This window comes from Dasypus novemcinctus, chromosome 14, assembly GCF_030445035.2.
Source record: "Dasypus novemcinctus isolate mDasNov1 chromosome 14, mDasNov1.1.hap2, whole genome shotgun sequence".
In the NCBI taxonomy this organism is placed as follows: domain Eukaryota; kingdom Metazoa; phylum Chordata; class Mammalia; order Cingulata; family Dasypodidae; genus Dasypus; species Dasypus novemcinctus.
In genome coordinates, this window is record NC_080686.1 from 72,962,514 (window position 1) to 73,250,871 (window position 288,358).

At 39.1% G+C, this 288,358-nt stretch overlaps 1 protein-coding gene across 9 annotated transcripts; it reads right to left on the bottom strand.

Annotated features, from left to right (window-relative positions):
- Nucleotides 1-326: 326 nt before the first annotated feature.
- SYBU (syntabulin) lies at nt 327-126,583 on the bottom strand. Of its 9 annotated transcripts, XM_058275921.2 has the most exons (9): nt 87,749-87,877; nt 86,823-86,961; nt 83,477-83,554; nt 81,618-81,822; nt 57,033-57,230; nt 15,817-15,919; nt 5,413-5,616; nt 3,829-3,978; nt 327-2,149 (listed from the first exon to the last, which is right to left on the bottom strand). In XM_058275921.2, the coding sequence occupies exons 2-9, from the start codon at nt 86,952-86,954 to the stop codon at nt 1,048-1,050; spliced, it is 2,172 nt and encodes a 723-aa protein (XP_058131904.1). In that variant the 5' UTR covers nt 86,955-86,961; nt 87,749-87,877; the 3' UTR covers nt 327-1,047. The 9 variants fall into 9 exon arrangements, with proteins under 9 accessions (XP_058131904.1, XP_058131907.1, XP_058131906.1 ...); XM_058275924.1 differs by lacking the exons at nt 86,823-86,961; nt 87,749-87,877 and adding an exon at nt 126,520-126,583; XM_058275923.2 differs by lacking the exons at nt 86,823-86,961; nt 87,749-87,877 and adding an exon at nt 125,822-126,503.
- Nucleotides 126,584-288,358: the final 161,775 nt, after the last annotated feature.

Here is a 288,358-nt window from a genome sequence, read left to right on the forward strand (position 1 = left end):
ACCATATTCCCCTCTTCTGCACACCCAGAAAGCTTAAAAAAATTAACTTTCTAAATATACTCACTACATGCTTATTAAATAAATATGTGGGAAATAATTGCAAGGGTATTTAAAAGTAAAAAAAAAAGATCAAATTTGTTTTTACCCAGAAACATTGCCTTTTAAGAGACAGGGCAAGAAATCCTCACCTTTCTTTGAGAATTATTATCCCTCTTTCCCATTTCTTAATTTAATTCTATTTTTACAGACACTTAATGGCAAAGATGGAAGGATCTGCAATTCATTCAATCTTTCATTTATAGAAGTAAAATAAGAGACACAATAAATTTATAGGAGAACAAAACATTTATTTAAATGGAACACTAATTTTTATTATCATCATGCTTAACTGTGTGGTTACAAATGATTTCCAATAAAACACTATATATAATAAGCAAAAAATAAGTTAATACATTGTAAACTTACATACGATTTCATCAACTAACAGGTTTAAGAACAAACCATTTAAGACTTCAGAGCTACATTTAGTAAAAAACTGCAATCACTCAAGCCTTATCAACTCCACGTAAGACACTAAGAGCTATTCAAGACTTCTTTAAACCAATTACACAAATACACTTTTATTTTTGGTTACAGTCCCCTGCTATGCACAAGACCATTGGAATGCTGGAATAATTATACATTTTAACACAGCACAAAGCAAAGCAAGGAGATAACATGCCAGCCTTACAGAAGCTGTCTTGAAAGTGCAAACTTTTGCATTTCCTCTTCCTGAACCTCTAGGATAAGGACGGGTACCTCAGACGACACGGCAGGGTGATGAGCATGCTTTCTATACCACACTGGCAGGACGTTTACTTGAACCAGGCTTCCATGCCTTCGAAGATACCTCTGGTTTTAAACAGTGAACAGGCTTCAACTATAGTGCAAATCAAATACTGAGGAGCAAAACGACAGAACAGAGACTGCCACAGACCGACCTGCTGTTTCTCCACCTGGCACAATGCCACACGGGACAGACTGGCACACGGGAACCATCACATCTACTTAGGTTTTGATATGAAAGGCGGTGCGACGGAGCGAATGCAGGGCAACCACACAGCAGCCCCGGAGCAAGGCCCCGATGTTGTAGACGGGATCTGTCCCCCCTCTCTGAGTACTGAATGCCCACAGAACCGTGGGGACCACCGGGGCTGCCACGGCCAAGAGATCCACCAAGAAACTGCTGCTCCAGTATTGCCTCACGAGGCCCCCCTGGGAAAGTGGGATGATGCCGTCCAACCTTTCTTCCGTGTAGGCTGCAAAATCCAGCTCTCTCATGAGGCGGTTTTTTGGAGCTTCCATCTCCGCCTTGTACAGGGTCTCCACAGGAGACAAAAGGATGGCTGAGTTTGGATTCTTTGGAGTTAAATCAACCACTAAGGCAGGGTCGGCCTCTGGGAAACCTTCTGTCAGGTCAGCCCCGGACTCATCAGAGGATGCTGAGCTCCAGGGACGGGGCTCCTGGAGCTTGAGCAAATTCTGAATGAGCTCAGAGACTGCAGGGCTGTATGGCACCACGTCTGTCTGGACGGCCTGCTCCACCACCACACTGCTTTCTGCTAGATCCATCGCGATGGGGAGGACCTCAAGGACCTTTGCCCCTGGAGTGGAATGAAGAAGGGCCAAGTTGCCAGACTCTGTGGTGGTGGATGTCACCATCTCATCAAACAAATCTGTGTCGTCGATCATACTATCTCCCACCAGCAGCTCGCTGTCAGCCCCTTCCTCTGTGACCTGCTCTTCCAGAGATAGCCCTTCTGCCATCTTGCCAAAACGGGTGTTTAGGGTAACGCTTTTCTCTGGGGATTCACACGGAAAGTCCAGATACAGTTCATCCCTCAGAGAGCCATTGTGTGCCATCTCCATGCTCTGAAGTAGAGACTCCAGCTTCTTGTTTTGGATATTTATGTCTACAAAATACTTCTGAATGCCTTTATCTTTATCAGCCAAGCTGCTCCTCATGGTTTCGATGACCTGTTTGAGCTGTTTAATTTCTTTCCTGGCTTCCTTGAGCGCCAACTGGGCCTCCACCCGGTGGCACTCCTCTTCAATCCAATCTTCTCTCATACGGGCCAACTGAGACTTGAGCTCCACAATTTCAGTTTCCCTAGGGAAGGCAAGCATGGTTAAGGAAAATGCAGCTTTGAACCAGGCAGCAAGCAATTCTGACACACAGCCAAGAGCTCATGCTCTTTCAGTTGAAACACAGCAGTTAGATCAGTTTTGAGATGTTTTCTTTGTCAGGTATTAGCCATGAACTAATCCATCACCCACTTCTCCTCCCTTCCCCCCAGCTGCAACAGAACTAAAACAATAATAGCAGAATAAGAATAAGAATCAAAATCACTATCACCAGTTTTGATTTGTTTCTTGTGTGTTCACAATGTGTCAGGCATTTCACAAAGTACTTTACAAGCATTATCTCTTTTCAATACTTAATATTTGAAATTTCATCTTTAGAACACATTGCCATCTCTGAGCTTGCAATCATCTCCAAAGCACAAGATTTCATAACGTCCAAAACAGGCAAGTCTATCTTACTTTTAATCGTTTATCAAAAAGAGAAGCAAGCTAACAATTTCTAGCTTTGCAAAAATATTCCAATGTTAAATTTTAAAAATAGTTTAAATCATAAAATGCTACAAGTTTCAAAGACTAAATGAAAGTTTAGTCTATCTCCTCTCAGGTAAGATGATGTTGAACTCATCTTAAACTGAGAAGAATTTATCCTGTGTTTCAGATCATTCTAATATAGCAAATAACTTTCCACAGGAACCTAATTAAAGATCTTTGTTGATTATTCTTCCTTACATATAATATAATTTCTTCATAATCAATATAAAGCTACATTTTCATTGCCTCGTGGATATGAAGACCAGGATCGGTTCTTCATATATTTGAAGGGATGTTGTTTAGTACTGTTTCCTGAAGTCTAGGCTTGGATATTTCCTCCAGTTTAACTGCTTCCCCATACGTCCCTCCCAGGAGTGTTTAGATCAATTCCTCAAATCATAAATCAAACACTTCTAGAATGTAGGGTTTGATTCATCCCAGAGGTTAAGTTTGGTTTTCAACTCTACTTCAGGCAGGTGAGGAGCCAAATTAATTTGGTAGATGAAGAATGCCTCTCCTCACAGCCCCCACACTAAGGCGTTAGACAGAAAATCTATCAGACCCTGAGGCCCTCTGCTTCACTGCTTCATACTGTCCTGGCTGTAAGTTGCTCACAGCTACCTGAACCAACTGTTTCAAAGAAAAACTATCAAGCAGAGAGCCTGGCATTCCCTGTGATCTTCTCTTTGAAATAATATCTCTTAAGCATGGGCTGTGTTTTGTTTTGTTTCCACCTTAATACTTGGCTAAGAATAATGAACCTCTTCCTTCAGCACAGAAATAGCTTGCAGGACTAACAATGCACAAAGCCACCCACCCTCTTGCTGAGGTAAATAGGGTTTGCTAGGGACCCACAGTGTATAACCCGTTCAGCTAGAATTATGGGATTGTTCCCGTAAGTGTTCGTGACATTTAAAAATAGTTACACACACCCAACTCTTCATGCCAAAGCTGTACACGCCCAGAGAAAGCAGAGGGCTCTCCCAACCAACCAGCGACTGGTGAACAGCTGGATCATGCACAATTCTGAAATGGCTCTTCTGAGAAACTGATTTAAGACATTTGACAAAAAAGAAAGGAAATCACTTTTCATTTCTATAGTTTTGGTTCATATTTCATTTTATAGAAAAATACATGGTCCTAAACCATATTATGTAAGTAACACGGGCTCACCTTTCATGAAGTCGGTGCTCAGACTCCTTCAGTTTGGTCTTTAGGTGTCTCACTGTGACCTCTTTCTGCTGCAGAGGAGTCAAATACTGCTCTGGGTTGGGGGGTTTGACACCATGATTTTCACCGCAAGACATGTACCTTCCAGACCGCCTGAAACAACCCAAGTAATGAAATGTTATTTTCTGCCATTTCCCTTCCTATGAAAAGAAAAGTTAACACACAGAGCTACCAGCTCTAGAAAGAACAGCACCTGGGGTGTGGGGGTCTTAAACCTCCATGATGTGTGTCTTCACTTCAGAAGGTGGACTGTCACGTATCAGCCAATCTTAGAACTGTTAATTACTTCGACAACTGAGGGGTATGGATAAGTTTTGGGAGGGGGCTGTGAGAGGGAGGCTTTTCTGAGGTTTAGGCATGACCTCATATAGAATAATGCACAATTGTCCCCAGGCCGGCACTGTCAGTTCAGAGTAACAAGACATTATATTAGGAGGACAATGAGTGGGGAGAGGGAGGAGGGAAGGAAGGGAGCGAGATGACCTAACTTTCCACACCATGTGCCACCGCCAAAAGCTCCTGATTGTTATTATCTGGATTCAAATGTTTCCAGAATCAGTCCCTAGCATGCAAGTGCTGATTTGGTGGAAACTGAAAGGTTCCTTACTCTGGCTACTCCACTCTCAGCACTGTCATTTATACGAGAGGCACCCAGTGTTCTACAGAACATCTGTAGCTGGAATCTTGGCCCCTCTCAGGCCTGCCCAAGAGCTGGGCATTCTTGTTGTACGGGAGCTGACTAATGAGAAAAGGGACTCCCAGAAGGAGGAAGACTGCAGGACAAGGGCTGGTAGCTTTTCCTTGACTCTTTTCCACTTCCCTTGTTCTGATTCCCTTGCACTGCACTTCATGCACTCCATCCAAGTTTGGGACATCCAGGCCCAGTTCCCAAACCTCTCACCCTCTTCCCATGGTCCCAGTGGATGTGCAGTGAGCCCCTTTGCTCTTTCCCCAACCCCACCAGGGACTCATTAACTCCTTGCTTGACCTTCAGATCTCACTTTAGTTTCATTTTCTCAGAGAAGCTCTTCCTGATCCCTCCAGACTGAGCTGCATTCCCCACTTTTTACACACTTTTATAGCAACAGGTACTTGGAGATAATCTTAATTTTTGCTATTAAATGGCTAGTTTCCTTCTCCTCTGGGCAATAGGTACAGGGAACTTCTCACTCTTCTTCTATCCAGTCCCAGGACTTCCTACGGTACCAGATCCATCAGGGTACTCAACAAGGATTTGCTGTTTGAATGAATGAATGAATGAATGAATGAATGAATGAATGAATGAATGATCCCCCGCAGTTCTGAGGGAAATGAGCAGGACCCCTTACTGCCACTCTGCCATTTTCCCTCCCTATCCTCCCACTTGCTGCACCTTGTTACAACTGGTTTGCGTTCTTTCTGCAGCAGCAGAGAAGAGTCTTACTGAAAAATAAGGCAGGGGATAGAGTTGTACACTTTTTTTTTTAAGCAAAGCTTATCAAGTATGTCAAACTAAGAGCCATGAGTCTGGAGATGAACAGAACTTACTTCATGATTGGGCTGCAGTCACTTCCCTTGTAGGAGCCAGAGTTGCTACTACTTGGGGAAGAAGGCGCATAGCCGGGATGGACATTAAGGGGATTCAGCTGATTCCTGCACAGCATGGACAGAAGGTCCTTTTCCCGTGGGGATGGTGGGCTGTTGCCAGACTTGTATGACGAAGCTCCATTACTCCGCCCATGGGGACCTCGACTGGTAGAAAAGCATGAGAAATGTTAAGATATTTAGGGGCTGGAGGTACTCAAATGCTAATGTTTTACTCCTCCCTGAAGGTAGTTACTACTACGAAAATCCAGTTTTTAGAGTCGAATGTGGCAACACAGTTACTAGTGCAAATTATCCTTCTCAAGAGCAGCCTTCTCCCATTTGCAAAATATTGAATCTCCTTGCATCATTAGCATAGGCAACATCTCCCTTTGCTGCTCTTTCAAATAGTTCCTGAGGATAAAACTTGTTAAGGATTAAACCCAGTTACCTGCTAAGAACACAAACCATGCAAACTATTGACTGGGTATAGGTTCATTTTGGAGGCTGTTTTGAAGATGTGGTTTTCGTTCCAGTACCTATTTCTGTTTAAAAATATTTGCGTTTGGTTCATGTTAGGGCCTGAAAGTTAAGAGTGGTTCACTAGGAGGAAGGGTTAGAAGTTCGTTACACAGAAGAAGAAAACTGGACATATTATAAACATAGCCCACGTGAATGCATCAAGACTGTAATTTTGACCACCTACCTTTTTTTTGTCCCTTTTCTTTCCATCCCCAATGACTTACCATGACTCTTATCATTTGACTATAGAGAGGTGTAACAGCACCTTTTGGTTTCCTTGCCTTTTACACCTTGTCCCTTCTATCTGGGAGGCTAAACTTGTGATTGGAGTGGACTTTCTAAAACGGAATTTGAACATCACTATCCTCTTCAGAGCATTCTATAGCTCCCCATTACCTCCAGAATAAAGACCAGAAACTCCTCAACACAGGTCACAAGACTCAGTCCCATCCACCCCATCAAACCCCACTGCCACCGCTCCTTCCTCTGTAATCCAGCATTCTGAAGTATCTATGCCTTCAATCACCTTTATGTTTTTAAGTTTATTAACTTCCTCTGCCTAGAATGTTCTCTTCCCATTCCCTGTCTTAAATCCCTGGGCCCGTTACTCTATATCCCTACTACTTCCTGGCACAAGGTAGATGCTCCCTAAATGACTGCCGAATGAGTGAACTGGGTTTGAGTCCTGGTGTGGCTACTTATAGGGGAACTGAGCAAGTAAGCTGCTTAATTTCCCCATCTCTCTGGGGTTATATAATAATGTTTCCTGCTTTCCTCACAGAGCTGATGTGAAAATCAAATGAAAGAATGCTTTCGATAAGCTGTTAAGGGCAATTGGACTGTAGGGTATCATTACAGGATAAACTTGTTTGAACTTCCCTGTTAATCTAGTTCCAGAGATTTGACACCCACTTGCAAAGGAAGCATTTTGAGAATGTTGATATAACTTAAAGAGGATATCAGTTCCATGTAAGGAATATTACTTGATGGCATTACAACAAAATAAAAGGGACATGAGATACCTTTGGGATAGTAGTACTCCTCTTTGACAATCCCCCTCTTTGAAGTTTTAATTACAGCTGTATCCAACTGACACATTTCAAGGAGAAATATAAGTATTTGTGAATCTGGGTGTGCATGTGGGTATTCTTGGCTCCAATTAAATAAATGACTTATTTAAAATCAAGTACAACTTCTATTAGCTGTCAACTTAGCCAGTCACACATAAATGAAACATCACCAGATTCTAAAGTTAAAAGTTCTTTCCTTTTAAAATCATCCAAATGGGCTCTTCCTCTTTTTTTGTGAGAAGGGGACACTTTATATGGAACAGATGTGCTGATGGCTTTCTGACAAACCAACTGTGGTGGGAAGGATTTCACGAGAAGCTGAAAAGAACATGCACTCTGCCTCGGATTTTCATCTCCACGCCTCACTCGTAAGTCTGGCAACAACCAGCCTGACTATTTCTTAATGTGGCTGAGAAATATGGAGGATTAACCATTCAAGTTAGGAGACAATATATAGAGCACTCCTTAATTTTCACCTGATTAATTATATTCTGAGATAACACTTTGCCGAGGACCTTCAATGACCCTTGCCTCGTTCTTAGATGCTTTATGAATATTGTTTCATTTAAATTTTTGTTGTTGCTGTATTTGTTTCTTTAATTGTGCACTTAATCCATCAAACTGGCCCACTTTAAGGCAAAGCATGGATGTGTTTTTGGATGTGTTTTTTGGGTCTTTTTTTTTGAAATACTTTTTTTATTAAAAAAAAAACAAACTTTAGATTAAGTAAATGTTAATTTTGCCCAATACCTTATAAGGTGGCATATATTTATTACCCCCTTTTACACTGAGGAATTGAGACTCAGGGAAGATAACTGGTCCAAGAACACACAGCTGTGCTGGGATTCAAAGCCAGTTCTTTCAACTCTAGGAAATGTCTCCCACTTTACACAAATGGAATATATTGCTTATAGCTTGTAAAAAGGATTTAGGTAGCTGCTACGTATGTGGTTATTACCTGAAATATTCTACACTGACTTATTAAAGTGCAGTGCACTATTAGTGTATTAGTGAGGGTTCTCTAGGGAGACAGAACTGACAGAAGATATATACATATACACATGTATATAAAATGTAAATATGAGATTTATTACAGGAATTAGCTCATGCTACTGTGAGAATTGGCAAGTCTGAATTCCAGGGCAGCCCTCAAGTTGGGAACTCCAATGAAGGTTTTCAATGAATTTTCCAGGAGAAGCTGGCTGGCTGAAGTTGAGATGGAAATTCTTCCTTCTGACTGCTGAAATCAACATTCCTCCTTTCACCACTGTCAACTGTTTGGATAAAACTTCTTTCATTGTTGACGGCAATCTCCTTAGTTGATTGTAGATGTATTCAGCCATAGATGGAATCAATTGACTGATGATTTAAATCCTCAAAATACCCTCATAGTAACAATCAGAGCAGTGTGCCTGCTTGACCAAACAACTGGTCACCATAACCTAGCCCAGTGGAGATATGAACTTAAACATCACATTTAGTGACTTGCAAATTACATTAAATGAGCATTTTGTAAGAATTTGCCTTCTTTACCAAATAAAGCAAAATTCTCCAAGCTATAAAACACTGCCTGAAGTATAATCAAGACTTCAAATACATTCCAGGAAATGAATTACACTGTTTGTCATAGCCAACTTTTTTCTGTTAATTTTATCCTAGCAACATATATACCACCTAAAATTTCCCCTTTTAACCACATTGAGATAAAGAATTCAGTGGTGTTAATTACCAACACCACTACATACCAAAACTTTCCCCATTACCCCGAACAGAAACACTACACCAATTAAGAATTAGCTCCCCATCACCTGCTCCCACTCCAGTCCCTGGTAACCTATATTCTAGTTTCTGACTCTATGAATTTGCTTATTTTAATTATATCATATCAGTGAGCTCATACAATATTTGTCCTTTTTTTGTCTGGCTTATTTCACACAACATGGTGACTTCAAAGTTCAACCAGGTCCTTGCATGTATCAGAACTTCATTCCTTTTCAGAGCAGAATAATATTCTGTTTTATGTATATACCACATGTTTTTTATCCACTCCTCTGTTGATGTATACTGAGGTTGCTTTCATCTTTTGGCAGTTGTGAATAATGCTGCTATGAATATTGGTGTGCAAATATTTGTTTGAGTCTTGCAATTCTTTTGGGTCCCCTAGAAGTGGGATTGCTAGGTCATATGGTATTTCTATACTTAACGCTCTGAAGAACCACCTAACTGTTTTCCACAGATACTGCACCATTTTTTATTCCTGCCAACAATGAACGTGTGTTCTTATTTCTTTCTCCACATCTTCTCCAACACTTGTCATTTTGTTGTTGTTTTATTAATAATCGCCATTCTAGTGGGTGTAGAATGGTATCTCACTGTGGTTTTGATTTGCATTTTCTTAATAGCTAATGATGTAGAATACCTTTCCCATGCTTTTTGGCCTGGAAAAAGGTTATCTCTCAAGCCTTTTGCTCTTTTTTTTTTTTTTTTAAGGAGATACTGGAAATTGAACCCAGGATCTCGTACATGGGAAGCAAGCAGTTGCTCAACCACTGAGCTACACCTGCTCCCCTTTTGCTTATTTTTAATTTGTCTTTTTGTCATTGAGTTGTAGGATTTCTTTTTATGTTCTGCATATTAAAACCTTATCAGAGGGAAGCATATTTGGCCCAACGGATAGGGCATCCGCCTACCACACAGTAGGTCCAAGGTTCAAAACCAAGGTCTCCTGACCTGTGTGGTGAAGCTGGCCCACGCACAGTGCTGATGCATGCAAGGAGTGCTGTGCCACGCAGGGGTGTCCCCTGCATAGGGGAGCCCCATGCGCAAGGAGTGTGCCCCACATGGAGAGCCGCCCAGTGAGGAAAAAGTGCAACCTGCCCACGAATGGCGCTGCACACGTGGAGAACTGATGCAGCAAAGATGATGCAACAAAAAGAGACACAGATTCCGGGTGCCGCTGACAAGAACACAAGCAGACACAGAAGAACACACAGCAAATGGACACAGAGAGCAGACAACGGTGGGGGCGGGGGGGCAGGGAAGGAGAGAGAAATAAATTAAAAATAAATCTTTTGAAAAAAAAAAACAAAAACAAACAAAAAAACCTTATCAGAGATGTGGTTTCTAAATATTTTCTCCCACTGTGTAGGTTGTCTCTTTAGTTTCATGATGAAGTCCTTTGATGCACAAAAGTTTTTAATTTTGCAAGGTCTATTTATCTCATTTTTCCTTTGTTGCTCATGATTTTGCTATAAAATTTAAGAAACCACTGCCTAACACAAGGTCCTGAAGATGCTTCCCTACATTTCATCAAGAAGTTTTTTTGTCCTGGTTCTTGTAGTTGGGTCTTTGACCCATTTTGGGTTAATTTTTTTATATCGTGAGGTAGGGGTCCACCTTCATTCTTTTGTGTATGTATATCGAGTTTCCCCAACACCATTTGTTGAAGGGACTATTCTTTCATAATTGAGTGGATTTGGCGCCCTTGTCAAAAATCAACTGGTCAGTAACCAACACTCTAGGTTTCTTAAGTGTTGGCTACTAAACGATAGGTTGAGGGCTGAGAGGGGGTGCTGATGCTTAATATATGTAGACACATATTAGCTTGACTATAAAAGTGCGGAAATGGATAGAGTTGGATTTGTCTCAGTGTGGTGAGTATAACTAACATGGTCAGTTTGTGAACGGGTTGGTGGCTGAAAGGGTTAGTCTAGGGATGTAAATGTCAATTGAAAGAAAGCTAGAGAATAATCTAGGAACCGAATAACATCGTGAACCCAGTGGTGGATGAGGATTGTGGTTAATTGTACAAATGTAAGCATGTTCTTCTATGAACTAGAACAAATGTATATCACTCTTACAAGGTGGTAAGAATATGACCATGCATGAGAAAAATACAATTAATGTAACTCATGACTATAGTTAACAGCAACATTGTAATATTCTTGCATCAGTGTCAAAAAAGTTACCATATCAACGCTAAGGGCCAATAATAGGCGGGAATGGGACTTTTTTCCTTTGGACTAAGGAAAGAGTTAAAATTTGAGATGATGACTGGACAACTCTGTGAAGAAACTGAGAGCCACTGAATGTATGCTTTGGATGAACTGTACAAAGAATGGGATGGTATAGCATAGTAAACCATGTGGTGGATGATGGACTGTGGTTAACAGTATAAATATGAGAGTGTTTTCTCATAAACTGCAACAAATATACCAAATACAAACTACGGACCATAGCTAGTAGTAATACTTTGATGATGTTCTTTCATAATCTGTAGCAAACATTCCATAACAATGCAAGGTATTGGTGGAGGGGTGATGTATGGGAATTCAGCATGTTAAAAACAAGACCATTTTGTAAGCTCACAATTTCTCTAATAAAAATTTTCAGAAAAAGAAAAAGAAAAAATCAACTGGCCATAGATGTAAGGACTATTTCTGAACTTGCAATTTGATTCCACTCTTCTGTATATCTGTCCTTGAGCCAGTACCATGTTGTTTTGACCACTGCAGTTTTGTAACAAAAGTCTTAAAATTGGGATATCTGAGTCCTCCAACTTTGCTTTTCCTTTTAAGGATGCTTTTGGCTAATCAAAGCTCTTTACTCTTCCATATAAATCTGATGACTAGCTCTTCTATTTCTGCAAAGATGGCTGTTGGGATTTTGATTAGAAACTGTACATTACTTTTGTAGAATGACATCTTCACAATATTTAGCTTTCCAATTCATGAGCATGGTATGTCCTTTCATTTATTTAGGTCTCCTTTGATTTCTTTTAGTAATGTTTTGTAGTTCTACATGTATAAGTCCTTTATATCCTTGGTTAAATTTATTCCTAGATATTTGATTCTTTTAGTTGCTATTGAAAATGGAACTTTTTTTCATAAATTCCTCTTCAGATTGTTCATTACTAACTGCTGAATTCATTTATTAGCTCTAGTAACTTTGTTGCAGAATTTTCAGGATTTTCTATATATGGGAGCATGTCATCTCAAAATAGGGAAAGTTTTACTTCTTTCTTTCCAATCTGGATGCCTTTTTATTTCTTTTCTTTTTTTTTGCCTAACTGCCCTGGCTAGAGCTTCCAGCAAAATGTTGAAGAGCAGTGGTGACAGTGGGCATCCTTGTCTTGTTCCTGATTTTAGAGGGAGAGCTTTCAGGTTTTCACTACTGAGTATATTAGCTGTGGGTTTTCACATACAAGCCTAAGAAGTTTCCTTCTATTCCTAGTTTTCTAAGTGTTTTTTTTTTTTATCAAGAAGAGGTGCTGGATTTGCCTTTTCTGCATCATTTGAGATTATTGTGTGGTTTTTTTCTTCATTCTATTAATGTGGTATATTATATTAATTGATTTTCTCGTGTTGAATCACCCTTGCATGCCTGAGATAAATCCACTTGATTGTGGTGTATAATTCTTTTAAGATGTGTTAGATTCAGTTTGCTAGTAATTTTTTTTGAGTTTTACATCTATATTCATAAGGGATATTCATCTGTAATTTTCTTTTCCTGTGGTATCTTTACCTGGTTTGGTATTAGGGTGATGCTGATCTCATAGAATGGGCTAGGAAGTGTTCCCTTCAAGTTTTTGGAAGAGTTTGATCAGTATTTTTGTCAATTCTTATAATGTTTGGCAAATTTCACAAGTGACACAATCTGGTTCTGGGCTTTTCTTTGTTGGGAAGTTCTTGATTACTGATTCAATATCTTACTTGTTATTGGTCTGCTGAGATCCTCAATTTCTTCTTGAGTCAGTGTAGGTAGTTTGTGTGTTTCTAGGAACTTATCCATTTCATCTAGGTTTGTAATAGCTAACTTTTAATAAAGGAACTACATGCCTAAATAATCACTTCTAATCATGGAGTTTAGTTTAATGCTGACACATATAGGTACAAACTCATCATGGATAATGATGACAGACAGTTTTTGAAGGAGAAGCTTAGATTCATTCTATTTATGTCATGGCCATGAACAGGCAAATCTGCCTCAGCCTACCCTAAATCCCTTGGTGTCATGGACAAGAAGAACACAGTCTACAAAAAGGGGATAACATTTTGCTGACTTAACCATTCTTGCATTCTGAATACATTAACCAGAAAGAACCAGAAAGGGAGATGTGAAGAAGGGGCCCTGGTGAATTTAAAAAGGACCTAGGTGAATTTCTTTTCCTTTGCCCTTTATTTCAGGTAACACCATAATCATCATTACTGTCATTGTCCCTATTAATATTACTATTAGCACTACTAACACAACAACCACTTGCTTACCCTTTCACTAAGTTCTGGACACCTTAATAAGCACTCACATATGTGAACTCAGCGAGGCAGATGCCATTATCACCGCATTTTCAAGAACAGAGATGTGAGGTTCAGGGTCATGCATCTAATAAACAATAGAGGCTGAACTCAAGCCCAGGTCTATCTGACTACAAATCACAAGGTGGTGTTTTTTATTTCTATTTTTTTCTTTCTCGTCCTTCTATCTACCACTCATCAGGTGTTAAGAGAGAGAATATTCAGAAATATCAGCCTCCATAAGAAGACATGACTTGTAAGACTTTAAATATATATTTAAACAATTTTTTAAATTGCCTGTCAAAAATATTCTCACAAATTCCACTTGTCCCTCATCTCTCTCACTCCTTCACCAAATATTCCCTGCTAGCTACACCATAGCAAGTTAAAAGGATCACAAGCTACTACAGAGTTTGGCATGAACACCTGGGTCATCTATAGGAATGGTCCTCAATAAATGGTCCTGTAGAACACAAAAACTATGTGAAATGCCTGAGATATTCTGTCTCTGAAAACTACTGATGGTGCTCTGTGCCTGAGCCAGATAAAATAAGTGAAGATAAGGGATAGAACACCGCCAATTTCAATTTTTCACCTACTAACTTTTGTTAAACATTTGAAGTCTATTATTGCTTAGCCATACTAGATTCTAGTATAAGCATGTATCTGATTTCCACAAAATTATGCTTCACTATTTTATGTTCAATACATCATTTTTTGATTACTTAAAGAAATCATGAATTCCAGACTAGAATATTTTTTCTAAGATACTCAGAATTATTGACATCACCTTGGAATTTAAACACAAAACACACCTTCCTTTGAAATGTATAATAAAATTAATAAAATTGGCATCTTCTACAGTCCTTCCTTTTTTATCTGCCTCTAGTTATACTGACACTCTGGGCCATGATATGAGCAAATTTATTGAATAGATTAAATAAGTCATTTACTCTTAGAGCAAGCTGCACCTCATATTTACACAGAAAATGTTTATATACATGTCCCATGCCCTTTGATCCCAGAGTCACTTTATTTCCAAAGTAGAGAGCCTTTAGGGATAGAGTGATTATGCTTTTTTACTATGGACTTCACTCTTACGTTACAAGTTTGTCTGACCTTAGCTTTGTTTTTAACAATAAAACTATGCACTGGGGTGGGAGTGGGGTTGTCTCAGGGTCTTTTATAAATACCAGTCAAACCTTTTGCTCACCCAAGGGAGATAGGCATTATTTTCTTACTGAGTTGTGGAAATGTAAGGTTTTAGAAATTAAACGGTTTTTCTCCAGGAAGGAAACTTAAAGATCAGGTAGCCCAACCTCCTTTTTACAAATTTGGAACTGTGGCCCAGAAAGGTCTATTGACTTTTCCAAGATTACAAGGTGTTCTTGTGTCTCACCCACTCAGAGTCAGAGAACAGAGAAAGGAGGCTCAGGGTCATGCATCTAATAAACAGGAGAGGTGCCTGCTCAGAGCTCACCTTTTCACTTAGGTCTCCCAGGGCAACCTATCTAAAATATACCACACATCTGTTACTCTATGTCCTTGCCCTGCTTTTTTTAAAAAATTCAAAGCCATTATCATTATATTACATATTTATTGACTTTCTCACCTAGTAAAATGAATATAGTTTCCATGGAGGCTTTTTTTTTTTTTTAACCTTCTGTGTCTCCAGAACCTGTCTCATAGTAGATGCTCAATAGTACTTTTTGAATGAGTCAATGAAGCCACTAATGAGGAGCAGAGACTCCTGGGGCAGAAAACCTGTGCCTCCAAATGTAAATGGCAGCTTCCAGCTTCTTATGGTCCTTCTCTCCCCACAATCTAAATAATACTGATGCTCCAAGCACTGACCCAACACTTTACGTATATTAATTTGTTTGGTCCTAATAATAAATCCTACAAGGTGGGTATGACTATAGTCCCATTTTACAGATAAGGAAACTGAGGCACAGGGAAGTTAAGCAACTTGCTCAGGGCACACAGTCAACAGGTATGGAGCTGGGATTCGTGTCAGTGCTGCCCAGCTCTGGAACCCACACAGCGAGCTGTTTTGCGCTCCTGCCTCTTACAGAGATGGTCACCCACACCTACCAACGTCAGTCTCTTTTTCAACTCCTTCCCCAAGGAAATGGTGGGGGTTGTTAGGGGATCACTATGTTTCTTTTGCAAACAAATGAGAAAAAACGTTAAGTCCATTTTTTAAAAGAGGTTTCACTGCTAAGAGATGATAGATTCAAGAAGGGAGCAGGGAGGTGGAAAAGGAGAGATTAGGCCTGGGCGGGAGAGGGTCATGGGTGGACGAACAGAGGCCAAGCCATGGTAACACAGCTAGCCAGGGAGAGAAGAGCACCAGTTTCAAATCACTGTAAAGACACTCAGTGAAGAGTAATAAAATAAGAGTGGACAGTAATCCAGGTGGTTCTACCGGTTAAGTTGTCAGTGAAAAGCATCGTAATCACTGAGCAGGGGACAGTGCCTACTTGCGTGAAAAAGAGGACCGCTTGCTTCCCGCAGCAGACATGTGGACCTCAGGAGCCGAGATGCTGCCGGTGCTGCTTGAGGAGCTGAAATCAGCTTCACTACCTGAAAAATAGGGGACAGAGACACATGAAGGGAAGGTAACCTGAGAAGGCACCAGCCAGTTGCTGGCCCTGGACGGGGCGCCCGCCCCCCTAGGCCTCTGGTTCCCTGCGCTGCATGCTCCAACGTGGTGCCTGGCGAGATTCCAGAGCTTCCAGGCTCTCAGCATTTTCCTCCAAGCAGACACGAAAAGAAACAAGCACAAGCACAGCGTTTCATAAACACGGCTTAGAAGCACAGCAAAGCTGGTTTCATAGAACTCTCACCTTCCAGCAGACTATCAGCTGAGAGTCAAGCAGGTCGGGAAACAAATGCATACCTCGGCCTGACTGTTAGACTGTCAGTCAGCAACAGCAGTGAGCCGGCCCAAACTTCAAGCAAAATGAAAAGCATACTCGTCAGTCCAAAAGTCGTTTCTCCAAGAGAGTTTATCTTTGCGCCTTTTGCAGCCAGTTTGCTTTACTTGAATCTGGCACGTTGGGTCTGGAGACAGTCAACCAGTTACAAGCAGTCCAGGAACAAAATCCAGCTCCAGATAACTGCCTGAAATGCCACTATCGGATTACTGGCATGCTCTGACTGCAGGCTTTAGTTTTCATATAAAAAACAGAACCTTAACAGAAAGCAGCAATTCGGCATTTCCAAAGAGAGTGAACAGGGTCACAGAGGCTTTAACGGAGGCTGTGAATTATACTGAAATTTGGAATTACAGCTTTGAGATGAGGTTGGAGGATTGTTCATTAGTTTACAAAGATGACATTAAATTTTGAGTACGGACTACGGTTGGGTGTGTTACTATAACAGAAACAAGCTGTGTGGTGGAATAATTAATACAAATTCATTTCTGACAAAAACCCCATAATTCTGGAATAGCGCAGTAGATATATTCCCCTGGATTGCCTGGGGAAGTGGTGGGGTGGGTTGGAAGAGGCAAATGAGAACAATGGGAAGAAGATCCCTCCCTTTTAAAAAAAAAATGATGGAATATCACAAGTTTTTGGAAAGTAACTCTAGGTATACAATTTTATTTCAGCTGATGAAAATATGAATAACTTAAAATCTCTTGTGTTCCTAATAAGTGGTGAGTAATAATTTGAATAATAATAATCATCACAACTATTTATTGAGTCCCTACTATGTCCCAGGCACTGTAGTAGATGTACTATTTTTTTTTAACATTCAGTCTCGACACATTGTAAGGCAGACGTTGATCTCACCATTCTGCTATTGAGGAAACCAAAGCTGATTTGTCCAAGGCTTGTAGGTGATAAACCCCGTCCAGGGCCAAATCCCCAGGCTACTTCTGTGATACCATGCCCTGTCCTCTGAAAAGCAGGAGAAAGAAGCCAGAGAACAGGGCGGGTGCCTGAATAAACTATACACAACCATCTCCCTAAAAGTCCAAGGTAGCAGTTGATTCACTAAAGAACAGATTCCTCTGAGGTTTTTATTAGTTTTGCTAGAACTCAGGGTAGGCAGTAACAATGCAGAGAGAAGCAATCCCTTCCCTGGCTTTCACAACCTACAGGACCTTTTGCAAGAAAGAGATCAAGAAAGACCCCCTTAGTATAGATTACAGCAGTGACTCCCACCTCCAAACAGAACTATCGGAAGATAAGGATGGCCATTCATCAGGACGGAGACCAGCTACTCCTTCTAGGATTCAGAGACTTCTATGATGCAATGGACTCCTAGAAGTTCCCCGATATTAATTAGTTGCCTCTGAGTAATGCACTGACTAAACTGTAGTCTTTTACCATCTCAAGGACTCATGATTGGTAGGGCTACCCAGCAATATGCTTTGTCTGACAGTGTAACTCAACCAGCCTTGTCTGCTAGTAAATGATCAGACTGGTTATTAAAAGATAAAGGTAAAGGCAATAAACCTTCTGTAATAAAAAGAAATGAATGATAAAGGCAGACAATTTTCAAAGATACATTCTGAAGATGCAGCCAGCAGGTTTAAGATATTATTTTCTAATAGAAAATAATTACTGTGAAATACCCAGGTTTCATTCCTTAAAAAATACATAAAAATCCCATTAATAATAATTTAACTGCCTATATACAAAAAGTTTTTTAGAACAGGAACAGACACAGAGAGCAGACAACTGGGGCGGGGGAGGGGGGGAGAAATAAATAAAAAATACATCTTTAAAAATATATATATATGTGAATGTGATTAAAAGGGGAAGTTTTCAGTTGTATATATGTTACTAGAATAAAAATTAAAAGATAAGACACAGTGAACCCTGTTGTAAACAATGGGCTATAGTTAGTAGTATGGTATGAATTACAACAAATGTGCCACACTAATGCAGGGTGTTAATAATAAAGTGGAATATGGGGAAAATATACTTAATGTAAACTATTGGCTTTAGGTAATAGTACAATTTTAATGCTCGTTCATCAATTGTAACAAAGATACCACACTAATGCAAAGTGTCAACAATAGGGAGTATATGAGAATGCTGCATTTAATTTTTTAACTAAAAGATATGCTTTCCTGTGTATCCCTTCCAAAGGGCACATTGACTTTACATTGCATTACCAAATTTGAAATTGTTTTGTAAAATCATAAAATAGGTGAGAGGCAGCACATAGATTTTTCACTATCATAATACTAAAATAGTTCAGAATGGCACTCCTGGGTCCCCCAAATAATTCTTCTAATTGCTTTCAGATGTGCAGAAGATAAAATAGAAAAGTACTAGAACCAAGAGACCTTGCAAATCCATAAAATTCTATTGAGCTCAGTAGCAGTAAAATGTACAACAGAATTGTACCTTCTGTTCAGAGTACGTAATTACCACAGATCAAAGACATCATGAGGTAGTAATGAATTGTCAGAAATTGCCAGATTCTAACTCCACAAGTTTGCACACTCCAATTATTTCACATCAGTGAGATCACACAATATTTTGCCCCCGTGTCTGGCCTACAGAACTCAGCATAATATCCCCAGGTTCATCCATGTGGTCTCATGCACCAGGACTTCATTTCTTTCCACAGCTGAACAATATTCCATGGTATGTATATACCACACTTTGCTTAGCATTAATTAGCCCATGGAAACTTGAGCTGCCTCTAACTTTTGGCAATTTTGAATAATGCTGCTATGAACATGAGTGTGCAAATATCTGTTTGAGTTCCTGCTTTCAATTCTTTTGGGTATATACCTAGTAGTTGGATTGCCAGGACATACAGTAATTCTATACTTAGTTTTCTGAAGAATTGGCCAACTATCTTCCACAGTGGCTGCACCATTTTACATGCCCACCAGCAATGAATGTATGTTCCTATTTCTCCACATCCTCTCCAACACTTGTAATTTTCTGCTTTCTTTCAAAATAGTAGCCATTCTAGTGGGTATGAAATGATATGGCATTGTGGTTTCCATGTGCAATGTCCTAATAGCTAGTGATGTTGAGCAGCTTTTCATGTGTTTCTTAGCCATTTGTACATCCTCTTTAGAGAAATGTCTATTCAAGTACTTTGCCCATTTTTAAATTGGGTTGCCTTTTTATTATTGAGTTGTTGGATTTCTTTATACATTCTAGATATTAAACACTTATCAGATATGTGGTTTCCAAATATTTTCTGCCATTGAGTTGTTTGTCATTTCATCTTGGTGATTAAGTCCTTTGATGCACAAAAGATTTTAATTTTGATGAGGTCCCATTTATCTATTTTTTTTTTCTTTTGTTACTTATGCTTTGGGTGTACAGCCTAAGAAACCATTGCTTAATACACAAGGTCCTGAATATGCTTCCCTACATTTTCTTCTAGGAATTTTCCATTCCTAGTTCTTATATTTAGGTCTTTAATAGGTTTGAGTTAATTTTTAAAATATGATACAAGATAGGGGTCCTCCTTCATTCTTTTGCACAATATCCAGATATCCCGGCACCATATATTGAAGAGACTACTCTTTCCCAGTTGAGTGGACTTGGCAGCCTTATCACAAATCAATTGTCTATAGAAGTGAGGGTTTATTTCTGAACTCTCAATTCGATTCCATTGGTATATATATCCGTCACTATGCCAGCACAATTCTGTCTTGACCAATGTAGTTTTGTAATAAGCTTTGAAGTCAGGAAGCGTGAGTCCTCCAACTTCGTTCTTCTTTTTCAAGATGACTTTAGCTATTCGGGGTCCTATGCACTTCCATATAATTTGTTTTTAGGAGGTACTAGGGCTTGTTACCTGGGACCCTGTACATGCAAGGCAGGTTACTCAACCACTGAGCTACGTCTACTCTGTTTCCATATAAATTTGATGATTGGCTTTTCTATTTCCCCAAAGGCTATTAGATTTTTTATTGGGATTGCACTGAATTGATAAATTAGTTAGGGCAGTGTTGACATCTTAATTGTATTTACTCTTCCAATCCATGAGCACAGAATGTCCTTCCATTTATTTAGGTCTTCTTAAATTTCTTCTAGCACTGTTTTGTAGTTTTCTGTGTATAAGTCCCTTTACATCCTTGGTTAGATTTATTCCTTGTTATTTGATTCTTTTAGTTGCTATTGTGAATGGAAATTTTTTCTTGATTTCTTCTTTCAACTGCTCATTGGTTAAAGAAACACTACTGATTTTGGGGTATTGATCGTGTATGCTGCCACTTCGCTGAATTCATTTATTAGCTCTAGGAACTTTGTTGTGAATTTCTCAGGGTTTTTTGTATATGATTTGCCAACAGGGAAAGTTTTACTTCTTCCTTTCCAATTTAGGTGTCTTTTATTTCTTTTTCCTGCCTACTAGTTCTGCTAGGAACTTCCAGTACAATGTTGAAAAACAGTAGAGACAGTGGGCATCCTTTTTTTGCTCCTGATCTCAAAGGGAAAGTTCTTAGTCTTTCACTAGTAAGTGGGATGCTAGCTGTGGGTTTTTCATATATGCCTTTTATCATGTAGAGGAAGTTTCCTTCTATTCTTAGTGTTCTAAGTGTTTTTTATCAAGAAAGGGTGTTGTATTCTTCTTTTTTTTTAATTCCCACCCCCCTGCTTTGTGGCTTTTTGCATGCTGTCTGCTCTCTGTGTCCATTCATTGTGTGTTCTTCTGTGTCTGTATTTATTTCCCCTCCTCCCTTGCAGCTTGCTTGCTGTCTGCTCTCTGTGTTCCATCCACTGTGCGCTCTTCCTTGTTTTTGTTTGTCTTCCTACTTTTTGTTGTGTTGTTGTTGTGTCACCTTGCTGAATTGGCTCTTCACAGCGTGTGGGCGAGCTGCCTTCACAAGGAGGCCCCAGGACGTGAACCCAGGGCCTCCCATATGGTAGACAGGAGCCCAACTGAATGAGCCACAGTCACTTCCCATTGTATTTTTTTTTTAATGTAAGCATTTAGAAAGCTGCAGATTTCTTTTTCAGCACTGCCTTTGCTACAGCTCATAAGTTTTGATATGCTGTATTCTCATTTTCATTCACTTCAAGATATTTCTAAATTTTGCCACTGATTTCCTCTTTAACCCATTGGTTGTTTATGAGTGTATCAATTTCCACATATTTATGAATTTTCCCTTTCTCCCTTGGTTATTGATTTCTGGCTTCACTCCACTGTGTGCAGAGAATATGCTTTGTTTATGATTTCAATATTTTTGAAATCATTGAGACTTGTTTTTTGACCCAACATATGGTTTATCCTGGAGAATGATCCATGTGCTCTCAAGAAGAGTGTGTATTCTGTTTCTGTTGAGTGTAGTGTTCTACATATGCCTGGTATGTCTAGTTGGTTTACTGTATCATTCAAGGTCTGTACTTTCTTATTGACCTTCTACTGGACATTTTATACTTTCTTGAGAGTGGTATGTTAAAGTCTTCTAATATTAATATAGAACCATCTATTTCTCCCTTCAAATGTATATTTCCTTCATATATTTTGGAGCTCTCATGTTGGGTACATATATTTATAATTGTTAGATCTTCCTGTTCAATTGTCCCCATATATATATATATATATATATAAAATGACCATCTTTGTCCCTCAAACTATTTTTGATAAAGTCCTTTTTACCCAATTTTAATATAGCCACCAAGCTCTCTCTTTTGGTTACTATTGGCATGATACATACTTTTTCTATCCTTTAATCCTCAACCTACTTGTATTTTTGGATTTGAGCTGAATCTCTTGCAAAGAGCATATAGTTGGGTCCTGCTTTTTTATCCATTCTCTGGCTTTTGACTGGAGAGTTTAATCCATTTACATTTTAAAGTTACTACTGCTAATACAGGTCTTTCTTCTGCCATTTTGCTAGTTAGCCACTTTTAGATTTATTTGTTCTCTTTTGTCATACCATATTGAGTGCTTTCTCATTTCTAAATGGATATATTTTTCATCTGTTTTCCTAGTGGTTACCATGGGGTTAAAATTTAACATCCTAAATATATGATAATTATATTTGACTTGATACCAACTTAACTCCAATAGCATGCTCATTTACGTTCCCTATACCCTACTGTTACCACTTATATCTTTGCACATTGTATGTCCAAAAACCTAGGTTTTTCATACTTATATGCATTTGCACTTTAGCATATGAAGGAAGAAGTACAGTTACATAACAAACAACAAAATACGATAATACTGGCATTTATCATTACCCAAATGGTTACCTTTACCATAGGTCTTTACTTCTTTTTTATTTTTTTAAAGATTTATTTTATTTATTTCTCTCCCCTTCCCCCACCCCCACCCCAGTGGTCTGCTCTCTGTGTCCATTTGCTAAGTATTCTTCTTCTTGTCTGCTTCTGTTGTTGTCAGCAGCATGGGAATCTGTGTTTCTTTTGTTGTTGTTGTTGCGTCATCTTGCTGTGTCAGCTCTCTGTGTGGGCGGTGCCATTCTTTCACAGGCTGCACTTTCTTTCACCCTGGGTGGCTCTCCTTACAGGGCGCACTTCTTGTGCGTGGGGCTCCCCTATGCGGGGACACTCGTGTGTGGCACGGCACTCCTTGCGTGCATCAGCACTGCGCATGGGCCAGCTCCACACGGGTCAAGGAGGCCCAGGGTTTGAACTGTGGACCTCCCATGTGGTAGACGGACGCCCTATCCACTGGGCCGAGTCCGCTTCCCATGGTCTTTATTTCTTTATACTCCTTTGAACCACTGTCATGTGTCCTTTCCTTTCTGTCTGAAGAACTCCCTTAGCATGGGCTTAGAAGGTGGGAGTAGTGGTAATGTACTCACTCAGCTTTTGTTTATCTGAGAATGTCCTAATTCTCCCTCATTTTTGAAAGACTGCCTTGCCAGATATAAAATTCTTAGCTGGCAGTTGTTTTCCTTCGACACTTTAAGTATTTCAACTGACTGCCTTCTTGCCTCCATGGTTTCTAGTAAGAAATCAGTACTCAATCTTATTGAAATTCCTTGTATGTAACATGTTGCTTTTCTCTTAAAGCTTAGAGAACTCACCACTTGTCTTTTGCATTTGATAGTACAAACAATAGATGACAGGGTATGTTGTTCTTTATATATATCCTGCTTGGTGTTCTCTGAGCTTCTTGGATGTGCATGTTCACATCTTTTGCTAAGTTTTGGAATTTCTCTCACATTATTTATTTGACTATTCCTTCTGACCCTTTTCCTCTTTATTCTCCTTCTGGTATTCCCATAAGGCACATACTGGTGTGAATGATGGTGTCCCATATAGTCTAAGGCTATTTTCACTTTATTATTTCTTTTTTCTCTATGATTCTCAGCCTAACTCATTTCAAGTGTCCTTTCTTCAGGTTCACTGGTTCTTTCTTCTGACAGCTCCATACTGCTCTTGAAACCCTCCTGGATATTTTTCATTTCAGATATTGTGGAATTCAACCTCAGTAGTTCTGTTTGGTTCCTTTAAAAATTTTCTCTCTTTATTTAAACTCTCATATTTTTCATTCATTGTTTCCTGATACCCTGCAGTTCTTTCTCTGTACTTTCCTTCATCTCTTTAAGCATTTTTAAGATCTTTTTTTTTTAAAGGCTTTGTTTGGTAGGTCCACATTCTCTCTTTTATTGGTGTTTTCCTCTTCCTTTGGATGGGCCTTCATTCCATTTGTCTTATATTTTTTTTGTTGCAAAAATTGCACATTTTGATATTTCAAAATGTTAACTCTAGGATTTATTTCCTGGAATGTCTGTTTCCTGGTTTCATAACCAGCTGGTGACAAGACAGTGATATTTTTGAGCTTCAGCCCTCCTATTAGGAAGATCTGCCCAAGGCAAAGGCACTGTCTTATTGTGCTTCTGTCTTGTCCTGGGCTTTTGCTTGTTAGTTGTTTTGGAGTTGCCCTGTTTATGAGTTTGTTTGTTTCCTCTGTTTCTCAGGGGATCTGAAGCTGGTAGGTCTTTGTCTCAGACTGTTTACCTCTACAGTTTTTTGCCCTTGGTTTGTTTTTTCACATCACTTTTGCCTGGAGGGTAAGATTTAGGAGGAGGGCCACCCCAGGAGGACTTTCCCAGTTCCATCTTTCCCAGACAAAACAGGGCCAGGGAACCACAAACGGGGCACAGACTGGCTCCAATGTGCCCTGTGAAGGAGATCAGGAAAGGTGCCCAAAACTTCTCCCATGCCTTCCAAAAACTGAACTTTCCTGGCCTGCCCAGCAAATGCAGCCCTTCAGGTAATTTTCCCCCACAGCCCTGCAGAAGCCCTGCATCTTAAATCTCTACCACTTCTACCCCTAAAAGCCATGATCAGTGATCAGCTGTCACCACACCCATTCTTGGGGAAGAGGATTTTTATGTCCCTTTCTGTCACCAGCCACAAACCAGGGACTGGACTCTAATGAGTGCAAGTAGTCACCACATGGAAATGGAGAGAGCAATTTACTGTTCTTTACCTTAATTTATCAGCTCCTTTCTAGATGTTACACAGTGTTCTTTTGGCCTCTGGAGTTGTTTCAGATAGCTGTTTTGGTGGAAGGACTGAGTCCTGGAAGTCTCTTTTCCACCATCTTCCCTGGAAGTAGACTTATTTTCTTAAAACACTGTCTGGGATCTGATCTCTTAGGACATTATTATTTCTCTCTTCTTTGGGACAGTGCAGAATCCTCCTACATCATAACATCACATTGCTCAGCCTCAATTCTTAGGCTTTTGAGAACACAGCAACCCTGCAATCTACTAAACTGTAGCTTGCCGATTTAACCCACAAACCTTCCTTTATCCTCAGTCACTGCCAAGCTATCAAATTAATTCAGGTTGGCCACGTAAAGCCCCATCTCAAGTGGAAGCAGCAAATTAAAAAGAGAATAAAAACAGCCCCTCCCCCTTTACCTCAACTTCCTCACCCTTCTCTCCAACCCTTCCCCTTCCCCCCCCCCCATGCACATACACTTTTATTCGAGGGTCTCCAGGGAAGAGAGAGGAGCCATTTTCACTGAAGCCAAAGAGAGTTATTAAGGAGCAGCTGGGGCAGTAGGCACACATGCGATTATAAAATACAACATTAAAAGATGTTACTTTAAAATAAATTAAGTAGAATTGACTCTTTAGCTGCTGGGGTTTGGGGGTCCTAGCCAAGGAATCTCAGAAATGCTTCATAAATTACAAAAAGTTTAGTTTTTAGTTTTTGCAAAATACTTCCCTGAATCTTTTATAGGTGCTTATCTTAGAAAGGAAATATTTGATCAAAAGATCAATAAACTGATTGAAGATACACATACAGGTCCTCTTCCTTTCCAGAACAGAAGACTTCCTGAAAAACTGTAAATATTATTTCCATTTATACTGTAGTTTCAGAAAGGGTTTATCTGATTGATGTTCAATTTACAGGGCTGCCATGCACTTAAAAATATATAAACACTCAAAAGGAAAAAGAAGTTCAGATTTAAAGTATTCGTAAGTGAATACTTTTACATTGATAAGTCCAACTACATAAAAACAAAACTGTTTATGGGAAAATAGCAAAGTCAAAGACAAATGAAAAACTAAAAGAAAATATTTACAACATGGTGGACAAAGGGTTAATCTCCTTCATTTACCAAAACTTCATATGAATTTTAAAAAAAACAAACCAAACAAAACAAAAATAGGCAAAGGACATGGACAGATCACAGAAAAACAAGTGGCCAATATATATGAAAAGTCACACAGTCTCACTCATAACATTAAAAATGTAAATGAAAACAATGATTCTTTTTTTTTACCTATCAGGTTGGCAAAAATCGAAAATACACAACTTTGATAGTACTGGTTCTGGTTATGGTGTGGGGAAACAGACATACTGATGGAATTGGCAAAGTGTGAACTGGTACAACATTCATAAAAAGAAAACTGTACTGTGAGAAAATTACCCTGCAGATAAGCATCCAACGATATTTTTTTAAAAAACCTAATTATATGGATTAGTTAAATAAAATAGTACAGCAAGTTCCAAGAAAACAATTATGAAAAGGAGTAAAGTGAACCTTTCAAAGATCTCAAAGACCTGAGAAAAATAAGATGCACGGCAGTGGGTAGAGTATGATTGTTTGCATGAAAATAAATCTTTAATATATAAATGCATAGAACTTTTTCCTTGAGGGATCAAAGTGGGTATGTTAATAGTTCTTTCCCCTGGAAATCACAGAGTGGGGATAAAAAGAGATTTTAATTTTAATTTTATATTTTTCTAAGCCATTTGGCTTTTTCTACCAATGTGCATATTATTACAAAAAACATATATAGGGATGCAGGGCAATCATGGACAATTTAGTTTTCTTATTCTTTAAAAAATCTAAATTTCTTTCTGGGGAGCATTATTTTATAATACAAGCAATCATCCCATATTTAAGAGGGATTTGGAACTGGACCAACCTGGGTTTAAATCCTGGCTCTTCGACTTACTCTCTGTGAGGCCTTGAGCAAATTATTTTATTTACCCTAACTCTGCCTCAGTTTCCTAAATGGGGATGATGAAATATATTGATAGGGGATTGTGGGAATTAAGGGGAAACATGCAAAGAAATTAGAACAATGTCTGGCACATAGCAAGCACTCAATAAATGTTAGCTATTATTATTATTTCTAGATGGAACTAGTGGAACAAGGGTTGGACAGCCCGGAGAGGACTATTCAAACAATATACCTTTCCTTTAAAAACCCTCACAATAGGAAATGCTTTGTCCTGCATTTAGACATTTTTATTTTCACTCTTTAGAAAAGGCAGTTTTTCCTCAGCCATTAGTGGAGTGCATGCTTTTACTTCTTCCTGTGTGTGTCCACAATAAAGTATGTCTAAAGATCTACAGGTTTTAAAACCAACTCTTCTCCTTCAAAAAGCTGTTCTTAGAATCCTGTCTCAGAAAGCCTCCGGGAAAGGAGTATGGGTTTACACACCAAACCCTGAGCCCGAGCCAGGGGGCTCTGAAGGTAGGAGAAAGGAAGGGAGAAACCCTGGGAGAGGAACAACTCCTCAGTCACTCCTTTATGTAAGGATGGCTCAGCTACATGTCCTTGGCACAAGAACACATCTGCCTACCAAACACAGTGAATAAACAAAGAGGGTGTGATAGAACTTTGAGAAAGGAGAGGTAGAAGAGAGAAATTTTGACCAGGGCACAAAGAGGAAAAAAAAAAAAAATCCTCTGCTCTTCTCCACTGCCAGGGAAAATTAAGCCTGTATATTGGTCAACCTTATTAGAGGCAAGGTAAGGAGAATGGGACTTCTGTCACTGCCAACTCTTGCTGTACAGTTTTGTGAATGACCAACCAACCTTCCTGGGCCTGCTCTTTTTCATCAGTAATAAAGAAATATATGGCCCTGTTAATTTAGCAAAGATGGTCAAGCAAGAAGAGAATCCTAAAGAAGAGCTCAATAAATACAGCCCAAGGCAGATCAGATGCCTCTGGGGCCCTCCGGTGCCACTGCCATGCAATGCCTGGAACCACCAGAAGGAGGCATCAGTCTGCAAATTGAACAATCAACAACCTCTACATAAAGAAGGCATTAAAACTGGGCTCACCTTTCACTAGTTGTGTGTCCTTGGCCAAGTTTTTAAAAAAAAATTTCTGAGCTTTAGTTTCTTTATTTATATGTAACAAAATGAATTTATTTCTTGTTTAACAAAAGTTTGAGTTCCTGCTCTGCATCAAGCCCTGTTTAAGGTGTGAAGATGATTCCTATTTCAGAGTTGCTGTGAAGATGAAATAAATTAACGCATGGAAGTTGCCTGACATATTCATAGATATCAATCAAGAATAGCATAATTCAGTGGTGCTCTGTCGTGGTCCCTAGGGGAGCAGCGACAGTCTCCCAGGTACAGTGGTGGGGACCGGGAGGGAGTGAGGGTTCAACAGTGAGCCCCAGATGCTAATGACTATGCTTGTGAGCTGATAAACCCAAAATAAGAACAAGGCCTAGAGCAACTTTGTGCCTGGGAATTTCCTTCTGTCAGCCTTCATGTTACTCAAATGTGGCTAGTCTCGAAGCCAAACTCAGCATGTAAATGCAATGCCTTCCCCCCAGCGCGGGACATGACACCCGGGGATGAGCCTCCCTGGCAACGAGGGACCACTATCAACTACCAACTGATGATGCAACTGGAAAATGACCTTATACGGAAGGTTCAATGCGGATCAGCAGAATATCCATGTCTACATAAAATACCATGACTTTAAAATGCTGTTTGACCTAAAGTAAGGGGGAAATGGAAAGGAGAAATGAGTTTATATGGCTACGAGTTTCTAAAAAAGAGTCTGGAGGCTGGCAGAAGGTTTGCCCTCATGCACAACTGAGCAGAGTCAGAGAGACAGATAAAGCAGATACAACCCCCAGATATTGGTTCCTTTGAGGGCTAAAGAGATCCATGGGAGTTATGGTCATGGCCGATGGGGTTAACTACCAGGGTAGATGGCCCCTCTTTGGAAATGGTGTTTATGTGTGATGAATCTGGACTCAGATGGGATCTCCCTTCATAAGACTTTCATGCTAATGTGCTGGAGGTGCAGTTAATGTTGGGGTTTAAGATATATTTAGGGGATTTGAATCTCTGGACTGACAATGTGATAGCCAGATCCTGAGCCTCAACAGACTCCAGCACCTACAATCTGATTTATTGGACTTACCACACTCAGCTAAGATGGAGTTGAAGAAGGACAACCACCACACCATGGAGCCTAGAGTGATTACAACTGAAAATGGGAGGATTGCATCCAGCATCCAGGTGGAATCTGAGCCTCCTCTTGACATAGAGGTGCAATGGACACAACCAATCCAATGTCCACATAGAAGAGGTGGCATTGGATTGGGAAAAGTGGACATAATGGACAAAGGGTATGGGGAAAGGCAGGAAGAGATGAGAGGTGGAGGCATCTTCGGGACATGGAGCTGCCCTGGATGGTGCTTCAGAGGTAATCACCGGACATTGTAAATCCTCACAGGGCCCACTTGATGGAATAGAGGAGAGTATGGGCCATGATGTGAACCAATGTATATGAGGTGCAGAGGTGCCCAAAGATGTACTTACCAAATCCAATGGATGTGTCATGATGATGGGAACGAGTGTTGTTGGGGGGGGAGAGGGGGGGTGGGGCAGTGGGGTTGAATGGGACCTCACATATATATTTTTAATGTAATATTATTACAAAGTCAATAAAAAATAAAAAAATTAAAAAAAAAAAAGAATAGCATAATTATTATTAATAGTGCAATGATTTCTAAACTTTACTGTGCATAAGGATCAGTTTAAAAACGGTGCAGATTTCTGGGCCCTACTCACTCTTGAATTCCAGTTCACAAGGTCTGGGGTAGAGGCCCAGGAATCTGCATTTTTAATAATGACTATGCAGCAGGTGGTACATGAAGCATGTTGTGAGGAAAAGAGATCTAAAGATAAACAGCACCTGGACTTTCTAGGTTCTGTCAAATTACTATGGTTTCTTCCAATGGGAAGTGGACGATGAGTGAGCAAAAGTTGAGGTGGAGGGACCACTAGGAAGAGAAGAAATTGATTCATGGGAAAGGCATACAGGGGAGAGGAATTTGACTTTCAGAGTGATCTGTACCTTCACAGTTCTCCAGAAGCACATTCCTGGGCTAAGTACACATTTTCAGGGGATGGGAGAGGGGCACGGTGCTGTACATCTGGCAAAGGTTGTTCAAAATTGGGCTGGTTCTAGCCAAATCTACATGCTTAAATGTTGGCATGTGAAACCATTAGGATACTTGGCAGGTGATCTGGTCTGAAGTCCTTATAATCCTATTTTAAAGAGGAGAGACCAACCAGTGTGAACAACACACAGCAGAGAGAAACGCCTCATAACCTACAGAGTCTTCATTTGGGTTATGCCATCAGCCCTTACCTGCTGCCTTTGGTGTGGTTGGGATGTCCATGGCAGACATGCTCAATGGCACCAAGGAATGACACACAGGAATTGTCTCTCATGCTGAATTATCATCAGGTACAAGCATCCGGCATGTGGGCTTAAGGGACAGCCCCCACCCCCAACCTACCCCACCCCCCTCCTGCCTCTTACTGAACAGTCCTGAAAGGGATGCACCTACCGTATGCATGGATTTCCTCTTAATTGATCATCTGGGGGCCTGTTAATAGCAGAGCAAATCCTCTCTGAAGTATTTCCCAGATCCTTTCATGTTCCTTGTCTTTGATTTGTCAAATTTACTGACCCAAACTAAATTGCTACCTCTTTAAAAAGCTAGCTGGAAAGCCTGCTGCTTCTATTTACGAAGTGTTTATCTACTGTTTACCACAGTGAAGTGCCAGTCCTCTGAGTCTAGCACAAAAACCCTAAATCAGGGAAAATCGGCACTAAGGCAGGAGGCATAGCAGAGATGTGATTGTGAGAGGAAGTTACCAGGGTAGGAAGCAGGTGATGAAGGGGTGGGAGAAAATGGGGACTAAGATGCCACCGACAAGACTTAAAAGTCAGGGCGGGGCTAGGCTTCGTGTCTTGATTTCAAGTTCAGAATACTAAGGAGGAGGTAGTGATAGTTCTTTCTGGGGAGTCCCTCACATTTCCACTCTTCTTTTCACAGTGAGGTGGTGTCATGTGCAGTGCAATTCTAGACCATGAATGGGACAAAAACATCCACAGGGGAGGAAAGAGATGGCATAATTTACAACTAGTTGCCATGACAGCCAACAGGGCTCTAACGTGTTTTGACCTCACTTCTGTGCTTAGACAGTTTTTAAATTGACTCAAAGACCTCACAGCCTTGACTGCCTCCTGTTATTCTTGTCACCACCATGTAACAACACCCAGGGCACCCATCTGTGTTCCTCAGCTATGTCTGCTCTTGACTTATAGGTTTCTTTCCTCCCTGGCCAGCACAATCTACCTTGAAGTCACTTCGCACACCTGGCTCAATTCCTTGATTTTCACAACAGCAATGGCCTTCACCTTCAATCCATCTCAACAGCCCACTAACGGAGTTACTTCACTGGACCTTGTTGGCACTTGACCAGTACTTGGGTCTTTTGCTCTGATTCATTAATATCTTATCTGTCTTGCATTTTTAGTTTCCGTTAAAATTTCTTTTTTTGGCTTTCATATGTAACATGGCTTAGTATATTAAAATGGCTAATAATCTCAGTTACTAGCTCTGTCACCTTGGGAAAGGTACTTACCCTCTCTGTGCCTCATTTTCTTCATCTAGTAAAGGGGGATGATAATAGTACCGATCTCACACAGTTGTAAGAATTTCCCAAATTAATACAGGCAAATTATGTAAAATAGTGTTTGATATTCAATAAATAAGTTAAAATATTGCCATTATTTCTTCTTATGATTCTTTCTTAACCAAAATATGTGAGGCCAAAATCAGGGGGAAAACCTTGAAGCAGGAGCTAGGATTAAGAGAGGTTTCAAAACAAGTGTGAAAATAAACAGAAGATGGTTCGGACAGGGTGGTAAGGATACCTATTCTTCTCTTTAGATTATAAATCAACAAGGAAATCCTCAGACCTTAATTGTGTTGTCTGAAATTTCCAGTTTCACAGGTAGGCACACCAAAACAATAGGAAGCTAGTTATCAAAGTTTCTCATAGGGTCTGGAATCCCAAATAATATACTATGGGAGACACATCGCCATACGGTGAAGTTTCATTAATTCTTATTTATATGCCTCACAGTTCTTTGCACACCTAACAAATGCCTTCAGAAAGAGATAAATGTCTTAAGAAGAACATAAATTAGGTGCTTCTAGAAGAGGTCAACAAAGGGACATATTACTTCCTGCTAGGAGGCTGAAGACTTTATGGAGGAGGCACACTAAACTGGTCAGCTTTAGAAACTACTCATGACTGTTCAAGACTGTGGCATGCAAAGCTGTAGAGACAGGCATTCCTGGTAAAGTAGACCGTGTATGGAGACTTTACCACTGGAAGAAGGGGATGCAACACAGAGAATGAGGCAATAAAGGAAACTTGGAGGCAAGCTTATTTAAAATTCTTCTAAGGCACAGTCCAATGCATGTGACTGGTAAAGTTAAGAGTTTCTCATACCATACATAAAGGTCTTCTTTACTTCCAAAAATTCCAACCTTCACTTTTCTGAAGAAACATGAAAGCATGCAACCTTTCTCAGAAAGGTTGATATCAAAGAAAAGAAAGCACATGCTTTTTCTATCCCAGTGATACAAGAGTTAGAATTTTGTCTGAAGTGATTCTACTAATAATTCCTGATGGTCTACTGATGCACTGCCTTAGTGAGCTCCAATTAGTGCTGCACCACCTGAGATGAGAGATGGGAGGACATGGCAAAGGCTTCAGGACAGAGGTGTGTGGAAACCAAGCATGGACCTATTTTTCTAAAGGAGGATGACATTTCATTATTTTCTCTACAACCCAGAAAGATAGTTTCTCAAAAAAAAATTTTTTTAACACATTAGTCTCAGATGCACAGAATTGGTTAACTATAATCCTTGGTTCTTGACACACTCTCCATTTTGGTTCCTGAAAGACTATCTTTAATTTGATTATTTACTGACAGGTTTGTTTATGTATGCAGGTTTTTGTGTATTTACTTCTACTTAATATTACAATAAATGAAGAAACCAACCCCATCACAAAACTATACTGTTGACACTAACTTACCTCATCCTGTGTGGTCCTCCCCAGCCCATTTCTGCTCATCATTTCTTCGCTTTCCATTTTTCAAAAAATACTGCATCTATATGTACTCCTAACAATTTTCTTTTGTTTGTTCTTTGTTTTTAACATTTAAAAAAAGTTTGTCTATCATAATGCATATACCTTTTGTGACTATTTTCACTCAAAATTATACTGCAGAGACTCTCATACATAGTTGTAGTTCACTCATTTGACTGCTCTAAATATTACTTTGTATGACTTACACCACAATTTATTTCTTTATCTTCAGATAGGGAGAAACTGATTTCATCCCACAGTCACTCACCTAAATAGCTTTTCCTTTCTGATAAACACTGATTTGCATCTCCAGAGACATAAGTCTCTCTAAGAAAAAAATCAAAACAGCAAATCCACTTTAATGTGATATATCCCAGAGACAAAAGGAAACGTTCCATGGATCATCTGTCCTTACATACATTAAACCCTTTCTCTTTCATTGCTTTGGTGAATCAACAGATGAAAGTAAAACTGGCTTTCTGCTTTACTTTATCCCCATTTCAGGGCCCAACACGTTGGCCCAATTTGACCTTGCCCCATTGCCTGTTCTGCTCTGAGTAGCCCTAAAAGATCAGGAAGGACCTGCTGCCCTGTTGGGCTTGACCTGCTGTCCTTGGGCCAGGATATCATCCTAGGAACGTGAGAGGCTGACCCAAAGTTACTGGATCATGCGTATCATCTTATGGAGAGGAAAAAATCCCTTGTCCCAGGGTAAAGAGAAAGGGAGCCCGGTGGAAGCTTCCTTGTAAGTATGTGCTGGAGCTTAGCGCAGCCCAGATCCGGCCGAGTTCCCAATCCTAAGGCCAAACACTGGGTCTGAGCCACACTTGAGAGAAAAAAATCTGAGTTTTAAACCAGGCCACACTGTTTGCAGGAAGGGTAAGCCCCTGTTTAAAATTCTCTTTATTAAAAAGCAACTGCCCTTCTTTAGAAATGTTAAAGCTAAACTAAAGATTGCTGATGTCAATTTTCATCTAAGCATCTGCATGTTGGAGCTGATGACTTGTCACTTCAAAATGTTTCCATGAAGTTAAATAACTAGGTCTGGGTGGCAGATTAGTCAATTATGGGTTAGAATTTAAGCCAGTCTTTGTTCTAAATTTACCGAATCATCTCATTCCTCTAAGATGGGGGTTCTGGAGGTGTGGTTCCAAATCAGCAGCTTTAGCATCACCTGGGAATTAGTTAGAAATGCAGATTTTCAGATCCCATTCCAGACCTACAGTCAGAAACGCGGCGGTGGGGGTGGGGCAGGGTAGAGGCAGGGGCAGGGCCTAGTGTCCCTTGCAGGTACACTAAATTTTGAGATGAACACTCAAGTTGGAGAACCACTGCTCTAAAGACACCCCATAAGGATGAGGTCCCTCAAGTAGCAGCTTCCTGGAAGTTTCTCTGAGAAAGAGAGTCAGTCTTGACTATAATTTAAAATATAGTTGCACCCTATAGAATACCTTCTGGGATTCTTTTGGCACAATTCACATCCAAAATGACTCATGGGCTTAATTCACTTGGCTTACTACTGAGTGTTACTAACCATGCTTCCTGCAGTTGACAATCCATGTTTAACAGCTCCAACTAGGAGTGCATTCTAGCATCAGAGGGTCCAGAGTTTCAATATCTGTTCTCTCCTTTAATGAGTATGATCTTGGCAAATTGCTTAATTTCTCTAGGCCAGGTCCCTCACTTTGGATTACTATGAGAATTAAATGCCACAATGTTGAACAGAGTGAGTACAGAATACATATTCATTATTACTGATATTAGCGTAATTATCCGTACATGTGCTGCTAAGCACTAAGTCTAAGAATTTGTTCATATGGTCACCATAAACTTTTTAAAAGTAGTATGGCTTAAATAGGAAGGTAAAGTGTTTACTATTTATGGCTAAACTCTAAGACAAGTGATGAGATTATTCATTTTACCTCAGTAACAGCTACAAATGGCTTATGTTCACACATTGTTCAAAGTGCTTTACATGCATCAATTTATTTAATCATCACTTCAAGCCTAGGAGATAGGTACAGTTATTATTCACATTTCATAGTTGAGGGAAGGAGGGAACAGGTAACTTGTTCAAAGTCACAGAGCTAGGGGCATGGGTGAAGATGGGATCTGAACCCACGCATTTCAGCTGGCAAAACACTGTAACAATACATCGAAATATGCCTTAAACACAAGGAAAGCACATCTGCACAGAATTTCAGGAGTTAGGGGAAGTATTATTTCCCCATAATTGTTTGCTTATTTGTTCTTGCAGAGGTCAGGCCGAAACCATTGAAAATTCATTTACAAACATTCTGGAGCAGGGCCTTAAGATATCAGCACTGCTCTGTGTCCCTTATGCTTTGCTTCCGAGGTGGCTCAAGGAGATACCACAAAATGGGTTGGGTTAAACAACAGGAATTTATTTGCTCACGGTATCAAGGCTCAAAGAAAATCCAAATCAGGGTGTCCTCAAAGTGGTGCTTTCGTCCCAAAGACTGGCATTGGAGGGCTGGCTGCCAGTGATCCTTGTCTTGGCTTTTCTGTCGCATGGCAGGCAGATGGCGGCGTCTCTTGGTCTCCTCCTTCTCTTCTGCGGTGGGTTGACCTTCAGCTTCTGGCTGCTCCCTGTGGCTTTCTTTCTGTCTGGACTTCATTCTCTTTTATAAAGGATTCCATCCTGACTGGGCTGCACCACCCCTTAAATGAAGTCACCTCATCACAAGGCCCTACTTACAATGGGGTCATACCCAGAGGAATGGATTAGGTTTAAGTTCACGTTTTTCTGGCAGCACACACAGCTTCAAACCACCACACCTCACCAGAGAGCAAACAACTGACCAACACAGACCACACTAGCAAGGAGACTGTTCTTTTACAGCACAGTTTTGTGGGCTGGGCCATTCACCTATTTTCAACAAAGATAACAGGACTGACTCTTCATTCTTAAATGAAAAGGTAAAAGTTACGAATACATTTTAAAGAAGTATTGCAATTTTAAAACATCTCACAGACCGGAGCTTTCACAGGAGGGGCTGAGGGCCACCTGCATCTGTATCACCTGACTAATTGTAGTCACCTGCTCAAATCTGTCTGCTAACTCAGTGATCTGTCTGCTTTCCTCCCACCCTCAGGCCATCATTATCATTTCTCACCTGGATTTACTGCAAAACAGGTATGCATTGTGTCCCCGCGCTTGTTGTGGGCCCTGGCACTCCATCTTCCACACTGTCCCTTAGAGGATTCCCTTGTTGAAACCCTTCAAGGGTGCCCCATGCCCTTAAGATAAAGTCCAAACCCCTTAGCTTGATTTACAAGCCTTTTCACCTCTCTTTTGCCTACCCATACTCCACCCCAGCTAGTAGATCAGTTTTCTATTTCCTGAAGGTGGCACAGTATCCTCTGGCCTTCTACTTTCACTTGCCTGGATAATTACTGTTCTTTAGGTGTTTAGCCTCGACCTTCACTTCCTTTAGGAAGGGGATTAGGTGCCTCTCCTCTATGCTCTCACCCCACCTAGAATTTAACGAGCGTTTATCACATTGCACTGCAATTGCCTGTTCACTTTTATGCATTTCCAGGTACACCTGGAGGCTCCTTGAAGGCTGGTTCATTATTGTAACTCAGTGTCTAGTGCAGGGCTCAACACAAAGTAGGAGCTTTTGCCCTGACAACTGTTACAGCATTAAAGGTTCCTCCTTTCTCAGCACTCAGCAATGGCTCCTGGAAAGGCTCAGTGCCAAGTTACCTTCTTCTTTCTTCTACTTGCTCCTTTAGATTGGGTCGACAGTCTGGTGTTATTTATAATTAAGATAAAAATATTTCCTCCAGTTCTATCTCTACCCCATATTCCCAGATAAATTTCTTAGTACCTAAGTTTTCAGCTTAGAATCCTAGAACATAAAAAAAAAAAAATTTACACGCAGACTTCAAACAACTTTGTCTTGTTTGTGACTATAACCCCAGAGCCAAGTTGAATGTCTGGTATAGAGTAGACTCAGAAGAATATTAACTAAAATGAGAGACACATCAAGGGAATACAGAGGAAGAAATACTCTCACCTGGGGTAAGGGAAAGAGGGCAGGGAAATAAGTCATGGAAGAGATGGGCCTAGAATAACATATGAACAATGATTGAGGGGGTCTGAGGGAACAGACCTTAGATGGAAGGGATAAAAAAATGCAGCGATTATTTCAAATACACTGATATAATGGTTTGGCTGGAGTATAGTGACCAGAAGGGAAAATGCAGCCAAAAAAGGTGAGTTGTAACCGAAGAGCTGAAGAATGTAAAAGCTATGCTAAGGGCATGTACTCTGAAGGTGAGACGGAGTCGTATTACCATCGTATTTTGGTAATACGAACCAAAAGGCTTTGTGAAGATACTGTGGTAACAATATCTGGAGGAGAGACTGGAGGCTGGAAGGCAAGTCCATTGATTCCTTAGAGTTAGGAGAGGGTCACAAGGTCAGGGGAGTGAGAGCCCTGGCCTACAAGTCCCTTCCCACATGGCTCTTAGGTTCCCAAAATTAACTGCATAGGTTCTACTCGGCTTAAAATTCCAGGTGAACAAAAGGATTTAAAACAAGAGAAGTGTAAAGTAAGTTAAACATTAAGAAACACCTTCATCCTACGGCATATGTTTGACTGCAGGGCTACGGACATGAATGAACATTCAAATGGAGGTATGCACCTTTTCTGCATGACCAAAGGGGAAAAAGAAGCAAATGGGAGTTCAATCAGTCAAATGAAAGGAAAAATGTCTTTTACACTGTCTGGGGAATATGTGAAAAATTGAATAATCTGATCAGAATGAGTTGAAATGTTCCTAGATCAGTGCTAGATTTACCACGTAAGCTTTAATACAAATATTTTTTATTTGCAAGCACAAAAGTCAATTAAATAAAACAAATAAGCTAGGTAAATTCTGGTAATTTTTGGCTTCTGAAAATGTGTGACAACAAATGCAAATGGGGAAATGGAAGGCATAGTGGGGTTTGTTTTAATTCAGGCATATATTCAAGGCACTAAAGTGAGGATGAGAGCAGGAATGGTGAAGTCACACAGAAATGTTTCCAGAGGAGGGCTTGGCAGCAAAGCTGGGAGAATTCTGGATCAGGGGTTGGGCTCTGGAGGAAGGCACGTGCAAGGAGGGGGAACAGTTCCTGCACTCCCGCCCTGGGACACCTGTTCAAGGTGCATGGAGCAGAGCCCAGGGGAGGGGACATGCACCTGGGAGAATGCATTCCCACTGCAGGCTGGGAAGAAACAAGGTGTTCCCTGGTAAATTCCAGCATTTCAACTCACACCTGTGCCCATTAGTTGAAAATAATCTGAACAATCCAGCTTCTGAACAAAATGTTTTTGAACACTTCCAACCCCGCCACCCCCACCCCCACACTTATTCTTGTGTGGTTTATAGTACTTAATAAGAATGCCATGCATTCATGATTAGATTATGGTCTGCACACAAATTATGCTCTGTGTTTCCATGGAATCGTACAATGGAACCTTCCCCAGGATCTCAACCCTCAGTGAAGCCTGGCACAGAGCAGTGGATCCCAGGCCAACCCTTTGCTTGCCCAGCTATGCTGCCCTGCCCCCAGCACAAGTTAACTTTTAAATTCAATGGCACTTAGTATTCTCTATTCTACCTTCATTCTTCCTCTCCCCCATCTCTGAACCCTACCCACAATGTTCTATAGAATACCAAAATGGAATGGAAAAGCAAAGCAGACCATTACAAAAAAAAAAAAAAATCAAGACCATTCTTTTTCAGACCATAGCAGTTTTTGTGTGGCTATAAATAAGGGAGGATAAGTAGGTTTTGGAAATGGTAGTTTAAAAATACCCCCAAGTAATTAAACAGGATGTGTCTAATTTCTATAGCCTAAGTCTACCAACACCCCAAACGAGCAAAACTAATAAGACTCAAAAGGAACAAACCCATTAAAGTTGAATTCCAATATCTGCTTTGCCATATAGAACACTAGAAATTTCTTCTAGGCTGCAGGGCATGTCCATTCACACATAATCATCTGTTGGAGACCTGCTAAGTCTTAGGAGGCACCTGCTATTAATAATTACGGAGAACACAAGGGTGAAGAAACATGGCTCCAGGACTTGTTATTTTAACATATGCTTAGGGGCACATATATAAGGGGATAAAATTATTTTGAAATGCAAGAAAATGAGAAAACACATGCTTCAATATAGTGTTTACATCTTGGGGGAGGCAGAGAATAGGATCTGGAAGGAGCACACACAGCTTCAATGGTTATTTCTTTAAGTGGAAAGGTGCGATCCAAGTGTTAGCCTTATTACTACAATTCAGAGAGTAAATACATGTCATGCATATTCTTTTAATGAACCGCATTATATAGATAATACTTAAAAGGTAAGAAAGGAAGCAGCAAAAATGAATTAAAAATGACATAATAAAATGACAGAAAGGGAGGGAAGAAAAGAGGAAGGAAGGAATGAAGGAAGGGAGGCCTAATGCCTCACATCCTAGTAATGAACCATTTAAAAACATAATTAAGTATAATGTGATCAAAGCGATAGTATTTTAAAAATACTCTAAGTAGTACACAGTATTTAAGTTCACATCAGTGGTGTGTACAGTTTTACCTTTTAAAGTGCTAATACAGCATTACTTTCCTTGGGACCCTTCCTGGACAGAGTCTGGGCTATCTGTTCTTCCTCTGTACACCCTTGGGGACCCTCACTTCCCCCAGAAATGGATCCCCTTGTTCACTTGGGAGCTAGTTCCTCGCTCACTGCCTGGAACATGGCAGGCAATGAATGAATGCTGGTTGAAGAAACAGATGAGTTCTCATTACTGGGTTCAGTACTCTTAAATGATGGCTGAGACTGAAGAGAAAAGGCAAGGTAGAAATGCTAATTTAGAAAATCCAACCCAAAGCTCAAGAATGTTCCAGCTTTTCAAGGACAAAGTCCCTTTATTGTCCCTGGGTTTCTGGGCATGGCTATATACTACAAGATGATGCCATCTGCAGATCCTAAGCCATTGCTGTGTACGCACTAGTGTGGACAGCCTGGGGCTTGGATCCTTCACTTTGCCCACTATGATGGGAAAAGCGCTGAATGTAAAGCAGGAACCCACCATCAGTTTCAGGAACAGTCTCCGTCTCTCAAGAATAGTCAGTCTTGCCGCAAGTCTAGGGAGAAATCAGATCTTCCTGGCAGAAGCTTATAGAGCCTTCCTATCTCAGCCACAGGGCGAGTAAAAGAAGCCAAATACGACGGGGATCCAGTGTCCCTGAATAATGTTGCTGCCATACAAGACGGCGCTTCCTCTGATATTGCCACAAACACCCTAACTAAAAAGGACTCAGCAAATAGAACTGGTAATGGAGACATCAAAATGCCAACAAAATGATATGACCCACAACTCGTGACAGCAGTACCAAGTTCTCAACAAACACTTGACATCCAGTGCAGCCTCAGAGAATGTGCACGTGTGATCCATAACAATGCGGGGCATTATTTTGGTTTTAGACCAGTAGAATATCAAAAAAATGCTAGAAAGGATTTAATTTTTGTCTTGAAATGTTTCAAAAGAAGGCTCATTCTAGCTAGATCATCTGAGTGATACTGCATCTGAAATTATGTTTAGCAAAGTATATTTAGAGTGGACAGGATATACATTGATTCCAAGTTCCCAAATTCTAGAGGCCTCTTTTTAAACCACATCATCCAAATAAATAGTCCCCCCTTTTTTTCAGTCAAGTGAGTTGGTATAGTCCTTGTTGCACATGCCACGTTCTTTCCAGGGTAAACAGATGGAAGGGAAAGAATGTACCAGAAAGACGAAATGGAAAATGAAAATGACATTAAAATAAAAATAAAGCAGCAATGTATAATCTAGGTCAACTCTTCATGTGCTATAAAGGCAGCACCAGCAGGCTCTGCACATATGGCATCAGTTTTATATTTTTCTTGGCTCAGATGTCACACAGGATTAATGCAAAAGGAAAATTCCCAGCCAACATGGAGTCTATTTTATACAGATTAATCAATCATTTTCCTTCTCTTCCTCTCCTATCCTTCCTCTAACTTTCAACTTCATGAAATAACTTTTTTTCCCCAAAATATGACATTTGCTGTACTCTGAACTAAAGTGGAAATCCATCGAGAAAAGGAAGTGAGCTTACAATTAATTCTAACCTAGATTTTAGTTGCTACATTTTAAATTCAAGTTACAAATATGAACTAGACTTAACACTACAGCCTACTCTTTTATCCTATATATCCACTGCATTATCCTACATACTGTGTGGTAGTGGCAGTGAAATTAATTTATACACATTTAATTATATAAGGCATTTGGCAAAGCATAAAGCCACACATTTGAAAAGAAAAACAAGACTGTATATTCTACCTTTTGTCAGCTACACTTTTATGTACACTGAATCCCATAATTCCCATCAGAATGCCAAGCGTGTAGTAGGTTCTTAGTAAGCATTTGATAGGTTGAACGCAATGGAACTGAGGATTTGTTTGAGCCATTAGCTACAGCCTTCCTTGACTGGCAGGCATGGCAATGATGATGAAGATGATGTTTACAGTAATAATAATACAATTGTAGCTAACACTTATTTCAAGTCATATGTCATTAATTATGTCACTGAATTTTTCAAAGCAGCCTTTGTGATAGTTAACTATTATTATCTTCACTTTACAAATGAGAAAGCAAAGTGTTACAGAGGAGGTTATTTTGAAGTACAAAGAAACACCAGGCAGCGGACTTGGCCCAGTGGTTAGGGCATCTATCACATGGGAGTTCAAACTCCGGGCCTCCTTGACCCATGTGGAGCTGGCCCACGCTCAGTGCTGATGCGCACAAGGTGTGCCATGCCACCCAGGGGTGTCCCCTGTATAGGGGAGCCCCACGCGCAAGGAGTGTGCCCTGTAAGGAGAGCCGCCCAGCGCAAAAGAAAGTGCAGCCTGCCCAGGAATGGCGCCGCCCACAAGAAGAGCTGACACAAGATGAGGCAACAAAAAAGAGACACAGATTCCTGTGCCGCTGACAACAACAGAAGGGGACAAAGAAGACACAGCAAATGGACACACAATGGGGGGCGGGTGGCTGAGGGGGGAGGGGAAATAAATAAATAAATCTTAAAAAAAAAAAAGAAATACCATTTCTGGTTTTCAGAGATAGGCAGAATTCATTGCAGATATATTCAGAAAGGGAAATGGGGCTTTAAACTACTAATGAGGTAAAAGACTTTGAGGAAAATGTTACCAACGTTGTTCCTAGGTCTCTCAAATCATGATCTCTACAGAGTTCATTAAGCATTCATATTCATCCCTTGTTCATCTCCTGATGGGAGTTATATTTATAAAACACTAATTCAATGACCTAAAGCTTGACTCCAGTAACAGAGCCAGAGCCAGGGCAGTCATCAGTACATTCACATTCTCACCACACTGGGCAATTAAAATTGAGCTGTGACTCACAGCTGGGGAAGCTAACATCAGGCTGGCTGTCCTTTGCCTGAATGGTCACAGGGACAGAAAATAAAAGTAATTCATAATCTAGTATAATGTGCTGTGCTCAATCTTTTATATGACAAAAAAGGAAACTCTCATATCCATTTACTACATGTTTCATTTTGTTTTGTTTTGTTTTTAAGGGCTGCTTGGTACCAGCTACCTAATTTGGACAGTCTAAAAATCTTAGTTTTACACAGTTTAAATGTTATTGAAATAGAGATGGGGTTATCATTTGTATAGTTTTCCTTAGTATGTATTAGTGTTTCCCTTAATGAGTTTTAGCACCACTGGCATTAATCACTTCTCCAGCAGATAAAAAGTTCTCTAAGATGACTCCTGGGTTTTATAACATTGCAAACCCAACTTCTATATTCTTAGAATGTACAATACAGAGGAAGTGTGAGAGCAAATCAGTTAATAAAAATCTTCCACATCCCAATTCCATGGACATGAAGAGCTTCAGAATTTCTATTTTGATGCCATGAGAAAAGTAAATTAAAATGGTCAGAGAGGAATGCTCTGAATAATTTTCACAGTGAACTGGCAGACCTGGATATTCCCTTTCCCAATCACATGAGCAGGCTACCTCTTGATCACAAATACATCACGTCCCAGCCTACACAGAGGCCCACTGCAAACTACATGCAGGAGCAATTAGCATTAATTGTGGCTGTGTTGATCTATTCCCATAGCACACCACTGGGTAAGGCTAGGCTTTGCATTTACCAAAGCAAAAAGCAATGCTCAGAGTTAGAAGAGTATTCTAAAATGTAAGCATTGCCTATGGTCAATCCCTCTTATGTGAGCTTCAAATTGCACAAACAAACTCATAAATGACAGGGAATGTTTAAATATATATATTTTTGTGTGTATATATTTTTAAAAGTTTAGTTACAGTCTCTGTACTTAGAATATTTGAGAAGCGGAGTTTGAAACTTATTTTAGGCTATATTTTTATCCAACCACAACTACTTTGCACACACACACACTAAGAACATATCCTTTGCGAGCCAATATAATTATTTACTTACTGTGACTAATACCACTTACTTAGAAGGTAAGCTCCGTAGACTTTCATGGCAAACACTCTGTGCAAACAGCCTCCCTGCAAACAGGCTGGGGTATGTCTTTTGCAGAAATACAGTGTGTGCAGCTCATCTCTCAGTGGAATACAGACTCAGAGTGGGGTATCCATGGAGATGGAGCCTCTTGCTTGTGCAGGGCAAGGAAGTTACTTTGCCAGGCACCATAGCAACAGGAGGCAGAGGGAAAGTCAACCTATCAGGGAAGAGCACGGGGGCTTCTCCTTGATGACTGCAGCATTTCAAATGAAGCCATTGCCCTCCTGAATGGATACAAAGCATTTGAAGAAATACCAAACTGTCAAACAGAAGCAAATGCCTATCCAATAGTGAAGGGTAATCCTTTGACGATACTGGAGTAAAACACTTAGCATCTTTCTTTGGTTTTAATATACCAATGGGCAAGAAATAAATCATATCAAAACTCCATACATTCCCCAATTCAATGGCAAGCATGTGATATTTTGAGGAAAATGCTCAATGTCTTCCATGCAGTCCAGCTATTTAAATATGCAAGGCGTTTCTAAGCACTGCCTGGGAGAGGGAAACAGAGAAAATGGAATCCAGGGCTCTCTGGGACAACACTTAGCATAGTCTTTCCAAATAAGAATTTAATCAGAGTGAACATTCTTATTAAGCTCCCCGCAAAGCCCTCCTTTATGCAAGGATAATTCTTACTAAGAAAGCATCTCTGGTAAAATAGGACCAAGGCAGAAAAGAAGGTGCTTGGATATTCAAGTAAGTTAAGTTTATATTATTTGTGAACTTTCCTCATTTTTTGTATGACAGCAGCCATTTATTGAGTAACATTTTGTATGCCAGGCAAATGCTGTCACTATAAACATGGCCTCCTGCCAAGAGCTGACAACAATTTTTGCAAAGATACAGGATGTGCACGTTTGCCTCTTAGGGGTGTATAGTTTTTATGTGATGCAATATACATACCTATATACCCAACATCTCTCATGGCAACCTGAGAAAGGTATGTGTTAATTATTTTCCCCATATTATAGCTGAGGAAAAAGAAAACATTTCCTTATGTTACAGAAAAACACAAATTCCACCTTGCCTCTAACCCACCTTCTCCCCCAGTGCTCTGCAGGTGACCTGGAAACCCTACTTCAATGACTCAATATAAGGTGAGCAACTGCTTCCCCACAATTATCTCTCAAAAAAAGAAGATAGGTCCTTATTTTAATTTAAAGCCCCTTATTATAAGGCTCCTTATAATTACCTTCTTTGAACAAAAAACATGCCATTTGAAGAAGACACATCAGACTGAACTGACTTCAATCAGTGCTAGTTTTGGCTGCCTTCAGAGGTCACCTAATGGGATGGTTTAAAATAAAGTAGGCAAAAACATTCAAAAACAGATTTTGCCATTATTCCCGTGGTATGATTCCTTTAGCCTTTTAAAGATCACTTCAAAAAGCAATACTGTCAGTGGTTAAGTTGTAGAGGTCATAAAAACAGATATTCCTTGCCACCTGAACTCAGGAAGGGAATAGTGAAGGATACTCATATGCATCTATAGTCCACAGGACAAAAGAAATGCTAGCTGTCCCAATGCTGCACACCTGTGCTTGTCACAGCCTGCTGGTTGTCTACTAATCGTCATTCTTCTCTTTTTCCATAATAACAGGTAGCCATGTCACTAAGATGAACTGGTATATAATTAAAAATGACCACTTCTGGGTCCTGACCTTAAAATGATTGGGTGAGTTTCCCCTGGTCCCTTCCCACTTCCTTCTGTCTGGACCCACACAGGGCAGCTAAGCATTCAGGTGACATAGCTGCCTACCATCCCAGATCACCCAGATACCTACGTGCTGTTTTGCAAAAGACAAATTTCTGTCTCATTTTAACCTCAGTGATTTGGAGTCTCTGTTACAGTAACTTAACCCATATCCTCACAGGATTTGTAGGGTGGAAAAAATATCCAAGGAGAGCACCAGACATGGGTTCAAAATTGCTTTACTGCAAACAAATTGGGTTGAAATGAAGATGATTTGCTTGAGAAAAGTCAGATGATTTCAAAAGCGGCCCGAGGGATGAGGAAAATTGAATAAAATTATTTTATGAACTATGAGTTAAAAGTAATGTTTGTAAACTATATAACAGAGTTTAAATAACTATGTTTGACTAAACTAATAAGAATCCCATTGTCTACTGGTGAGCAAAAAACTTTAAAAAAATCTCTTTGGGAAATGGGGGGACCTTATATCCTGGTATCCCTACCCTTTTTTCTGTTTCCACTGTCTCCATCCCAGGCTAAGTCATCATATTTCTTGCTTTAAGTACTCTATAGCCTCCTAAATTTAGTGATCCTGCTTCTACTTTCACCTTTTGATAATCCAAGCTCAATGGAGTAGCCAGAGGAATCTCAAATACATAAAACAAATCAATTCTCTCCTCTTCAAACTTCCCAATGGCTTGCCATTACTCCAGCAGTCAAGATTTCACCTGCTACCTCCCTCTTCCTTCCTAACTCACTGCTCTGCTCACAGCATCCCTTCCCAAGCTTGCCCCAAGTATAAAGAAATGTGGCTTAGATCTCAGTTCAAATGTCATCTCTCCGGACACTTTCCTGCTCACTCCCCAGTCACTTTCTATGGCAGGGGTTCTTAACCAGGTTTCAGATTTCAGGGGGTCTATGAGATTGAATTGAAAAACAATCAACTTATTATCTTTATTTTCTCTGACCTCTAAGTGAAATCTAGCATTTCCTTCACTTATGAATATATGTAATAAATAAATTACAGTAGTATTCATTTCACCTGACTGGCAAAGGGGTCTGTGGAACAAAAAAAATTAAGAACCCCTGCACTACAGCATTAGCTTGTTTTCCTTGTCACTATCTGAACTCATCTGTGTCTGTTTATCATGCATCGCCCCATGCTAAAAGTAGACTCCATGCGAACAGGCATCTTGCCTCGTGCTTTTGCTCCTCTATCCTTAAAGCCTGGAACAATGAGTTGGCACACAGTTAACGCTTAATAAATATTTGCTGAATGAATGAAAGCTAGTTAATGACCTGCCTGGATTCAATCCTCGATTTAGCAGAAAGCTCTTCTTGACTACATGGTACAGTAAGTGTTCCCTTTCCCTTACATTCTTAGATAGCAAAGTTTTCTGCAATGACGCAAACATTCTGATCCATGCACCTTCAGCCATGCTCCTGTAGCTCACTGCTAACCCTCGCCTGCTATCAAGTACAGACTTAGGTGGTAGAAAACTTCAACTCATTGAATTACCCAGTAGTCACTTTTGTACATTGTTCAACAAAAACCTTTTGTAAATAACCCTATGTTCTAAAAGCAGCAATAACAGCAGAGACAAAAAGGAGTACATTAAATTGTCATGCAACAAGAGAGCAAGGTCAGGGTGTTTATCCCTCTGGCTCCGTCCCTGCCATAGCTGCTTCCTCTACCGAAGTCCACAGTCCTTCACACACAGCCTCAGCATTCTCTCCTCTGGTTTCTGGGTAACTTAACTCTCCTCTCCCACCTTCAGGGGTGGGAAAGGCTCCAGGCTGTTGCCGGTGCCAGGTATTTCACCATTCCTTGCTAAATTCACTTAACCCTGGTCAGACCTTTTCAGACAGTCTCTTCATTAAACGCTCACCATTTGGGGGTAGGCAAAAGGGGAATCCAACCTAAAGTGTCTATCTGCATGATTTACAAATTATGGCTTAAAAATCTGTGTGCAAAAGAAGTTTCCAGGTTTATTTCTGATAGCTGATGATTTATAAATATGTTTAATGGTGGACGCGTGGTCTGCTGGAGCTTCCGCTATATGTGAGAGGCCTTATAATGCTTTGTTCTCAACACATTAGAGCACACAGTAAGCATTTGGCAGGCCCCCAAATCAGTGGCTAGGAACACTGTACATGCAATAAATCCTAGTAGACCCAGGGTTTGGATGACAGTTACCTTTGGAGAGAGGAGGATTAAAATTCATTAATTCTTAGGGTAAAACCATTAAAGGACCATTTGACACCATTACATTGATTGGTTGTATCATCAAAAGCACAGATGGGAAAAAGGCATGAGAGCAAATATGTCACCCTGGCAAAAAGACAAACACTCAAGTCCACTCATCACATTTAAGATTTGTTTTACTGGCTTGGTCCTTGTTGGAGAGAAAGTGATGGACTATAAAACAGTCCACCACAGAACAATCTCTGTTGTATCCTGGGTGAACATTCCTTCTCTCCACCAGAGAGAAAGTTTCAGAAACCCAACTGAGTATAAATGTAAAAATTTTGCTTAAGTTGACAAAGTCTAATGATCTTTGTTTAAGAAAGTAGTCATGGGAAGCAGATTTAGCCCAATGGATAGGGCATCCATCTACCACATGGGAGGTCCAAGGTTCAAACCCAGGGTCTCCTGACCTGTGTGATGAGCTGGCCCACACACAGTGCTGGTGTGCACAAGGAGTGCCGAGCCACACATGAGTGTCCCCTGCATAGCGGAGCTCCACATGCAAAGAGTGTGCCCTGTAAGGAGAGCTGCCCAGCACAAAAAAAGTGCAGCCTGCCCAGGAATGGTGCCACAAACATGGAGAGCTGACACAGCAAGATGATGCAACAAAAAGAGACACAGATTCCCCCCGCCCCCTGACAGTGAATGGGCACAGAGAGCAGGCAACTGGGGGGGGGGGGGGGGCGGGGAAGAGGAGAGAAATAAGTAAATAATAAATCTTAAAAAAAAAAAAAGTAGTCATGACATACTGAGTAACATAGAAAATGTTTTGACAAGTTGAGAAAAGGATTAGTTCACAATGAAGTGGAAAACACTGAAGGCTTTAATATTCCTTTGATATTCACAGCCTCATGGTTTATTTTATGGATCTGTACCCAAATAACCTATGCATTCCAAAGTTTGGTACTTCATTAGAAGTACTAATGAAATTAGCAGAGCCAACAAGATCTACCCATGGACTATAGCAACTAATTTATAAGAACTAATAAGAATTTTAGGGCTTTATAAATATTAAAGAGAAATATTTCCTGCATTATATCAACATATTTTTCTCAATGGTTGCACTACCCAATTGCAATGAAAAATGCTCCTTTGAAAGCAAAACTTAACAATCGACTGAGTGGTTAAGAGTTAGTGAAATGTTTAAAATCCATTTATGAACAGTGTAACCTTGGATGAATTACTTAACCTCACTGTACCTCAGATCCGCCATCTGTTAAAAGGGGAATAATGATTGCCCTATCTTACAGCCATGTTAAGATTAATTGGGGATAGTACTTGCAATTGTGCCTGGGGTGGTCAGTGCACAATAACTAATAGATAAATTTTTAATTTAAATTTACATGTGAAAATCTGTAGTGTTTCTATAATTAGTAAGGAGCAATTTGAGAAGGAAATCAAGAAAAAAAATCCATCTGCAATGGCAACTAAAAGAATCAAATATCTAGGAAAACTTTAACCAAGGATGTAAAGGACTTATACTCAGAAAACTATGAAATTTTACTAAAGGCAATCAAAGAAGATATAAATAAATGGAAGAACTGGAAATGCATGGACTGGAAGACTACGGTTAAGACGTCAATTTTATCTAAATGATTTACAGATTCAATGCAATCCCAATCAAAATTCCAACAGCCTACATTGCAGAAATGGAAAAGCCAATTGTAAAATTTATTTGGAAAGGTAAGGGGCCCTAAATAGCAAAATCTACCTTGAAAAAGAAGAAAGTTGGAGGATTCATATCTTTTGACTTTAAATCTTTTTTACAAAGCTGCAGTGGCCAAAACAGCATGGTCCTGGCACAAGGATATCTATACAGACCAATGAAATTGAATTAAAAGTGCAGAAATAGAACCTGACCTCTATAGCCGAATGGTTTTTGAAAAGGCTGCCAAACCCACTCAACTGGGAAAGAATAGTCTCTTCAACAAATGGTGCTGGGACATCAGCATATCCATATCAAAAGAATGAAAAAGGACCCCTATTTCACTTCATATACAAAATGAACTAAAAATGGATCAAAGACCTAAATATAAGAACTAGGACAATGAAACTCCCAGCGAAAATGTAGGGAAGCACCTTCAAGATTTTGTGTTAGGCAATAGTTTCTTAGGCTTTGTACCCAAAGCACAACAAGCAACAGAACAAAAAAATAGATAAATGGGACCTCTTCAAAATTAAAAAAAAAACAAACAAAAATTTACATAAATCCTACAACCCAACAATAAAAAGACAACCCAATTTAAAAATGGGCAAAAGAGTTGAATAGACATTTCTCCAAAGAGGATGTACAAATGGTTAAAAAGCACATGAAAAGATGCTCAACGTTAATGGCTATTAGGGCAATGCAAATAAAAAACCACAATGAGATACCATTTCACACCCTCTAGAATGGCTACTACAGTAAACTACAAATGTTAAAGAGGATGTGGAGAAACAGGAACACTCATTCATTGTTGGTGGCAATGTAAAATGTGCAAGCACTGTGGAAGACAGTTTGACAGCTCCTCAGAAAGCTAAGCATAGAATGACCATAGGACCTGGAAATCCCTCTAGGTGTATACCCCAAAGAATTGAAAGCAGGGACTCAAACAGATATTTGCACACTGATGTTCATAACAGCAGTATTCAAAACTGCCAAAAGATGGAGGCAGCTCAACTGTACATTAACTAATGAATGATAAGCAAAATGTGGTATATTGGAATATTGTTCATCTGTGGAAAGGAATGCAGTACTGGTGCATAAGACCACATGGATGAACTTGGGGATATTATGCTGAGTGAACTAGTCCACACTTAGGGAGAAAAATGTTGTGTAATCTCACTGATACGAAATAATTCAAGTGGGCAAAGTCTTGGAATTAGAATTGAATGTCGTTTTTGGAGGGCTGGGTTGGGGGTAGAGAATAGGGAGTCAATGCTTGGTTCATACAGAATTTCTTCTATTTGGGTTGATTTTAATTTTTGTTAATGGATGGTGGTGATGTTAGCACAGTATTTTGAGTGTAGTTGACAGCACTGAATTATGTATGTGAATGTGGTTAAAAGGTGTTAATAATAGGTTGATACATGGGGAAAGTACACTTAATGTAAACTATGGACTACAGATAATAGTAAAATTTTAATATTCTTTCAAACAACTGTAACAAGGGTACCACACTAATGCAAAGTATCAAAAACAGGGGGGTTAAAAGGGGGAGTTTTAGGTTGTATATATGTTACTCAAATAAAAATTAAAAAGATAAAACAAAGGAGTGTATAACACAGTGAACCCTATTGGAGACAACGGACTATAGTTAATAGTACATTATAAAAATGTTCTTTCATGAATTGTAACAAATGTAGCAAACTGATACAAGGTGATAATAATAGTGTAGTATAGGGGAAAAAATATACCCCAATGTAAAGTATGGATTGTATTCAATAGTACAATTATAATATTCTTTCATCAGTTGTAACAAAGGTACCACACTAATACAAAGTGTTAATAATGTGGGGGTATAAGGGAAAAACTGTATTTTTTACAAATTTTTTCTGTAAACCTTAAACTTCTCTGATTAAAATTAAAAAAAAAAAAACTAAAATAAAGATTCAATTCCAGACAATATCCAAGCTTACAATTACATTCAATACATCCCTTCAGATATTTTCATAAGCCTTTCAAAATCCTAGATAGATTACAGCCTACATTACAGGCTGAGCTTTCCTGCTGGAAGTCATTTGATTGTAATTGTGAGCAATGTGTTAGAAATTCAATGCCTTGCCAAGGAAATGCAGAAAGTTTCCATATAACCAAAAACTTCCCATTTAGGACTGAAACTTTTATTTTTTCCCATTCTACAGAAATATTTCTAAAATGCTTAAAACATTTTTGTATCTTCATTCTCATCATTTTCTGCCAACTCTACCATCACCATGACTCAGTCTGCTTTATAACATCAATGATTGCTCTATGTGCTATAAAACATTTAAAGCTGGTAATGGCCTAAAACACTTAAATCGCCTCCAGACCAAGCTGTGCTTTTTTTGGTCTTCTGTCAGCTCTTTCATATTTTCCCATTTCTTTCTTCATTGTCAAATCATCAGCTGTCAACTCATACTGTCAGCGTGCTCTCCTCTTGATTTATGTGAACTGGGATAGCACAGCATGCTAGAATTTTGTTTAACATACATACAGATATTTCTGTGTGAGAGTATTAGGGGTTTTCCTATCAAGAAAGTACATGGAATCTGTGGCATCTCTTTTCAAAGCTAAAAATAATCATCAATAACATACTAATTACTTTCCACTAGGTCCAATGTTAGGCACATTGCATGATGTAGTTTGTTTAATCTTCTCAACAACCAATTTTATAGATGATGAGTACAAGTTAATACAATATAAAGAAGTGGTGGTATCACAATTTGAACCTAGAATGTTTGATTCTAGACTCTGGTGGTCAGAAAGTGCCCTCCTACCACTTATTCTCCCGCTTAGAAGCTGCCTAAATCTAAGCTCTCAATTCTCCTCTTGGAACTCAAGTTATTAGAAGAATGGTCTCCTCCAGGTAAGTTGCCTAGTGCTATTCTATGTCTCAGAACTAACTTTGAAGTGCAAATGATGCTTGTGATAAGAGCAGGAACACCTGTGGGCTTTTGGCTGCTTGTGAAAGAGCCCCTATCTATTAAAGGAACCCACGCTGATTAATCACTAACCTAGTTGGTGCCTCCTGGATTTTCTAGCAAAGGCCTCTGAATGTGGGAAATATTTTTTTGAAGTAACAGATCATCTGTTATTGTGAGGTTATTATAGTTCAGCCCAGCTAGGTCTCTAATTTCAATAGCCTGTTGGTGTCTGATGACAAGGGATTCTATCTTAGTTTTAATGCTAATGAGATACAGTGACATTTTTCAAAGGCAGATCTTAACATTTCAGTTCCTAAATGTGGATTTCTTTTCAATTATATTGACCCCAACCATTTGCCCTTTATCTATATCCTTGGTGGATATTTTTTTTTCTTTCACATTTTCTAATTATTTGTTTAAATTGTGTAATTGTTCCCCCAACTCTCCAACTAGCCTTATAGAGAAAGGATTTCGTGTTTCTCTTTGTAAAACAGTGAGACTAGGTCATTTTCTTCCCTGGGTTAAGGTACACCCCAAGTAGTAAATCAAGTATTAAAGGAGGCCCAAGAAACATCATTAATGTCTGAACAGTAATACAATTAGAACTTCCATTTCTGGGTAAAAACAGTCTCATCTTGAAACTGACTGTAAATTAAATATAGGAGTAGCACCTGGGAGAAGGAAAATTCCCACCCCAGATTCCCTAAGTTTCCAATCAGAGTTCCTTCATTCCTTTCCTTTTCTGGCTTAAATTATAAACTCTAAAAGCAGGGATGACATTGAAGCCATCTTTGTCCCATCTTTCCCATCCCTCCCAACATGAAACATAATTCCTTATACACAGTATATACTCTATTTCTCATTTAAGTATTTATTGAATGCCTACTTCATGGGAGACACAGCATTAGGCTCTGAGGATTCAGCATTGAAAGTTTGCAAAAGGAAAACATAAAAACACAAACCTATTATTCAACTGGACTATAGGAATGTTTTCTTTTGTGCTTTGGTGGTAATTTTTAATTAAATTGGTATAGGCATTAAGTGATAGAGGCCAAAATGACAGACGGTTCACTGCTTCTGCTAAGTTCCAGAACCAGCTCCTGCCTGGAGGAAGAAAGGGCTTGCATGCTGTGTGCAACCCCAGGCCCAGTTGGGAAGGAACAGGCTTGCTAGGCAACCCTTTCCAAGTCCTCCCTAGCATTCTGTGACAGATTTCTCTGCTCCTTCTGTCTCAAATACTAAGCGAATATTAGCTCTTTATCTTAACGACCAAAGGGGCATTTCAATAATTTCTTTCTGAGGTGAACTGCAATGTTCTAGAATCTAGAACAACGAACCTAAAATTAAATGGGTTTAGGTTGCTTAACATTCAAGAGTCTCCAAGCATCTGTATAAGAGCCACTAATTGCTTACTATTTTAATAAATGGGGATTGGCTTTAATGAGTTGATTATTTTAAAAAGTAGAACACTTATCAAGAGCTAAAGATCAGTTTTTGCTGAGGGGAGGTGGTCACTTGGGGCTAAGGAAGAGGCAGAAAATTTTGAGTGCTATCTTCTTTGGTTTAACAGAGTATGCCTCTGCACTTTGTAAATTTTGGAGTCATCCAGAGGTCTTGCTTCCAGAGTTTCCTCTCTTCATATTTATGAGTCTGACAGGTTTATTCTGCTGAAAGTTCAGAGAGTTATAGGTCATGATGCAGGTTTTTCTCAAATACAAAGAGTTTACTGTACAGGATTGGATCCCATTCAAAACCTCTGGCAATGATTTCTGTAATGACATTAGAAATTTTAGGCAACTAAGAAAGAAACTTTAAGGATCTCCCTGACCTTGGCTGAATGCAAATAAGTAAACATATCCCCAGGTAGAAACTGCTTAAGTGATATTTATGCCTGTGGGCAGTTAAATCAGAAGCAGTTGACAAAAGCAATCATTTTGGGCTCTGCCTCCAGGCAAAGCTCATTAATCTAGGATCCATAAATCCTAATAAAGGAGATGTGTGAAACCTCTGAAACAGGATGCAATATTTTCTGCAGATGGGCATTAGGGGTTGACAGCCATCATGAGTCTCAAAAAGTCCGTAACTCAAAATAGCATTAAGAACAACTGTTCTTGTTTTATTTTTTCTTGTTTGCAATTTCTTCAAGAAGACTTAAGGCCATAAAGAGTCTTAGCAAGACAAGCAGCTGATCTTTAGCAAGTGATTACCTTCGACAGAAGGAGTAAAGTGCTCAGTGTGAATTCTGTATATATACGTAGGATTTTAAAAACCTTATGTTAATATATGCTTCTTATGATGATGGTGACTATTGAAATGAGGAAGAGTAATAACATTCACTCTATTTACACTTAAAAAGTTTGTCCACTTGGCACCACACTTGTCTCCTGTTTAACTAAGTTTCCTTGTATTGCCACCACCTTAAAATGTTTTTGAAAGGAGATAGAGGAAAATAACAAAAATGAAGTAATTTCAGGCTGAATTCAAATCTTATTAATTCTTACACAATAAAATGTACTTTTCTGTGCAATCTATGAAGCTGATATTCTTTTCTACATCATTTTATCTTCTCAAACCCAGAGTCTACCTTTGTGGTTGAGGTGAACAAATGTTGACTGACCCCTACTATGTGTAGGAACTGTATGCCAGGAATGCAAAAGGAGGGTAACAGCCATCCTGCTCTTAAACTTACATCCCATATGTTAGAGAAGCAGATCCCAGGTTAAAACACAGCTGAGGACATTTATCCAAAGAACATATACAAATGCCCAGTAAGCACATGAAAAGAAGCTCAACATCAATAACCATTAGAAAAATGTATATCAAAACCACAGTGAGGTACCGCTTTACATAGAATGGTACAATAAAAAAGACAGACAATAACAAGTCATGACAAGAATATGGAGAAACTGGAACCCTCATAAATTGCTGTTGCAAATGTAAAATGGTCCAGTTGCTTTGGGAAACAGTTTGGCAGTTCCTCAAATAGTTAAAAAGAGTTACCACATGGCCCAGCAGTTCCAATCTTAGATACCTACCCAGGAGAGCTAAAAATGTATGTCCACCAAAAACTTGTACATGAGCGTTCACAGCCCTGTTGTTCATAATAGCCGTGAAGTGGAGACAACCCAAATGTTTCTGACTGATGAACAGATAAATAAAATGTGGCATATTCATACAATGGAATATTATTCAAATATTAAAAAGGTATGACATTCCTACACATGATACAACGTGGGTGAATCTTGAAAACATTATGCTAAGTAAAAGATGCCAGATATAAAAGACCATATATTGTATGACTCTGTTTATATGAAATGTCCAGAATAGGCAAATCCATACAGAAAGAAAGAAGATTAATGGATACCAGGGGCTAGGGAAAGAGGTAATGGAGAGTGACTGCTATTGTGTATGGGGTTTCTTTTTTGGGGTGATGAAAATGTTCAGGAATTAGATAATGGTGATTGTGCATCTTTGTGAAAATACTAAAACCACTGAATTGTACACTTTAAAAAGGTGAATTATTATGATAGGTGAATTATTTCTCAATTAAAAAAAATATGATGTGGTAGAGGGAAGCAGGTAGTTCTTGTCCCTGGGTATGAAAGGTAATGGTTTATTTCTTGGCTATAATTATATGATATTCTTCAATTCATTTTCTCTTTCCTAAATAATGAGGGTACCCACCCCCTTTCTGCAATCTCCACCTTTCTCTAAAATATGCTGTGGTTACATCCACATTGTATATAATTCCCTTTCTTTACCGTATTATTCCAAAGAAGGGCTATTAATAAATTCATCATGACTAACATTTACTAGGCACCGTTTGGAAATAAGGGACTTCTTTTTCTTACAGTTAGTTTTGCTCTGATATTAAGTAACATTCTCTAGGGATGACCAAAAGCAAGATGAACAATAATACATTATGATATGCTCTGTACATTGATTATTCAGAAAGAACAAAAGCAGCCAGAGATGCTACCATCCAATAGAAGAGGATACAGTGCCAGGCCTGTTTTGAAATAAAGGTGTTTTTAGCTCTAAGTACAACAACGTCATCACCAAACAAAAATGAGGAGATAAATGTAAGGAATAAGGATTCATATAAGTCATTAATCTGTCTTTTCAGACTCATATATATATATAGTAAGTAACTGTAGATGTTAAGGAAAGGAAAGCAATATAGAGATTGTTTTCTGATGCAGGGGCCTATGTCCTTTTACTTTAAAGTTATAACTTTATTTTTACTAACACTATATATGTTCACATATATTTCTGAGATACAAAATATTTATTTACAAATTACAAATTCTGAGAATTGACCATTTCTGATGCTCATGGTATCTCACCCATTGCAGTAATTATCTCCATTTCATCTTATGGCTTTTAATATTTTATAGTTATTAAACATCATATCTCTATCTATATATACATATAACATCATATTCATATTTAAATCTTTAAAAGCAAATAAAATAACTTTGTTAGCAAGCATGCCCAGCTCTACAGAGTTGCATCAAGATAAATGCTGATTTTTAAAATTTGTGGTCACTTTAGATAATACCAAGCAATTTCTTGTATAAGCTAATCTGGATTTAATTATATAGTTTAAATGTCTATTAGACCATCCAGCTTATATTTATTTCTTCAATGTTGCTACGTTTTAAACTCCTTCTAATAAACATACATCACTATACTTACTCAATAATCAACAACCAGTACAGAAAATATTCTACTCACTATCCCACTTCTTTTAAAAAAAATGTTTCTCACAGCAGATGTGTTTCCTAACTTGATGTGTAGGTGTTTTGTTTCCCGTTTGGACTCAGGCCAGGCATACTGCTCTGATAAAAGCATGAAGAGTAAGCACACTGACCTGGCTTCACAAGGCCTGACTTTGGTTCCTTCTTATAACGAGCTGACTGGACGCTTCCCTCACCAGCCATTCCAATTGTGCATTTCTTTCGGGTAAAGTCTTCATCACTTCCAGGGCAAAAGCCAATGAGGCTGTTTCCAGCATCTGAGGGCGTCTTCACAGGAGATACTGACTGGCTACTAGGACAGCCTGTGTCATCTAGAAGACAGGAATCGTAAGTTTTCAGTGATGATGAGGAAGTCAATTATGCCAAAGAGAAGCCGTGCAGGGTGCCATACACAGACAGGCACACACATGCGTGAGTACACATGTACTCCACTTATCAGGGCCCAGGTTAACTGCAGTGGATGACTTTCTTATGAAATTCCTTTACATTTTCCATATTTTGGCCACTCATGTCAACAAAGAGAATACTGACTATCATAAAACGCATTTTCAGACAAAACCTTAGCAGCTTATTTGACCACAATTACTTATGTAGCATTTCTTTGTTGTCAAAATTTAAAGCTATTCTAATACTTAATGCAGAATAATTTGGGGCCATATATTGAATGGATTAGCAATGAAATAATCACCAGAGCAACACAGGATCATTAGTATGAACTCTTCACAGTTGCTTATGTTGGGGAAATAGTTACCTGAATATTACTGACCATATCCAGTTTCTGATTACTTGATCCATCAACTGGTTAATGGAGTTTGACACATAAGGCACTGGCTTTAGGGGCTCAAGGAAGCATAAAGAAGTAACTCTATTCTATCTTACTTACCCAACCAAAAAATATATCAATCAGATATATTGCTATCTGGAGTAAACTAGTAAAAATGATATTCAAATCAGAAATTTCAAGTTACAGATTACCACTGAAATCATTATAAATTAATATGCATGATGTGAAGTGATCGGCAAAGATGCTTATTAAGCAACAGGAAAGCCCTGCTGACCCCTTTAAGTGCTTTCCATATTTATTAAATATTTATGATAGCTGGTTAATTCAATTATACTTCAATGAAGAGAATTATATGTGAAGTTAAAGCCAAATCAATACTACTTAAGAGTATGTCTACCTGAACTAATCAATTAGTGGTAAATTTACAATACCAAATAAATTTTTATTACAAAGAAGTATTTTGACACTAGATTTACTTTAGTGAATCCTTCTTGAGACTTCATATATGATGCAACTGACAAATCAACTTACTCATTTTCAGAATTTATCAATTATGGTAAGCCTCTATACATTACTTTAAACAAAGGCAACCTTGATGTTCAAAATGTGTATCAGGCATTTTATTTTGAATTACTAAATATAAACGTTTGCTTTGGATACATGTTTGATAAGTTGTTTTAGAGGGTCTATAGATACCAGAGAGAATGGAAAATTAGAATCTGCATATGATTAAGGTATGATCCTTGCTGCTCAAAAGTTTTTAATTGAAAAGACAAGTAACTAATGCCTTTAGTTCTTGTGTACAAAAATATATTTCTACTAAAGATTTATTAACTAAATTTTGGTAGTATCATTTCAATATGATAGTGTTTGGTCTTTATTCTTAACTTCGTATGCATCATAACATACAAACATTGATTTAGAAATGTTTTTTTTTCCTATACTACAAGGGATAAATCTGAGGACAGTATGCATATTCAAATTGCATTTATAAAACTGTGATTTTCAAACTATGCTCACTGTGGAGAAGGAAGAAAATTATCTTGACTTCAACCAAATCAACTCTCTTTATATTTTTACATATTAAGCTTTTGTTTCAAGTTCTATTTAAACAAAGGTTCTGAAGCCAAATAGTTTTAAAACCACTATTATGAAGCAAATTTTTAAAATCATCATTTTTTTAACCATATGCAGAGATTGCTATATTTTCCTTCTTATAGGAAGAAACACTGAAGAGGGTAAATTGGATATAATGCCTTTTCTGCACAAAGCTTCATCTAGGGGCATATAGCTTCAACTAAAAAATGAAGTCATATATATGAATTCATATTCTCAAAAAGCTTTCTTTTAATTGTCATTTTTGTCAGTTTTGTTTGTATAAAAACAAAGTTATTTTGCTGTCAATTGCTGGATCAACTTATTACTGTGTCTATAACTGATAATATCCATCCCTCCATATTGTATACCTGGCTTCACAGAAGTCAGTGATTTTTTTTGTTGTGTGTGTTTCCATTATTTTTTTTTTAAATTAATGATGATGTAGAAATGCTTTCTAGTAGATTACTTCATTTGTTATTCACACAAAATGTATACTTTTACTTTGTGTTATTCCTTCTAAACAGCTGGATAATTTTTCAGGCATCTATTTCAATTATTTAAGATCTAGGAGTTTTTTCAAAAGATAGATGTTTAACCACTTACGGGTGATTTATCAGATGGCCATCTTGTTGGCACAATACAGATTAGCTACTTTGGCAGTAGAAAAACATTATGTGGTTCCCAGACTTTTAGATTTCATACTAATAAGTTTCAAAATAAATTATGCTAGGCAATTATGTTACGAAAACAATATTACCATAAAGCATATTGTACACATCACCCTCCAAAAAAGAAAAAAATATCTATGAATATACACATACATATATAATCCCATATATGCAAATATATAATCCCATATATGCAAATATATATAACCTCACAAAAGAATAGTTATTTACATTTAATGAATATTTGAAAATTCATGAAAAATTTAATAATATGAAAACTCACCATATTTGCTTTTCTCTCTCATTTATAACTTGAACACTTGTGAAATGAGTTGCAGACTGAGCTGCATTTGAGAACCACTGGTAAAGCAGCTAACTTAAAGAAAAGACAGTCCTCTCAAATCATAAACTTAACCTGAAGGAGTTTTCACAGATCCAAGATCTTGGTCACGTGAGGTTTTAACATATATCTACATGTTTGTTATTAACTCAGGTGGCATACTTAGGGGTGGGTTATATACCATGAACCCTAGGTAGTGTCTCCAAAGGATATTCCCTCATGAATCGCTTGTAAGAATTTCCTCCTTGGAGATGGACCACAGACTGACTCTAAGTGTCATCATAAGGTACTATCAGCAAAATATTGTACTTTCTATGTTTGCATATTCTTCTTGAAGATTCTTAGATATGAAGAGCTAAAATTAAAGAGCTATAATTACATACAGTTTTTCATAAAGTTAAATAGAGAAGCAAAAACATTTTGTTCAGATTCAGTGGATAAAAGAATGACTAAAGATATTTAGTACTAATAACTTTTAGGACTATTACAATTTTATGAATTCTAAAGGAACTAAAATAATTTGCCATCTCTTATAGGCCATAGCTTCAAAACTTCACAGTTCAAAGAAAGACAGAACAGAACTAGGCCTGAATAAAATATACTGATTGTCATAATTAAGATGACTACAGTTCATCTAAGAAAGAACTGCTGTTGCTTCACTTTTGACCTTTATTTCAGTTTTTATTATGGAATATCTCAGTTCCTGGAACAACGTGAACTCAGCACTAATAGAATGATTTCTTTCTCTTGATATCCTGTTTTGATTTTTGCACAAATTAGTATACAGGACCTTAACAGTCAGTTTTGGAAATGGTTTTTATTGTTCTATTCACAGCTGTTGACTTTGCTGCTCTTTTAAATGTGCTATGTTCTTCCTGAAATTCAGAAGAAACTCTGGCTCTGAATTAGAGAATGAGGAGAAGTCCTCTTGGCCGATAGGGCACATCTATTTCATCTTATTGTCCCTCCTTTCCGTTACATTTCATTTGCATGCCCCAGGCTCCAACCCAAAGGAATCTGAGTTCCTCTTTAAAGGAGGAAAGCTGCTAATTATACAGACAGATGCTTGCACTTTTACAAGGCTCAACAGGTCTGCACATTGCCTCAGGGGCGCCTCTCATTCTTGAGGCCTATCCCAAAGCAGATGAACTCAAACCACTTTTGAAGGAGGTCTAATGGTTCCAATTACCTATCACCTTTAAAATGATTTCCTTATGAGTCAGTTCCATAGATTACTTTTAAAAAAATTATTTTAATCTTTTTTTTAAAGATAATAGAGCCCACAAAATGTTACATTAAAAAAATATAAGAGGTTCCCATATATCCCACTCCCCATAACCCCACTACTCCCACATCAACAACTTCTTTCATTAGTGTCACAAATAAATGAAAAGCCATGCTTCGGATTCTCTTTTCTACGAATAGAAGAGAGGCATTTTTCTTGAAAACTTTGACTCAAGCAAGAAAATGAAACAATTCCCAGTATTGAGAAACACTATCAAAATCATATGTTAAGTTAAATAGAAAGGAAATGTGTTTTGTTTGGTTCTATTACCATTTTGCTTGAGTTAAAAAGAAAGAATATGTATACACCATGTTTTCAGTACCAGTAATTTCAAGGGTTAAATGCCAGGGTCTGATTAAAAATCAGGAATTGAAATTATTTAGAATGGCAGCAGTGTGGGGAAGCCAGTTGCAGTTTTTCACTTGCACCATTGCCTCACCTGTCATCAATATTTACAGCCAATATCTCCAGAGGCTGGGGAAGAAAAGATGAATGCCTAAGTAAATCTTCAACTTTAGCTACATTTTACTGCATTTGAATCACTGTTTAACTAGAACTCTCTGAATATCTCTTAACTGTCTAGCATTGGGATGCAAATTGAAGAGGAAACAAGAGGATATAAAACATGGTCTTTCACTGATTAAAGAAACATGCATCAAGTCCTTTTATAATGAGCCATCCCACAGGTACGCCACCTAGTCACCATCCTGAGCTTGTATGTAAACAGGCCAGTCTGTCAAAGCAATTCCATACCCACAATCACGTGTGAGTGAGAAGGCCTGGGACATTTGCCTGTTTTGTCTAATGGGACCAACACTAACAAAGGAATCTAGTTTCAGAAAGGGCAGGGCCATTAATTTTCCTACCACACTTCAAGTTATACAAAGTAGGCCCCAGCAAAGGCAATAGAGTTTCATGTGCCAAGGAGTCATCTGGTGACCTTTGGCACCTGAGAAATGTATGCCTCAGAGCAGCACTGAAGAAATGGATGATTTTCAACAAGTCTTGTTTAGGGCTGCTTCTTCACTGCATTTTTTAAAAATTTTTACTTCATGGCCACTCTTGGAAATAGATCACAAGTCCAGATGATGAATACATTCCTTTTCGAAACCCTATGTAAGATATCCTTAGTTCGCATTTACTCAGAGACTGTAAAACCAGTGAAGCCAAACGGCTGTCCATTGATTGCTCACGTCTAATACCAACATGTGCCAAGCCTATTGGGCCATGTGGACCAAGCCTAACGTTTTCACAGATTCTGTGCAATCATAGGTCAGGTGGCGGTGCTTCTCGAGTGACTTTACAGTCGGGATTCTGGGTTCTAAGTAACAGAAACTGACGCTGGCTACTTTAAGTTAGAAAAAGAAATAACTGATGGGAAAGCTGGGGAGCCAGGCTTGGAAAGAGGAGGAACCAAAGGTGGCATGGAAACCAGACTCCGGAAGGTCTGATTTAGATCATACTGTCAAAGAAGTAGCACTTAACAAATGTCTGTAACTATTCTGTATCTTGATACTATTATTATTAGTTGTAGTATCATTGGAAATATGTAATAGCAATAATAGTTAATATGCATTGAGCACTTGCTAATATCCCTGGCACAGAGTGCTTTGTATGTATTGATTCCTTTTATCCTCACAACACCCTGGGGATGCTAAGGGCTTCCCACTGTTACGGGTCCCTTGGAGCATCCCTAGTTGGTTCCCTTAAACCTGCTACAGTTCTGTAACTCTCTATTTTTTTCATTTTTAGAATTTTTTGTTTAATTAGAGAAGTTGTAGGTTTACAGAAAAATCACACAAAAGATACAGCATTCCCTTATACCTCCCCCACTTTTAACCACTTTGTATTCGTGTGCTACTTTTGTATGACTCTCTTTATTAAACCCATTTCAGTTAAACCCTTTTGTGCCTTTTGTTTCCTGTACTGCCTCAGCTGCAGAATTTGCTCTGTAGAATCCACAGATTTATGAACATAATAGTTATAATTATAGCTTTTCTAACCTATACTGCAATAAAGACATTACTAATGACAAATAGTTCTAACGACACTAGGAAGGAACTGTTTCTGGGCAGGAAATGGCAGAAATCCTGAATGAGCTAGCCAAAAATGTGGGATATTTCAAATTTCCAGAAGGATGCCTGAAAAAAATGATTTTGCCATCAGGGGAACTTGGCATCAAGGCACTAGGTGGAGGGTGTGAAAGACTGTAAATGTACTGGAGAAGGAAAAGATTCTTTTTACACACATACACCTACGTAGCTGAGGGCTTTACATTTCTTTCTCTAGTATTCATGGCGAGAATAAATTAAATAAAAACAGAACCACTTTACATGTTTTACAGTGTGCTTCATTTGAAAATATGGGATGATTTCAAAAATTTTAAATCCCACATCTCAGGTCTCTCCTGGAACCCAGGTAAAAGTGGTCCTTGCCAAGGTAATATCTAACAGATCACCAACCTATAGGAAAGGGATCAAATTTACATGCCCTCCTCAATTTATATTAAGGAATAGTTTACTTTTTCTTGCTTTCTTTCTTCTTATTTTATTACTTGTTTATTGCTTTGAATCTGTCAACAGACTGGGTTAAGAGTAGGAGAAAAAATACACAGATCCAGGAACCTCTAGAAGTTGTGGCCTAGATTAAATGCTGTAAGAAATATACCTCTTAAGTAGTTTTTAACTTGCTAACAAGGAAAAAGAAAAGATTCAAAGACCCATAAAGATACACTGGAGAAAGACTCTACCATACACTTGAAGTCTGGCTGTTAAAAAAATTGATTTTTTAAAATCTATTTTTCTCTTTTACATTCCAAGCTTTTTGAGAACAAAGAATATGTTTAACAATTGTATAATTATTCTACTTACAATTCTGAAAAAGGCAGGCCTAAGTATCTTTTCAAATAATCTGAATCTTATTTTAACTTAAGGGAATCTGCTGAAGCCGTTGAACTTTTTTATCTTAATTTTTTATATAAAATAATTCTCATCTGGGATGCAGATGAGTTTAAAGACATAATGGAAAGAATAGAGATAAAATTTCCCTCTGTTTGTACCACTCAAAAATTTTAATTTAACATTTTGGCACATACTTCACTAGCCTCTCTTTTTTTATGAATAGGGTTTACTCGTTTGCTTGCTTTTTGCTTTATCAAAATTCTAACATTTATTATAGAAAGTTTCATATCCCTGTCATTGAAAATTTCTTCCTGGGACTTGTTGGATTAGAAAGAAAGAAACTATTAAAGACTAATAGGAGTCAACACAAAGGGATTCCCATTGGCCAAAGATGGAACAGTTTTAGCATCAAAAAAAGAATAATGCAACTAACTGATTGCCATTGTATGTATTGAAAAATCTATGAGCTCATAACCAAGCCAAAAACAAATGCAAAAACAAAAAAAACAAAACAAAACAAAGACAAACTAAGGTGAGAGAGGGAAGGGCTTTTTCACATCCCCAAAATCCCAACTCACTGGAAATCATTGGGAGTGACCAGAAGACGAATTCTTTATTTTGAAAACTGGCAATTAAAAGAAAAGAATTAAACATTTAACCTGATTGTAAAACCTGTTCTGGTACAAACTGTATTTCAGGGTAACTGAAAAGTCCATAGTTGATACTGAAAATGTTTCCTTACCGGAGCATTCCAGTTAATGAAAGGATGGAATAACTGAAATAGAAAATTGCCTTTTGCCAAACTCTAATGAAATAATTGATCTTGACAACAAACATTAGTGGATGAAACCATTGACAAAAGGTTGATAAGGCGTTTACAATGGAGGGATCAGGCTTTACTCACCCATATCCACGAATTTTTCTAAGCATCACCAACAGTGGTACAATAGATGTTCTGTACCTTATGATGAACTGTGAGATGAAGCACACAGCACTCCCAAGAAATATTCTTGCCCTGCTCTCCCAAATTGTCTTTGAATCTAATCCAGCCTTTAAAGCTTATGTCTACCTTATAAAATATCTAGATAATAGAGGAATGAATTAAATCAGGGATTGGAAAAGTACAGCCTGGAGGCCAAATCAAGTCCATTGTCCGTTTTTGCAAATAAATGTGTTATTGGAACACAGCCATGCCCATCTTTACACATTGCCTGTGACTGCTTTTAGCTACAATGGCAAGGTTGAATAAATTGCAATGGAGACTGGACTGCAAAACCCAAAATATTTATTTGCTGGCCCATTATGGGAAAAGTTTGTTGATCCCTGTGTTAAATGATACCATGAGGAAAAGAGAGATACTTTAGAGACAACTGGGGCTATTTCAATACTATCTACCATACTAAGGAATTACATTAATTGTACTAGTTTGGAAAATTACATTGGAATATATAAGAAAATGTCCATTTATTTTTAGAAATGCATGCTAAGATGTAGGTAGATATGGAATGACATGTCTGGAAATTTATTTTTAAATGTTTCAACAAAGAAAAATGGGAGAAAGGGACAGATGTAGTAAATATGGTAAAATTTTACTATTGTTTAATTTAGATAATGTGGATAATGAAAACATGGGGATTCACTGAACTATCGCTCTTCTTTTAAGTATGTTTAAAAGGTTTCAAAAACATTATTTTAAAGGAATGTCTACTTAAAATTGATGTGAGCATAGCATTTTTGTAGGGTATTCCTATTTGTAGGGTATTTTACATTATTTTACATTATTTCCAATTTTCTCACCATTATTAATACTTTTTATATATAAATCTTTAGTCAATTATTTGATTATTATAATCACAGGATATGTCACTAGAAGTGGAATTACTACGCCATTCAAGAAGTCTGGAAAAATTTACATTCCAATTAGTATTATATGAAAGTACTCCCACTTGGGAAGCGGACATGGCTCAACTGATAAGGTGTCCCTCTACCATATGGAGGGTCCAGGGTTTGATCCCCAGGGCCTCCTGACCCAGGTGGTGAGCTGGCCCATGTGCAGTGCTGCGGTGCACAAGGAGTGCTGTGCCATGCAGTGATGTCCCCCACATACTGGTGCCTCACGTGCAAGGAATGAGCCCCGCAAGGAGATCCACCCCATGTGATAAAAGTGCAGCCCACCCAGGAGTGGCAAAACACACGGACAGCTAACGCAGCAAGATGACGCAACAAAAAAGAAGCAGTTTCCCAGTGCCGCTGGATAATGCAAGTGGATGCAGAAAAACACACAGCGAATGGACACAGAGAGCAGACAGGGAGAGAAATAAATAAAATAAATCTTAAAAAAAAAAAAAGTACTTCCACTTACGAAATTCCACCAGTACTGAATATTATTTTGCATGTAATTTTGTTAACTTAAAAAGGGAAAATGAAGTTTTGATATTTTAATTTGCATTTATTTAATTATTAGTGAGGTTGAAAGTCTTTCAAATGTTCATTGACCTTTTTTACTTATTCAATAAATTATTATAAATCTTAAAAAAAAGGGGGGAATAAATAAATCTTCAAAATAAATAAACAAATAAATTGTTCACGTCCTTTGGAAATTTCTCCTTGTTTTTCTTAAACTTTTTTTATTTTTATTTTTTGGAGGTACTGAGGATTGAACCCAGGACCACGTACACAGGAAGCAGGCGCTCAACCACTTGAGCTACGTACACTCCCCAACAATTTTTCTTTTAGGGTATTAGGGCTTTCCTATCAGTCTATAAAAAATCTTTGTATATAAAAGCCTTAACCCTTTGTCACAGTTCACCTAGTTTGTTTTTTGCTTTTAGTTTTATGATGTTTTTTGACATGTAACCCTTTTTCTATTAATAGCTGTCAAATCTCTCCATATTTTCTTTTGTGATTTCTTCCAGTGCTTTTATGCTTAGAATGTCCTTCTTATTCCAAGATCAACCAGATACTCACCTATACTTTATTCTAGATTTTTAAAGCTTTGCTTTTCACTTAAATTAAATACATCTTAAATTTATTTCATTTTATTATTTTTTTAAAAGATTTATTTATTTATTTCTCTCCCCTCCCCCCCACCCCGGTGGTTGTCTTTTCTCTGTGTCTATTTGCTGTGTCTTGTTTCTTTGTCTGCTTCTGTTGTCAGCGGCACGGGAATCTGTGTCTCTTTTGTTGCATCATCTTGTTGTGTCAGCTCTCCATGTGGATGGCGCCATTCTTGGGAGGCTACACTTTCTTTCGCACTGGGCAGCTCTCCTTACGGGACGCACTCCTTGCGCATTGGGCTCCCCTATGCAGGGAACACCCCTGCGTGGCATGGCACTCCTTGCGTGCATCAGCACTGCGCATGGGCCAGCTCCACATGGGTCAAGGAGGCCCGGGGTTTGAACCATGGACCTCCCATGTGGTAGACGGATGCCCTAATCACTGGGCCAAGTCCGTTTCCCTTGAATTTATTTTTAAACATAGTGTGAAACTAGGTGCTAACTTTGTTATTCTTTTTTAAATCTTAGGATATCTATCCTTTCCACATTACTTTGCAATGGTTTTCTGGTGAAATTTTTAAAGAAATGAATACTTTTTTGTAAAGTGAATATATATATATAGTTGTTATTATTGTTTAAAAATCTACATTTGAAAATATTAGGGTTCCCAAAGTATGTGTGTATGTGTGTGTATTATACAATTTCCTGATACTAAACAAAAGTGCCTAATGACCAGAGCGTTCTCATCAAATATATTTGGTAACAATTATGATGGCCAGGTTCCTACTTAAAACTTCTTTTACCAAAAGAAAGAAAAACAAAAACAAAACAAAAAAACAGAAACACCTCCTTTTACCAATTATATAATAATAAAACAGGGTCTCAAAAAATGAAATTTAAAATAATTCCTCAATATCCAAGAAACATCTCCAAAATTTTGTTTTTTAATTAAGATCTCAGAATTCATTGGTTTTCCAAAGTGTTGATGTAAACAATTCCAGGAGACATACTTAAAAATAACATGAGATGGAGGAATATGTGGTTTTGTGCCATGATGTCTTATAATATTCAGTTATGGTTTAATTCTGTTCAACATTCAGTTGCATAATTTGGGGGAAAATCATTTCTATTTTAAGGAGAAACATTTACTATATGGAAATTTAGCTGACTCTCTTGAGCAACAGAAGCGTATACTGACTACTACTTATCCATCCATTCAACATATATTTATTGTCTACTATGTGCTAGACACTGTTAATTATAGGTGTTATTATTCTAACTGCCAAAGATATTGGCATTTTTTAATCTAGTCTGACAGAGACCAATGAGCCTAAACTCATGGTTAGTCTGAATCCTGTGAAATTTGTACTACAAATCATTCAAATGCAATTGGAATGAGGTATGTAACATAAGAACACTAACATTTACTAAGTATCATCCATGTGGCAAGCAAACTAATATTTCTTATATAACCTTAATAATATCTTACATTATAGATGTTGGAAATCTGAGGCTCTGAGAGATCGAGTGGCTACACAGATATAAGTAACTTACTCAAGATTCAAGCTCAGGTTTGTCTGATCCCAAAGTCCTTGTTTTCCTGACCACCACAAACTAGCTGTTTTCTAAATTTCTATCCCTATGTTTGTTCCAAAAGGAAACAACATTAACTCTGGAAATACCCAAATTAAAAACAGACAAAGGCAGCTGTAAAGTAGAAGCCATCCCATAATAAGCAGACCACAAAAATTTGAGGCAAGAAACTCTTCCTAGTTGTTTCCAGTTTTCCAATGTTCTTAAATCAACATAGGTAGCCATATAAAATGCATGCCTTTCAGATACTTTTGCATTCTAGGGTTTCAGTAACAAAATTTAAGCTTTTACTCCTTTACCAAATTTTATTATCTTTGGGGGTGATAATTCACAAGTCTACAATGCTCTAAAATAATTTTGCTTCAGTACCATACAGTGTGGTGCTAGCCATTATTTCATTATCCATCCAATCATTTATTCTTTCTGCAAATAATTCCTGATGGCTTACTATATGCCAGGCAATGTTCTTGATATTTGGGATATAAAGATAATTAAGACTGGTAAAGTTCTTGTCCTCAAAGACTCACATTTTAGTGGTAGGGAGAGATAGTTAATAAACAATAAAGAAAAAATACATAAAGAATACGTCTTGGATTATGATATGCTGTTAATGACATAAACTGAGTGATATTACATAAACTAACTAGGTGGGGAGTGGAAGGTGTTTCTCTAGATAGGGTGACATTGAAGGCTGAGTCCAGAAAAACAAGAAGGAACTGATCACAGGAAATGGCAGAGAAAAGAATTCCAGACCGAAGGAACAAGTACAAAAAGCTCTGAGATAGAAAGAAGCTTGGCGCATTAAAGAAACCAAAAGGAGGCCAAGAAGGTGAAAGGGGTGGGGACAAGAGGCCGAAAGGAGGCAGAAGCCCAATTATAAGCCAGTAACCATAATTTAACACAAGAAAAGCCATAGTATACTTTAATTAGGAGATTTGTAGGAGGTTTGGTTTGTATTTGTGATGGAGAATAGATTGTACTAATAATGATCAGTATAGCTAATATGTTTTGAGAGCCTACTAGGTACCAGATCCTTTTCTTAACCAACCTAATCTAATATTCCTTTGAGGGGGCACACAAAACTAGCACTAGCATCTAAGTCAGTTACTCAAGGAGGTAGTTAGTAAGTGGTATGGATGGTATCAATACAGAACCAGGGCTTCCCTCTTAACCACGACATAATGTGGCCTCTTCAGGAATGAAAGAGCAGAAGCCAATACACCCATTTGGAGGCCACTACCGTAGTAGAAATGAGAGATGATAGTGATTTGACCAGAGTGGTAGTAGTGAAAATTAAGAAAGTAGATGGACCTGAGATAGGTTTTGGAAAAAGTCTTTGTTCATGATAACAAAATCTAGGACAGAATTAAGGGTGACTCCTACGGTGTTTTGCTTATACAATTGGATATTGTGGTCATTTCTGAGTTGGAGAAAAATGGGTTTATGAGTGTGTAGAGGAGTGAAATCAAGAATTCTGTTTTAGATACTTTAAATCTGACGCATCAATTACGCACGCCAATGAAGAGATCAAGTAGGCAGTTGTGTATGTGAATCTGAATCTCAGGGGAGGGATTGGGTCATTGCTCTGAAGTAGGGTGAGGGATTTGAAGACAGAGGCCTGGATGCAAGCCCTTGAGGAGGGGAGGGAGAGAAGGCAGAAGGCAGAGGATGGAGGCCTGACACATCCTGTTCTCAGGCGAGGGAGTGGGGAGGAGCCAAGAAAGGTTACTGGGAAGTGATTTGAGAGGCAGGAATGCCAAGGAAGAAAATCTGTCCTAAGAGAAGCACTTGTTCCGTTGGTGCTAAGTGCTGCTGAGCAGTCAGTGAAGACGAGGTAGACAAGGGAATGCGAGATTTAGCAAAGTACGTCTTTAACAAGGGCAATTTACAGAGACAGGATTTTTGTGAAGTTTTGCTCTGAAGGGAAGCAGAGAAGTGAGATGGTAGTTGCAAACAGATGAGGGATCAAGAGAAGCTTTGTGGGTTTTTTTTCTTTTTTTTAGGATGTATATACTCTAGCATTTGTGTATGCAGATGGAAATGATCTGGTAAAAGTATTTCAAATGAAGTATCTCACACTAAGACATGTAATCTGTTAACCTACATCTACAAAAATGAAGTGGAGAGAGTGGAGTAATTATTTAATAAAGTCTCCCTTGTTTCTTGGAGGCAAAATCATCATTCCACATATAAACATTCCTGTGATTTCTAAGCTATTTTGGGGCCTCAAATGCTCCCATAAAAGTCATTCTGGTTAAACGCGCAGCAGCAGAGAAGGAAGTGACTGAAGTGAGGTGAGGCAAGTCTCCGTTTCTTCATGGAACTCACTGCTCCCTAAATGGGTGCCTTGTGCTTGGTTTTCTGCCAACTGTCAAGTTGTTATATTTGCATTAGTAGCCACAGGAGAAGTGTGAAGAGAAAAGTATCTTGGTCCTGTACTTAAGAGTGTGAGTAACAAATCTACCTAGGAGTTTCTGTGACGGAGAAGCTGATGCCTAAATTGGAAAATGTGAGAGGGTTCCATCATGGGCAGAAGGCAGGCGAGCCCCGGCAAGGGACACGGGGAATTCTATCACAAGCTCGTATTTTCCGTGCTCTTTCTTTCATAGGGATGTTGCTTTCCTAAAACAGGCATGTTACAAATCTTTCTAACCTTCCCATTCCCTAGCAATATGGATTCATTTGCAGCTTCTGGACCATGCGTTTTAGACTGTTCATTTTTTTAAAAGTAGCTTGCCTCTTCATAGAGGAAAGAGTGCAGGAGGGAAGAGAATTGGAAGGGACAAGGGTGGGAAGAAAAGAGAGAGGGAGACCCAGAAGCTGTCGCTTAACCACTTAAAAATCTTCTACCAAGGACACCAGTTAGTTAACTGATAGCATTGTATTTGTTTTTTCCCTCCCATCTATTTTCTAACATTGAGAATCTGAAGATGTGACAGTCAACATGGAGTAAGGGCTAAACCTAAATGTAAATCTAATGTAAATCTAAAACTGTAAGAAAATTAAGAAACAAACAATGCTCACCACGGTATTTATGCAATTGCTACATGTAGTTTTTTTCCATTTAAAAAATTTGGACAATCTGTATGTATAATACTTACTTTTAGTTAAAAAAGGAGCAAAGAAAGAAAAGAGAAAAAGAATATACTTATTGTATTGGTCAGGGTTCTCCAGGGAAACAGAATCAACAGGAGATATCTGTCAATAGTAAGCGATTATATGAGATTCTCTCATGCAGCCGTGGGGATGCACAAGTCCAGGTTCCACAGGCAGGCTGCAACCAGGGGCTGCAAAGAAAGTCCAATGAAGGTTCTTGGCGAGTTCTGGGAGACGATGGCTGTCCAAAGACGAGCTGGGAAATTATCTTTCAATGCTGGAATCACTTTCCCTTTTAAGGCATTCAACTGATTGGGTTAAGTGTCACTCATTGCTGATGGCAATGTCCCTGACTGGTGTAATTATATGATTTACCACTGCAGTAAAGTCAATGATGACCAAAGTCCACAAATGCCCTTGTATTATAAATAGCCCAGTGCTTGCTTGACCAAACAACTGGGCACAATCACCTGGCCCAGTTGACACAATAGCCTAACCATCACACTTATGGTCTAATTCCAGTGACATTCATAAAATAAAATTTTGAATTTTGAAAGCTAGCATCATCAATGAAACGTCCACCCATAGGAGACTGGTTGAATAAATCATGGTTATCCATAGAGGATCCAGGCTGCCATCAAGATGGATGTGGGGAACCTCTATGTGCTGACAAGCAACTACAGGTACTGCCTGGAATATACACTCCTTAGGGAATAGCTAGGCTGGTATTGCTCCTTGCCCTATTTTAGTTCTTAGACACCAAGAGGTGTTCAATAAATATTTATTTAACAAATGATGGAAAGATCAAAATAGCGTGGTCTCACTTTACTAACAAGCAAAACAAAGAGGGAAGCAGATGTGATTCAACTGACAGAGCATTCGCCTACCTACCATATGGGAGGTCCAGGGTTCAAACCCAGGGCCTCCTGGCCTGTGTGGTGAACTGGCCCATGCACAGCACTGCTTCATGCAAAGGGTGCCATGCCAAGCAAGGGTGTCCCCTGCGTAGGGGAGCCCCATGCACAAGGAGAACGCCCCACAAGGAGAGCTGCCCTGGTGAAAAGTGCAGCCCACCCAGGAGTGGCGCCACACGCACAGAGAGCTGACGCAGCAAGATGACACAAGAAAGAAAAGAGACATAGACTCCCGGTGCTGCCAAGCATGCAAGAGGACACAGAAGAACACACAGAGAATGGACACAAGAGAGCAGACAATGTGGGGGGTGGGGGTGAGGGGGAACGGGGAGAGAAATAAATAAAATAATAAATAAATCTAACAAAAAAAAAGACAGATTCCTGGTGCCTCCAATAATGCAACTGGATACAAAAGAATACATAGCAAATGGACACAAGAGAGCACACAATGGGGGGGGGGGGGGCGGGAAGGGGAGAGAAATAAATAAAATAAATAAATTTTTAAAAAATAAAATTTTAAAAAGCAAATCCTATACCTGTTATTACATTCACTCTGACATGCATGTTTGTACATTTTTATTTTGAGCATGTATTAAAATTAAAAACTAGGAATATAGTAATCAGCATTAAAGAAAATTTAATCATTCAAAATACTCTAGAAAAAAATAGAGAAGGTTAGTTTAGGGTTTACAAGGTTTCAAGAATTCTGAGTGTTAGGTCGGTCTCTAACAAGAATCCTATGTGCACAGGCACCTATACAACAGAAGAGGGACCAAAGAAAGATGGAGCCAGCCATTAAGGAGAAGGAACCTAGAGAAAACTCATCCTGAGCAGGAGAAAAGTGAAGGGTGCCAGTTTCAAGTGGGATGGGGTTAATGCCACATGATCCCATGTAAGCATTGGCATGCACTTGAAAGCATGGTTTGGTTTCCCCCAAAAGAGTGGAGTCAACCTGAAACAGAGGCTCTGGGGCATGACGACCAGAATCAGCGGTGTAAGAAGCTGCACAGGCAGCCGGCTGTGCTGGCAGAGGAGGAGCTGGATGGCATCTGCGTGGCAGGAGACAGTCATCATGAAGTGACAAGGGAGGCCTGGAGCAGTTACTGTGCCCAGGAGTCAGAAAGACCCTTTACAGTACAAGCACACCCAGCCATCCTGCATATCTTCAGTGATGAATCTTTCCTGGGTCCGTGGGAGGAGACTGGGTTTTTCTCAAAGTGCAACCCACTTTGGTGGGGGAGGGGACAGTTGGGGGTGAGGGGTGTAAGGGGAGGGCTAGCTTTAAGCTGGAGTCCTGGGAAAGCTGGGTCTGTGGTTTTGTGCTAAATACCTCCTTGAATGTAAACTGGCCACTGGTTTTACTCCTGGATTATGTGATCAGGAAGCAAAGCTTAGGGAAGACAATACTTACAATACTCACTGTTCCCCACATACGGCTCACACTACGGCTCACACTCTCTGCTTTTACACTTGCTGATCTCTCTGCCATGTTGCTCTGTTTCTCAAACTCCTAAATAGCCTTCAAAACCTCCCTTAAGTGCCAACACCAGAGTGGAGCATTTTCTTTCTCAGCAAGAGATCTCTCTTCTGATACTTATGGCACTGGGGTCATGATTCTATTATGAAACTCACTCCTTTGACATTTTTAGTGGCTGAAGTCCTCAGGATGGAAGTGTTCCCTTCATTTAATAAATCTATATTGAGTTCTGGGTACTATTCCAGTTGGTTTACTTCCCCAATTACGGCAGTGCCCTGTGCACAATATATTTTATTAAATGAATGCAAATGCCTCACTTGCTCTGTTTTTGTAGTTTGCCTTCTACCCAATTCCAACAAACACTTATTAAGCAACTGCCACAATTCAGGCACATGTAGGGCACCTTGCCTATTGCAAAATCAGGTAACTAAATCTCGAATGTTTTCGAACAACCTTTCTCTCTCACTGCCTCTCTATCTCTATTGACAACTTCCCCTAAGCCAGCCTTATCAAATACCTGTCATAAGGTAAACACCTTATTTTTTACTGTAAATGCTACCTTTGTTTTATTCTATCCTCTCCTTCCAGTCCCAGTTAAGTATTTTTTAAAAAGTGTCTACCTTCTATTTGGCACCTCCCAATCTCCTCTCAGCCTAATGCAATCCGGATTCCACCCCACAGTTTTCTTCAACTGATTTTGCCTAAGATCACTGATAACCTAATGGTCTCATCCTTGGGCACTTGCATTGTGCATCTTACTTAATCTTGTTGTGACATCTGAAATTGTTGGCTACTCCCTTCATGAAACTCTCTACGCCTTTGGGATTAGAGTCATCATCCACTGTTGGCTCTCCTTCCTCTGAATGCTTCCAGGTGTCTTGGTTTCCTTTTTCCTGACTCCTCTTGCTATACCTCAGAGTTCTATCCTTGGTCTTCTACTGTGCACTATCCTTAGGCGAGAATATCAGCTCCCTTGACTTCAGCTACTACTGTCTATGAGGTCTCTTCAGAGCGTCAGATCATTTGTCTCCAAAGCATGAACATTTAAACTGAAATAATTAACACAACTCATTGTTGTCCTCCCTAATCCTGCTACTACATTTGTATTCACCTGGTAGAAATTTAGATATAATCTTTCCTTTCCCTTTCACACATATTTCATCAGTCTTCATTTGACTGCTACAACGGCCTACAAAACAGGCAGTCTTCTCAACCTTCATTCCCTACCCTCTCCAATACATAATTAAAAAGATCTTTCTACATTATAAATCTGGCCACATCCTGGTCCCTGCTGAAAATTTGTCATTGGTTTGGCAAGATCTTTCAGAGTGCAAAATGGCAGCCCATGAACCATATCCAGCTACTTAAGCATGTTCTTTGGCCCACAGAGTTAGTTTTAAAAAGCTGAATAAAAAAAAAAATTCTGAATAGCATTGGATGGGGTCCACACTAGTCAGTTCTGTGTCCCCTTTATTGTCTTCTATCTTGGCTGCTTTCATATAACTGCCATAGTCCCTATATGGACCCTTGATTTCATAGATCAAGTTCTTAGCAAGGCATACAAAGTCTTTCATGATCTAGCCCTGCCCACCCTTCTAATCTCATTTCCTGCTTTTAAATTAAGTCTTCTGATGCCAAGGCTCGTGCTTTTCCACTACACCACTCTAATGAATGTTACTTCTTTAAATCCTTGGACTTATAAAATGTAAGTGGTCCACAGATGCAGATGTGAAAAGCAGCAACAAAGAAACTTTACAAGGAAGGAGTATCTATGGGATGGGTGTGTGTTAAAGATGCAGGCCCACAAAATATCTATACAGTCATGGGAGTCACAGCCAAAGATTTCTTATCCCATTATTTTCAGCATGAGGATTAAGGCAATAAAATAATTGATTTTTCCAATCCCTGTTCTTTATCCATCTTTGAAATTTTAGCACAATTCCTGACCCTTAGTGGGCACTTAATAAATGCTTATTGGATCAATATGTCTTTGTGGAAATTTGAAAAAAGCATAATGCCCTGCTCTTCCCAGGCATCCTGTTTTTTTCTTCTCTTTCAGTGTACCCCCTGTCCTAACATCATCCCAATACCAAAGAAAGAAAATGTCTATCACTAGACAGTGAGAGCAAATCCAGAGAATGGATTATATAGTAAAATAAAGGATGGAAATGCTTTCTCCTCCCCTCCTTATTTTTCTACCAATAGAATACAATGTAGACCCCTTACAAGGATATAAATAATTTTATTGGTAAGCCTAATGACATGGGGACATATGAATATAGTCAGAAGTTATAATGTCCAGGCAATGTATAGGCATTTTCCCTTGGCCCACAGCCATTGGTTTAAACAGCTTGACGGGCCACCGCTTCTTACCTTCTTTCACCTTGTTCACCTTGCAATGCCACGTTGGGCAAATGCTTCACAAAAGAACCACCAAATACACACAGATGAAAAACAGTGAGGCCTAGACTTCAGTATATATGAGAGTCATCTGGAAAGACTATAAAATTCCGATTCCTGGGCTCTCCCATTCCAAGATGACAGGGTTGGGGTGGTACCAAGGCATACACAATTTAAACGTGTTTTCCTGAGAAGTCTAAAGCACACAAACACCATACTATGAAGCTGAGAAACACTGTTATAAAGATGAGTATGTTAGAACCAGAAAGATTTTCACTTTGCTTTCAGACATGGTCCATTTCCACTGTGTTTACCTTTCACAGTCCCTGATGCCAAGGATTTTTTATTTAATGACAAAAATTTGCTCTTGTACTTCTAATTGTAATTACCACATCCTCAAAGAAATAATCCATATATATCTTTCATTTTTCATGTTAGTATTTCTGTAGCTGAGGTAGCTAAGCACTTGAAATATACTATTATGCAACAGTGCCTAGATCCCATACTCATTAAAGTGATATGAAAGTCTTAGAGTCTTTGTATTTTCCTTCACAGCAGGCTGGCAGTCATTCAATTATAAAATAATTCAGTATTGCAGCTCACTTTGCTTTAAGCGGTTCATCTCAATTCTAATCATTATGTTCAAAGGCTTACTACATCCAGATGCCAAGTTTCCTCAACTGGACAAAAGCATACCAGAAATATTTCTGTTTGGCAAGGCTTGGCAAGTTTCTGGAAGCATGTCATGCCACATCAGGGCACTAGCCAGGTTATAATTTCCTTTAATTTTTCTTCCCACAAATAGCAACAATGATTTGCTCCAGACCACTGACTCTCAAAAGAATTTCTTCCCAGCCCTGGAAAAACCAAAATAAGGTGTTCTGCAAACACCTTACTTAAGATTAGACTGTAGAATCTCAGATCCTGACCATTTCATTTATTGATCTGGTACAAGTTTTTTAATGGGTAAGTCACAAAACTCACCCATGAGTCTGTGTATGCACATTTAGAAAGAAGGACATAACTCTGAGAAATTACTGCTCTCTCATAAAACAACCAGAGTTCCATATGCATAATTTGTTCCACCTGCCATGTTTACAAGGCACCCCAAGGAGAGTTAGCTTAAAACCTAGCAATCCATCTGCCTCCCAGTTCCAAGGCATAATTATTGCCTCAACTAAGCAAACAGGAATGCACAGCATGCTGCCAGCCATGTCAGGTGACTGATATATATGTACTTGATACATCACCCAGGTCATCAGCTTTTCTAATAGTGGCTGGAATCATGGTATAATGACAAACACAATTAACTACCAACAGAAAAAGGAGGGGGAAATGAAGAGTAGCCTAGATTCAATGCGCAGCATGCAGAGGACAACCCCGAAGTATGTGTTTTACCACTTTCCTGTGGGCATGTTAAAAATAAGAAAAAAGGGGGAAAAAGACAGAAAAGACAGGGTGGCTTTATGTCTAAGCACTGGTTTAAAAAAAAAAAAAGAGGATACATAAAAAAGCAGTGTTTTGTTTTTATTAAACAACTTTCTATTAACTCTACTTCCCTAAGTATTCATTAAGCAATTTTTAAAAATACAGCATCAGGTAAACTTTACTAAGCATGTACAATGTTTTCTTTACTGTGCACATAAAATAGAGCCTTGCCTCCAATACAATGTAAACTTAACTGTCTCCAACTAAGATCACAGTGACTAAGACTGAACACAAAATGTAGGGAAAAGACTGTTCTAAAGCTAGAAAGACATCCAAGTGCAAAGCTGCACATGTGCTGATGAGATGCACAAAATACATGCATATCTTCAAAGATATTCTGCTTATAAAAAGCTATTAAAAGAAGTGCTCTTTGGGGACACACCCCAAATGAATTGCAAAAGGTCACACACAACTCCTTCTCTCTGAAAGGAGATAGATATAACATACAAATTAGCATACAGAATATCAAGTCATTAAGTGTTCTTTGTCAAGGCTCCCCTGGGAAGAATGGGGTGGGGGGGGTAGAGTAGTGGGGTGGGGAAGGAACAGCAAAAGTAGGCAAAAATGGACCCGTCCTTTTGGGAATAGTTCCCAGACTTCTAAATTTCACAGATCAGCAAAATTAAAAAGAAAAACACAAGGCGGGAGTAGATGAAACATTGACAGAGTGTTGTCATTTCCTTTGCTTAAGTATAACTATCATCCACTATCATGATTTTTAAAAATAATACAAATGACAGAAAGCCAGACTCTCAAAATAAAGGATAACCCTTTACATTGAGTTACTTTAATGTAATGGAAACTCACTCCATTATTCTTCTTTTAAAAAAACGAATACCAGAGGACGCATAGGCGAATGATTTACTTGTCTGCTTATTATTTTTGAATAATAAAAATGATCTAATAATGACTGAAGTGATGAATGCACAACTACATGATTACACCAAAAAACACTGATTGTACAATTTGGATGGATGTATGCTTTATTAATATGTATTAATAAAATTGATCTATTTTTAAAAAAGAATACCTTAGACTGTATGCTGTTCTTACTGCTTTTCACAATTAAAGCCTTGCACAGATTTTGGTGGAAAACCAATAGTTTGCAGTTCTGAAAATGTAATTTTCAAATTAAGATTTTATATATATATGTGTGTGTATATATAACTAGAAATCTCATTGTGTTTGAGTAACAACTTTCTGTACAATTTCACCATCAGATTGTAACAATTCCCCTAATTGTGCAAGTCCCCTCTCATATTGTATGTCTCTCTCTATATATATATACACATATATATATACACACAGAGAGACATCTATATTATAGACAATGCAGAATGATCATTGTAAGGTTAGGAAATTATGGTGATAACAGACACCTCTAAAATATTTTAGTTTTGTTCTAGTGGAGAAGGGCATTTTTTTAATGTTTAAATGTACATAGTTCTCTGCCATGAATACGCAATTAATACTTATTCTGGCTTCTTCTGAAAGTAGCTAGATTAATAGCAGCTCTTTCCCCCTGCTGGTTGGACACGTTTAGCATTCGCCACTTCACTGCGTGCAGCATTAATGCTCCCCCATAGTACGAAGCCCACTTATTTCCCCTGCACTGACTGACCTTCTAAAGCACCGTTAACATGCCCCCAAGGCCTGGCATCTGTCAACTTTAAGCAGCAACACTCAAAGCCTTTGTGGTTTTTATTAGAGTTCTGTAGGAAAGGAAAGCAAGGAAAGGCACAGGACCCAAACCTTGGGAAGTCGTGGACACAGGGTGATGAGAGAGAGAAAGTGGCCCAGGAATGGAGGGAACCCTGTCTGGAGACAGGACACGAGGCTAAAGATAGAAAGGGGTTTATAAAAACCCATAATCATGAGCTTCTGCCACTCAATTCTCAGCTGGTTAATGGCAGAAGGATCAATATCTACTTTCGATTTTCGTGTACGGCATTATGGCCTTAGTGGGCATACAGGTCTCCTGGGAAGAAGGGATGATTCAGGCTATGGGTCTTGGAGAGAATAATTCATTGTCAAAATTAATAATTTTTTAGTTTGCCTTTTTAGCGTCTAAAGTATATTTGGAGTTTTCCTCTTGTTTGGTTTGACCAACTTTTTCTTTTTTTCTGGTAACACGACTCACCTGGAGTCAGCCGTCGAGAATGTGGAGGGAATATCAGGAATAAATATGGAATTGACTCCTGTAAACAAAGCCATGTCAATTTGAAATGATGTCCCACGGGTTCATCCACACTCAGAGTGAGCTCTGAGCGGCGAAATGGAGTTAAAGTAAACAGCATTACGTTCTGCAAATACAACTCTAGGTTTCAGGAATCTGTTCTAGCTTGTCATTTTTCCTTTTTTTTTTTTCCTGGAGCATCAAGGAAATCATTAATGGATTCCCATTTAAAACTAGATTCATATAATTCAAATGGCAAGAAGTAAGTCTTATAATATATATATTTTGATTTTTTCCCCAGAACCAAGCAGAAAATCTGAGGCACGGTATTTCTAATATACAACTTACATGGAATGTAATTATTTAGTGAAAATAAGCAATAAATCCAAAGCTGCACTTTAATATTTCTGAAAAATGTAGCTAGCAGCACTAAATGGAATATTGTATCCCATAAAATTAGGGCATTAATAATAGCACCTTGATTCACTTGTCCCTTCTCATAAAAGCTTTTATCTTCAAGTCATATTTTCCCTTTATAAAGTCTAAAAATTGATCTACTATGAAACATTCTTCATTAATCATAAGATAATCACTCCTTGAAATTTTACCCAAATCTGTAAGACTTCTCATAAAATACAAGTCCTTCTAAGCTATGTTCATCAATGGATATAACAGGCTCTATCAAGTGATAACAGCACCTTCAGGAGTAATCAAGAGATTTGTACCCTTAACAAATATGCTGACAACCTTAAGGAAATTTTCTCCATCCATTCCAAAACTGTCATCCATAGTTCATTATTTTAAGAACCATCATTTTTAAGTACTTCTAGAAGCCAGGGACTGTTATAGGAGCTTTAGATACAGGGTTTCATTTAACCTCACAGCAACTCTACAAGGTAGATATTATCACCCCATTTTATGGATGTAACAACTGAGGCTGAAGGAGAGGAAGCAACTTGCTCAAGGTCACATGGCTTCTAAGTGGTAGAAGGACCAAGGACTCCTGCTCAGGCCTGGCAGTTTACAAAGCTTGTGCTCTTCTCTAAATGACAACCAAGTTCAGCACTGGGATATAACCCTCCTTGATCTTGACCTCATTAATCAGTAGTTACTTTATCTGGTGGGAGTGCATAATAATCAGAAGTGCACAGGCTTATAAATGTTGTAGTAGACAATGCAACCAAATGCACTTTCCAGATTTAACAAAGGAATACATTTTTAAACAGTCTTGGAAAAAAGAAGTAATTTCAAATTCTAAATTATAACCTAAAATAGCTATAGAAACAAATATGAAAAGTCATTAGGTTGAACCACATAAAACTGCTGTTTTTGTAAGTCAAAATGGCCAAAAAGGTGCAAATTCATGATTCATCCTAATAGAAGTCTCATTTTAGGCCATAATGGGCCCAGAACAGGTACATTCATAGTGCACTTGCTAGGTACCGGCTTCACGCCTGAGCATGGTTTCCCATGGATACCGTACCTGAGCAGAAGCTGTTGCTGCTAATGGTCCTCGCTGAACGCCCAGAGCTGCTGGGGTTGAACTCTCTACTTTCTTCCTCAGAGAAGGGAGACTCAGAGGCTGGGGACACCTTGTGTTGTTGCTGGGGCAGATGGGGCCGAAGAATCAAACGGGGAATCCGGCTTCGGGAAATCTCCTTCTCGTGATGCTGCACTCTCTGTTCCTTCTTAAAATAGGACATCAAGAAGAAAACAAGAGGAAGACCGGTTTCCCCTCTTAACTCCTGTCTGAACTGCAGTGTTGAATTTCTAAGAATTCAACTTTCTGAATACTGAATTGTCACAAAAAGTCAATTAGTCATTCTTACCTCGTTGTTGAAATGAACCCCCAAACTCTCCAACTGGGCTAACTCCTCCAATCTATGAAATAGCATATGCATCCACATACATGCACACACACTTCCATGGACTAGCAGGAAGGCCACTCACTCTCCCACACAATTCCGGACTCACTTTTACAACTCTGACTCTTCCTATCATAAAAGCTTTGAGAGCTTACTTGATTTCCTCTAGCCTTCCATTTTGCTTTCCCTGAATTAGCTGTGACAATTTGTTTCCTTCTTTCCTGACTTCTCACAGAGTAGACCCTTGTACCTGGAACAATTCTATCCTGCTAGATCATGCACCCTTATCTTTCAAATACCTCCTCTTCCGGCCAGGATCTTAATTATTCATTAAGATCCTGGTATAAAAGGCTTGTTGCCAACAGAAAAGCAAACAATCCAATACCCAGTAAGATGGCTTCACCTTTTACATCATGTTTAGCTTTTGTTTTCCTTACAGGACACCCAGGAAAAGATCATTTCTTTCTCTCTCTCTCTTTAAAAACAGCATTAAATACACAAGGTCATGCCTTGGTAAACAAACAAACAATATATATGCATAAAAAGTAACATTGTGACAATGTTTTTTGATTTACAAAATGCTTTTCCAACAACTACATCATTCCATCTTTACACCCAGGCTGTAAGAGAAGGGCCACTCATTTGTTTCCCTATCTACAGATGAGGAAACTGAGGCTATGGGAGATAAGAGTCAAGATTACATATCCTCTAGAAGCAGGATGGGTCTGAAGTTTATGGGCTTTTCCAAGACACCACCACCCTGCATCATTACAATGGATTCCTAGGAGGAGCTCCTGCAAAAAAATCTACTGCTCCCTCCAACCTCTGCAATTGAAAAGCGAGCTTTTCAATTAGGTAATGAACACCATTTTGCAACATTACTCTCAGCTCATCCCCCCCACCCCTCCGCAGCTCACCAGGATGGGTCATTGCCAAAATAAACACCTCAGGGAGGACCCCACAGGGCAGGAATTCAAGGGAAAGCCCGAACTGCAGGGAGCCTAGGTCGCTCAAGCACACAGCCGGTCCAGGGGCTGCCAGCCGCGCCCAGTCGCTGGATTCGTCCTGCCCTTCAGTCACCCAGCAGGTATCACATGTCAGCCCCTCCGCTCGGCTGCAGACCCTGAAGCTGGGCCACCGACACACTGGAGTCCTTATTTCTCAGTCACGTAAGCATCAAATTCTTTTATTCACATCACACCCATAGGACATCAACTGAGGGCTCGATCCCAAACCCCCGATTTCAGGAAGTGGGATTTATCCTGGGGCAGCACCCAAAAACGTCTCCTCTGGTACCACCCTCCCCATCCCCGGGGTCTCATCATTTGAAGAAATGCCCTCTGCCCTCCCACCGCCCCTGCCCCGTCCTTGCGCTGCTTCGCCCCCGAGGCTCTCACCTGCCCGGCTTCTGGCCCCAGCAGGTCCGCCCTCCGCGCCCTCCGCCGCCCGCGGGCCCCGCACGACGTGCCCTACTTACCTTGGTCTCCCGCAGAGGCCCCATCGCGCCGCTGCCCGCCGGCTCCTCGCGCCGCCGCTGCCGCTGTCCAGGAGGCACCTGCGTGCACCCGAGAGAGGAGACCCGGCTCAGACCGCGCGGGCGCGGCTGCTGCGGGCCGACGCGCCTCCGCCGTTCGCGCTCGGCTGCGAGGGCGCGCGGGCCGCCCCGCCCCAGCCGGACACGTGGTGCGGCCGCCACCCACCACGGCCGTTCTCGGGGCGCCTCCGCTCGGCTTCCGTCACCTGCAGGTCCCCGGGAGGCTCCGTGTGCCGCACTTGCCCGGTTTCCCCGCGGGTGTCTACCCCGAGCACCGCGCGCCCCTCCCTCCCTGCTGAGTTCCACCCGGAGGGGACAGGCAGAGGCTGCGAGCATCTCTATCCTGGAGGTGTCCCCTACCCGCCTTCTTGAACCTGCACCCCGCGTGCAGGGGATGCGGGTTGGATGGAGGAGCCGAGAAAAACTGCGACATCGCCGAGAGCCAAAGGAGAAAAAGGGAAAGTTTTCCGCTCACGGCCCCTCCCCGCCCGCTCGGTTTTAAGTCAACACGCAGCTCTCCACAATTACCTCGCCTGAGACAGACGGGCGGGTCCCTCTCCTCCAGGACCCAACCAACCCAAAGCTGCAGGACTGACACAGCATCTCCTTCCCAGCCCGCGAAGGCTGCGATTCTCGTTTGGGGATTTGCGTCAAGGAGCCCTTGGCTGGCAGCGCCGCAGGAGAACGATGGGCTTGGGGAGGCCAGGCTGATAGAAGAGCAGCCTATCCCCGCCGCTCGGTCCCGCAGCCACCGGGCCACCAGGAATGAGCCCCAGGCTCGCTGCTATGCGAAGAACACTGCACTGGAACTCAGAAACCAGGGTTCAAGCCCCCTTCAAGCTGAGTGCCTTTAGGCAAGTTATTGACCTCTGGACTTCAAATTTATTCTCGCTAGGTTGAGGGATAATAATACCTACTTCGAAGGGTACTGTGCTGAGTAAATGGGGAAAGAGATGTGATAGTTCGCAAACAGCTGTGCCCAGCTGAGGGAACACCACTTTCCAAAGGCCCATTCCACATGACAGGCAGAGAAAGCATTTACGATGCCGGCAGGTTTGCTGTAAAAAGCTCAAAAACCTGTCCATCTGAGGATTAATAGAGGTCATGGGCTGGGTCATAGGCCTTATTATACTTGGCTATACTGAAATCTTATTGAACATGCATAATAACTTGAATGTCCTTTATTCAGAATTGGTGAATATTCTAAGTAGTGTTGTGGCTACAGTCTGATCCTTACACCCCTGTGTCCTAGATTGGACTGTCACCCTTGAAAATTTTATTTGAACCTCTGCCCTTGGCCTTTATCCTCCCTCCAAACAGCCTTTCTTAGTCCTCTTCTCAACCCTGGAAGCAGAGAGTGTGAGTCTGGGGAGAGCCTGGAGCCAGAGATTAGTAGAATCAATTTGCCTTCTTCCTGTATCCCCAGAAGAGATTTTACTTCATAAAGCTTCTTAACTTTTCAATCTCTTTATTTTTTTTATTTTTATTTTTTTAAGATTTTATTTTTATTTAATTCTCCTCCCCTCCCCCGGTTGTCTGTTTTCTGTGTCTTTTTGCTGCGTCTTGTTTCTTTGTCCGCTTCTGTTGTCGTCACCTGCACGGGAAGTGTGGGTGGCGCCATTCCTCAGCAGGCTGCTCCCTCCTTCGCGCTGGGAGGCTCTCCTTATGGGTGCACTCCTTGCGTGTGGGGCTCCCCTACGCGGGGGACACCCTGTGTGGCACGGCACTCCTTGCGCGTGGGGCTCCGCTACGCGGGGGACACCCCTGCGTGGCAGGGCACTCCTTGCGCGCATCAGCACTGCGCATGGGCCAGCTCCACACAGGTCAAGGAGGCCCGGGGCTTGAACCGCGGACCTCCCATGTGGTAGACCGACGCCCTAACCACTGGGTCAAAGTCCGTTTCCCTTCAATCTCTTTAGATCTCTTAAGCAGTAAAGTCGGGGTAATCTTAGGGCTCTTTATTTGGAGATGTGTGTGTGATGAATTCATTCCTTCTATCCCCATGGCCTTCTCAGATATGGGCCTCAGAAAAGTAATGTCCAGGATATTTCATACAATTTCTTATTATCAAAAGTATGAGTGTCAGGCTTATATGTGACATAGATTTGAACTATTAAGGTCAGAAAATGCTTCTGAGTTGTTCTCTACTGAGAAATGAGATTGAGTGTGGATGCCCAAAAGCAGAAACTCTCTCCACTGAGTTGTCCGAGACAGAACCTCAGTTTGTTTTCGAGAAATTCCTGTGCCTTCCACAGAGCACAAACCACCAGTGATCTCCATGCCACCCTTTCATAAATGTTTTTGCTCCACTGCTGTCATCTTTATTTAAAATCTATACCACAGTCAGCCTGGATTATTGTGGTAGTCATCAAAATCAGCCAGTCTTGCTTCCCTGCCCCTAATTAGTCTCTCTCCAATTGGTTGTTCCATATTGCTGTCAAAATGATCTTCTAAAAGTCCAATTCAAGTCACACTGTTAAAAGTCATTAATAACTGGAATGCATGTGGCTCAAGTAGTTGAGTACCTGCTTTCTACACGGGAAGTCCTGGGTTTGGTCCCACATGCCTCCTACAAATAAACAAACAAAACAAAACAAGCAGACAAATGAAAAAAAAAACAACTTAAGGGAGGGGATGTGGCTCATGGTTGAGTGCCTGCTTCCCACATACAAGGTCTTGGGTTCAATCCCCAGCCCTGGTACCTCAAAATAAATAAATAAATAAATAAATAAATAAATGAAAATTCATTAGCAACTTCCCAGTAGTATTTGAACTCCTTAATTTTGCACAAAGGCTTTTCATGATCCGGTTCCATCTACCTCTCCTATCTCATCTTTGTCATTCCCCTTCTATCACCTCTACTTTCCCTCCACATACAAATCAAACTGTGGAGAAGCTTCATCTTCCTTTTCCTCTAGGCTGTTGCACAGTGCTAGTCCCTCTGTCTGGAGTACTTCTTACCCCCCTCTGCCCACCCTCCTCAACTCAGGAAAATACATTCTTTCATTTTAGAGAGCTTCATCCTGGAAACCTTTCTCTGATCCCTGTATTTACCCCAGGAGAGCTGTTAGGATCTAGTTTTAGAATTCTCCATGTCCTTGTCTGTCTTCATCAGGGACCTTACACGGTTCCTGATATAGTTTGTGTCACATAGTAAGGACTTGCTGTATAGTTGTCAAATGAATGAATGCATGGATGAGTGAATTCTATAACTCCATGAGGGGCTAAACAGTACCAAGACAAACAACACAGGCAAAACTTGTGTTCTGTAAATGATTCAGATACTCACATAAAACTGCCTCCAATGTCTTTGTATTTGATGATGCGGTGTGTGCCCAAAAAATCCAACATGTGTATAGTGCAAGCTTTTCCTGCAGAAGTGCAGACACTGAAGGCTGTGTGGTAGCCCTCTTGTCACCATAGCAACCCTGCCGGGGGAAAGGCTGATGATGTGGTGTTCAAATGTCTCTTAGCTTAGTACTTTTGGAACCCAAGACTGTTTTTATGCTGTTCTAATAGGCAAGTTCTACAAACGATACCTATGCTGCCTTTAATTTCATTCAAGTGTCTCTCATGTCATTAGGAGAAATGTCTTAAAACATTAGGATTATACCATCAAAGAGATATAATCTAATTCAGCATGTCATATTCATCTGCTTTGAAATATGCTCATGCATCATTTTCATTTCCTACTTAAATATCTATTGAATTGTCTTGTATAATTTTGTGGCTTTCCTTTAAAATGAAAGTATTGCTAGTTTTTAGAAAATATCACCTGCGTTAGGATAGGCCCTTTATAGATGATAAATAATACACCTGTCCAAGTCTTGGGAGAGAATAGGGAAGATAAAAGTATTGCAGATTGGGGGAAAAGGAATGTTTTTATATAATTATGACCAAAATCTGGGATAAGGAATTTGATCTTTGTTTATGCAAAATGTTATTAAATGATTCATACCTTTATTTTCACAAAGCTTTATATCAGCAGAGCTCTGTCACATATATAATCTTATTTGAACATCCCCAAACCAGGTTAGATCTATATGGCCAATCCCTGAATTCAGACCATAAAGGACAGGGCTTTATTGATAGGAACTCCCCAGACTGCAAACTTCACGGAAAAGATAATATAAATGCACTGCCAAAGAGAAAACGTCTGCACCATACAATGGAGACACATCACAAACCCCACATCCACTCTTCCTCACATCTCACCTGTGAATGCTGGGAGTGTTCTCAGCCTCACTCAGGCCTGACAAAGCACCATCTCCTAATCCTATCAGCTGTGTGAGGGAGCAAGCGCTGCGTCTCTCTCTCGGTGACTCGATGTTGGGTGATCTGCACGGCAACAAGGAGCAGCTGACGTGCTTTACAACACGTCATGAAGAAAAGAAACTGCATTCTGGGTCATCCTGGGATTTTTGTGCGTGTGTGGTGGGGTGGAGACTCAGATTTTTCTTACCGGGGAGAGAGCTGCCCGTTTTTCCGTGAGAGCAAGTGTGAGTGATCAACTCTCCTCTTATTGTATATGCTACTGTATGATTAAGGCATTTTGAGATGGTTAACTGTAAGGACTAGGATTCCACAAGATCACTCCCTAGAGGAGGGGGCCAGAGAATGCCTGGGGTAGTGAGGTGAGTGAGTAACCTGAGGCAGGGTGTGCCAATTATCTCTGCTCTGCGACTGAGCTTGGAATCGGAGGCATCTCTCAGGTGAAGAACAGGAATTAAGTCCAAGAGCAGAGACAGAAGTTGGGGTCTTGAAGGAGCGTAAGAATATAATTTTCTGCCTGCTTGACTTGAGGTAGACTTGCCAAAATGCTTTCTGCTGTTTGTAGCCTTTTGTCCATTTGTGAGAACAGGGCAGATACTAGTCAAAAACATAGGTATGGTAATCATATTGAAAAATGGGGACACACGGTTGGACAAATAGATTTATACTTATTGGGACAATGGATTAGAATGATTGAAATTAACATGCACTGAAGTTTGGAGTATGGTTGCCATCCAGGTAGGAGAAGCAGAGTCCTAACATTTACCTAAAGAAATTCTTCAGATGACTAGACAAGACAGGGAGATGTGTGCGTCAGTGGTGAGAGGTGAATTTCTGGGACCAGGTATCAAAGAGACTTAAAGAAAGGGTAAAGGGAGTTATCTGTAAGGTAAGCACAAGAAAGCCAAAATCCAGAGATTGAATTCTGGGCCTGACAGAGGAACATCTTTCTTTCCCAAGAGACCACAAGACCAGAAGGTACAAGAAGGACAGGGCAGCCAAGAGTAAAGGGAAGCTCAGTTCAGAACCTGGCTGGGTCACGATCTAGAGAGATGATTAGGAGTGGAGGCTGAGAATCCCCTCAGGCATGGAAAGAGTAGAGAAGATAATTCTATTAGCCATCCATGGCAGGTAGAACTTTATAATCTGGGTCCCAGGAAGCAGATTTATGGCTAGATTTGAATTACATTAAAATAAAGGAGTCTGTTTCTATAGTATCATTTATTTCCATGATTTTGTACTTTTCCCCCCGCTTCAAATTTTAGGTCAGCTTCCCTTTTTAATAATTCTGCCTTTTAATAATTTCTGTTAAAAGATGAGCTGGGGGGAGGAGGGGCAGAGGAGACCTTTGAGATCATCTCCTGGAAAGACAAGTGTTGCAAAATGGAGCAGAGCACCCCTACTGTACCAGAGTGCCAACTACTATGATGGCAGCTGTGGTAACGGGGGGGGGGAGGGACACGACATCCACACACACTGTGTGGGTTAGACTGTTGGTGTGGTTGCCTCTGCAGTTGTGGAGCTTAGGGCAGTTTTGATTGCTGTTTCACTTCCATCCTCTAGGTCATTTCCATGAACCATTTTCTACTGCTACCCAAAATCCTGTGACCTAGTAAGTAAATTTAGATTTTGCTCTGTACTTAGTCTAGCTCCTTCTCAAGCTACTGCAGAAAAATTTGTAGGAAAATAAATCTGGCATTTGGAATCTGGTTTATGTTGTTCCACCTGTCCATGCATCTTCTCTAGCTATTTTTAGAATGATGTTTAATGGAGGAGGAAAAAAATGCCCTTTTAAACATAACTTCAATATTTTCATTTCAAATGTACTAAAACTACATCATCAAAAATTTGGAAAATAAGAGAAAAACATCCGTCATCACCTCATCACTGTGACACCAATTATCCATAATCCTTCTGTTAGCATTTTGATGTCTTTGATTTCAGGGTTATCTGCTGTGTATTATAAACAGCCCTGTTAAAATCAGAATAAAATTCTATGTGATATGACACTTTGGGCCTCTTTATGCCATTATATTTGGCTGTTTCTGGATGGTTGTGGAAGGCTCGCATGCCCATGAAGTTATTCACCTTTGTTCTCTGATTGGGCACTAATCTGAGGACAAGGTGCTCAGTCCTCTTTACCATTACTGACAAACAGCTGGGGTTGCTGCTGGAAGTTCGGCGGGGCTTCCAACTCCATGGCCCTGGCAGCAAGTGGACACTCAGAAGCTTCAGGAAGAGCTGCTGTGGACAATTAGTAAAGCCATGGTTGGAGAAATGATCTCAGCTCAGATGCTGGTAGAAAAACACTTGTATCCCTTTCTGTTGAGAAGTCCAGCTACTGGCTTGCTGTTTGATACTAATTCAAGGCAGAGCAAGAAAATGAAATGAGTTTCCCAAAGCCTGCAAAGGCATCTATAGTGGGAAAAGGTAGCGTCCTGCTCTGCTTCTTTCCTACCATGCAACTTAAAGCAAGTAAACTCCTCTAGGACAGCATGTGATATGTGTATCATTAAATAAGGAGTAAAAGGAAGGAAGATCTGGTTGTACCAGTTAATGTCTTTGGGCAGAATAACTTTTCTGAGGTTCATTTTCTCATCTATAAAATGGGTTTAATAACAATAATTAGTTCATAATATGTTCGTAAGGAGTAGACAAGAATACATGCAAAACTTTGCATTTATGTCTAGCACATGGTTAGGGCTTAATAAATATCCTCTTTCCATCAGGATCGAATGATTCCAACTACCATTTGTCTCTTGCTTTCTTGTTTCACATTTTCCTCAACTGAAAGATTTAATTTTTCCTTTTATTAAAGAGAGAATATTTTCCCCCAGGCGACTTATGAGATATGAAGGAGGAAACTGAATTTCCCATTCGAAAAGATGTTGACAAGACTTTTCCTCCCAAAGGTAGATCAGAAAGAGTTAAGAGTAGAAAGCATGGTAAATGGCCAGACACTTATCATTCTTTCATTCACTCATCCATCAGTGTTTATTTGGTTCCTATTCTTAGCAAAGCACTCGTTCTGGAGTTTTCAAAGATGAACAGTGTTTCCTATCTTTCAGCATCTTCGTCTAGATGACATGGGCATGGTCTTCAATTGCTATTCAGCGCATTAGCACCATGACAAACAACTGCCTAGAGTGCTTACCAGCATATGAATTAAATGGGTTTGCAGCTTCCAGGGGTGAATTTAGAGCTGAGTTTGAAGGATAGTCAAGTCTATTATAATTTTGACTCCTTGAGAGTTCCTATCTGTCTACCTCTCTTTCTCCTTCCCTCCCTCTCTTTTCTTTCTACTTTGAGATATTTCTGCTGCCTCATATGCTGGTTCCCAATGGGTTGATGCAGATAGAGGAAGCTTCGAGCTTCCTCTTGAATCTGTGTCTGACTGTAACTTTATGGAAGAGAGGGATTTTGTCTAAGGAAACCTAGCACACCACCAAACCCAGTACCTGATGCTCAATCAATATTTGTGCATTACTAATATTATTGAAAATTTCAGGAACACCATATTAATACTGCCACCTATTGGTTCATTCATGGATTTTCATCCGTGGCAGGTTAAGTCTCTTTGGTCTGTAAAAAAACCTCTTTATAGCAATGCTTTGTAGTGCCTTTATTCAAACTTAAAGCACCATTTCAGAAAAATTTCAAAATGTAAAGCTACACGACTCTTGACTGAACGTCAATTAACAGAATCAATATTCAGAGGGTGTGGGGTAATGAGCAGGTATTTCATGGTCTGAAAGAAAATGGTTCCAAACTTTTTCTTTTGCTTACCTGCTGAGTCATTTTAGACAACTTTGGTAACCACTCTGAGTTTCTATTCTTACTTGTAAAATACATAAGTATTTCTACGCGATAGTTCTATTTTTAGGGCTTCTTTTATAATGCTTCTAATAAGCACAGCACAGTCCCTTGTGAAAACTAGGGATTCAGTGATAAGCTTCTTCCCCTATCTCTTCTCCCATTCCTCAATTCTAAAGGACACTTGGGAGAATAAACAACATGATTCAATTTTATTTGAACAATCAAGTCTTTCAAAAATAAAAACAGTAAATGATATTCAGAGGGTTCTTACCTTAACTATTCTCAGGTTGTCTTTAATCTTTGGACAAAATCTATTCCCTGTATACCTGATTACTAGGTGTAATTATAATCTACTTCTGAAGAAGGTGCAAATAAGTACTTACCAAATGGGTCCACACCCTTGCCTGCCCTTTCCCATGCCCCTTACTTACTAAGTTTGCCCCCAAGGCCTTCTGTGTCTCCTTTGGTATGAGCAAAGCCCAGACTCCTGGAACTTTCCCAGATAGTCTTAACAGTACTACCTCTTCTGACCTGAAGCTGATTACAGGCAGAAAAGCCCACAGCTGTGCAGGTGGCTGACATTGCTAGGTCGTGGTCTCCAGCTGCAGTGAGGTCTTAGTGCTACCTGGCAAAACTTTCCTGCTCCCTCTTCAGCAGTCTTTCCTGTTCTCCACAGGGTCTATTTTAAATTTTCTCTACATTTCAACAAAACTTCCATCCCCCACCACCCCTCCCAGCCTACCCTCCTGCCTTTATGCTATGCAGCTGCCCTAATCTCTGGATTCACAGACTTTGAATCTCATCCTTTTCCACCTCTTAAGGGATGTTATCTCCTCAGTTAGCCCTTCTAACTCTCCAGGCTTCTATTTCCTTATCTGTAAAATAGAATAATCATGGTACCTACCTCTTACGGTTATTGTGAGCATCAGAGGAGTTAATATATGTAAAGAACTCAGAAGAGAGCCTAGTACATAGTTAGCACTCAATGAGTGTCAGTTATTATTAGCTACTATTCTTTTCTAAGGGAAAAATCAGCATTCAAACATGCAGAAATCTTCCCTGACCAAGTAAAAAAAGACTCTCTTAAACTCCCATATGCTTCTGGTATTACCCTACTCTTCTCCCCCTTCACCACCAAACTTCTGAAACAGTTGTCTTTAGTCACCTCTCACATCTTCCCTGACCTATCATCCAACCTACTCTACCCTGGTTCACACACTATTCTACCAAAACAGCTCTTCCCCAAATCGCAAATCACCTCTATGTGGTTTAATCTAAGAGCTTTTATCCTCATCTTGAACTCTCATCAAACTTTGGGATAGTTGAACACTCACGTTTCTGAAACTTGCTCTTCCCTTTTGTTCTGTGATGCTATCTTTCCTGGTTTTTTCCTTTTAGCCCACTCCTTAAATATTCATGTTCTCAGTTCCTAGCCCTGACCCTCTTATGTTTTCATTTTACCTTCCCTCTCTGGGAAACATCTTTCTTTCCTGTTGCTTCAAATACTGTTTATATGCTGATATCCTATATAGTCTATACATTCACATCTATACTCATGATTAACTCATGATCAACCTGCCTACTGGATAGCTCAACTGTTTCGATTTGTATTCATCGTACTTCCTCTAAAAGATGGTCTTACTTCTGTGTGCCCCAAGTCAGTACCTGGTATCATCATGCAGAACCTGGAAGTGGGTGACAGACTGGCTTCCTTAAATCCATTTTTAAACTTCAGCCCAATTGATCTCTTTAAAGTGCAGATCTGATCTTGCCATCTCCATTCCCACCCCTATCCCCACTCAAATCTTCAAGTCTCACCACTGCCCTCCAGATAAAATTTATATTTCCTTGGCTCATGATCTAACCCTTGCTCTCTTCCTTTGGCCTTCTCAAATATTGTTCCCTCTACCTGGAGCTTGCTGTCCAATCTCTAATCTCCACCTCTCACCACTGCTGTTCTGTTCCAGATAGATTTACTGGAAAAACTGATTTGTGAGAATGATGAAATTTATTACTGTCTTGTGTGTGAATGATTTCTGACTTTAGTGCTTTGAAAATACTTTCTGCTAAAACTATATGGGTTTATATTATGACAGAAAGTTAAACCCATATTAAAGACAGAATGAACATGGAAGCTGTTTTGAGCTTGTAACATGAGTTGAATAACAATTTAAAAGAAATTTTTATTGGTCAAGTTATATCAAACGTGTTTAATTTGAAAAGCCTGTGCCAGAGAAAACCATATATTTCATCCTATTTATTTTAAAACCTATTCTTATCTTTATCACTTTAATAGAATCACTTCTCTTGACTCTCTGAAAAAGTATTCCTACAATTCCTTATTATACTTTTTCACCCTTTTTTCTCTTACCACTTATTTAAATTTTAGTATCAAAATAGAAAACCATTCTAGACACAGGTTTATTTTTAAAAACACTGGCATTTATATTTTTAAGTATTCATATTTGGTTGCATTGCTCTATTTTTATTGTTACAATAAATGAAGGAAATGTTGCTTTTTCAAGGTAAATATGATTTAGGTAGATGCATTCTGAAACTTTGAAAGATCACTAATAAATAGTTACGTGGGCAAGAGGACATTAGAAAGCCTCAAACTACAAGCCTTCTTTAAATGTATTTTAAGAGCAGTCAATTCCACTATACTTCAGATAATAAATACAGAAGTGTTAGTTTGACAAAAACCAATGTGTATATATCTCCCATAGTAAAATGCCTAGAATTTTTTGCATACAAATTATTACTTTTGTTCTGCCTACACTAAAGTCAGCAGTCCTCTCTGCAGAGTGCTAACTTCAGAAATACCTTTATAAGAAAGGACTAGGAAGTATTGAGAATGTGGGAATAAAGACAGAATTAAGAATCTTATGTTTTTAATTTTTGGTGTTTTATTTTGCAGTTTTGACATCTGAAAAATATTGTTTTTAAATATGAAGATTCTTCATTGCTAAATACAATGGAGATGAAGCAATCAATAAGCATTTTCCCTAATGTTCATCTAAGAATTGCCTTATAGGGAAACGGACTTTGGCCCAGTGGTTAGGGCGTCCGTCTACCATATGGGAGGTCCGCGGTTCAAACCCCAGGCCTCCTTGACCTGTGTGGAGCTGGCCATGCGCAGTGCTGATGCGCGCAAGGAGTGCCGTGCCACGCAAGGGTGTCCCCCGCGTGGGGGAGCCCTACGCGCAAGGAGTGCGCCCGTGAGGAAAGCCGCCCAGCGTGAAAAGAAAGAGCAGCCTGCCCAGGAATGGCGCCGCCCACACTTCCCGTGCCGCTGACGACAACAGAAGCGGACAAAGAAACAAGACGCAGCAAACAGACACCAAGAACAGACAACCAGGGGAGGGGGGGGAGTTAAATAAATAAATAAATCTTAAAAAAAAAAAAAAAAGAATTGCCTTATAGAGTTGTACTTTTAAGCAAATCCTATCCTGTGAATTCCAGACTTTTTATAAGTGGTTTCATTCATTCAATAAATATTATTTGCTCACCTGCTAAGTACCAAGAACTCTGGTAAATGTTGGGAGAAATTGATGTAGTTTGCCTCAGAAGTAGGAATAGGTGTGGTTTCTTATTTTACTTTGTGCCCTTAAAGCTTAGTAAACAAGTGTGCTCAGTAGTGTTTGGACTGACTGTTATATGGACATGGTGAATAAGGGTAAAATAATGAACTTCACACAAATACTAAGCCATGCTCCGTCCTTGAGGGCAATTTTTAAACAATAAAATAAAATATTTTAAATACAGGATAAAGACATGACTCATTTAATATTAATATAGAGATACTTTCATTTCTACCTTTCAACTTATTGTAAGATAAACCGAGAATAAAAGCACAGAAAAAGCACAACAAAAGTATCCTGTTAATTAGCATAGAACAAAATTAAGAACTTTGGTAAAGTAAAAATTAAGCATCTTTCCCACCCCCTTTGATAAATCCCTTAGTTTGCTTTCCACAATGCACAGCTGTTGCTGTAAGTATTAAAGACTAATTGGACATTCAACAATTCCTTAATGGTAGTAAATGTACTTATTTCCTAGTTCATTTTGCCATAGTATCTCCATTATTACACTTTACTGCAGACCAGTTACGTTTTCATAAATTAAAAAAAGAGTCAGAGAGAATGGTAATTTAGAGAGGGTTTGTCTGAAATTCTGTGTTCTCTTGTATCAGGAGGAATATGGTTCTTCAAAACCAGTTTTCTGATCATCTTTTGCCCAAAGGTAATCTGTTTGTTTCAGTGAGCTTGACGAAGAAAAGGCTCACAGGAGGTCTGTAGGTACATATTTCTAGCATTGGGCTATCCATAGAAATGTGCATTAGATATTCAAGTCCTTTTTTAAGCATTCTATTCCTGTAACCTGACTTCATTCTTTCCTTTCCACTGTTGCCATTGAAACTGGAAATGGCTGCAGAATACAAATCATATGATAAATATTTGGAATTTGTCTTTGTAGATTTTCAGCACTGCTGCCAAACTTCTTGCCTAGAGAGCTGTGTGGGGCTTTTCAATCTGAAACCTTTGAGCAAATCCCATGCTTTAACCAACTGGGAAGCATCCACAAGGTTTAATCGTAGCAGTCCTTCAAAAGAATTAATAAATATTTCAAATTCTTTGACTCCATATTCTGCTAAGGCTTGCTTGTTTGTCAGCCATATGTTTATATCCAATAATTTCAAGCACCGGAGTGCACCTTCTTTATGGAAAATGTGATGCACATAGTTTTAATAGCATTAGTATAAGTGAAGACTCGTTCCCTAAAATTTGTAATTGTTGGGGAATAATCATTTAGTCTGATCCTATTGGAAGATACTGCCTTTGGATTCCTTTCTGAATCTACCAGTACATCACTGACTGTGATGTACAAGTTCTCTTTCTTTACCTTTTTTAAGGTTCTGTAGCACTTCTCAAGAAGTGATATGTCAAAGAGCCAGTCACACTGACCTTTCAGAAGACAATGTCATTTAGAGAGTGGTTCTGATATCTCAATGATGAGATGAAATGTAGGACAAGCTGTAGGTAGCATCCTTAGGTAGCTCTGAATTCTCATTTTGAGGTCTGGGCTTGTGATTTTCTCACTTCCATGCTCATAAGCTGGGGTACTAATACGGGAAATTTTATAAAGAAGGGCATTGCTTGCCCTGTTTTTATACAGTACCTAGTGCAGTCCATTTGCTTTTTTGGGTTTTGTTAAGCTCTCTTTCACAGTCCCCACTAAGATTTTTAAATCACAAAAATGAAAGGGGCTGTCTGATGTGCCATAGAAAGAAGTGTGGTGAAAATGTCAACAAAACTCAGTGTTTTAAATGTTTTCATAATTGCTAGCTCTCTAAATGGTGACTAAGACAAAGTATTGAAATTAGGAAGGGCATTTTCTGCCTCAGCAGGTCAGAAACTTGTCTCTTCATTTGGAGACAGCCAATGCTGTCCCCATTTAACTGACATATTTGTTACTTACATTCATGTCAAGCTTTGAGACTGGATTAAACATTATATATTCAAATTCACTTGCCTGACTTCTTTTAAACCCCAAAATTTAACTTTAGGCAAAGCAATCTTATCCACATAGAGCATATACATCACTTCAAGATCTCTAACACTGTGTTTTCAGACCAATTAATAGGAATGGAAAACCTCTGGGCCTGCTGAACAGTGCCATTAGATGGTGTTTGATGACTTTCCAATGATATGGGCAAATAAAATTCTTACAATTACTTTCAGAAAGGTTTTTGCCTCAACTCCACTCCATGATGGACTTCTGCTTTGGCAAAGTGAGAAATTTAGCCAAAGAAAATTTGAGTTTAGTCACTGGGTAGGCAATGGCAAACAACTTTGATAATCTGCTGCCTCTTGTTTTCCCCAGCACCTACTAAACATCTATTCATGATTTACAATTTGACATTCTCAATGTAGGAGTTATGGTTTTTCAAAGCTGATAGCAGTTTGTTATAGTTCACTGCTAAGTTCATTTGCATTTATTTTTCAATAAGAAGTCCATGATGCCACTGATAAAAGCAGTGCTGTATTTCACACTGGTGCAAACTGAATCTTGTCTTTTGTAAAGAAAGCAAAAAATGTTCCACCACAACTCCATTATTAGATTCATAGGAACTATTCACCTCTGCCTGTCATTTCATCATTCTCCCCAAACCAAGTGCCATTCTGTTGTTCCCTTCCACTTACTGTGCTTCACTTAGTTTTATTCCCTCTCTGCCAAACCTGAGAGTTCTTTTACAGTTCAAATAGGTGCAATCCAGTGAACTGTCAGTATGAGAAAGGAAAATGTATATTTACTATGTTTAATTAGTTTTAGAAATAGAGAATTATTTTGGTAAAATTGTCTCTCCAATCACTTTTTGCAAGATTATGTTGATAAGTACATTTGTCATGTATATTGTGAAAATATAAATGTTGCCTGGGAAAGGATAAAAATATTAATTTTTCTTCTATGCCCATCTTAATGTTTATGAGTTTAACAGCCAAATAGCCAAAGAGTTATGATGAAATGACTCTAAAATATACCCAATTCTTAAATGACTTCTGGCAGTATCTGTTTAGCTTAGTTTATTTTGAGAAATATAGAGAAAGGCATATTTCCACAATGATTTCAAATATAAAATAAACCCAGAACCATCTTTTCATTTGTAAATCAAAAAGGGAACGTTTCAGTCCTTTTTGTAGTTAGCCTAAGGAGGAAGTTGTTTCACAGTTATTTATAAGTGCTTTAACTTTTTTTCAATTTATAATTATAATAAATGGCTTCCATCAGCATTGTGTTGAGAAGTTACAAGTTATTTTCAACTCTACTTCATTATTTATACATACTAGAGAGTTTATTGCAAACTTTCTGGAATATGTATGTAACTATGTTATTATTGTGCTTTATCTCAAATAATCCATTGGGGTTCATACCCACTGCTTACATTTTAAGTTCACACAGGCCATTTTTCAATGCTAAATTTTATTTTTTATTGTGCAAATGAGAATATATTCCAAATATAGTATGATTTAGCCTGTCTGACTGTTAGGCAAGAAGATAATCTGCAAAGCACAAGAAAAATACTTCAAAGCTAAAAAAGTGATAAACAAGAAAATATAGGAATTCCAAAGGAGTTGAAAATAACCAAAATAAAAATGAATTAAAACCATGTATTAATTAATATTACTTTTTACTCACTTGCAAAGGATAAATCATTTCTCACTCAGCAAATGTTTACTGAGTATTCATTCTGAATCTACTTCTCTGACTTATGACAAATAAAAGGGAGGTCCACATCCCTCAGAGATTGGAGCTGGCACAGAGTACAGGTTCAAAAACTATTATTAGTTATTTTTATAAATTTTTAAAAGTATTTTTGGTGCTCAAAATCCTGGGGCCAACTTTGACCATCTCACCCATTTTTATTTTTTATCACCAACTTTCAGGCAGCTAACAAATCCTATCTGTTCTTTCTCTCAAAAGCCACTTCTGCTCTAGCTCCAAAGCCGCTTCCCTAGACAGACACTCATCCTTCCAATCTATACTAAAGTCAACAGTCTCTGACGTGGCCTTCCTTCTGGAGCCTCTTCCCACTCTAATCCATTTCCACACTGGGCAGATACGAATCAGTCTTAGCTTAGGATTCTGCTTGTAGACCCTGAACTCAAAACCGTTCATGTACTTTCCAAGGTTTGCCAGAACATAATGTAAACCACACCCTCTGACTTTAAGGGTCTTCAAAACTGGCTTTACTTTGCAAACATCCTTGGTTTTTCCATCCTGCTTTCAGTGCCCTTTTTCTGATTTGGGGAATATTGTTCCACAGAACTTAGCGCTCATTCTCCATTTGTTTTGCAACTGCCTGTTTGTCTTTTCTCCCAAACAGATTATTACCCTGAAGGCAAAAGGACTCTGTATTCTACTTCTGTTTGAGCCTCTAAAGCAACTGGCCCCAAACACAGTAAAAAGACTGTAAATACACGTGTGGTCAATTGATTATTTTACAATTCAGAAAAAAAGCGACAGATGATATTCATATTAAGGGAAACCTGGATTCTGAGATACACTTCCTATTTTTTAGCTTCACCAATGTGATGTTTAATGCCACTGTGAGGGATCCTGCAAATATTTATTAGGAGTGAATTATACCAAGCACTAGAAAAATAAAGAAGCATAAAATATAGTCTCTTTTCTGTCTTCCCCAATCATTTCCTACTTGGAGGTCAAGTTCATAAAAATACAAGTATAAAACAAGATAGGACTGACTATGATGAGGACAATAAAATATAGAATGGGAGATGACAGACTGTAGGTCAGACCTAATATGGCATTTCTTAGGTCTCACCTATCATGCTTAATGCTTACAACTGGCTTAAAGTTTCTGTTTTGATTAATTAATGCATCTGTTTGTGTGCAAATGTATATGTGTGTATGTGGGCATGTGTAATAATAATGAATCAAGTAGGCTTTTAAAACCCTTGCTGGCTTTGGTCAGTGAGTGCATATTATTGAAAAGTAAGTTCTTATTAACAAATGGCCAAACCAACATCTACTGGAGGCTTTTTTTTTTTTTTTTTTTTTAACAGTGTCACTTGATCACAACTAAAATATTTCTGGTGATATCTTTCTCTTTCCTTCTTCCTAGTGTGGTTTTACTTATGTTCTCTTTTATGTTTTCATTTTCTAGTCTTCTGTTTGTGAAAGTACTGTGCAATAGTAAGTACCATACTTACCAAATCCAATGGATGTGTCATGATGATGGGAACGAGTGTTGTTGGGGGGGGGAGAGGGGGGGTGGGGGGGTGGGGTTGAATGGGACCTCACATATATATTTTTAATGTAATATTATTACAAAGTCAATAAAAAATAAAAAAATTAAAAAAAAATAGTAAGTACCATAGGTTTTCCTGTGTATGTAAAATTAGTATTAAAAGGATGAACAAATGTAGTATGATCATTTGAGGTATTAAGCTAAATCAATAAGTAACTTTGTACAGTGCTATGCAGATGATTTCTGGCATCAACAGATCATACACAATATATGTTGGGAAACAAGAAATAAAAATATGAAAATGTAATTGCATAAGATTTATTTAATGGCTGGAGGCAAGAGAAAAAAGTCCAAAATATTATAAATACTGCATTAATGGTATCTGCCAGTATTTCTCAAAGTGTATTGTTATGACAGAGTACTATTTGAAATGCTTGGAGAAAAAATGTGCTCCATTGTTTAAAGAGGCAGAGAAATGTTGCATAAGATACGGCTTTTTGAACATTTTCAATCCAGATTAAACTATTAAAGGTGCCAGGTAACCCTGCAGTAAAGGGACCTATTTGATTCATTTTAACTCAATATTTCTCTAATTCATTTGATCTTGGGATATTTTTTCTTAGAAAACTTAACATCTCGGAAACTGATGTGGCACAAGTGATGAGGTTCCTGTCTGCCATATGGGAGGTCCAGGGTTTGGTTCCTGGGGACTCCTGGTGAAGGTGAGCTGGCCTGAGAGGTGAAGCTGGCCTGTGCAGAGAGCTGGTCTACATGGAGAGCCTATGCAACAAGATGATGCAACAAAAAAGAGACACAGAGGAAAAGACAATGAGAGACACAGCAAACCAGGGAGCTGAGGTGGCTCAAAAGATTGACTGCCTCTCTCCCACATCAGAACATCCTGGGATCAGTTCCCAGTGCCTCCTAAAGAGAAGAGGAGAAGACAAGCAGACACAGAAGAATGGGCAGCAAATGGACAAAGAGAGCAGACAGCGAGTGCAAGTGGCAGGCACGGGGGGAGTAAATAAATAAAACAAATCCTCAAAAAAACCCACAAAACTTAACATCTAGTAATTCCAGTGTTAGAAACACAGATTGGGAAAGGCACACAAAGATTAAGTGCTAGGGAGTTCAGAAATAGGAATAGTCCCTGATAGGTGAGAAAACCACTATGAAGAAGGACTATTTTGAGTGAGATCTTCAATACTGAGATGGAGATAAGGCAGGAGAGTGCACCCCAGACAGAGGGAAAAACATGAGCCCCAAAATACAGAGAAGAGACCACTGGGTATGTGGAGGAGCAGTGAAGAACTTGCTTGAGAGAAGCAGAAGTTCCTATGGGGGGAAATGGGGAATGGGATGTTAACACTACTGTAGCAGTTTGATATGGTTACGAATTCCAAAAATAGATATTGGATTATGTTTGTAATCTGATCTGTACCTGGTCATGATTGAGTTATGATTAGGGCATTGAGTCCCCAACCCTTGGTGGGGAGACCTGCAGGTAAAAGGCATGGCAAAGAACAGAGTTGAGGGTCTGATGTTGGAGTTTTGATGTTGGAGTTTGATGCTGAAGTCTTAAGCTTGAGCCCTGGGGAAAGACAGAGCCATTCGCCTGATAGTGTACAGCTGACCTTGTGGAGAGAGGCAAAGCCTAGAGAGCCTCATAGTCTACAGCTGACCTTGTGGAGGAAACAGAGGAGCTGAGAACAGAGGAATCCCGGAAGCCTGGACCCTCATAGATGTCAGCAGCCATCTTGTGCCAACATGTGGAAATAGACTTTGGTGGGGGAGGTAACTTCTGCTTTATGGCCTGGTATGTGTAAGCTCCTACCCCAAATAAATACCCTTTATAATGCCCAGCAGATTTCTGGTATTTTGCATCAGCACCCCTTTGGCTGACTAATACAACTATGAAAGCAAAGTTACATAGTAACTGGCCAGCTTTATATTCTTAAGCTTTTCTCCTCGTGTTATCATAATTTCTGGAATGCTTATTTGACCATCAGAATGATTACTTAGTTAAAACGAATGGTCCAGGCCAGTGCTATCCAATAGAAATACAATGGACTATAAGCGTAATTAAAAAATTTCTAACAGCAACATTAAAAAAGTAAAAAAGAAACAAGTGCAATTAATAATATATTTTATTTAACCCAATACATGCAAAATATTATTTCAACAGCTAATCAATATAAAAGTTATTAATGAGATTTATTTTCTTGCTGAGCCTTCAAAATCCGGTGTGTACTTTATACTTACAGCACATCTCAATTTGGACTAGCCACCTTTCAAGCACTTAAAAACCACATGGGTAGTAGTGGTCAGTGTAGGTCTGTGCTTTAGAATAAATTAGCTGGAGAAATCAGAATCATAAAAAGTCTTAAACGTAGTTGGTAAATTACACTTGCTTTGTCATTGTTGGAAATTTATTTATTGGCTGGATTTGAATAGGCAAATTAGGTATAATAATGGGTTAAATGTGAAAAGCTCCATTTTTCCCCTCCAAATCAGCTAATTAATATAAATTTCTCTCTCAGCTTACTGATAAGTTAAGAAAAGTCAGTGGATTTGAGACACTTAAGCATGAGAACTCTACAACATTTTTTTTAGGAGGTACTGGGGATTGAACCCAGGACCTCGTACACAGGAAGCAGGCATTCAAACCACTGAGCTACAACCGCTCCCCTCTACCACATTTTTCCACTGATTTGTAACCATGTACATATTCTATGGCACTATTTTCAGGTTTTAAATTTTTTAAATGATTCCTACTTCTGCTGGTGCATTTTTCCACCTTCATCACATTTCTAAATAAATGATCATGAAACAGTGAAGATTTCATGTCCTGAAGGCATTTCACCAATATGTCTCAAGCATTTCTACTTAAATACAAAGCAGTTAATTCAAACTTTGATTTTTGAGTCGACTAAAATCATTTTGGGGAAGGAGAAACTAGGCAGCTGCTGTTCAATTTTTGTTTTCTGTAAGTCTCTCTCTTTTCTGAGAAGTTGTGCATATTTCTTGCAAAGTACATTTAATACCGAATACCTGTCAGAAACTGAGTAAATATGGCACATTCCTTAAATGGTAGCTCTGGAAAATCTGCTCTTTTAAAAATGGAAGACGAACACCAGGCGAACTTCTGTGCTTCTGAGTAGAGAGCTCTATTTGACCTCTCAGGATATGGATTAGAAATGAGAAATATCTACCACCACCACAGATTTTTTGAAATGTTATAGCTTTATGTCAGCGTTTCTGACCCTCAGCACTATTAACATATTGGACTGGATAATTCTTTGTTGTAGGGGGCTATCCTGAGCATTGTAGGATATTTAGCAGCACCCCTGGCCTCCACCTAGGGGGTGGCACATCAAAATGTGTTAGGGCACATCGAAAATGTCTCCAGACATTGTCAAATGTCCCCTGGAGGACAAAATTTACCCCTATTGAGAACTAGTTTATTCAAAGTCTGATCATTATATATTTAAAGATATACTGTGACCTCTACTGATCATACACATTATTATCCACATTTGCTTTTCCTAAGAGCCTGTAGCCTTTGAAAAATGTATTAGATTCACATGAGATTTTCAATCTTCATACTCTTGTTTTGGCTTGCCATTTAATTTAAAGTTAAATATCCCACCTAATATTTACCTGAAATTTTTACCTGAGAATGCCAACTTTCATACAAAATCAATTATTACATGCAAACAAAAGTAAAAATATTTAGCAGCCTGAACCCTCAGATATATTTGAGGACATTTATTGATATTATTTTTGCAATGACTTGTACTCCTTAAATGAACGTGAAGGGGATTAAAAATGTCACAACCATCAATTTGGTATCTTTTAGTAGCACCACAAAGAAAATGCATGTTTAAACAGTTCCTAACACCACCCTATTGAAAACATTGTAAGAAAAAACACTTAAAAAAAGGTTTCTCTTTCCTTCTCCTTCAAAACAGTTAACTATGACATCTTATACTTAGTATAGCCTTTTTGTTGCCATATTTAAAATATGGAGAATTTATGAATAGTAAAAGCATGTTCTGTATCTTTAAGCTTATAATGACATAACAGGCATATGAATACACTGTGAGGACAAGGAATATGGTAATTTAACAGGTGCTAGGGTGGACAGACCTAGTACAGATTATACAAACTATTTTTTTCTCTATCACCCTCTGATGACTTGTTAAAAAAAAAAAAAAGTAACAGGCCTGTCTAAAAGAACTATTATTCTAACCACTGATAGTATTAATAGCTACCATTCAGTCTTAATGAACATTCTCTCATTTTATCTTTAATGACTGTTCAAGGTGGAATTATGATCCCATCTGATAATCAAGGAAACTGAAGCTCCAGGTAACTTGTCCAAAATGATGTATCTGGTAGAAATGGCATTTGAACTCATACCCTTTTTATGCAAGGACTCAAATTCATTGTGTATTTTACTGCTTCCTGGGCAACCCTTAATGAGAGCTGGCCTGAAATCATGAGGCTTGTAACTCGAGGAGGCTAATGGACTTTCTGGCAATACAAGGAGTCTTAGTCATATTTACATTTAAATTAATCAAATTCAACTATTTAAGTTGGGGGTGGGGAGAGAGCGTGCTTTACTCTATTAAGCAAAAAAGGGAACCTGAATGTAGAATTTCTCCTTTTTTGCTTTAAGGGATCAAAGAACATACAGGTTCTTTTTAAATAGGTCTGACTGAGATGATGCCTCTCAAATTATGACTCTTCTAGATGAAGTTACTTGACAAAGTTACTTGATCTTTGCAATTTATAGCATATATAAATATATAGTAATCACGTATGAAAACTCTGATTTCAAAACATTAAAACTTAATTGTTGTACAATGTTAATATTTCCCCTCCAAGAGAATTCTTTTTGGTAGTGTGAACTCTACTTATATGCAGAAAATTATTCTTTATGATAAAGTCATAGTAAGGTCGAGACAAATTTTATTTTACCTTTCTCTGTTTTTTTCTTTATTATGGATGTGGCATAGTATTTTCTTAAAAGAGAAGAAGGATATTTGAGTGCATATTTCATAAGCTTCTTATTCATTATTTATACCATTAGAGATGGAAAGACTACATCTACATGGAATCTTCTCTCAGATGTGTCCTCTGAGAAGTACACTGAGCCTAAACCTCGAAGGGATTTGAAGCTTTCTGGGGGCTGGAGGGAAGCTCAGTGAAGGTGGCAGATGGCCTTCCTCAGATTTCTTCTTATAGTAATGCCCCCGTGGGCTCCGAGTGCCACTGGAATTTAATTTTTTATCACATGAATTAAACTAATAGCGCTTTACCATGAAACAATTTAAGAGTAATTATGACATTTTAAAAGTTTCAAACTAGTTTTATTCTATGTATTTCAGAAATATTATTCTCTGCAATAGCAAAATAAAACAAACTCCAATTAATTTTTGGGAAGGTTCATGCCATTTACTTATTTGTTTAAATTGAGTTTATGCCACTTGCAAGAATGTACAGTTGATTTAGGCCTCTGAGCTAATTAATATGCACCGAAGATGCTGTGGGTATTTGATAAATATTTAATTATAAAAATTAGGATAGCCTGTTCCTCCCTTACTTGAATTAAAAATGAATTATTAAGTATGAACACTTAAAAAATTCATTTATAAAGGCAAAATTATCTGTTCTAATAATCTGGGTAATAAAACATGCTATGTAACTCACAGAACAGGAATTTCTTTCTCAATATCAGATGATGTTTTAATCCTGCACCTTCTATACAATTTCAGTAATGAATGAAATATTAAAAAATGATTAAAAGAAATTTTAGAAACAACCTCTTCCCCCACCCCACTACTGCATATTATCTGAGATGAATGGTCATCTCAGGAAAAACACTTATGGCACTATTAAAAATTCTCATGTAGTTGTTTATTATTATTATAAAGAGTGTAGCAAATTCAAGTTGTTTTAAGGCTATAGTGCAGTTAATAAACTATAGTTGAGCAACTTTCTGGGGTTTCAGTATCTCAATAGCAGTCACTGAACTCCACTTTCACAATAAGGGATCATGTTTTTATAAACAAAATAGAAATTAGTGAGAAACAAACTGGAAAAGGCATTAGCAAATTTGGTATTGAGATTTAAAGCTTAATATCCAGTAGTTGTAGGATTAGAAATGACTTAAACTGTTCTCTTAGTAAACTGAGTTGTGGTACCCAAGAGACTGAGATTTTCAGAAAACTGGGAATATTTCAGTTTGGCATTCAGTGGCTTGTTCTGGCAGTAGTCGATTATTATCAATACTTAATTGGCTAAGATCTCAGTATATAAATTGCGAAACATCTGTTTCTATCTCTGTCTATACGTCTATGTCTCTTTTTCTATGTCCTTTGCTATTTGAAGGAAAATATAGGAAAAATGAGCTGGAATTATGTCCTTGGTTGGCCAGAGGCAAGTAGTATGTATATCTGTGAGTTAAAATCTGAACAGGAGGCCTTTGAAAGGACCTGTGTCACTAAGTGACAATAGTCATTCACAAAACTAAGAAATTCACAAAACTAAAAATGATGCTCTTAAAACTACATATAAAAATTAAGCTCTGAAACCTTTTCAATTAAAAAATATCATCACTGCAATAATTTTAAATGTATCCTGCAGTATTATTTGGCAACATCACCAAAATAAAAACGTATTTTAGTCATTTACTTTCCCTTATTCTAACAACATTTAAACAAATTAACAAATCTTGCATTTTATGCATGATTTCATGTTACTTTGGATTCCTTTAATTACTTTGAAATGAAATACAAAGAAATATGCATCATATTCCAGGCAAAACTTTCAGTTAATCCACTTTTAAAACAACAGGCTCAATCATCCTAATACATATGACATTGTAGTTTTCCCATACTCCATGCCTTTTGGTTAACCTGGCACATCTTTTTTATTTTTTTGAGGTACAGGGGCTGGAGATTGACCCGGGACCTTTTATGTGGGAAACCGGAGCTCAACCACTGAGCAACATGGGCTTCACTGAGTTGGTTTTGTCATTTGTTCTCCTTGTTTGTTTGTTTTTTTAAAAATTTAATTTAATTTAATTTTATTCATTTTTTAAAAATACTACATTCAAAAAATATGAAGTCCCATTCAACCCCCCCACCCCCACCCCCCACTCCCCCCACAGCAACACTCTCTCCCATCATCATGACACATCCATTGCATTTGGTAAGTACATCTCTGGGCATCGCTGCACCTCATGGTCAATGGTCCACATCACAGCCCATACTCTCCCATGTTCCATCCAGTGGGCCCTGGGGGGATCTACAATGTCCCGTAATTGTCCGTGAAGCACCACCCAGGACAACTCCAAGTCCCGAAAACGCCTCCACATCTCATCTGTTCCTCCCATTCCCCGCTCCCTGTTGTTTGTTTTTGTTTTTTTCAGGAGGCACTGGGAACTGAACCTGGGACCTCCCATGTGGGAGGCAGGCGTTCAACCACTTGAGCCACATCTGCTCCCAACCTGGTACAGCTTAATGTTAAAATTAATAAGTTGAAGAAGGAAGGTGAAAACCAACTTTGATTAAGCAACTGCTGCATGTCAGACACAATGATGGACATTGTTACTTGTACCGCTTTTAATCCTTTTAGGAATCCTGTAGAGCCATTATTTTTCTAGATGAGATTGGCTTAGGTGCCTCCCAAGTTCCTGTCCCAAGGACAAGATATAAGAGGAGTGTGATAAGCATTACTGGATAATTCAAACACTATTTTTTTATTCCCTTTTTAATTTTAATTTCTGACTCCAAATACATTACCATTTATAAAACATCTTGCTTTGCATTCTCAAAACTAAGTACATTTGCACCTCCTATGAATGTTTTATTGTCTTGTTCTGTAACTCAAGATGGTTGGATTAACTTCAACAGTTCCCCTTTCTCTCCAAAGTAGATAAATCTCCTAGTACCCGGATATTGCTGTCTGGGTGGGGAGGAAGGGCAGTTTCAAAAGACTTTTAATATTATGCAGGAAGATAATTCTCTCTAAGGTAGTACTTCTCATCCCTGACTAAACCCTAGAATTACCTGGAGAACTTTAAAAAATAGGGATTCCCAGGTCTCATCATGCGATTCTAATGTGCAACTAAGGTTGGAAAACATTTGCTCTTAGTTCTGCCCCAAGGGAACTATTCTTCTGCCATTGCTTTGCTATTGCATTCATATGTGTCCTCAGATGGAATGAGGTTTGGGGGACATGGTAGATGTGAAGAACCAGATATAGCGCCAACTCTATATGTTATTAGCAATGAGAAGCCTGAGACAGTAACAATAATCACCATTATTTCCTGACAGATTTCTGAACTTCTGCAACAACAGTACAAGCCAAACTGGAGTGGAAACTGCCTTAGGGCAGCAGGCAGCAACCTTTTTTCCCCTTGCTGGGGTAGGAGTTTAACTGGCAGTAATGGGTAGGATTGGAGTTTATAGGGAAAGAGCTATATTTAAAAAGTTTCACCTGTAAGAATCAAATTATAAACTAGACTACTAAATTCACGGTTGCTACTTGTGAAAATCTGCACTCAAGATAGTTAATACAGTGCTTTCACTTTAGTAACAGATATGACATTTTAATCTCATCTGTGACAGCTCTCAACCAGAAACATTCACTTGGTGTAACAGCCAAACAACTAACAAATCACATTCAAATTAATTTAATTAAAAATGCATATGGATTAGGAGCATTAACTCTCAGTAACATTCCAGGGCAATGCCTGCAGTATAAAATGATTTCTTCTGATATAAACTCGGATTAGAAACTCAAGTTCATTCACTCACCTGCTATCCAGCAAAGGAAAGGCTATGTGCTGCTATCATTAGCAGTTTTCCCTTGTCAGTTATATCAGGGATACTCACAAAGAAGAATGCAGAAAGTGGTTTTGCATGGATTGAGAGAAGAAAAGCTGCACTCTACCAAAATGACAAATTAGGGATAATTTTTATAAATACATGATTGATCATTTCTTTGCAGGACTCATAAATCAGGCAGTGTATATTCTTTGTTGTTTAGATGCTGATTTAACAACTTAAATTTTCTCCAGAGCCCTTCCAACTTCAAAACAAGCCTTCTTTGGAAAAAAATCAACATTTACAAAAATAAATCTTAACTCACCACATTTTCCTTAATCTTTATATGATCAATCTTTGACAAAAATATAACCCCCAGCAAAACAAATATTCCTCCTTCATCACCAAAGCAAACTTACCTTTTGGGAAGAAGAACACAAAATCACTGGCTCAGGTAAAGAGAAAGCTAGATAAGGCTTCGTTTCTGGAGTGAGGTTGGAGAGTCTTGTTTAAATGAACCCAAAGTCAGTCTGCTGTGGCTGCCCTCTAAATGGAAACCAGAGGAATCTGCTCTGGGGTGTAGTGCTTCCTGACGCCTCCCTTTGTTCTAAGTAGAATGCTAATGCTAAAATTGCAGTTTGCATTTCTGATCCTGCTAGCTCTGGGAACACTGATGCATCCTGACAAAGCTTCCAGCTTAGATATCCTGATGCAGAAAAATATGGGACCTCCCTTGTGTACCAGTAAAACCAGCCACACAATGAATGTGTAATCTCAACAGCTGGATATTTGTGGTCACATTGATGTTATCTGACCTCATTTGTCAGATATGATAGAGACAATGAGAAAAGAAAATTTTCACTTATTGTGAATGTATTAAAGAATTAAAGGGTGTGTCTATGAATTTTTTCCTCCTCTTTCTCCTCCCTGGTGTGCAAAATTTTCACTGGTATATAAAAGCCTAAAAAGAGAAAGACCTTCCTTAGGGCAGTGAAATATAGATGAGAGCACAGCATAATGGCATAAAATATGCTATGAAAAAAGTTAAGGCCATGAAGAGTAAAAAAAAAACCCTAACAGTATGATTTATTCATGTGTTAAAATGACATGTTTTAGTGTATAGGGGAGTTTATTATGATGACTTTTAATGCTGTTCTTCACAGTACAGGGGTAGGCAATATGAAGCAGGAGTTACTTCTAATCCTGAGTTTTAAAAAGGAATTTAAAATGTTTTATGTCGTAGTCATCAGTTCTTCCATTGGCCTTATAACTGATAAAGTTTAGTTTCTTCTTTATATGTACAAATTAGATAACAGGATACATAGTTTAATGACAGGGATCGAAATCCTTTAGAACAAGTGGACAAGCCATCACACATTAAATATAGAAGCCCCTGGACAAATTCACTGACATATGCAGTACTACTGAACACATTAATAATATTTTCAGTCACTTCATCTACTGCATAACTTCATTATCTTTCAGCAAAGAGAATCAGATTGTCTTTTGCTTTTTCCACTGAGGCAAATGAGTGTTTAGGTATTGCCAGTACATGGAATGTTTTCGGTACTCTTGAGTTCAGTTAACTTCCATTTTTAAGTTTCTTATCTGGATATCAGAATGCAAATTTATGAATGATAAAAAGTCTATATGCTTAGGACTATTACTTTACCAAGTCTGTTTTCCTAAAACTCCTTTAATGAAAGTGGTCAGTATTATGACTTTTGAGTTGAAGTCAGGAAGGCTAATAAATTTTCTAGACAAACTTCAGTGATGTTTAGTGGTGACAATTAAATAATGGATGCCAGATTTGAAAGTTTTGGTTTCAAAAACATAACACAATGACAAGAAATAACAGACTGATAATACAGTGAGAAATGACTTGATGGGTTTTTAAAATAACAACTTCCTAATAAAACTTCCATATAAATAAGTTTAAATAAAGGAATAACTGGTGACTCCCAGGCAAGGATGTCTAGTCAGAAACTGAAAAATCAAGTCTCTTTGGATATTTTTCCTCAAGTTTTTTGCTAGCCCGCATGCCACAGCTATTTCACTACAAAAAAGTAGGAGAAAACAGACTGGTTACCAGAATATTATCACTGCAAACATGTCCAGCTGGGAGCAGAGCAGAGAGGCCTAGCTACCCTTGTTATATTCCACCATTTTCCTTCACTAGTTCGCATATAAACCCAGATGACAGCACTGGCTCTTGGCTTTGTTCTTGGCATGAAAAACCCTCTTTTGCCAGCTATGGAAAGGGAGAAAGGTGATTCACAAATTAGCCATATTCCACAGCCTATAAATGGCAGAAGCTATTTTTCTCTTCTTCACTGCTGCCTAGAAAAGGAAGACTGTTTAGATAAATCTTTCATAAACAAATCAAGAGCAAGATTTCCAAAGAACTAGAATTTCTATGATAACGTGGAAATTACAAAGGCACTTAAATGCTAAAAAACAGGTTGGGGTTTTAATATAGTAATGGCTAATATCTTAGACTTAGACAGTTGTGACTTTTTATCCTTCATTTCTGCCTGGATAACTTGAGAAAGTCCTCATTTGTAAGGAGGAAGTAATAGTTATACTGAGCAATAGTAAAAGCAAGTTTTAGTGAGCATTAAATGGATCGACTTAGGTAAAATACTTTAAAAATGACCATATTTAATGCTCACTCATGTTAGCCATTATTTTTTCTGTTGATAACTACTGCATTGAGTAAAATAGCTAAATGTGTATCAATTTCTATAATTTGATAACTGCAGATTCTGTGTTTCCTTTAAAGTGGATAGCTATAACTCAATACCATCTGATTGTTGCCAACAACTCTAGCCCTTTTTCCACTTAATCATTCATTCACAGTCTATTTATTTAACAAATATGTATTGAGCACCCACTTTGTGTTAGGAACTGTGTTCCATCCTGGAGATAAAGCAGTGAAACTGTTAAGCCCTCAATGGGCATAAATTCCATTGGAATATACTGCTTCATTTTCTATTTTGCTTTTTCATGTGTGAGTAATTGCTATTAAATTTTAGGCCTCTCAGAGGCAAGGTTTACTTATAAAAATTCTTTGTAATCCTCACAACTATTTGTAAGTATTAATTAACTTAATACATGATAATATTATCTACACTTATTAAATACTGGTCCATTATTTGAAGATTGATAATGTTTCCTGTGGTTTTGAAATTGCATAAAAAATGTCCAAAGTGTCTACTATAATAATAGTCAAAGAGAGAAAGCATTATTTTGGGTCTAAGAAAATCCAAAATGAAAAGAGCTTAAGGAAAACAAATCCAAATTGAAAGCTGTTAAATATGATTTAATGTATAGCACTTACTGCTTTTGGTACACTTTAACCAAAAAGGAAGCATAGGAGCAAAATGATGAAAACTCCCAATTCCCAAGCTGTCCTTCAACAGATTAAAAATAAATATTCATTAATTCATCCTCCAGTTGCACATTACACAAATATACAAACTGGCAATGCATGCAAATTATCTTGGTACACTGATTATAAAGTTGAACAATATATGAATTTTAAAGTCAGTATTTGTATCACATATGTCATTAACCAGGAGAAATAGCAATCCTTTTTTTTTCTCTTGCACCTAACACTAGTGGGGCCAGAGGGGTAACTAGTTTCAGCACCATGGACAAAACACCTAATGCCCTTGTGAGCTACAAATGTTCTTTAGGTAAAAATATAAGAAATAACTTTATAATTGCCATCTTCCATCTTAATATGATTTAAAAAGAAAATGAATACTAAAGAATTCTCAGATTGATAAAATAAAGTTTACACTGTTAAAAACCCTTCTACCATATAGAAAAACATTATAATGGTTCTTTTAGAGACATGCATCATGGTGACAACTGCATTTAAGGTGCCATTAAACTCAATGGCATCTACTCAGGCTATTATGTTATACCTTTTAAAGTTAAGTTAATGTGTATTAATGGAACAAAATTGATGAAATTATGAATCGAGTTTCCCTGAGTATAGGTTTAACCAAGGAATAAGGGAGAAGACTGGTTATTACCTTCTACCCTATTCTTCTTTTATACTACAAAAGATGTCAACTGTACTCTTGGGAAACAAATGCTGTTAGTAAGTTAAGCCTAAATTGATTTTTATGATTTTAAACTCAGGTAACTGTCTATGGTTGGGTCATCAAAGGTTAGCAATTTTCTTCAGGGAATAAGACAATGATCATCCTTATGAGATTAAATTCATATTTTCAGAGAAATATATAAATTCTTACTTTCTTCCACTTCAACTTGCAAATTCAACTTACAGGGTCCTTCAGGATATTCTTATTTTATAATTTAACTCTCACATCACCCCATTTATCACACAAAATAATGGTATTTAATTAATTTAAAATCTGAATTGAAAATTATGATAATAAATATTATTACTACTAAGGTGAAAAATTGAAATAGCTAAGATTCTGGTCCCAACAATACTTGATAAAGCAAAACTTCAGTTCATAGTATTGGGAAGACTGGAATGTAATTTTCAATTATAACTTGCAAAAATATTATGAGAAAAATATTCACTTTATGTCTGAAGAAAGTAGAGCAAGAAAAGTAGAGCAATACTTATTGCAGTTCATTTAATATTGATGGATGACTAACAGAAAGTTTTAGCTACTCTTTTGCTTCTCAAGTAAAATGGTCTCCAAACTAAAAAAGGTAGAATAAAAGTTGATAAAGGTGAATAAAACTTGGGCCAAGTAATGGTACTAGTTTCTCTTAAGGCACATATTATTCATGGGCATTTCATTTTTTACTATAGAATTATGGTACCACTGTTAATGTTTGCTGAAGAATCTTAGAGATGAGGAGAGATGCCAAGAAGATAGAAATTTAGAAAAGAAGAACATAGTTCTGGATTTCAAAAACTAGAGAGAAGGAAGAGTCTCCAAAACACCGTTTGGTGAGTCTGAAATGAAACACTGGGTACTATTCTGGCACAAATCAATAAAAAGATGGTTTCTGAGCCCTTAGAAAATAGTGATACTCAGGGATCAGCTCGGGCTTCAAAGAATAACTTGGGCCAAAATAGCTTCTTTTCTGGTAAGGACTAGTAAATCTAAGAAATGGTTAAGCCAGAAGCCACAAACTTAGAAAATTACTTGGCTCATATAATTAACACAAATGAGTCAAGTGGTCCAGCATACTATCAAAGAGAATGCTAACTGGGAATGTGGATGGGAGAGCATGTGGTCCAGAGGGCACTCCTAAGTACCAACTGATGGTCACTATTTTCCAAGAGAAGCCAGAAATCTAGAATTTCTATGTGAATCCTCTTTGTTTTTGAATTTTAAAATATAAACTCTTTAATAATGAATATTCTCTTAATTTTAAAAACAAACAAAATACATCTAGAATGAATCTGGCCCCCAGGCTGCTAGTTTCGGACACATGGTGAAGCATACGGACCTTGGTGAGGCATATGGCAAGGTTTCATGATATCTTTATCAGGAATTTCTGGTTGGGTGAGTAGAGACATTGCAATTAGGTGAATTAAAATTTAATCTCAAGGGGAAGCAGACTTGGCCCAATGGACAGGGTGTCTGACTACCACATGGGAGGTCCACGGTTCAAACCCCGGACCTCCCTGACCCGTGTGCAGCAGGCTCACGCGCAATGCTGATGCGCGCAAGGAGTGCCCTGCCACGCAGGGGTGTCCCCCACATAGGGGAGCCCCACGCGCAAGGAGTGCACCCTGTATGGAGAGCCGCCCAGTGCGAAAGCAAGTGCAGCCTGCCCAAGAATGGCGCTGCACACACAGAGAGCTGACACAGCAAGATGACACAACAAAAAGTGACACAGATCCCCAGTGCCACTGATAAGGACAGAAGCGGTCACAGAAGAACACACAGCGAATAGACACAGAGAGCAAACAACTGGGGTGGGGAGAAGGGGAGGTGGGGAAAGGAGAGGTGGGGAAGGAGAGGCAGGGGAAGGGGAAAGAAATAAAAAAAGATACTGTTAAAAAAATTTAATCTCAATATAAGAATCATTGCATTTTATAAGTTTTGAATAGGCTGCCCTATGGCTAGAAGTCCTCATGATTTAGCAAAAAGACTACATGGAAAAATAGTCTGTAGCAGTATTTTAAATTTTATTATAATATTTTATGAAAGATGTAAATATACATATGTGCATATTTACATGTCGTCCTTCCTTTTTTCATTCCAAATATCTATTAAAAATCTACTACTGGAATCAGTATGGTGGAGTGAGAAATTTTGAGTCTCCTTTCCTCTATAGAAGCTTTGAATAACCAGCAAGAACTGGCAGAAACATCTTTTTGAAAGCTCCAGAAAATAGTTAAAGGACTGCAGTGACAGGGTGGGCACCAAATTAACAAAAATGTTCCTTAAAAACTGCAGGATCTCCTGGGGTACTTGCTGGCCCCTCCTTTGGCCCCTCATAGGCTCTGTGTAGTGTGCATCCCTGGTCCAGGTTCCAGAGGGAGCAAAGTAACTCTCATGCACATATCAGGAACATGTCCAGTACAATCTGTCTGGTAGCAGCCTGAAAAAATGAACCAGGACACACATTGCAGGCTTGCTTTGCATGTAGAACTAGCTAACATAGCTATCCTATAAAACACAGCAGGAGAACAGTCAAAGGGTGGCTGCCTGGGCAAGGGACTGCTGGCTATAGGACATACAGTACAGTGTCCAAACCATGCAGAAATGATTTTCTAGAGAAAGGCGGACATTTGTATCCATGTAAATGGGTACATGCACATGACCAAGGCGAGACATGTGCAGAAAGGACCATGGAGGCCCCATACTTTGGCATTGAGCTATTCTATAAACTCATGGTATGGATAAGCTCTCAAGAAGAGCAGAGCACTCACCAGGTCAATCTGCAAGGACTGGGAAGTGTTCTCTTTTATTCCTTCTTTTTATGTTATCTCCTGGCATGCAATGAAAGGCTATGTCATAATACTAGCTGTACATAAGCTTAAGGAACAAATGCCTCAGAATTTAAATACCAGTAAAAACACTTTAAAATATCAAAATGTCGGGGTCAACAAAAGGTTACAAAACATACAAAGAAACAAGAAATGACAACTTAGGCAAAGGAGAAGATTAAAGCATTAGAAACCAAGGAGGAGGATCAGACCTGATTCATGCCAGAAAAGGACTTTAAAAAGTAGTCCTAAATAAGCTTAAAGAGCTAAAGGAAAACATGGGCAAAGAACCAAAGGAAATCAGGAAAACAACAGATTAACACAAACTAATATAGAGAAATCACAGAAAGGACTAAACAGAACTTAAGACCACAGAAATATAAATTCAAAATTCCCTAGAGGGGTTCAACAGCAGATTGGAGCTGACAGAAGGATCAATGCTCTTGAAGATAAGACAACTGAAACCATCCAGTCTGAGGAGTAGAAAAAAGAATGAAGAAAACTGAACAGAGCCTGAGGAACCTGTGAGGCACCATCAAGTAAACCAATATACACATTGTGGGAGTCCCAAAAGAAGAGAGAAAGGGTCAGAGAGAATGTTCAAAAGAAATAATGGCTGAAAACTTCCCAAATTTAACAAAAGACATGAAAATACACATCTAAGATGCTCAATGAACTCCAAACAGGATAAACTGAAATAGACCCACACTGTAATATATTATAATCAAACTTTTGAATGCCAGAAACAGAGAATTCTCAAAGCTGAAAAAAAAACAACAGTGTGTCATGTACAATAAGATTAAATATGTATTTCTCCTTGGAAACCACAGAGGAAAAAGGCAGTGGGGTGACATATTTAAAGTACTGAAATGAAAAAAATTCCATATCCAGCAAAACTGTCTTTCAAAAATGAGCGATTATAACATTCCCAGGTAAATAAAAGCTGAGGGAGTTAAAATACATCAGCCCTACAAGCGGTACTAAAGAGAGTTCTATAGGTTGAAAGGAAAGGATAATAGACAATAGATGAAAGCTTCTTGAAAAAATAAAAATCCCCAATAAGGTTAACAACATGGTAAATATAAATGCCAGTACCGCTGTATTTATTGCCTTGTAATTCCACTTTCATACTTTTCACTCCCTACAGAGACTAACAGGTAACTGCATAAAATGGAATAATAAATCAATGGTTTTGGACTCGTAATGTATAAACATGTAATTTGTGATAAGAACTATATAAAGGTGGGGAATAGAAGGATATGAGTATAGGAACATAGTTTGTGTGTACTAGTGAAGTTGGTTGGTATCAAATCAAATAAGACTGTAATAGATTTAGGATATTAAATTTAAGTCCTATGGCAACTAAAAAGAAAATACCAGAGAATATGCAAGCTCATAGAGAAAGAAAAGTAGAGTGCAGGTTTCCAGAGGTGGTAGGTAGGGCGAATAAGGAATAATAATGAGAATAGGGTTCCAGTTTGGGGAAATGGAAAAGTTTTAGTAATGGAAGGTAGTGAGAGTACTGCAGCATTGCTTGGGAATGATTGAGATGGGAAAATTTATGTTGTATATATGTTCCCACAACTTAAAAAAAGAAAGAGCAACTAAAGTGACAATGACAATTAAATGCAATACATGATCCTGGATGGTACCTAGCAAGGGAGAGAAAAGGTTCAAAAGGACGAGGGGTTACTACCGAGTACCAGCTGATGATGTAACTAGAAAACGACCTTGAATAAAAGGGTCAACTCAGACCAGCAGAATATCTCAGCCTACATGTAATATCAGGTATCAAAAGTGCTTTTTGATCTTGAATAAAAGGGGGAAATGGAAAGGACAAATGAGCTTATATGGCTATTAGTCTCCAAAAAAGAGTTGGGAGGTCATCAGAGGGGTCACTCTTACACACACCTCAGCAGGGTCCCAGAGACAGCCAAAGCAGATAGAAGTCCAGGTATTGGTTCTTGTGAGGGCTACACAGACCCACAGCTTCTATGGTCATGGAAGATGGACTTCAATGCCACGTCAGTTGGCCCTACTTTGGAGTTTGTGGTCCTGAGTGTGCTGGACTGTCCATGTGATACCCAGTCCCTAAGCCTCAACAGACCTGCAATTCCTACCCTCTGGTTTAATGAACTTACTCCAGCCAGCTAACATGGAGGTGAAGCAGATCAACCACCACACCAGGGAACCAAGAGTGCCTACAACTGCAAGCAGGAGAATTGCGTCCATCATCCATGTGGAATCTAAGCCCCCTCTCAATATAGAGGTGGAGTGGACATAACCATCCTGGGGTCACAGGATGGAGGAGTAGAATATGGATTAGAGTGGACTTACTGATATTCTATTCTGGAACTACTGTGATTAGTAATGGAAGAAAATGTAGTATTAATGTGGAGAAAGTGGCCATGGTAGCTGCTGAGGGTAGGGAGAGGGAAGAAGAGATATGATATGGGGGCATTTTCAGGACTTGGAGTTGCCCTGGGTGGTACTGCAGGGACAGATGCTGGACACTGTATGTCCTGCCATGGTCCACTGGGTAGACTGGGTGAGAGTGTAAACTACAATGTAAACCACTATCCATGTGGTGCAGCAGTGCTCCAAAATGTATACATCAAATGCAATAAATGTGCCCCGATGATGAAAGAGGTTGTTGATGAGGGAGGAAAGGGGTGACAGGGGTGGGGGCTATATGGGGACCTCATATTTTTTTAATGTAAAAATTAAAAAAATAAAAAATAAAAAAAAGGACATTACTGGGGCATAGGAAAAAATTAGAATATATAGACTGTAAGCTTTATATCAATGTCACTTACCTTTTTTAAAAAAAGGTTTATTTATTTTTTTAAATTTGTTTCTCTCTCCTTCCCCCCCTCCCGCCCCCCAGGAGTTGTCTGCTCTCTGTGTCCATTCGCTATATGTTCTTCTGTGTCCACTCATATTTTTGTCAGTGGCACTGGGAATCTGTGTCTCTTTTTGTTGCATCATCTTCCTGCATCAGCTCTCCATGTGTGCAGTGCCACTCCTGGGCAGGATGCACTTTTTTCATGCTGGACGGCTCTCCTTATGGGGCACACTTCTGCACATGGGGCTCCTCTATGCAGGAGACACCCCTGCATGGCACGGCACTCCTTGCATGCATCAGCACTGCGTGTACACCAGCTCATCACACAGGTCAGGAGGTCCTGGGTTTGAACCCTGGACCTCCCATGTGGTAGATGTATGCTCTATCCATTGAGCCAAATCTGCTTCCCAATGCATTTAAAGTGGTTACATACATGAACATCCTTGTTCTTAGGAAATGTACATAATATTAAGTGTTCGAGAAACATGATATATACAGCCTACAATCAAGTGCTCAGAAAATGGATAAATAAAAACATAGATAGATAGATAGATAGATAGATAGATAGATAGATAGATAGATAGATGATAGATAGATAGATAGATAGATAGATAGATAGATAGATAGATAGATAGACAGATAGATAGATAGAATGAGAATGGCAAAAGTGGCAAAATGTTATCTGGGATAATAGGAGTGTGTTAGCCTTTTTGGTATGGGGTTTGAATTGTAACTGTCCTGTAAATTTGGAAGTACTTCAAAATAAAAAGTTTTAAAAATACCCTACTATTGCCAAGCACTGTTCTAGGTTCTGGGGATAAAACAGGAACAAAAATCTCTTTCCTCATAGAGTTTCCATCTATAGTTGCCCCAGTTTGGACATTAGACTATACCAACAACCAATGATTGTGTCTATGTGTGTACTAACTTCATTCTGAAGTTTTTTTATGCCTACAGCATAGGACATGAAAGTATTTTAGGTGAAAGGCATCTATTACACTGTGATAGATAGGTATTATTAGATTAGCTAAAGCATTTATTTATACAATCATTCAGGTTTTTTTTTCCTACAAATATTTATTATGCACCTGTCATGTTCTAGATGTTCTTCTGGGGCAAATACTAAACTAAGTGGGACACAGGGTTAATATGTGTAACCTGAGACATGCTCCAACATTAAATATTTTGTGGCTCAGTAGCCCAAACATCCTACATTATCTTTGATCAGCCTTTCCCAAAAATCAAACAAATTAGACAAGAGGATGAAATCATCTTGTCATCTGACAGTAGTGTACCAATATCAATATCACTCTACCTAAGGGAAAATACCTTGTCTTTATTTTCTAATCTTACCATGCCATGTTGACTGCAATTCCAAAATAAGCAAACATGGTAAAGTTTAGTGATAGATTTAAGAATGAGTCTTGTCTAATCCAATTTCTTGCTTTTCTACCCGTATTTGTTAAGGAGTAAGAAAAATGAGTTTTTAAAATTATGTGTATTAAGATAATCCCATTTGATTTCATAAATAGTTTGTATTTTTAAAAACAAAGGGTCAGAAGTATTAGGGGGATTTGGATAGTGACTGTGTTTATTTCTCCTACTATAGATTTAATTATGGTCCAAGAATCAATATTGTTCACCTTTACTCTGGGTCTTGCTGGCAGGTAAGGTCTAGGAAGATATTTCTCAATCATGTAAGAGTCAGGCCTAAGTTTCTTGAAAAGCAAAGTTAGAAATAAGACAATAAACTATTTTCATACTTGAAAATAGATTATTTAAATAAAAAAGAATGATGGCTCTGAAGAAGACTTTTATAAGCTACAAGTTGTTACAAGAAAACACTGACCTTTTTTCCTTAAGAACTCAGGGGTGAACATTCTCAGTAATGTCTGGTGGCCATAAAAATACATTTCAGAACCAGTAGAAGTCCAACGAGTTAAAGTCCCTTAAAAGTGCAGTTAGGAATTCCATTTGGTCCTTTCCTACTCATCTGCCTATCTTATCCCACATAGTTATTTTAAATTTACTTTGAGAAGACAGAGATTTTCTCATTCATGGACTTTTTTTCCAAAGAGATTTGCCTAACAAACCAAATACCAATTAGTTTAAGCAAAACTGACTTAACATAATCTTAGAAGAAAGGATGAGAAATTGCAAATACATACAACTTAGTAATTAAACCAGGGAGACATGTGAATAGCCATTACCATAAACTACAGAAATATAAACGAAATATAATGTCTAGTTTCTATTGAATAAAATACAGGTGCTGATATCTTCCACTCTGATAAAGAATTAAAGTAATTATAGGAATACTTTATAATTTTAAAAGCCTAGTGAAAAATCTATTTTTTCCCCTAGAGTGAATGATGCTAGATGGGCCATTTCTCAAATGGCTACTACAATTTGGGGCAATGTGTTTCTCTCTTGCATTATGCTAATAGTTACTACTTGCTCTGTGTAGCCTAGCTGTCCTCCTTCACCACTCCCTGAGACATGTCTCAAAGCTTTGCCATTGTAGAGCGTTTCCCAAAGTACTGAGTATACCACTTAAGGTGCATGGGATGATTTTAGATGGCACATGGATAAGCCTTTTTAAAAGTTACATATTTAGCATAGTAGGAGAAAAATAACTAGCACATAAAATCTATTTTGTGAATGTTATTAATCAGATGAAGGCTAAGTAAAAAACGGTGTGAGCATTTAAATAGTAATATTAAATAAATAATAACACAGTTTGTATTCAGAGATGGCAAAAATCATGGAAGGGTACTAGAACAAGTTTGGGAAATAGTGCCTTGTGCCAAGGAGAAGGATGCTTCTTTGTTCAGAAATGTGTATTCAAGAACCTTCCTGAGAAGCGGATTTGGCTCAATTTATAGAGCATCCGTCTACCATATGGGAGGCTCAGCGTTCAAACCAAGGGCCTCCTGACCCATGTGGTGAGCTGGCCCATGCACAGTGCTGATGTGTGCAAGGAGTGCCACACCATGCAGGGGTATCCCCCATGTAGGGGAGTCCCACGTGCAAGGTGTACGCCCCGCAAGGAGAGTTGCCCCGCATGAAAAAATTGCAGCCCACTCAGGAGTGGTGCCACACACGAAGGGAGCTGATGCAGCAAGATGACGCAACTAAAAGAGACACAGATTCCCGGTGCCACTGACAAGAATGCAAGTGGACACAGAAGAACATGCAGTGAATGGACACAGAAAGCAGACAAGTAAGGGTGGGGGTGGGGAGGGAGGGGGAGAAATAAATAAAAAATAAATCTTAAAAAAAAAAAAAAAGAAGGACCTTCCTTCCCTTGCCAGAGCGTACTACAATATCGGTCTACAGAACAGTTTCCATTCCTGTCTCCCAGGCATGCGTTTAGATATTCTGGATCATCTGCTATTGGTGGTCAACCCCAAAGAGGAAGCACCGTGAAGCTGGGTGAGGGTAGTTTTAAAATTCCAGAAAAGACTTTTGAGACACTTCAATGAACTTAATTAACATTCCTCATTTCTCACAAAAAAGAAAAGTCTTTACAAACATCAAGTTCTTTCTTCAGGAAGCCTATCCCGTTTATCATTTCTGCCTGGTGATGGCTATCCATTCAGTCACCTCAAGTGCAGAAAACATCCTGCTTAGACTAAGAGGAAAGATCAATTGTAGACCTAAAAGCTCAGTATTTTCAGAAGAAGGGAGGGGAGGGGAGGGAAAAGGAGAGGAGGAGGAAGAAAGAAACTAAGAGAGGAAGGCGAAAAGGGGGAGAAAGAGACAAAGACAAACAACAGGTTGTTAAATTAGCACAATAATGATTTAAAGATAAAAACTTCCCTGTTTTCCAGAATTTAAAGAAATAACCTTAAATTAATATCTATTGCTATGATGCTAGTTAGTATCTTCAGGATACTAGCCTCAGTAGCAACACTTGAAAAGCTCATATGGTCTTTTAAAATATAAGTTTTAAAATGTAGGCATTAATTCATGATACTTAAAATAGCATATATAACAAAACAAGATATTTTGTGTTCAGATATAGAAAAATAGACAATGTTGGAATTTGATATACTTACAAAATGACTTTAAAAAACTTAATCTTAAAATAATTATAGATTCACAGGAAGTTGCAAAGATAGTGAGAGAGAGGTCCTGGGTATCCTTCACCGATTAATGGATGTACCTTACTTAACTGTATATAATATGAAAACCAGGAAAATGACATAAAATGTTACTTTTTTGCACTTTATCTCATACGTAGATTCATGCAATTACCATTAGAATTAAGTTATTGAGCTATTCCATCATCACAGAGCTCTCCCTTGTGCTATTCCTTTATAGTCACACTCACCTCCCTCAAGCCCTGCCCATCATTAATGTATAAAAAGATTTTTTTATGCTTATATCTGACTTACTTTTACTAAAGTATGGAAAAAACACAAAACCTGGTGTTAGGAATGAGTTTATCACTGGCTAAATTGTGTCCCTGGATAATTCACTTACTCTCTGCCAGCATCTGTAGCTCATCTGTAAAACTGAAAGTTTGGACTGAAGTATTTTAGGGCCTCAGAATTTAAGAACATATATAATTATTCGGTCTCAATTAAAGTGATACCACTTTAAAGGTTAATAAATGTCAGCTAATTAATAAAATATGATCTCAATATGAGATCATCAAGGGCTGAATATTATGTTAAAATAGTTTCATTGCCAAATAACTTAATTAGCTGTTAGAGGTTTGCAATAATTAACAAGCTGTAGCTCAGTTTCCCCTGATATGCACTGGGGAAAGGCTAACCCCATCCCGCATAAGCCTACGTGCCTAAGGGCACGGCACTTTCCCACAGGTTAAATAAAGAAACCACATAGAGACAGGAGTAAAGGGAAATGGAAACCTTCCCTACCTGCATATTAGAGGGAGATAAAATTCCTACAGAACAAAGAAACATCTGCTCCTGCTACATTCCAAGAAACCATAACTCCCTAACCCACTATCTTCTAGTCACTATCAGGAAAAATTTTCACTTCTAGGACTTCCTAACGGCCCTTGCATTTCACAGGACCCTCAACCCCCTCCCACCAACTATCATTTCCCTGCCTAGGAAAGGTCTGTATAAATTCAAGTTCTCCCTTTCCCGGGGGGAGGGGAGCGGCGCTGAAGTCTGTTTTTTAGACCCCCTCCATTGGGAGAGCTTCTCAATAAATTCTTTGTCTATAGTCATATCAGTCTCTGTGTCCCAGTAAGCGCCGTGTTTTTCTCCAATATTAACCAAACAACATTTTGATCATATGTCACTGCTCTACAATCTGAAGCACATCATGATATGATTTCACCTGGACCCATCTTTCAAGGGGGCAGGCACTACTGTTCTTCCAAATGTCCAGGTGGAGAAAATGTGGCGCAGAAATTACCTGACTTCCTTTGCCCTCCAGTCATCCTTTGAGGAGGAAGAATCAAATATTCTTAAAACATTCTTAGCCACGCATCTTAGTTGAGAATGCTGGTCTGGAAAACTTAAGTTAAAGATTCTTAACTGTAGGGTTCAAAATTGGCCCTTTTCTGAGAAGGCACATTCAGATTTTACTTCTGCTGCCCAGTGAGTGCAGGGCCAGCAGAGGAACCTTGGCTGCACTAATTGCTCCACACCAGAAAAGAAGATAAAAAAACCACCCAAAGGTAGATTTCTCCAAGTGACACCTTCCCTTTAAAGCTGGAAGAATCTCTCTGCATGCACCAGTTTAAAATTACTGATCTCTTCCTGTCTACAATTCACTTCCAGTTTTAAATTCAAAACTGTTGATAACTACCCAGCATGAGGACATTTTGAGTACATCAACTGAACCCTTCACCAAGATACTGATGAAAAAGAGGTTCTCCTTCCTCATCTTGAATAATCTTTATGAAAAAAACGGTGGAGGAAGCAGAAAGGGGACTTCATACTATCCATGACTTTGGCTAGGCCTGCAGGACAGGTTTGTTTGGAAACCACCTGTCTTAATTTCCTGGCTGCTATGACAACTACCACACCGTGGGCTGGCTTAAACAACAGGAATTTATTGGCTCACTGGTTTTGAGGCTGGAAGGCTTGCTTCCCCACAAGCAGGTAGTTCTGACTCGCCTGCTGGCAATCCTTGGGGTTCCAGGGTTTTCCCATCACATGGCAATGTCCTTTCTTTTCTTTTCCCGGTTCCAGCTGACTTCCTTCTTACCACTCCTCCCTTAGCCATCTCTTTATAAGGCCTCCAGTAACAGGCCTAAAACCAATCCTGATTCAGGTGGTTCCACCTTATCTAAAAGTAACACCTTCAAAAGAGCCTAAAGAGCCTATTTACCACGGGTTCACACACACACAGGAATGGCATAAAGAACATATCCAACACCCCCCCCCAACATACTCCATCTGCCACACCATTTATTTCTTTACTAATCATTCTTTATCAAAATGGACCATTTCCCAGTCTACCACAAAGGCAAGCAGTAAAAGAGATCCGAAACTAATGGCCAAGGTGCCGGGATGGTCAGTCTTGCTTATTACAATAAGTCCTGCACGACTCTTCCATAACCAAACAGGGAGGCGGGCTCCCTCAACTTAGTTTCCCCTTAATATCCCATTTTCCATGATCTCTTCCAGTGAGGCCCTTAGCATGCAGGATGTCAACCCACCCCCTCTAACCCCCTCTACTCCCGCGAACTCCATCCTCCCGCCCCCGCTAGAAGGGGCTGTCCCAGGGTGAGGGCGCCCGGACTCGCCCGGGGTTGGCCCTAAGAACGGTCGCCTACCCATGCCCGCGGGTAGCGACTGCCCACACCGACGCCGGGTCTTACCCTTTCTCTGCCTGATGGGCCCCATCGCGCCGTCCAGGTGGCGGTACCTGCGTTCACCCGGGAGGCAGGGAGGGTTTGGCCCGGAGCAGGCGCGGTGCCAGCCCGGCCCGCTCGGCTTTTGCCAGCCCGGGCCCGACACGTGGTGAGGCCGCGGCTGGCGCGCTCCTGTCTCCGCGGCCCCCGCACCTCTGCGTGGTGAGGCCGCCGCTCGCGCGCCCGGGGCCTCCCACCAGGCGAGGAGAAAGGCCCGGGCCCACAGGGTCCAGCCGCCAGAGTTGGCGCGGCGACACGCGCTCGGTGAAGGCTCGGGGTGCTGGGGTCTTGCTCCTGGGGCTTCCAACCTGCAGGCCCGATTCCGGTCGCCAGAGTGCCTGCCGAATAACACCGCAGTCTCCGTTTCCCACCGCCGCGCCGGGCAGTGAGGCTCACTGCAGAGGCGCGGGTTCCCGCCGGTTGAGGGAGCCGAGCTAGGGTGGGGGGTCTGCTGTGCGCCGCGCAACCCTCTCCAGCTCCCGCGCGCGCGCTCAGGGACCGCTGCGGCCTTGGGGCCCGCGTCCCCCTCACGCTCTTTACTCTTCCTGGGAGCTAAGGTGCCCTTCGCGACAGTCTCTCCCTGCGAAAATTCCTCCCGCGACTACAGCCTGTATGTCTAGGGGCAGCGAAGAAGACGCGGCTCAAAACTGGAGGGGAAGACTTACCTGCAGCCGCAAACTCTTCCTGATTTCCCCGGGGACCTTGGGCGCCTCATCTAAAGGTGTCTCTCTCTTCGTTTCCAGATTTCTGACCTGGGAATAAACGTGGACATTCACTTTCAAGTTCTTTGGAGATAGCAGCGATTGGATTAAAGAACAAAATTAAATACTTTAGACTTCTTTAATAGCAAGTGCAATAGAGATATAATCTCTAATGAATTTAGTTGAGGCTGGAGGAAACCTCACAACAGAAGGAAAACTGTTTTGTTAGTCCAAATGCAAAATTAATTCACCAGCCCCAGTCCTTACTTTTCTGGGAAGTAGATTTGTGAAGAGACTTGAGGAAAGGTGCCTTCTCTCAGACTTTCCTGACTCCCAGGTAGCCCCATCAAGAACAATCAACTTTCCTAAAGCGCTGAGAGTTGGTTAAAGGGCAGCAGCCACAGTCAGGCTAAAGGTTCTTCCAGGTGAGTTTCTTGTTATATTATTTGCTTACTCTTAGATTAATCTTCATTTTAACCCCGGAAGGGAGCTTTCTGTATAGAAGATTGCTTTTGGAGAACAACATACCTGTCATTGCCCCGTCCCCATCTCCTTTGCCTTCCCTTCTCACCCTGTTCACTGGAATTTAGTACACAAGGTCAGCTTAAAATACAACAGATTCCTATTATTGGGTGAGAGAACTTTGCAGTGCAAAATTTAAAGTTGAAAACCCACCAGTCTCACATTACTAAGCTTGACATATTTCAAATGCATTAAACATTTTATTCTGTTGTCCCAGTTCTTTTTCATCTAGTTATCCCTTTTCTTACTCCTCTTTGATCATAAAGCTCAGATTCTAAGATTGCTTCTTTCTCGTGTTTTCTAAGCCTGAGGAATCTCCTCCTCTATTGAAAATGCAAATTAATGGCATAATGGAACCCTAACACAGCAAAAATTCCTCTTCTGCCAAAATATTGACATGCCTAGGTCTTAGTGTATACCTTGACGCCCTCCATTCAAGGCATCTCTTGACCTTTGAAGGAAATAAGTACATCTCTCTGGGTTCTGGTTGAAACTCATATCTGCTCCAGCATTTCCTTTACCAATTTGGCTTGTGTTCTCTTGGGACAGTGTCCTATGGATTTGGTTTTCTCTCTTTCTTGTCTTTATAATCCAAACTTCTAGGCCTTCTGCATCAGATATTCTTGGATTATTCCCATTGAATCCCTGCTAGTTCCTTATAAGGTTATTGTAAAACTAGAAAAGGAAGTGCATGTAAAAGTGGATGTATAAGTTCATTGGTTTAAAGATAACCAGTCTCAGGCCCTTGCAATTTTATAGAGTCAAATGAAACAGGGGTATCCATCTATTCGAAAGGAAATGTCATTAGGTTTTTATTTCAGAGAATTAACAATGCTAGAAGTGTGTGTGTGTGTTTATGGTGAGGGGGGGAGGTAGTAGTTGGGAGACAGAAGGGTAGACATGGTGATGATAGGGAGTTCTTGAGTGGGAAAATTTGAGTGGACCAGGAGATAGGAAAGGAGAGGAAAAATGCTGTTAAAAGACTTCATCAGTGTGGGCACGGTACAGTGGAACAAAGGGAGTGGCTCATGCATAGGAGCTTTGTTCTTTACTTACTGTTCATATACATCTTCCACAATGCACCTTCTATGAGAGGACTTTCTAAAATTAAGAATACATTAAATACCTCTAGACACATATCAAAAGCACAAGCTACTGAAACCAAACTTTGGGGGACATAATGCAAAAATGCAAGAATACGATATAATTGCAGAAACTGTTGTAGAATACACTTTAGAAGGAAGATTTAAGCGAGGGGGTTTATAGAATCTTGGATGCTGAAGGGACTTTAAAATGTTATTTATTCCAACCTTTTCAATATTGAATCAGCTATGCTTCCTCTCTAATTGGGTTCTCAGTTCCTTCTGCTAGGCCTCAACCCCTTTCCAAAAGTCATATGATCCCAAGCCAGGGCTCATATCTCATGTCTACCAAAATAATCTTGCTTCTCTTACTTACTTGACTCTACCAAGATTATGGACTGAATTAGACTAGAGAATATTCTTTTTTGATATCTCTAGACCTGAGAACATTATTAAATAATCATCTCACAGACTGGAGCTTTCATATGGTGCTCAGAAGCCACATTGCCCTAAATGAGACCCAAAATTAATTGAAAATAAATTCAGTTAAATTGATTATAAAGACTTGCTAGACTTTCCAGGGCCTCTAGCATATTGTCTTGTGCTAAAAAGAAGTTTAGTTTATGAAGGAGTGCTGAGTTCCCATTCTGGGAAACTCTGTCCAATCCCCAATGGAGCAGCAACAAGTACGGGGCAAAGACCAGTGAAGAAGGATAGTTCAATGATGGGTCCTTGATAATGATGACTGTGCTTATGAGCCTGTGTGCTTGAAGTTTCAACTAGGCCTAGATCTACAGAGTGCCTAAGAGTTACCTGCTGAGAGCCTGCATGTTGCTCAAATGTGCCCACTCTCTAAGCCAAACTCAGCATGTTAATGCATTACCTTCCCCCCAGCATGGGATATGACTCCAAGAGATGAGCCTCCTTGGCACCAAGGGATTACTACCAAGCACCAGCTGGTGATGCAACTAGAAAAAGATATTGAATAAAAGGGGTAAATGATAAAGACAAATGAGTTTGTCTGGCTAAGAGACTTCAAAATGAGTCGGGAGATCATCAGAGAGATTATGCTTACACACATCTCAGCAGGATCTCAGAGACAGCCAAAGTAGATACAACCCCAGGTTGGGGTGCTCCTGAGGGGTACAGAGACACCCTGGTCATAACAAATGACCCCAGAGTTCAGTGCCTTTTCTATGGCCCTGCTTTGGAATTTGTCCTCCTGAGTGTGATGTAGTTGGACTCAGATGTGACTTCTCTATGCATCTTCTTCTGTCACTTTTACTGAACTGTGGTTGGCACTGGGGTTGGTGTATACTCAGGAGACTTGAATCTCTGGACTGTTTTTGTGCCAGCTGGGCCCTGAGTTTCAGCAGACTGTAACACCTACTCTCCAGTTCATTGGACTTACCCAGGTCATCTAACAGGGAAGTGAGGATGGTAAACCACCAGCAAACCGAGAGAGTCTACAGTTGCAAGCACGGGAATTCCTCCATCAGCCATGTGGGATCTAAGCCCCCTCTTGATTTGGAGGTGGAGTAGACTTCGTCATCCCAGGGTCCTCAGGATGGAGGAATAAAATGTGGATTAGAGTAGGAAAAAAAAAGTTTAGTTTAGTTCTCACTGTTTTTAGCAAAATATGTAAAGCCAGTACTTATCTATAATTATTTTATTCATTCAGCAAATTTATCCAATACCATATTCCTGACCAATGTTGTTTTCCCTTCCCCCTCTCCATTTCCTTAAGTCTTGCTTGCATGTCATTAGATTGATATTACTCCTCCAAGTTAACAGAATGAGGAAGAACTCGTATTTGTTGAGTGTGTACTATATACAGGTAATAATATTGTCTAATTTAATTCTTATATGTATATCTTTATAAGGTAGTTGCTCCTGGTACAAGATGAAGAAAAGGAGGCCCATGATTTGTTTACAGTCACAAAGTTAGTAATGGGGGAGTGAGGGTTTGAACCCAAATATTTTTAATTAGTCTGTACTTCTTATCATTATAGGGGTCTTCTGGAGGCAATGCCTTTACTCAAAGGAATATGTTAAATGGGAGTAATGTTAGATGCTACAGCAGGATAGGGAGGGAGATTTTGTCACGTGTGCCTTTTGTTCACTCAAATCAAACATGCATGTAACTGTCTCCCTTCTTATAGAAAGAGCTGGACTAGAGTCTAATCAAAACCCTTGGGAAGACTGAGAAGGTGTGTTAGACTCTCTTAAGCCACACATATGATGATTAATATTTGGGGGAAAGAACTTATTACAATTCCTGGGTCTACACCATGTTTATGAAAAAAGCCATGGTAAAATATTAGTCTAAAACTTGTATTTGTAACAGACCCATTGAGTGAAAAGGGATGCATAGTGACTTTGAGCAAGCCAAATACCCCCTCTGAGCCTGAAGGTCTTCATCTGTAAAATAGAAATGACAAGTAGAATGCTCCAAGAGTTTGCAGCGAGTGTCAAAGAAGCTAATGGAAACAAAAGTGCTTTTTGAGCTGTAATTACATATACATTATTCCATGTGACAATAAGATAAAGACAATAAGATAAGATAAAATGGAAATCACATAGTAAATTGAGTCAAAAAGGAGTATTTTAAAAGTCAAGTATGCTTTGCTCAGAGTCATGACAATTTAGCATAGAGGAAATTTAGAGATATTTAACCTCCTCGTTTTACAAACGAAGTAACCAATTCCCATAGGAGGTTAATTGTCTACAGTCACATCAAAATCTTAAGAATATTGTTGAAAATTCTAAAATAAGAAAGTGGTACCATGGGAATAGGCAGAGTGAGTCAATAAATATTTGAGTGCCTGTAATGTATCAGGTACTGTTCTAGGTACTGGGACTATAGTAGTGAACAAAACATAGCATTCCTGCTCTCAAAGGACTGACATCCTAATGGAGAGAGTCAGATAAAGGAAGTGTGGGGAAGCAGACTTGGCCCAGTGGTTAGGGCGTCCGCCTACCACGGTTCAAACCCCGGGCCTCCTTGACCCATGTGGAGCTGACCCATTTGCGGTGCTGATGCGTGCAGGGAGTGCCCTGCCACGCAGGGGTGTCCCCCGCATAGGGGAGCCCCACGTGCAAGGAGTGCGCCCTGTAAGGAGAGCTGCCCAGCGCAAAAGAAAGTGCAGCCTGCCCAGGAATGGCGCCACACACACGGAGAGCTGACACAACAAAGTGATGTAACAAAAAGAGACACAGATTCCCGTGCTGCTGACAACAGAAGCGGACAAAAGAACACGCTGCAAATGGACACAGAGAACAGACAACCGGGTGGGGGGGCAGAGAAATAAAATAAAAATAAATCTTTAAAAAAAAAAGTATTTGCTGCATTAAAAGAAAAAAAAATGTGAACAAACAAGGTCATTTCAGGGCACTGATATTTGTTTTTTATTATTATTTTTTAATTATTTTTTTAAAGATTTATTTATTTCTCTCCCTCCTCCCCTCCTCCCCTCCCCCTACCCCTTTCCCTCCCCCCCTCCAGTTGTCTCCTCTCTGTGTCCTCTTGCTTTCTTGTCAGCAGCACCGGGAATCTGTATCTCTTTTTGTTGCATCATCTTGCTGTGTCAGCTCTCCATGTGTGTGGCCCCATTCCAGGGCATGCTGCACTTTTTTTTGTGCAGGGCGGCTCTCCTTATGGGGTGCACTCCTTGCACATAGGGCTCCCCAACACGGAGGGGTACCCCTGTATGGCATGGCACTCCTTGCGAGCATCAGCACTGTGCATGGGCCAGTTTCACCACATAGGTGAGGAGGTCCTGGGTTTGAATGTTGGTCCTCCCATGTGGTAGGCAGATGCTGTATCCATTGAGCCAAATCTGCTTCCCATGATATGTGTTTTAAAGAAATTAAAATAGGGCAATGTAGTAATGAGTCTACAGATTTAGCTTTAACCTGGGTGTCTTGAATTGAGACCTGAATGAGGAGATGGTGGTAGCTTCAATAGGAGAGACAATGAGAAGTGAAAATATTAGAAACATTTTGGGGATGGAGCTGATGGGGATTTACTGATGGTTTGAATGAGAGCCCTATGGGGAGAGGGAGGAATAAAGGGTGATGACACCTAGACTTTTGGCCAGAACAACTGGGTGGAGGGAGTGTAGTTTATTTCGATATAGTTTACTTAGATGTGGTGGTAGAGATGGTGCTTGGGATGAGGATGGGAGAAATTAATTTTGTTTTTGTTACTGAAATTTCAAATAATAATCAGGCATCCAAGTAGAGCTGTTCAGTGGTAGTCTGGAGCTCAGAAGAGAGGTTCAGGCTGGAGATAAACATTTGATGTTGTTCATCACACAGATAGCTTTTAAACCATGTGATTAAAAAAAATGAATAATGTAAAAGATGCCCCTTGGTCAGACTTCTTTGTATGCAATGTGGTTCCAACATGTCTTAGATTGTCCCCAAGAATTGAAGTTATCTGAAGCTGCTCACTCATAGGCAGAACCATAACCATAGTAACTGTTTTTTTTTCAAAGGGGTAGTGAATCTTCTCTCATCTTGAGGTCTCAGTAATAGGTCTGCCATTTTAAAATAAAAAGTGTTTATGACCACTTTGTTATTCTTTACACGAAGGCCAACAAACGTGCTTTAAATCCATTTCTGCAACTGTTGTGATGAGAAGGGACTATAGCTGCTCCTTTGCAGAAGTGGGCTTTTATTAGTGCTTTATGTGTCCAAATACTCTCGACTTCTGAGTTAAACTTCGAAGATAATGGCTTCATATTTCCATTTTTAAGATATGGGAAAAGCTATCAATCAACTTAGATTTTCTTATCAAAATTATCTCAAGAGCCTGTTTTGCTATCTTTTAAATTTTATTTGGTGTTTAAAAACTTGTTTTTTTATTGATTTCATAATCTTCATTTAGGATGCTGGTAGAAGTTGATTAATGTGGTTCTCAGGTAAAATTTCTTTGAATTTAGAGGAGTAAATACTAACCCAGAGATTACGAATTGCAGGTAAAAGATAAAAAAGGTCCCCTACTGTCCTGCATCCCCAGGTTTCACGATGACTTAATGCTCTACCATTGGAGGACAATCTCTATTTGTTCAGCATTGTGTTTTCCTTGTAGTTCTACTTTATTTTTTAAAGTGGAAATATACTTGCCTACTATAAGCAATGTGAAAATACAGAAAAACACCAAGAAGAAAAATTCATTTGTAACCTCTCGTTCAAAGATAAATATTTATAATATCTGGGTGTATGTCATTCCTATATAATACAATTTTAAAATAAAAATATAAGTACACAGAATAGTCTTTTTTTAAAAAAGATTTATTTATTTATTTAATTCTCCTGCCTCCCCCGGTTGTCTGTTCTCTGTGTCTATTTGCTGCATCTTGTTTCTTTGTCTGCTTCTGTTGTCATCAGCAGCACAGAAAGTGTGGGCGGCGCCATTCCTGGGCAGGCTGCACTTTCTTTCTCGCTGGGCAGCTCTCCTTACAGGTGCACTCCTTGCGCGTGGGGCTCCCCTACACGGGGGACACCCCTGCGTGGCAGGGTACTCCTTGCGCCAGCACTGCGCATGGGCCAGTTGCACAAGGGTCAAGGAGGCCCGGGGTTTGAACCGCGGACCTCCCATGTGGTAGGTGGACGCCCTACCCACTGGGCCAAGTCCGTTTCCCCAGAATAGTCTTCTTAACTAATCCTTTTTTTCTGGTCACAGAATAATACATTGTAGAAAATTTAGAAAATACAGAAATACAAAAAACAGGAAATAATACTTATTAACCAATTCAAGATGTAGCCATTATTAAAATTTCTTCTTGCTTTTGTTCTATGAGTATATGTAATATATATTACACACATATATAAACACATAGCATACATACCTATACATGTATATGTACATATTTTTCTTAAAATAGGATTCTCTCTTTTGCAACTTAATTCGGCATTACTATGGATAAATCACTGAGCCCTACTGAGTTTGATTTTATCATCTATAAAACAAAGGAAGCTGCAAGAGTCGGTGAGGTAATACCCATGAGGATACTTTGAAATATATAACGTGCCTCGCAAAATAAGTTATTATTTTTCTTATCTTCTCCATCAAGGTGTTCTCCATCAAGACCTTCCTCAGGTCTTGGGAGAGCCAGTTACTGCCCATTTAGCTGTGTGAGTTTGGGGCAAGAGTTCATTCAAGAAATTTGTGAATTTGTGAGATCCTTATGGAACAGGGATGGCAAATAAGTTGACCCATGTGCACCATTCTACCTTTGAATTCCTAGGCAAATATCACTAATGAATTATGGCTCTCTGGTTCATGTGCACTCAAAGGTAGCCTTGCAAGCTTTCTCAACAGGATGCTATAAGCCCCTGTGATTGCTTGGCATGACACTTTGCTAGATCTATTTGCCATCTCTGATGTAGGATAAATCTCTACATAATTATGCGTGTATTATATTTGAGTTAAGCATATATATATATATATATATATAAGATATGAAATTATACTGTATGTGTTAAGAATATGTGGGCTGTATGTATATGATATAGTATATGTATATGTTATATGTGAATTGATACTGTGAATATAAAATATACATGAGTACACATAAAAGAAACAGAAACTAAGAGGATATTAAGGATGCATTTTTAGGCTGGATTTTTTTTCTTTTAAACTTGATTTCAAATTCAAAAAATACAAGACAAAACGCTAGCTTTTGATATGAAAATAATCACAATAAAATCTTCCAAAAGGAGATGAAAGCACAATAGGAATATTATATAGGTCTTCCAGCTGCCAGCTAGAGTTATTGTCAGGCTCTCAAGTCTATTAATCAGAATCTTAGTTTCTATTTTAATTGCTGGGGAGACCTCAGCTGGGGTCTTACTTCTTCGAAATAGGATAAGGGCTTGAAAGATTTGGATGATTTAGCTTTACTTAGAAGTGAATGTTATAACTAAATGAGATCATAAGAAATTTTCTAGTTTAGTTCCCTGCCTTATGGCAGTAGAAATGACAGTAGTTTTTTTGGATTGATGTCTTATTCATATCCCTTAACATCTTGAGTATTCATGTCCTGAATGATTTCTTCCCTTCAAAAACAATTGACCCACTTATAGAGCATCTACTAAAATACCAGTCAGTGTTAGGTACTAGGTATACAAAGTCCATGAACTCCCAAAGCCTAGATTAAGTGTTTCTTCTATGTCCTCCATTACTACATTTTTATGTCCACTGTCAAAATGCATATCACACTATGCTATAATTGCCTGTAACTCCCACTAAATTATAAACACCTGTAGGACAGGAGTGATACACTATTGTATCTCTACAATATCTCTACACCAGGGATTGGCACATTTTTTTTGTAAAGGGCTGGACAGTAAACATTTTAGGCTTTGAAGACCATACAGTGTCTGCACTCAGCTCTATCACTGAAGTGCAAAAGCAGCCATAGGCAATATGAAAATGAATGAGTGTGACTGTGTTTCAATAAAACTTTATTTGAAAACATAGGTAGTGGGCTGAAATTTGCCTAGCACTACTTGGCATATGGTAGTGCTCAATAGGTCTTTAGTAGTACAGTAGAATTTTAGTTTTGAATATAGTATGGAAGTCCTGTAATGGAGCATGTGCAATGTGTTATGGGAGCCTAGAGAATAGGAGAGGATTTAAAAGGATTCTTGGAAGATGTGGATTCTGGATTCTATTTTGAAGACAGAATAGACATATGCAGAAGATTAGCGGAACAAAGGGTGTTCTAGACAACAGACTAGCACCAAATTCAAAGGCAGGAAAGACTGAAATTCCATGACACATTTAGAGAACTGCAGGTGGTTTGGTATGGGTTTGGTATTGTAACCATGGAAGATGGTAATTGGAGTTTAGCTCATCCATCTGTGCCCTAATCTTGTCTTTTTTTTCTCTGGGACTTAACTCTACTCACCCTCTTTCTCTTTATTCTCTCCCTCTTGCTTGCTCTTTCAACTTGGTAGAAACACATGCTCAAGTTTTTTCCTACCTTTAAAAGTAATATTTCCATATTTATTATCATTGTTTCCATCACCTCTTTATTAGTCAGGGTTCTTCAGAGAAACAGAACCATGGGAAATATATATTTATGTATCTCAAGAGATTTATTGTAGGAATCGGCTTATTCAACCCTGGGAGCTGGCAATTCTGAATTCTATAGGGCAGGCTGCAAACTGGAAACTCTGATAACAGTCAAGTTGAATTCCCCAGGGAAAGCTGGCTGGCTGAAGGAAAAGCAGAAATTCTTCTTTCTCACTTCTGAAATTCTCTAAGACTTTCAAGTGATTGGATGAAGAGATGCCACACATTGTCGAGGGCAGTCTCAATTGTTGATTGTAGATATAATCAACTGATTATAGATACAAATCCATCTACAAAATACTGTCAAAGTAACAATCAGGCCAGTGCTTACTTGACCAAACAACTGGACACCATAACCTAGCCAAGGTAACACGTGAAGTTAAATGCAATCTCTCTCACCACCACCACCTCCATCTTAACATCTATCACCATCACCACCACCTTCGCCATCATATCACCAGCTCCACTGCTACCTGCACATCCACTACTACCTCTGCTACCTCCATTACCTCCACCACTTTCACCACCACCACTACCTACCATTCACCATATCCACAATCAAACCTTCCTAAAGTCCTCTATCCCTTTAAGTCAGAGGTTCTTAACCAGGCATCCATGGACCCCCAAGGAGTCCCATGGAAAGATTTCAGGGGCTTCTTGAGCTGAATTGAAAAAAAAAAATCAACTTATTATCTTTATTTTCTCTGACCTCTAACTGAAATCTAGCATTTCCTTCATTTATGAATGTATGCAATAAATTATAGTCGTATTCATTTCATATCACATTACAGTTGTTGCATATCTTGAGAAATCACTTACTCTCATCCATACTTGGAAATTATGGTAGTTGTTGACCTGGTGCTACTTGAGTGTCATAAAACTATCTGCCACTACGTTCTGAGAAGGGGTCCGTGGTTTCATCTGAATGGCAAAGGGGTCTGGAACAATAAAGTTTAAGAACCCCTGCTCTAAGTCAATCATGATGTCTCCCTGTTTTGCAAACACCCTTTTTTTTTAAGATTTATTTTTTATTTGTTTCTCTCACCCCGCCCCCAGTTGTCTGCTCTCTGTGTCCATTCGCTGTGTGTTCTTCTGTGATCGCTTCTATCCTTATCCGCAGCACCGGGAATCTGTGTCTCTTCCTGTTGTGTCATCTTGCTGTGTCAGCTCTCCGTGTGTGAGGCGCCACACCTGGGCAGGCTGTACTTCCTTTCGCACTGGGCGTCTCTCCTTATGGGGCACACTTCTTGTGCATGGGACTCCCCCATGTGGCAGGGCACTCCTTGCATGCATTAGCATTGCACATGGGCCAGTTCCACACGAGTCAAGGAGACCTGGGGTTTGAACCACGGACCTCCCATGTTGTAGGCAGATGCCCCATCCATTGGGCCAAGTCCGCTTCCCTGCAAACACCCTTCTTGAAAGAGTGGTTGGCACTTGCTTTTTTCTCCTTGCCAGTCCATTTGCTGCTCAGTTAACTATAGCCTGGCTTCTAGTGTCATCATTGAAATTATTTGAAATAAGGTCACTACTTAACATGATTATGATATTGCCACATTCAGTGTACACTTTTGGCTCATAACTTATTTGACCTTTCTGCAGCACTTAACTCTGTTTTCTATTTCTTCCTTAAAATTTTCTTTTTCTATGGTTTTTGTAATGATACAACCTTCTGGTTTACTCTTAATTTTCTGTCTTTTCCTTTTCAATCTTCTCCCAAGTACTCACTGTCATCTAGTTACCTATTAAATGTGATAGTTTTCCTTGGCTGTGTGCTGACTTCACAATTTTTGGATGACTACGTATTCAGCATCTCATACTCTGTTCCTACATCCATTGAGTAAGAACAAGGAAATTTGTTGTGAGCAAGTCAGGAGATTTGGGCAAAGAGGTGGGAGTTTGGTATGGCTCCCAAGGTAAAGGAGCAAGAGAGCTGATTAGGCCTTGCTGGGCATGGCATAGAGCCCAGCTGAGGTTGCAGATCTTAAATGTGTCTTAAAGCCTCTCCAGATTTTCTCCAGCATCACAAAAATAGGGGAAAAAAATTGAGTATGTGGGTATGTGTATAAGTTAGCCAAAGGGGTGCTGATGCAAAATACCAGAAATCTGTTGGCTTTTATAAAGGGTATTTATTTGGGATAGAAGCTTACTGTCACAAGGCCATAAAGTGTAAGTTACTTCCCTCACCAAAGTCTGTTGCCATGTATTGGAGCAAGATGGCTGCCAACCTCTGCAAGGGTTCAGCCTTCCTTTTCCTCCTAGGCTCCATGGTCCCAGCTCCTTCTGATCTCAACTATAGGCAGGCATATAAATTTGTCTCTCTCCCTGGGGCTCAATTCTTTCTGAGCTCAGCTGCTCTGTTCTTTCTACAAGGTCAGCTGTAAACTATCAGGCTCTCTCTTTTCCCGGGGCCTCTGATGTGTCTATGGAGCTGTCTCTATTCCTGTGTGTTCTTCTCTTGTTGTTTATTTCTCCAGGCTCCAGCACCAAAACTCAAACTCTCTCCTCTGTGGTGTTGTTTTCCTTTGTGACTCTCCACCCACTAAGAGGGTGGGGACTCAATGTCCTACTGATGTGGCCGAGTCAAAGCCTTAATCATAATTTAATCAAGTATTTAATGTGAAAACTCTGAATCTAATACAATCTAAATAAACCCGGTGGAATAGACTAGTTTACAAATACAGTCCAATATCTATTTTTGGGATTCATAAACAATATCAAACTGCTACAATATGTTGCTAGAAAAGGGAATGAAATCCATAAATATGTTTCCTTGTAGTCTTCATTGGGACTATTGCCTAAATTGACAGCATCTCCTCAAATAGTTGAGAGGGTAAGACTCTCAAAGAATAGTGATTTCTAGCGAATTTTTTAGCATCCCCTCTTGTCCGATTTGTGAACACTTTATTCTGCCCATCCCCCATTTTCAAAGTATGTTGTAAGGTTTTCATTTATATTTTAAAACTTAATATGAATTAAAGTTCGATTCTTTTTAGTTTCCTGGGCTGCTGAAAGTAGATACCATGAAATGAGTTGGCTTAAACAATGGAAATTTATTAACTTACAGTTTAAGGCCATGAAAATGTCCAAATCAAGGCATCATCAAGGCAATGCTTTTTTTCCCAAAGACCTGCTGCCAGCGATCCATGTCTCCTCTCCTCTGTCAGATGGCAAGGCACATGGCCATGTCTGCTGGGCTCTCCTGTCTCTTCCCGGTTTCATTGCTTTCACCTTCTTGCTTCCACAGCTTTTTCTCTCTCTTTATTCATTCTCTTTATATAGGACTCCAGTAATAGGATTAAGTTCCATCCTGAATGAGGTGGGCCACACCTTAACTGAAGCTGCCTCACCAAAAGTTCCTTCTTAAAATGAGATTACACCCACAGGAATGGATTAGGTTTACAAACATGTTTTTCTGGGGTACGTACCACTTCAAACCATCATATGATCTTTGTAGACTTTCTAGAGATGATTTGTTAACAACACATTCTGGGCAAAATAAATTTGATATAAACATTTGGGGCTGTATCTGTCCCTCAAAAAGGGGCCCCTACTCTATTTTCAGGATTGGATCTAACCCAGTTTATTTTTAAACAGAATTCTTATTTGGTCATACACGATACGTGGATGACTGAATTCATATGTGGTATTATGTATTCAATTTCATCTTGCATTTTCTGTTGCAGATCCTTGGATGTATTACTTGAAATTATTAAAAGTCAGAGAAAATTGTATTTTGGGTCAAATCTAAACATTTTAATCACCTTTCATTAGAGGTCTCCTGCCTGTCTTTACAACCTCAACTTTCTTTTCTTCCTATCCTCACAACATATGGTGCAGCCATAATTAATTACTTCCAAATCCTCAAACACACCATACCTTCTTTCACCATTTTGTCTTTGCACATACTGTTCACTCACAGTGGATCATGTTCTCCCCATCTGCCTAATTGTTAATTCTTCAAGACTCACCTTCTCAGGGAAGTTTTCCCTATTACTATAATGCTAACTGTATCACAGGAGTTAATGCCTCATACTATAATAATTCCTTCTTTGTTGTCCCTGCAAGAAAATAAGATCTTTGGAGACTCTTGTTTTCATCCCAGTATACCTAGTGCTTAGTACTGTACAGGGCTTGACAGCTGAAGGCATTCTGCAATTCTTATTTGGCTGAATGAATGAAAGTACTTTCCATGTTTCTTTTTTCTTTTTAAATCACAAATAACAACATTCCATTACTCTGGCATATTTTTTCAGTCATGTTTCATGGTTTCTTAAATATAAACTGTTTTTAGTAATATTTAGTATATATATTGTTTTTCAAGGTTTTGTGTCTTTGGGTTTGTCAAGCATGATTCACCAGAGATCCTGTGTTACTCCTGCTCCCTCATCCATTTTCACACATTCACTTCGACCCACAGGCCTAGATTGTTTCCTGTGGCAGTAGGAAGTATATAAGAAGCTTCCAGCCAGGCACTGAAGATTGCCTTAGAAACAAGCTCTCCTGTTTGCTGGAACGTGGTATCTGTTCTTCTACTCATCTTATTTAGATTACCTGGTTCCTGCTGACCTGCCTGGGCTTTTGACTTTCTGCCTTGCCTTCCAGCTTTGGGAATCTCTAGACCATCTCTGCTTTCTTGTCTCTCACTCACTGCTGTTTGCCCTGCATTTTATTCAGAATGATGCCACTTCTCAAGCACCAGCTAGTGGTGGTGTCAACTTGGTATACAATAGAATCCTGTAAGTACATTTTACAGGGTACCAGTGCCTGGGCTTCATTCCTTCATTCAGAATTTCTGGGGTTTGGGGCCTGGCCTTTGGTATTTCTTTAAAGCCCCGCATGTAATCCTGATTCATAGCAAGGGTTGAGGAACATTGAGCTAGACTTTGAAGATTGCAAATGAGTTGTTTCAATGGTCCTTGTGGGGCAAGAGTCAGAGAAACAGCAGGAAAGGGCAGGCGATGGTCCTGCAGACATTGGTATTTTCTCTCTCCTTCAAATCTTCCAGCTGTAACAATTTTGGCTGGTTACTCTACTACCTTGAGGCCCAGCTTCCTCATCTGTAAAGTGCAGATACTAGTATCTATCTAGTAGAGTTGTCACAAGAATAGGGCCAATAAAATAATAACTAGCATGCATTGAGCACTTCCTATGTGCCACTGTTCAGAAACACCAACGATGAGCCCTTGATACTGATGGTTCCAATTATGAGCCTGTGTGCCTGAAACATGAACAATGCCTAGAGCTGTGGAGTACCTGAGAGCCTCCATTTTGCTCAAATGTGGCCACACTCTAAGCCAAACTCAGCATGTAGATGCACTGCCTCCCCCACCCCCCCATGTGGGACATGGCTCATGGGGATGAGCCTCCCTGGCACCGAGGGATTACTACCAAGCACCAGCTGGTGATGTAACTAGAAAAAGACCTTGAATAAAGGCATCAATTCAGACTGGTAGAATATCTCAGCCTACATGTAATATCAGGTGTTAAAAACTGCTTTTTGACTTTGGATTAAAGGGGAATTGGAAAGGACAAGTGAGTTTATATGGCTATGAGTCTCCAAAAAAGAGTCGGGAGGTCATCAGAGGGTGATGCTTATGCACGCCTCAGCAGGGTACCAGAGACAGCCAAGGTAGATGGAAACCCAGATGCTGGTTCTCCTGGGGGCTGCAGAGACCCATAGGTTCTATGGTCAAGGCAGATGGCTCTGGACTTCAGGGCCATGCCAGTTGGCCCTAATTTGAAGTTTGTGTTCCTGAGTGTGATGGAGTTCGACTCAGATATGAGCTTTCTACACATGCCTCTTCTCTTATTTTTACCAGACCTGTGGTTGGTGTTTAGGTGAAAACTCAGGAGACCTGAATCTCTGGACTGTCCATGTGACATCCAGGCCCTGGGCCTCAGCAGACCTGTGGCTCCTACCCTCTGGTTTGTTGGACTTACCCTGGCCACCTGATAGGGAGGTGAAGAGGGTCAACCACCACATCAGGGAGCCAAGAGTGCCTACAGCTGCAAGCAAGAGAATTGCATCCATCATCCATGTGGAATCTAAAGCCCCTCTTGACATAGAGGGGGACTGGACATAGTCATCTCGGAGGCCACAGGATGGAGGAATAGATTATGGATTAGAGTGGATTTACTACTGTTCTGCTGGGGAACTATTGTGATTAGTAAGGGAAGAAATTGTAATAGTGATTGGAGAGGGTGACCGTGGTGGCTGCTGATGGTAGGGAGACAGAAGAAGAGTTATGGTGTGGGGGTGTTTTCAGGATTTGGAGTTGTCCTGGGTGGTGCTGCAGGGACAGATGCTGGATGTTGTGTGTCCTGCTGTGGCCCACTGGGTAGACTGGGGGAGAGTGTTGACTACAATGTGGACCACTGTTCAGGTGGTGCAGTGGTGCTCCAGAATGTATTCACCAGGTGCAATGGATGTGCCGTGATGATGGAAGAGTTTGTTGATGTGGAGGGGTGGGGTGGGTGGGGTGGGCGGTATATGGGGACCTCATAATTTCTTTTTATTTTATTTTATTTTAATTTAATTTAATTTAATTTAATTTCTCTCCCCTTCCTCCCCCCCCCCCAGTTGTCTGCTTTCTGCATCCATTTGCTGCATGTTCTTCTGTGACCACTTCTATCCTTATCAGTGGCACCGGGAATCTATGTTTCTTTTTGTTGCATCACCTTGTTGTGTCAGTTCTCTGTGTGTGTGGTGCCATTCTTGGGCAGGCTGCACTTTCTTTCGCGCTGGGTGGCTCTCCTTATGGGCGCACTCCTTGCGTGTGGGGCTCTTCTACATGGGGGACACCCCTGCTTGGCACGGCATTCCTTGCGCGCATCAGCACTGCACATGGGCCAACTCTGCATGGGTCAAGAAGGCCCAGGATTTGAACCACAGACCTCCCATGTGGTAGGCGGATGCCCTATCCATTGGGCCAAGTCCACTTCCCATTATTTTTTAATGTAACATTTAAAAGAAAATAAAGAAGAAAAAAAATAAAGTAAATACCCTAGAGTGCTTGGTACAGTGCAGAGGAAAGTGTTCCGTTCTCAGCAGTTGTACTTACTGTTAAGAAGTAACACAGGGAAACGGACTTGGCCCAGTGGTTAGGGCATCCGTCTACCACATGGGAGGTCCACGGTTCAAATCACATTCAGCCTCCCAGTCAGCTACTCCCAGCCAACCTGAGTTGGACATGTGGCTTTACTACCTCCTCTCTCTGCAATTTGACTGAGTTACCTCCCTTCTGGTACGTCAGCTCTGTTAGGAGATAACATTTGCTGAGTGCCAAGCACAGTACCCAACCATCATGCTCATGTTATCCGACTTCGCTGTTTGTCTTGGGGGCTCTTCCTTGCCTTGTTTCAGGATCTTTAGCTGGTGAACATCCTTGCTACCAGATATCTGGTGAGAAAGTCCCCTGCTATGTAAGAACTTTGACTGACCCCTAAACCTCTCTGCTCTTTCTTTATCTAATCCAAAGAAGAGTGAAAAGCATGTGCAAAAGGCATGGAGATATTAAAGGAAATTATATGATCACAAAATCAAGATCCTGACAAGAAGTAAATTGCTGATAGTAGTTTTAAGACAGAATTTCTTGTAATGTAACTCCCAAATCCTTGTTTTCTCTGGATTATATCAGTCTTTATAAGAAGGAAATCCAGGCGACAGACTTGGCCCAGTGGTTAGGGCAGTCTGTCTACCACATGGGAGGTCTGCGGTTCAAACCCCGGGCCTCCTTGACCCGTGTGGAGATGTCCCATGTGCAGTGCTGATGCGTGCAAGGAGTGCTGTGCCATGCAGGGGTGTCCCCCACGTAGGGGAGCCCCACGCGCAAGGAGTGTGCCCCATAAGGAGAGCCACCCAGCGTGAAAGAAAGTACAGCCAGGAATGGAGAGCTGGCACAACAAGATGACGCAACAGAAAAAGAAACACAGATTCCCGTGCCACTGACAATAACAGAAGTGGACAAAGAAGACGCAGCAAATAGACACAGAGAACAGGCAACTGGGGTGGGGGGGAAGGGGAGAAAAATAAATAAATAAATAAATGAAAATCTTTAAAAAAAAAAAAGAAGGAAATCCGTGATCAAATTAATTTGATGAACACATGGTTAAACAAAGTTATATATGTTTTTGCTTTTCTTTTCTTTTGAGAGCTTTCAGTGTGCTAGCATATAAGCATACACTGGGAATGGCAAAGGCAGAGAGAATATTGTGTGAAGTATTTCTCCAGACTGATGCAGATCCCCAACCCATTTTGGGACATTTTAAGGTAAGACGGTATTTCATTTCTATGGATTTATTCTCCCTTCCTGGCCAAAACTTGCTTTAAGGGAAATATCTCAAATATTTTACCTAATATACTGCCCATCTTAGAAGAAATAGCTTCACTGGGGTTTAATCTTTTACATAAGATTAAGGATAAAACTTCTCTTGATGAAATTTTGGTTAGCTGTGACCAAAATACTGGGATCTAGTATCAAAATAAAGTTTATATATAGAATTTTTTTTTTGGCAGAGCAGAAAAGTCTTTCTGTTGCTTGTCATACAACATTGGAGAATGCCATCAGCCCATGTCTAAGATAGTCTAGCTTTCAGAGGTCAGGCTCCCATCCCGATGGTTCTTGGCCCAGCATGCTCTGAGCACCATGGAGCCTTGTGTGCTTTCTTAATCTCTCAGGACCGCAGTGAAAGGCCCTCCATGGATCCTTTCTGTTCTAAGGTGACCTAAAGAGGAGAAAGGGATTGGAGAGGAGAGGAGAGGTGGGCAAGCACATGCATGAGGAGAGGAAACAGATTATCAGGGAGTGAGAAAGAGGCACAAAAGGGGAGGAAGTTGCTTTACAATGTTGCTCTTGCTTGGCATGAGAGAAAGAGTACAGTTACTAGATTGACATACTAGGTCCCACAGTGTCTCACCTTGTTTTCCTCTCCAGGTGCATCTCTCACTCTCTTCCTGCCCTTTCCCAATCCCCAGCCTTAATGATCTGCCTTAGCTTTCTCAAATGCGTCATCACAATCTTTGCACAAGCTGTTCTTCTATTTGGAGAGTTTCTCCCTTAGAGTTTTCTTCTTTTGGCTAATGCCTATGAGGTTTTCAAAATTCACTTCCCCTAAACTTCTAGGATTAGGTTAAGAGCCTTTCCCATAGTTTTCTACCATGGACCTTTTACTGTATTGGCACTTCCTGTTTACATGGTTGTCCCCACACGGCTTTCCTTGTCGCATTTCTTAAGATGTTGTATATATTGTTTATCATTGTATCCTCAATGGCCAGTAATTAGTTGGCATTTTATACATATTTGTTGAATGAATTAAGCCTAGAAATGATTGTTTGATACTAGTTTTTCTGCCCTTTTGGCTTTTGGCCTGCATTACTTATTTATTCTGATAGGACAGTTGGTCCCATCCCATCCACCATTTTTGTGATCTTTTATTAATTTACTTATTTTTACTTTTTATTCAGGGCTTTCTATTTTCCACACTCCCTAAAGCAAAGACAGAATTAAATATTGGGAGAAACGTGAAGGAAATAATCTTGTTCTGTGCTCCTCAAACTTGAGCGTTCATGAGTCTCATTGAAATGCTTGTTGAAACAGATTCCCATAGAGATTCTGATTCAGAGGGTATAGAATGGGACCAGAAAATTTTCATTTCTAACCATCTCTGGTGATGCTAAGGCTGCTAGTCTTTGGATCACACCTCAAGTAGCACTTATTTAGTCTGTTCCTTTTTCCAGACTTAATTTTTTTTTTCTGTATATTTTTCTGGACTTTGGGTCCCACTGTTGGAGTGTAAAACCCCTCACAATTCTGGAAGATAATGTGTCAGTGTCAGTGGAATGAATTGTATGTACACCCTCTGAAACAGCAATCCCAATGCTGACTGTATACGTTACAGACAATTTTGCTTAAGACCATAAATAGGGTCATTTCAGGGAGAAGAAAGTTGGAGCATTCTAAGTAAAATGGTACATAGCAACTATGGAATACTTTGCAGTAGTTAGAAGTGATGGACTAGAGTATTTTAAGAGCCTGGTTAGGTCTTGAAACAAGGTGCTAAGCATTGCGGTGGGCACCTTTGGGTGTGGGGAAGGGGCATGGGAATAGAGAATGGTTCTGAAGGGAAAGAAGTCAAAGAGTAGCTTGACCTTACAGAGAAACCAATGCTGGTGAACTGAAGAGTGTTAACCCCTATGTCCTGAATGCTCTGGGGTGGTTTTTATTTTATTCATTAGCTCTTGGACTTAAGAATAAAATGTTGAGGGAAGACATAATTTCCAGAGATTGCTTTAAAATCACCTTGCCTAATTAGTGGGTCATGAGCCCTGAGCAGTTTATAAAGGTGTTCCTGTCAGCTCATGTCATTCACTTTCTGATTTTACATAATCAATAGATTAAATAATTATTTGAATATGTTTGCTGCTTTAAATGGAACTGTGAGAGTGAAGTTCAGAAGAGCCTGCTCCTGACTCAGCTACTCAGTTCATTGCATAATTGAGCACTGCTGGCTGCTGTTGTGGATTTGAACTACAAACAAGTTTCAGTTACTTTTATTCCTCTTAGGGAATTCATTTCTACCCCTAATTGATAAATGATGGAAAGACAAACATAAGAAACACTAAGATTGAATAAGTAGCTAATTCTGCAAATTAATCTCAACACAGCCGTAAGTCATATTCATTTGAACGGAATTCTTATACAGTGCATCAAGATGTTTTTAGTACTTATAAACTATTAGAAAGAGGAACTGTAGCAGAATTTATATCTAATTTAGTTTGTATATATGAATAAAGTCTCCATACATATATATTACTGTTTGTAAGAACTTCTCATAATGTAGAAACAAAATATGAAAATTGGAAAAATAAGTATAATTTTTAAATTATCATAATTGGAAAATTCAAATAGGTCATGATACAGTTTTGTTTATTCTTGATATTGAAACAGGTAGTTAAAATGTAATCTTCAATTCAAGATTCATTCTTTCACTGACCTAAATACAATATAATTTGAATGCATTTTCTTACCTAATTAAAATACACAGTTTATGGGATTTGGTAACTAGGGAAGAATAAAAAATTAATTTTCATGTTTACTAAGTATTCATGAATATATTAAAATAAACTTTTTAATAGAATGTTTGACAATAGCCTCATATGAAATTTAAAAAGCTATTTAAAAGTACTTTTTTATCTTATTCCTCATAAAATGATGACATGATTTTTAAAAATTTAAAGGGTGTTATGAGATTTTTTATTTTAGTAAAAGGAATTTATAGTTCATAATCATATGGGGTATGTGCTTTAGCAGGGCAAATGGGTAGAAATTAGAAGGCCGCTAGTTGTGAGTCACTATTAAGAAGAAAAGGGAGAAAGAGCTATCCAAAAATATGAAGACTTGTTTTAGGAAGCCATGAGCAACCCATTATTAAGGGAAACCACATGGAATTTGAATTTCTATCTGGATGGAAATTTCCACAGTGGGTTACATTATCTGCCCTCCAAAAGTTCCTCTCAGCTTTAAATCGTATACATTTTTGCAATGTAAGAAACTTGATGTAGTGCAAGCACAATTCATTCCCTGGAGGTGAAATCCTTCTAACCGCACTCTTTTATTTTCTTGCCCTGGATGTAGAAGCACAAATCTAGCTTAGGGTTTTGGGAGACTAGCTGAGGCAATATTGGCCAAATGGATACTTTACTATCTTTGAATTGGCAGATAAGTGGTTATTTAGTTTTTTCTCTTCTTTTTTGGATTTATTTTCGCTCTGTGTTGTAGGACCCCCACCTCCCTTAGCTAGATTCAAGATGTTCTGTGAAATGGAAATGTAGCTGAGTGGAAGGCAGGATTGACAATGAGCCTCCTCAATCTGCAATTTATGAAGGATAATTTGTTCAGCATTAAATATAAAAAGCTCTGCCTGATGGTTACATTATAACCAGTGGGGTGTCTTGTCAACCAACATACTGGGAAGCAGGCTTATACATCTCACTCTTTTTAGTAATTATTGCCTTTAAGTGAGAGCATCCATGCATGTTAAATGAGACTTACTTCAACTTCATAATTGTCAAATATTAGTATAATGGATTCAGCTAAAAGGATTTGAGACATTTGGGTAAATTTGACCTTCTGTTCTAGAAGCCGCACATGGCATGGCATCTTACCCCTTGGAATTGGAGAGAGGATGAAGTGAATGACTGGATGCCTGGCTTTCGTTATTAACATTTCCTGACCCTTTTGCCGTTCAACACTGTATCACTGACTTGACTGGGGCTACTGCAAGCCTATCTCTAACAAACAAAAATATCTGTAGGAAGTTATTGATGCCAGGATGCATGAGATCTTAAAACTTAATTGTCAGGCTGATCAAAAAAACCACAATGAAAAATATTTCCGAGTGTTGTATGAGATTTGTTAGGCAGTTTTAAGTCTTATGTTAGGAAGTGAGCTGTGTCTCAATTCCCAGGATGTGTCTTGAACTGCTTAGCATATTGTATTAGCACCTGGGATCATAAAGGTTCTGGCATGAAGACATTTCTGAGTTATTTTTTTCCTAAGTCTCTTTTATGTAGGTAGTGTAACCACAAAAGGGACGTCATACCAATTCTGGTAGTAATTCTATCAGCGATTTTCACACCAAGGAAGGGAAACTGTAGAGTTACTAACCATATGAAACTTTAACATTCCTCGGTACCATTTTGGGAGATTCCACATGAAAACAAAAAAGATTATTCTGATAAACAGATTTCCAAGAAAACTGGTCTTTAAGCATTACAGGGATTTCTGACCTAACCTTGGAGAAGCTTGGATGGGGACAAAACCCTCATTGGTGTGAATGTTCATTTTAGAATCTTCTTCGTTATGGTTATGTCTGGGAATCCTTAAATCTATATATAGTTTTATTCCAAAGCACAGATGTAGTCATGGACTCATATTTTTTATTTCTTATAAAGTATTTATTCATTTATACAGGTAATAAATACATAGATATATTTTTATGGAAATATTTTGAACAATGATGATCTATGTTCAGAGTCAGAGTTTTCCTCTAAATCTATCCCATCTGACCCCTTCCTAAATGTAACCATTCCTGAAAGTGGAGTATCTTTTCCTGATCTTTTAAATATGTTTGCATTCATATGTATGAATATATACAAATATATTTTGGGAATTATTAAAGAAATCAGAGTATACATTTTTTCTGCTATTTGCTTTTCCATTTAAAAATATAAAAAACCATATTTAAACCAGAAACTATCCAGGCTTGGATACATATTCCTGTCTACAAACCCAGGCTTAGAGAAACTTTCTAAAAGCTACCCTCAGGTGTGGCCCCAATTGTACTATGTATTTCATTTCACTCCCATTGACCTTCCCCTTGTCTCACAATCCAGTCACACCAAGGAAAGCCATTCCATTCAGTTTAACAATTTAGAAACCCTTTTTTGCATCTTCAGATTAAACCATACACAAGATATTGGAATCAAGAGAGTGAGAAAATGGAAACCCTAACAAAGACTTTAATGAAGAGCTAAAAATTCTCATAGATAGGCTGCTTAGGCAGCAAGGGAAAGTTTTTCATAACCTCAGAGATGGAAATGGAATAATTGCGAAGAAAAATGGGTTCGTGTGACCAATTATCCCTTATTTGTACCAGATTCTAGTGGCTTCCCTAGCCCTTCCTTTATAGGCAGCCACTGGGCAAGCCAGCAGAAGGCAGTGGCTCCTCCTTGCAACAGTTGTGCTTGATGATTGCATACAATCTTCTGCCCCCAGGGGTTTGACATCCCCCTTTGATTAGGAGAAATGGCCTCCTGCTCATCCTGTCAAGAATCCCAGGCTGCATACTGAATGGTGGGAAATCTCATTTTGGAGACAGGTATTTTCTGTGAACTCTATTAAGCAACAAAGCAACAACACTTTAACAGGGTCACATTTCCAGGATGTAATCACCAACTTCTTGGGTGCAATATAAGGCCCCTGCTCGTCCATGCTTTCCCTTTGTCCATGTGATTACTCTACGATAACAGTTTTCACAAGGGAGTCAGAGATGCTTTCTCTACATCTTAATGAGCCTGTCATCCTGCCTCAATTTTTAAATCTTAGTCTATTTCATTTTTGCTTCTTTTTTAATGTTGTGAGCCACATTTGTTTGGGAGCAGAGGGCACAGAGATTTTAAATGCCATCCATCATAGATGAAAAACCATTGTCTTCTTTTCTTGAAATCTAGTAATATTGCATTTTGTGGGCTTAATAGGGCTAAACGTATTCTATATCTGTGTTCTGAGAAAAATATTCCATGTATTTGTTCTAAGAAAATTTATAATTGGGTGTGGAGTTTCTGTATGTTTTTAATGAAGAATAATTTTACTTTCATGAAGAACTGAATCAAGTAACAGTTAAAATAAAGAGCATTACAGCTAACATCCCTGTGTAATGAAAGATTTGACTATCATCCAATGACCGAGCAAATGGAAAATTCCACAGTTATGGTTTTTCTAGAATTCATTAAGAGATTAGATGACATATACAGAGGCAGTAGTTCTAACACTGACATTTTTATTCTTAGATGTTCTGTAATTTAGCTGCAAATACCGAATTTGGGATTTATTAAACTCTGACCTTTATTTTTAAGAACTGAAAAAAAGGATAGTTAAAGGGGTGGGCAGTACATTTGTGTTTTATTTTTGTTATTTATACTATTCCATTTTAACTAAATTTATGTTTAATTTTTCAACATATTTAATATTTTTCTCACGCTAGAGTTAAATTTTATAACTACATTTACCCTGGGATTTAGTATAAAAGGGTAGTAGAATAGGTTTGATTTTATAAATATTTACCTTGAGATTTAGTATATAAGGATTGCAGATTAGTGTATACTCTAATGAATTTCAGCTACTGGATGATTATTTTTTATTCTTATATTTTCAGATGGCTTTTGCCAATGAATGATGTCTGTGACTAATGCTCCCAGTAGCTTCACCTATTTAAATTAATCTGGCTTTTTATCCTTTTTAAACATGTGTAGGATTTGCTTCAATCAGACTCTCTGAAAACAAAGGCAAGTATTCCCCATCTTTTCCCAGGAGGTTTACAAATGATAAGCATTGAACTAATCCAGTTGGACTAATAAGATTATTTATGTGTGTGTATGTGTGCAAGAGAGCGTAGATTGCTCAATAATAAATGAGAAAAGAGACATGACCATTCTCCTGCCAGCTTCTTTGCATTTGGATCCAGTGTCTCTGGGCTGAGAACCCTTGTGGCTACTAGCTCCAGGTTTTCCTTAGGAAAGGCTGCCCCCTCTTTCTTTGGAAGTGATGCATTCTCTGGCATAGACGGAGATGGTGCACAGGTTCAGCTTCACTTCCACCTCTTTTTCCAGCAGTGGTGAGGGTTTGCCAAGTACAAGCTCAGGCTCCCACCTGGCTGTCACCGAACCTGGTTGAGTGAGGGACATGTCCTCTCTGCCTCAGCTTGGGTGTAAAGCTGCCCCAGACATCTTGATGTGCTTCCTTCCTTTGCCCATTCTTTAAAAAAAATTTTTTTTGCCCACTCTTTTTTAAAAATTATTTTAATTAAAAATTAAAAAAAAAATTCTCCCCACCCCCTCATTGTTTGCATTGCTGTTTCTGTTCATCTTCCTTGTTTCTTTAGGAGGCATCTGTTACCAAACCTGGGACCTCTGATATGAGAGGGAGTTACCTAATCACTTGAGCCACCTCTGTTCCCTGCTTTGTTACGTCTCTTGCTGTGTTTTTTTTCTTCTTCTGTCTCTTGTTGCGTCAGCTTGCCATGCCTGCCCGTCACATCAGCTCCCTACCTTGCTCATCCCGTTTAGGAGGCACAGGGAAACCTCCACTCCCTGCTTTGTTATGCCTCTCATTATGTTTTTCATCTTGTGTCTCTTGTTGCCTCACCCTGCTGCACCTGCCTGTCGCACCAGCTCATTGTCTTCTTTAGGAGGCACTGGCAACTGAACCAGTGAACTCCCATGTGGTTGGTGGGAGCTCAATTGCTTGAGCCAGAATCCCCTTCCCTTTCTGCCCACTCTTTATTCTCTGGTATTCCCAGGGATCCTTCCTTGGTTTCCTTTGTTTTCATTCATTCTGTATAATCTCCCTGCTAATTTCACCAAAGCCATAGTTTTCATCTCCTGATGACTCTGAAAAATGTATCACCAGCCCAGCCCTTTCTCAATATCCAGATCCAAATGTTCAACGTTCTATTGGATATGTTCATTTATTTATGACTGGCTTCTTAAACCCATCAAGTCCCAAGATGAGGTAATTATCTTCATTCTCCAATATGCCTTCTTTTGTGTTACTTATCTGAAGAAGTGACATCACCCAGTTATCAAAAATAAGTCATCATTGATACTTCCTTCTTCTCACCTCCACATTCCTGGTCACTAAATTCTTTATATTTCATCTTTTAAGTATATCTCAGATTCCTCTTCTCTTTTCCATGACCACTTCCACTCCATAAGTTATGTAGTGAATTTCTTTATTGTTTTGTAGGGAAGCAGAGTGAGTGGATAGAGAGAGAAGGGTTTTTCATAGACATAGTACATACACTCTGTAACAGGGTTAGACACTGAACATATTATCATGTCTGTTTTCCTATTCATCATATAGTTCCTGTGATTCTGATTTTTAGAAGACTATAAATTCATTTAAGTTTAAAGACAAGCCATTCACTTGAAAATGATATGTTTTTTTTGCATCAATTTATACTGGTAACATTGTATGAAAATGTCTTTTTATGCACACTTTTGCCAGTGCTAAATATCATCAGTTTTTAACACTCTGATGGGCAAAAATACCATTTTCTATTCTCTTTTAAAGTCATATTTTCATGATCAGTAATAAGTTTGAGCATTTTCCTATATTTTGTATATCCATTTTTATTATGGGAATTGCCTGTGGTTCTCATGCATTTTAATAATGATAATATTTAAAATCTGAATAATATTTTAATGAGTTGGAGTTCTTTATGAATTAAGCATTTTAACTTTTCTGGACTGGTAATGCATTGTTATAATTTTTCCTTTCGTTCTGCCAACTTGTCTCTTAATGCTGTTCATGTAATCCTTTACTATTCAGAAATATTTTTACAAAGTCCCACCTCCTAGTCTTTTTCTTTATATCTCCACAATATTTTTCTAACTCATCTCCCGCTGACCTGTCCTTACCCTTCTACTGGACTCCAGATCATCCCAGAGTTATCTTTTTACAACGCAAATTAGCTCTGCTACTTCAGCTTAAAATCCTTCGGTGGCTTGCCATGGTCTTACGGGGAAAATCCACATTGCTTTTAGCAGGGAAAGGAAAATCTTTTGTGATCTGGTACCTTGTTGCTTCCGCAACTGCTGTTCTATTACTTGGCTCTACCATCTGGTTCTCCAGACACACTGCCCGTGAAGCTCTCACTTGCCCCAGGTGAGCAGTTCACATCAGAGTCTTTGTACAGGGCCCCCCCCTTATCAAGAAAGCCTTTACCCTATCCCTGTCCTTATAGAAAATTCCTGCTTATCATTCCAGGCTAAAGCAGAATTGATTATTTCTTTCTTCATACCACCATACAGTGCATATTTCTCTTTGGCAGTGTTTTCCCTTCTTTGCAATAACAAATGTAATACCTATAGTCTTATTAATAGCTTTCTTTTAATTATAAAGCCTGTCAATTTAAATTAAAAAGGAAATTTATATATCGCTATTGTAATTGGAGATGCAGCATTATTTGCAATAGATATGAGATAACCGTAGAATTCAAAACATTACTGCTACAAAAAACTAACTCTGCCCTACCTAAAATCTTGCCCAGCACCAATGATACACATGCTACCTTTAGGAAAGCACTGCTCAATTGTGCTGCTTCTTAAATTGTTGAAAAGTAGATTTTTAGAGAGAGATGTTCTTTGGAAAGCATTTATAGTTCGTCATACAATCTTAACTTATAAAAGGATTACATTTGTGAAAGTTTTATTTTAATCTTTAAGTAATTATATTTATTTCTGTCAGTAAAAGTTGCTAAACTTATTCTTTTGCAAATGAGAGGAAGTCTTGGTTGACTGTAAATTGAGTGGATTCTAAACAAAATGATGGAACATCTAAAAACTGTGTATTAATCCATCATTTCTATGACCTTTGTCTTAATTCAGGAGGAACATATTAAAGAAAGATAAAAGAAGATAAGATCAGCAGGGGCACACAATATGGAAAACTCCATGAGTCTGAATTTCTTAGATTATATGGTAGGATGAATATGAGCATAGAATAAGATACAATATTATGTTTAGATTTGGGAGCGGTCAAGGACTATTGCCAGAGACTTAATTATATGTGTTATTTGACTTTGTGGTACTCTATATTCATGAAAACCTCAAAGGGATCCATTATTTATCTTAAAAAGTTAAATATACAATTCACATTACTTTTCATTATTCCCTTTTTCCTTTTCATCTCTACGTGCTGATTTGTATGTTTAATAGAGATGCAGCAGAAACAATCTACATTTAAATGCTTTTATTATTTTATTTGTTAAGAATAAGTCAACAACATAGAAGCTGAACATTTAACAAGTTGAGTGCTAGAAACAAGAAAATTATTATTTAAAACATTTCAAAATTTTTGTACTTCTCATCCCAGCATAAAAAGTACCAATTTTTACTAAATGCATAAAAGTACTGCCAATCCTAGAAATCCCAGAAAGAAAAGTAAGCATTAACTAGTAGTATAAAAATAGAACTTTGTAACACTTAATGAAGGGGTGGTTATTTCCTACATTACTCAGAAATGTATAATTTCAGTTGTTCCTTTTCAAATTAAACCGGATGCAAAAACCTCTTTTCATTCAGAAAGGATGTTATTAAGTTTTCCTTTTTTTTTTTTTTTAAAAAGCAGCTGTGTGCAAGCAAGTCTCAAAAATGGCCGCAAAGACTAATGCAATAGCTTATTAACAAGGTTTTATATTTTAATGTGATGAAGTCATAGAATTTCATTTTTTATTCTTTGTGGTGACTTCTATTTCTGATCTTGAGATGTGAGAACAGGATTCAGTCTAGACAGAACTGAAATTACACATGAATCCTTGCACTTGTAGACCGAAATAATGATCGTCCTTTTGCTTTATTATTTGATGTTTGATTTCAGTGTTTATCTAGGTCTTTAGCTGAAGTTGGCGCTCACAAGCCCTTCCCATGGAAAAAGCCATCTGGCATCTTCCACAGCTGGCTGTAGAGTGTTTTCCACATTGTGACTCAGTGGTTTCAGGGTGCTATGACCTCTGTTTACCATCGTATACCAAACAGTGTGTATATTTTGTAATTTTCTCCTAAGGAGAAGTTCCATAGCTTCCAGAAAATTCTCCAAGGATCTATTAATAAAAATAAGGTTGAAAATTGCTTTTGGCAGTGCCTCATTTTGTTGTTATTTATGGTAGGGCAAGTGCTCCCATAGTATTTGATTCTAAATTTCTTTTGATGAGATCATGGAGACCCGTTTTATTACATTAAAAATCTAAAATCACTTTATCACTATCAAGAGATTTTTTTTTGCCACAGAACTCTTCAAAATCATTTTGTCACATGTAACTTCTTTGATATTAATACACCTGGATGGTCTCCGTCATAAACCCATATTCAAATTACAATGACCTCTGTCATGTTATTGCCTTGCAAAACACTTGGAAACAAAATCCATCAAAGGAGGAGATCTTTTCTTTATCGTTGGTTCTGAGTATAGACACTATTTTCGTCTTTTTAAACATTCATGCCACTTAGAGAATTTTTTACAACATGAAAAATATATCGTAGACATTATTTCCAAAAAATTTTCAGAATTTATTTTTTGCAGGTGGCTTGAAATGGCTCCTGTCACCAGTAAACAGGGATGGAAAGGAAGAACATACCAGTCCCCTTGTGGAAATGATTATTCTGGACACGGTACTAATTTGCCAACCCTGAAAAAGTCAGTTCTGTTTATCAAGACCTTGGCATATCCACAGAATTGAGAATTTTAAGTAAATATCAAGATCTGCTGTCTGTTGATCTCTGGGGTAATTGCTTTATACAAGTTCTTTAGAGCTCTTTGTCCTCAGAAATCATAGTAAAACACTGATTTTGTAGAAGTGTTGGAGGATGGGAGAGAAAAAAATGAAGATGGATTTATAATGGGGGCTCACATTGAAGGATTTATTTTCAAAGAGATATTTTGTCATTTTTCCTATACTCATCTTTATGTTCCTCAGAGAGGCAAGAATGAGGGAATGGACCATCTTCCCTTGAGACTCATAGTCAATTATTCTAAATAATGCAGTGCATGCTGCCAGTTGATGGGAATGAAAATCAAGTAATTTTCACAAAACTGCGGTGTCCAGTTCACTTCTTTCTCTCTCTGCTGTCAGTTTTGCTCTGGATAAGCTCTAGTTCTGTACATTTTCCTCTATTCTGGAGAACAATGATAGAAGGTTGTGAAGGTGATCACGGCCATCTGTTTGAATTCCATCTGCTCTCTGGGAAGTGGCTTTCTGGATTCCAAGTGAATTGTTGGAGATCACCAATTTGGATCTGATTTCAGACTCTGCCACTTATTAGCTGTGAGTCCTTAGATAAGTCACTTTGACTTCCTGAGCCTGTTTCTTCATCTGAAGGACAGGTTTAATCATACCTTCGATAACTCTGAGAATGATATAAATAAGACTTATGCACTCCTATCATTACTCAATACCAGCTTTGTTCTCATTACAATAGTGTTTTATATACAAACTGTCTCTAGTTCCAGAAACACGAGTATCATTTGAGCTTTACCCGTGCCTCAAATTGTCCTTTAGGTAGATTTCTGCAAAAGCTTCTTGACAGCATCAAAGTTCACTTCACACCTACTTTCAATTCATTCTCCAAGATGCAATCATATATTGACCCTCCTGTGTTCATACTCTATGTCTTTTAGTTTTTCCTCTCATATTTTTCCATTTCTTTGTCTTATTGTTCTACATTTTGGGAAGCTTCTTGATTTTTTCCTTGGCCCTTCAATTAATTAAAAACATTCTTTATGTCTATGAACTCTCTGCTTGTTCTCTACTCATTTCATGTTACTCTCTATACATTTCTTTTTAACTTTTTATGGTTTTATTTCACACAAATAAAAGTTGAAAATAAGCTGTCTATTCATTTTCCTCTCTGTGCAGCAGGGCATTGGGATTGGTGACTCTAATGGGTAGCTGGGCTGCACTTTCCATGATTGCTTTGTGGTTCTTAGAAGGAACCTTGTGAGCAATCTCAGCACAGTAGATTTGTTGCACATCAGCAGCATTTCCAGCTCCTTGACATTGTGGACTAAGAACTTTGGGAAGCCACTGGGCAGAATGTGCTTCATTTTCTTGTTGCTCACATAACCAACGTTGGGCATCAAGATCTGGCCCTTGAATTGTCTCTTCACCCTGTTTTCAATGCTTCTGGGTTTGTGCCAATTATGCTTAATTTTGACATATCTGTCTGACTGGTGCCGGATGAGCTTCTTGGTCTTCTTTCTGAACATCTTGGGCTTCACAAGGGGTCTGAGGGCAGCTATGATGCTGGGTAGGAGATGACAGCCACCTCCATAGGCAGCACTGAGGATGAGAGCCACTCTATTCTTTTTCATGGGTGAGATGCCTCTTAAAAGCTTTATAGGGTTATTAATTAGAATTATTTAAAAATTTTCTCTTCTATAAATTATCTGTTTCCTTAGATGTCAAATTTTATATTGTTTTCCCTTGGTGCTTCTGCATACTGCACTGTCTCCCCAAAAGGCTCGTCAATTTTGGTTTACCTACTCATAGTTATGAATGATGGTTGATTCATGTACCTAGACATGGCATTACAGGGCTGACCCATGGATGAATGACAAGATGCAAATGTTATGTATATGTGATTAACTGACAGACTTCAATTGAAGTCTACAGGCAAGGCATCTCTGAACAATGTTTAAGGTTGATTAATTGAGAAAAAGGGGTAAATGCACATTATTTGAGGTTATGAGGCAACCATCAGTAGGATTAAAATCAGAAGGTCTTTTTACCTCTATAGAGTAGGGACCAAGGCAGGGGAAAGGTGTTTCCTTTTTATCTGTATGCTGCTGAGTGGTTTGAATTTTACATATACTTCTATTGCTCTTATAAGAAAAAATGTAAAAGAAAATGCAAATTCCTTTGCAAGATCTTTAAGTTCCCTCACAATCATACCCTTAAGCCTTTTTTTCCCCCAGTTTTATCTGCTGTGCCCTCTCTACCACCTCCCTAACCCTTAATTAGCAGTTCTATAGAAACATTGCTGTCTCAGTGCTCTCTTGCCTCCAAGTCTTTACCCAAGCTACTTTCTCTGCCTAAATGTCTTTTCCAGATTCTCCTTTCAACTCCTATTAGTTTCTTAATATGCTATTCATTGATCCTTGTGTGAAGTCTTTTCTTTCTTTTGGGGGATGGGAGTAGCTACAAGTTCAAGGGCCTCTTGGAGATCCCTTTATCAGAACACTGAACACATGATATCGTTGTCATTTGCTTTGTGGCTATTGTCCTCATGGACTTGGAGCTTCTTGAACGTGGGCATGACATACTATTCATGTTTGTATTCCAGTGCCTGATCCTGTGCCTGCAATGGCTCAGGTCCTCAACAGGTGTTGGCTGAAAAAATGAGTGGACTGGACATGGTTTTGTGTTTCCTCGGCCTTCTGGCCTCTGCTGATTATGCTACAGTTGGTTTAGAGTTTTCTAGATGCAGTCTGAGAATATGTAGGGTTAGGTCGGGAATGGGGAAATTATCTGATTAAAAAGTATTTATTCAAATAATACCAGCACAGTACTGCCATTTATTGGTTATTATGTGGTCATCACTGTACTGTAAACTTTGTGTGGATAGTTATTCTCACAACCACACTACTAGGTAGTTTTATTTTCCCCACTGTACAGATAAGGAAACAAGGACAGAGGGATTAAGTTCACCTGCCTGAGGACATGTAGGCTTTAAGCAGCAGAACCTGAGTCTGAGAACCTGCATCTATTCATCCCTGAATCTGTTCTTCCCTCCTCTCCCTCCCTAAATAACGAGCAATGCCTTGAATATTGGCAGTGCAGTTATATTCTGAGTATTCAGTCAAGGATGAACATGAAAACCATATGTTCTGATTCAAAGGGTAGGCAGTCCTGAGAGAATGTGACGCACACTCCCCTTAATGCCTGGGGGTCTCACAGGACATGCTCCAGATGGGGGTGGGCTGCTCTCTCATAGCCTCAGCTACCCCTGACTCCTAGCTGACATGGCAGGGATCTCTCCTAGCAAGATTTCCTTCCTCTGGTCTGCCCAAGAAGCTGGAGTTTCTTCTAGATCTGTGTGTCACGGTCTGCAAAAGACATCCAGTGTAAATAATACTGTAATCATAATGTTGAAAATAATTACCTAGAAATCTACCTTCCTAAAATTTACCTTTCATTTTTTTACCCTTTTTTTTCTGGTCCTATTGAATATGCAGTCATGATTTTTACATATATTAATCTAGAATATATTTAATTTTGTATTCTTTGCCTTTTCATTTAATGTACCTTAAGTATTTTAATAACTCACTATTGAATCTTCAAATTATTCATTTAAAAGTATTGCAGTGGATTACACCAGATTGATATGACATTGACTGATATATTTAATTAAACCTACAATGTTACATAGTTGAATTACTTACACTTTTAGAATATAATGTAGCAAATATTACAAGGGCCATTTTCTTGTATATAGCTCGTACTTCTTTAGGGCTCATTCTTTATGCAAACATTTCGAGAAGTTTAATCACAGGTTAAGGCATATGAGAATTTTAATGGTTCTTGATAATGGGTCTCTGCTAATTTTTAGAATTTCAGTACTCTCATCTGTACTGCATCTGTGTATCCCTCCACTTGTTATACACCTTAAAAAAAAGGAAAAGTGAGTTCCAATGTTGAGCCAACTCTGCCCTCTTGTGCTCAATCCTAAAATTGCAGGCCTGTTTTATCTACACTAGGGGGAACTTCAGGTTTGTTTTTTAAATGTGGTGAGCCTGGCATTAGCAATTAATGTCCTTTTAAAATAGCTTGCATGAAGCTCAGTATTAGTTTTACCGGTTTAAATAATAGGAATGGGCTTCAAGTCCACAACAAAGAAACCACTCTACAACAGATCCACATTAGAGTAGCTTAAGTTCTTGTTCTAGGTGATTAGAGAATTGGTGGTATTGCTTGGGAAACAGTGTTCTGAAGGAATGGTCATCAAATGATGCTTTAAAGGAGAAGAGAATAAGCAGCTTAAATACTGAAGCTTTATATTTTATTATTATTATTTTAGATTGAGAGGAAACTGTAAGGGTTATCTAGCCTAATGATTTTATTTTACAAGAGAAAAACTGAGGATCAGAGTGATTATGTGGCTTACCCAAATAAAAAACTGGTAAATCACTCGCAGCCTATGGAATTCTGACCAGCCTGTGATCTATCTACTTTATCCCATGGTCATTCCATTAGATTTCTTCTTAAAGAGTTGTCAACATTGAATGAGATACTATACAGGAAGTTCTTTGAGAATTATTCAGTACAGACATAAGGAAGCAGAATTAGTAGGCAACGTAGCAGAGAGGCAGTGCTGTCTGAGTCAAGAGAGCTTATTTGCATACAGAACCTCTGGGTTTGAGGCTTGCTTCTATCATGTGGCCTTGGGCAAATCACTCATCTCCCCAGAGTTTCAGTTTTCTCTTTCATTGGCAAACTAAGGATGATAATAAAGTAGCAATAGTTATTATTATCCTTGGCATAAATAAGTCTACTTAAAAACATTGAAACGGCAAGCTCAAAATGACCTTAAAAACATCCACTTCAGTCATCTCAATTTTTTGGTAGAATAAATGAAGCTGAATTAATACCCTTAACATGCTCAGCACAGCCCTGGAGCATAGCAATGGTCCACAGAATGTTAACTAACGATAGTTCCACTTTATGCTGAGCTCTTTCCTAATTGCTTTCCATATATTAGGTCTTTCAGTTGGCATAACCACCCAATGAAATACATCCTGTTTTAAATCCCATTTTATAGATGAGGACTCTGAGGCACAGAGAGGTTAAGTAACTTGCTAGGGTCACACATCTGTAAGTGGCAGATCTGGGATTTGATCCAAGGCAATCTGGCTCTGATACCTGAGTGCTTACTGCTTCTCTTTTCTCCTTTACTTATGTAGCTAGTCCTTAGTCTGCAAGTCACTTTTCTGACTATTATCCAATAAACTGTGTCTTACACACTTCTCTATCCTATACTGGGAAACAGGCAAAAGATATCCCAGGTCTTTTTAGACTTATAGTGTAACTTTATTGAGAGTCCGTGTATTATCAAAATGAGTTGCTGTTGTTGGAAAAGAGCACTAGGTAATTATGTTATTACTCATGTGGAGCAAATGACACCTTGTAATATTCTTTTTCTTTTCTCAATAACAGAAAGTGGAAATTATAAAGAGGCTCCTTTTCTATACAGTAGTGAACTAATATTTAGTGAGTGTCTTTTGAGTACAAGGACTAAGGATAACTTGACGAACAAGACAGACGTGGTCCCTGCTCTCATGGTGCTTACAGTCTTGAGGAGGAGAAAAACAGTAATTAATTCATCACAAAGGTAAGTATAAAATTGCATAGTCGCTATAAAATAAGGGTATATCAGAGGGTCTAACAGTGGAATCCATCTTAATATGGAAGGTTAGGTCAGGTTTTTTTAAAGAAGTGACATTAGAGGTGAGATTTGAGGAATGAGAAAGAATGAAGTAGGTGAAGGGTAGTTGGAATGGGAGGGAAGAGAGGATTTCATGAGGAAGGAATAGGATGTGCAGAAACTGCAGGAACAGTGCAACCTCTTAAGGAACTGAAAGAAGAAGGATGTGGCTGGCGCACTGGAGCACAGGAGGGCACAATGTGAGATGAAATCTGTCAATGGCCAGACCATAGAAAGCTTTTTTAGCTCAGTGAATGGTTTTGTTTTTTCTCCCAAAGGCTAGAGGGAATGACTGAAGGATTTTGAGCTGGTGTGTGTATGTGTGTGTGTGTGTGAGAGAGAGAGAGACAGAGAGAGAGAGACAGAAAGAGAGAGACAGAGAGAGGGGAGGGGTATGAGGAGAGATTTGTATTTAAAGATTTAAATAATAGATTGAAAAGAGCATTGATGAAAGTGGGGTTAGGAGACTTTTCCAGTACTAGATAAAGAGATAATGTTTTGGATCTAAGTGGAATAATGAGGAAAAATAAGTGGATTTAATAGATATGTAAGGGATAAATTCCACCAGGCAAAATAATACATTGGATATGGGTGATGAAAGAATGGAATTGCAGAGGAATTCTTGGAATGCAGCTCAATGGCTGGTGCCACCCTTCACTGAAAGAAGGATTGTTGAAAGACGTCCAGGTTGGGGTGGCAGAGCTCCTTTTTGGACTTGTTGAGTTTGTGTTGTCTTTGAGGCAACTCAGTGGCAAAGCCAAGGAAGTAGCTGAGTTTGTGAATGTAGAGCTTAAAAGAGAGGAAAGATAAAACTTGAGAGTCATCATTGTATAAATGGACATGTATGCAATTGCATAGGGATAGAGCATATAGTAAGAAGAAAGTCTAGATGAGGTCTTGAGGAATGTTTACATTTTTTGGCCAAATAAAGGAGGATGAGCTTTCAAAAGTGACAAGGAATTGAACTGTAGGAAAAAAGCTAAGGCGTTGTGTCACAGAGGCTGAGGAAAGAACATGTTTCAAAAAGAGGAGAGTAGCTAACTGTATCAACTGTGCTGAAAGTTAAAGGAAGGTGAAGGCTGAAAATGTCCATTGAATTTTTTAAGTGGAGGTCTTAGATGATCTTAGTACAGAAGTTTTAGTGATGTGTAGATGATGAAAGTCAGATTAGAGTGTGTTAAGGAGAGGAAGGAAGGAAATGAAGATGCTAGCATGTGCTGAGAGGTCAACTAAGAGGACACTTATTATCTACTGGATAAACTGACATGGGGGAGCAATGGAGATAGAAGTGATGCTAGATGTGGCTGAAAAGGGGTGAAAGGTGACAATGTGTAGATATCTCATTTGGGAAGTTTTGCTGTGAAGGAGAAAGAAGAAAAAGATCATGTCAGTGGTAGAGGTGAGATTGAGGATTCTTCTTCCCTCTCATCCCCCCATCCTCCTTCCCTCCCTCCATCCCTTCCTTCCTTCCTCTCTGACTTAAAAATACCTTAAAGGGGAAGATCAACCAAAAAAAAAAAAAAAGAATAATCAATATTGTCAGGTTCTTGAGAAGGCAGGAGAGGATGGGACCCAAAACCAAGGTAGAGGGATTAGCCTTCGATGGGAAGAGGGGTGCTTTTTAAATCAAGTGGAGAAAGGAAAGCATGGACATAACAGTACATGGTAGGTATGTTTTGTAAAGTAGAAGAAAGTTTTTTGGAATGATGAATCAGGGAGATGTAGAGACCCTAGGAGAATTAGGCTTTGGTGATAGTAGGATGCAAGTTGATCTTGAGAAACTTAGATTTCAGGATGTTGTGGAGGTCACCTTTGAGAGTCCAGCTGATGAAGGAAATGTGAAATGAGGATGGAGAAAGGGGATATGAAGAATTGTGTTTGGCCCAATTTTTGTTCTATTCTATGACATCCCTTCATATCAATGTTGCTGAGAAACCTATGAATTTCATCAGATATTGCTGTGCAGGAAATGTTCTTCACAGATAAGCTGTGCAGGAAATGTTCTGATGTTACAGGTGGTTTCCAGACTGCCCAGTGTTGATCCCTGAACCTTGGAGTCCAATGTCACTGCCCTCTCGTTTATTTCTTAGAATAATAGGATACTACATAATTTACTGCTGTTTGGAACTGAATCCAGTCCATGAGAGAGTAATTAGAGAGAGAGCAGTTGAGCATAGGGAAGTCTGCAGGTAGCCTCAGATTTGGAGGATTGGAGCTTTGAACAGGCCTTGCTGAGGTACCTCATAATCAGAATTGGCCCAAGCCCAACTGAAACATCTGGTGAGGTTCATATATATTAATTTTCCCTCTTTCTGTGCCTTCATACATTTTACTCCAATTCTTTTTGCTCCAAATTATCTTTCCATGGCCCAGGGTTTTCAATTGCATAATTGCAAACCCTGGCAGGGAAGGATGGATCAACCACGTCTGCCTTCATAACATGTACAGAACTGAAAAAGTATAGAGATAGTTGTTCTGGGAAAGTTTTTATTTTCACCCTACTTATCAAGCTGATACCATATTTCTGGAATAATGAATATCATAAAAGTCCACTTTGAAGATTTTATAATTTAATACAAAGGGTATTTATTAATCTTTTGTCTAATCTTAAAAATACATATAATTGGTAAATTTTATCTTCATGTAGTTTCATATCTTTGCTTTCAAGATTTATTGAATAAATATTTATAGAGTGCCAACCAGATAGATGCTAGCATTGGGAATAGAACCATGAACAACACACACTTCCTGCCTTCAAAGGACTTGCAGTGTAATGCAATTAAGATAAATACAAGTAAGTAAATAAGACATTTAAGAAGCCACTGGGACTGAGCAAAGGGCTCGTTGCCCAGTGTGCACAGAAGTCAATGCAGTGACACCAGGATTACAAGAAAATAAAGAGTATTTATTGCACGGCAGCCAATCAAGGAGACAGGAGAATAAAAGCTCGCATCCATATCCCAAGTCTAAAGAGCTTAGGGTTTTTATGGGATTTAAACAAAGGGAGGTGGAGATAGTGACATTATTTAATTTGGCATCTATTGATTGGTTGTATCTTGGTTATGGCTAATAGGGAGTGTACAAGCATGGGCCTGAAAACCCTTGAAAACTGACAAACACCAGCTGGAGATAAGCATAAAGAGGGCTGTAAATAAGGGACAAGCATATGGTTACAGTTAAAATAGAGTTGTGATTCACTGAGTTAACATAAGATAAGTGAAGGAATGGAAATAAGCTAAACGAACTGGCTATAAGTGAGGGGCAAGGAAGGCATCTGGTTACAACAATGTTGTAAATCCCTCAGTTAACATAAATTACAATAATAATTAAATCTGCAGTGGTTACAGTATCTCCATAAACTGGTTTTTCCTGCCCACAGTTTCAGTACTATTCCTGTTGAGTGTGTGGTGCTATAGAAGCACATAGATGTAGAGTGGACACAACCAATCCAAGGTCCACAGGATGGAGGAATAGAATATGGATTAGAATGGACTTACTGATATTCTATTCATGAACTATTGTGATTAGTAATTGAAGAAAATGTGGCATTGGTGTGGAGAAAGTGGCCATGGTGGTTGCTGGGGGTAGGGAATGGGAGGAAGAGATGAGATGTGGAGGCGTTTTCGGGACTTGGAGCTGTCCTTGGTGGTGCTGCAGGGGCAATTACTGGACATTGTATATCCTCCCATGGCCCACTGGATGGAACGTGGGAGAGTGTGGGCTATGATGTTGACCATTGACCATGAGGTACAATGATGCTGAGAGATGTATTCACCAAATGCAATGAATGTCCCATGATGATGGAGGAGAATGTTGCTATGGGGGGAGGAGTGAGGTAAGGGGTGTAGGGGGTATATGGGGACCTCATTATTTTTTGAATGTAATATTAAAAAAATGAATAAAGACAAAAAATATATATATAAAAAAAATAGAAGCACATAGGAAGGGCCTCTGGACTTAGAGAGGCTGGGAAGACCTCTTAGAAGATGGAATTTGGAAGTTGAGACCTGAAAGCAAAGGGAAGAAAAACCTTTCTTTACAGAGGGAACAACCTAGCTGGTAGGTTAGGAGTGAGATAAATCTTGGTGCATTCGGGGCCACCTCAAGTTTTATGGCTGTAGCATAGAGCACAGGGGGGAAGTGACAAGAGATGAGGCTGGAAAAGTAAGCAGGGTATAGTTTGGGAAGGTCCAGGCAATAACAATCGCAAACACTCATCTAGAATTACTAGAATAGTATAATCTAGAATTATACTCAATCCGTATAACAGCCAACTGAGGTAGGGACTGTCTGTCTCCACCTTGAAGATGAGGAGCTGAGGTACAGGGAGGTTAAGTAACTTGCCCAAGACCACGGAGTCATTACAAAGGCTAGTAAAGGTGGAGGAGGGCTCAAGCCCACACAGTCTGCCCATGAGGGTGTGTTCTGACCACTGTACCACACCGCCTTCCATGGGCAAAGCCTTGGGCCAGCCTTGGACCGTGTCCTGAGCACAGCAATGTCATGTATTTTCAGAGAATGACTGGCTGCATGGTAGGAAATGGAATGCCTATGGGCAGTCTGGAGGAAAGGGCAAAACGGAACATCAGAGCAGGTTGGAAGGAGCTGGGAATGGGTGTCCTGCCTAAGAATGTAACCTGGGTCACAGAGTAAATTCTGAAATTTCAATTTAGAATTTGAATTGAATTGTTTAATTAGTTTCATACAAATCTAAAGTAGTTGACTCTGTTTAGCAGGGCCCTTAAGTTATTTTCTGGGTCTGTGAAGGTAGGCCTGGAACTTAGTGCTAGGTGTGGGAAGAGGAGGCTAAACTGCTCCTGTTCAGAATGGCCAAGTCACAGGAATGGGGGGTATGGGCATAAACAGCAGAGTACTGGGAGGTGGGGGATAGGCATCTGAGATTGTTATTGGACCTACACAGGGGCAAGGCCAGTGAGGAAATCCTTATAGAGATAGGGAACGGCAGAAAAACACTGGGGCTCCAATGTTCATTTTTTTTCCTAAAGATTTATTTTTTACTTATTTCTCTCCCCTCCTCCCTACCTCATTGTCTGTTCTCTGTGTCCATTTGCTGTGTGTTCTTCTGTGTCTGCTTGTAATCTTTGTCAGTGGCACTGGTAATCTGCGTCTCTTTTTGTTGCGTCATCTTGCTGTGTCAGCTCTCTGTGTGTGCGGTGCCACTCCTGGGCAGGCTGCACTTTTTTGTGTGGGGTGGCTCTCCATGCAGGGTGCACTCCTTCCACATGGGGCTCTCCTACGTGGGGAACACCCCTGCGTGGCACGGCACTCCTTGCGTGCATCAGCACTGCACGTGGGCCAGCTCCACAAGGGTCAAGTAGGCCTGGGGTTTGAACCCTGGACCTCCCATGTGGTGGTTGGATGCCCTATCACTTGAGCCAAATCTGCTTCCTGCTCCAATGCTCATTTTAAATTTGAACTTAGGTGTGTCTTCTGTGCTGTCTTCTACTTCTGAACTTTCAAAACTGAACTGTCCCAACCTACTGACTTGGATTAATGGTGCTTGGGGAAAGGAAGAAAGGAAGGAAGGGAGGAGGTAGGAAGGGGCTAAGCTTAAAAATGCATTGGCAGTAGGTAAAGCAAGAGACGCAAGGTGTAGTGAGAGCTGACTCTCCAGGGGACATTGGTCATAAATACTAGAGGAAACAGGGACCCTTGAAAGGTGAGAGGCAGACACTCAGCTTACTTAAACAATAACCATCAAGTGTGATCATTATTCTAGTAGGAGAAGTGAGGGGTTCTTTGGCAGAGTATAGTAGAATCATGTAAATCATTCTAGGTCTTAGTTGTTGTTGTTTTTAATAAGGGGCTTTAAAAAGCCTCACAGTTTAATGAGAGGCAAACCCAAGGGGAAATATGAAAACTAAATACCAAATATACCACTATCGTGACAAAGAATTGCTGGAACATTTTGAATGGCAAAAGCTGCATGCTTTCAAGGAAAGCTTCAGGAAATGAGGGACACTGTGTTACTGGATGTGGTGGTTTCAAGTTTTATGGAAGCCTCAATCTTGTTTTCACCTTGCCTTGGGCCTCCCTTTGTCCTTTGTTTTGCTCCCTTTTTCTTATTGAGCCCCACTGGATCACCACGGGGGATGCTCGGGCCTGCAGAGGGTGAGTCTTCCAGGTGCCTGAGCCCTTTCACTGAAGATCCTTGGAGTGAGTACGTGGTGAGCAGTGATTTGGGGGAAGAGCAAGGAAAGAGCAACGGATGTGCGGAGAAGGGGGAGCAAAGCCTTCTAAGTGGAAGCAAAGAGTTGTTTCACTCTTGTGCATGAATTCAAAATTATCTAATTCCGTATCCAAGTGTGCCTAGTTTCTAGAAAGCCAACTAAATAATATAGGTCCTATAGGTTTAAATATCCAGAATGGATGTGGACTGAATGTGTTTTCAAAGTTACAGCCAGACCGAATGTGGGTGATATGTTAAGTCAAGCTTACCTGGAGGGTAGGCGATATGTTAATTCAAGCTTACCTGGAATGTGGGTGGATATGGTAATTCAAAACCTATCTGGTACTCAGACAAACACTTAAAATTTGAAGAAACTAACAAAGAAAAGTGAACTCACCATTTGACTCCTACATCCTCTGTGTAAAAGGGACCCAGAAATCCTATTCAGGGCTCAGCTTTTTGGACAGGAGACCCCAGGCCCATCTGGTCATAATAAATTTTCCTTCTCAAGAATATTCCTGAGTTCTGGCCTTCAATACATGATCATTGAATCTCTCTCCTTCCACAACAGTAGAGATGGCAAAATCCCGCGAGAGGAACAGCAAGCTTGCCTCACCCACCCGGTCGGGGAGGTGTTATGTATACACAGCGTTTGTGCTCCAAGGGCTACTATGCGCAAAGCTCCCAACTCTGTTTGACACACATTCCCTCATTCTCTCCTCTCAGTCTCAGTGAGCCGCGTACTGTTATTATCCTCTTTTTCTAGCTAGAGAAATTGAGGTCTAGGGACAATCAATAAATAAGTTCCCCAATCCACATAGCTGGTAACTTGTACAGAAATGTATTAATCTTGTGGCAGTGAGATAAACTACCCCAAGATAGGGAATAACCTCCTCTCTATACGAGCGCACGAGAGGCATGTGTCACTCAACTTGGCTCACAGTTCATTCTGGCAAGTCCTGCTGGAGGCAGAGAACACCACTGTAAATTAAACCATTCCCATGGAGTAGACTGGAAGGCTGAGGTACAGAAGGATCAGCCTGCTTCAAGAAGAAAATGAACAGCCAAGCCAGTGTTAGGATTTTGCTCATTTCTGGGGTAGATTATTTAATTCTGTCCCATACTCTGCAGAGTTAAGTATCTGTCTACTCTACTTAATTGTTTTCAGTCTCAGAAGAAACTTGTTTCTGAAGAATAACTACAAAATGCAGCTCGTGAATAATAACGTGAGAGGGTTCATTTTTCCAGTTGTTTTATTCCTTTGCTGTTCAGCTTATGCGGAGCACAAGAATTTTCGATCATTTTCCATAGAGCATATTGAATAATATAGAAGGTCAATGGTTGCCTTACTCAGGGGGAAACACTTTCATTGGATCCTTTCAAAATTAGACTTTAGGCAATGTCCTCGAAGATTCACCTCCAAAAAAAATAAATTGTGCATTTTAATAATTCTATTTTGGAAGATCTGTTTATTATTCAGTATTAGTGACATAAATGGCTTTCACTGATGGCTCAATATTTGAGTATCTCATGTACTCATAAGCCTGGTGCACTAAAATCTAGCACCGAAAGTCTGGTGAAAGAAATTTTGGACTAAGGCTACTCTGAACATGTTTTAATTGTCACATCTGAGAAAATTGCTTGTTGTATTGCTTTAAATATTTCCAGTAATGCTGATAAAATGCCAGTTTTATGAAAATGTTTTGTCAGACATTTTCTAAGATTTGGCCTGGGCTTAGTCATACCTGCCAAGAGGTAAGCTGGAGTGGTAGAATTTACCTACAAAACCTAGCCATTTTTACTTCTAGTGAGAATATTTGCCAATTCTCCTACTAGTATATGAAATAAACATTTGACTTTAGGGTAAAATAATGAGGAAAGATTAAATCTTTTACCACAAGGTAAATGACTAAAAAGGGTTTAAAATGAGTTTTGTGTTTTACCACTTAGCCCACATTCATCCAGAATTTGACTACCTGGAAAGGATTTAATATTTGAGAAGTGAAAGTCTTGCTTTCTCACTCTTTTCACAAGGATTTCTGTTGCTTGGGATTGACTTTTTTGTTCCTTGCCTCCTATTCCTTGGGCCAAGATTTAGGGGGCAAGAAAGAAAGCAATAGTTTTAGAGACACTTTAATTATTTATATGTTATCTCTCCAGGCTTTGTATTATTCAGACAGATTATCCAGATTCGTAACCTTTTTTCTGTCATGTTTGTTTATTTCATTTTTACTTCTTAGCATAATAAACTTGGTTCAAAGACTCCCATGAAACAAGGAAAGTTATTGCAATAGACTGGAGTGACAATTTATTAAAATTCTTAATGAGATTAGGTTTTCTTCAAGCCCCTCAGCCTCATCTCTCTTAAAAAATCCTTCCTGCCCTACTCCGAGTCTTTGCTCATTCTCTCTGTTTGAATCTGTGTTCTGGCCCTGTTAGCTCTGTCACCTTGATACCTTGAATAACTTGATAACTAGTGTGACTTTCCTAGGGCAAAATTTCTTCTTCTATAAAATGATGACCCTGCTTGCTATCTGCCAGGATACACTGAGGCTTAAATGACACAGCATACGTGGAGCTTTTTGTAAACTGTGAAACATTCAATAGATGTTTACAATATAAAGTATTAATGAACTGCCTAGGCTACTCTCTGATGTGTGTACTTTGATTTCTTCCCGTTTTGGCATTCCACATCTGATCTCTCTGGTAAGGTCCCATTACCTCTCTAATGCACTGCTGAACGTTCGTCCCTGGCATATCAATTAGTTTGGCTCCCTCCTGCCTTCCTGGGAAGTGGGTCTCTTTAGTCTGCTGCCAGCTGAAAGCTATCTTCAAAGAAAATCAAACTTGAATTTTCTGAAACCAAATGCCATTCAGTTTTTTTTTTTCAAGTAAAAGCAAGTGTTTATTTTATATGAAAAAAAGTTAACAGGTATTGATCACAGGAACAATTTGCCAGTTGTACTGAGTAATTGTTGTTCATATACTATAATGTGTGATGTTATTTTACATTTATCTGGTCTACTCCAACTCTTTTTTGGTTACTATTTGCATGGAATACCTTTTTTCCTACTTTTCACTTTTAACCTGGTTGTGTCCTTACATCTGAGATGGGTCTTTTGTAGACAACATACAGATGGTTCATATTTTTTTATCCATTCTATCAGTCTATGTTTTTGGGGAGTTCAGTCCATTAACATTCAGTGTTATGGGCATTACTTACTTCATCCATTTTGTCCTTTGGCTATCTGTTGTCATATCGTTCTATTGTCTGTCTTATTATCCTTAAGTTTACCCTTCCTCATAATCTTCATTTCTAAACTCTTCTCCAAATTTCTCACCTTGTTTTTTATTTTCAGGTTATAGCATCCCCTTTATTATCTCTTGCAAATCTGGTCTTTTGGCAATGTATTCTATCAGTTCTTGTTTTTCTGTGAAGACTTTGAACTCACCCTGATTTTTGAAGGACAGCTTTGCCAGATAACAGAATTCTTGGCTGGCAGCTTTTCTTTTTCAGTACCTTAAATACATCATACCACTTTCTTCTCTCCTCCATGGTTTCTCAAAATCTTATTGAGTTTCCCTTGTAAGTGATGTTTTCTTTTCTCTTGCTGCTTCCAAAATCCTTTCTCTCTCTTTTTAAAGACTTATTTATTCCTCACAACCCCTTGCTGCCTGTGCTCGCTGTCTGCACTCTGTGTCCATTTGCTGCACGTTCTTCTGTGTCTGCTTGTCTTCTCTTCTCACCTTCTCTTTAGGAGGCACTGGAAACCCATACTAGGACCTCTGACATGGGAGAGAGGCACTCAATCGCTTAAACCACCTCAGTTCCCTAGTCTGCTGCATCTCACACTGTCTCTCCTTTGTGTCTCCCTTTGTTGCATCATCTTGTTGCACTAGCTCTCCACGGTGTGGGCCAGCTTGCCTTTACCAGGAGGCCCCTGGGCCTTCCATATGGTAGACAGAGCCCAATCACTTGAGCCACATCCTCTTCCCTGAGAATCCTCTCTTTATATCTGATATTTGTCTTTCTGAATAGTAGGTGTCTTGGGATAGATAGGTCTCTTTCAATTGATTCTGTTTGGGGTGTGTTGACCTTCTTGAATGTTGTTATTTATGTCTTTCATAAGGGTTGGGAAGTTTCCAGTCATTTCTTCAAATATTCTTTCTGCCCCTTTTCCATTCTCTTCTTCCCTTGGGACACCAATAATGTGAATGCTTGTGTGTTTTGCATTGTCATTCATTTCTCTGAGACTCTGTTTCATTTTTTCTACTCTCTTCTCCTTCTTTTCTCCTGTCTTTTCCAGTTCAGATGCTCTGTTTTCAAAATCACTAATTCTGTCTTCAAGCAATTCAAATCTGCTCTTATGTGCCTCTAATGTATTTTTAATTTCATCCATCATGTCTTTCATTCCCATAAGGTCTGTTACTTTTCTTTGCATGCTTTTAATTTGTTCTTTATGCCCTCCTATTGTCTTTTTTAATATCCTTTATTTCTTTACTCATGTTTTCTTTAAATTCTTTCAAGTGGTTTAGGAGAGTTGTGTGATTAACACTGATTAATTGACTTAAATCCTGTATCACTTTAGGATGTTTGGTTTGTTCTTTTGACTGAGCCATCTCTTCCTGTTTCCTGGTATGATTTGTAATTTTTGCTGATGTCTAGGCATCTGAATATGCTGGTGAATTTACTCTGATGGCTAATTTCTCTCTCTTGCCTATTGTTTTTTGTTTTTTTGTTTTTTTTTACCATAGGTCTTTGATACTTGGTTCAACTTATTCTCAGACTTTAAAATTACACAGTTTAAGTTCTCAAAATCTGACCAGGACTCACTAGTGGGGTGCAGATTTTCTCCCAGAGTTTGGATACAGCCAGCATGAACAGTTTTTGTCCATGCAATTTCCAGACCAGACAGCAGATGATGCTAGTCAGCATGCCGTTCCATGGAGGTGTTTCAGTCTCGGCTTTCCTGTGTTCCTGTGTTGAATCTCCAGATCGGAAATTCAGAGTGGGCTTTGCTGGCTGAATTCACTGAAAAAAAGCATCCCAACTTCCCCTTTATTTTCCCTTGGAAGAGCTGACAGGGAGGAAGATGTCTACTCCCCCCTCAGTCAGCTGTAGTGAGCCAGGTATTTTATCCTAGCTTAATATCTTGGGGTTATGGGAGGGGAGCCTTTCCTGGCTGCCAAGGGTTTGGTAACTCATGCTTGTCGTTAGGCTTCTTCATCTCTCTGTCCCTTCCCCTCAAGGGATTGCATAGCACTGTCCTGGTCTGCTGACCCCCAAAGCAGGTCCCTCAGACAGCTGTGACTCTTTTTCTGTTGTTTTGTGAGAACATTCAGCACTGCCTGTTAGTCAATCACCATCTTCCCACAATCACTGCCATTCAGTTTTGAATTCCTGATTGTTACACTGTTCATTGATTGAACATATATATCTTAAGTATTGACTCAGGGCCAGGCCCTGTCCTTGGCACTGGGGTATGGCCACCTTCTGGATGTCTTCTGCTTGCACTTCCAGATCCGCTCTCCAGCCTTCTCCTCCCTGCTCAATGTCCCAGAGCCTGATCTGTAGAGGCTTCTGCTTTCTTTTTGGGTTCAGGGAGACTCAGCTGGTGTTCTGAGGGATGGAGGAGAGGGAGTTTGGGGCATTTATTTATCCTCTACTGGCTGGCTGTGTCCCTCCCCTGGAGTTCTCCTTTTGGGTGGTCCTTTCCAGGCAGCCTTCCTTTCTCTGGGTTCACTGATGCTTCTACCCCATCCTTCTGTCCTAGCAGTGACAACAACACACCTGGCTGTTACTGGCTCCTGGGTATTGCACTGCCCCTGTGCAATGGAGATCAATCACACAACGGTCACTTGGTAAAAAGTCCCTTATTACACTTCCGCCCATTACCTCTCTATTCCCTGTTGGGGCACTGATTGATTAAAGCAGTATACATGATATGGTCTTATGCTCTTTGGAGCTTCTAGAAGGAAAGGACAGATAAGTAACAGTAAATAAAAATAAACGAAATAATGATAGATAATGGTATTTATCTTGGTGGAAGAAAATATTTGATAGAAACTAGGACATTGGGTGAGATGCAACATTGGGTTAGGGTGGCAGGGAAAACTTTTTAGAGGGGGTGATATTTAATTTGAGACCTGATTGACAAAGTAATGAGGGAGAATAATGTGCAGACAGGAAAACCACCACTACAAAGGTTCTGATGCAGGAATAAGAAGATAAGAAGAGAACATAGAGAAGGCTTCAGTGGCAGGGACACAGTGAGGTCAGAGTGAAGGAGCTGGAAGAAAGGAAGACAGGAAAGAAGCCCAAGTCCTGGTACCCAGATTCAATACATGGAGCTTTGGGGCTCTGGTCGGCAATATGCACACACCAGGATGGTTTTGCTCCATATACCAGATTGTTCTGCCTGCCTGGAGGCTTCAGAAAGACACCAGATGGCTAATAGCCACCCCCACTCCCACCAGAAAAATACGTATTATTTGGATCCCCTAGTTATATTTTTCAACAAATTAATGGTGTTTTTTTGAAGGTCTAGGCCAAACATGTTCCCCCCAAACTCTTTTTTAAAAAATGTGCTTTGCATTTCTCTTTTCAGCCTGCCATCCCTCATCCCCATGCCTTGTCATCCACACATCCAGATCTGGGAATGTTTTATGCTGTTTCAAAGCTCCCTTCCAGAGAGCCAGTCGTGCTTACAGCTCATTACTTCTCAGATGGAGCTTCCCTTGTGATTTTTTCCATCCTTAAAAAAAAAAAAAAAAGTAGAACCAGAGCCTCTGATACTGTTTGCAAAGAGCCCCTCCCCGCGGGTGTCTGACTCTAAAACTTTCTTTTCTCACAGCCGACTGTGTCTGTGACCCCGTTAGCCTCTTCTGTAATGCATTGCCATCTTTTCAGTGCTCCGGGGAGACTCCCACACCACAGCCGAGTCTACACTGCTGAGTTTGCAATGGGACCTCCTACAATGGCTTCATGACCACAGATAGGGAAAAGACTGTCTTCAGGAAAAAAGTTTTGAAGTAAGTTCTTTTAAAAACAACTTTTTAAAAAATTTAAGATTAGAGACATCATGTACAGTTGAATTTCTCTTTTTATCAGCCTTAAAGAAAGAGACTAAAATAATCAAATATTTAGCAACAAACTTAGCCAAGGACATAAATGGTCTGTATTTGGAAAACTACAATACATTGCTAATAGAAGTCAAAGATGACCTAAATAAATAGAAGAACATTCTATTGTCATGGATTGTAAAACTAAATATTGTTTAAGATATCAGTTCTACCCAAATTGATACACAGATTCAATGCAATCCCTAAAAAATCCAATAGCTTTTTTTAAAAAAAATAGAAATGGAAGAGCCAATTATCAAATTTATTTGGAAGGATGGGGGGCCCCAAATAGCCAGAAACATTTTAAAATGGAAAGAAGAAAGTTGGAGTACTCTCACTTCTGGACTTAAAATCATATTACCTAGCTGCAGTTGTAAAAACAGCATGGTGCTAGCATAAAGATAGACTATAGATCAATGGAACTGAATTGATTGTTCAGAAAGAGACCCTTCCCGTTTATTGTCAAGTGATTTTGACAAGGTTGTTAAGCCCACCCAGCTGGGTCAGAACAGTCTATTCAACAAGTGGTGCTGGGAGAAGGGATACCCATAGCTGAAAGAAAGAAAGAGGACCAGTATCTCACAGCTTATACAAAAAAATCACTCAAAATGGATTAAAGACCTAAATATAAAAGCTAGAACCGTAAAACTCCTAAAAGAAAATGTAGGGAGACATCTTCAAGACCCATTGGTAGGTGGTGGATTCTTAAACCTTACACCCAAAGCCTGAGCAATGAAAGAAAAAGTGGACAAATGGGACCTCCTCAAACTTAAACACTTTTGTGCTTCAAAGGACTATGTCAAGTTTGGGTAAAAAGGAGGCCTTCAGAAGGAAACTCTTAGGCAGTATATAATACTAGGCTAGGTTTCAATTTCACAAGAAAAGGTTCATAGTACCATCATCAGTATCAAGCGACTGGCATAATGGTCTGTCTTCCTGTACTTGACATTGACCTTGCATCCAGGAATTCTTGCTCTCCTATTTGAGAATGTGGCAGAGCTCCCAAGATGGGAATTCAATATTCTTATGGTTATTGGGTGAGACAGTGTCCCATGAACATCGAACATATTTCTATGCCTTAGAGGCATGCCCCAGGTGAACCCCTTCCCATGCATCCCCACTTCACCGACACCCTGCACCAGTCATCTTACCTGTCACTGTTGTGACCCTTCTGTATTCCAAAACCTCTCCAAAAATGAGGCCAACAAAATAACCAAATAAAATTAATAAGAAAATGAAATAATAATTTTAAAAATAACTGATAAAATACAAAAAAATAATTTTGAAATAATAAAATTAAATTTTTTTTAGATATTGTGTCTTTCATCACTGTAAGATCTGTTGTTCTGTGTACAGTGATATTTTCTTCCATATATTCCCCCAGTGTCTCATTTTTTTCATTTTTTCTTTAAAGAAGCTTTAGGGTAGAGAAAAGTTACAGAGAATATAGGGGACTCCCATGTATCCAATACCCTCCATTTCCCCTTCTCTCCTATTAGTATCATTTTACACATGGATGGTACATTTGAAACATTGCCTCCTTGTTGCTCATATATGGCCTCTCTCTAAGACAAACTCAGCGTATAAACACACTACCTTCCGCCTCCCCCCCCCCCCACCCCCCTGCATGGGACATGTTTCCCAGGGATGTGTCTCCCTGGCATCATGGGATTATTACCAAGGGCCAACTAGCAATGCATCTGGAAAAAGAACCTTGACAAAAGGGGGGAAATGGTAAACATAAATGAGTTTTTATGGCTGAGACTTCAGAGTGAGTCGGGAGGTTATTCCAGAGGTTACGCTTCTGCAAGCTCCAGCAGGGTCTCATTGACTGCCACAGCAAACAGTGCCTCAAATAGCAGGGCTCCTGAGGGTTCTAGAGACATCCAGAAACTATAAGCAGGGCAAACAGCTCAGGGATTCAGCACCCTGTCATTGGGCCTTACTTTGGAATTTATGCTCCTCATTGTAACAGAGTTAGACTCATTTACAGGTTCTCTACACCTGGTTCTTCTGACCTTTTTACTTGAACCTATAATTAGTACTGTACTTGATAAATATATGTCCTAGAAACTTAAATCTTTGATCCGCCCATGTCACAGTTGAGCCCTGAATTTCAGCAGAGTTGCAACACCTACTTTCCAGTTCGTTGGACTCATCCAGGACAACTAACAAGATGATGATGGACAATGCCCATCCCAAGGAACAGAGAGTGTCTGCAACTGCAAGCAAGATAGCTCCATCCGTCTGCCCCATGGGATCTAAGCTCCCTCTCAGTTAGAAGCAGAATGGGCATCACTTACCAAATCCTCAAGATTGGGGAATGTCTACTAAAGTAGACATTATTATTCTACTATAGACATTATTATTCTAGTAATGGAAGATGTAAAGGCAGTGGCCACCAAAGGTTCTGAGAGAAGGGAGAGGGAAGAACAGTTGTAATATGGGGGCTTTTTCAGGACTTTGAAGTTGTCCTGCATGACATTGCAGTGACAGATACAGGCCATTGTATATTTTGTCATAACCTACAAAATTGTGCATGTCAGGGTGTAAACTGTAATGTAAACTGTGGTCCATAGTTAGTAGCAATGCTTCAATATGGGTTTATCAATTGTAATAAATGTACCACACTAACTAAGGATGTTGTTGTCAGAAGGTGTGGTAGGGGAAGAGAGTGGTGCATAGAGGAATCCCTTGTATTTTTTATGTAGCATTTTTATAATCTAAAGTTTCTTTAAAAAATAATAATAAAAAAAGATTGGGTAGAAAGGTGGCCTACTCAATGGGAGAAAATATTTGGAAACCACATAAATGATAAGGGTTTGATTTCATACTGAATAAAGAGATCACACAAGCATTTAATTGGCAAGCAACCCAATTAAAAAATGGACAAAAGACTTAAATATTTTTCCAAAGAGGAAATAAAAATGACAAAAAAGCCCATGAAAAAATGTTCAATATCACTAGCTATTAGGGAAATGCCAATCAAAACTACAATGAGATATCTCACACCACATAGAATGGCCATTATTAGAAAAACAGAAAACAGTAACTGCTGGAGAGGATGTGGAGTAACAGGAACACTCCTTCATTGTTAGTGGGAATGTAGAATGGTACAACCTCTGTTGAAGACAGTTTCATGGTTCCTCAGGAATCTAAATATAAAACTGCCAAATGATCTGGCAATCCTTCTATTAGGAATTATATCCAGAAGTACTGGAAACAGGGACACGAAGACAATGCTCACCAATGCTCATTCACAATAGTTGTTTGCAATTGCCAAAAGATGGAAACAACCCAAGTGTCTATCAACCGATGAATGGATAAATAATATGTGGTCTATAATAGATGGAGTACTATGCTGCCTTAAGAAGAAATGAAATTGTGATACATATGATAACATGGATGATCTGCTGAATAAAATAAGCCAGACACAAAAGGATAAATAATGCATGGTATCACTAAAAGGAACTGAATATGAAGAAAAAACACATAGAATTTAAACCTAGACCACAGGTTACTAGGAGAAAAGATGAGGACTGAGAATGCGTACTGATGCTTAATGTATGTAGAATTTTTAATTAGCCTGACTGTAAAAGTGTGGAAATGGAGAAGTTGATGGTCACACCTTATAGTGAGTAGAATTAACAGGACTGGTTTATAAATGGGATTGTGGCTGAAAGGATAGTTTAGGGATGTAAATGTCAATTGAAAGGAAGCTAGAGCAGCATTGTGCCTGGGAATTTCCTCCTGTCAGCCTTCATGTTACTCAAATGTGGCCAGTCTCGAAGCCAAACTCAGCATGTGAATGCAATGCCTTTCCCCCAGCGTGGGACATGACACCCGGGGATGAGCCTCCCTGGCACTGAGGGACCACTATCAACTACCAACTGATGATGCAACTGGAAAATGACCTTATACGGAAGGTTCAATGTGGATCAGCAGAATATCCCTGTCTACATAAAATAACATGACTTTAAAATGCTGTTTGACCTAATGTAAGGAGTAAATGGAAAGGAGAAATGAGTTTATATGGCTACGAGTCTCTAAAAAAGAGTCTGGAGGCTGTCAGAAGGATTGCCCTTATGCACAACTGAGCAGAGTCTGAGAGACAGATAAAGCAGATACAACCCCCAGGTATTGGTTCCTTTGAGGGCCAAAGAGACCCATGGGAGTTATGGTCATGGCAGATGGGGTTAACTACCAGGTCAGATGGCCCCTCTTTGGAACTGGTGTTTATGTGTGATGAATCTGGACTCAGATGGGATCTCTCTTCATAAGACTTTCATGCTAATGTGCTGGAGTTGCAGTTAGTGTTGGGGTTTAAGATATATTTAGGGGATTTGAATCTCTGGACTGACAATGTGATAGCCAGGTCCTGAGCCTCAACAGACTCCAGCACCTACAATCTGATTTATTGGACTCACCACACTCAGCTAAGATGGAGTTGAAGAAGGACAGCCACCACACCATGGAGACTAGAGTGATTACAACTGAAAGTGGGAGGATTGCATCCAGCATCCATGTGGAATCTGAGCCTCCTCTTGACATAGAGGTGCAATGGACACAACCAATCCAATGTCCACATAGAAAAGGTGGCATTGGATTGGGAAAAGTGGACATGGTGGCTGATGGGTATGGGGTAAGGCAGGAAGAGATGAGAGGTGGAGGCGTCTTTGGGACATGGAGCTGCCCTGGATGGTGCTTCAGGGGCAATCACCAGACATTGTAAATCCTCACAGGGCCCACTGGATGGAATGGGGGAGAGTATGGGCCATGATGTGGACCATTGACCATGAGGTGCAGAGGTGCCCAAAGATGTACTTGCCAAATGCAATGGATGTGTCATGATGATGGGAATGAGTGTTGCTGGGGGGGGGGAGAGTTGGGGTGGGGGTGGTGGGGTTGAATGGGACCTCATATATATATATTTTTTAATGTAATATTATTACAAAGTCAATAAAAAAAAAAACCAGAAAAAAAAAAAAAAAGAAAGGAAGCTAGAGAGTAATGTAGGAACTTAATAAATAACATAGTGAACCTGGCGGTGGATGCAGATTGTGGTTAATAATACAAATAAAAGAAGGTTCTTCTATTAACCAGGACAAATGTATGTCACTATTACAAGGTGGTAAGAATATGGAGATGCATGGGAAAATACAATTAATGTAATTTAATACTACAGTTAACAGCAGTATTGTAATATTATTGCATCATTGTCAAAGAAAGTACTGTATCAATACTAAGGGTCAGTACTAGGGGTTATGGGATTTTTTCTTTTGGAGTAAGGAAAACATTTAAAAAAATCATTGAGGTGGTGACCGTGCAACTTTGTGATGAAAGTGAAAGCCACTGAGTGTACACTTTGGATGGATTGCACAAGGCACGGAACTGTGTAAATGTGAACCATGTGGTGGATGATGGACTGTGGTCAATAGTACAAATATGAGAGTGTTCTTTCAGAAACTATAACAAATGTACAGTACTAATACGTGGTGTTAATAATAGGGAGGTGTATGGAAAAATATACCAAATGTAAGCCATGGACCATAGCTTGTAATAATATTTTGATGATCTTTCATAATCTGTAACAGATGTTCCACAATGATGCAAGGCAATTGCGGGAGGGGTGATGTATGGGAATTCTGTATATTATGCATAATTGTTTTGTAAGTGCATAACTTCTCTAATAAAAAAATATAAAAAGCAGAGGATATATGGATTATTGAATCAGTATCTAGAGATTACAGTTTTTAAAATATTTTAAGTTTTGGGTTAAATAGTATCTTGCAGAAAAGAATTCTGTTGGGTCATTCAATATCTAGGAGAAGGAACTTTAAGGAAATGAACTTGTTACAATGCCAGAATTTCAGAATATATCCGTTTTCTGGTAGAGGACTTTTCCAATATGGGATACTGGTTAGTAGAATTCAGAGCACTATTGAAAATTCATTCCACATGAATTCCACAGGTGGATATTAACAGATGGTGGAAATTCAGAATTGTATCTATATCAGAGACAAAGTAACAGAATTTGTCGCAGACATAAGTATACAGGTGACTAGCTAATCACATCTTTATTTAAAATGTGTATTGTTCTCTCATTTCGTGATTTGACAGGTCTGACTTAAGCATTTCTAAATAATAGCCACAAGATGGCAGCAGTGAACAACAAAAAATAAATTGGTGCGTCTAACAGTAAAAAAATTAGTGTTTTTTCTACCACTTTCATTTCCCTCTCTACTTCTGATAAGCGCTTGTCTTCACATTTCCCCACATTTCCTCTTCCTGTCTTTCAAGTATTTGTATTTCTTTTTGTAAATTTAAATAAATATTATTCTTTAGTATCAGATCTGAAAACCAGTCACATTTATTTGTAATTTGAATACAAGAAAAACCACAGGGAAGGGGATTTGACTCAACTGATACAGTGTCTGCCTAAAGAGAGGTCCAGGGTTCAAACCCAGGGCCCCTTGACCCATGTGGTGCGCTGGCCCATGTGCAGTACTGATGTGCGCAAGGAGTATGACCAGCAAGGAGAGCTGCCCTGGGTGAAAAAAAGTGCAGCCTGCCCAGGAGTGGCACCACACACACTGAGAGCTGATGCAGCAAGATGACGCAACAAAAAGAGGCACAGATTCCCGGTGCCACTGACAAGAATGCAAGTGGACTCAGAAGAACACACAGCAAGTGGACACAGCAGACAACTTGGCGGGGGGGGGGGGGGGGGGGAAAGGGGAGAGAAATAAAAAAAATTAATAAATCTTAAAAAAAAAAGAAAAACCACAAATTATTTTCTCAAATTCAAGTGGTCTTTCACAACTGTTTTAGACATGAGCTAGGGATAAAGCTTCAGAGGATATCAAGTCTCAAGAAGCCTGTTTTCAGTCTCCTCTTACACACTGACAGGTGGAGGAAATGAACAATAGGGAAAAGATAAAAAGAAGCACAAAGACCTTTGGAGATGGCTGTTTAAACCGATAAGCCATATTATTTCTCTGTGATACTATCAAAGGAGTGGTTTGATAAGGATCAAAACACTGTGCTGAAGTTATTCTGAAAAACAAAACACCTGAAAAACAAGGCAGCTGCTGTAGACAGCACTGGAGAAAAGGAGCTACCATTTTTCTAATCTCTTTGGTAGAGAGGTCATCAGTTTGAATAAGAAGAATGCAATTGAGCCCATGTTTGAGAGTGTGATTTAAGCTCTCTGTTCTCTCCCCAATTTGGAATCACTTATCTGCTCAGTAAATCTTCTATTTATTTATTTTTCCTATTCTCAAAGCCTTGCTTTTGAAGACCATGGTTCTGGTTCCTTAAGTGCAGAATTTTGGCTTTGTCCCCCATCTCCTCAATAGCTCAAAGGCAGACTTCATGTAACTTTTCTGAGGTTGGCAATACTATTTGGGGATTCTCCTTGAGCCCTCTTAGCAAGCTAGAGGCAAGGTCCACCTGCGATGTTTTTTTAAACCCCAGGAAGTAAGCCTGTAGGGAACCAATACTGAAAGCATTTAAGACAGAATTGCAATAATATGGGTGAGAGATGATGGTGTTTTGGACCAAAATGCCTAAAGTTCAGGTAGCAGGAAGTGTTTTCATTCTGAACTTATTTTGAAGTAGCAGGATTAATCAGATGAAAACAATGATCTCAGGAGTTACTTTTTTTTTTTTTTTAAAGATTTATTTATTTATTTATTTAATTTCCCCCCCTCCCCTGGTTGTCTGTTCTTGGTGTCTATTTGCTGCGTCTTGTTTCTTTGTCCGCTTCTGTTGTCGTCAGCGGCACGGGAAGTGTGGGCGGCGCCATTCCTGGGCAGGCTGCTCTTTCTTTTCACGCTGGGCGGCTTTCCTCACAGGCGCACTCCTTGCACGTGGGGCTCCCTCACGCGGGGGACACCCCTGTGTGGCAGGGCACTCCTTGCGCGCATCAGCACTGCGCATGGCCAGCTCCACACGGGTCAAGCAGGCCCGGGGTTTGAACCGCGGACCTCCCATATGGTAGACGGACGCCCTAACCGCTGGGCCAAAGTCCGTTTCCCAGGAGTTACTTTTGTGATAGTTAACATTTGAACTGTTTGTTTTAGAGTAATAACAGAGATTAGGGGCAAGATTTTATTTTTTAAAATTCTCTTTCCTTGATCTCCGTTGCACTTTTCTGGTTTGATTGCTCTCTCTTATCTTCTCTGTCTCCTTCACTAGGTGTCCATCCATCATCTTTCCATCTACCCATCCATCCATCCATTTATTAATCACTCTACCCTTTGTGAACTCTTGATGTGCCAAGCTTAAGGACTAGTGCAGGTGATACAGAAATAAATAGCTCATGACCTGGCCCATAAAAACAAAACAATACAAAAACTGATAGTCTAGTAGCAGAAATAGGCAGGTAAAAAAGAAAGAGTATTTGACAGACCCATTGATAGAGAGACTAAAGACATGATGGGAGCCCAAAGGAAGAGATATTCAACAGTATCTGCATATCAAGAAAGTCTTCACAATTAAAGTGATGCTAAGTACAGCTTTTCCTTTGTCCCTTTAAATATAAATATTCATTAAAGTGCTATTCTTTGATCTTTGTTTTCTCTCTCCTTTTGAGATTTCATTCATTCTCACAACTTTGTCACCTCTATTAGTATGGCAACTAAATCTTCATATCTAGTCCTAACTTCTCTTTGAAAACTCTCAATTAAGTTTCAAACAGCATCTTCTTGGAATATCTAGCCTGATAGCCACGATTCTTTTAGTGCAGCAGTTCTTAACTTCGTACATCTTGGATTAATATATCATCTTCTCTACATGCAAGCAACTGAATCATGTAGGCTCTGCCTGTGCAATGTCTATCCTACCCATTTCCTCTTACTCCTTTCCTATTGCCATAACACATTTCCTCTTGTGGTTGGTTACGGTAGCCTCCTGACTGTCATGCCCATGTCTTGCTTCTCCCTTCTATCCTATACTTAGCTGCCAGACTTATTTTCATAAAGTGTACCCTTACTATGTTACACCTCTCCTTAAATAGCTACCCACTATCTGCTATACAACATTTTGGCAAAACATGGCACAGAGTCAAGCCTTTTCCCCCTATTATTTGCTCCCCTGCTCCTGTCAAACTGAGTGTCTTTTGCTTTCCTGCTTCCTTGCAGTTTCTTACATTTTTCTGAATATTTGGATTGCTCTCCCTCTACCACTGCCTTTTAAAATCCTATTCATACTTCCAAGTGCATTTCAAAAGCTATCATTATCTGTAGGATGCCTTTTCTGTTCTTATCCAATTAAGTATACTTATGTCTAATGATATAACGTAAACCAATTATACAATTGTAGCATTTACACATAAATTCATTAAGTGTGTCTAACTACTATGTGTTAGGTGGTATGATAAGTTGATGATGTTGGGAATATATAGTGAGAGCTAAAGACATAGTTGTTTCCTGCGAGAAGTTGATGTTTTAATGGGGGAAATGGTCTAGTAAACAGATATACTGGTACAACTAAACAGATACTGGTAGCACATGGCGTTATCACTTTTGTGGAGCGATGGGAATACATTGAAAGTGCTCCTAAACTGGCCTGCATGGAAGATGGGAGAACCAGCGAAGAGTTCCCAGAATAGGAGAAGTTGGGGGTGCGTAGTGCTTTTTTCTTCTCTCTTCTGGTATTCATACAGGATGAAATCAGAAAACTTTGATGAATCCAGTGTCTCGTATTTCTCTGGGGTCATATTCTTATACAAGTTCTCTCAAACTTCTCTTCTCTAATGAAGTCCATGGTCACATCCTAGAAACAGAACCCCAAGAGATGAGATGATCAAGCAAACCCAGAAGTTAAGCTTAAGTCTTTTGGCTTTGTTTGGCTGTGAGGGACATCCAGGTGAAATAAATAAATGTAAGCAATGATGCTGGGCAGGCAGAAGTTCTCTGGTCTTTCCTTTTGAAGCTTCACGCATTTGGAAGGTGTTGGGTTTTTGCTTTTGTTTTTATTATTTTTTTATTATCTCCAATCTTAAGTCAAGAAACCTCATATCTTGAATATATTTAGTTCTTTGCTTTGAGTGGGGTTTGTTTGAACAGTTTCTGTTTGAATATATCAATTTTGAAAATGGACACATCCACTTAAGTACCTCAGCATGTCCCTTTGTGATGTCTACATTTTTTAGAGCATTGACATAGCATAGAAGTTTTGTTTTGAAATTGAAATATATTGGCACAGTATGTTTTTGCTCAGATGTTAATGGTTCAAATGAATATGTACTAATGCTTCTGTCTACAGACCTCTATCAACCAGACAGAAGTGACAGAGTGATTCTGTTTTCATTTTTTCCTCTTGTCACCAGTATTGCCATTTCTAAAAAAAGAAAAGGATGAGACTGGAATAGATTTTAATTATGTCAAAAGGAAAACCCTCCACATTTAGTAAAAGTACTCCTTAGTCTAGATTTTCCCATTTGGTGTAGGGAATAGATATATTCTCTCTCTCTCTCTCTTTCTCTCTCTGTGTGTGTGTGTGTGTGTGTGTATTTGGGGGTAGGGAAGGTTCTAGTAAAAAATATTTGAGATGTCTAGTACATTTGATTCATGTCTTGTAGAAGAGACTTGATTTTTTGTTTTTTCCAACAATGTTTCTGTTGCTTTATTTGAATCCAGCAACTTTTCTAGGCACCATTGTCTACCTAGTTTGACACTGAATATCCCAATCTGTATTGTACTTAGGGTAGAACAATTTCAATTTTCATAACCTCCTTTTTTTCCTCTTCTCTAGCCAGTGACCTGATAGGTATGTAATATGAGAATACAAAATTACTCTCCTTTTTAGAACATATACTTTTTCAAACCCTTATTTACTTGCTGCTCCCTTTATCTGACATGCCTTTTCTTCTCTTGTTGGTTAGGTAAAATCTCTTACATCCTTCAGAGTCCAGCACTACTTCTGATATATTACTACTACTATTACTAAAAACAAGAGCAATTATTTACTGAGCAATTACCTTGTGCCAAGAAATGCTTCATCAAAACAACCCTGCAAGATAGGTGTTTTTAAATACCTATTTTTCAGGTGAAGAAACTCAGTAGACTAGAGAGGTTAGGTGACTTGCTTATGTCACACAGCTAATAAGAATCAGTGTTTTAACTGCCGTATAACTGAGCTCAAAGTCGTGCTTTTAATCATAGTATTCTGATGGATAGATTTTCTCAGTGGATCAAGAGCTCAATGTTCACATATAGCTATAGTTTCCATCTCATCAGTATACGATTATCATATGAGAATAGCAAGCTCTTTGAAAATGGAAACTATATTTTATTCTAGTGTCTGAATATAGTAAGTATTAAATAAGTATTTTCTAGATGAATTGGATAGATGAACATCCCTCAGTTCCTTTTAACCCTTAAAAATAATGCATATTTTAGGGAGCGGATGTGACTTAAGCGATTGAGCACCTGTTTCCCACATGGGAGGTCCTGGTTCAGGTCCTGGTGCCTCCTTAAAATCAAAACAAAAAAACAACAACAAGCAAACAAATGAAAAAAAAAACCAACTCAGGGGAGCTGATGTGGCTCAGTGGTTGAGTGTGGACTCCCTCATATGAGGTCCCGTGTTCAATCTCTGGCCCAGTACCTAAAAAAAAAAGCATATTTTGAATCTCTGGCAATGTTGTGGTCAATATAGTTTAAAATTAGAAAACAGGTTCTTTTTTTTTTTAAGTTCTTATATCCTATACAGAGCCAAGAAAGTCAAATATTTGCAAACAATTGTCATGAAATAATTGCTATCACTAATATGCCACAATAATACCTTCTGCTCATGATTATAAGTATAATATTAGGACCCTTAAATATTTCTGAGTTGAACACTCATTTTATTTTACCTGAAGATAAGTCTGTAAACAATAATTGTTATAAGAAAAGAGACTGATTTTTTCTTTGATGATTGATGTGTCTGATACCTTTTGCTAATAAATATTTATGTTTTAGAACTCTGAATGATTCAACATTGAAAATTTTCTTGCTTATTGAGTGGGGTCCAAAGGTTTTTATTTCTGACATGATTGCAATTTTACATTTAGTATAAAAGGTTCCAGATCATGAAACCTGATGTAGTATATCCTGTTGCAAGATTCTTTTAAAGGAAATTCAACCTCTAGTTCTCTCTTTTGGGTTCCTACTTTCTCTCTTTCTGTTTTTATTTAGCTCCATGTTTATTAATTTATAGTCTGTTTCCAGTATGGAAAAAGTTCTGATTTTTCCAGCATTCTAGATAAATAAAATCCATCTCACAAGGCCTTTTCCAAATTAAAAAATTAGGTAAAAAGTTAAGATTAAAAACAGAAGAGGTACACACATGGAGATATGTACACATGCACATTGGGAAATAAGTGAAAATAAGAGCAATAAGGGAAACTTCAGTTTATACAGGGACTGATTACCTTTAAATCAAATTACTAATGAATATAAGATGAAAACTTAAAGTATATGTAACTTTTCAAGCGCAGTCCTCTAATAATAGGCATCGGATAAATTTTTGTTGCTGAATAAGTTAAGTGCTTAAAGCCAGGTGCATCTAAGCAAGCTCTACTGATCACTCTGCCTGGTCAGTACACTCTCTAGAACAGCTCCATGAGATGGATAAAAGGCCCTCTCTTTTTTATATGAGATCACACTCTAATTGCCCCACTTTATACTCATCAAAGGAATCTTAAATCCAAATGCTGAGTACTACTTTTGTCTCTGTGGCTAAACAGATGGAATTAAGATTTTGAAGCTGCTTTTTAAAAGAAGTATGCCCATGATTATGAGGTCTCCACGCCTAAATGAGCATTTCCTTCCTGACCAGAAATGGTTGTTTAAAATAATTTTTTAGTGTCATGCTTGTCAGGATTTCTGACAATTTGTTGTCAGACTGGAAAAGATGGGAAATTTTCCTCTCAGCAAGTATATTGTTCGTTGAATAATTGTCATGTAGCGTGCCAAGGGGAATCCACAAAATGTCTAAAACCAGCACCTAGAACTGTTCTCAGTATATAATAGGCCTTCAATAAGAACTTATTGAATGAATGAAAAAAATATCCCAAATTCCTCTCAAATCAGCAGTCTTCCTAAAATCCTATTTTTGGTTAATGGTGTGACTATTCTTCCCACCATTAATTTTTGAGCGTCTATTTCTCTAAATTCTCATAATTGAGTTGATGGCTAGTTCTGTTGGATCTTTTCCTCTATTCCCTTTATACCCATTTTTTCCTTTCATTGTCTCCACCCGTTTTTACAAACAAAATATGCAGAAAGCCAGTGGGAGATGAATGAAAAACCATTTGTTGAATCCCTGTAAAATCTTTTAAATTCATTAATTCATTCATCCAAAAAGTATTTGGAATGAACAGTATGTGTGAGATGTCCTGCTGGGTGCTACGTGCTAATGGGCATTGCACGGGGTGGACACATCACAAACTCCTTCCTTTAGGGTTAGCAGGTTAGACAGGGCATTCCTAATAATTCAGCGAAACTGCACGTGACGAGCACCATGAGAAGGATACAAATGAAGTCTGGTTTTGAGTAGGGAGACACCATTTTTTTGGCTAGTGACAATGCCTGACTGATAAAGGGGGAGGGAAGGAATCTCCCAAGAAAAGGCAAGTAACTGAGAAGGGACTTTGCAGGGTATCTTTATAGAAAGATGAATAGTCAGTGCCCATGTTTGGAAGAATATTGGCTGAACTGGAGAAGGGAGGTGAAACGAGATTTGGCTGTTGGGCAGTGTGTCTTTGAGTGCCAGATATGGAGTTTGGAATTTTATTTGCTGAGAGATGAGGAACCATACAAAATTTTTCTGCAGGAGATGAATATGATTAAGACAATGTTATAGTAGGATGGATTCCATGCAAGCATGTAGTCTGGGGATAGAAAAACTCCGGTCACTCAATTAGAGGACAATTGCAACGGTGTCATTAAGAGGTATTGAGGGATAAACTGGAATGAAAATGAACACTTTTGGCTATGAGGTCACAATGAAACAAATAAAAGTGTTTAAAAAGTAATATAAGGAAAAGGCTTGCATGCATTAATTCATTCCCATTTTGCCTTGAACTGTTTTGGGGTATTTACCATGCACCAGACTCTGTGCCTTGCAGAGTTTGAGAGTGGTTTTTGTCTCCATGGAGCTCATGGTTCAAGTGGGAAGACAACCCAACAGTTGCATACATTTAGAAGATTGTTTCTCTTCCAAGTGATTTAAGTTTTCTCTGATAGACATCATATATATATATTTAGCTTGGGCTTGTGTTCCCTTATTAACTGGCCAGGATTGGGGTAAAGTCTGTGATGTGCCAACTAGAGTTAGCCTCTCTTCAATTTAACGGGTGTTTTTCAGATCCTATTTACTGCCTCAGGCTCATCTGCTGCTGTTTAGCTAAGGATAAAAGAATTCAGACAGCTGAGGATAAAAGAAAGGGAAAGAGAGTGAGGGAAACATCAAACCCTGCAGACACACCTAATTGACTGACTTCCAAAAACATCCTCAGGCTTCCTCTAGCTTTGATGGAGCATTAAGATCTGTTTTTCAGGGACTGAATGTCTTTCAAATCGGTGATAGATCCTCTTGCTGGGATAAAAAAGAGACTAGAATGAGCCCCTTAGTGTACTACTGTCATCATTTCACTTTATTTGAACAGCAATCAACTGATGCAGAGGGCTTGGGATTCTAAAAAACGAGGTAAAAATGCTTCTTTATTACTCACCAGTCTTTGGGCTTTGTCAGCAACACTGAGAGTACTTATCAATAAAATGATTTAGCAAGGGGAAAGTAGTTTATAAGTGCAATTTCCACCCTTTCCCTTTGAAAGTAGATGAGGACTCTGACACCCGCAGAATCTAAGTGAAGATGAGATTCTCTGCGTGTTTCTTCACGGTTGGCTTGCTCATTGGCACACAATGAGACAGAGCTTTGGATGGGCTGGATTGGTGAGATGCGCTGTAGTGTGTGTAAACAAGGGTTAGGAAGGTGCTGGGCACGTGTTAGGTTAGGTGCCCAGTTAACTCCTGGGAGGCAGGTGTATTCATCCTTCAGATTCCTCTAAGCTCTCTGTTTGCCAACTGTTGGAAATAGACAAGAGACTTATGGTAACATTGAGGGGGAAAGAGACATTGTTTTGATAAGGAAGTATAAGTGATCATGTGGGGTCAACTCAACAGTTGTTGAGTACAATTTTGTAAAATAAGTCATGTGCTACACACACACATATAAACATGCCTCTTTTATAAAAACATTTTATACTGAGAAAAATGCCGAATCACCTTTCCCCAAATCTGAGTGACTTATCTACATAATAGTGTTTGGACAAGATCATTTTTATAAATTAAATTAATATACCTCCTATTTCATTTTTTTTGGCTATTTGACCACACATTAGATAAATTTAGGTAAATTTTAGACTTTAACATGCTTACTCAAATAATATAACTTATTACCTTTTTTTCTTTTTAAATAACAGACTAGCGCATTCAAACTTAGATCCCTTTACTAATTGTTAATATTTTACTTATGATTTCAATTCCTTAGACATATTTTCTAGCCTAGACTTCTTTCAGACTGATATTTAAAGTTAAAAACATTTGCACATTAATAAAATAGAGGAGATAATATCATGAGACTAAAAGTGACCTTCAGAAGCTGTTGATTCTATTTTTGTTTATCCAGAAGAATCGCAGAAGAGGCGTCCGCAGGTAATACAATTCTTCAGCAGTGTCAAGGATATTCTGGCATTCTAATTATGAGGGTATCTAAAGTCATTATTTCTGTTTCCAGAAAGAAAAACAGAGCCATTAACGATATCTTCTTTGTAAGGGTTTCTTTCATACCTTGGTATGGTACTTCCATGGCCAGAACAGCTAATTATTTCAACAGCTATTACACCAAGTATAGGATCCTTCAATTAGATTTCAAATTTTAGTAAACAAAAGATTGGTCAGAGCAGCATATTAAAAATGCAGATTTTAGTGTTCCATTCACACAGACTCTGAACCTGATTGTCTGGTTTGGGACCCTGGAGGCAATTTTAGCAAAGCCTCTGGTACTTCTGGAGGGCCTCACACTGTCCTTTGAGGAACACTCAGCCTGGACTTTTAAAGCTGCTCTTCAGGTGGATCTCATCCAAGCACCTGCTGTTCTGAGGTACTTCCTTCCTCTCACAGTATTCACTTTCATCCATTCAAACATACACGTTCTTGTTCAAAATTAAAATGATTCATTTTTGGAATTTTCATATTATAATGGAACTCCTCATGAATTTATGAGCAACGTTCATTACTTATACTTTCTTGGTTTAAAATTTGCATATGGTTGAGGAATTTCTAATGAATAATTGAACATTAAGATGAAAGGCAAATAATCATCCACTACTCACAGATACGACCACGGAATGTTAGAAATGGAAGAAGAATCCAGAGGTTTTTTTCTGGAATGGAAAGCTTTTGGAATAATCTGGAATTTAGGCTGGGCCATTTTTGGTTGCTCAAATATGTTACCTATTGAGTAGGATTAGCTTTTAGTATTTTTTGCACTTTCAAAAATCAAGTTTAACCTCACTTGAATGAAGGTCAGCAGGAAGTTAAAAAATGTAAAGGAAAATTTTGAAAGGCACTTCTTTTTGACAAAGAGGATATGGAATGTTTGTAGTTAAAATAAGCCACCACTTGCTGTTTTGGAGAATTGTAAAGCAGCTCCTTCAAACTTTTTGGAGGAAGTATCTGCCTGGTTTCTAGAATATTCTGGACTGGTGCTATCCATTAGAACTTCCTGCAATGATGAAACTATTTTATATGTACACTCTGATTTTTTTTTTCCCCATTGCTTTAGCCTCCTGAAAGCTACTTCTACCTGAAGGGCAAGTTCTGGGATGGCGAGCCAGAGATTAGTTTCCTGGTTCATTCTTTCTAACTGCCACCTGATAGATTGTTGCTAACATGGAGGCATCCCTGTATACACAGTGGGGTTGCTCCGCTCCCTCTAGAATTGGACTGGGGACCCACAATGGAAGCACAGGCTGGCTGCACACCATGCTGGGATGGAGTGAGGGAGAGACCAGGAAGGGTGCCATGAGCTTCTACAATTTCCAAAGCTTTATTTTCTTGATTTGGTACTTACCTAGTTACTGCAACCCTTTAACTGCTTTCTGGAGTTTTCAAGAAGATATCTCTGTCAGGTTTTGCTTGTTCAAAATTCTGTGGGGAGAGGGGTATGGTGGAGTGGACGTGGCTCAAGCGGTTGACTCCTGCTCTCCAAATAGGAAGTCCCAGGTTTGATCCCCGGTGTCTCCTAAAAACAAGGACAAACAACAAGCAAACAAATGAAAAAAAAAACAACTTAGGGGAGCTGATGTGGCTCAGTGGTTGAGTGCCAGCTTCCCACATACAAGGTTCCGGGTTCAATTCCTGGCCCTGGTACCTCAAAAAAAAATATCTGGGGGAATGGCAGCCTGGAGCATTGTATGCTGCCATCTTGGTTGACGAGAACCTCGCATATATCATAAATAACTTAAAAAAATCAATTTTATTGATACATATTAATAAAGCATATCATTTATACCAAGTATACAATCAGAAATATTTGGTATAATCACATAGTTGTGGATTCATCACTTCAATCATTATTAAAGTATTTTCATTATTTCAATAATAGTAAATAAAACATGGACAAAGAAGAAAATTCCTCACCTCTCAATCTGTTTCCCCTGATTTACATAGCTGCTATTTCTGGCTGTTCTTACACAATTGTTTGTTTCTAACTAACTTTAAAGACCTAGTTCAAGGGGTCTTGCAGGTTAAGCTACCACTATTTTAAGCTTCCATGACTTTCACAAAGCACTTTTCACATTTCACTCCACATAGCTTATTAGGTGAGGACATGGTCCATGTTTTATTGATTTTTAAAATTTCCTGTTTCCCAGCACTAGAGGAACACCTGGGATTTAGTGTATACTCCAGAAATACTTTTGGATATAAACCATATAATAGTCTTGACTCTTTTTTTTTTCTCCTCTAGTCCATGGTTTAACTTGGGGTTCACGCTTTTTGGAGTTCCATGTATTTTAAAAAAACTTAAAATAAAATTTATTGTAGTATATCTTTCATACATAAGCATACATAAACAATAAGTGTATAGTAAAAGTTATGAACTTACAAAACAAACATGCATATCATCATATAGGGCTCCCATACATCTCCACACCACCAACACCTTCCATTGTTGTGAAACATTCATTACAAACTATGAAGGGCATCATCAAAATATTGCTACTAACTATAGCTCATATCTTAAATTTAGTGTATCTTTCACTCAACCCACCCAAATAGTAACACTCGAATTAGTATTATATATATGTGACAGTTCATGAGAAACATTCTCATATTTGTTCTGCTAATCACAGTCCATATTCCACCACCATTCCCTGTGTTATATAGTCCAATGCTTTTTTAATTTAATTTAATTTTTAAATTATGTATATTTAAAGTTAATAGATCACACAAAAGGTTACATTAAAAAACATAAGAGGTTCCCATATAACCCACTCCCCACTCCCCGACCCCCATCAATTTTTTAATTGTATTTTTTTGAAGATACATAGATCACAAAAAATGTTACATTAAAAAAATGTGAACATTCAGTCCCATTCTTTTTACAATCCATTCAATGTGTACACTTAGTAGCTCTCATTTTCATCACAGTAGTGCTGTCATTGCCTCAGTCGATTTTAGAAAATTTTTGTTACTTCAAAAGGAAAATCCTCTTAAACCCCCCTATTGTTTTCCCTTAGAACTGATACAATGTCTTCTTTGCCATTGCTGCAAAAATATTACAATATGACTGATAAATTACATTATTGGTTGTAATTTTCTCTTATATCACCATATTCTTAACACTTTTTGAAAGAAGATCATTCCTATATTTATACTATTAACACAATCTTCATCTACCATTGATGTCACTAGGTTATACATTCCCTGGATGATTCTCTAGCTTTCCTTTCAAATAACTTTTATGTCCACAGACTTTCCCTTTCTGTTACAGCCACATTTATAAATCAGCCGTGTTAGTTATACTCACTATAATGTGTTACCATCAACTCTATTTATTTCTACACTTTTACAATAAACCTTATTAAAAATTCTATATACACTAAGCATCAGCTCCCATTCTCAACCCACGTTCTATCTTCTGCTAACCTATACTCTAGACTTTACCTCTGTGAGTTTACTGATAGAATTTAGTTCATATTAGTGAGACATACAGTATTTGTCCTCTCGTGTCTCGCTTACTTCACTCAACATAATATCCTCAAGGTTCATCCATGTTGTCATACGCATCTTGATTTCATTTCTTCTTACAGCGGAATATGTTCCATTCTATGTGTATACCACATTTTATTTATCCACTCTTCAGTTGATGGAAACTTGAGCTGGTTCTGTATTTTAGTAATTGTAAATAACGCTGCTATGAACATCAGTGTGCAAATGTCAGTTTACATCCTTGCTTTCCATTCTTCTGAATATATTCCTAGTAATGGGGTTGTTGGAGAATACAGCAGTTTTATCTCCAGCTTCTTGAGGTACTGTCAAATTGTCTTCCATAGAGGCTGCACTATTCTACATTCCCTCCAACAATGAAGCAGTGTTCCTATTTCTCCATATACTCTCTAGCACTTGTAATTTTCTGGTTTTTAAATTAATGGCATTCTCTCTGGCTTAGTGGTTTTGTTTCACAGATCTTTAATTTTTGGTTCAACTTATTCTAAGTCTTTAAAATTGCCCAGCTTAAGTTATCAAGATAGGGCTAGGAACTCACTAATGGGGCACAGACCCACTCTGAGGGGATTGGGACAGGAGAATCCCTAACAGTTTTTCTCATTGCAGTTTCCAGGTCAGCCAACAGTTGGTGCTGGTGAGACACTCTTTCCACGGAGGTATCTCAACCTTTACTGGTGGTTCTGTTTTGACCAGAGCTACAATTCAGTGTGGGCTGTGCTGGCCAAATTCACTGAAGAGAAACTACTTTCCAGTACACCTTCCTTCTTCCCAGGAAAAAAGATGTCTGTTCCTTTCTCAGCTGGCTGCAGTGAGCCACAGGTTTTATGCAGGCTGTTTGCCTTGAGGGTGGGAGATGGGTGCCGTTCCCAGCAGCAGAGCTTAATAACTCAGTTTTTGTTTTGGCTCCTTCATCCTGGAAAGTGTGCAGTGCTCTCTTGGTCTGCAGATCCCCAAAGCAGCTCCTTGGACAACTCTGCACTTCCTCCTTTTTTTTTTTTTGTGAGAGAATTAAGCCCTGCCTACCTACTCTGATATCATCTCCCCAGAAGTTCAGTCTTGATTCTTTGGAGCCTAAATTCCAAGATGGTTATTCTTTCTCATGTTCCTTTAGACATTCAGTGTTCACTGAACATCTACTATATGCAAGGCATTTCAAATATTATACTAATAGCTTTAACCCTTCACTTCACTTCACTTGGGCTGTATGCAAAGTTCTAGTCAAGGTGAATTTTATGCTTGTGGCATTGCCTGGTTAAGTAATCATTCAAGCATAAGAAGCATCTGCTTGATTCTGCCATGCTATTTAATACTGATTTGAATTGAACTCTTGTATGCAAAGTGGGTAACTGTGCTATTTGTATTTAAATAATTTTGGCTCTCAAGTATATCTTCCCTCTGATTATTTTTTCTTTCAATAAAATTTACCGTAGTTGTTTAAATTCAAAAGTTGATAAGTCAGTATGGAAAATCAGAAATATCACTATCAGACTAGGAGAGTCAGGCAAAGTTTGATCTGTTTAGGCTGGATTTTATTTTAGTTATAAATGACCATTCTGGCTTTATTACATATTACTAAGGCCTCTGAGTTAAATGTTCTGAGAGATGTAATAGAAGAAAAATTTTTTAAAATTTTATTTCTCTCCTCTTCCCTCCCCCCCCAAGTTGTCTGTTCTCTGTGTCTATTTTGCTGCATGTTCTTCTTTGTCCGCTTCTGTTGTTGTCAGCGGCATGGGAATCTGTGTTTCTTTTTGTTGCATCATCTTGTTGTGTCAGCTCTCTGTGTGTGTGGCACTATTCCTGGGCAGGCTGAACTTTCTTTTGCGCTGGGTGGCTCTCCTTAGGGGAGCACTCCTTGCGCGTGGGGCTCCCCTGCATGGGGACACCACTGTGTGGCATGGCACTCCCTGCACGCATCAGCACTGCGTGTGGGCCAGCTCCACATGGGTCAAGGAGGCCCGGGGTTTGAACCGTGGACCTCCCATGTGGTAGACAGACGCCCTAACTACTGGACCAAGTCCGCTTCCCTAATAGAAGAAATATTGAAGGACATATGCAATAGCAACCTTCTTTTATTTCATAACTTTTTTTGTTTTCTTATTTGACTTGTGTACATTCTTGAAAAGAAGAGTTCAAAAGGGGAATGAAGACAGGCCTGAGTAGTAGTGGTTCCTCACTCTGCAGCTTCTATAAATTAAAAGCATTTGGAAATTTCCTCAAGGAATAGGATAAAAGAGAAAATTGGAACCAATAAGAACAGAAGAGCTGAGCTTCAACTCTGTTCAGTTTACTTGTCAGATAACAAAAATCATAGATGTAAGGACCATCTGCTTGACATTCTACTGACTTCGTATAATAATTGAAAAAAATCATCAGGTAAAGCAGTTCTTAACTATACCCTCTGTACCCACAGCAGAGGGGCAGAACATACCTGATGGATTCAGAGTTAGGATGGGATAGGTGTTGTTGAACTTATTTTCTATCCATTTTTATCTTTAGCATCACACCATATCATCAAGGCATACCAGCCTAAGGAGGGCTTCTCATTCAGTTCTCTTACTTTACAGATGAGAGAAATGAAGCCAGAGGAATTTAAGATCCCAGATAAAACCAAATGTTTCCTCATTCACTCCTGAGTGTCATTCTCACCATTTAGACAATGCCAGTAATTAACACTCATCTCATTTGAATTAAACTACTGTTATTTGGAAAATGGGTAACTCTGGTTTCTAGCTATCTAGTTACATATTTTTCTGAGATTATAGGAGGTAGATATTTAGTTACATCCATCTATATAATAATAATAAAGAAGTTGATAAATTGATGGAGTTGGCTAATAAAAGGGTTAATGACAATAAAAAATGAAATTTAATAGGGGAGATGTTATATTCTCTAATTTTCTCTTAAAAAGTTCCACTGTATAATTGCAAGTTATTGCCGATCTGGCACAACAGTGTAATTGTTAAGAGTATGGTAGAGTCTGGTAGACCTAGATTTAAATTTGGACCAAAACCTTACTAGTTTTTCTAATTTGATAAAAAATTTTAATGTCCCCTAAGTTTCCTTGTCTTAAAGTAGGGAAATAACTCTAATGGAAATATGTTCATACAACATGAAATATGCTTAGGACAGTGTGGTAGGCTGCCTTTAAGCTGGCTCCCAAATGATTCCTACCTCCTGGTATTGATGCCCTGGTGTAATCTCCTCCTCTTGAGTGTGAACAGGACCTAGTGACTTTCCTCTAATACAAGGATATGGGAAAGGTGATGTGAAGTCAGTTACGTGTACCTTAGGTTACACAATATTATGACTTCCATCTTGCTAGCAGACTTGCCCCTTGCTGGTTTTAATGAAACATGCTGCCATGTGGCAGGCTCATGTGGCAACGAACTGAGGCCCTCAGCTGAGTAGCCCTTGAGGAGCTACTGCCAGTGACCCCTGAGCGAGTTTGAAAGTGAATCTGGCCTGCAGTAAATGTTGATTGCAGCCCTGTGAGAGACCCTGAAGCAGAGGATTCACCTGAGCCATGCCTGGATCCCTGCCTCACAGAAATGTGAGTTGTTTTGCCACTAAGTTTTGGGGGTAATTTCTTACATAACAATAGGTAACTAATACAGTGCCTGTCTTAGTTTCCCAGGCCATGGCAAACTACCACAAACTGGGTGGCTTAAAACAACAGAAATTTATTGTATCACATTTCTGGAGGCCAGAAGTCTGAAATTGAAGTGTCAGGTGCCAGGCCATGCTTCCTCTGAAGTCTGAAGGGAAGAATCTGTTCCATATCTCTCTCCTGGCTTCTGGCATTGGCTTGCTGGCAATCCTGGATGTCCTCTGCCTTTATCACATGGTGTTTTACCTCTGTTTGTCTGTGTACAAAATTTCCTCTGATAGGTACAGCAGTTGTATGGGATTAAGGGCCCATCCTACTGCAGTATGACTTCATTTTAATTCGCCTAATTCCATCTGTAACAACCGTATTTTCAAATAAGGGACTTTCTAAGGTACTGGGGATTAGGGCTTCAATATATCTTTTTGGGGGGATACAATTCAGTCCATAACAATACCTAAGACAAAATGGCGAGGCTGGTGGTAAGTGGGTGTTATTCTAGATGGAGTTGCACAGGTGGGGGATGAAGAGAAGGATGTTGAGGAGCCTCTCTGTGAGCCATGAGAAGACCCTCCCAAACAGAATGGCCTAAGGACAGACCTTGAGGTAGATCTCTGAGTGTTTGAAAAAAAAGCAAGGATAGCAGAACGGCTGGAGGGATGCTGGTCATGGGTTTTAGAGGCAAGATCATGCCTTAAAGGCCTTGGAAAGGATCTGGATTTTTCTTATATATGATTGGAAGTGGTATAATCTGGTTAATATTTGGACTGCTGTGTAGAGAATTAAGTATTAATATGTTCGTGAATGTGTGTTTGTATTGACGGAGTAGGAATGTTGTGGCAGTCCAGAGGATTCAGTGATTGCAGTATTGAAGACCAGGAAGTGAGACTCTTCTGAGAAGGAAGGTTTAGTAAAAGCCTGCTGGGCCCAGAGCATTTATGTCCAAAGACCGAGCCCCAAGCAGCGTTTTCAGGTTGCCTTTACACAAGAGACACACGGGGTGGGGCAGGAGAGGTTTTGGCAGAAGGACTTTGCTTTGTTGGATTAGGTTTCAGTTTCTTGGGGCTTAGCGGCTTTTAGGAAACTAGGTGAGCTTGAATACATACAGAGCCCATATAATTCTTCAATACATATAGAGCCCATATCATTTTTACAGAGCCCACACACACAGCCAATCAGGAATGTAAGCAGGGAGATCAGTTGGAGTCTAGTGTGATAATCCTGACAAAAGATGATGGTGGCTGGACTTATGGTAGTAGCAGTGAAGATGAAGATGGTGTGCATATGAAATATGTTCTGAAGGTACCCCCAAGGAATGTGTTGCTGGATTGGATGTGAGGTGTCATCAAAAGAGAGGTGTCAAAGGTGGTTCCAGTGTTTTTGGCCTGAAAAACTTGGTAAATGGTTTCCGTTTATAGAGATGGGGAAGGCAGGAGGAGCCATAGGCTTAGGGGGGAGAGTAAGAATTCAGTAGCTATCCAGTAGACATCCAAATAGAAAAGTTGATAAGGCAGACAGGTATGAATCTGGAGTTTAGAGAGGAGGGGGGTTGGGGAATTGACTGGTCATGTCATCATCATATAGAAGGTATACAGGGACCTGGAGTGAGTGTAGGCAGGAAGGCCCCGGGTGACTCTTGGATTTAGCTGAGGGGCAATGGAGGAGGGCTCAGCAGAGGATACTTGGAAAGAGCAGCCTTTGAGGTCACAGAAAAGCCAGGAGGTATGTTTTTCTAGAGGCTAGATTAAGCAGCTCTTTTATTGTTCTTTATTTTTTAGATAAAAGGTTCTCACACCTTAGTGCGGCCTCCCAATCACCTGAGGGCTTATTAAGACACAGATTGCTGGGCTCCACCACCAGTTTCTGATTCAGTAGGTCTTAAGTGGAAAATGAGAATTTGCATTTTGGCCAAGCTCTGGTGCTGCTAATGTTGCTGGTTCAGGGGACACAATTTTGAGAACCACTGGGTAAATCAACAATTTTCGAACTGTAGTCCACAGAATATTTGTAATGAGTTTGTCTTTTCTTTCATTTTTGTTTACTCAACAATTAAAAAAAAAATTCCTTAGAATGTGCCAGGCACTCTGCACTAGGGATACAAAAGAATTCCGCATCTAGCAGATTTGGAATTAAGGAGATTATTTACAGTGCAGTGTCCTAAGTACAAGAAAGACATGCACAAGGCAGAATCACTACATGGGGGTGGAACAGGGGACAGAGGAGATTTCAAATAGGGACTTTTTTTTTAATATACTGAGGCCAGGAATTGAACCTGGGACCTCATATGTGGGAAGCTGGCACTCAACCACATTGGCTCCCCTGAGTTGGTCTCTTCGTTTATTTTGCTTGTTGTTTGTTTTTGGTTTTGGCGGCACAGGGACAGGAACCTGGGAACTCCCGTGTGGGAAGCAGGTGCTCAACAACTTGAGCCACATCCTCTCCCCTCAAGTAGGGACTTCTGAAGGGTAGGAGAGGTTTTAACTTAGTATGGACAAGGTGCTTTAGGTGGTCAAAAGACGTATTCCAAGTATAGGGATTAGTATTTACATAGACATGGAGAGTTGATCAGGTATGGTGTATTCGTAAGGAGTTTCAGGGGATTGCAAGGAGTCTGATGTAGTGGATTATAGAATTTGAAAGGACAGTGGAAGAGGACAAGGCTGGATTTAGGCAGATGTGTATCAGTTGGATTTTCACCATTGTTTCTAGGCTTCTTCTCAATATCCCATTAAGTGTGGAGTTTACTGACTTTAACAATAATATTTATTTGAAAAACCATTGTGGATTAAACCATTTGGACTATCCCAATCAGAGATTTTAATGACCCAAGTAACTAAAATGGTTTCCTTCAGAAGAGATATAAAAGCAACACAAAATATATTTCATGACAGTATTTATAGGAAATATCTAGAATAGGTAAATCTACAGACAGAAAGCAGATTAATGGTTGCCAGGGGCCAGTGGAAAGGAAGAATGGGGAGTGACTAATAGAAATAGAGTCTCCTTCTGGGGTGATAAAAATGTTTTGGAACCAATCACAAGCAGAGAGATAGAATCAGTTATTAAAAATCTCCCAACTAAGAAGAGCCCAGGGCCAGATGGCTTCACAGGTGAATTCTATAAAACATTCCGGAAAGAACTGACACCAATCCTGCTGAAACTATTCCAAACCATCGAAACAGAAAGAACATTACCCAACTCCTTCTATGATGCCAACATTACCCTAGTACCAAAGCCAAACAAAGACATCACAAGAAAGGAAAATTACAGACCAATTTCTCTAATGAACCTAGACGCAAAAATACTTAACAAAATACTTGCTAATCGTATTCAACAACACATTAAACGAATTATACACCACGACCAAGTGGGATTCATCCCAGGTATGCAAGGATGGTTCAACATAAGAAAATCAATCAACGTAATACACCATATAAACAGATTGAAGGAAAAAAATCACATGATTATATCTATTGATGCAGAAAAAGCATTTGACAAAATACAGCACCCTTTCTTGATAAAAACACTCCAAATGATTGGAATACAAGGAAATTTTTTGAACATGATAAAGAGTATATATGAAAAACCTAAAGCCAATATTGTTTACAATGGAGAAATCCTAGACTCCTTCCCTCTAAACTCAGGAACAAGACAAGGATGCCCACTGTCGCCGCTCCTATTTAACATTGTCTTAGAAGTACTTGCTCGAGCACTGAGGCAAGAACCAGAAATAAAAGGCATTCAAATTGGAAAGGAAGAAGTCAAAATTTCATTATTTGCAGATGACATGATCCTATACATAGAAAACCCTGAGAGATCTACAACGAAGATTCTAGAACTCATAAATGAGTTTAGTAAAGTCGCAGGTTATAAGATCAATGCGCAAAAATCAGTAGCATTTCTGTACACCAATAATGAGCAAGATCAGGAGGAAATCAAGAAACAAATACCATTCACAATAGTAAATAAAAAAATCAAATACTTAGGAATAAATTTAACTAAAGAGGTAAAGAACTTATACACTGAGAACTATACAAGATTGTTCAAGGAAATCAAAGAAGACCTAAATAAATGGAAGACTATTCCTTGTTCATGGATAGGAAGACTGAACATTATTAAGATGTCTATCCTACCAAAATTGATCTACACATTCAATGCAATCCCAATAAAAATCAATGCAGCCTTCTTTAAGGAACTAGAAAAACTAACTATGAAATTTATTTGGAAAGGAAAGAGACCCCGAATAGCCAAAGACATACTGAAAAAGAAAAACGAAATTGGAGGAATCACACTACCTGACTTCAAAACATACTATAAAGCTACGGTGGTGAAAACAGCATGGTATTGGCATAAGGACAGACATATAGACCAATGGAATCGAATTGAAAGCTCTGATATAGAACCTCACATATACAACCACATAATATTCGATAAAGCCACCAAACCCTCTCAACTGGGAGAGAGTGGCCTATTCAACAAATGGTGTCTGGAGAACTGGATAGCCATATGTAGAAGAATGAAAGAGGATTACCATCTCACACCTTATACAAAGATCAACTCAAGATGGATCAAAGACCTAAATATAAGAGCCAAGACCATAAAAACCTTAGAAAGCAGTGTAGGGAAACATCTACAGGACCTTGTAATAGGTAATGGATTTATGAATATCTCACCAAAAGCTCGAGCAGCAAAAGAACTAATAGATAAATGGGACTTCCTCAAAATTAAAGCCTTCTGCACCTCAAAGGAGTTTGTCAAGAAAGTAAAAAGGGAGCCCACACAGTGGGAGAAAATATTTGGCAATCATATATCTGATAAGAAACTTATAACTTGCATATATAAAGAACTCCTACATCTTGAAAATAAAAAGATAAACAATCCATTTAAAAAATGGGAAAAAGACTTAAACAGACACTTCTCCGAAGAAGAAATACAAATGGCAAGAAAGCACATGAAAAAATGTTCCAAATCTGTAGCTATCAGGGAAATGCAAATCAAAACCACAATGAGATACCATCTTATACCCATAAGATTGGCAGCTATGAAAAAAACAGAAGAATACAAGTGCTGGAGAGGATGTGAAGGAAGGGGAACACTCATCCACTGCTGGTGGGAATGCAGAAGGATCCAACCATTCTGGAGAACAGTATGGCGGTTTCTCAAAAAACTAGCCATAGATTTGCCATATGACCCAGCAATACCACTGCTGGGAATATACCCAGCAGAACTGAAAACAAGAACACAAACCAATATATGTACACCAATGTTCATAGCAGCATTGTTCACTATTGCCAAAAGTTGGAATCAACCCAAATGCCCATCAACAGACGAGTGGATCAATAAAATGTGGTATATACACACAATGGAATACTACTCGGCTGTAAGAACAAACACACTACAAACACATGTGATAACATGGATGAATCTTGAGAACCTTATGTTGAGTGAAGCAACCCAGACATTGAAGGACAAATACTACATGACCTCAATGATATGAAATAAACAAGCTGCCCTAGATAGCAAGAGACTGAACGATAGGCTTGCAGGAAATCGGAGGGTGGAGGAAGGATATGAGCCGATGTCTGCAGGGGTGGAATTTAAGACGAGATGGTGGTAAGTATGAACACAAAGAAGAGATAAAAGGGGGGCAAGGGGTTGCCTTTGCTTGGGGCTTTGCGGGTTTGAGGGTGGCTGGGGAGGGACGGGTGGGTAACGTTGCCCAAAAGTGGGGGGAGGGAGGGGTAGCATACGAACCAGGAGAGGGTCAGGTGTTGGTGGAGAGTAAAATGCCGAGAAAATCATATCAAAATATAATAAAGAGGGTTACCTGTTTAGAATGCTCGGAGGGGAGGGTCTGATGCAGGACGGGCTCCTGGGGAATGTCTAAATGCTCATTCTGCCAGAGTGGGTGACACCATGGGGTAGAAACCCAAGTAGTGAGAGTGGGGGTGGACCCACATCCTGGGGAGGACTAATGCCATCCAATAGAGGGAACTGTATCCCTCGAGAGAAAGGGTGGCTCCCAGGGCATTGGGGCAGTTGAGCAAGTTAGGCCCTGAACACTATTCCATCTATCTCTGGAAGTGGCTCCTCAGGAAACGGAGGTTGGCTATCACTGAGGGCACCAAGGTGGAAGGGAAAATGGACGTTAAATGTGTGGAACCAAAGTAAATGGGGGGTAAGAGAGGAGTTTCTTGAGAGTACACAAGGATGGATATAAAACATGTAATATTACACCATAACATATAGGGGATGACAGACTGATAATGTAAACCATAATGTAAAACATAGGATAACTAAAAATGTAAAGAACTGTATATCCTAAAGTATGCACCATAATGTAAACACAGATGTCACCTTGTTAGAAAGCTAATGTCTCAGACTCTGTACATCACTTTAAGTAAATATGATATGAATAGGGCGTAAGAGTATCACTGTGGAAGGGAAAAGGTTTTCTGGTGGATGTGTGGGAGTGCTGTATATTATATATATACATTGCTGTGGTCTAGGACTCCAGTGAAGAAAAGCTGAATAATTAGGGGGGGGGAAAAAAAAAAAAAAACAAAGAAAAAAATAGGATGTGGAATTTTTTCAAGTCAACATTCTTTATCTAAGTTCTTTAGCTAACTTTATCCAAGTTCTTTATCTATCCTTTAAACTCATCGCTATATGCCATTCCCTAGTAAGGGACCATGACATTATATTGGGCTTCAAATTTCGGGGAGTTCTGGATCACAGAGTGTTTCAACAATGGCAATGGAGGGATACTGGTATGGGATACCAATGACAGGTGATATATGACTGACAGGGAGCTGTACAGAACATATGTCCAGGGTGCATGGTAATGTTTGGATATACTCATAGTGGCAACAATTAAAAACCACAGTAGGGGGGGTACTGGGTTCCTGGCCAGTGGTGCTCTGTTGTGGTCCCTAGGGGAGCAGCGACAGTCTCCCAGGTACAGTGGTGGGGACCGGGAGGGAGTGAGGGTTCAACAGTGAGCCCCTGATACTAATGACTATGCTTGTGAGCTGATAAACCCAAAATAATAACAAGGCCTAGAGCAACTTTGTGCCTGGGAATTTCCTTCTTTCAGCCTTCATGTTACTCAAATGTGGCCAGTCTCGAAGCCAAACTCAGCATGTAAATGCAATGCCTTCCCCCCAGCATGGGACATGACACCCGGGGATGAGCCTCCCTGGCAACGAGGGACCACTATCAACTACCAACTGATGATGCAACTGGAAAATGACCTTATACGGAAGGTTCAATGCGGATCAGCAGAATATCCATGTCTACATAAAATACCATGACTTTAAAATGCTGTTTGACCTAAAGTAAGGGGGAAATGGAAAGGAGAAATGAGTTTATATGGCTACGAGTTTCTAAAAAAGAGTCTGGAGGCTGGCAGAAGGTTTGCCCTCATGCACAACTGAGCAGAGTCAGAGAGACAGATAAAGCAGATACAACCCCCAGATATTGGTTCCTTTGAGGGCTAAAGAGACCCATGGGAGTTATGGTCATGGCCGATGGGGTTAACTACCAGGGCAGATGGCCCCTCTTTGGAAATGGTGTTTATGTGTGATGAATCTGGACTCAGATGGGATCTCCCTTCATAAGACTTTCATGCTAATGTGCTGGAGGTGCAGTTAATGTTGGGGTTTAAGATATATTTAGGGGATTTGAATCTCTGGACTGACAATGTGATAGCCAGATCCTGAGCCTCAACAGACTCCAGCACCTACAATCTGATTTATTGGACTTACCACACTCAGCTAAGATGGAGGTGAAGAAGGACAACCACCACACCATGGAGCCTAGAGTGATTACAACTGAAAATGGGAGGATTGCATCCAGCATCCAGGTGGAATCTGAGCCTCCTCTTGACATAAAGGTGCAATGGACACAACCAATCCAGTGTCCACATAGAAGAGGTGGCATTGGATTGGGAAAAGTGGACATAATGGACAAAGGGTATGGGGAAAGGCAGGAAGAGATGAGAGGTGGAGGCGTCTTCGGGACATGGAGCTGCCCTGGATGGTGCTTCAGAGGTAATCACCGGACATTGTAAATCCTCACAGGGCCTACATGATGGAATAGAGGAGAGTATGGGCCATGATGTGAACCAATGTATATGAGGTGCAGAGGTGCCCAAAGATGTACTTACCAAATCCAATGGATGTGTCATGATGATGGGAACGAGTGTTGTTGGGGGGGGGGGAGAGGGGGGGTGGGGGGGTGGGGTTGAATGGGACCTCACATATATATTTTTAATGTAATATTATTACAAAGTCAATAAAAAATAAAAAAATTAAAAAAAAAATGTTTTGGAACTAGATAGAGGTGATGGTTGCACACCGTTTTGAATGTACAAAATGCCACTGAATTGAAGACTTTTAAATTATTAATTTTACATTAAGTGACTTTTACTTCAATAAAAATATATTGGCATAACAAATTTTAAATAAATATTTAAAAATAAAATTGCAAGTGCTCTTAAAAATGAAGATTGACAGTTCTAATTTTTGTATATTTTCAGAAAGAAATAGTAGGTAATTTGATATTATAATACAAAGGTTATTTGTCATTAACCTAGCTTAATACTAGCATAGGAATTTTTGATGAATAAAACAACAGCAGAAAGACTAAGTCTCAGAAGCTTAGATAATTTAAATTCAAGATAATTTTTTCCTGATGACATTTATGTACTGAAAATCTGTATTGTTATCTCAAGGATTAATGTCTGAAAATTACATTACATTGTTGAATGTACTATTTTTCCTGTGACTCATGGGTGAAAAAAGTCAGCTCAGTGTTTTAAATGTATAAATTAATTAACATCAGATTATTTCAGTATACATATAACATACTAAAATACAGAATTCATTTTTGACTTAAAAGATATTATGAAAACAAAAAATTACAGTTAAGATTTCAAATTATGGAAAAACACACCCATGAATTTATCCTTTATTAATGACTATTGTTATTTTGTGGATTCTCTTCCAGTTTTTTTAAATAGCATTCATTAGAAACAACCCAAAATTTGGTTCTCAGGAAACAGAGAATTGGGTTTATCATACTCAGTCATAGCAGAGTTCAGTGGTTTGTGCAAAGTCTTTCTCATTTTTATTTTATTTGTCCCCCTTCCTCGTCATTACTACTCTCATTTCACACCCCATTTAGACCCTTTATTCTTTAGTATAAATTCCTTGAGATATATGCATATGCATGTCCAAGAAAGATATGTAGTATTGGTTTGTTTATGTGTGCTTCCATTTTATATAAATGGTATCAAACACATCTTATTCTTTCAACCCTGTATTTTTAAAGTTTGTTTAAAAAAAATCTGTACATTGAGTTGTCCTCTTACTTTTTCAAAATAGGGCTTGCTTATTCATAGACGTTTTTTCTTCCATTCAAATTTTAGAGTTCATAAAGCTATTCATGGAATTTAATTGACTTATAGATCATTTAGAACTGTATCTTAAAAATATTAGGTTATCCCATCCACAACATGGTATATTTTTCCATTTATACATGCTTTTTTTTTCTTCTTTTATTCATGTCTTTTTTAAATGTCCTTTTTTGGAATTTAAAAATTGCAGTTTATAACTTTTCTTTTTGATATTTCTTTAAATGTGTCCCATAAATTTTTGTTAGCATTTCATAACTTGTATTGTGATTTTCTTTTTATTTACACACACAAACACATGTACATTTATTTGCAGATGTATGTGACTCCCTGATCTCCTGCTCATGGTGCTGCACCCTCTTTTGCTTTAGGCAGCCCTTCTCCCATTCCTCCATTACCTCCACCTGACTAACCAACATCTATCTCTTGAGAGGTTTCTTACAGTTTCACAGTCTAAATCTCTCCCTTTACATCTTCTCCAAGGTTGAATACAGAGACAAAACCTCATCTTGTGGTCGTTTGTCATCTTGTAATATATATATATATATATTTTTTTAACATAGTACGCCTATAGTTTTGCAGTCTATTTTATTGTTTATTTAGCACTTGTCATTGCTATTTATGGTTTATAATTATGATGCATAATGGGCATCATGATTACAGAATATGGTTATAATACATTATTTGGATAATCTATAATTTAAATGTCCCCTATTGTTGGACATTTGGGATTCTTCAAGTTATCCCAACATTATTAATAGAATTAAATATATTATTTTTTTATAGCTACAAAAGTATTATTGGATACTCTCCTTCTTTTGTTGTTTCTCAGAATTAAAAAAGAGTTAAGGTAGCTTCCAGAAGTGCTTTAAGTTCTGGGAGAATCTGATTCTTTGTGTCTGATTCATTTTCTGAGTGGGTGGTGTACTGCTCTAACCTTGTTACTGACAGGAAAGTTCAGATTTTATTCTCATACTGTAAAGAGAAAAGAAAGTCTGTCCTTCAGTTTTCTCTGACTGAGCATTTGCTTTTAGAAAATGATTGTACCTACTTTTCCATCACCGCGCTGGTACTTGCTAGTGTCAGTTCTCCTTTGAATTGAAATTGCGCTTTCCTTGTTCATCTGGGTTCTTTTTAAACCTTGGCAGCTCTTATTTAAAGGCTACAGGTTATGCTCCAGTTTAATCCTGTTAAGATTTGGTAACGATGGCTATACTACTGAGTGCAATAAAAGCAATCAAATGAAGGAGAAACGTTTTTTTTCTAACTTATTTGGCCAAAATGAATGTTTAAATAGAATGACTTTAGTTTTTATATAAGCCCATAGCATTTTGGTAACAGTATCTGAAAATAGATTAATGAATCATCACAAGAGGAAACTTGAGAATCTTTGATTTGAAAAGGATGCTAGCAGTCATTAAAATCAATCTCTTACAGAAAAACAAAACTCATCTACAGTGTGCTATCAGTTTTTTAAAGAAGAGTTATTATTTATTTCTCCCCCCTCATTGTTTGTACTCACTGTCTGTTCTCTGTTTGTTCATTGTGTCTGCTCATCTTCTTTTAGGAGGCACCAGGAACCAAACCTGGGACTTTCCATGTAGGAGGCAGGTGCCCAATTACTTGAGCCACATTCGCTCCCTGTACTATTAGTTTTTGATTAAACCCTAACCTGGCTTGAAGATCCTACCTCATCAGAGAGCCCATTCATTGTTAGACAGCTATAATTTTTTCTTGAAGTGTAACTGGTCTCTTTAACATCTACTCAAAGATAACATGCCTTTATTTGGAACCATATAGAAAAAGGTGTTATTTCTTATCACGATCCTTCAAATATTTGAGGACATCAGTTTGGTCTCCTCTTTGTCCTCTCTTCTTTAAGGTAGATGTCTTTAGGTCATCCAGGTTTTCCATTTGTTTTTGTTTTTAGGTAATGATATCCTTACCACTAATCATCTCAAACATTTTCCTGGGTGTATTTCAAGTTGTCCCTCTCCTTAAAGCAAGGGTTCTGAAGGTAAACATAGTGGCCCAGAGACTACAGTAGAACTATTTTAGGTTCCTGTGATTTTGACTTGAGAGATATTCCTTTACAAATATCCTAGATCTTTCATACAATGTTTATTGTCATGCATGATTTCCTGTGATATATCTAGAGATGCATATTACTTACAGTAGTTTTATCCTGGAACATGATCCTTAAGGGATGGCACCTCCATTGGGAGAGTTAGGTTTAAAATTGACCAGTATTAAACTGTTTTATGAAGACTGTCATTACGCCACAGTGCTCTCAATAGGAAATATAATTTTAATAATTGATAAGACCACTACTATTTACATATGTTTTAGTTTCCTTATCTGGTCAAGTGAACACATGCAGACTGGGATGGCTTAAACAGTCGGGGTTATTGGCTCATGGTTTTGAGGTTAAGAGGAGAAGTCTAAATCAAGGCACCATCAAGGTGATGCTTTTTTTCCCCTGAATATTGGCAATCCGGGGTTGGCTGCTGTCGATCTGGGTCCTTGGCTCCTATGTCACATATCATTGTACGTGGTGGCCTTTCCTGGCCTTGCCATTCTTTTCCAGTTTCCACTGACCTTCTGTTTCTTGTTTCTTGTAGCTTTTACTCTGTCTGAACTTCATTCTGCTTATAAAGGACCCCAGTATAAAATTGAAACCCATCCTGATTGAGCTGGGCTTCACCTTAACTGAAGTAACCTCATCGAAAAGTCTAACTCACAATGGGTTGACACCCACAGGAATGGATTAAGTTTAAGAACATGTTTTTCTGGGGTTCATACCTCCAAACCACCAAGACATGTGATGGCTAATCTTTAAGTGAAACTTGATTTTCATGGCCTGGAATGGGAGAAAAATAAAATCCAAAAAGAATTTTTAGTACACTACAATTAGAAAAATAGTCAGTGTTGTGTCCTGAGAAGATTGTGGTGTAATTGTGAGTTTTTCAGACTTAGAATGAAAGGGATCTTATACCTCATATCCTCCTAACTACACAGGTGACGCCCTTAATTCTTCCCAGATTCCCAGGGAATCGTTTGTATTTTGAGATTATATGGAGTTGATTCTAGTTGTTTACTTTTTTTGGTTTTCTTTGTTTCTTTTTTCTAGCTCTTACTCTTCATAGATGATTGGTTTGACTGTTTTGAACATCTTGAATCGATTCAACCAATCAATTTAATAGAAAACAAAATCAGTTAGTATTTAATGATGTTTATTATTTAAGTTAGCCACAAGATTTAATCTAGCATCCCCGTAAAAATAGATATAAGTATAAAGATCTATTGTATACTTAGTGGATAGATCATCTTTTTATATTATTAATTATATTTTATGTGTTCTAAATTGTGAACTTTATATGCAAAAGTGTATATATTTCCATCAACAATACATTGCTTAATTTTGTCTATTTTGGTCCTTAACTTAAATGCCATCATGTTTTACATATTTTTATGACTTGCTGCTTCTATTCAACACTATGCTTATGTGATACATAATATAATGAATATAGTATTAACTATATAGCAGTAAAAATTCAACTTACTGTTTGTAGACAAATGGGTTATTTCTAGTTTTTGCTTTTTTGCTTGATTGTTTTTGTTTTTATCTTTCCAGGTGATGCTGCTAGTATATTTTTGTACATGCTCCAGGTGTACACATGCAAAAGTATTTCCATGGTATAAATCTTAAAATGTAGGTGCTGAATTGTAAGGTATGTGAAAGTTCAAGTTTACTAGGTTAGGCCAAATTTAATTGTATCAGCAGTCTATGGAAGTTCCACTTATTTTACATCCTTGGAAATAGTTGGTATTATTAGGCTTTAAACATTTTTTCCTATCTGGAAAATATGTTCTGTATTTCATTGTGATTTTAATTTGCATTTCTCTTACTAATGAGACTGAGAATCTTTTCAAATGTTTATTGACTATCTGAGGGTCCTTTTCTTTGAAGTACCTAATTAGATTGTCTTTAGCCTTTCTGATTCATAGATTTAAAAAAATATTCTTCATATTAGTCACTTATTGTTATGAAAATCACAATTCCTTGGGCAATAGGATTTTTACCATATTTATTATACCTATTGTTATATTTTACAGCACCAACTGATTTCTGGAGTGTATTAGAAAATGGTATCTCCAAATTATACAGAACACCTGCTTCCCTGAAGATTCCGGAAGGTTAAATCATCATTTAGCTATACACAAAAGTGGTATACAGTCACTTTCTAAAGTAATATTGACAGTCAGGACATACGACAAGTGAGTATCACTATTGGAGGGGAATTTCGTTGTTTTAATCTTTCAATTCAGGCAATGACAAATGACCTTCCTTTAGCATAAAGAAATGTAATTACCATTTAAATTCATGAAAACATCCCTTATTAAAGGAAAACATCAGTTTTAGGATGGTGTTCCTTTTTTTTTTTTTAATAGTTTCTTAGGTTTATTTGATCAAGGGAATCTCTCTTCCTTTTAGCAGCTTTATTGAGACAAATTTATATACCATACAAGTCACCCATTTAAAATATACTATGCAATGGTTTTTAATATATTCACAGAGTTGTACAACCATCACCACGTCAATTTCGTCACCTCAAAAATACATCCTATACCAATTAGCAGTCAAGCCCCATTTTCTGCCAACCCTTTCTTGAACCCTGGGTAACCACTAATTTAATGTATGTCTTAATAGGTTTGCTGATTCCTAGACATTTCATACAAATGGGACCACTTAATATGTGATTTTTATAACTGACTTCTTTCATTTAGCTAGCACAATATTTTCAATGTTCATCCATGTTGTAGTATGTCAATACTCATTCCTTTTTATTTCTGAATAGCATTCCATTATATGGATATACCACATTTTTATTGATACATTCATCATTTGAAGGACATTTGGGTTGTTTGTACTTTTTGACTATTATGAGTAATGCCTGATGAATATTCATGTACAAGTTTTTGCATGGACATGTTTTCACTTCTTTTAGTATACAACCAGAAGTGGAATTGCTAGGTTATACGGTAACACCAAGTTTAACATTGTGAGAAATTGCCAAACTTTTCCCAAGCAGCTGTACCATTTTACGTTACCACCATCAATGTATGAGAATTCCAATTTCTCCATACTTTCTAACACTTGCTGTTATCTGTCTTTTTTATTAAATCCATTTTAGTGGATTTATGGTCATGTATTATTGTGATTTTGATTTGCATTTCTCTAATGGCTAATGATGCTGAGCAATTTTGGTTAAGTTTATTGGCCATTTATATATATATCTTCTTTGTAGAAGTGTCTATTCAGATATTTTCCCATTTTTCAATTGTTTTATTTGCCTTTTTTTTTTTAAAAGACTTATTTATTTTCTCTCTTCCCCTCCTCCCATACTGCTGTTTTTCCTGTCTCTGTTGTCTTCTCCTCTCACTTTCTCTCCTCTAGGATTCACCAGGATTTGATCTTGGAGACCTCTGAATGGGAGAGAGGTTCCCTGTCATTACACCACCTCAGTTCCTGGTTTCTGCTGTGCTTCACCTTGACTATCCCCTTGTCTCTCTTGATGCGGCATTATCTTCCTGTGTGACTTGCTTGCGTGGGGCACTGACTCACCACGCGGGCACTCACCTGGGCATTCATGTGGGCACTGGCTCACCATGTGGGCACGGGCTTGCTGCATGGGCATGCTTTCTCTTCTTTTTGATCAGGACCCAGGGATCGGACCCAGGTCCTCCAATATGGTAGGTAGAAGCTCTATCACTTGAGCCACAGCCACTGCACTTTATTTGCCTTTTTACTTTTGTATTGAAAAGTTCTTTATATATTTTGGATACCAGTACCTTATCAGAAATACGATTTGCAAATATTTTATCCCTCTGTGTGATTGTCTTCATTTTTTTTAGTTGTTTTCCAAAGCTCAATATTTTAAAATTTTGATAAAGTCCAGTTTATCTACTTTTCCTTTTTCTTTTGTATTTTGGTGATGTATTTATGAAGGTTTGCCTAACTCAAGGTCATAAACATTTACTTCTATATTTTCTTTCTTAGGATTTTACAGTGTTAACTCCTATATTTAGATCTGTGATCAATTTTGAATTCATATTTATGTATGATGTAAGGAAGGGGTCTAATTTCATTATTTTGCATGGGGATATCCAGATTTTCCAGGACGATTTGTTGATATGGGACCATTTGTTGAAAAGACTATTCTCTCCCCATTAACTTGTCCTGGCACCCTAGTTAAAAAACCATTTGACTGTAAATGTAAGGATTTATTTCAGGAGTCTTACTTCTGTTTCATCAAACTGTATATCTATCCGTATTCTAGTACCACACTGCCTTGATTACTGTAGCTTTGTAAGACATTTGAAATAAGAAAGTATGAGTATTCCAACTTCATTCTTCTTTTTAAAGTTAACTGTTCCTGGTCTCTTATATTTCTCTATTAATTTTAGGATTAATCTGTGATAATTTTTATAAGAAAGCCAGATGGGATTTTAATAAAGGTTCTTTGAATCTATAGATATGTTGGGGAATTTTGCCATCCTACAATATTAAGCCTACTGTTTCATGAACATGGGCATCTTTCCATTTACTTAGGTCTTTAATTTCTTTCAACAATATTTTATAGTTTTCAGAGCACAAGTTTTATATTTCTTTGGTTAAATTTGTTCCTAAGTATCTTATTATTTTTGATGCTATTGTAAATGGAGTTGTTTTCTTAACTTCATTTCAGGTTGTTTATTGCTAGCATATAGAAGTAAAATTGACTTGAGCTCTGGTATTCTACAGCATTTGTGAACTCATTTATTAAGCTAATAGTTTTTGCATGTTCCTTAGGGTGTTCTGTTTACAAGATAATGTTATATGTAATTAGAGATTGTTTTACTTCTTCCTTTTCAACCTGGATGTCTTTTATTTTTACTTGTCCTATTTTCCTGTCTAGAACCTCTAATGCAATGTTGAATAGAGGTAATGAAAGTGGACATCCTTATTTTTTTTTTGCTATTGGAGGGAAAGCATTCAGTCTTTCAATATTAAGTCTGATGTTATCTATGTGTTTTTCATTTCATAGATGTTCTCTCTCAGGTTGAGAAAATTTTTTTTCTATTCCTAGTTTTTTGAATATTTTTTATCATGAAAGGGTACTGGTTTTGTCAAATGCTCTTTTTTTTTTGCTTGATTAAGATGATCATACTTTTTCCCTCTTTATTGTATGAAAGTTGATATTGATTTTCAGATGTTAAAGTGACCTTGCATTCCAAGGTTTTTGTGAGTTTTTTTGGCTAATGTGAAGGCAACTTATTAACAGAAAAAAAAATTATTGGTGTACAGGTCACAGACAGCAACCATGGTGTCCACTTCCTCCTGTGGGTGCTGTCGGAGGGGATGGCTGACATCCTTAATATATCAGATCTTCATTCCTGAACGTGCAAGGGCTCTGGGGGCTGATCAGGCCCCAGGTCCAGGGTTCTTCGTTCTCTTTCTTCCTTTGGACTGGAGTTTGATGTATAAGGCAGTGTCCCCAGCTCCTTGCACCTCTGGGCCACATTTTGGGCATGCAACATGGCAGCCTGTAGTGAGGGACTCATCTTGGACAGACTTACCTTCATCCCACAGTCATATGGTAAGTGGTTTCTTTGCCAGAGGGATCAGTGACATGGACAAAAGTCATTAATCTATATTCCTAAAAGATAGTTTTAGGAATACAATAAAACTAAATAGTCTCTAGTTTTATTATGATTTCTTTGTCTGATTTTGGTATCAGGGTAATACTAACGTCATAGAAAGAATTGGGAAGTGTTCTCTTTTATTTTTTGGAAGAGCTTGTGAAGCATTTTTATTGATTCTTCTTTAAATGTTTGGTAGAAATAACTAGTGACGCCATCTGGACCTGGACTATTCTTTGTAAGAAGTTTTAAAATTAACTTTTCAATATCTTTATTCGTTTTAGGTCAATTCATATTTTTAATTTTTTTCTTGAGTCAATTTTGGTAGTTTGTGTCTTTCTAGGGATTTGTCCTTCTGGTTTCTGATCCCCATCTAAGTTTTCTAATTTGTCAGTGGATTTACTCTTATAGGATATTTCTTCATTGGTATTTTGAAGCTATATGAGGATTCTCAAAAGTTTGCCTAGCTGTTTGAAATGGATTTTTTGTCAAAACAAAACAAAACGAAAATACCACACCCAACTGCAAAGACAAACTAAGCCAGTATTATCCCATCATGGCTGTGCATCACCTTTTTTCTTTAGGAAGAGCAGTCCCTACTGTTTCAGGTCATGCAGGACATAACCAAGGTTAAGATATTTTTAGGTTAAGTCTCTTTGTTCAGGAGTTTTTTTCCCAAAGCTTATGTTTCCCAGATTTTCTGACTCCCATGATTGTACAAGTTTCTATACAACCAGTTTTTATGACTAGATTGGGCTGCAAGAAGACAAGAAATATGATGCCCTGTGGTTCTGGAGGAAGGTCTCTTTTCACCAGTCTTCTTGTGCAAGGTATATATATAACTCTTAGTTACAGGAGTGGATTTTACCCAGGATTAGCCTGCAGGGTGATTTCTGCTGTGGAGTCTCCAGAGCTCTCTCATTACCATGGTTACGTGGTGGTGCAAAAACAGGTGCTTTTTATCGTGTGTTAGTAGCTCATTTCAGTTGTGCTGACTTTACTAGGGGGAGCTCTAAAATTATGAAATTTGGCCCTGGTTCTTAAGAACCAGGTCTAAAAAGCTTTTAATTAAAACTTAGAGGAAGCGTTATGATGAACAGAGCTAATTCTAGGCCTAAGGCAGGAATCAGAAATATTGTACACTGGCTCTCACACAAGTATTGGTGCCTCAGAAGCAGCTACTCTATTCTTTAGAACCTTTTTTTTGTTCCATGGACCCCTTTGCCAGTCAGGTGAAATGGCTGCTACTGTAACTTATTTATTGCATACATTTGTAAATGAAGGAAATGCTAGATTTCAGCGGTCAGTTATTCTAGAGCCTTACCATTCGGAACGGGCAGGACAGGCAAGCAGCAATGGCATCACCTAAGAGTGTTAGAAATGTAAAATCTCAGACCCTGCCCCACACCCACTGAATCAGAAGCTGCATTTTTAAAAGATGTCCAAATGATTCCTAAACATATTGATGTCCAGCTCTTGAGAAATCTGTGATATCTCCATATCTGGTCTTGGAATCTCTTTACTGGAATTAAGCCATAAAGGAGTGTCCTTGGGAACATTGTTTTATGCTAATGTTCAGAAACAGTGATTAGTGCCCTAAGAGAGGCAGGTGCAAATTATACCATCATCTGCAGGTATATTTAGAGGATTGCAACTTGCTTGTTGTTCCAGAAAGAGTTGGACTCTTGCTTTTGTTCTGAGTATTGCAAGGAGCTGTGTAAAATGATGGCTTCCCACAAAATTGAGAGGGATAGGTCAGGACAAAGACTCGGACAAGTCCATCTTGACAAGCCAGTGAGCGTTTGTTAGGGGGCTAACAAAGAGCCTGGGGATGCTCTTCGAGGATGGTGGATCTGAGCCTGATCACAGGCCCAGGGTCCTTGTCCTGGCAGTGGGAGGAGAGCCGGCACTTCCTGGGCTCTACGACTGCACTCACTGCTAAATGAGAGTTTTTTAAATAGTATATGTCCACGTGCAGATGGGGAAGGTATGTGGGTGGTGCATTACTGAAAAAATGCAGTGCTCAGAACAGATCAGGGAACGGGAATTATTTCTCTTCAGGGTAGAAGTTACGCTTTCACAATAAGTAGGCAAAACAAGCATTTACAATGTTTGTCAGTAGGGCTGAAATTACATCTTTATAGGCGTTATGTAAGGGATCAATTGATACGAAAGTAGTCAAGCAGTTCACAGAACAGACCATTCTTAGAGTTTCTGGAAGAGAAGTCCAAGCATGTATGATACAAGATTTACTTATCAGTTATGAGCTCACAAATAGTTCTTTCTCAAGGCTTGCTGTATAACTCTTTAGAAATGATATGTTGCTGTGACTAGAAGGGGAAAGAACTGTAAGAGTTGGGGGAAAACTGCAAAGCCATATATGCTACAGCATCCCAAAGGCTGATCTAGCGTTGGGAGAGAGGGTGGCCCTTGGGGATTAAAGGGAAATGCTGATCCTTGAGGGATTAATCCTTAGCTACCAGGGGTCTTTATCGTGCAATCCCTGTTCTCTCCCCACCTATTAGGTTGCAAGATATTCTCAAGGGAATGCAAAACAGTTGCCTTTCATATAAAGTAGGCTGGTTTTAATTTTCTTGATTCTGTAGTCCTTTAAAGTTTAGCTGAGCTTCTATCCTGTGCCTTTTCTACTGGCTCTGTATTGTCAGGGTCATATCTGGCCCTAAGTCACCTGCTTGAGGAAGCAGACCAAGTCAGCCTTTCCAGCCACAGTTTACTCAGCTGATGGCAATTATGTCGGGTCAATCCACGGGCCTTGATAAATTAATAGATTCCAGAGGGCCTGAGAGCCAAGTGTGAGGTATACAAGCCTGAGGAGCGAGCAAGCTGAGCAGGAGTAAAGTCTAAGGGCCCTGGCTTACTGCTGAGTGCAGAAGCAGGCTGCAGAGGTGGGTTTCTTTTTGGATCCATCTCAGAAAAGGGATGCTCATGTTATTCCTTTTATAAATAAACTTCTCGGATTTTAGAAGTCCAGGGAACATCAAGTTACAGAGAATTGTTTGTGACTGTCTATCACTTCATCAGGGACAGATGTGCTGAGCTGCTTTGTGTCACAAATCCTGCTGGGAAATTTATCAGAATGTCTGCAAAGGAAGAAAGAGTTCCTGGAAGTTAGTGATTCACTGGACACAGTTATTGGTGGTAGAGTGAAGTGGGGGCAGGCAGTTAGCTCATATTTATGGTCATTCAGAGAGAGAGTGGGCCACTCCCAGGACTTGTTCAGTTTGGAAATGTTTAACTATACTATGAGGAAATCATTATATTTTCTCTACAAAGATTGATGTCTAGATTTGGAGAGTACATGGTTTTGTGTGCCATGTAAACCATTAGGCACTTTGAGAGTAGTGACCAAAATTCATGGCTTTGTTGTTACTGTTTGTTCACAGAGCTTAGTAGAAAAATACACACATATTCATAAAAATGTATTACTTTTGTTTTGTTTTTTAGCTGAGAAAATGTTCAAGCTGACCATTTTTCTACTTTGCTGGACACATTGAATGGAGAATAATTTCCCAAATCAAATGATCTCTAAATGGTAAGATTATGTTTTGCAAACATTTCTTCATTTTGCCACATTTATTTTATGAGTGAATTATTTCATCCAAGACTTCTTTCTGGTTCTCAGAGAGAGGTTTATTTAGGCAAACCCTTGAAGATACCTACTTGGAAATGGCTTTTTCAAGCCTACCTGTTTCTTGGAGTTTGTTGTATCTTAAGTGTATTTTTATCCATGTTTCAGCCCAGCTTAAGTTTATGAGAGTTACAAAACTGTTATAAAGTCTGGGTCTGTCCTTGAATCAGAGCTGGAAAACTGAGGTAGGGATGTCTCCAGGCCTGGGTGTGAGCCTAGTCCAAACCTGGGTGACTCCAGGCCAATATTCTTGGCAACAGGTTTTCCATAACCATCCCAGAAGAGATTCAGCAGGGCGCTGACTTCCCAAGTCAATAGGTGGGGCTAGTGGTTAAGAAAAAGGAAGAAGAGGCTAGAATAAATGTCTTCAATCATTTCCTATTCCTACCTGACTTCTCCCAAAATGTTCTGATGGAGTTTGGGGCTTAAACTTTTTTTGTTCTCTAAGTTGGACCTTTTGGCTTCTGATCCCCAGGCTGCATAGGGAACAAAATCTCCTCTGTGCATGCGTGCATGTCTTCTTATATAACCTAGGTCTGTCTTCTCCAGATGTCTGCTCAGTGGGTTCTCCTCTTCTCTTCAGAAGGATTTCTCAGGACTGAGAAAAGCCAGGCTAACCATTTATTTACCTTTTCAGGAAAGGCCTGCTGTTGGTTTCTAGGCTGCCTTGGCAGTTTTGAAGGCTCTGGCACTGCTGGTTCAACTTCTGTGTTCTGGCTGTTTCCTTACCCTCCTGCCCAAGTCCTTTCCTTATTTCCTCTTTCTCTCTTCCTTCTCAACTTTTTGCATTCTAGTAACAGACATAGTTTTTTTTTTTTAATGCTATTCTAGCTCTGTTGATACGTATGCATGCAATGTGTCTTACGTACTTGATGTGCCAAGACTATATGCTAGTTGTAGAAGCCAATTTTTATAGTATATGCTTAATTATTGTTTTTTCCTTCTTCTGCCAGTGATACAAAAAATATAGATTCATAAATTATACTAATAAGTGGCCTTAAGGTGGCTGATAATAACGTTATAAAAAATCTTTTCGGGAAAAAAGCCATTGTCACACTATCCTCTTTTAATTTTTACATATTCAGTTTTTGAGAATGTGGTAATTTTCAGTGTATATATTATTTTGTCTTCTTTTTATCCATATAATTGTTCTTTCTATAAGTCTACATAATTATTATGTTTAATGGACTTAATGACTTTCTATCAAGTAGATATTTGCCATAATTTACCAAGCTATTTGTTTTTTGTAGATTATTTAGGTTCGACTTATGTCTTCAACCTATCCTTCATCCCTCCCTTCCTTCCTCTGTTGGACATTTGAAATAGGTCTCTCATGTGTGTAGGTTTTTTGCTTTTGTCAAATGTATTTCCTCTGGAGTCATTTCTAGGAGTGTGGTGGTTGGATATGATCATGAATGGTTTCTACAAACTTGAAAAGATTTTTAAAACGTAATGCTGCTAGCTGTGTAAGCCTATATACATTTCCCCATGGCTTTGAGCATTGGATGTTACCATTTAAAACTTATCTAACTACTTTGATATGATTAAATTATTACCATTAATTTGCTTTTTTATTATGAGGAAACAAGATGTCTTGTATTTAGTGTTTATGCTTTGTATTTTCTTTTGTATGAATCCTATTTTTGTTATAAGGTCTTCTTTTCTTCCTTCACCCTAAGAATCCAATTCTTTTTAGAGGTAAGGAAATTTATAATTTTTGCATTAGGTTTTTTTTTTTTTTTTTTACTAGAGACTAGGCTGAAGTCTCCAAGAATCCATGACTTGATTAAATTTGAATTTTGATATGAGGGTGTTCCTTTTCTTTCTTTTGTATTACAGTGAATGGAGAACACATTCAATTTTACTTCACCCTTAGATATGTATCTTAAAGAGCAAACTGGAATGTTTTTATGCACTCTAATAATGGAATTGAAAAAATACTTTTAAGGAATGACTTTTCCTTCGTTGATCCACTACAGATCAGGTATTGTTAGGTACTGGGCATAATGGTGAACCTTGCCATCAGGGAACTTCGTGGCCTGGTCCAGGAGAAAGAATAATAGGTAATTATAACAGATGCAGTATGCTAGGGGAAACATGATCAGGAAACATTCTGTGATGAGCCCAGAAACCCACAAGAAGTCAGCCCGGTATCCAGGGAAAGCAGAGAAGTGAGGCACCTATTCTGACTTGGGGAGTTAGATTTGGCTTCCTAGAAGAAATGATGTTTATGTTGAGTTCTGGAAGGTGAGCAGGAGTTACCTGCTTTATGAAGAGGGACTCACACATCTCTCCTGTCTTGGTCTGGTTATTATTATTGTTTTCTGTCTCTCTAGGTGAGTGCTAACAGGTAGTTTTGTCTTTCTTCTGAAGGAGCACATAAGTATCATGGGAAAACAGTTCAGCCCCATGGAGAGAAGCTGGGCAGAAATGTTGCATGCAAATCTCCTCTACCAGGAGCTTTGCTTGCCGGCTTGACATCTTGACTTCTTTCTCTGAAAAGGAAATTCCCACAAAGAGGTTTTCAAACCTCACGTCCTGGTCCTCAGGGATTTGGTTCAGCAAGTCTGTATTAAACTCATTTTCCTGTACCCAGTTGATTGTGGGAGGAAGGCAGAGGAATTGTTATGGAGAAAAATGTACCTATGTTGTTATGCTGCTAATGAAGACCAACAGAAAACACATGGACACTTTCAAACATTGAGAAGGCCTCTTGTGAGCTCATCTGTTGGGTGGCCTCAAATTCTGTGAATATCTCTTCTTGTTTCTTCAGCATCACTATGAGCGGAGGCTACACAGCTGTACAGATTGGCCCCACTGTGCCATCCACTTGATTGATTGCCAGAAAGTAGTCCCCATCAGAATAAGAAGCAACCTGGGCTTGAATGGCCTGCCATTGCTGCCTGCTGTACCTTGGAGACTTGTTCTGCTGAAAGAAGGAATTCCTAGCCCTGGCCACCAAGGACTTGGCTGAGCAGTGTTATTACAGGGCTCTGTCAGTTGCTCCATATGTGGGAATGCCCTTCAGCCACTTGGGAGCTCTCACAGGGACCAAGTACTATGACATTGAAGCCACATATTTCTACCAGAGCTGCCTCCACTCAAAAGTTCTTCTAAAGGGGAATCTTGGAACCTGAAAAGGCTGTGTGATTATGTAGGAGAAAGGGATAGCCATTTGAAAAGATACCAGGGAAAGAAGCTGTCTCCCAGCCAGTGGCAGGGCTAGGTAGCTTTCTTTACCTTCAGGCCTCTTGCAGCCTCAGTGGAAGTTCAAAGTAACCACGTTGATAGTCTTATGCCAGCTGGTTACAGAAGACTTTTGTCTCTGTCTTTCTTACCAGTTGTACCCATCTGACCAGAGCTAGGCTGCTGCAGAGGGAAACGTTCAAGGGCTACTTGAGTCTCCAGACCTCCTAATCTTCCACATGGTGGTTCTCTGCCTCCTGAGTATGGACAGCCTGAGGCAAACAGGCTCAAAGCAGCACAGGCCAGCATTCATCCTCACCTTGACCCTTTTTTTCCCATAATTCAACATGTGAGTACCTGAATGCAGGCTGAACTGCAAAAAGGGAAGCTGACTCCAGAGACAGGAATCCCCAGTTATAGAAGCCAAGAGAAAGAGACTGAGCAGGGGCAACAGGATTTTGCAGTGCCTGCCCTGGGCTTTACCCCAGCAAATCCCAGAAAAGTCACAGGCTCTCTTATGATTTTAGTGAGTGCTACAACTCAGAAGCCAGTTTCCATTCCTGCTGTGACTCAGATGAGACAGGAGAGACGAAAACATATCCTTAAACTCAGGTCCATTCAGAAACAAGCAATGAAATTTCTTTTTCAGATACGACTGGTGAGGAAGAGTGTGGCTCTCTAAATTCAGAAGTAGTGTGGGAAAGTGGGGCAAGATCCAAACACCAAGTTGCCCAGTGCAGGGGCAACTTTGAAGGCACGTAAACCTCCCAGTAGTCTCCCAGATCACCTGAAAACAGCTATTTCCACAAACCTGTCAGCCTCATTGAGCCAAAATCTCCAAGTGAAACATGGCTTGCACTCGGCAGCTGTCTTCCGTCATAGTATTCTGAAGCCTGAGTCTGAGCTGGCGCCCTGCCTCCAGCAATACCTCTGACACTGAAGACAATATGAGCAATTTTCCTGAGATAGAGCTTCACACTGGCTCCTACATGGGGCAGAATGCCTCCATCGGCCAGTCTTGCAACAATCTCCAGATCGTTCAGAAGAAACTGAAGATCCTTTCTGCAGAGGGGCTGCTGCCTACCATCCAGGTATTCCTGGGCTGGCTCTGCACCAACCACAGCCTCCTCATCTCACACTGGAGGAGTCTGCTTAGTCTTTGGGAACACCTGTCTGTGCTGCTGAGTCTGCTGCCCTCAGTGGGAGACCTGCAGGAACCAGACCTTGTCCTGTCCCGCCAGCTCTGTGATCTGCTCCAGAGCAGTAAAGGCCCAAACATCCCCAGGTTTCTGCAGCTCCCTGAGGACATTGCCCTGTGCAGCACTCTGTTTCAGGCTTCCCAGAAGAGGGTGGGCTTAGAGCAGGATTTACCTCCGCTCAGCTCCCAGGATGAAGCTGCTGTGTGCACCTGTTTCCTCAGAAGCTTCGGCCACTTTGTAACTAGACTCCCTGGACAGTTCCTGATATTTGACTCTAGTTGGGTATTTTTGTGAGTGCTTCACTTGAAGGACCAGAAAACCCATCTCAGCAGTTTCCAGAGAGAATTCAAGGATCAGATTTTCCAAAGTTCAGTTCTGGCTTCAGTGTGAAGTAGTGCAGCTGGAGAAGACCCTCAATGGCCTCCAGACTCAGTCAGCTTTGACCCCTTACCTGTGCCCTGACCCCCGGGACCCTCTCTGAGTATCTTCTAGTCATCCAGCAACTTGCTAACAGTGCTGATTTTTTCATCACACCCAAGATTGTGGTTGACATATTGCATGTCCTGGAAAGGGGAGAACGCAGGGCCTTGGCAGCTATCACTTTCCTAGGGGATGAACTGACAAGAGGCAACCAGCATATGCAAGCCCAGTCCTTTGTGTCTAAGAGGTTCATGAGACCCAGGATAACCAGACAAGACTTTGATGCCTGGGACCTCCATAACATTCTTGAATTTTGCAAAGTTCTGCTTGACTCATCCAGGCCAGGAACACCTGACCCCAGCAGCATGTATACTATCATCATGGGGATCTGCTTGGAAAACCCTAGGAATTTCTCATACCTCTCAACTGGCTCTCAGAACAGCAACTGAAGCTTGTGTGGAAGTCAAGAACATGTAGCACTTCCACAGGGAGTGAAAGGCTCTCAACCGACATGGTCACTTCTCACTTCTCCCTTTGTCAGCACTTATGGAATTTGTTCATTTCTCTTGTACGCATATACCATTAAAGGTAGACAATGAGTAAGTACATATCTGTGTCTACCCACTGGTAAAGTTTTACTATACCAGCTTTGAGAGGCCTTCATGTTTCCTATTTTGTCATTTGGACTTGATATCACATTCTCTATCTGCAAAAATCTCAAGGTTAAACTAACTCAGTGCTTGTCATATTTATGGTGAAGTGGCAAGTTAAGGAAGCACTCCCAAGTCTGGATCCAGCTCAGTGGAACTACAGCTTAGCTTGGTTTTATGACATGAAACTTAATTTTAATTCTGTTTTATTGTGATGGAACCATGCCTATTATCTAAGGTAGGCTTCTGCCATCTGTGAAAACCCAGTAAATAGAAAACTAAAATTCATGATTGTGGTGAATGATTTTATTGCAATTTCTGGTAATTTCCTTACCTTTTTCCATGCTCAGTTCAACTTTTGCTTTTGGCAAGGATTGTGTTTTGGCTGCCCAGTAGCCTGTGATATCCCTTTCTCTATATCCTTTAACTAAGCAAGAGAACAGTAGTCCTAAGAAATGGGATTTTTTTTTAAATTAGGGAAGTTGTAGGTTTATAGAAAAATCATGTAGAAAATAAGAGTTCTCAAAGCCCCCTTCCCCCACCCACATACACAGTTTTCCCCGTTCTTAACACCCAGCATTAGTGTAGTAACTTTGTTACAATTGATAAAATAATATTATTTATACTTATACTGTTAACTATAGTCCATAGTTTACATTAAGGTTCACTGTTTGTGTTGTATAGTCTTATGTTTTTTTAAAAAAATTTTATACAGCTAAAGTATTCCCTTTAAACACTATCAAATATCTAATTCAGTGGTGTATATTGTATTCACAATGTTGTGCTATCATCACACTATCCATTACAAAAGCTTTTCCATAAGGCCAAATAGAAACTCTGTACCAAATGAGCATTTTTTAAAAAGATTTATTTATTTATTTATTTCTCTCCCCTCCCCCCACCCCAACCCTGGTTGTCTGTTCTCTGTGTCTATTTGCTGCGTCTTGTTTCTTTGTCCGCTTCTGTTGTTGTCAGTGGCACTGGAATCTGTGTCTCTTTTTGTTGCGTCATCTTGTTGTGTCAGCTCTCTGTATGGGTGGCACCATTCTTAGGCAGGCTGCACTTCCTTTCGCACTGGGCAGCTCTCCTTACGGGGCGCACTCCTTGGGTGTGGGGCTCCCCTACAAGGGGGACACCCCTGTGTGGCACAGCACTCCTTGCATGCATCAGCACTGCACATGGGCCAGCTCTACATGAGTCAAGGAGGCCCAGGATTTGAACTGCGGACCTCCCATGTGATAGATGGACGCCCTAACCACTGGGCCAAGTCCGTTTCCCCTAAATGAGCATTAACTCCCCATTCCCTACCCCCATCCCAGTCCCTGGTAACTTGTTTTCTAGTTTCTGACTTTATGAGTTTGCTTATTCTAATTATTTCGTATTAGTAAGAAAACATAATATTTGTCCTTTTGTGTCTGAGTATTTCAGTGGTGTCTTTAAGATTCATTGATGTTGTTGCATATATCAGAACTTCATTCCTTTTTACAACTGAATCATATTCATTTTATGGACATATAACATTTTGTTTATTCATCTGCTGATGGGCACAGGGATTATTTCCATCTTTTGGCAATTGTGATTAATGTCACTATGAAGATTGATGTGCAAATATCTGGTTGAGTCCCTGCTTTCAATTCTTTGGAGTATATACCTAGAATTGGGATTGCTAGGCAATATGGTAATCTATACTTAACTTTCTGAGGACGTGCCAAACTGTTTACCACAGTAGCTGCACCATTCTACATACCCATCAAACATGAACAAGTGTTCTGATTTCTCCACATCCTCTTCAGCACTTATTTTTATTTTTTGTTAAAAAAAAATAATAGCCATTCTACTGGGTGAGAAATGGTAACTCACTGTAGTTTTGATTTGCATTTCCCTAATGGCCAGTGGTATTGAGAATCTTTTCATATGTGTATTGGTCATTTGTACGAGAAAAGTCTGTTCATTCTTTTGCCCATTTTTAAATTTGTTTGTCTTTTTTTTCTGGAATTGTAGGATTTCTTTATATATTTTGGATATTAAACCCTTATTAGATATGTAGTTTCCAAATATATTCTCCTATTCTGCAGGTTGTTTTCTTCAAAATTCATGATGAAATTCTTTATGCAAAAGTCTTAAAATTTTGATGATGTCCAATTTATTTTTTCTTTTGTTGCTCATGTAAAACCATCGTGTAATCTAAGGTTCTGAAGATGCATCTGTATATTTTCTTCTAAGAGTTTTATAGTTTTTGATTTTTATATTTAAGTCTTTGATTCATTTTAATTTAAGTTTTGTGTAAAGTATGAGATAGGGGTCCACCTTCATTCCTTTCCATGTGGATATCTATTTTTCTCAGTTCCAGTTGTTGAAGAGACTATTCTTTCACCATTTAGTAGAGTTGACACCTTTGTCAAAAATTAACTGTCCTGGGAAGTGGATGTGACTCAAGTGATAGATCTTCTGCCCACCATATGGGAGGACCTGGGTTTGATCCCTGGGACCTCCTGGTGAAAAAGAAGAGAAAGTATGTCCACATGTAAGCCAGTGCCCCACACAAGTGAGTAATGCAGCAAGATGATGACATATCAAAAGACAGACAAGGGGAGAGTCAAGGTGAAGCATAGCAGAAACCAGGAACTGAGGTGGGGCAATTGACAGGGAACCTCTCTCCCCATTAGAGGTCTCCAGGATCGAATCCTGGTGAATCCTAGAGGAGAGAAAATGAGAAGACAACACAGATAGCAAAAACAGCAGAGTGGGAGGAGGGGAAGGGGAGAAAATAAGTAAATAATAAATCTTTTGGAAAAAAAAAATCAACTGGCCGTACTTGTGAAGGTTTGCTTCTGAACTTCCAATTTGATTCCAGTGGTCTTTGCCTTGTGCCAGTACCATGCTGTTTTGATTGCTGTAGCATTGTATTGTTTTAAAATCAGGGAGTTCTTATTTTCAAGATGGTTTTGGCTATTCAGGGCTACTTACCCTTCAATATAAATTTAATGATTGGCTTTTCCATTTCTGTAAAGAAGGCTGTTGGAATTTTGTTTGAGATTGCATTGAATCTGTAAATTGCTTTGGTTAGACTTGATGTATTAATCTTCAATCTTCTAATCCATGAACGTAGAATGTCCATGTTTATTTAGGTCTTCGATTTCTTTTAGCGGTATTTTGTAGTTTTCCATGTACAAGTCCTTAACATCTTTGGTTAAATTTATTCCTAGATATTTTATTCTTATAATGGCCATTGAAGTAGAATTTACTTCTTGATTTCATCTTCAAATTGAAGTGCTTAGTGACATTACTGGTTTTTATGTGTTGATATTTTACCCTGCCACTTTGCTGGGTTCATATATTAGCTCTAATAGCTTTGTTGTGGATTTTTCAAGGTTTTCTCTATATAGGATAATGCCATCTGCAAATAGGGAAAGTTTTACTTCCTCCTTTCCTATTTGGATGCCTTTAATTTCTTTTTCCTTGCCTAATTTCTCTAAGTAGAATTTCCAGTATAATCATGAATAATATTGTTGACAGTGGGCATCCTTATCTTGTTTGTGATCTTAGAGGAAGGTTTTCAGTCTTTTACCTTTGAGTATGATGTTAGCTGTTGGTTTTTCATATATGCCCTTTATCATGTTGAGGAAATTTCCTTTTATTCCTGGTTTTCTAAGTGTTTTTATCAAGAAGGTGTTGAATTTTGTCAAATGCCTTTTCTGCTTCAATTGAGATGATCATATGGGTTTTTTCCCCTTCATTCTGTTAATGTGATATGTTACATTAATTGATTTTCTTGTGTTGAAACACCCTTGCATACCACCCTTGCATATACCACTTGATCATGTTGTATAATTCTTTTAATGTGATGTGGATTTGGTTTGCAGTATTTTATGAAGGATTATTGCATCTATATTTATAAGGAGTATTCTGTAATTTTATTTTTTGTGTTATCTTTATATGGCTTTGGTATTAGGGTGATGTTGTTTATATAGAATGAGTTAAGAAATGTTCCCTTCTCTTCAATTTTTTGAAAGACTTTGTGTAGGATATGTGCTAATTCTTCTTGGAATAGTTGGTAAAATTCATGAGTAAAGCCCTATGGTTATAACCTTTTCTTTGTTGAGAAGTTTTTGATGACTGGTTCAATCTCTTTGCTAATTATAGGTCTACAGAGATCTTGTATTTCTGCTTAAATCAGTATAGATAGTCTGTGTCTTTCTACTACATTGTCTATTTCATCAAGGTTCACCAATTTGTTGATGCACAGTTGTATATAGTATTCTCTTATAATCCTTTTTTGTTATGCATTGTATTATCCAGGGTTCTCTAGGGAGACAGAACCAACAGGATATATTTATATATACAATGATATTTTTCATAGAAATTGCTCATGCACCTTGGGGATGGGCAAGTCCAAATTCCATATGGCAGGCTGAAAGCTGGGAACTCTGATGAAGGCTTTTGACTAATTCCCCCGGAGAAGCTGGCTGACAGAAGGAGAGATGGAAATTCTCCCTTCTGACTGCTGAGATCATCATTTTTCCTTTTAAGAATTTCAACTGATGAGATGAGACTTCTCATTCTTGAAAGCAGTCTCTCAAGTTGATTTTAGATGTAATCAGTCAAAGAGGCAATCAACTTACTGATGATTTAAATTCATGAAATATCCTCATGGTAACAATCAGGCTGGTGCTTACTTAACTAAACAACTGGATACCTGTTGTTGGCCTGGATAATCTGGCCAAGTTTCCCCGGAAACATAACCATCATGGGTCAGCAGTAATATTCTCCCTTTCATTTCTGATTTTAGTTATGTTTGTCTTCTTCTTTTTTTCTTTGTCTGTCTAGTTTGAGGTTTGTTGATTTTATCGATTTTTTTCCCAAAGAACCCAGTTATTTTTTAGTTATTGTTTTTCATTTATCTCCAATCTATTATTTCCTTCCTTCTCCTCACTTTGGGTTCTCTTTTCTCTTCTTTTCTAGGTCCTCTAGGTATGAGGTTAGGTCTCTGATTTGAGACCTTTCTTTTTTGATGTAAGCATTTAGAACTATAAATTTCCCTCTCAGCACTGCCTTTGTTGCATCTCATAAGTTTTGGTAAGTTGTATTTTCATTTTCATTTACCTCAAGATATTTCCTAATTTCCCTTGTGATTTCCTCTTTGACCCATTGTTTTTTTAGCAGTGTATTGTTTCCATGTATTTGTGAATTTTTCTCCACCCCACTGTTATTGAGTCCTAGTTTCATTCCACGGTAGTTGGAGTAGATATATTATTATATAATATTTATATAATATTTTTGAGTTTTTTGAAGCTTGTTTTGTGATCTGACATATGGTCTATCTTGGAGGATGATCTATGTGCACTAGAGAAGAATGGATATTATACTGCTGTTGGGTGAACTGTTCTATATATGTCTGCTAGATCTGGTTGATTTATAGTCTTCTATTTCCATACTGATCTTCTGTATAAATGTTCTATCCATTTTTAAAAATGGTATACTGAAATCTCCTGCTGTTAATGTAGAAACTGTTTGTTTCTCCCTCAAAATTTGTCCATATTTGTTTCAAATATTTTGGGGCTCTACTATTAGGTGTATATATATTTACAATTGTTATGTCTTTTCTGAATTGGTCCCTTTATCTGTATATAGTGACCTTCTTTGTCCCTCATAACAGCTTTTTACTTAAAGTCTGTTTCATCTGATACTACTAACAGCTACACCAGCTTTTTGGTTACTATTTGCATCATATATTTTCTTTGACCATTTCATCTTCAGCCCACTTTTGTCTTTGAATTTAAGGTGATTCTCTTATAAAGAGCATATAGTTTGGTCATGTTTTTTTAATCCATTCTGCCAATGTCTGCCTTTTGCCTAAAGAGTTTAATTCATTTATATTTAAAGTAACTACTGATATTACAGGACTTTCTTCTGATAATTTGCTATTTTGTCTTTGTTAGACTTATACCTTTTTTCCCTTACTTCTGTTAAGCCTACTTTTATTTGATTTTTGTGTGTGTGTTGTACCATATTGAATGCCTTTTTATTTCTATCTGGATATATATTTCCTCTGTTTTCCTTATGGTTATCATGTGGCTAAAATGTAACACCTTCAATGTATTATAATCATATTTTGTTTGGTAGCAGCTTAACTTTAAAAGCATGCACATATATATTTTCTGTACCCCTCTGTCCCCACACACTGTACCTTTTTTTTTGTACTTGTTATCACGTATACCTTTGTACATTGTATGTCCAAACACTAGATTTCTCATTACTTTTTATTCATATATTTTTGTTCATTTCCATTAATGCCTACTTTCATATTTATTTGACTTTTTTGTAGTGTACTATTTTGAGTCCCTTTTTATTTCTTTTTGTATTTTTTTCAGAAAAAATAAAGCAGGGCTTAAATATAGCTTCCTGTATCTATGACAATGACATTTGATTTCATGCCAGTTTGATATCAATAACACACAGAAAAATTGTTTTTATTCCCCTCTGTCAGCCCAACTTTTTGTTGTACTTGTTACAAATTCTGTCTTTATACATTATATGTCCAAAACTCTAAATTTTTCATTACTTTTTATGCATTTGCATTTTAGAAACTGTGGGAAGTAAAAATGGAATGTGTACGGTGATGGTTTGGGACTGTATGTACCCCAGAAAAACATGTTCTTAAAGTAATATTCCTGTGGGTGTGAACCCATTGTAATTCGGACCTTTTGATGAGACAGCTTCAGTTGAGATGTATCTTACCTCAGCCAGGATGGGTCTTAATCCTAGTACTAGAGTCCTTTATAAAAGTCCTTTTAGAGACCCTTATAAAAGTCCTTTATGGAATTCAGACAAAGAGAGAGAAAGCTATGGAAGCAAGAATCTGAACTCAGCAAAACCCAGAAGAGAAGGGAGAGACAAATAGGAACTGCCATGTGACAGAGGAGCCAAGGATTGCCAACATCTGGTCTTCAGGAAGAAAGCATCGCCTTGATGATGCCTTGTTTTGGATATTTGCCAGCCTCAAAATTGTGAGTGAATAAATTGCCATTGTTAAGCTGAACCATTTCATGGTATTTGCTTAAGCAGCCAAGAATTTATAGTCACTTAAATGGTTTAGGTCTTTCTTTCTTTCTTTCTTTTTTTTTTGTGAGCCATTTTTTTTTCTTTATTGAATTAATGGTGTGTTATTTTGTATTTCTAATAAAACTTTAAAAATTATTTTATTAGAGAAGTTTTAACTTACAGACAAATCACACACAAATTACAGAATTCCCATTAACAGATTTTCCTAATGACACTTTGCATTAATGTGGCAATTTCATTTAATTTGATGAAATCCTGTTATGAGAATTATATGGTTAACTGTAGTCTATAGTTTATGTTAGGATTCACTGTCTCTGTTGTATAATTCTATGATTCTTCTAGTAGCATATATATAACCTAAAATGTTAATTTTTTTATTTTTATTTTTTTATTCTTTTTTTTAAAATTCATTTTTAAAAAATATTACATTCAAAAAATATGAGGTCCCCATTCACCCCCACCACCCGCACCCCACCACTCCCCCCGCAGCAACATTTCTCCCCCATCATCATGACACATCTGTAGCATTTGGTGAGTACATCTCTGGGCATCGCTGTACCTCATGGTCAATGGTCTACATCATAGCCCATACTCTCCCACGTTCCGTCCAGTGGGCCATGGGAGGATCTACAATGTCCGATAATTGTCCCTACAGCACTACCCAGGACAACACCAAGTCCCGAAAATGCCTCCACATCTCATCTTCTCCTCCCATTCCCCACACCCAGCAGCCACCATGGCCACTTTTTCCAAACCAGTGCCACATTTTCTTGATTCTAACCACAATAGTTCATGAATAGAATATCAGTAAGTCCACTCTAATCCTTACTGTATTCCTCCTTCTTGTGGACCTTGGATTGGTTGTGTCCATTCCACATCTATGTCAGGAGGGGGCTTAGATTCCACATGGATGCTGGATGCAATCCTCCTGCTTTCAGTTGTAGGCACTCTAGGCTCCATGATGTGGTGGTTGACATTCTTCAACTCCATGTTAGCTGAGTGGGGGTAAGTCCAATAAACCAGAGTGTGGGAGCTGAAGTCTGTTGAGGCTCACACCCACAGGAATATGCCTATCATATTGTCAGTCCAGAGATTCAGATCCCCTAGATATATCTTAAACCCCAGCACCAACTACAATTCTGGTAAAGTAACAGGAAAGGCTTATGAAAAGAGATCACATCTGAGTCCAGCTCCATCACTCAGAAACACCAACTCCAAAGAAGGGCCAAGTGACATGGCAGTGAACTCCATCTGCCATGACCAAAAAACCTGTGGGTCTCTTTAGCACTCAAAAGAACTAATACCTGGGGTTGTATCTACTTTATCTGTCTCTGAGACTCTGCTCAGGTGTGCATAAGGGCAATCCTTCTGACAACCTCCAGACTCTTTTTTAGAGACTCATAGCCATATAAACTCATTTGTCCTTTCAATTTCCCCCTTACTTTAGGTCAAACAGCATTTTTAACTCCTGTTATTATACGTAGACAGGGATATTCTTCTGGTCCGCATTGAACCTTTAATCAAGGTCATTTTCTAGTTACGTCATCAGCTGGTACTTGGTAGTGACCTCTTGGCACCAGGGAGGCTCATCCCTGGGTGTCATGTCCCACACTGGGGGGAAGGCATTGCATTTACATGCTGAGTTTGGCTTTGAGACTGGCCACATTTGAGTAACACGGAGGCTGTCAGGAGGGAACTCCTAGGCACAGTGCTGCTCTAGGCCTTGTTCTTATTTCAGGTGTGTAGACTCACAAGCATAGTCATTAGTATCAGGGGCTCACTGTTGGACCCTCATTCCTTCCTGGTCCTTGCCGTTGCACCCGGGGGACTGCCACTGCTCCCCTAGGGACCACGACAGAGCCTCCTCCAGCCAGGAACCCAGCACCCCCCAGCTGTTGTTTTTAATTGTTTCCACTATGAATATATCCAAATATTACTATGCACCCTGGACACATGCCCTATAGAAATCCCTGTCAACCATATGTCCCCTGTCAATAACATCCCATACTAGTATTCCTCCACTGCCATTGTTGAACCACTCTGTGATCCAAAACTTCCTGAAAAGTGAAGCACAATATAATGCCAGGTTCCCTTAATAGTAAAATGGAATATAGCAATGAGTTTAAAGTTAGATATAGAATACATATTGATTTGGAAAAATTCTACATCCTATCTTTTTCTTTTCTTTTTTCCTAATTATTAAGCTTCTCTTCACAAGAGCTATAGATCACAGTAATTCATATATACAATATCCAGTACTACCACATATCCAATATAAAACCTTATCCCTTCCACAGTGATAATCTTTTAACATATTCATACCATATTTACTGAAACTAATGTACAGATATTGAGACAATAGCTTTCAAACAAGGAAACATTTGTGTTTACATTATGGTTTATACTTTAGGCTATACAATTTTCTAAATTTTTAGTTATCCTATGTTTTACATTATGGTTTACATTATTAGTCCGTCGGCCCCTATATGTTTTTGGTGTAATATTACATGTTTTATATCCATCCTTGTGTACTCTTGTGAAACACCTCTATTGCCCTCACAGTTATGTTGGTTCCATCTATTCAATATGTATTTCCCCCTCCCCTTGGGGCCCACGGTGACAGTCAATCTTCATTTCTTGAGGAGCCATGTTCAGAGATACTTGCAACAGTGATGAGGGCTTGACTTGCTCAACTGCCCTAATGCCCTGGGAGCCACCATTTCTCTTGAGAGATACAGTTCCCTCTATTTGATGGCATTAGTCCTCCCCAGGATGTGGGTATATCTTCACTCTCATTATATGGGTCTCTACCCAATGGTATAACCCACTCTGGCAAAATGAGCATTCACATATTCCCTAGGAGTCTGTCCTACATCAGATTATCCCTTTTAAGTATCTTAAACAGGTAACTTTCCTAATTATATTTTGAAAAGGTTTTCTCAGCATTATACTCTCAACCAACACCTGACAATCTCTTATGTTCATATGTTGCCCCACCCTCCCCCCAATTTCTTGGGCAATATTACCCATCCGCCCATCCCTAGCCCCCCTCAAGCTCACAAAGCCCCACCCAGAGGTAACTCTGTGCCCCCATTTTATCCCTTCCTTGTACATATACTTACCTCCAGCTTATCATAGATTTCACCCATGTAGATGTCAGCTTACATCCTTCCTCTACCCGTCGATTTCCTGTAAGCCTATCTTCCAGTCACTCGCTCTCTGAAGCAGCTTGGTTTACTTATTTCATATCATTGAGGTCATGTAGTATTTGTCCTTCAATGCCTGGGTTGCTTCACTCAACATAAGGTTCTCAAGATTCATCCATGTTATCACATGTGTTTGTAGTGTATTTGTTCTTAAAGCCGAGTAGTATTCCATTGTATGTATATACCACATTTTATTAATCCACTCATCTGTTGATGGGCATTTGGGTTGATTCCAACTTTTGGCAATAGTGAACAATGCTGCTATGAACATTGGTGTGGATATATCAGCTTGTGTCCTTGTTTTCAGTTCTGCTGGGTATATACCCAGCAGTGGAATTGCTGGGTCATATGGCAAATCATGGTTAGTTTTTTGAGAAACTGCCAAACTGTCCTCCAGAATGGTTGGAACCTTCTGCATTCCCACCAGCACTGGATGAGTGTTCCCGTTTCTTCACATCCTCTCCAGTATTTGTATTCTTCTTATTTTCATAGCTGCCAATCCTATGGGAGTAAGATGGTATCTCATTGTAGTGTTGATTTGCATTTCCCTCATAGCTAAAGATTTGGAACATTTTTTTAATGTTCTTTTTAGCCATTTGTATTTCTTCTTTGGAGAAGTGTCTGTTTAAATCTTTTTCCCATTTTTTAAATGGGTTGTTTATCTTTTTATTTTCAAGATATAGGAGTTCTTTATATATACAAGTTATAAGTCTCTTATCCGATATATGGTTGCCAAATATTTTCTCCCATTGTTTAGGCTCCCTTTTTACTTTCTTGACAAATTCCTTTGAGGTGCAGAAGACTTTAATTTTGAGAAAGTCCCATTTATCTATTTGTTCTTTTGCTGCTCGTGCTTTTGGTGTGATGTTCATGAAGCCATTTCCTATTACAAGGTCTTGCAAATGTTTCCCTACACTGCTTTCCAAAGTCTTTATGGTCTTGGCTCTTATATTTAGGTCTTTGATCCATCTTGAGTTGATCTTTGTATAAGGTGTGAGATGGTAATCCTCTTTCATTCTTCTACATATGGATATCCAGTTCTCCAGGCCCATTTGTTGAATAGGCCATTCTCTCCAAGTTGAGAGGGTTTGGTGGCTTTATCAAATATTATATGGCTATATATATGAGGTTCTATATCAGAACTTTCAATTCGATTCCATTGGTCTGTGTGTCTCTCCTTATGCCAATACCATGCTGTTTTCACTACTGTAGCTTTGTAGTATGTTTTGAAGTCAGGTAGAGTGATTCCTCCAATTTCGTTTTTCTTTTTCAATATGTCTTTGGCTATTCACGGCCTCTTTCCTTTCCAAATAAATTTCATAGTTAGTTTTTCTAGTTCCTTAAAGAAGGCTGTGTTGATTTTTATTGGGATTGCATTGAATGTGTAGATCAGTTTTGGTAGGATAGACATCTTAATAATATTTAGTCTTCCTATCCATGAACAGGGAATATTCTTCCATTTATTTAGGTCTTCTTTGATTTCCTTGAACAGTCTTGTGTAGTTATCAGTGTATAAGTTTTTTATATATTTAGTTAAATTTATTCCTAAATATTTGATTTTTTAATTTACTATTGTAAATGGTATTTGTTTCTTGATTTCCTCCTGATCTTGCTCATTATTGGTGTACAGAAATGCTACTGATTTTTGCACATTGATCTTATAACCTGCTACTTTACTAAACTCATTTATGAGTTCTAGAAGCTTTGTTGTAGACCTCTCAGGGTTTTCTATGTATAGGATCATGTCATCTGCAAATAATGAAATTTTGACTTCATTCCTTTCCTTGAATGCTTTTAAATCTGGTTCTTGCCTCCATGCTCGAGCAAGTACTTCTAAGACAATGTTAAATAGAAAGGGAGAGAGTGGGCATCCTTGTCTTGTTCCTGACTTTAGAGGGAAGGATTTTAGGATTTCTCCATTGTAAACAATGTTGGCTGTGGGTTTTTCATATATACTTGTTATCATGTTCAAAAAATTTCCTTGTATTCCAATCTTTTGGAGTGTTTTTATCAAGAAAGGGTGCTGTATTTTGTCAAATGCTTTTTCTGCATCTATGGATATAATCATGTGATTTTTTTCCTTCAATCTGTTTATATGGTGTATTACATTGATTGATTTTCTTATGTTGAACCATCCTTGCATACCTGGAATGAATCCCACTTGGTCGTGGTGTATAATTCGTTTAATGTGTTGTTGAATATGATTAGCAGGTATTTTGTTAAGTATTTTTGCATCTAGGTTCATTAGAGAAATTGGTCTGTAATTTTCCTTTCTTGTGGTTTCTTTGTTTGGCTTTGGTACTAGGGCAATGTTGGCAGCATAGAATGAGTTAGGCAATGTTCTTTTGGTTTCAATTTTTTGGAAGAGTTTCAGCAGGATTGGTGTTAGTTCTTTCTGGAATGTTTTGTACAATTCACCTGTGAAGCCATCTGGCCCTGGGCTCTTCTTAGTTGGGAGGTTTTTAATGACTGAGTCTATCTCTTTACTTGTGATTAGTTTGTTGAGATCATCAATTTCTTCTTTCATCAATATAGGCTGCTTATGTGTTTCTAGGAATTTGTCCATTTCCTCTGGATTGACATTTTTGTTGGAATATAGTTTTTCAAAGTATCCTCTTATGATAGTCTTTATTTCTGTGGGGTCAGTGGTGATATCTCCTTTCTCATTTCTTATTTTGTGTATTTGCATCTTCTCTCTTTTTTTCTTTGTTAGTCTCACTAAGGGTTTGTCAATTTTATGGATCTTCTCAAAAAACCAGCTCTTGGTCTTATCTTTTCAAGTGCTTTCTTATTTTCTATTTCATTTAGTTCTGCTCTTATCTTTGTTATTTCTTTCTTTCTTCTTCCTGTGGGATTACTTTGTTGTTTTTTTACTAATTCCTCCAAATGTGCAGTTAGTTCTTCAATTTTTGCTCTTTCTTCTTTTTTGATGTATGAATTTATGGGTATAAATTTCCCTCTCAGTACTGCTTTTGCTGCATCCCATAAGTTTTGGTATGTTGTGTTATCATTATCATTTGTTTCGAGGTAATTATTGATTTCTTTTGAGAGTTCCTCTTTGACCCACTGTTTTTCTAAGAGTGTGCTGTTTAATTTCCATATCTTGGTGTGAAATCTGGGCCACTGCTCCTTGCATATTTCCAGCTTCACTCCACTGTGGTCAGAGATATTATTTTGTATGATTTCAATCTTTCTGAATTCATTAAGCCTTTCTTTGTGGCCTAGCATATGGTCTATCTTGGAGAATGATCCATGTGCACTTAAGAAAAATGTATATCCTGCTGTATTTGGGTATAATGATCTTGTACATGTCTAGTAGATCCAGCTCCTCTAATATACTGTTCAAATATTTTGTTTCTTTAGTGATTCTCTTTTGAGATGTTCTGTCCAGAGTTGATAGTGGTGTATTAAAATCTCACACTATAATTGTAGAGGCATCTATCTTTCACTTAGTTTTTCCAGTGTTTGCCTCACGTATTTAGAGGCGCCCTTGTTAGAAGCATAAATATTTATGATTGTTCATTTTTCTTGAGAGATTGTCCCTTTCACTAATATGTAGTATCCCTTTTTGTCTCTCACAATTGTTTTGCATTTAAAGTCTATTTTGTCTGATATTAATATAGCTACTCCTGCCTTTGTTTGGTTATTGTTTGCTTGTAAGATTGTTTTCCAACCATTAACTTTCAGCCTCCATGAATCTCTGGGTCTAAGATGTGTCTCTTGTAGACAGCATATAGATGGGTCATATTTCCTTATCCAATGTCCCAGTCTGAATCTTTTGATAGGTGAGTTTAATCCATTGACATTCAGTGTTATTACTTTTAAGGAATTATTTATGTTAGCCATATTTTGATTGGATTTGTGTTTGTCATGTTTTGTTTGTTTGTTTGTTTTCCTTTCTTTTTGTCTTTTTTGTTGCTCTTACACTCTCCTCCAACTCTGTCTGTCCTGTTTTTTCCTTTCTTCCTGCAGAACCCCCTTGAGTATTTCTTGAAGGGGAGGTTTCTTGTTGGCATACTCTTTCAATTTCTGCTTATCTGTGAATATTTTGAACTATCCATCATTTTTGAATGCTAGTTTAGCTGGGTAGAGTATTCTTGGTTGGAAATTTTTTTCTTTTAGTACCTTGACTATATCATACCACTGCTTTCTTGCCTCCACGGTTTCACATGAGAAATCAGCACTTAATCTTATGGAGCCTCCCTTGTATGTGATGGTTTTCTTTTCTCTTGGTGCTTTTAGAATTTTCTCTTTGTCTTGAACATTGGATAATTTGACGAGTATATGTCTTGGGGTGGGCCTGTTGGGGTTTATGATGTTTGGGGTGCGTTGTGCTTCTTGGATATGTACATCTGTCTCTCTCAGTAGATTTGGGAAGTTTTCAGCCATTATTTCCTGCAACGCCCCTTCTGACCCCTTTCCCTTCTCTTTTCCTTCTGGGATGCCTATAATATGTATGTTTGTGCATTTTCCATCGTCATTCAGTTCCCTAAGTCCTAGCTGGATTTTTTCTATCTTTTTATCAATCAATTCTACTATCTGTTTGATTTCCGGTGTACTGTCTTTCACATCGCTAATTCTCTCCTCTGCCTCTTCTAATCTGCTGCTATTTGCTGTGAGTTCATTTTTGATTTCTTGAACTGTGTGGTTTATGTGGCAAAGGTTTAATGAATTCAGAAAGATCGAATTCCTATCATATCTGTTATCTTTTTGCATATGTCTGCAATTTCCTCTCCAAGTGTTTTCTTCATATTGTTAAACTCTTCCTTTACTTCATTAAGTTTGTCTCTGATATATGTTTTGAGATCTTTAATTACTTGTCTGAAGTTTTGCTCCCCTTCCTGGATTTTAGTTTGTTCATTGGATTCAGCCATGTTTTCCTGATTACTGGTTTGGTTTGTAGTTTTTTGTTGCTGTCTGGTCATCATTTTATCTTGACGGGTTTATTCAGTTCCTTGGCTTTTTGTCTAGTCTTGGGGATTAATTAGCTGTTGTTCTTGCGTAAGTGTTATATCTTCTCTTTGTCACTTTGTTCTTCTTATTCTAATTTCTTGTTGCTGGCTGAGTTCACTTTGAAGGCAAATATTAGGGCCAAGGAAAGGCAATTGTATAAAAAAGGAAAATGTGTAAAATAGTATTGGCAATAAATGTTAACAGAGCAACAGTATGAGATCTGGGAGGATGGGTATTGGACTCATGTAAGTTGTGTGGAGTTACAGCAGTAAGTAGAGTACCTATGATGAGGTAGTCGACTGAATATGGAAGGAATATAGTATGAATTAAAAAGCCAGTGTTTTCATGAGAGAGGGAAAGAGAGAAGAAAGACAATAGTATCAAGAGTGGATAAAAGACAGAAAATAAAACAAAGGTATTAGAAATTGAAAGTTAGACAATTTGGGGACCAAAGAAAGGGAGGTGGTATATAGGAGAGACAGTAAATGATGGAGGATATCAAGATGTGGGGGACAAGGAATAGTGTAGGTGGCCAAAATCAATTCACACAGAAATGAAGCAATGGAGGATGAAGAAACCCAACAAATGTGAGGTGTTCCCTGCGGCACCTATTGTATAATTAAGATAAAATAAGAAGAAAAAGAGGGAAAAGAAAAAAAAAAACAGAAAAAAAAGGGGGGGATTGGGCATAGAAAAGGGAGGGAAACAGGCAAGAAAAAGAAAAGAAGAAAGAGAAATTAAAGGAAAAAAAACCCCTAAATAAATGAAAAAAGACCTTGGGAGATACAATGGGAGAAAAAACTAGGAGATATTGCAATATTAGGAACCAGGACAATAAAAAAGAAAAGGAAAAGAAAAAAGAAAAAAGAGAAAAAGCAAAGAGAAAAAACAAACAAGCAACAAAACAAAACAAAACAAAAAACAAACCACAAACATTGAGGGCTAGGACAATCAAGGACCTCAGATGGACCTCAGGGCGTGGTGGCTTCAGGGATGGGAATTCTGTGATATTGCAGACTCAGGAGGTGATTCTCTGGTGTGTGGACCACCAGGGTTTAGGGGACACAGATCTGGCAACCTCAAATCTGGTTGACAGGGAGCCTGGGAGCACCGCAGTGCAACGCAGCCTTCAGGGATCCCCACAGCTGGGTGCCAGCCTTATGGGGGGGGGGGCACATCCACAAACTCTGACTTCTGTGTCAGAAATCCAAAATTCCCCATCTCACAAGAATCTTTTCTGTCTCTGTGTCACCAATTCGACTTCAGGACACCTCCCGCCCTGCAAGCCCCCAAAACAGCCTGCTGGGGGTGCCTCTTTATTGCGACCGATTTAAGGACTGCTGCAGATCGGCAGCCAGGCCTAGGGGGCGGGGCTCTAGCCGTAAGCACTGATATCCGTGTCAGAAATCTAAAATTCCATGCCTCCCAAAAGACTCCTCTGTCTCTGTTTCACCTAGTCAGCTTCCAGCAACCTCCCAACCTGCAAGCCCCGAAACAGCCTGCTGGTGGTGCCTCTTTATTGCGACCCATTTAAGGACTGCTGCAGATTGGCAGCCAGGCCTAGGGGGCAGGGCTCTATCCGGAAGTGCTGATATCCATGTCAGAAACCCCAAATTCCACGCCTCACAAAAACTCCATCTCTGTCTCACCAAATTGGTTTCCAAAGACTTCCTGCCCTGGAAGCCCCTGAATAGCCTGCTCAGGGCTTATGAATTCCCCAGCACCACAGAGCCTCCAGGAATCACCACTGCCCTGCCGCCCACCCCGGGGGGAGCGTCCTGCACGAAGCCCTTATCTCCGTGTAAGAGAGCCTCAATTCTACCTTTTACACGAATCTTCTCTGTCACCGTCCCACCAAATCAATGTCCAGACACCTCCTGCCCTGCAAAATCCCAAAACAGCCTGGTCCTGAAGAATTTCCAATGCTGCCCAGCCACTTCTTTGCAGAAGAGACTCACTCAGACACCATCTTGCCCCGCCCCGGTCTTTCTTTCTTTATGCAACTTCAATCCACCGTCTAGTATCCTTTCCTTTCTATCTGAAAAACTCACTTTAGCATTGTTTGTAGGGCATTTTTATTGGTGACAAAATCCCTCAGCTTTGGTTTATGTAGCAATGTCTTAATCTCTCCATATTTGAAAGATATAAAATTATTAGTTGACAGTTGCTTTCTTTCAACACTTTAAATATTTAATCCCACTGCCTTCTTGCCTCCATGATGAGAGTTTCTGATGAGAAATCAGTGCATTATCTCAAGGCTCCCCTGTACATAACACATTGCTTTTTTCTTACACTTTCAGATCTCTTCTTGTCCCTGGCATTTGACATTTTGACCATGTGTCTGGTGTGATTCTCTTCAGGTTTATTCTATTTGGGGTATGTTGACTTCTTGAATGTGTCTATTCATGTCTTGCATTAAATTTGTGAAGTTTTATGTCATTATTTCTTTGAATATTCTTTCTGCCCCTTTCTCTTTTCTTTCTGAGGCTTCCATAATGCATGCTTGATGGTGTCCCCCATGTCTCTTTGGCTTTTTAACTTTTAAATTCTTTTTTCTTTCTGCTCCTCAGCCTGAGTAATTTCAATAGTCCTGTCTTTGAGTTCACTGATTCTCTCTTGCACCAGCTCCAATTTGCTGTTGAAACACTCTGTTTTAGTTTGCTAAAAACTGCTGGGAACAATATACTTGAAATGGGTTGACTTTTATAATGGCAATCTTTTAGACTAAAAGCTTACAGTTCTAAAGCTGTGAAAATGCCCAAATCAAGGCATCATCAGAGATGCTGTCTCACCAAAGGTGGGCTTCTGGTAATCCTGGACTCCTTTCTCAGATGGCAAGGCACATGGAAGCATTTCCTTCTATTCACGGTCTTGTTGTTTCACCTTCTGGCTGCTCTGTCTGAGGCTTCCTTACTTCCATGTTTCTCTCTGAGTTCCTGGGTTCTTTCTCTTCCTCTTGCAGCTTTTCCTCTGTGTATGTCTGTTTTCACTCCTCCATTTATAAAGGACTCCAGCAAGAGGACCAAGACCACCACAGGCCATGCCTCACTGAAGTAATCCAATCGAAGTTCCCCCCAACTGAACCCAAACCAATCAAAGTGTCCCATAGCCACAGGAATGGATTAGCCCCAAGAACATGATCTTTTCTGGGGTCTACAAAATTTCAAACTCTTATACTCCACTCTCTGGATCCAAAAAGACATGTTCTTTCCATATTCAAAATACATTCATTCCATCACTATATTTCAAAAAGCCTTAAATCATTTCAGTAACAATGCTGGATACAGAATCTCATCAAAATCACTTATAGGCATGCAGTCTGTCTTGGGGCAAAATTCTCCTCCAACTGTAGACCTTTGAAACTTAGAAAACAAGTTATCTGCTTACAATATACAAAGAAGGGACAGTCACAGGATAAACATTCTTATTTCCATAGGAATAAATTGGAAGAGAAACAGGGTCATCGTTCCCAAACTGTTCCCAAAACCTGCAGGGCATACTCCATTAGATTTCAAAGCCTGAGAATCATGTATAGAATGATGTTTATTTCTACTCAGGGCTTCATTGAGCAAGAGTCTCACACATTCCAAGGGCTTGCCAGCAGTCATCTTCTTGGATGCACTCTCGTAAAGCATCTGGGTGGCCACCAGACTGTAGGCCTCACCCTCTGAGAACATTGAGGTGAAGACTACACTCTCCCAATCTCTGGGATATAGGCGCAACCCCCTAATAACAGTCGGGTGGTGACCTAACTCTCCCTAACCCCTGGGGAATGTGCTGCACCCTCTCTAAAGCTTGTGGGGGGCAACTGCATGCTTCCTGAATAAGAGCGCAGAAGGCCCACCCTCTTCAAATGCCAGGGCAAACTCACCCTTTCCACACACATTGGTGGGGTCCCTCTATTGGCCTAAGAAGGTGTCTTAAGTCCAGAACTCAGCTTCCATGGTTTTGTCCTTGAAGTCATTTTTCCTTCAATATCTCTTTTTCTGATCCTTTTAGTTCAGGCTGACAGTGGTTTTATTCATACAGATGTCTCAAAAAACTTGTTAGTTTAGCATGCAGGAAACAGGTTCAAATCCTGAGCCAGTATGACTTTCCACAAATCCTTCCTGGATAACTGCATTTCTAATCCTGACTTGCACTGCAAAGACTGGATGGTTCCCTGTTCAGTTAAATCCTTACGTGGGGCTCTATTCTCTGGGGGCTCATTTTCCACACACAGAATTTCCCCAACCATCAATTTCTGATTTCTTTATGCCCAGGAATTCAGTTCTCAGCTTATCCCTTTCTCCTCACATTTTTTCAATAAGTTTCAAGAAACCAGGCCATACTTTCTACATTTAGTTTGGAAATCTCAACTAAATATCCAAGTTCATTACTTTCAAATTCTGCTCCATCTAATATCAGGAATCAATTTTGCCAAGGTCTCTGCCAGTTTAAAGCAAGGATCGCCTTCCTTCCAGTTTGCAAATTATAACTGTTATAATTTATGTCTAAGGCCTCATCAGAAGTACCTTTAGCACCCGTATTTGTACCAACAGTTTCATCAAGGCAAGCCAGGCCTTTTCTATCAAACACCTCACAATTCTTCTAGAATCTACTGTTACCCATTTATAAAACTATTCCAACATTTTTGGTATTTGCATAGCAGTGGCACCTTACTTTCTTGATACCAACTTCTATTTTAGTTTGCTAAAAGCTGCTGGTAGCAATATATCAGAAATGGGTTGGTTTTTGCAATAGGAATTTATTAGGTTAAAAGCATACAGCCCTAAGGAAATACTGTCGAAGACCACAATAACCAAAATGAAAATTTCCTTAGAGGGTGTGACTATAAAAATTTTTCTTAGGAACTTCAGACTCTTATTTCCATCTGGCTTTTCTACATACCTCCTGAATTTGTCCATGTAGCTGAAATTCTATAGGTTTTGAGTAAAGTAGTTATTTCTACTTGAATTTTTCCCCCTTGTAGTTTTAATCCTGATAAGTATGTTTCGTTAACTGTATTAGAAACCCTGGTATCATTCTCTACTTCTGACTCTCCCTCAATAAAAAAAATTTAACGTGACACTCTTTTAACACATATCCATCAACAAACAATTTATCAACAAATTTCTGAGTGTATCAGTAACATTTATCAGCAACTTACTGAGCTCTGATTAGTTCCAGAACTATGTTTGCTGCTGTGGATGTATGAAAAGTTAGATATATTTCCTGTCATCGAAGAAATCACAGTTCTGGAGAAGAGAACTTGATGCCCAATCAAATAGATTACAATCCTTGGAATATGAACTAGTAGTATAAACAAAGTGTTATGGGGCTGGGGGGGAATTAGTGACAATGCCATCTTGGGAATTCATAGAAGAAATATTTCTATCCAAATATTTCTCTAAATTTATTTGCTTCAATCCATTATCACTCCTCTTCAGCCTGAGCTGAAAAATGTTTGTATCATCTTACCTGATCTTCCTGCCCTCGCTGTGTCCTCAGGCCTGTCCTCCCTCCACTTTCCTACCAGAGTTATTGTGCTCTTATATACTTGTCATGCCTCTCTCTTGGTTATAACCCAAATGGCTCCTTATTGCATAGAATCCAAATTCCTTAACATGGCATAAAAGAATCAGGATTAGATGGTCACAATCTATTCTTTCCAGCCTTGTTCCACCTTTCTTTCCTTCAAACATACACTGCATTCTCCAACCATGCCAAACAGCTTGATAGTCTCTGAACTGACATTTTTTTTCCTTTTTTGTCATATCCAGCATTTACACACACTGTTCCCTTTGTCTGAAATGTCCCCTTCCCCACCTTCATTTTTTCTTTTCTTTTCTTGGTACTGGGGGCCAGAGATTGAAAGTGGGACCCAGTATGTGCAAAGCTGGCACTCAACTGCTGAGCTACATCAGCTTCCCTGAGTTATTTTTTTCATTTGTTTTGCTTGTTGTTTGTTTTTGTTTTTTCAAGAGGCACCAGGAACTGAACCTGGAACTTCCCATGTGGGAGGTAGGAGCTCAATCACTTGAGCCACACCTGCTCCCTTCCCCACCCTTTCTGGCAAGATTTTATTTATTCTTCTAGAATAAACTCAAACATATCCTCTTCTGTGAGGCTTACATTGTTATAACTCATACATTGTATTGGAATTTTTGTCTTTCTCTCTTACTAAACTATGAGTTCTACAGTGACAAGAACTATATTAAAATTTTTTCATTATCTCCTCTCTCATGTCTAGCACCAAACCTGTATGTTAGATATTTAATAGATGTATTTGTTTGCTGATCCAATAATTGTACGTTTTTCCAATTTAGTGTCTCAATGATACTCCACATTAATGCTGGGCATTTTTCAAAAGGCTAGTAAGGTCTAGAATCCTTCCTGATAATTAGTGTGCGAGGTTAGGGCTGCACAAAAATTCTAAAGATCTGAGTCTGGATCCTTGATTTATCACTTACTGTGTAATCTTGATTAAGCTAGTTTATCTCTCTGAGCTTGATTTCCTCAATTATCTACTCCATAGCATTAAGGGAATGAAATTAAATAACATGAACATTTTATAAGTGAACACCCTACACAAACTTCACTGTTACTGAAAAGCTACTGCCTGTGCACTGATCCTATGGACTCTGCATCCACAGAAAACAACTCATTCCATTATCAGGTTATTTTTATATCACTTTGGAGAATTTCTTCTGTCTTTTCTCTTTATCTTAGTCAGTGATTAAAATAAATTACACTCCCCTCTTTGACAAAGAAAGAAGTCCATTTCTTTCCTGTCAGAATTTGTTGAATGAAGAACATGGGATATGAAGTCCTGATGATTTTCTATTCATTCTCTTGTGTTATGGTCATTCTATCCTTTCCTGCTAATCACTGTGTGTCTGAGACTGATGCTTAAACAACAATGGGGGAATTCTTTGTACACTTCAGACTCTGTTTTTTTGTTGTTATTGTTGTTTTGTTTTTTTCTTTTGGGAGGCACTGGGGATTGAACCCAGGACCTCGTACCTGGGGAGCAGGCACTCAGCCACTGAGCTACACATGATCCCCACACACTTAGTTTTATTTCTTAACTGCATAGGAAATATGTATGTCACAATGTTTAATGAGCTTCTTTTTAATATATGAGATACAAAGAAAAGAAAATATGATACCTATCCACAAAATACTCATAGAGAACTGATGCACTGAAACATTCTATGAGAACAATTAAAGGGGAACTCATCAAGAAATGCCAAAAACATGAACTGACTTAATTTTATAGTAAATACTATAATTTTTAATGGATCAATTTTTATTGATGCATATTAATAAAAATTAATAAATACTATAAATTTTAGTATTTAGTAAGCTTCACAACAATTGACATTTATACCATTTTAAATTTTTTCACATAGGAAAGTATTAATATTAACCCATCAGAAATTGAAAAGAATTAGTACAACCATGATACTCAAAATATGTCAAATCTACAGAAATAGATCTATCGTATTAGAAATTCTGTTCACTTTGTGCAAGCTTTATAGGAAAGAAAAATTCTTTTTGTTGCCTGATCTTTTAAATTCAATCTCTGCTTTCATCATGCTCAAAAAGTCTAAGCTCATTTAATACTGGTCTGTATTCTTGAAGTTATTATGAAATCAAAATGAATCTTGAAGGACCAAATAGAACTGCTCATCTTTTTCAAACAGTTCATGTCTTAAATTATCATTTCAGTGTAGCTATTTAAAATCCACATTGTATTCTTCTCTTTGTGAACTGGGAGAATGCTAAATGGTAGTTCATCTTGGAGATGCCTGTCTTGAGTTCACTGAATATTTGTTATCAATGGTTCACTCCTCAGAAGTCCCAACACACACCTTTCCAAACTTCCAGCTTCTGGATACTCTGACTGAAAAGCTGTTTCCAGTGAAAGTGCTTTATTCTTTCCCCAAATTAAGTCATTTTGATGCAGAGGGTATAGGCTTTAGATCCAGCCATTCCTGTTTCCATCACTTTTGAAAGCCAAGGTAATAGGTAAACTTTTGATTTGCCTAAGTTTATTTCCAGACAAAGTTGTCATGAAGATCAAATGAGCCACATATGAAAAGCACTTTGCATGGTGCCAGGCTCACAGTGGCACAAATGTAGCTATAAGTTATACCTTTCTTGAATTATAATTCTTTAACTTGAAAATCTGAATGGTTTCTTATATAGCAAAACCAAATGTAGATAATCCTGGGCAAGGTATTTTGGGGTAAGCATTTAATTTATGTGTTCTCAGTTGTATAAAGAAACTCCTGCCTCTGACCTATAGCAAAATGAAACAACCTGAAATCTGATGTCAAAATAGAAAATTTGGAGTCATCAAATAATCATAGAATTTTAAAGCTGGAATGGCCCCTACAAATAATCTGTGACAATTTCCTCTCTTTAAAGATAAGGCACCTGAGACTTAACAGATGTTAAGTAACTTGTCCATGGCTATCCAGCAAGGGAGTAGTAGCAGGTAGGTATGGGACTCCTTTATGGCTCATGGAAAGAAGAGTGATTCACAACTTTTTTTCTCTTCAGCCAGTAATGGAACAGTTTTATCTGATAAATAGAGAAAACTCTATTTCTCAAATGAGCTTAAAATTTTTGAATTCTACCTACACTTATTTTAAAATATTAAAAACTCATGGGGCAAGTAAAATACTTCACAGAACAGGAGAATGCCACTGCTAATTCATTTTCATCTTTTTTTTTTAGTAAAATGGCGGTATGTCAAATAGGATGAGTCTATTTGTAACTAGCTGACTCTGCTTAAATTTATATGGTAGCCATTTTAAGCACTCCCACTATTTGCTCTCTGAGGGCTTAGTGTTAGGAACGAAAGCTGGCATTAAAGTCAGAGCAGATGTACAATCACTTCCTACTCTGTAACTTGGCTCAAGCTGTCAGTATTTCACTATCTACTCTAACACTCAGATTTTGGATCATTGCCTTAAATAATAAGTTTCAGAATAAGACTGGATAAGATATCCTTCTCCAAATGGAATGGTCTTTCTTGTATTTGGGAGAAGAAGTGCTAGGAAGAGCAGACAGGTTGGGTAGGCATGTGTGTAAAATGTTTATTCTTCTGTGGAATTATGAGGCAGTCTCCACAGGGAAATCTCCCCAGTGATCACCTTGAACGTATTTGTTGTATGGGTCCAACTCTGTTTTCATTTCCTTCCCTAGGTGTATAATTTCCCAAATCAGATGGCTATTCATTCATTGCATGCATTCTCTTTATTCTGAGTCTCCCATGCAAGTTTAAGTAAGCAACAAATACTGAAAAGGGTTTTCCCGAAGTTTAAACATGCTTATGGTTCAGAGTTATCTGTCCAGTTGGTGAAGCAATTTCATTCTATCTGAGCAGACTCTGAAGAGTCTTCTTAGAGTTTTCAGTTCAATTTATCTGTTGTCATTTGGCTTAGCTAGTCCTATTTATTATGCTTTAAAAGAGGAAGGAATATCGGTCTGGGCATAGAATTCAACAGTAAAACTGGAATATTATGGAGGAGCCACAGAAAGCCATATATAAAAGTCAAAATGATGAGTTGCAGACAGGCACCACAAACCTAAGTGTGAATTTATTTTAAGTAAGGATAGAATAAAGATAGGTTTAAGACTTTTTTTATGAAAAAAATATCACTTTTACATTAGAAGGTGGTTCAAATAATGTAGAGATCAATGAAATGATCACCCTCTTCAACTGCAAGCATAACAAATGTCAGATTTTTGAGCAAAGGATGCCATTATGGGCTTTTTACAGTATTCTGTCCCAGCAGGAACCAGTTGCTTCTTGTTTTGATGAGGTGCTGCCAACCCCTCTCTGTGTTTCTCCTGCAGCATGAACTCTGGGTCTGAAATGAGATCAGATTTTTAAGTTGTCACTAAGTGAACATCATTTAGCATTTTCATTTCTCTAAAAGAACTCATCAAGTAATTGCCCTCTAATAGCAAGCAAGCAGGATGACAAGCAGGATGAGGCATAATGAAACTAATGAAAATTTAAAGTGGTCTCCATTTTCTGTTGGCCTTGGAAAAGTCTATCAGAGCAATGCCATTCCTCACGGAAAATGACATGCATCCTAAATGATTAAATCAAAGACATGCAGAAAGAAAGATAAATTTTTGGTTCCCCGAAGTATAGCCTTTTCTCAGGTTCATGGTAATTGCCCTGAAAGACTTTTGTCTTTTCTTTATGTGAAATGATAGCTTCAGTTTGACAATTTTAAAGGCAAAAAGCCAGACATTTAAGATTCCTATATCCTCACTCTTGGTCAGTACTTCTGTTGATCTAGTGCAAGAGAGAAAAGTGGTGTAAGAGTCTGCAATAACTACTTGTCTATCATACTTGTGTACCCTGAATCTGCATTGGTCCAAATCCCAATAGTCTAATTTTTATTATACAGTGGATAGCTGCTATGCCTACCTCACTTCATGATTGGTGGTTTTGACAATACCCACCTCATCATGGGCATTTCCAGTTGCATGCTCAATGTTATTATGGTCAGACGGTCTATACTGGGGCTCAGTAGCATCCCAGGGAGTTCTTTTCAAAAGCTAAGTAGTTCTGTGCTAAAAAATGCATGGCCTTGTTCTAGAATCTTAGGAAATCTGTACTTGGACTCTTCTCAAGAGTTTGCCAGAGATTTCACAATATCCTTTTCTACCATGGACCCTTGGCAGCCATTGGATTGGATCATAGGGCCTGAGAGAGTAGGAAGCTTGCACTACAAATCCTTTTTGCTGTAGGACCCATTCAAAACTGGCAATCTTCAAAATAACCCAAAAGCTTCCATCTTAGTGGGAGCCACAATGTTTAAAAATATGACCTTTCTTTTAGAGGAAATATCTTAGCTTGCCTAAGACCATTGGATACTGCAAACTTTACCAAAGCAGTAGGTGCTAGATCTTTAGAGGTTTTATCGCCAACCTTTTAAAATGCCTGTGTCTTAAAATGATATACAGGGTAGTTGGCCACTTCTTGTTCACCAACTCTGATTAGCGTGCCATCAGTATGTAGACCAGCATGATATTCTGTGAAATGTCAAAATAATTCAGGTCCTTTTGGATTTTATTGTGAGCAGGAGGAAAAAAGAGATTTAATAGCCGTAGGGTAAAAGAGTAAATATCTGTCCCAGATGAATGAAAAGGACTTCTGTTTCTCAGATCTGATGGGAATTGAAAAGAATGCATTCCTCAGAGCAATAGCAGTATACCGAGTGTCAGAGCTGAGTAGATCTCTTCTAGTCAGGATTTCTGGCACAGGAGCCATGACTGGAGTTACTGCTAGCCAAGTTTATGATATCTGCCATGATTTATCTGGGTTTTGCAATGACCATGTCAGTGAATTGAACTTTGGCATTTATTTCTTTAATTCTACCACAGGAAGTAGGATTTTTTTTTCTGATTTACTATTGGGGGGGGGGGGCGGGCATGTGGGGTGAGGTTTCAGGGCTTCCATTTGGCTTTTCTTATCATTATGGCTCTTGACCTATGGAGGTCAAAGGGCCAGTGTGAAGGTTCTTCCATCCATACTAAAGGCCAGGGAAAATGACCATAGACCTATTGGATCCACTGTAAGATGGATCTTTGCCTCCATGTGCAGGTATATAATATGTAGACACATGTAGGCAATATGTAAGCAATAATAAAAATTATTGAGAAACTCTGATCTGTAGGTTAGAGCAGTACCTCTGGTGCCCAGAACCTTCTCTGAATGATATTCTAGAGATTCTCAACTTTGTACAGTTGACATTTTGGGCCAGATAATTCTTTCTTATGGGAGATGTCCTATGCATTATATGTTTAGCAGCAATCCTAACCTCTACCTGCTAGAAGCTAGGGGTATCCTCCTCTCTGTCCCAGTTGTGACAACCAAAAATATATCCAGACAGTGCAATGATTCTCAAACATTAGTATGCACTGCAATCACTTGAAGGTCTTATCACAATACAGATTCCTGGGTCCCACCTTGAGATAGGACCTGAGAATTTGCTTTTCTGAACAATCTAAGTAAAGCAGGATTGACTGTAGTACCAATGTCATAGAATTACTTCAAGGAGTAAATAAAACTGAGAACTACAAGTAGTAAAAAAAACCTTGAAGTTGGAGCATGCTTGGTTTGGCCAGGAACCTGAAGGGAAACCAGTGACTGGACGAGAGTGAAAAAGGGGAGGAGGGGAGGTGGATGAGTTGAGTAGTAGTGAGGTGCCAGATCACACAACGCATATTGACCATAGTAAGATTTTTAATTTTTTAAAAAGATTTTTATGTTTATTTATTCCCCTCCCCCCCCCCCCCCCCACTGTCTGCTCTCTGTGTCCATTCACTGCGTGTTCTTCTGTGTCCCCTTGTATTCTTGGCAGCAGCACCTGGAATCTGTGTCTCTTTTGGTTGCATCATCTTGCTGCGTCAGCTCTCCGTGTGTGTGGCACCATTCCTGGGCAGACTCGCTTTTTTCACATGGGGCGGCTCTCCTTGCAGTGTGCACTCCTTGGACATGGGGCTCCCCTACGCGGGGGACACCCCTGCGTGGCAGGGCACTCCTTGTGCGCATCAGCACTGCTCATGGGCCAGCTCCACATGGGTCAGAAGGCCCTGGGTTTGAACCTTGGACCTCCCATATAGTAGGTGGACCCTCTATCAGTTGAGCCAAATCTGCTTCCTGACTTTTAATTTTTATTCTCAAAGTGATCAGGTACCTTTGGAGTGTTTTCAGCTGAGGAGAGACATGATCTGATTTACAGCAGAGGTCTTTCTCTGTCTAATTTGTAGAGTATAGGCTGAGTGGAAGCAAAGGTAGATGCAAGAAGACTAATTAGGAGGTTACTGCAATTCAGGGAGAGACGTTAGGGGTTGGGATTAATGAGGACCCGGGGACAAGTGGTCAGATTCTGGAAATACTTTCAAATAAATGTTGGCAGGATTTGGTGATTGATTGAATATGGAATGTTAGAGAAAGTGAGGAGTCAAAGATATTCCCAAGGATTTTGTTCCAGACTAGAATATGAAGGTACTATTTACTGAATTGGAGATTAATAAGGGAGGAGGAGGTTTGGGGAGAAGGTCAGGTATTTAGTTTTGTATATAAGTTTATGTTATCTCAAACTGATTTTGAGTAGGTGATTGGACAGATGAATCTGGAGTTCAGGAGAAAGTCTGGACTGGAAATATAAATGACCAGTTTTATTTCTAGAGGTGATGTTTAATGCTGTGACATGGAATGAGATTGCCTAAGAGTGAGGGTAGATAGAAAAAGGATGATACCTTAGGGCTGAACCTGTTGTACCATACTTTTTGTGTAATTGAGAACTAAGGTTGTTAATAAAATGAACTATGAAGAATAGTGTAGCAAAATATTATAAGTAAGATGATTGGAAAATACCACAGACAAATGTCACTTAGTAAGATAACTGGGGCAAAAGTCCCTCCCCCTTCAACCATCCTTGATCTTAGCAATTCATGGGGCTGGCAGGTTAGGTTTATTGGAAAACTGAATTTGCATATATCTTTATGTACATAGGCTATAATAACTATTTCTGGAAGCCAATTACAGGAATTAGAAATAGTCTAAAGCTATTATTATTTTATTTGAAGAGGAGTGAAATTTGTTTTACGCTGCACAACAAATTTGTTTGATGTATATTTCATGAACTCTGGTTGAGAGGGAAGATTTCATATTGGAATATATGAAAGCTTCTAATCAAACATTTATGTCACCAAGAGTTTTCTTTTGTGGAAGAATGTTAATGTTATAAAAGGCATAATAATACCCTGAAGATGCTAATTTAGTTTGCACAAAATGGAGGGCAGGGAGCAGCTTCAGTAATGGGCAGATATTTTTTAAAAATTTTAACTGAATTAAAATTTTAAATTAGAGAAGTGGGTTTACAGAGCAATCATAATAAAATGTAGGATTCCTGTATACCACCCTATTATTAACACTTTGCTATGGTACATTTATTACAATTAATGAAAATACGTTTTTATAATTATACTATTAACTATCGTCCATGGTTTAAATTAAGGTTCACTGTGTTGTGTAGTTCCACGGACTTAAAATTTTTTTTAAAAATTATATATATGCATATATACAAACTGAAGTTTCTCCTTTTAGCCACTGAAATATATAATTCAGTGCTGTTAAGCATGTTTACAATATTGTGCTACCATCACCACCATTACCAAAATTTTTCCATTGCCCCAAATAGAGACTACATTTTGAGCCTTAACTTCCTATTTTCTATAGATCTTGACATCTGGATTAAGTCAGGAGCCTGGGCAAGAAGCATAGCTCTTCACCTTCCACTGTCTCAGCCAACCTTGAGCCCTTTCTGTTACAGCTGCTCAATAACACTATAATTGTGAATGGTTTGCCTTTAAATCTCTTCAGACATTTATATTTGAATGGGAGTAAACAGTAAAGTGTAAATTAAAAGAGGATAGGGTCTAGTGTGAGCAATTTGTGAAATTAAAACACAACTTTAAAATGTATTAGTTTCAGCAGATATTAATATATTTCTTGTCCACCCCTGGTTTTTCCACTTACTCCAAGCTAAGATCCCTGACAGCTTCTGGCTATGGGCCCACATTCTCCCTAGATCCTGAGTTAATCTTCACAGGGCCTATGCGTTCCTAAATAGCCTTTACCATGGCTCCCCTCAATCTACCTTCCTCTGTAATCATTATTCTAGGAATGAATACTGGGCTTTTGATTTCAAACTCGGTTTCTCCCTGCATCGTACTCCGTTTCCTGCCCTATTATGTTCTTTTATGCCCATAGACTTGGGATCAGAGCTCTTAGTGTCTGAGTAGCTCAGAGAGCCAAACACCCTTACTTATCATCATCTCTCCACTCTTTTGTTCCCATCCTCAGATTTGGATCTTGATCCAGATTTCCCTCTCTTTCAATGTAAGTGGTATCCCTATCTGGTATTCTAACACCCTTTCTCTAGAACTTGAGTCCTGACCTTAACTATATGTATCTATATATACATATATATAAAATTAAAAAATTTTTTTAAATTTATTTTTGAAAGATACATAGATTATTTATTAAAAGGGCTAGATTGATTGCCCTGGGAATGGGCCATCCTGCTGCTTGAAGTCTTGCTTTATATTTTTATAGATCTCTTATAAATCAGCTATTTCCTGTTTGATAACAAAGAATACAGTCATCTTCTGGTTTCCTTACTCTAACTTCCTGATTGGAGACTAATTGGTGCTAACAAGTTTCAGAACCTCTACTGTAAGAGGTGGTCCTCTAGACCACCTGGGCTCCTCTTCAGGAGTACTTTGGGTCAGAATCTGCTCCCCAGACCCCTTCCTTCTAAGGTGGATCTAGTTTTGTCCTGATTCTGCATCTCCTCCCTACTGTTGCCTCCCTTCTGGTTCAGTGTTTCTGAGGGGATCATATCTGAGACCACACAGAAGATGATATCACTGGATGTCTTATAGCATATTTATGATTTATCAGTGTATTGTATACAGCAGGTATTCAATAAATGCGTATTTTGAATGAGTCATATTGTTTTAATTCTATCTTGAATAGACCAATTTGTTAAAATGCAAGGTGTATCTGTTCTTTGAGTACTGGAAACCTCACTCATCTAAGATTGAAATTGGGCCCAAGTTCAAGATTTTTTATCTATTAGCAGAACATGAGTTGGAGGATAGGGTGAGAATTCCCTCAGTCTTTCAACACACACTTATTAAGAACACAGCATATTCCAGGCAATGTCTTAAGTACTAAGGATTTGCTAATGGCAAGTTGCAAAGTCTCGATAGAACTAATGTCAGCAAAACTGATATTAAAACACTGCTTTGTATGTTGCAGATTTTCAACCATCTGTTGAATACAATCGATAACATTTTAAAATGCTATATACTTGAGAATTTGAGTTCAAAAAGTGTAAACACATTATCATTCAATTATTTAAAAAATCTTCTTTTAGTTAACACCAAAATTTAACTTGAGTGTGCCACAAATTTGAATCCCTTAATAAGCTCAGGAAGGCCCCTAGTTTACTTTCACAGAAGTCCCGGCAATTCCATAGAGCTTTCTGAAGTCAGAATCTTCTCTTTAGTATTGAATCAAGAAGAACAATGAGGGATCTTACCTGTATCCACTACACTGATTAGCATGCCTTCCCCTGAACTTTCTTCCAATCAGAAGTGAGTGCTTTTATCCCACATTTTTCTTCACTGACTTAGGTTAAAAACTGATTTTAATGATAAATTTAATTTTATATAACCTTGGTTATATTACTTGTTCTGACCTGATCACTTTTAAAAGAAACTGAGGGAAGTAGACTTGGCCTAAGGGATATGGCGTCTGCCTACCACATGGGAGGTCTGTGGTTCAAACCCCTGACCCGGACCACCCGGAACCCCGGGCCAACACGGGGGGAATCTAGAACAAAGCAAATGACTCAAAGACAGGGACAAGAGACATGAAGAATGGAGACAAGACAGGATTCTGATCAAGTCTTGTTTACTGAGGGTCGGTCAGGGGTATTTATAACTAGGAAGGAAGAAGGTAGTACGTACTGACGACAGCGCATGTGTTGGTAAATGATTAGGTAACTAGATTTTCGGTTTTTGTGCCACACGCATGCACAGATGGTTGTTTGGGAACGTCCGCGAAAAAATTTTGCCCGCTTTAGGGAGTGCCCAATCGGAGCCTGAGGGAGTGGCGTAAAGAGAAATAGAAACTTAACTTACTTCAGTGAGGATGGGGGAATAGAAACCTAACTGGGTTAGTATCTAAGATGGCGTTTGGTAACAAGATGGCCGATACAATACTAGTGCCAGAGGCAGCTTCCCACAAACCCCGGGCCTCCTTGACCCACGTGCACTTGGCCCACGCGCAGTGCTGATGCGCGCAAGGAGTGTCGTGTCACACAGGAGTGTCCCCCATGTAGGGGAGCCCCATGCACAAGGAGTGCGCCCTGTAAGGAGAGCTGCCCAGCATGAAAGAAAGTGCAGCCTGCCCAGGAATGGTACCGCACACATGGAGAGCTGACACAACATGATGACACAACAAAAAGAAACACAGATTCTGGGTGCAAAGTACATATGGACTAACTCTGAACAACCAGCAAGAACTGGTGGAAACATCATTCTCAGGGCTCCAGAAATCAGTTAAAGGACTGCAATAATAGGGTAAGTGCCAAATCAAAAAAAGGCCACTTAAAAGTTGTAGGATCTCATGGCACCCTGGCTGGCCAGCCCTTCATCCCTCACCTGCTTGACATGGAGGTGGCCTATGCTCCCAGTTCAGATCTCTAGTCCTGATTCTGGTGGGAGCAGAGTAACACTTGTGCATGTACAGAAAACATATATATCTGGCCCTATCTGTCTGCTGGTGGCCTGAGGGACTCTCTGTCCCAGAACATGCCCTGTGTGTAGAAGGTGGCTCACTGAGCTCTCCTACAGAATGCTGTTGAATAGCAGTAAAGTCCTGCTTTCTAGGGCAAGGAATTCATGGCTGTAGGACAGAGAATAAAGTACCCAGGACCATGAGGAAACTATTTCATAGGGAAGTGCGGTCACCCCCCGGGGTGAAGTGTGGTTTGCTGGCCTGGCGGGGGAGCAGCCGCGGCAGGCCAAGCCGCTGCCCCCATAATAGGGTGGCTGGTCGGACTCACCGCCACCCCTGAAGGAAGCTCGGCATGGGCGCAGAGTGCCCTCGGGTCTCCCCTTCTCGGCAGCCATGCTTCCGCGGCCGCCCCTCCTCCCAGATGGCGCCACCCGATGCCTTGTGGGGCGGCACCCTTCTTCCTTCTCCCTGCGCAGGCGCAGGGCAGAAAATTCCAGTCTGCCCTTTTCCCCTCCCCTGACAGCAGCAACAGCCAGGTGTGGGCAGAGAAATCCAGTCTGCCCTTTTCCCCTCCCCCGACAGCAGCAACAGCCAGGTGTGGGCGGAAAAATCCAGCCCGCCCTTTTCCCTTCCCCCGACAGCAGCAACAGCCAGGCGTGGGCGGGAAACTCAAGTCTGCCCTCCACCCCAGCAACAGCAGCCACCAATCCCTAAACCCTGCCCCTTCCCCCAGCAACAGCGACAGCCAATCCCTAACCACCACCCCTCCCCCGTCCAGTACCGCCCACTGACCTTTCGCCGGCAACCAATCAGAACAGGGCGTGGCTTCGACCAATCAGCCTTCCCCAGCCCCTATAAAACTGTTGCCTCTCCCTCAGTAAAGTGGACTTGCGTGTTTACCTTGTCTCCGCGGTAGTTCTTCTGCCGTGCGCCCTCCAGTCCTGAGAGCCCCCGACAAGGGCCTGGCCTCCCTTGTCCCCAGTTCGTCGCCTGCTTCTCTGGGCGACCCCTTCGTCGCCGGCTTCGCCGGGCGACCCCGTCAGCCGAACCGCGCAACCCCTTGTGAGACCGATCCCTCGTCTGCTGCCGGACCGACCCCTCGTCCCAAGTGGGACCGACCCCTCGTCCCAAGCGGGACCGACCCCTCGTCCAGAGCTGGACCGACCCCTCGTCCGCAGCCAGACCCCACCTCTACCAACCGAGCAAGCCGCCGCAGGGAAGAGGGTACATTTGGAACCATGTAAATGAGGGGATTCCTAGGGTCACATGTACACACCCTGGACAAAATGCATGCACAGAAAATATCAGGATCTCTTTGGCCTGGAGCTAATTTCACACAACTCATTGGATAAACTCTGAAGGAGGAGAACACTCACAAAAGTCAATCTTCAAGACTAGGAAAGTTGGTTTCTTTTTTTCTATCCTTTTTTTCTTACCTCCTGGCATTTAGATACAACTCCATCATTGTACCAGCTAGATAGACGCTTAAGGAACAAATACCATAGAATAAATTTCAGTGATGATACATTAAAATATCAAAATGTTCAGGTTTCAACAAAAGGCTGCAAAGCATACAAAGAAACAGAAGTGATGGCCCAAGCATGGGAGAAGATTAAAACACTAGAAGCCATCAGTGAGAAGGATCAAATCTAGTACATTCCAGACAAAGACTAAAAAACAAAAGTCTTAAATATGCTCAAAGAGCCAAAGGAAAACATGGACAAAGAACCCAAGGAAATCAGGAAAACAACAGATGAACACAAACAGAATACTAATAGAGAGATGGTCTTAACTTAAAAGAGCTTAAGACCACAGTAACAGAAATTTAAAATTCCCTAAAGGGGTTCAACAGCAGATTGGAGCTGGCAGAAGGAAGAATCAGTGAAACTGAAGGTAAGACTACTGAAATTTCATGCTATCAGAGAAGCAGAAATAAGAAAGAAAAAAAAATGAGCAGAGCCTGAGGAACCTGTGAAACTCCATCAAGTATGCCAATATTCACATTGTGGGGGTACCAGAATGAGAAGAAAGAGAGAAAGGGATAGAGAGGATATTCAAAGAAAAAGCAGCTGAAAACATCCCAAATTTAGCATGAATATACACATCTAGGATACTCAGTGAACTCAAACAGGATAAGATTAAATAGACCCATGTTATGGCATGTTATAATCAGACCATTGAATGACAAAGATAAAGAGAGAATTTTGAAAGAAGCAAGAGAGATGCAATGTATCACATATAAAGGTGCCTCAATAAGATTAAGTGCCTAATTATCATTGGAAACCATAAAGTTAAGATGGAATGCGGCATATCAAAAGGGATGACATATTTAAAGTGTCAAAAGCAAAAAAATTCCAACCAAGAATTCTTTCGCTGGCAAAACTGTCTTTCAAAAATGAGGAAGACCTGAAGACATTGTGAGATAAACAAAAGGTGAGGGAGTTTGTCACCACTAGATTGGCTCTATAAGAAATGCTAATGAGAATTCTTCAGGTTGAAAGGAAAGGACTATAGATGATTGAGCTGTATGAAAAAATAAAGATCTCCAGTGAGGATAATGACATGCGTAAGTGTAAATGACTATAGTTTTGGTTTAACTCCACTTTTTACTTCCTACAGGATCTAAAAGAAAATGCATAAAATGTGATTATAGATCAGTGGTTTTGGATGCATAATATATAAACATGTAATTTGTGGCAAGAACTACAGAAAGAACTATGTGGGGAGGGGAACATGTGTATAGGAACATAGTTTGTGTATACTGTTGAAGTTAAGTTGGTATTAAAGCAAAGGAGGTTGTTATAGATCTATCATGTTAAATTTAAGTCTTATGGTAACTATAAAGAAAATATCAGAAAATATGCAAGCTCATAGAGACTGAAAGTAGAGTACAAATTGCCAGGATAGAGGACAGGGAATATGTGGAGTTAATGCATAATGGGTATAGGGTTTCTGTTTGGGGAGATGGGCAAGTTTTAGTAATGGAAGGTGATGAGAGTATTGCAACACTGTGAATGCATTGAATGGTATGCTTGGGAGTGGTTGAAATATTGGAAAGTTCCACAACTGAAAAAAAAAAGAGTAACTAAAGAGACAATGAAATTTAAAAGCAATACATGATCCTGGATGGGATCTGGCAAGGAAGATGAAAAGGCTTAAAGGTACATTACTGGGACATATGAAAAAACTGGTATATAGATTGTAAACTTAAAGTTGATATTAAATGTCTTGAACTTGATAAATTCACTGAAGGTGCTTATATAAGTGAATGTCCTTGTTTTTAGGAAATGTATATGAGAATATTATGTTTAAGGAAAATGATGTATACAATGTACATTCTAGTGTTCAGAAAAATGGGTTGATAACAGACAGATGGATCGATGGATAGATAAAATGATATGCCAGATGTGGCAAATACTTAAAATTGGTGGATCTGGATATTTAGGGGGTAGAGGTACGTTAGAGTTTTCTGTATGGGGTTTGTATTATTCCTGTTAACTGTCCTGTAAGTTTGAATGTATTTCAAAACAAAAAGAAAAAAAGACATACTTGAAACTACTCTAATGAAATCTATCTGAATAACTTTATAAACCATGCATGACAGTTACATGGTCATATTTTAAGACAAAACCATAATATAATTTCTTTATACTCTACTTCAAACTTACATGCCTCAAGAGTGCAGGTATCCTTCTGGAAGTGAGAAAAAGCTCTGAAAACACTGTTCTTATGTTCTCTGATCCTCAGGGCCTCTAATTTACAAATGCTTGTATTTGTATTATTATTTTATGCATTTTCACAGCGATCTGGTGAAATAAAAGAGCTTGAATTTCAGAGTGAGATAACCATAGACTTGAACCTTTCCTTGCTGCATTTACCATTGCTTGGACTTAGTCAAGTTTCCCACTTGTCTGATCCCATTTTCTCAATTCAAAACTGGGAATAATGCTACTTATTTAGGGAAGTTGGGAGGATTAAATTATGTAATGTATATACTACTTCTGACTTCATAGCAACCTTGGAAGTTAGAGGAGTTGGAATAATAACCAACATGAATAATTTACAACAACTTTTTATGTATGTAATAGCTAAGCATTTCCTCCTTGTTCAAATAAAAAGATGCGTGAGGCAGGGTAGCCCTTCCCATTCTTAGAGCTTCTTTTGGTGGAAAATCTGTCATGCATATTTTCCTTCCACCACCCATCAAGCACTGATCTTCCCTGCAGGCTCAGAACTGCATTCCCAAGAGATCCTGTTTGTGGACCACAAGCTTGGCTGCTGAAGACATTTACTGCTCAATACTTGGCCTCCCTGGTCGCCCACCAGGAACTACCCATCAGAGATGTTACCTGCATGTATAATCATATCTTCCAAATCTCCTGCCTCCTGTGTGGGAAAACATCTTTCACTGCTCTCCTTCCCAGCACCAGCCTTTGTCTGTTTCTTCCAAGGGTCTTCATCTCAAACTAAACCTGTGTGGGAATTACTGCTTGTGCACAACAGCTTTGACTTTCAAACCTAAGACTCGTGGAGCTCAGGAGTGGAGTACCTAGAATTGGCTACTTTTTTTAATGAGGAGAAAAGAACAGTGTGAAGGTTAGGCTAATGTGTCAACTCGGCCAGGTAACTGTGCCCAATTGTTTGGTCAAGGAAGCACTGGGCTAATTGTATTACAAGGACATTTATGGGCTTTAGTTATCAGTGAGTTTACTGCATAGATGGCTGATTATATCTACAATCTACCAGGGAGATTGCTGTCAGCAATGAGTGACGTTTGGTCTAATCAATAGAAGGCCTTAAAAGGGGAAGTGATTTCAGCATTCAGAGAGAATTTCCCAGCTCATCTTTGGAGAACCAATGTCTCCCAGAAATTCATCAAGGACTTTCAGCAGACTTTTATCAGAGCCCCTGATTTGCAGCTTGCCTAAAGAACCTGGACTTGTGCATCCTCAGGGTCACATGAAGACTCTTATAAAATCTCTTACTATTTAAAGATATCTTCTATTTATTCTGTTTCGCTAGAGAACCCTGACTAATACAAACAGTAACACTTTTTCTTTTGAGTATCCAAAGTACTGAAAACAATATGTAAATTATTATAACAACAAATTATCGTGCAATGATTTTATTTAGTTCTCCCATCACACTTGTGATGTAGGTTCTTCTGCCACAAACCCACCCTCGCCTAAGGAAAGAGAGAAGTTCTGGCCTCCTATTCCAGAGGGTCTTCCACTTCCCAGATTGTAACATTCTCTTGTTGTTAGAGAGAACAGACCCTTTACTGATTAGTGGTTTGGGCCCAAATTCTCTGAGAAGAAGGTGTTCACTCACTCCTTGGCCTCAGAATATCCAATATGAACCAGTTTCCTGCCTTCTCCCCAAACCTGCTCAGGACTAATTCCATCATGACTCATATCCCTCTTCTGATTAGAAAACATTACAAACTCAACTGCAGATAGATTGTATATCCCCAGGACTCTCAACACTATACTACTCCCATGCCCTGTCTCCCTCCATTGTATGACCCAATATTCCTCTTCTCATAGGCTGCTCAAGCCCTTTTGTCATTAGGAACATTCCTTTCATCTTAATCTTACTTTTGCCCTTGCTCATTCCCTTCATTTTTTTCCAAGAGAAATCTGGCTTTCCCCTTATGTCACTTACCCTCCTTCCACCCTCTTGATGGAGGGTTGTTTTCTTGCTAACATCCTTACCTCAGGGTCCAGAAGTATGGCAAATATTTTTCTCATTCCCCTTTTTCTTTCTATCAGTATCTCCTCTCACCTTTGTCAATTCTTCAACCTCATAGAGACATCTCATCCACTCTTTTTATGCTTCAAATCCCTCACTTCCCTGAAAGTTTATCATCAGACTTCTGTCAACTTTAACCCTTCATTTTTTGCTGTCATTTTTTAACCTTAATCACATTTCTTTATTTATTTTGACATTACTATGCGGATAACTCTTTCCATCTACATCCTTACAACTATTTAACATACTTGTCATTTCAACATCCAAGTAGATGATTCAGCTAATATCTTGTTTTAGTCTGGGTCCTGTGAGAAGATGTTAAGAGAGGATTAAACATGTGAAATTTATCAGGGGAATGAATCCCTATGAGAGAAAAATGAGAGGAAGCTATGACAACCTTCAAGAGCTATCAGACCACAATGCAAGTTTGACCCTAAAGGAGGAGAGAGAGAAGTAATGGGTGGGTGGAAAAAACATACATTATGGTTCTAAGGAAAGTTTGTCATAGTCATTGGGGTATCCTTGAGGCAAAATCACCCGTCAGAGGTATTGTGCACCTCCCAGGATTGAACCTGTCTTAGTGTGCCTGCTGCATGTGGGAGAAGCCCACAGAAAGTGTGGTTTTTATGTGATATGGTGTCTCCTTATCTCCAACAGTCTTTTCCTTTAATATTCCTTAGCTATCACATTTGATGTTCACAATTTGACCTTGTCATTGAGAACTGTACCACTTCTAAAAATGATAAAAATGACTCAATCCTTTAATTTCAGAGACCTCTCACCCACTGTTTTTAGACTTGTGTCTAGACTTGCTTCATTCTCCGTCGTCATGCCCTTGTTTACCTTCCTACCCAACTAGGTGTCCACAGTCCCTCACAATAATCAATTCCTTGCCATCCAACTCTCTTGCCCCTATCCCTCTATTGTATGCACTGGGCAAAACTCTCCTGGTTCCATTCAGTTATTCTCTTAACTCCCTAAAGCACATGAGCACTTTGCTTTCTATGCTCCAAATGGATATTTTATATCTTCACTTCTCTTCTTAAGCTTTTTATATCCCTTCTCCCACCTGTATTAGTCAGCCAAAGGGTTGCTAATACAAAATACCAGAAATTGGTTGGTTTTATAAAGGGTATTAATTTGGGGTAGGAGCTTACAGATACCAGGCCATAAAACATAAATTACTTCCCTCACCAAAGTCTATTTGGAGCAAGTTGGCTGCTGATATCTGCAAGGGGTCAGGCTTCCTGGGATCCTACGTTCCTGGGACTTGCTTTACTCTGGCTTCAAGGTTCCTTCCTTCCTGGACTGGCTTCTCTCTCCTCTGTGTGCTGACTTCCTGGGTCTTCAGCATCAAACTCTAATATCAGAAATCCCCAACTCTGTTCTTTGCCATTCCTTTTATCTGTGAGTCTCTACCCACCAAGAGGTGGGGATGCAACACCCTAATCGTAACTCAATCATGCCCAGGTACATATCAAGTTACAAGCATAACCCAATATTTCTTTTTGGAATTACCAATTATATCAAACTGCAACAGCATCTTTTATTTTCAACTGAAGATCTTGCCTCATGCTTCATTAGAAAATGAAAGCAATTAGGTAGAAAGCCCATCAACTTCCTAAAACCCAGTCTACTAGCCTCCCTACCACTACCACCCTACCTATACTTTCTGTTTATTATTTATGGTCTAAAACATAAACCCATGAGGAAAGGGACCTTGCTTGTCTTATTTTTTACCATGCCTGCAAATCTGACCCATAATAGATACTCACTATTTTTTAAATGGATAGATTGATCCATTCAATAAATAATAACTACTATTCCCATTATTTAGGAAGCTTACAAAAATAAAGTGACCTATTCAAATTTCCCAAATTTTTCAGATGAGAATACGCTGGACTAGAAAGATTATGAGAGAGAGAAAAAGTAGAGGAGAAAGAGGGAATGAATCTGGGTTAGTCAAATACTTTTTCCACTAGCCCACAGATTTTTGTTAAGAAATATCATTGTATTTTGTCCTTTGGGTCAGTTTGACTTATGAGATCATGAGTAATCATATTCTTCAAACTTTTAAAATTCTAAATCAGTTGATTCTTAATACTTGGGAGTGATGAGATTCTGAAATTTTGAAGAAATCTATGGCTTCTCAAATCAGAAAATCCACTCTCATGTCCACAAAATTTTATATACAGGTCAAAGTATTTGTCACTTCTAACCAATATATGTTTATCCTCAACATACAAATTTTGGGAAAATGACAAGGGATGGCTTATGTGTTAATTCAGTTTAAACATAAGGATGGGGTTTTGTCCCAGGTGGTGTGGTCATGGTCCAGGTCTGCAGATAGCAACCTGCTTAAGAAAGTGGCTTGGAACTGGTGAGTAGGCACAGTTATGGCATGCCAAGATGGATCACAGTGTATTTAACTTAGTGGAGCAGGAATTTGGATAGGTACTTTCTAAGCTTTAGTTACCTCAAGTCTAAAACAAAAGAATTGTATTAGATAATCTCTTGAAATTCCTTCATGACTGAACATCTAAGTTTGAGTTTGCAGTTACTTTCATAGTTATGACCTAGACATATAACATGATAAAGGAGAATCTTATAAGGCAAAATCAAGAAGAAAATGTAGGTTGATGGCAAGCCTGAAGGAATACTACAAGGAAGGTTCAGTGTGTAGCTGTTCAGATAAATGTGAATTAAATGTTTTTCTTCTCTCTCAAGCTCTTCCTGTCCTCACCTAAGGGGGAATGGTAGAGAGAGATAAGATTTATTGAGCAAATATTATCTGCCATTCTATGTATGTATGTCATTTGACAACAACCAATGAGTTCTGTATTGCTATACCCATTTTATAGATGAACAAATGAAATTCCTGTGGGAGGGGACTGCTAATTTTGCAAAAATAATTCTACCCTTCTTCCTTAGTAATAAAAGTCAATTTTCACTTGGATTCATGGCTATGCTGAATAAAGACTAAATTTGTTTGGGTCACTTGAAGTTAAGTGTAATCATGTGACTAAGTACTGGCCAACACATGTTAAGTAGAAATGTTGCAGGTCAGGTTCTGGAAATCTTAAAAACACCTATCCTTTGGTATGCTCTTTTCTGTCCTCCATTCTGTTGCCTGAATCATGGATGTGATGGTTGGAACTTTAGCAGCTATTTTGAATGAGGACAGGAGATCACAATTTAGGAATGGCATAATGATTACCTAGAAGGAATCTGGGTTTCCAGGGATTATGAAGTTGTCTTGCTTGCCATGGACTGCTTTAAATTCGGACTTCTTTTACATGAAAAAAGAAAGTCATCTTTCCCTTTTAAAGCCACTTTTATTTTATAATATACTTATCCTACATTTAATCTTCACTGATTTGGATCTATAAATCTCTATCTGTACATCTACCTCTACCTATCTTTATTTATTGTTTTCTAAATTGGCATATGCAGAGATAATTAAATTACTGGTCCAAAGCACATATGTTGAACAATAATGTGAATCCACATATTTCTGCTCCCCAAATTTATGCCCTTTCAATTAATTTTACTGTCAATTGCCCTCAATGGAAGGACTTCAAATGATTACTTTATTGACTGTGATATTTTCCATCTTTGTGGGGGAAGGCAATGTAGCAGCCCAAACCTATCTCCCAGATTTAAGGTTTCACCAAGTTTATAAAATCCAAACCCAGTTCTATAGTATAGCATTATCATAATTGCTTACAATTTAGCGCCACCACTGCTCCCCCACACACATAAAATAACAATACATATCCCATGATAGACTTGGTGGCAGTTATTAAGAAATCTTGACAATGGGATGAAAATATCTAGTTTCCAAGCCATTCTGAACAAAAAAATCAGAACTTTTTTTGGTCATTTTGTTGCAGCAGAAAGGTCAGATATCATGGTATTGAAGGCCAGCATGAGAGAAAAATCTGAGAAGGAAGATTTATTTCAACTGGCTGGGCCCAGCAGACTCCAGTCTAAAAAGATTAGCCTGCAATAGGATTTTTGGGTCCCTTTTATGCAGAGGATGTAGGAATGGGGAGTCAAATTGTGCTTTTATGCAAAAAAGAACTTTGTTATTTTCTTAGAGTTTTAAGTATTTGTCTGAGTACCAGATAGATTTTGAATAACATATCCCCACATTCCAGATAGCCTTGGATTAACATATCCCCCACATTCCAGGTAAGCTTGAATTAACATATCCCCCACATTTTGTCTGGATGTAAGTTCGAATACACATTCAGTCTACATCCTCCCTGTAGAGTCTATATCACTTAATTGGCTTTCCGGGAACTAGGCATACTTGGATATAGAATAAGATAAGTTTGAATTCATGCACAGGCCATATTACTTATTCCCTTTGATGCCTGCTTAAGGTTGTTAAGCTTCAGCATCACTATTGTCAGAGTCTCTCTGGACTGACAGGTATGTATATAGAGCCATGAGATGGGCAGTTGTGTGTTTTTACCATGCCATTTATTAGGGTACATATCCTGCTTATGACTAAGGGGAAGAGGCAAGGAAGTATGGTGCATCCTCCTATGAGGAAGGCAATTATTGCCACCAGAAGCTTGAAATTGTCTGCTACTGACTGCCAGTTTCCAAAGGGATTACTTAAATTCCAACCATTCCAGGTCTGCACTGGAACATGAGCAATTTTTACCATTTTGTTTGTAATTTCATCGATAACCTTTCCAGTGCTGTCTAGTTCAAGGCAGCAGTTAGAGCGATTGAATTTTCCTCAAACTCCCCCTTCAGCTGCCAGGAGATAGTCTAGAGCAAGACCGTTTTGATAGAAAGCATTTCTGAATTTAGTTTGCTGTTGGGCTAGTAAGTTTAAAGCATGGGTGGTTTTATTAGTTATTATTTCTACCATGGCATGTAAGCAAATGATTTGGTTTAACATATAGATAGGGGTTTAATAACCCCATATGCCATCCTCCACCCAAGTTGCTGGCCCATAGTACTAGATCATGTGCTCAGGGGGCCATTCTTCGTCTCCCCAGGTAATGACAGCCCTTTTATCTCTTATGTTTTGATACACTGGTTGGCTTAGCTCTTCCCCTTCTGCTAAGGGAATGAGGAAGGAGAGTTTTATTGTACTGAGCATACAAGTACCACATCAATTTGGGGGAAGTTCTCAGAATGTGACTTTCTCACAAATTCAGTACAGACTGTTTGGGGCAGTAGAGGGGCTCTTTGTGGTGGAGTTCCATACTGTGATTAGTTTGGGGAAAGTACAATTTATGACAATGAGGTCAGATTCATTCCATGTTCCTCAAGGTTCTGTTGTATTGGTGGTACAATTTTAGAATTTTCCCCCTGTACATGTTAGGTTTCCAACATATATAGAGGAGTTTAGGTATACTCTTGAAGCACAATATTTTCCTATGACAGAAGTTTGCAAGGGCTACAAACCATCTTGGGGGATGGCTGGGAGGCCAGTTTCATTATATATATTCTCTAGTTTCCCAGGGCCATTGGTCTCCCATATTAGTACCTCCACATACATAGCATGAGGAGACTTTTAAGCCTGCCTCTACTATCTCAGCTCGGTTTATAAAGAGTTTTTTTGCTACTTGCAGAATGGAAAAGGATCTTTTCATTTCTTCATAGAAGGAGTGGAACACGGAGTGGGACTTACTTGAGAGTGGGTGTTCCCAATACCCAACCCAGATGTAGACTCCTGGGTCTACTCCTTTACCATCAAAGCAGAGGCCAATTTGGACTCCCTGGGTCTGCCAGGATTCAGAGTTAAGGATGGTGAGGTTTAAGGGGTTAAATTTACCATGTGGACAGTTAGTCAGTGCCATTCCTTTGGTGAGGATGGCTGTTTGTCTAGTTGTATCTGTGTCCCAGGTGACACAGGACCAGTAGGGGCAGTAGTATGTACCTATGTATTTGCACCAGAAGGTTCCCCCTCCTTGGGCTGCACTTTTCAATTCTAGAGTGCACAAATAATTATTGTTCTGAGTATATTCCTGCTCCCAGCTGAACCATCCACATCGGTGTTCCATGGTATCCCAGAGTCTATAACCTGACATGCATCAAATAGGAGGGACACTTGTTGGTTCCGGCTAGTAACTGGGGTGGAGTTAAGTTGCTCCCAGTCTTGATTAAACACTCTTATTTCCCATTTACAGGAGACTGTTGGGGCTTGGGGTCATAGCAATTTATTTGGTCAGATATGTTATAGACACTATAGGAGATTCCCTGAAACTGGCAGGTGGTTATATGGCCCTTGCAGGTGTAATGGCTATGATTTATTAATATGGTATTGACATGGGCCCCTGTTCACACTTCTTGGATATATGATTTACATTCTATGGTGCTGACCTTGGACCAGGGGAGGGTCAGGGCTAGGAATAGGGAAAATAACCCAAGGAGCATTGTAACTGGGATTAAACCAGATTCCTACTCTTCAGCTATGCGTGGACCAATCAGCTTCTGGGGTATGATTGGAGCAGAGCTTAGTGTTCTATCCTCAACTTTCAGCCATGCATGGATCAGTCAGCTTCCGGTTGTGACTGGAGCAGGGCTCATCGTTTTGTTCTTTAGCAGAATGAGTTTGGTTGATTTGTGGGTATCTGGAATACGGGTCTAGGACTCTGGGGCAGCTTGCTTGACCTGGCTATAGTGTATCCATGGGATGATTTTAGCTACTTTAACTGCACTGGGGGTGGATAGAATGACAAGACAGGGTCCTCGCCATTGAGGAGTTAGTGGAGCTGATTTCCAGTCTTAGACCTAGACTGCATTTCCCAGCTTGTACGGGTGTATGGAGCTGTTTAAGCTAATGGGGGACCTTCTTGGACCCAGTGGTGCAGGTTTTGTAGGGTTTTTCCTAAGCTGATCATTTGTTGAGCTATTAAATTTCCTCTTTCTCTGAGATCCCCTTCTATATCTCAGATTAAGGGGGGTGGGGGATGCTCCCAAAGAGGATTTCATAAAGGGCTAGGCCTAGCTTTCGGCTTGGGCTAGCTCGAACTTGGAGGAGGGCACTCAGGAGTACTTGCACCCATGTTAGCCCAGTTTCTTGGTAAATCTTGGCAATATAAGTTTTTATTATATGGTTCATTTACTCTACTTTCCCTGCTTTGAGAATGATAAGTGGTGTGCAGTTTCCATGAGATGCACAGTGCTTTGGCAATCTTTTAAGTGATTTTGGAGATGAAGATGGGTCTGTTGTTAGAGCCAATTGAGAGGGGTAGCCCATATCAAGGAATGATTTCCCTGAGCAGAACTTTGACCACTTCTTCATCCTTTTCAGTCTGAGTGGTGAAGGCTTCCACCCAGCCAGAAAAGGTACAAATGAGCACTAGGAGTTATTTGTAGCCTCCAGATCTTGGCATTTCTGTGAAATCAACTACTAGATCTTTGAGAGGCATATTGCCAATTCATTGGACCCCTGGGGTTCCTGTGGGACCCTGGCGAGTGTTACTTTTTGCACGTCACACACCACTGGCATACAGCATGGGTGATAGCAGCCAGACTTCAGATGTAGAAGAATCTTTCTAATACTTCTTTAAGATGGGTTTTTCTCAAGTGTGAGTTTTCATGGTAGTCCTAAACTACAGTTGTGGCTAATATTTGAGGCACAACTGTTCTGTGATCGGAATGTCCACCACCCATTTGCTCCTTGTGTCCTGCTCTCAGGGAGTATCCACTTTCTTTCAGCTTGAGTATATTGTGGCTCCCAGTGATCCAGAGGCTGGGTGGCGAGAGCAGGCAGTGTATACCGGGGTTTCTGATAATTAAGAGGTTGGGGAATGAGAGCAGCAGCCAGGTCCTCAGATAGGGATCCCTCCTCCCATGCTGCTCTTTTTGCTTCAGCATCTGCCCTCCGATTTCCTTAAGTGACAGGACTGTGGCTTGTCTCGTGTCATTTGCAGTGCATCACGGCCACTTTGATGGGCTCCCAAACTGCTTCTAGTAGTTCCAGAATCTGTGTGCCATACTTAATGTTCTTTCCTCCTGAGTTAATGAGTCCTTTTTGTTTGTAAAAGGCTCATGTGCATGCAGGGTATGGAAGGCATATTTGGAGTCTGTATAGATGTTAACCTTGGCCCCAGCTGCAAGTTGTAGGGCTCGGGTGAGGGCAATGAGTTTGACTTTTTCTGCTGGTGTGTTATCTGGGAGGTTCTGGGCTTCCACTGTGGTTTTGGAGGTCACCACAGCATATACTGCTCACTGGTCACTGCCCTGAACAAATCTACTCTGGTCTGTGAAGAACTCCATGTTGGGTTTTAGTAGTGGTTGGTCTTGGAGGTCTGGCCTGCTGGAATACACTTCTTGCAATGTCTCCAGGCAGTTATGGGTTGGAACTCCTGGCTCGATAGTTAGCAGGGTAGCATGATTTAGGTTTTTTTAAATGAGTTCCAGTTGGATGGATGGGTTTTCACATAATAGGGTTTGATATCTAACCAGGTGACTGTTAGTAAGCCAGTTGGCGTCTAAGATTGTGACTACTGCATGCAGAACCCAAACGATCATATGTTGCCCAAGAGTTAATTTTATGGCTTCTAGTGTTAGCATTGCTGCATGCTACGGTTTGCAGGCACGAGGGCCATCCCTGGGCTACGGTATCCAGTTGTTTGGAAATATAAGCTACAGGTCCTTGCCAGGAACCCAGGTACTGGGTGAATACTCATACTACAATGCCTTGGTGATTATGGATGTAGAGATAGAATGGCTTACTGAGATCTGGAAGCCTGAGGCTTGGTGCTTTCATCAGAGCCTGCTTGAGAGCAGTGAAAGTGTCTTTCTGTGGGCTTTCCCAGACCAGGGGATCACAATCTCCCCCTTTTGTGGCTACATACAAAGGGCACATGAGGACTCCAAAATTGGGGATCCAAATGCAGCAGAATCTAGCTGCTCCAAGGAATTCCAGCCACTTTTGGTGAGTGCTGGGCTCAAAGAGGCTTCAGGTTGCTTCTTTTCTTTCAGGTCCTAATTCACAGAGCCCCTGTGCTATTTTATATTTTAGATATTTGACCTGAGGTAGGCAAATTTGGGCTCTCCTTTTGGATACCAAATAACCCTTTCATTGCAGATGTTTTAAAAGGGTATGGGTTCTGCTAGCACAGTCTTGGTAGGTGGGGCTTCTGAGGATGAGGTCATCTACATATTGGAGGAGAAAACAATTATGGCTTTCTGGTTTAAAGGATTTGAGATCACTAGCCAGGGCTTGTCCAAAAATAGTAGGTGCATTTTTGAATCCCTGAGGGAGCCATGTCCAGGTTAGCTGTTGCTTTTCACTAGAGCTCAGATTACCCATGTAAAGGTGAAAATTGGTTGACTCCAGGGTACTATCCAAGTGCAGAAGAAGGCATCTTTAAGATCCAGGCATGAAAAATAGATTGCCAATGAGGGTATCAAGCTGAGGAGAGTGTGAATGTTGGGGACCGCCAGGTGTAGGATCACTACTGCTGAGTTGACTGCTTGCAAGTACTGAACTGGGCAGTAATCCCCATCAGCCTTTTTAACTGGGAAGAGTGGTATATTCCATGGAGACTGGCATGGCTTTAGTGTGCCTTCATTCAGTAATCTCTGAATATGTAGCCAGACTTTTTCTTGTGCCTCACATGGAACTGGATTTTGCTGTATGTTCACTGGGTTGGCCATGGGCTTTATTTCAACATTAATTGGAGGAATGTCATGTGCCATCCCCATTGGGTTGCCCTCTGCCCATACTTCGGGTACATCTTTGAAGGGGAGCTGTGCACCCATAGATTGACTGGCTTCGCTGAGTCAGAACAGTCTCCATTCCTCCTGCAGAGGGAGAGTTAGCACTACTTTTGGAGGGTTTGGTGGTCCCAGTGTTAATGTGGATTGCCCCATGGGGTTAAAGGTAATTTGAGTCTTCAGTTTAGACAGCAGGTTCCAACCCAGGAGGGGGACTAGGCATTCTGGGAGATACAGCAACTCATGAGTGACTTACCCCCAATGTTACAGGTTCTGGCTTGGAGGAAGGGCTGCTGGGTGCTTTTACCAGTTGCCCCTGATAGTGGCTTCTCTTTTTGATAATGGCCTGACTGGCCTGGTCATTACAGAGTGTTGAGCCCCAGTGTCAACCATTATATATATGGTGCAGCCCCCAATTTGGACTCTGACCACAGACTTTTTGGGGCCAAGAGAATAGAAACCTGGTCTGTCCTAATAATCCTCATCAGAACCATCTATTCCTGCAAGTTCGATGAGCTGATTTGCAGGTTTTCCTTCTGAATTTTTGCAAACCCAGGGTTTAGTTTGCAGTGCTCCACTTGCTCTCCTGGCTAATGCTTTGGCCACTTTCTTGATGGTGTTGGGGTCAAGTGGCCTGTTGAGGCACTCCTGCTTCCAGGGCCCTTCCTTGCAGTACATGCACTGATTTTGCCCTAGGGGTGGGTCCCCCCTCCTTGGGGCATCGGCCTCCCAGTTTACTTTCCTTGACACAGGATTGTTTCTTTCAACTATTGCTGCTGTGAGAAGGTCTGCTTTCTTTTTCATTTTCCGGTTTTCCTCTCTCTCTTGGTTTCTACATCATGGTTGGTATAAACCTTGGTGGCTATTTCCATGAGCTGGGAAATATTTATACCAGTGAACCCATCTAACTTCTGTAGTTTTCTTTGGATGTCAGCCTGTGATTGGGCAACAAATGCTGCATTGGCCATTGTTTGGCTTTCAGGAGCATCTGTGTTAAAAGGCATGTATATATGAAATGCCTTGCACAGTCTCTCATAGAACTGAGCCGGACTTTCATGGAGAGTCTGTAGGACGTGGGTGGTCTTTACCATGTTTACTGACTTTCAGTTCCCAGTTCTGAACCCTTCAACTAAGGCACTATGGAAAGTTTCTAGTCAGTTGGAGTCCCATTGGGGGTACTTGTCTGGGAACTGTGTGTGGGCATATTGGTCACTGTCCAGGGTTCCCTCAGGTGGGTGCTCTTTGAGCCAGGTTAGAGCACCTTGTGTGACTCGTGTTCTCTCCTCAAAGTTTAGTAAGGTCATGAGGAGTTGTTTACAGTCTGCCCAGGTGGGTTTGTGGGTCTGTATGTTGGCCTGGAAGAGGTCCATCATGGCCTGAGGCTTCTGAGTATGGTGGGGTGTGACTTTTCCAGTTAAAGAGGTCAGTGGTAGTGAAGGGTTGGTATACAAATATTCAGTTTCCTCCTTGAATCTGACCATCTGCATCATAATAAATTGGAGCTCAGGCTTCATGGAGAGGTAGCTGTAGGGTGGTCCTTCTCCCTGCTCCACCTGTCCCGGGGCTCCCCATGGTCTGAGTTGTCATCTTTCAGGGACTCCTTTCTGACTGATGGTTGGCACTATGCTGCCAGGGGCCAAGACTGGTGGAGATAGAGGTTGCAGAGGTGAAGAGGCTGCATTGTTTGGAGAAAGCAGCTGTGACAGTGGCTGTGGTGGCAGCTGTGCTGTGTTGCTTGGAAAAAGTGACCGCAGCAGCAGCAATGGAAATGGTTGCGTGGGCAGCTGCAGCAGCAGCTGTGGAAACTGCTGCAGGGTGGCCACAGCAACAGCTGCGCCATGTTGTTTGGAGAGGGTGACCATGGCAGTGGTTGCAGGGGCAGCTGTGGCAGTGGCTGCAGAAATGGCTGTGGGAATGGCTTTGGCAGCAGCTGTGGAAATGGCTGCAGGGTAGCCATTTCAGGGAGGACTGTGGTAGAGATGGCTGTGGAGGTGGCAAGGACGTACTACCCAGGGAGGATGGTGGTGGAGATGGCTGCAGGGGTGGCGAGGATGCGATGCTGAGGAAAATTGACTCATCCCCACTCCTCAGCACTGGCATGGTAGGAGCAATTGCACAAGGTGGTGGGAGGTCATTTTCATCTGACCTTTCTAGGATGGGTGGGTTGGCACTAGATTTGGGGCTTACTTCCTCTGGACCCTTTGCACAGCACTTGGTTGGCCTGGTTCCTGGGACAGCACCTCTGGGTTTTTGTATCAGGCGAATCCTGGCTTCTTTAGTTGTACATTTCCTTAACCGGGGTGAACTTTGACTCACAGCGTCCTGACAGGCATCAATGTAGGGGAACTAGGCAGGTTGCCCTGGTTTTCTGGTTACCATGTCATGGACTTTAAGGAGGTCAAAGGTGCCCTCCTGGGGCCAGCCCATGCTGAAAGTTGGCCATTCTAATTCACAAAGCATTCTAAACTTTCCTGGCTGAAACTTCATATGCTCTATGCATCTCCATGGAATGCTCTGGGAAAGTTTTTCAGCATACAACCTAATGAGGCCCTATTTTGTGTGTTTCTAATGTTTCCACCCTGTGTCGACGCTGCACAACACTCACTCAGCCTTTCGCTTCATCCACCTCTGACTGTGTCCCTACAGGGAACTTAAGGCACCTCTTAGCCTTAGTAGGTTAGTATAAGCCCCTGGCTTGGAAGATGGTTCCTTTGCAGGGAGGCCCTCCAGACTGCCCTTGATCACATGAGGTTGCCATGGAACCACGGATTGGGACTCCACACTTGCCTCACAGAAGTGTGTCTCTGTGTCTCACTCAGTCTCCACAATCACACACACAACCACCCTCCTTCCTTTCCTTTCTTGGACCTAGAGAAGACAGCTTCCTCCCTTCTCCTCAGGAGTACTAGGGTCTTCTTTGAGAGCTGATCAGGCTCCCCTCCTTGCTTTTCAGAATTAAGCTTTTCCTGTGCTATACCCCTGGGGGTCTTACCTGTCTGGCATGTGACGCTCCTTGCTTCATTCTCAGGGTCTCTTTTGAACCCTCTGGTGCCTCTGGTTTCTCTGGGAGGGCTCCAGTGGACTGGGGGAGTCTTTCTGGACTAAAAGGAGTTAAGAGGCACCCAGGGCTGGGGTTCACCTGGGCCCTCCCAGCCTTCTCAGAGTCGTCCAAGAGGGGCAATCAACTGTTGCCACCTCTGGGCTTCTCAGCGCATTCCAGATGAGCCCCCAGAGATGTTGCAGCAGCGAGAAGTTGGGTGATCATGATATTGAAGGCCAGGATGCAAGAAAAATCTGAGAAGGAAGCCCAGTGGACTCCTGTCGAAAAGCTGCTTTTATATAGAGGATGTAGGGGTGGGGAGTCAAACCATGCTTTTATGCAAAAAGGACTTTCCTTGTTAGTTTTTTAGAGTTTTAAGTATTTGTCTGAGTACCAGATAGATTTTTAATTAACATATCCCTCACATTCCAGATAGGCTTGAATTAACATATCCCCCACATTTCATCTGGATGTAAGTTTGAATACACATTCATTCTGCATCCTCCCTATAGAGCTTATATCACTTAATTGGCTTTCTGGGAACTAGGGATACTTGGATAAAGAATAAGATAAGTTTTAATTCATGCACAGGCCATATTAATTTCAGATGTCTTTTTAAAAGAGCATTTAAAATTTTGATTAGAAGTGCATTATAGACTAATTACAGAGAATTTAGAAAAGAAACACACAAAGAAAAAAAATCGGTAATTTTGTAATCCTAAAGTAATCACGGTTAACATTATGGCATATTTCTTTCTAGTCACCTCTTCCTACCACCACACATGCCTCACCCTAGGTCTCTTAAAGAACTGGATGCAACAGCAATCAGCAACTGTGATACCAATTGAGTTTCTATTAAAATAAGAGATGAATGGCAGATATTTTTAAGGAGAGCTTAAAAAGAATTGAATTTCAAGATGAAATTATATTGGATTAGTATGTTGATGATTGGGACATCAATAGGCAATATCTACCTAGGTGTTTACAGATTGAGTAATAACATGAATCCATTGCTATTTGTTCTAAAAAAGCACACAACAATATTTTATTGGCTTTGTGATTCTCATAACTGTGCATACTGACAGATGAGGGCAAACTTTGTGTTTGATCCTCTTAACTCCAAGTATCTGGGTCTGAGTGCCACCCAGAGGGGGTTTATCTCCACATTGTTTCTCCTGTTTCTCATCTATATCGCCTTTTGCTGGACTCCTGTGCATTCTTCAGAACCCTGCTCCAATATCTCATGATCTGTGAATCCTTTCCTGATTCATTCTTCCTTCTTTAGTTATTTTATAATATTCCATGATAACCTATAACATATTAAATTTCTCATTTTAGTTTAAGTTTCACAAGATCAGTCGTTTTTATTTTTACTTCTCCCTTTAACCCCTTTCTCCTCCTATCCAGGGTCTGGAGAGTGCTTGGCATGGTTTGTGATTAATAAATATATTGAATTAATGTTTACGCCATTGCAGAAATAGGGGAAGACAGAATAATAACTCCAGCTATTTTGCCTCTAAGTTCCTTTCCCTGTTGTTGAAGAAACATGGACTAACACCTGATATGATTTTAGGCAAACTGAAAAGTGTTAAGAACTTTATTTCAACCCCTCCCACTCCCTCCCCCTTTTCACTTTTCTCCACTCTCAGTATACCCATCCACCTAAGCTGTCTCACACATCCTCCAGGATGGATTAATTGCCCCTGTCTAAGCTTCCAAAGCCCCCTGTGTCTTCCTCTATTACTGCACTTACAACATGGTTTTGAACATTTTTGTTATGTCAGTCTCTCTCACTCGATGTTAATTCTTCAAGGACAATAACAATGTTTCTCCAAGGTCTAGTCCTATTTTCCTCAGGAATCAGCCCTATCCTTGGGTCATGACAGGCGGTGTATAAATGTTGAGTCAAAGCAAAATGAACTGAGGCACTCTCACACATACCCATACACACAGCGGAACAAAAAGAATGAATTTAAAAAGCCATATTTGTTGCCAATTTGAGGAGGAATAATGTCTAAAAAATGTCACCCTGCTCTAAGTTGTCACCTGCACTTTATCATTCCAGTCCACGGGCCATGGGAACAATGACACTGCCATGCACTGAGTCCTCAGCATCTATTTCAATGGCAAGAAAAGGAAACATATTTGTGCTTAGCTCTCATAGGGAGCACAGTCTGCATTTAGACCAAGGAATGATACACCCATATGTCAAAACAACATTTGGCAACCAAAATGATTTGTCAGTAAAAATGTACCAAGTCTGTTTCTACGAGCTCTTTCATCAGGGTTGGAAGCAGCCATTTGAACATCTAGATAAAAATGTTAAATGTTCTATAAATTTACTCTTTGTTAATTACATAACCTATGGTCATAGATGAATAAAGAACAAAATAGGAAAAGAAGCTAGACAAGCAAACAAAACAAATGATTTCCCCATATTTCTCATATTAAATCTAGGACCATGGATGGCAGTACTTAAAGGTGTATTATCATGAGAATTGCAGTATGTTGATCATATATTTTGCTATATGCTTTTGAGCACAAATTTAAATATAGCCTTTTAAAAATTGAGCTTAAATATTGAATAGCAAAAGGGTAACTTCCAAAAATGTAATTTCAGCAGCAGTTCTGTTTGCTCAGTTGAAAATTTAAAAAAAATCTTTTGGTTATTGTTTGGCATTTTGATCAGCTATAGAGAAATGGTTTACCCTGTCTTGTTCTGAGAGGTTTTGGTTTGGAAAAATTGATTATTTTTAAGATCATTCCCTAAGAGACTGGTTTAAGATTCCAGCCTAGGGAAAGAGATGAACAAGGAGCACATTTTGCCACCAAATGGAAGACTGTGGTAATCACTGAAGTCAAATTCCTGGTCACCAGGGTGCATCAACCAGATAATGAAGGCCCTGTGGATAATTTCCAGAAGAATTAGTTAAAATCTTTGTTCTGCATATATTTTTTCAACCTAATTATGCCATTTTCTTGGGGCGGCTAAGATTAAAATGTCAGACTCAAAATGAGGTGGTTTTCCATATTAACAACCCTTAAGTCATTGCCATATTCAGAACCATATTAGATAATAACATTTAAAAAGCACATTTTCATTCTGAGCTGCTCAGTTTTAGTAACTGTTGAATTTCACATTGCCATCTCTTGTCCCTTTACCAAATGCTACAGGAAACACAGAAACTTAATTATTGACAGAGCAAATATTTTCATCTTGTGCAAAACCAGAAATTCCATAATTTAAGAACTTAGCAAATATTTTCCCTAAAAGCAGATTTTGCATTTAGTTGTGAGTTATATTTAAAAATAGTAGTATAACTTTTAAAACTGCAGTACAGATTCTTTTTACTTTTTGAAATCTGAACATAGGTTATTATTAGCTCTTCTTCCCTTTCAAAATTTGTTATAAATAATATTGGACCTCTTTTGCCATTTCTCTTTCATGTGCTATTAAATATCAGCTTGCAAATTGCTGAGTCACTATCTACTATTTCCTTTCAATATGTGAGTGATTTCTGTGCCACGTAGATTTATTCATTAAAGGCCATCAATTAAGGTTGGTTGTTTATACAAAATTCTGGGCAAGAGGACCTCCTTTAAGAATGTCCATGATCAAATTTAGTTTCTCTTGCTTAATGATAGTTTTATGCAAAGGTATGCTTGATTAGCTCCTCATTTAGTATAAACTGATTTCTTAGTGGTCAGACTTCTCTAGGCAACTCCAAACTATCATGTACAAATGCTTTGAGAAATATAAAGTGCTATGCAAATAAAAAAACATTATTGTTATTTTCTTATAGTTTATTAGGTAAACTCCATTTTAAAAATTACTGTTAGGGAAGTCTTCTAAGTTATTAGGTGTCATGGAAACTCTTGCTTGTTGGAAAGTTTCCAGTCTGGTTTTCATATATCAAAGCAAAGCTGCTGAGAATGGTTTCTATCTTGAGAATTACCGAGGCTAGAGTCTTTTCCACACTCACTTTTCTAGCAGTCTATTTCATAGAAATGTGATATAGTGAAAAGGGATTAAAAAGCATAAAATGGAGTTCAAGTCCCTGCTGTGCTACTTCTCTCTTGTAAAACCTTAGGTAAACATGGAGCTTGTTTGTGAGTCACTTTCCACATCTGTAAAATAAGGATAAATATACTTAGTTGAACCAGCTTTGGGAATTCAGCATAATCATGAATTTTAAAGAGCTACACAAAGTTGATAATTACTATGATTCATTTATTGGCATATTGTTTCTTATCAGAGAACCATGTACTCAAACTGCACTGTTTTAAAATTACTTTCACTGAACTATATTTTCGTATGCTCCATTAGCCAAAAATGAGGGAAATTATTTTTTAAAAATTGAAGCTCTATTTGCTTTACTGTAGAAAGGAAATTGTTTGAACATCACAGAGTATCATGTTTTTGAGGACCTAGACATGGCATTTTTTTCTCAGAACTTCTGAATTTCTTTTAAAATCTTTCTTATTTTTAAAATCATATAACTGCATTTTCTTCTTCTTGCTGGCTTTTAGAGAGCTCCAAGTTAAATCCATGGTTTACACCTAGCAAAGTATATAGAGCTTTTTTATATGTATTTTAACTTCAGCGCTGTCTTCAAATTATCATTTTTTGCCATATTTTCCTTTTTGTTCATAATTTCCTCGCTTTAATCTCCTCATATACTACATGTATTCCCCTCCCTCCTCCCAAGATGGCTCCCTCATCCGTTCTGCTCATTATTTTTGCTTGTTGTTTTTGCTCATTTTTTTGCTCATTGTTTGTCTGTTTTTTCTTTGGGAGGCCAGATACTAAACCCAGGACCTCCCATGTAGGACGTGTGTGCTCAACTGCTTAAGCCACATCCTCTTCCTGCTTGTTTGATTTTTCCTTTTTGTCTGCTCATTGTTTTTTTTTTCTTGTTGTATGCTCATTGTTTTTGCTTGATGTCTGCTCATATTCTGCTTGTTGTTTGTTTGTCTCCTTTAGGAGGCAGTCAGAACTGAACCTGGGACCTCCCATGTGGGAGGCAGGCGTTCAGCTGCTTGAGTCATATCTACTCCCTGCTACATGTATTTTCAGAAATTACATGATTTTGGAATGAGGTGCTACCTAAATATAAAAAATAGCTTGTTTTTATAAGACACTTGAAGTAAATAAAAATAATTGCTAGCATATTGAACACTTACTATATGTGGTAGGCCCTATGCTAATTGCTATATAAATATTATCTCAATTCCTCTTCACCATGAAAGAGGTGTAATTTTCTATATTTCAGAAATAAAGAAAATGAGGCTTAGAGATTGACTTATCCAATGACTCACCACTGATAGAGGGCATAGAATTTCTGCACAAATTTGCCTAGTCCAAAATTCTTATTATATCATCATTGCACTATACTGCCTTTCAACACTAATTATAACAACGTAGCAAATGGCTATTGTTAAAGGCACACCTCACTTTATTGCACTTTGCTCTGTTGTGCTTCACAGATATTGTGTTTTTTACAAATTGAAGGTTTGTGGTAACCCTGCATTGAATAAGTCTATCAGGTACCATTTTTTCCAACAACATGCGCTCACTTTGTGTCTCTGTGTAACATTTAAATTAAAGTATGTATATTGCTTTTTTAGACATAATGTCTAAATGCACACTTCATTAACAACATGACAGTGTAAATGTAACTTTCATATGCACTGGGAAACCAAAAAATTTGTGTGTCTCACTTTATTGCAATATATGCTTTATTGTGGTTGTTTGCAACTGAATCTGCAATTTCTCTGGGATATGCCTATATTATTATTGTAGTATCATTCCTAAAGGTTTTTGATATGGTAAAATATTTAATCTTTACAAAGAGTATATATATTTCAAAATAGTATATGTTTTAAGACTGTTATTCATATCTTTGCTCAGCCATTTGATAGAAAAGTATTTTCACACATCTCGCCTTTATTGCCAAGAATGATTTTAAGGTCTACCTCCCTATGTCTCCTAGTGTGATACCTAAGAAAAGTGAAGCTGCTTAATGAAATCTGGAGAAACACATTCAACAATCCTTTCTCAGAATGTAGTAAATGATTTCTGGCATTTTCCAGCAACTACCTGCCATGTTTTATTCCTTCAAGTTGTACTTCAAATGTTTTTGCTATCCTCTTTTTCTTTATGTCCTTCAAATGTCAATATCCAATTGCCATATCTTCCTGTTTAGATTTGTTTAAATGGAAAAGGTTCTGTTAAGTCTCCTTTCCTTTAACAGTATGGCACATGGTGACTGACTGCCCTTCAAGGGTGTAGCAGTTTGATATGGTTATGAGTTCCAAAAGTAGATATTGGATTATGTTTGTAATCTGGTCTGTACCTGGGCATGATTGAGTTATGATTAGGACTTTGATTGGCTCCCGTCATTAGGGCATTGAGTCTCCATCCCTTGGTGGGGACTCACAGATAAAAGGCATGGCAAAGGACAGAGTTGAGGATTTCTTAATTTGGAGTTTTGATGTTGTAGTTTGATGCTGAAGTCTTAAGCAGGGGCCCTGGGGAAAGAGACGGAATCACTTGCCTGATAGTCTACAGCTGACCTTGTGGAGAGAGGCAAAGCCTAGAGAGCCTCATAGTCTACAGCTGACCTTGTGGAGAAAGCAGGAGCTGAGCCCAGAGGAACCCAGGAAGCCTGAACACTCGCAGACATTGGCAGCCATATTGCTCCAACACATGAAAATAGACTTTGGTGAGGGAAATAACTTCTGCTTTATGGCCTGGTACCTGTAAGCTCCTACCCCAAATAAATACCCTTTATAAAAGCCAACCAATTTCTTGTATTTTGCATCAGAACCCATTTGGCTGACTAATACAATGGGTTACTCCTTTCCATTTTCATGGATGCAGTTGTAAAAGCAGTTGAGGAATTGTAGCCCCACATGCTTGACAAGAAATGGTCATAGTAAGTATAATGTGGGAGAGTGGGAAGATGATGCTTGACGTTGCAACAAGGGAAGCATTATGGAATGAATGACTTCTGAATTGGGTTTGTATTGAGGGTACTGAGTATCCTAGGAGTTAGATGTTCTGATCTAGGAAGATCCTTTCCACCCCAGGAAAGCCATGTAAAAGCCCCCTTGCAGAGTCTTCTCTGAAGAAAGAAAAGCAGTGTACAGAAAACCTGGACGATGCAGCCCAATTAGATAAGTCATTTCCAGGAAGGATGGTAACTGAAGCAGTCATTTTTCAGAGAATGGAAGCAGAGAACTCCATCACTTTAAGCTTTCAAATAAATAAGTGTAGTAACTAATAAGAATGGGAACAGCTGGAACTATAAGCATTTTGTTCATGAAAACCTAGAATGACAATTTTTAGCATTATGTTCAGAAAGAGTAAAATGCCTTCCCAAGTGGCCTATCATTCCAGTTCAGGATGGAATACAAAAGAGGATCTGCAGAGAAAACCAAATCTTACCAAGAAAATAAAAGAGGATAGGAAGGTCACTAGGAGGGACATTTTCCTTTTAGCCAATTTTGCTAAAAGTTTAATCAAATCCTTATTGAGGTAGAATTAAAAGTTAATGGTGGGGAGAGGGTGTAGCTCAGTGAGTGCCTGCTTTTAATCCCTGGTACCGAGAAAAAAAAAGGTAATGTCTCAACTTTATTTTTTATAATTTCTTTGCTGTGTGCAAGTCCATTTTATCCATTATGTAATGTAGACACCATTCTCAAGGCTATAAACTTTCAGAAGATCTACAAATATATGTGCAACCTTGAAAATGATTCATTGATTGGCTCTAGAATACAAAAAGAAAAAAAAAATCAAATGGTATTAGTGTTACTGGATTTTGTCTAAGTTCTTGACTATGCTGCAGAAATGAATTTCAAGAGCACATCAGGTGAGTTAGGCCAGTAATTTATTCAGGCAGGGAAGGAAAAGAAATGGGAGAAAATAAAAGATCAGGGGTCCCAGGTAGAGAGGAAGGGGTTGAAAAGTGATAAAGCGGGTTAATTTACAGGCTACAATTTCCCATTATAGATTATAAATCCCCAGGTTTACTTGCAGAATGATCCAAGTGGGGGAGAAGGCAGCCAGAGTCGGAGTCCAAAGGTGAGAGAGCACACGGGAAAGAGAGCTTAGGCCTTGTGCCTGCCTTTTTGAACTGTTAACTATCCCACCCCTTTGCTAATGGCAGAGGAGGAGTTCCAGCTATTTGCTGTTTTGATTGATTACCCCACCCATCAATTCCCTGTGAGACCCAATAATAAAGTCCTCGGGGAATGTCTGGGGCTTCTCCTGGCTTCCAGAGCAAGTCTTTGTTCTGAATGGCAGAATCTTGGGGAGGGTCTTCCAGCAGCCATCTTGGGGTTATTGATGTCCACGTGGACTCTCTGCCAAGCTCTAGATCCATCTATTGATTCCCTATTTTACTAGCCGGCTTCATTAGACTTAATGAAATAGCCACAAAGCATACATTATATTACTTTAACTGCAACTTAATGGTTATATCTTAAAATAGAGGCTAAATAACAAGGACAAAATGAAGATTTGTTCTGAAGCAAAATCATGAAAATACTCTCAAACTTTTACAGGAAAAATATTCTTAATGTGTGATTTATCATTTTAAAAATATGCTTGATATCATATATAATGAGGTCTTCATAATTAATAAAGCCTATTGCTTAGGAAACTTGTCAAAAAACAGCTCAGAGTAGGTATATGTACATATATGTTTGTTTTAAATTCTACTGTTATGTAACAAATTATCACAAACTTAACAGACTAAAACAATACTTATTAAAAAACAACCTTTGTAATCTTACGGTTTCCCTGGTTCAGTCTAAACAGGCTGAAATAAAGATGTCAGTTGGAGCTTGGATTTCATCTAGAGGCATGACTGGGAAAGCCAAGTTCATTCAGGTTGTTGACAGAATTCATTCCCTATGGCTGTGGGACTGATTTCCCTGTTTTCTTGCTAGCTGTAGCCAGGGGCTGCTCCTGGCAACTAGAGGCATCTGGATTCCTTGCCATGTGTTCCTCTCATAGGCCCTCTAAAAACATGGCATCACACTTTTTCCAAGCTGATAAGGAAGTCTGTCTCATTTCTGTTTCCTAAGACAGAATCATATTAAAATATTACCTTTACCCTATTATGTAACCCACTCAGAGGACTGACACCCCATCACTTTTGCTATGTTGTGTTCTTAAGAAGCAAGTCACAGGCTCAGCCCAAACTTAAGGGGAGGGAACTAAGGAAGAGCTGAGAGGATTATACATCCTAAGGTGACTCATTGGGGGTCACTTTAATAAGATGTGTCTGCCACAATGTTCAAAGTCAGCTTTTGGTCCTCTTTTTTTTGGTAAAGATTTTGTTCTCTAGTGAGGGTTCAGTTGTTGTCAATTATTTTTTGATTTGTCTTTATAAAATTCTGAAATAATGAGCCCTTTCACCTATGTAAAAGGTGAATATTAGAACCAATTTAGCCCATAGTAATGCAGAATTAGTGTACTACAGACAAGATTTTTCTGATCAGAGAAGACAAATGAGATACAAAACTGAGTCTGCAAAAAGGTTTGTTCATGTCTGGGTGTGTCTTGTTACCCAAGCACTCATGCTTGGTAAGCTTTAGTTGGGAGCTTTGCCAGAGATCACAGAGTGAGTTTAAAGTATTAGCCTAACAGAATTGTAAAAGGCTGAGAAAAGACCTCGGTTAGGACTGAAAGTATTATCTTTACTGGTTAAAATCTTCTTCTGATGGACTTGCTGGCCATCAACATGTATCTTCCTCCTCTTCATGGTCTTCTCTTTTCCTAACTGTTCCTTTCATTCCCCCAACTCTCCATTTTACCATTTTCTTTCTTTCTTTGCTTATAACCTCTCATAACCTCCCTCCACAGTTCAACTTTTCTTTCATCTCAATTTAGCACTCTTCTAATATTTGTTTCTCATACTTTATTATGTCATGCTTTCAGCATTATTACTTTCTTCCATCCATATTGGGAGTTGACTGCATGTGTGCCTGTGTGTGTATGAGTGTGTAAACTTATGCATACCTGCCTGTGCATAGACCAAATATGTTGCATTTGTGTGATTGGGTACATATGCCTTCTTTCACCCTGAGATGGAAGAGTGAGAGTCACCTGAGTCACAGCTACTGTAAGTGCTGCCAGGGCTTTGCCTGTCTTTGGAAAGAGTTTTGGAAAGTGGGCCGAGGGGCTCTATCAGAGAGTACTTTGCTTTTAGTAAGGACTCATAGGTGGAACAGGATTCATCATGGTGAATCAAGACTGAGTATTTCTTGGAAGCAATGGAGTGTTTGCATTCTTGGGTAAGATTCTTGAGAGGCGAAGGATTTCAAGGGGCAAAAATACACACCTATATCGCAGTAGCAAAAATTTAAGATGGAGGTGAAGACAGTTAAAAGGGAGGGTGTGTGGGTGACTATTTTTTCTGAATCTATCACTTTTGGAGTCAAGCTATAAATGAACCCTACACTGTAGGTGCCTCTGTTGGCTGACACTATAAAACATTATAACAAGAGGATGCCTCCCTGTTTAAATTCCTGCTTTGAAGACATTAGCTGTCTATTTGGAAAATGGTCCCTTCTCTGTGGGAGTGCTTTATATCATAAACATCTGAGCAACTTTCAAATTCAGTATATTTTGGTGTCAAAGCAAATAAAACCACATCTTTAATAAGTGAAAAATTCTAGTCTTCTCGATTTTTATATCCTAATCTACCAATTATTGCAGCTGCTTGAGCAGGCCTCCTTAACTGAAAATTAATGGATACAGATCAAACCACATGGAGTACTCATATGATTTTTTTTTGCCATCTGTCTTTAAATAAAAGATCACTTATATGTATATAAGTAACATAAAAAGAAATCTCCACCTAGAATCACTAACCAAGCTCAAAGTCTACAGTTTCCAAATATACAGATTATGAAAGATCAAGAACTAAAGAATAAAGAGATAATTTACATGAGGAAAAGGTATAAATATTATAAATTGAAAAAGAAAAGTGAAAACAGGTAGGGAATTAATTGAACAGCAGGAAGGAGATGGAAAATTTCCAAAAACATTATTTTCCTCCCACTCTAAAGCTGGGACATTTAATTTCCTCTCTTTATGGCATAATTACTGGGAGAACTTCTTCAGAACTAATACATATTATTGGTTCAGTTAAAATATCCATTATACTGGAACTACATAAATGTGAATAGAGTTGTTTTGACCCTTATATTAAAATTTCATGTTCTTGGATACCACATAAATTATACCATATTTTAAATAAATCTTCACAAAATAGGTTATACTTGCTCTACTTTTGTGGAAAAATTTGGAATGAATAAGAACTTTACAATGCATTATAATTAACCTCATGCATGCAAAACCCACCTTTTAAATATATTTTTTTAAATAAACTGGCCTAATGAAATACAAGCTAAAGGAAACTCTATGAAGTAACATGGAAAATGCTACATCCTAGAACATCTTAAAATGAGCAGGATTCAGAATAAGTTAAAGTATACTCTTACACTTTGTAGGAAGCTTTATAATCCGAAATTTCTTCTTGGAGGGTATAATGTTTTGTCATCAAACTTTAGTCCCCTTCTTAATATTAAAAAGGTATATAGGCCTTCAATTAAGAAAACTTATGTCCAAAATCTCCATTTAAGCGAGTAGATTTATACTGACTACCTCTCAAACTAAGTGGGATTTTGGAAGCTCCCCAATGTTGTTTTAGTTCCTAAGGGAACATTAAAATTAAGTAATTTGTAGGCTACATAATTCTTCTTAAAGGCTGAAAGTGCTTCCTCTACACTGATATTTTCCTTTTCCAGTAGCATTAGAGGTCATAAAGGGTGAATCTATATGCTACCTAGATAGAAATTGGTAGTTATATAAAGACCAAAGATATCTTATTTGAATTGCATTGATATTTTGAAAAATGTTATCTATGTCTATGAAATAAATTCAGATGCCTAGCTTGACACAGAAGTTTTAGATGGAAAAACAGAATATGTAAAAGTAGGTCTAATAGTAATGCTTTCCCTGTTGTTGACAAAAGAAAACCACCCACATAAAGTCATTAGCATTTGATACTGAAGACAAATACAGAGTTACAGGGGTCCCCTTTCAATTGGAAGACTGTTGATCTATCAAGACTGGATGTCCACTGTTCAATGACTAGACATCACTAAAAGACATATTCCTGGACCTAGACAAAATACACAGGCAAAGTGCCATTTCTATGGAAAAGAACTACAAAACACAAAATATGAACTATTAGATAAATGAAAGGAGTGATTTTATTGTTCAAAATGGGTCAGGAACAAATGGTAACTTGTGATGAGTTCCTTCACTAAATTAAACTATCGTTTTTTAGAGAATGAACTAACTTTCTAACACCAAACTAGTCTTTATAATGTGATAAACTGGACAATTTTAGAATACTGGTTGGGAAAATATCTGAAATCATCAAATTAAAGAAAACCAATTTAACTACATCATTCCTCTTACCAGGCATTTTCACAGTGTAGGATATTGTTAAATTGTTAGAGTTTTTATTTTTACAATGAAAACAGCTAACTCCAGTTTCTCTTGTTTCCTAGAGTGTTTCTAATTGATGAAGAAATGGTGAAGGATAGGTCTTACTCTATTTACATGTTGTGATTGGGAACTCTATGCACAGAATCAATTGGGGAGGAGAGCTGGAAATGATTTTGAGTAAATGAAGGAAGTTATTTTATTGTTCAAATAAGATACTATGATGAAGAGGAAAAAGATTTTGGAGTAAAACTGAGCTAGTTGTGCGGCTTTAGGCAAGTAATTTAATTCTTCAATTCTCAATTGCTTTATTTGTAGAATAAGGATAATGATTTCTAATTGGATAGGTTGTTATGAAGTCTATAGTGTTTCAAGGAG

Excerpts from the sequence above, each read along its gene's own strand:
- SYBU (XM_004457520.4), bottom strand. The coding sequence starts at position 83,869 with ATGCTCGCAGCCTCTGCCTGTCCCCTCCGGGTGGAACTCAGCAGGGAG. Across the intron at positions 81,823-83,476 it reads GGCCTCTGCGGGAGACCAAG|AAGGAACAGAGAGTGCAGCA; the intron begins GTAAGTAGGGCA and ends TCCTATTTTAAG. Across the intron at positions 5,617-15,816 it reads CGGTCCTCTTTTTCACGCAA|TCGAGGTCCCCATGGGCGGA; the intron begins GTAGGCACTGTC and ends CTTTTCTACCAG.